This window comes from Pteropus medius, unplaced genomic scaffold (assembly GCF_902729225.1).
Source record: "Pteropus medius unplaced genomic scaffold, Ma_sr-lr_union100, whole genome shotgun sequence".
NCBI classification, from domain to species: Eukaryota; Metazoa; Chordata; class Mammalia; order Chiroptera; family Pteropodidae; genus Pteropus; species Pteropus medius.
The window spans coordinates 13,148,258-13,436,615 of NW_024355205.1; the positions used below are offsets into that span (position 1 = coordinate 13,148,258).

The 288,358-nt window shown below is 37.1% G+C and overlaps 5 protein-coding genes, 1 long non-coding RNA gene and 4 pseudogenes across 13 annotated transcripts in view; 5 read left to right on the plus strand and 5 right to left on the minus strand.

The window, feature by feature from the left end:
• Positions 1-27,450: 27,450 nt before the first annotated feature.
• On the minus strand, positions 27,451-28,125 carry LOC120598831 (phosphatidylethanolamine-binding protein 1-like; annotated as a pseudogene).
• A 2,016-nt stretch (positions 28,126-30,141) lies between these two features.
• Positions 30,142-39,740, plus strand: TRIM59 (tripartite motif containing 59). The gene is made up of 3 exons (XM_039857640.1): positions 30,142-30,268; positions 31,276-31,353; positions 38,039-39,740. Exon 3 carries the CDS (start codon positions 38,042-38,044, stop codon positions 39,248-39,250), a length of 1,209 nt encoding a protein of 402 aa, XP_039713574.1. The 5' UTR covers positions 30,142-30,268; positions 31,276-31,353; positions 38,039-38,041; the 3' UTR covers positions 39,251-39,740.
• Positions 39,741-42,328: 2,588 nt separating this feature from the next.
• Positions 42,329-74,656, minus strand: SMC4 (structural maintenance of chromosomes 4). 2 transcript variants are annotated; one of them, XM_039857632.1, is made up of 24 exons: positions 74,423-74,540; positions 73,167-73,310; positions 72,166-72,344; positions 71,520-71,711; positions 69,829-70,005; positions 63,734-63,898; positions 63,355-63,482; positions 62,755-62,895; positions 61,878-62,028; positions 60,364-60,528; positions 58,200-58,433; positions 56,596-56,781; positions 55,186-55,347; positions 52,125-52,350; positions 51,960-52,036; positions 49,734-49,886; positions 48,490-48,616; positions 46,218-46,407; positions 45,021-45,165; positions 44,569-44,742; positions 44,028-44,210; positions 43,665-43,897; positions 43,074-43,257; positions 42,329-42,607 (listed from the first exon to the last, which is right to left on the minus strand). In XM_039857632.1, the coding sequence occupies exons 2-24, from the start codon at positions 73,303-73,305 to the stop codon at positions 42,455-42,457; spliced, it is 3,864 nt and encodes a 1,287-aa protein (XP_039713566.1). In that variant the 5' UTR covers positions 73,306-73,310; positions 74,423-74,540; the 3' UTR covers positions 42,329-42,454. The 2 variants fall into 2 exon arrangements, with proteins under 2 accessions (XP_039713566.1, XP_039713567.1); XM_039857633.1 differs by lacking the exons at positions 69,829-70,005; positions 71,520-71,711; positions 72,166-72,344; positions 73,167-73,310 and adding an exon at positions 74,636-74,656 and having other exon boundaries at positions 42,332-42,607; positions 74,483-74,521.
• A 228-nt stretch (positions 74,657-74,884) lies between these two features.
• On the plus strand, positions 74,885-171,218 carry IFT80 (intraflagellar transport 80). 5 transcript variants are annotated; one of them, XM_039857636.1, is made up of 21 exons: positions 74,905-75,050; positions 81,348-81,431; positions 86,544-86,627; positions 89,110-89,331; positions 96,166-96,276; positions 97,729-97,797; positions 106,447-106,556; positions 110,431-110,520; positions 111,248-111,385; positions 131,412-131,591; positions 138,332-138,450; positions 142,273-142,347; positions 145,687-145,850; positions 149,720-149,784; positions 152,852-152,987; positions 153,415-153,562; positions 154,670-154,841; positions 155,759-155,848; positions 155,932-156,104; positions 162,553-162,676; positions 169,688-171,218. In XM_039857636.1, exons 3-21 carry the CDS (start codon positions 86,591-86,593, stop codon positions 169,796-169,798), a joined length of 2,334 nt encoding a protein of 777 aa, XP_039713570.1. In that variant the 5' UTR covers positions 74,905-75,050; positions 81,348-81,431; positions 86,544-86,590; the 3' UTR covers positions 169,799-171,218. The 5 variants fall into 5 exon arrangements, with proteins under 5 accessions (XP_039713568.1, XP_039713571.1, XP_039713570.1 ...); XM_039857634.1 differs by lacking the exon at positions 81,348-81,431 and having other exon boundaries at positions 74,885-75,050; XM_039857635.1 differs by lacking the exon at positions 81,348-81,431 and having other exon boundaries at positions 74,909-75,134.
• On the minus strand, positions 100,575-100,693 carry LOC120598970 (uncharacterized; annotated as a pseudogene).
• LOC120599187 (uncharacterized) lies at positions 114,587-114,703 on the plus strand (annotated as a pseudogene).
• Positions 115,587-115,705, minus strand: LOC120599139 (uncharacterized; annotated as a pseudogene).
• Positions 171,219-171,641: 423 nt separating the features above from the next.
• On the plus strand, positions 171,642-174,175 carry LOC120598665 (uncharacterized). The gene is made up of 2 exons (XR_005651684.1): positions 171,642-172,111; positions 172,169-174,175. It is a non-coding gene; the product is annotated as an uncharacterized LOC120598665 (long non-coding RNA).
• Positions 174,176-181,887: 7,712 nt separating this feature from the next.
• Positions 181,888-182,910, minus strand: CUNH3orf80 (chromosome unknown C3orf80 homolog). The gene has a single exon (XM_039857642.1). The coding sequence runs from the start codon at positions 182,766-182,768 to the stop codon at positions 182,013-182,015; it is 756 nt and encodes a 251-aa protein (XP_039713576.1). The 5' UTR covers positions 182,769-182,910; the 3' UTR covers positions 181,888-182,012.
• A 97,378-nt stretch (positions 182,911-280,288) lies between these two features.
• Positions 280,289-288,358, plus strand: part of LOC120598917 (caspase recruitment domain-containing protein 8-like) — a 35,871-nt gene continuing 27,801 nt past the window's right edge. For 2 of the 3 annotated variants that reach the window (XM_039858051.1, XM_039858053.1), the window contains exon 1: positions 280,290-280,477. Coding sequence is in view for 2 of the 3 variants with exons in the window: in XM_039858053.1 (XP_039713987.1) it covers positions 280,446-280,477 (32 nt within the window). In the remaining variant the exon portion in view is untranslated. Of the gene's footprint in view, positions 280,478-288,358 lie in introns of all 3 variants that reach the window. The other variant, XM_039858052.1, reaches the window with a different exon arrangement.

Consider the following 288,358-nt stretch of genomic DNA (forward strand, 5'->3'; position numbering starts at 1 on the left):
GAAGGCTTAAGTTACCACACGGTGAACATGACAATACTTTGCATAATTTGTTTCTTAGTAAACAAAAATTTGGTTCAGAGTAAGCTAATGAAGTAGTAGGCCAAATGATTTTAAAGAATAATTACCCTTACATACATACTAATTCTTGATATTAAGGTCTGAGTACAAGGGCTACCTGATGGTCTAAATAATTTCCTTTCTACCCCTGGTCTCATAAAGGACATTTGATAGTCTAATAGAATTCTAAAAAGGACTTTTCTGTGTATGAAATTTTTAACATAGAGCATTATATGTGATGAGGGAAAAAATGGAATAATAAGCCTTCAGTAAGTTTAATGTTCATGGCTTCTCATATCTTGAACTGCCTTTTTGGAGCACTGAGTCCTCAAGTGCTATAAAAATAAGATTGTTATATTACAGGTGTATGACTAGCTCTAGTCTAAAATATATGTTTAAGATTTTTTTTTCCTTTCTATTGTGTATCATGGTAGATTTAGTACTTTCTTCATTACTCTGAACCAAACCCAGAGTATTCCTATAATTGAAGCTATTGATTAATCATTAAAAATATATCTGGAAGATTTTTTAACATTTAGTTTAGCCTTACCTCAGCGACTACAATTTATAGATTTTTGTGTTTCTTTGTAAAATGACTGAGTTTATTGTAACATTACTGTACGTTTGTGGAGCACCCTATGTGGATTCTCCATTGCCTCAGTTCCCTCAAGAAAAAAGAAATTTAGATAAGCTTTGGCTTTAAAGAGAAGTGATGTATCTTCTGTTGCTCTACAACAAATTACCACAAACTTACAGCTTAAAACAACATATTTATTATTTTACAATTTTGTGTGTCAAGAGTCTGGGTACAACTTAACTAGGTCCCTGTGGCTCAGGATCTCAACAAGGCTGCAGTCAGGGTTTCTGCCAGAGCTCACCTGAGCTGGGGTCCTCTTCCGTGCTCCTGTGGCAGAATCTATTTCCTTGTGGCTGTAGAATTCATGGCAGTTTGCTTCTTCAGTTTGCTGGAGAATCTCTGATCTCAGAGAAGTCTGTAAACCCTCTTCTAAAGGGCTTGCTTGATTAAGTCAGGCTCCCCAAGAGTAATCTCCCTATTGATTAAGTCAAAGCCAAACTGATTAGTACCTTAATTACACCTGCACAATCCCTTCCCCTCTGCCCTATGCTGGAACCTAATCGCAAGGTGATATCTATTGTATTTGTAGATCCTGCCCACACTTGAGGGAAGGGGTTTGTATATGTACATCAGGGAATCTTGGGAGTCTTAGAGTTCCGCCTATCACAAGGGAATATCAGTATTTAGACCTGGAACAATTTACAAAGTGATCACTTAATATATTTCAAGTTTATTTTTGGATCAAGGCCATTACCTATGAGAATCTAATGAAAACTCTGGACCAGCTTCTCCCCTTAGGGGATCTACAGGAGTCTGTGAATTTCAGGCATGAATGAATGATCTGTACAAATCCCTTCATATAAAATTGTCCAGAGGTAACTTGTCTGAGATCACATAGCTACTAAGGGCCAGATAAGACCCAGATCGCAGCTTCCATACCATTGGAACCTGTGCTTCCAGTTGCTGTTCTAAAACAACTCATTTAAATTTGTGAACCAATGCAAAAAGTGTTTACACAACTTATCTGTATTTTGAGGAATGGCTAACAAACGCCTAAGAGTTTTGATATTACAGGCATACCTCATTGCAGGGTTCAGTTCTAGACCACTGCAATAAAACATCACAATATAGTGAGTCACTAATTTCTTGGTTTCTCACTGCATGTGAAAGTTATGTTTTATACTATAAGTAGTATACAGTAGTCTTATGTCTAAAAATGTACCTATCTTAATTTAAAAATATTTTGCTAGGAAATGCTAACCATCCTCTGAGCCTTCAGCAAGTCATAATCTGGCGGAGGGTCTTACCTTCAATATGTAAAAAACAACATCTGCAATGTGCAATAAAGCAGAATGCAATAAGATGAGGTATGCCTGTATTTGATGTCTTTGAGTTTTTGAAATTGAATCATCAATCAGAATGTGAACAATGAACAGGCCAATATAACTTGAATCAAAAGCAGTTACTGTTAACTTCTGAGGTTTGGCGGATTTACCTCATTAAGTATAAAAGCTTAAGTAGAATCCATTGTTTACTATCTGATAAGTTTTTGTACCATTTTTACTTCTTGATTATTTTACTCATTGGCAAATTCATTAGATTTCACCTAATATGAGTAGGAGCGAAAATTTTGCCCAGGCATATGTTCCAATAGTCCCAAACACTGTATTAGCAAATCCATGCCTAACTTGACATTTTGAGCTTTAAATGTCAAGGAGAAAATTTTCTTTTCAATAACTAACCACAATAAAGTCTATATGCTTTTTAAAAATGCAATAAAAGTAATAAAAGTTGTGCATAGATGCCTTTAAATAAAACCAGGCGCACATTGATAGTCTTACTGTAATCTGAATTATCTAAAGGCAGATGAAAATTGTAAAGCCTGTATTCCAGTGTGATCAGAAGCATATTTCCCTGACACTTAACAGTTCTATTAATTTTGATTTTTTTTTTAAATTCAGGCCCTTTAGATGACAAATTTGGTTCAGGATGTCCATTTCAAGCTGTACTGTTTATAAAATTGACAACTGTTAATTTGCATACAGAGCAGCTGAGTGTGAAGAAAAGTAAATACTGCCCTACAGATTCTGGCCTACCTCTCACCAGAGGACTGCACTACTTACTCCCTTATCACTTATGTTTTTGCTCCAATTCCTACCTTTTCTCCACAAATTTGTATCTTTTGTGCTCTACATACACTTCTTGCCCCAGATTACTTAGCTTTTCCAGACTATCAGTTCTTCTGTTTTATTCTTTGTGAAGAAAATTTTTATAACCTTTTCCACTTATTTTTTTTTGTTTTTCTTCAAGCGTGAATCCTACTTTCCCGATCCTATTTTACCTCTGATTTGTATAGCTAGATATTCCTTATTACTAACTTTACCCAAGATTTCATCTATTTTTATTCAAAGAACTGTTTAAAATATCTAATAATCTGCTTAAATCTATATGCTTTTTTTGGTATTGTCAATCTCCAGTTACCTCCCTTGCAGATGATTCAGCGTCCTGTCCCCTCCATTCCTCTGATTTTTTAACCTTATGAGTCACCTTTCCCCCATCCTTTGTACATAGTCACCTTTTTACTCTTTTGAGGTACTATCAATGCTAATATCCAACTCTCGGACTTGGCGTAGGAGAATATTTCTCTTTTAAAAAAATACCTCCATATTTTGGCTCATATTTAGGGGACTGAGCACAAGTCAGCATAACCTTATTCTTTCCTTCATGGTACTGTGCTGCTCTTGTTTCTCAGGGATGTTCCCCTATTCAACTCATTAGTGTAAGACTTAACCTATTATGAGTATTTTCTACCTCTAACCATTTCCCTTTGTACTTACCAATATGCTCCCTCCATAAAGTTACATTCTGCTTCAAGTCTAGTAGTTCCCAGTGCAGTCTTCAAGGTGCCCCGTCTATGTAACTACATAATTGATGCAGAGAAACTGGGTTTTACCTCTTATTTTTTCCTTTGAACTCACTTAGGGTGGTTATATGACAGCTGTTAAGGTGCCTAAAATAGTAACTTTGTTCCAGACTAAGTCAACTGGTGATTAGAGGTGCTAAAGAGTACTGAAAAGTTTTTGTTTCCCTGTTATCTCTATCCCCATATTCCTCATTTTGCAATTTTCTCTGACTGTAGAGAAAGGAAAGGTAGAGGCAGCAGATAGAAAGTTGTCTTTTTTGCATCTTGGTTTTCCCAGTTCTTTTCTAAGTCCCTTGAGTATTCCAGATCTATCTCCTTCAGGAATCTGAATATATCCAGTGGTGTCTACTACCCTGCCATCCCCATTAACATTCATTCTGCAGTATGTGTTTTATGGGAAAATTGCCTGTAGAGTCTGTTCAGTCATTGCTCTATCACATCTGCATTTCTCCAACTTTTTGCTAGATTGTAAGCTCCTTAAGGGCAAGGTCAGCATATAAGCAAAGCTCTGTAAACCCCACGAAGGTGCCATGAGTTCTGTGGGCACTCAATAAAGGTTTGCAATAACAATGATGCAACTTCTCAGATGAACTGGTTGTAGTGACTACTTCTAAAAAGTCTTCAATTTGGAACTTTTTAACTTGGCTCATTGCCTCTGTGGTTTAGAATGTTTTCTATAGGAAGGGAAGACACTTTATCCCTTGCCAGATGAATGTTCATTTATTAACTTTTCTTCTCATTATACCCCATGTCAGATCTGGATATCTGACACCCATAAGATATTGGAATTGGCCTTCATGTTTTTCAAGTACCAATTTTGTATTCAGTGAAGCAGCAGTAATATAATACTGTTGATGCAATTAGTTTTTGAAATGTTATTTATTGAAATAAGTACATCACAATAGCAGATATTTTTATTAAAAAAATATCTAAAACTTAAAGGTAAGCGGTTGCTGTTTTAGTCTATAGTATGAAATTATTAGAGTACTTTATGATGTTGTGGTCAGTGTTCATTGGTTAAAATAATTACATAATTACATAAGCTTTCTTGTGCCTAAATGGTAATTATACAAATTTTTAGTTGCTAGAAATAATTAGGAGCAGCACAAGGAACTCCCAGTTTTATCTAGTACCAATGTAAATACTTATGATAATCACCAGGGTGTTACCCCTTCTTTTGCTGCTGTTGCAGAGGCATTGGGTACAAATTCATACAGTGGTCCCTTTGATAAATTATCGGGCTTCAAATCCTAGCTCTGCTACTTAACTCCTGTGGGACCTTGTAAAGTTATTTTAGCTCTGTGCTTGTTTCTTCATCTGGAAAATGGAAAATAGTCTACCTCAGTGGGTTATTTTATGGCTGAAATGAGTTAATTTATGTAAAGCACTTAGACTAATCCTAAGTAAATAATAAGCACTCACAACAGCCAAGGGAAATTCCCTTTAACTTCTGCAAATAAAGACAGAAGCTTCATTTAGTTTACATTTGACAAATATCTGAGACCCCACATTGGGTAAGACATTAAATCTGGATCTAAGGATACAAAGGCAATTAAAATGTAGCACTTGCTCTGCATTTAGTTTACTGGGAGAGACATGGTCATAAATGGATTAATAAGAAGCAATAAGTACGATAAATGCACGTGATACCTTTGGTAGAACACACTGTTGGGAATGCATCAGAGCTTTCGGAGCACACAAAAATTTACTTACTATCTCTAAATTCATTTTCTCCAACTTCAAACTTTCTTCAACTATTCAGACTTCAATTTATTTTCAAGCCCCCAACTCCCTGCTGCCCCCTAATTCTTAGTAGATTCCAGTTCTAATGGGGGGAAGTGGCCAAAAAAAAAAAAAACAACCTATATGAGAGGAATTTAGCTCAATCCCAACTTAGAAACCCATTTATATGTTACCCACTTCTTCCTCATAGCTAAGGCAGTCCCATTGTCTTGAGTCCTATCTCTTTCAGGAATCTCACACTATGAATTATGGCTTTTTTCTCCTTTATATTCAACTATTCCTCTTCAATGTGATCCTTCTCACTAATATTTAAACATGCTCAAGTATTTCTCATCTTAAAAAGTGCAACACACCTTTTGGCTACTGCCCCATCCTCCTTACAATCACAGCCAAAATTCTTGAAAGAAGTGTAGTCTCCAATGGCTCAAGTCTCATCCACTTCTCAAACTATTATAATATCATTGTCCCCATCTCTCCATAAAGCCCTTGAAAAATCAATGTCTAGATGTCACTAAATGGACAATTTTTGTTATTATCTTGACTCTCAGAAACGTTAAACACTTGACCACTCCCTTCTAGATTTTCAGAGCATCACATTGTTTTTCCTCTTTTCCATCTCCTGCCCGCCCAGCACCCACACCACCACCACCACCACCACCACCACCACCACCACCCCCCAGCATTTTATCTCCCTTCTAGCACATCATTCTTTCTGGTCATTAAATGTTTAAGGGATTTAGTTCTCAGCCCAAGGTTCTCTTCTCACACAACTCTCTATGCAAAGATAACAATGACACACTTCAGTGATCATCTATGCCATGCCACTGATCCCCAATTTAGTATCAGCTTTCTCCAAAATCTCCATACTGTCTTCTTGCAATTTCCACATAAATGTCTGAAAGGCAACCACAATTTGACTTGTCCAAGACTAAGACTATGATCTTCCTCTCATCCCCAAACATGTCCTCTTGATTGTTCTGTATCTCAGTGAATGTCGGCTCCCCTCACTCTAAAGTTCTTCAAAATGGTTCTTACATCTTTTCCCTTATTTCCATTTCTACTCCTTAGTCCAACCATCATCTCTTGAACCATTGCAAAAGTGTACTAAAAGGGTCTCCCTCAAACATCCTGGCAACCTTCCAATCTGATTTCAGCATTAAAAATCAAATCTGAGTGTGCCAACATTGTTACTTAGAACACTGTATATCTTCTTGTTGCTCTTAGAATAAAAATTAACATCTTTTTGTTCTCTTCATTAAGTTATTGGAAATTTCAAGCTTATGCAAAATTAGAATAAAATAATCTTCATGTACTAATCACCCATTTTCAACATCAGTACATGGTCAGTCTGGTTTCTTCTCTGGCCCACCCACCTTTCCCATTTCCCTTGGATTATTTGAAAGCAAATCCTAGAGGTTTCATAATGTATCTCTAGAAAATTGACTTTTTAAAAGCATAACCACAGTACTATTATCACCTCTTTAAAAAATTAATCATTCCTTAATAGCAAGTGTCTAGTTTGTATTCAAATGTCCTTGATTTAAGCCAAAATCATTAATATGGCCATGCCTTTGATTTTCTGGCCCATGCCTATTTCTCTAGCTATTTTTCATTCACACACACTCCACTCTTCTCTGTGATTCAACTGCACTGGCTTTTCAGCAGCTCCTCTCATGAAGCCTTTGACTTTGTTCTCTCTGCTACAATCTCCTTTTTCCCTTTTTTTATTCATTCCTCAGCTTAAGCATAACTCTTTAAGGGAAGCCTGCACTTAACTGCTTAAGTCAAATTCTTTTACTGAAAGCTCTCATAGAATTCCATTCTTTAGAGCACGAAGCTCACAATTAAGATTCATGTATCACTAGACTATAGCAAGAACTATGTAGCACATTGCCTGGAACATAGAACACAAATATTCCTTAGATGAAATAAATGGATTGATGGGAGCAAAGAGGAGAGATACTTAATCTGGTCCTGGGGGAGGGGAGTTGTCAGGGAAGGCTTCTTGGAGGAAGTAGGACCTCCTGACTGACTCAGAACTTAGCCAAATGAATGAGAGACAAGAACCTCCTCTATGAGCAATGTCAAGGACAGGAAGGAAAAAGAACGGATTCATTTTTAATCTAAAAGTTTATATCAGAGAGTGGTGAGATGAGACCAGAACAAGCAATACATAATATGTTTTACTTGGGAGGAGAGACTTAGGGATTTTAAGTGGGAAAGTGTCATTGTCAAATTTGGACTTTTAAATGAGTCACTCTCAACTTTGTTGAATATGGATTTCAGGGAGACAAGAATAGAGGCAGGAAGATTAGTTAGAAAACTTTTAGAGCAATTGGGCATGGGAAAGGGAGTCCTGAATAGGACAGTACATAGTAGATATAAAGAAGAGGGAATGGCCTAAAAAATACTTAGAGGTGTATATCTATTATCAATTGTCTTTCAGCAACAAATGCACCTTTGTCCTACTTTGTGATACTGGAGCTGGGCAGTGTAAATATTTTTCCATTACCAGCTGGCACGATCTTAGGCTTTTTTCAATAGAGAGCATTAGAGTAACTCGAGACTACTGTGGCAAGAAGACACTTCTGGATGCCAGTCTTCCATTTTTATTATTCACCACTAGAGCCCAGTGATCCTTGGGAGCAGCTTCTGTGTCATCAGACCATGCCACACAGCCACTGCTGGACAGCAGCTCCAACAGGCCACTTCCACAGCATCTGTGTATCATATAGTAGACCTAAGGAAAATATATTTGCAGTAGAAATTTATCCAAACAATAAATTTAAAAGAAATGTGTCAAAGTGCAGAAAGCTTTGAATGCTACTACAGGAAATCAGTGTAATCTCCAAATACATAAACTCTCAAAAATAAGAAAACAACCCACTTTAAAATGAGCTAAAATTTGCACAGACACTTCATGAAAGATGATATAGCAAGTAAATATATGCAAAGATGTTCAACATCACTAAACAAGAGAAATGTAAATAAAACTACAAGACTATACTACACACCGATATTAGAATGGCTTAAAAAAAAAAAAAAAAAAACCTGACACCACCAAATGCTGACGATACAAAGCAATTGAAAGTCACATTCCTGGTGAGATGGTCATCATTTTGGAAAACACTTCGGCAGTTTCTCATGAAGTCAAACACACTTTACCCTACAATGAGCAATTTCACTCCTAGGTATTTACTCAAATGAAATGAAAACTTCATTCACAGAAAAACCTGCATGTGAATGTTTACAACTGCATTATTCATAATTGCCCAATAGTGGAAACAACCCCAAAGTTTCTTCACCTGGGGAGTGGATAAGCTAGTACAACCATACAATGGATTATTAGTCATCAATAAAAAGAAACTGATATAACCACGTGAATAAACTTCAAATGCACTATGCCTGTTGAAAGCCAGATTAAAATGCTTTATACTAGCTGATTCCAGGTATGACAATTTGGAATAGGCAAAACCATAAAGATAAAACACTGGCCAGTGGTTACCTATGACTAGGATGGGGAGAGTGACTATAAAGGGGCACAAAAGAAATTCCAAGAGTGATGGAGAAGTGCTATATCTTGATCATAATCCAATACTACTAGCATCCTTACAAAAAGAATATGTACCCAGACATGCACACCATGTGAAAATGAAGACAGCGATAAGCTTCTTCAAGCCAAGGAATGCCAAAGATTGCCAGCAACTCATCAGAAGCTAGCGGAGAAGCATGAAGCAGATACTTTCTCCTAGACCTCAGAAGGAACCAACCCTGTTGACATCTTGATCTCAGACTTCTAGCTTCCAGAACTGTGAGACAACAAAGTTCTGTTGTTTAAGCTACCCACTCAGTGGTACTTTGTTACAGCAAACTAATACGGGCTCTTAAACATATGAAAATGTACTCAGCCTCCCCCATAATAAGTGAAATTAAAATTAATACTGCATGAAACAATTTGTTGTCTAGACTGTTAAAGATCAGGAGGGTCAAAATAACACATCATGTGTCATCTTCAGAGTAGGCAACAGTATGCTCATGTCTTGCTGTTTGGAGTACAAACTAGTACAAACTCAGTGGAAGGAAATTTGACCAAATCTCTCAAAATTATAAATACAGGCACTCTTCCCAAAATATGAGAAATGGCATACAAATAAATTTATTTATTTTAACATCACTTGAAAAATCAAAAGATTATAATTAACCATCAAAAAAGGGCTGATTAAATAATTAACATTGACATAGTGGGATATTTTACACCTACTAATCAAATTAAGGGAGACTATTTGTGTATGGAGTTAGAGAAATATCTAAAATATTAAAAGACTGGAAAAAGCTAAATACATAACTGTATAACATTCTTATTATTTGTGTTAAAATATATATACACATACACATTTGCTTAAATATGCTTAAAATATTTCTGGAAGAATATACACAAGAAACTAAACATTGTATTCTCTATGGAGAGGAGCTGGATTTCTGAAGGACAGAGTTGAAGAGACTTTTAATCACAATGTTTTAAAAAATTTTTTGAGTTTTGAACCACGTGAATTATATAAATAAATATATAATTTCTACACAAAGTTTCTTTTTTCTGCCACAAGGTGGCAGTGTTAAAGAGTTCATGGAAGAATGCAGTATTTTGAAATTGGACTCGGCAGAAATTTTAATTTGACCTGTAATAGTCAAAGATACAGCTGGGGATTGAAAATATGTAAAATGTAATTTCATAAAAGATAGCATATTTTGGGACCCATGTAAATATTTTTCTTTATTTTCCAATTTTATAATTACAGTCTTTGTTTCCTTTTTGTTTTAATCTATGCGCTACAGGCCCATGGTAATGCAAAACAAAACAAAACAAAACAAAACAGATAGTAAAAAAGGACTTTTAATAAAAAGTCACAGTCTTCCTCTCCATATCATTTTTATTACCCAGAGGCAGCTACCTTGTTTTATAATTGGGGTTACAGCCAAAACTTTAAATAGTATGCATCATATGTCTTTAGTCTTTATTTTACCAACTTTAGATAACATATACTATCTGTAATACGAAAGACAAAGACTTAGCTCACTAATATCTTCCACTTCCATTCTTCTCCTCTTCCCAATTTTTGATGAATTATTTTTTAGTTCTTCTATCGGTTACCTTTACACTTTCATTTAAACCTCCATTTCTTATTTTGCCAGTTTTCAACATCGTCTCTTAACCCCATGATATGTAAGATAAGGGTATTATCACTTCTGTTCTTCTCACCTCTCTGTCTCTCTTCTACTTCCCCACTTTTGTTAGTTTTACTTTAAAAAAAAAATGATCGAGACAATTTACATACCATAAAGTTCACCCATTTAAAGTGTACAATTTAAAGATTTTAGTATATTTACAGTTATGCAACTATCATCATAATCTAACTTTAGAACATGTTTATTACCCCCAAAAGAAACCTCATACTCATTATCAGTCATTCCCCATGTTCCCACAACTCCCCTGGCCTTACACAACCAATAATGTACTTTCTGTTTTTATAAATTTATCTATTCAAGACAATTTATACAAATGGAACCATACGATATGTGATCTTTTGGGACCAGCTTCTTTCACTTATCATGTTTTTGAGGTTTATCCATGTTTTGGCATGTATTAGTAATTCCTTTTCATTGTTGAATAATATCTCATTGTATGACATACCACATTTTGTTTCTCCATCTCAGTTGATACACGTTTTGGTTGTTTCCACTTTTTTTGCTATTACAAATAATGTTGCAATAAACTGTTAGATTTTTCCTTTTATTCTGTAACTATAATTGTCTTATATATCTTGATCATGATTTAATTTTAAAAGTTGAAAATAAAGAACAGGATTACCTTGTTGTGTACATATTGCTCACTACAGAGCCAAGTGGTATGCTAGGGATTATATTTGCTTCCACAAAACTAATATCACAACCTCCTTTTTCCCCCTGATGTATTTCTTCCAGAGCTTTTCACTTTCCACTCCAGTGTGGGCTCATTACAATAGGTAATCCAGGGATTGACGATTTCTTCATGGATCTAATGTCTTTCTCTTTCTTGTTTATTCCTTTTGCTTTATGGACATTTATCCTTAAGTCACTTTCTCAGAAATGATTCATGGAGATAAATTTATGAAATCTTTGTCCATAAATAACTTTATTTTACCTTTACATTAATTTGGCAAGGTATAGAATTCTACATCTAAATCTAGAATTCTCAGAGTCTTGAAGAAATTATTTTATTGTCTCCTGATACCCAATATTACTGATGGTAATTCTCACAACAATTGGTTTCTCATTCCCTTTTTGTTGGTCTGTTTATCCCCCTTTCCTTCTGAATCTTGTAATGATATCTTTATACCTAGTGTTCTGAAACTTCATGATGACCTATCTAACGTGGTCTTGCTTTATTTATATTTGGCAGATCTTAAAAATGTTTTGTAATTTTAAAAAATATTTCTTCTCCATTTCGTCTGTTCTCTTTCTAGAACATAGATGATGAAGCTTGAATGCTACCTTTTTTACTTAATATTCTGGGAGTTTTTTTCACTCTATCTACCAGTCTTTCTATTAATTTCTTTTTTCACTTCATCGATCATTTCTTCTTTTCATACTCGGGAGATTCATTTGTATTCCTGAATGTTCCTTCACTGCATTCTATCCTTGTTTTATGAGTCACTGGTATCATAAATCTTGCTAAATATTAATTAGAAGGTTATTTCCCCAAATTATATTTGTTTTTTCTGTGATCGGGTAAGTTTTGCTTATCTTAATGCTTAACTTTCTGGCCAGTGGTCTTTATATATGCAGTGAACCTTGGTTTTCTGTTCATCTTTAAGAACAAAGGACCAGGTTGACTATTCCAGGTAGCTAGTGCAAGTTTCCTCTGCACTGTACTCTTTTTTCCCCTAGAGGGCTCTTAAACCAACAAGATAGAATCAAGCATGCTTTCTGCAGCTTTTGTTCACTGAAAACTTTGCTTTAAAGTGTTTAGACAGTACGCTGATTGGACAGGCCGAGAGCCTCAACATTTCAGAATAAGGAAGGAGGAAGCTTAGTTCTCCCTGAGCAGATTTTCTTTGGATAAGAGCCCTCTTGTTTTTCTGTTCATATTTTTGCTCTCAAGAGAAATGTCATCATTTTACATGCACATGAGGGTAGAGAGGTGAGTTTATAAAGGGCCAAATGTTAACCTTAAATTTATGCTTTTTTTAGACCCCATTCTCATCTACCAGCCAACTCTTGGCATAGAGCTTGTCCAGCTGTCCACAATTAAGACCACTCTCATCTCCATCTCAGTCTCTTCAGACTCATATTATGGGTTTCCTCTGTAATGATCAACTTGCTCCTATTTCTCATCTTCTTGAAATAATTTGACACCTCTCTTCTAAAGACTCACCCCTTCATCTATTCTCCTTACTGTTAAATGTTTATTTCTTTTTGCTCTTTTACACAGCCATCATCATTTCAACATGAGAATACAGAAAACACACATATTCAATCATTGTATTGAACTGAATCCTCTGGCGATAACTCCTACTTCTGCTTCCCCACCCCCAGATCTTGTGTGTGTGTGTGTGTGCATGTGTGTGTGTTTATAACAATAGTTTATATATATTCATCATATAACATTTAGAAACATGAGAAAATAAAAAATGTCTATAATCCATCAAACAATTATTGTTACCATTATGATGTATTTATTTTTTATATTTCCAGTATGCATATTGTATATTTTAAAAACAAACTTATTTTATATCCTGCTCTTTTCACCTATTTCATGAATAATTTCTCAAGTCAAAAATGATCTTTTATGACATGATTGTTTTAATGGCCACATAGTATTTTATTATATGGATAGATCACAATTTACTTCCTAATTCTCCTGTTGGTCATTTTGCTTAGTCCCAGTTTCTTTTTGTTGTTGTTGTTTCTTTATTTGTTGTTATAGAACATATCTACTATCCCTGGCCTTTTTTTGTGTGCTTGCTATACCAGTCTCAACTGCAATTCAGAAATGTACTGTTTGATTTAAGCAGTGAGGGATTCATTGAAAGGAAAGCAGATAGGCCACAAAATCACAATAAATCATGTGAAACTTATGACATATTAACTTGTGTGTATACAAGTTTGGGTAAGGGCGTCTAATTTTTTTTCATTGAAAGGAGGGACACATCTACTGTCATCTTCTTGAGCACTGTGATAGGTCCAGCTTCACTACCTGCGTGGAGCTCACTTGGTAGCATTTCTCCTAGATGTTTAGTTCTCATTTCCTATCAGCCCTCTACCCCTTCTCCATTCTTTCTGGTCAGGCTTGGGAAAAAGTACACATTTGAGTCAATGTTACTTATGTTTAAATATTTAAATGTTACAGTTCAACTAAACAATGTTTAAAGAAGATACTATCTATCTTCCTCCCTTGACCTTCATAATAACCTGAAAGCCTGAGTTCTAATTTAGAATTCTTGTTCTGCACCAGAATGTGGTGGTACAGGAAGAGCCTGAGTACTTGCAGATGCTAAGACTCTTTGGTTCCCTCCTTAGGCCTTAGTATAGTGAACAAAGGCATCTGCGTTCGGCTGCAGGCCTGGGTTTGAATCCTACCTCTGCCTTGTTTGCTAGATGAGAACAACTACCTAATCAGACTAAGTTCATCTGAGAAATATGCATATATTCTGTCTCCTGGTAGGATTAAATGAGGTAAAAAAAAATATGCAAAGTGCCAAACATCCTTTCTGGAACATAAAAGAGGCAGAGGAAGCAGCAGCAGAAAAGGGATGGAGTCTGGCGGGGGAACAAGAAAGAGGAAGGGGAGGAAATAAAAAAAAGAGCATAGCAAAAGTGGCTGCCAAGAATGACCATGGTTAATCATGTCACAAACTCCCTCCTAGCGAGTTCTGTCTTCTTTACGTCTGTTAAACTTATTACTGTTAAACTTATCTTCTATACTTGTCATTTTGATTTCCCTTCCTAAAACCTTCTACCTTTTTGGGGACAGTGCAGGCCTTAAGGTTTTTAGGAAATTAGGCAGCAAAGAATTATTGAGCTTAAAATTTTTTGTGTATAGGGTTGCTGAAAAATAAAGTATTTCTATTTAGTTTAACTTTTTTTTTTTTTAGCATCTTAAAACAACATATATTTATTATCTCACAGTTTCTGTGGGTCAAGAGTCCAGACATGATTTAGCCGGGTCCTTTGCTTCAGGGTCTCACCAGGCTGCAACTGAGGCTTTGGCTGGACTATGTTCTTTTTTTGAGGTTTGACTGGGGAAGTGTCTACTTTGAGGCTCATTCAGGTTGTTGGCAGACTTTAGTTTCTTGAAGCTGTAGGCCCTGCCTTAAGCAGCCTGCAGACCCTTGCCATGTAGGTTCCCTCACAAACAGTTCATAACATGGGTACTTGCTGCTTCTAAGCCAGCAGGATGACTGCTAGCAAGATGGAGTCTTATAAACATAATCACAGGAGTGCCATCCCATCACCTTTGCCATAATCTATAGGTTGGAAGCAAGTCATAGGTCCTATCCACACTCAGATGAGAGGATCACACAAGGGGGTGAACACCAGAGAGTGGGGATCATGGGTCACACGAGGGCTCAGCTTTTGAAATTGTTTTCACAGATAATTTCCTTCATCCCTTATAGATTCTTTAAGAATCTGTTGTGGAATTGTGGGTTAAGAATCATGGTTTGCCTTCAACTTTTTATGAAATGAGATGGGATGTCAATAAATATAAAAAGAACCAAAATAATTTACTTTTCATGAGCTGAGACACCTAAGACTATTATTCAAGAGGTTGTGTACTTGGAGTAATTTCTCAGTCACTTTCATGCTTTTTATCCCTGGCTTCTGTTGCTCAACAGCACACATTTCTGAGGCAACAATTCAGAAGTACTACAGCTATTAAAAAAAAAAAAAAAACTCTATGTAATAAGCAACAAGTAGATATCAAACTCCTGGCCTTGGTTTTTAGCACCAGCTAAGATTTGGTTTATCTAAAATTAAATCAACAACTATTCACTACTAAAATTAAAATCCATTTTTAAACATTTATCTGGTTTCCATCTTATTCAGTACTCCCAAATAGTGTATAGACAATAGCGATAGGATTATTCATTTGATTTTTTTCCTGCAAATTGAACTACACATAGCGACTCTCTAATTAACTGCAGACTTGATTTCATGAGGAATCTAATCACTGCATATAATTAAAGCATGTTTTCTGTGATGGAATATAAAGAATAAAATGTCATCTGTTAAATAAGTCAGTGTGATACCATTAAGTGACTAGAGTGATGACTAGTTGATTGTTTAGTTTTTCTAAATGTAATTCATATATAATTTGTAATAATTGTTATTCTTTCATAGCAGACCTAGAATGGTGAGAAAAGAGTGTGATTTAAGGGTGTTTTGAGGTAGATAGATCTATCTACTCTTTCCACTCTGTATTTGGCCTAAAAGTTTAGTTTTTAATCCTAAATAATAAATGATAGCTTATGAGACACTAAACAACTTTTAGTACTTGCCTTTGAAATAAAGTTAATTTTTGAAAGAAAAAAAGAAAACTAAAGATGATTCCACTTAAAATAAAATTCTTCTGTTCATTGAAAACACATCTAATTTAAATGGCTCTAGGGTGAAAAAAAATCTTTCCAAGGGTATTCTAAGGCCATAGAGATTAGAAGAAGTGCAAGGAGTGCCTGAGCTCTTTGTATAAAAATAGAGATTCCCTCTCTCAAGGTAGAGTCAAATATAGTGGTTGAGATATTGCTCTAGCTTGAGTCAGCAAGGTCCTTTCTATAAAAGTGAGACTTCTGTTGCACCCTAAAGGAGAAGGATGGATTGTGCCAAAGATAAATGAAGGAGGCTGTTCATAGATAAAGAAGATTCTGGGCAGTGCGTGGAACTGGAAAAGAGATTCATTATCGTTTAACCATCCTGGAGATGAGAATGGTGACTTTGGGCTGCATGTGCAGTGATGACCACAGATCACGAATCAGAGTTATAAAAGACCTCTGTATGAAAACAAATGGCTACACACTTTCTCATGGAGGAGGTGCCTGCCCCGGGCCCATGTAAGGCGGTTTCTGGAAAGTAGTCAGGCTGTTCTACACTTAGCAACCTGCTCTGAGAATCGCTCTCCCTCTTCAGTTGTTTTTTTCTTTTCCTCACATTCCATAGCAGGAAGTTGTTAATCCCAACTTGTTCCTATATCTCAAAGCTCACCTTTTCTTGGGTGGCAGTGGGAGGAGAGTTCTCGTCCTTATTTCTCTAGTTCTTGCCACAACTGTGGGAAAACACATTTTGATTTCCAAACAAATGAGAAGCAAACATTTGAAATATATCAAATTATCAGTGGAGAACCAATATATTGGTACCAACATACCAATTTGGAAAATGAGAATTTTCTCCCTAGGCTCAAGAAACTCATATTATTGTTTATCTTAAAATACCTTTAGTTATCTTTTTACACTTGAACTTAGTAGGTATTTAATACATGAAAAAATAAGAAGAATTAATCTATTTCTTAGTAAATACACATATATTATTCTCATTTTGCCCTGGGGCTATAAAGTCCATGAAGACAGTCACCTAATGGCTACAAAATCCAGTAGCCACTTGAGATTTTTTTTTAATTTTGTTTGAAATGACCATGACTATTATTTCCCTCAAGCAAAATTATAACAACTGATCCATTACTCCCTCCAAACAAAACAAAACAAAAAAGATCGGGGAGGAAGGAACAAGCAGAAATTCAGGGCAATGTTTTACTGATTACAATGTTTCTGTCATCGTTACAGCGAGTGGTTTCACCGGACACATGGAGGAGATTCCACCAGAGGGAGAGAAGGTAAAGGAGAGGTAAAAGTCTCTAGATGACTCCAACCTGTGATAAAATGCAAAAAGTAACTCCAGACTGCCTCCTCGCCAATGTCACCTTCATCTCTAGCCCTTGAAGGGAACCAAAGTTTTACCACCCTGAAGCTGCCTTTTTGAGATATTGATTTTTAAGCTTTCTTTCTTTTTTATTTTAAGAAAAAAGAATCAGAAAGAACATTTGTCCCTCTCTCCTTCCTGCCTGAGAGATTCAGTTGGAAAAGCCTACTCCAGGAGGGGAATCTTAGGAAGTTGCCTTGGCCTAATTTGAATTAAGTATGGTCAATAAAAGAGCTTCAGGCAGAGGCCTGTGTCCCATTATTTCTGAGTTGCCCAGCAATAATTTTCCTGCTATCTATGTTCCCCTCTTCCTCAACTACCTGTAAATTGTCCATTCTCACTTCTGAAATCTAAAACTCCATCTTCTCCCTTTTTCTCCTTTGTCCTAAATGTCTGAAATACTCAATGTTGCCTCATCATCTTTGGAATTTTCATGCACATGTGCAAATTTGATTTTCTCCTGCTAATTTGTCTCTGTTACTTTGATTATTAGCCCAGCTAGAAGAATCTAGAAAGTGGGAGGAGAAGTGTTAATTTTTTTAACCCTGGCACCCTACAGTAAAGTTTGTCACAGTTTTGACTGTTCAAATAGATTGTTTTCAGTGCTAAAGGCAAGAAGTAAGTACCCGAGGCTTTAAAAGAACACTCTAAATATCTGAAGACGAGCTTTCACACAAACCAAAGGATGTTTAAAACTTATACATCTTCCCCCTACCAATTTGCCAAAAACCTCATGGCCCGCCCTGGTTAAAGGGTGTGGTCGGCCACTTCAAGCCAGGAAAGCACTTGTGTCCACTCAGTCCATTGCTGCTGATGTATCTCACTGGGATTTGGTGTCGTTTTCTGAGGCTCACCCTCCATTATCATGGACAGTAGCTGTTGTCCACTGAGTGATTGCACCCCAGGTGGGACACAAGACTGAAGTGGTCCTTTCAGTCAGAGCGCTCCTTCCCTTGCACTTGGCTTAGCCAAGGAAGGCCTCACTCTGGATTAGCTCCCAGGGTGCTAGCCGGTGGCTCATCCCTGTGAACCCCATGCCCCACCTTGGAAGCTCTGTGTCATGGCTGGTTCCAGCACGCACCTCCGGTGGACTAGAGGGACCACTGTCTCTGTTCTCCCTGGGGTTGGTCAGTTTCTCCCTTCCAAACTTTGAAACTCAGGGGACTGATTACTTTGCTTCCTGGAAAATAGAGCTCTGGGCCCATCTTCCTGCAGCACACCCTCCAGAGGCAGGTTTTAACTCGAGGACCCTGGCATCTCTCCCTCTAAAGTCGGAAGAAAAGTATTTTTGTCTCCAGGGGCACATACTGCAAAATGATAAAGCGCTGAATCAGTAACTCATTTTAACTTTGGTGTGCCTTCCTCATGTACTTTTTTCTCCCTTATCACTTCCAATAATTGTCATGTTTCTAAAGTTTCTTAGCCCATCAAATCTCAATGTCTGTCTAATTCTCTATTAGGTGTATTAGAAAATTTGTTAAAAATCAAATGTGAGGAAAAGTGAAATAAGAAATATATGCCTAAAAGTAAAAGAATTATAGAAATAAAAATAATCAGTATATAGATTTAGATTATATACCAGAAGGGCTAGTGATACATATGTATGTGTGTATATGTATATGTGGTTATTATAAGGATAATTGCTCTCAAACTAAAGAATAAGTATATAAGTGAACAAGAATACTATAATATAAGCTTGAATTTGCTTACAATGAATACAACTCAGTGGTTTAGCATTTGATGGTCAGCATTATTATGGTCAGCAGTTATTAGCAAGGCCTTTGAACTGTAAGTTTACTACTGGCAGAAACCCTCATAGAAGCCATGACTTTGTTTTGCAACTTGGTTTCAGTCCTAAGCAAACCAACAGAATTTCAGGATGAAAGGCCCTTAACAATGACTGAGTTTCTTAGGTCCTTTTTCATGGGAAGATCGACATTTCTTTTTTCTTCTTGAGTTGGTCATTTATTAGCATCGTTTTCATTTAGAGTCACTGCCCAATATAAAGTGTAACATTAATGTAACACATTTTCCTCATGATGACTAAAGCTTTTTATTTGGTGACTATGGTTTGGAAAGGTCAGGATAATCCCAAATGGGCTTCCTGAGAAGTCTGTCCCAGACCTTGTGTTACCTCCCTCTCTACCTTCTGCACTTGGACTTAGTTCATGGTCAGCCTTGAAACAGTGTGTCTGCTGTTCCCTGAAATGAATTGGGTGGAGGAGGGAGGAGAAGGGAATGAGGGCAGGAAGAGAGGAGGCACGGGAATCCGGAACCTTCCCTCCTCTGCCATCGCATGCCTTATCTCCTCATGCCAATCATTAAATACCAAACAGTAGGGGTAGGGGAGTCGGGGGGAATCCGGGTTTGCTGCCTTCATCAAATTTGGGGTTTTAAAAAAGTTTCATTAAAGAGATACTGTTTATATTTTAGTTACTTTCCTATTTCCACTAGTACAGAAATTAGTATTAATTGTTACAAATTTAATTATTCATTTATTTACAAAGGTAAATAATTGCATAGCTATGAAGAACTACTGGGATCTAAAGAGCCCTGGGGATCATGGGCCTTTGGAGTTGGAAGGGAATTCCGAGATCATTCCCTTCATGTGCTGGATATGAAGACTGAGGCTCAGACAGGGGTTTCTAGAGTGTGTTAGCAGGTTAGTGGCACAGAAGGGCCCAAGTTTTCCCTTGCTGGGTTAGTGTTCCATCACAAAAGCTGACTCATTCATTCACTCATTCTTCAAGATATGTTTGGGTTCTTACTGTGTGCCAGGCCCAGTTCCAGGCATAGTCCCTGCCCTTGGTTAGCTTGCACGGTAGACGGTAGTGAGTGCCAGCCTTAGGAGAGGGCTGAGGAGGTCTAGAGGCAAAGAGCTCACGGGTCTCTCTAGGCCATGATGGCAAGTCGTTTTGGTGTGATTGGAACGTGAGGAAGGGGAAGTGAGCAGGCAAGAGAAGGAGACAGGGTCAGATCTTAAGAGCTGTGGGGAAGCCACAGAAGGATTCTGAGCAGTGCAGTGACCTGGTAAGGTCTGTGCTTTAGAAAGCCCACTCTGGCTGCAGAAGGCTGAAGAAATCGGTTCAGAGCTTCCCAGCGTGACATGAACAGCTTTGAAGTGAGCCAAGATTATGAACCCCTTAGCCTCTGGGGCAGTAGGGAGAACCTGGCGGCTTCTTCCAGCAGCCTCAAAAGGGCATCCTAGTGTGTTGCGTAAAAGTTGTCATTTTCCATTTCTACTCTGATGAGAAACAGATTGGAAAGCCCTGCCTTGGAGGAGAGCAAAACTCTAGGTGGGGAGCCCCATTAGATAGAATATCCAAGAGGAATCATATTGACCTCAACCAAGAAGTCAGCACCTGACTCTAGACTTTGTAATTTACTGCTTTTAGAGAGTGAAGGCGAAGTAGGAATAAGAGACTCCTGGTTTGGGGCAATTAGAAGTGTGATGGTGCCATTGGCTGAGATGGAGAATGTAGGCAAAGGGCTAATTTGTGGGGAAGGACTATGACTTAGGACACATTAATGATAAGGTACCTAAAGATATCCAGGCAGAGATGTCTAGTGAGCAGGAAAATATGTTGCCACTTAGCACTCATGCCAGTGACGGGATGGAGTGTGGACTGTTTCTTAAGACTCTGGCACAAGGGACAAAGTTAGGGGGAATTCTGATTGAACTTACTTGAGACTTGGGCCTATAATTGAACTAATTAGTGTGATCAAAGGGGCAGAGGATGGAACGCTCCATTTAGGCAGGCCTAGGTCACGTGTCCATTCCTCTACCAGCGGGAGGGATAACAAAACCATAACTCATGTATTTACACATTCTGTACTTAAAGATTCAGTTTTCATTCCCCCCATTTTCTTTCATAACATTCATCTTCTTTTTACAGATTTATTGTTTTATAATTAACATACAGTAAACTACACAGATTTCAAGGGGGCAGTTTGGTAAGTTTTAACCTGTGAAACCATCACCACGATTAAGAAAAGGAACATTTAGTTGTCCTGTGTTCTTAGTCTTCTCCATTCTGTGACAGTTCTTCAGTCTTTGTTTTTCATGACCTTGACTTATTTTTAACTTTTTATTTTTGAGTTAGCTTTAGACTTACAGATTGGTTAAACATATCGTTTTAAAAGTATCCATCTGTCTCTCACCCAACTCCTTCCCCTAACTTGTACCCATAGTACAATGATCAGACCCAGGAAATTAACGTCATTAACTAAAGACCTTATTCAAATTTTATCAGTTTTCCCACTATGTTCTCTTTGTGTTGTGGAATCTTATTCAGGATCCCACACTGCTTCCATTCTGCCTTCCCTAACCCTTCCTTAGTCTTTGCTTATGACCTTGACTTTTGAAGAGTACAGTACAGTTGTTATGCAGACCACCCCTCAATTTGAGTTTGTCCAATGTTTTCTCATTTTGACAAGATTAACACAGAGTGATGCTGTGCCCTTCTCAGCTGATCCTCTCAGGAGGCCCATCACGGTGCTATGTCTCATTACTGGCCAGGTTAACTTTGATAACTTGGTTAATGGTATCTGCTAGGTTTCTCCAATGTAAATTTACTTGTGGGAAGAAACTTTGAGACTGGGCAAATATCCTGTTCTCACCATATTTTCACCCATAAATTTTAGCATACATTGATGAAATTTGCCTGCAACAATTATTTCTGTGGTGTTTACTAAATGGTGATTTATATTTCCATCATTCCTACTCCAATTATTAGTTGAAATTCTATTGTATCAAAGCGCTATCGCTTCTTTCTTATTTATTTCATTATTCAGCTATTTATTTATATCAATATGAACTCAAGGATATTAATTTTACTTCATGGGCCATAACCCATTATTATCATTATTTATTTAGTTGCTCAAATTGTCCCTGATTTGGTTATTGGTGGCTTATTCAAGTTGAGTCCTTTTGAAATGCTCCCATAATTTTTGAGCACTTCTTTACTTTCTGGCACCATAAGAAGCTCTAGAAGAATCTAATCTACTTGCACTGCCTAAGCCCTGGAATTATTAATTTTATTTTTCCAAGAAGCTCTTGTTCTTTCTAGGAGAGAATAGTATTTAGAAACAAAGACCTGGTCATTAGGTGTTGTCATTACCTCTGAGGTATCATTGCTTATAGGCCCTCTCAGCAGGCAAAGCTAGGAAACACAAGTGTGTGTATATACATATAGACACCTACAGCTACATCTGTCTGCCAGAACCATGAGTACACACTGATTCCAGTCCATCACCTCAGCGTTCCTCCTTTCTCCTTATCTGTAACTTCTTTCTTTGACTGTGAGAAACATAGCTCTCATCCCCAATATATTTACTGATTCGCTCAAGAGTAGAATATGCATAAAATAGTTTTAGAATTGTTAACCCACATCCCTGTGATTCAAAAATTACTAAATACTGTGCAATATTTGTTCATAGTTCTTTTTGTCTTTAGACTTACAATATATAGTCAAAATACTGTTTCCCAAAGTGACTTAGGTTAGTTTTTACTTCCTCACTTCCTTCAGTGTGGTTATGTTATTTATTTGTAATGTAATTGTTTATTTGTTACTTTTGTATTTCATTTTGGGTTTTACTCACATTTTAGTTTTATTCGTTTATTTATCTTTTGAGTATGGGAAATACTAACATAGTTCTAAAAGTCAAAACTATACAAAAACATATACTCAGAGAAATATACTCTCTATGCATATTTCCCATTCTTTTCTCCTTTTTCCCACCCATGCCTTTTCTGGATTATACTTGCTGCATTTCTTTTCTGCACAAATGAAAAAATACATGTATATTCTTAAATCCTCTTCTCTTTTACATGACAAGTAGCATACTATAGATACTCTTTTGCCCTTTGCTATTTTTTTTTTTAACATTATATCTTGGAAATAATTCTATATCAGTTCATAAAGATCTTCTTCATTCTTTTTTATAGCCGAATAGTGCTCCATTGTATGGATGTACCATAATTTATTAAAAAAACTCTTCTATGAATAGGCATTTAGAATGTTTCTAATATTTTGCAAATACACACAATCTGCAAGAAATAACCTTGTGTATATGTATTTTTATATTGTTGGTGGTGTATCTTTTGGGTAAATTCCTAGAAGGATTACTGAATCAAAAGATAAGTACATATGTAGTTTTGTCAGATAGTGCCATATTCTCCTCCAAAATGATTTGCATTCCCATTAGCATTAGAGGGACTCCTCAGAACCTTATCATGGAATGTGTTGTCATAATTTTTAATTTTCAACTTTTACCAATATTATAGGTAAGAAATGGTACCTAGAGTGTCGTTTAATTTGCAGTTCTCTCAATATGAGTGGCTTTAAATATCTTTTATATGTTTAAGTGCCATTTTTATTTTTTTGTGAATTATTTGTTTGTGTCTTTTCCCCATTTTTCAATCAGATTTTTGGGCATTTGTCCCTCAGTTATTAAGGGTTCTTTATAGACTAAAAATATTAACCCTTTGTGACATATGTTGCAAATATCTTCTCTCAGTGCTTCAGTTGTCTTTTATTTTAATTTATGATTTTTGTCATTTTTCCCATTTTTATGTAGCAAAATTTATCAGTATTTCCTTTCATTGCCTCCAAATTTTGAGTCATAATTAGAAAGCATTTCTCTACACTGAGAATTAAGAGATATTAACCCATGTTTTTGTCTAATATTTGGATAGTTTAATTTTTATTTTATTTAGAATCTTAATTCATTTGGACTAATTCTTGTTATAGTGAGAAGTATGGATCTAATTTTATCTTTTCCCAATGGGAGTTTAGTTGTCCCAGCATCATTTGCCTCAGTAATTTAAGAGGCTAACTTTATCACATACTAATTTTTATATGCACTTGAATCTGTTTTCAGGACCCTCGAGTGCAGGAGTCAGCAAACTTTTTCTTAAAGGGCCATACAGTAAACATTTAGGCTTGCAGGTCATAAAGTTTCTGCTGTTGTAGGGTGAAAACAGCCATAGACAATGGCATAACGTTGTCTATGCAAATACAGCCGAAGCGTGCAGACCTCCTCTCTAGTTCATCCCACTGGTCTATCTGCTTATTTTTGCATCAGTAGCTTACTAATTACAGTGTTTTTTCAATGTTTTAACGTCTGGTATGGCTAGCTTCCCTTCTTGTAATCTGTTCAATTCTTTTTAAAAGCAAATATGAGATAGACCAGTGAAATAATGTGACTATTTTTATTTTATTTTTGTTTTTTGGTCTGATTCATAGACTAACTCTAAAGATAATTTCTGAAGAAGAGTTTCAGAAATGCTTTGAGCAATGTTAGTATAATCATCTAGTGTAGTCTCCCAATGCGTTAAAATTTAGAGGCCCAGCACTAATCTGAATGTATCTGTTATGGTTTGTTATAAAGTTAAATCATACAATTTACCTTATGGTTACAACTTTTATATGCATATTTTTAAAACTAAAGTGAAAAAATTTTTGCTGAGAAAATATTTTGAAATGTTATAACTGATGAGAAAATTTGAAATAGTCTGTGATATTACAATCAGAGCTAGGAATGGTTTCAGTAGGTAATTTTTTCCCATACGTTGCTGATGGTAACCTGGCCACTAATCTAGCCTATAAAGTCCTATAGCTGGGTTGAATAGACTTTATGAAAAGGAATTCAGAAGCTGTAAATAAATAGGAAGCTTATAACTCCCTAATAACCACTAGGACTCAGAAGCATTGATCTGCGGTCAAGCAAAGTCTCACCATACGTGCGAGTTGCATGGCTTTTGACAGCTATGTAATTTTTACTGAAAAGAAACAATTATCTTTATAAATTCACAACTCAGTTTGGGTTGCAATCAAAGGGAATGAAAAACATGCCTGTCAGCTGACGGCAGAATTGCTCTTAGAGAAGAAATGTTTTATCATTTGTTTTAGGAAAAATAGCTTGACCCTGTGGGTACGGTAGTCAGAAGCTTATATCATAAGAAATGGTTAAGCTACTCTCCATGGAAAAGTGAATAGACAGCAAAGGCGTGTTTTGCTCCTGAGAGAAGGCAGTTGAAAGAGAGGTCCAGTGAAATGTGAGAGGCAATGGCAGCATGCGCTGGATAGTCTGCTGAGGCCATCACAAGCTGGGACCCATCTCTGCCAACATTGTCCCACTATAACAAACATCTTTTTGTTTAAGGGTGATAGATCTCCAATTGTTCATTGACAGGTGGTGGAGACTGAATTTCATTTTCAACACAATGTAACTGGTTATGTGACTGAGAACATATCAACTACATGGCAACTTTAATGTTGTTTTGGCAGTCCCTTTAAAATAAACATCCACTGACCTTGGATGTAAATGACAGGAGGCCCGACTTTTCTGGTCACTGTTTGTTAACACAAAGTCCTGAGGCCCCTTAAAATTGCAAAAACAATCTCATTTCAGAAATTAGTCCCCTTGTCTAAGCTTCTAACTTAATTTGAAACTATAGCTACTCTCTCCCCCACAGATAAGGCCTGTTTCAGGATGGTTGCTGGCTCCTGGGGAAGGTACAGGGTTGGCTTCCTTCTAAATTACTTCTTCTCCATCTTCCCTCACCTCCAAATACCCGCTCTTTCTCATCCCTCTTGTGTTGAGTGGAGGGTGGAGAATAGGGGAAGTTCTCACCTGATGGAGAATATGGAAGCCCAGTTCGCAGTCTCTGTGCCTGGGTAATGTGTGAAGCAGACTCCTTTCTCATGAGGGCTCTTGTGCAGCTCCTTGGAGACTTTTGAAGTTCTTTGGAGTCCTTCATGGTGTTTTTCAGAGTCTATGCCTGAGACTTCTCACCTGCAGTGTGCTTCGGCCCCTCAGGCAACTTGTTTCCTCTTTCTGCAGCCTGTTAGGAGTGCTAGGATACTTTCAGGGTTTCCGTGCTGACTCCTGTTTGTCCGTCTATTTAGTATGATCTTAGACAGCAGGACCTTAGACAACCCTACACTGGTTCATCTGACCCTTGGGCACACTCATGCTTCCTCGGTGCCCACCAACTCTGGGAATGAAGGCCAGTCCCAGTGCAGCAGCAATTCGCCTTCATTCTGGCTATCACATCTTAGATTTCCCAAAGATCTGATAAATGCCAGTCCACTCAATGCAAGCTAACATAGCTGAACCCTTCTCAGTAGACTTAAGGTGCGGGGCAGACACTGGGGGAGAGGCAGGCCCAGAAATCTTTCCAAAGGGAGTCCTTACAAATCCTTTTCCCAACCTTTATACATATTCTCTGAAGGTGAGAGGTTAAAACTCCCCTCATTAGTTCTCAAAGCCCCTGTGTTCCATAAATTCCTCACAGTGGTCTGCCTTACAGTTCATTTTTATATTTGATATCTTGTATTTTGAAGCTGCGGCTAAAATTTCTAATACAAAAATCATCTGAAGAAAAGTAATTTCTTTGGTCTGGAGAGGAGAAAATCAGTCAGCTTCTAAGATTTGGAACTAATACCTTAGTAGCCAGCTACAAATAGATATAATTATGTAGCTTTCATAGTTATGTGAATCTTAGTCTAGCTGTAAAAATAATTTATTCTTGGGCCTGAGATCTGCAAGAAATATGTCACAGAAATGTACTAATTGTTTTTATTATGATTCTTTGACAGATGAAAAATGATATGAGATGAAAAACATTTTTTTTTTTGTCTAATGTTTTTATTTTATTCAACTATAAGCAAATAGCAGAATTAACATAACATGTAGCAACTCCAGACAGGCTTTTCTTATACCAATGAAGAATGATCAATTTAACAGGCACAGGCTTAATAAATTTCTGATAACCTTTCACCCAGCCCTGCAGTTCATGTAGATGGCCATGCCTCAACAGGAAAGCAACTCTCCCCACTGCTTTTTCTAATACTGCTTCTTAAAAGAGCCACAATAGAATACTGACATCTAGTAACAAATCTGAGATGTACCATATTGGGGGGTACATGCCAGGCTCTGGTTGTCTGGTGAGAGACAGGGCCGTGAAAACACATCTCAGAGGGTTCCACCATGCATAATTCTGGACTCAGCCTTACAAAGGCAGAGGCAATGAATTTTTTAACTTCCTTTACAGATTTTTTGATGCTCTGCCCTATTACTGTAGACCTGTTCTTCTTACCTAAATTTTTTCTTTTTTAAATTCTGGGTTGCTATTCTTATATTAACAGTCTGAGGACCCCATCACAGTACCAAAATATCGCCCAAAATGGAGTTCAAATTAGATCAAATTATACAGGGTGTGTGACAGCTGTTCGTAGAGTTTGGGCACATATCATCCCATTCTGCCTGGTAACATATGCCAGCCACCGAGGGCCCGAGCTCATACTTTTTGCGGAAAGATGCCACCTTGAATTTGCCACGATGGTCTCCAGATCAGTTGCTGAGAATGGGCTCGTCACACTGCAGTGGGCCATTCTTTCTGCTCGTAAACCATCCAGACGTAGCAGTGAAGACCTGTGCCCTTGGGAGGCCCAGAGCCCACATAATCGGAGAGGACTATGCCGCTGCTGATGCTGTTGTCCTTCATGTTGACCATTAGAAAATGGTGCCATTCCTTATATTTGGAGTCCTTTCTGCTGGGAGCATCTGGGTCTGTCAAGACCAAGGTTCACAGTTTACCTGGATCAAGGCCATCCCACGCAATACTGGTTGGCCGGTTCTTAACCTGAGTGGGCGTTAGCACTTTGCCCAGCTCCGATCTCCACCCCGGAGTATTTGACCTGCAGCTGATGCTGCGGCCACTCGTCCACTTCCGGCAGGCTCAAGGGCGGGCCCACTTGCTTGGGTCTGTCGGCTGCGCGCGGCGAAGCAGCCCGACAGCCGGGATAGCTGAGCGAGACCAGGCGCAGGTCAACAGCACCGACTGGAAGCGCTTGGCAAACTCGAAAAACATTCTTAATCACCCGATACATACCAATCATCCTCTGATCCTGTGAAATGATCACGTCTTCGGATAGGGCATCCGGAAATTTAAGTGTGGCCTTGAATCTGCTGTGAACTTGTTTTCACAGCTGAGGCTGTCATTGTTTTTGTAGGCTCCTATAGCTCTCTGGCACTTCTGGGTCATGCTGGGTTACAGAAATCTTTGGCAATGTTGGTAACCCATGGGCCTCTAAATCTATAGGAACAAATATAGCCCTTCCTTGAAGGTGTCATAGCTCCCTTCACTAGGGCCTGAGTAATCTCTGTTTTGGGGCTATCAGATTTCTTTGTGCTTCTCCTGAACATTCAGTCTCTTCCCTGAAATATTCTTTTCCTCAATGGGTTGAGGCTTTTTGGAAAACAATAGACGGTAAAGTCTGGTTAGAACTACTTCTGCTTTCTTGCTACACACAACTCTTTTTAGATAAAGATGTACAGAGGGGAAAACGCAAGTGGAAAAAATTATGGTTCAAAGCATTATTCAGTCATATTCATTATGCTTAAATTTTAAAAAATTGTATTAACTTTATTATTTTTTTATAGCAGTTTTAGGTTCACAACAAAATGGAGGGAAATGTACAGAGATTTCCCATATATTTCCTGCCCCCTCCTCAAATGAATATCAATATCCCCCTCCTGAGTGATGTTTGTTACAAAAGATAAACTTACTTTGACATCATAATCACCCAAAGTCTGTAGTTAACATCACATTTTTTTTTTTTAAAGAATAATTTTATAGAAGTATACTACATTTATTGCTATGGAGAGATATTCACAACATATTGTTTTGACAGGAAGTCAAAAAGCTATCAGGAAGACTGTAATAAATGTGTATACACCACCATGTAATAGTGGTTATCTCTGGACATTGCTGGAATCCACACATCATAAAGCAACCTTTTCAGTAGGTGAATTGAAGACATCTGAAGTTGACTTGGGACCCACCGATATTACCTTGTTTTATACCGTTTATTATTTTCCTGTAATTTATTGTGTAAGAGCCTAAGACCTGAGTGAACTGGCAATACACACTATAGCAAGGCTCGTGATTTTATGACAGCAGTAAATGACTTTTTAGTTGAGAGGGAAGCTGCGATGTCTTGAGACATAGCTGGGTAGTTTCTCAAGAAAAAAGGGAAAAGGACTACTGAAGTGTATGTTTTCTGATTCTAGGGGGTTAAGAAGGTGATGTAAACTTGGTGCTGAAATTGAAGTCAATTTTGTGCAACAGCCGTCATCTCTAGGCCATAATTTCATAAAGTGGAAAAACTCGAGGGATGGTGGTGGGAAGAGTAGGGAGACAAGTAGGGAGGCAAGCAGGGAGGCCGTCCTAATGAGTCCTAAGGTTCCATTAGCTCTCACAGGGTTAGTTCTCTTTAAGAGAATACTATATAATCAGAAGCCCCCTCTTCCCCTGCTCAGACCAACACTCGGGTAGATCTCGGTCTCAAGATTCCGTAACATAGGGAAACGGCCCGAGCCCGGACCTTGTCCACCCGGGTGGGTGCGCCCTCAGAGCGGGTGGCGACTTCTCCGAGGAGGTAAACCTGTGAGGTAACAATGGAAGACGCCGCGCTTTCACGTCCACGTCTCCACGTAAATAATGGTCCTATGACTCTTGTATGCATCGTTGGCTGCCGCTTGGCCCCGCCCCTCTCGGGGCCATTGGCGCCATCCCGTTTCCAGAGGAGGGGTCCCCCGTCCAGGGCCGGGGCTACCAGAAGCGCCCCCACGCGCCGAAGCGCCGCTTGCATCGCGGTCAGGGGCTCCCGCGAGGCAGCCTGCGCCTAGTGCGCAAGCGCAGCAAACCCGCCGCGGGCCTCGAGCCCAGCCCCAGCCCCCGCAAGCACGCCCGCGCCTCGGCAGGCGCCCGCGGCCGTTTACTTTCGAACGGCAGCCCCGCGCTCTTTCCCATTGGCGAACGCTGCCCAGTCGAACGTTGCCGAGAGACTGCGCCTGCGCAGAGAGGTTCCGCGAAGCCCCGCCCCGCGGAGGCACCTGAAGTCTCTCGCCGCGGAGGAGGGCGGGGAAGCTGAGTCGCTCTCGGAGCCCTCCTGCATGCGGGCTGCTATTGTCCGCGGCCTGTGAGGTTGCGTGGTCCCCTCCTCCCAGCGGTGAGTCTGAAGTCTGAGGAGGCGGCCCGGGTCCCTCTTCTTTCCCTGTAGCAGAGGCTGGTTTATTGGATGCGCTTGGAGGAGAGTCGAGGGGCTCGAGGATGGAGACAGTGGGCTTGGGTCCTGCATCTGCTTCCTCTTATCCCAGATAGGGGGTTTGGGGATCCTTGTTTCTCCTCCCCCACCCCCCCGGTGTAGAACTACACCTCTGTGGGGGAGAGGGTCCTCTGTGGTCGTGGTGGTGGTGGTGGCGGCGGCGAGGGCGAGGGCGAGAGCGAGAGCGAGAGGAGCGGGACGCCACGGAGCTGGTCAGCGTCGTGGGGCTTCGGGGCGTAGGGCGCCGACGCGGTGGAGGCACCTTAGGCGGAGACCCGGGAGGATGTATCGTAAACCTTCCAGAGAGAGAAGGGGAAGGATACTGCTAGTTTGAGCCCTTTCTCTGTGAGAAGCTTTTATGGGACTTAACAGCGGCTAGGTGTAGCTGTGCCCATTTTACAGATGTGCAACATTAGTTGTTGAATGCATTAGGTAAAACTGACCCAGGGTTCCACAACATTTAAGTGGCAGAACTGAACGACGAACAAACGTATTGATGGGAGTAACCTGAATCAATATTTATAGTTTTAAGCTGGCAAAATCTTTTATTGCCAGGGATGCTTATCTTCCAGTTAACTTTAAGCAATCTAAAATGACCATGAATGTTTGCTCCATCATCACCATTGTTGGCTGATATTTTTGAGAGCTGGTAAGATACTTGATTAAAGAGGAGGCCCTGCTTGACAATTACTTTGGTCACAGAATTGTTGGGACTTTCAAGGTACAAATGATACCCTTCCTGTTATTTGTCACTACTTTTCTAAAAACAGTGAGGTATAAGGAAGGTAAACATCAAAGTGAAATAACAATCATTTCTATGGTGTAACAATCATTTCTATGATATCCTATTTTATGTATTTTTTGAGAATGTAAATTCTAAAACATTTAAGATAAAATTCTTTTAATTTTAGAATAAGAATAAAAGAATCTGAAAAAGTTGAAGAAGATAAAATATATTCAGTCTCCAAACCAGAAGATCTACAAAGAAGGTAAGCTCAAGAGAGATCAAGTGAATATGAAAGAAATTTTCAGTAAATTTTTACTCCCTGGTTAAATTGTATTAATAGTTTCTTTCTTTCTTTGGGGAAACAGATTGATGTCAGAATGCAGGAAAACAGTACAAATGGGCAGAGTTAAAATCAGATCTGACCATAGGATTTTTTTTTTTTAATTTGAAAGAGTTATAGTGGTTCTTCATTGTTTTTGCACATTTAAATGTACGAAAGTATTTTTAAAATCTTGCCCTATGTATATAGAATATACAATTCTAGTATTTTTAAAGTAAGTCTTGAATTTCATGAAATGTGCTTTTTATCAGTAAGGGCCACAAAGATGTGAGCCCCAATCTGGGTGGTGGCACCTCTTGAATTTTCCCAGGCTTATAGGTGACTCACAGTGTACTTACTAGAGCAAGTCATCTAGTAATGCAGTAAATATAATTTCTCTTCAGAGGCTGTAAAATGTAATGAATGTTTTATAACCATTCATGTTTAGAGATGAAAGACAGTAACATTAGTGAATTAAAACTAAAAAATAGTTTACACAGAAGAATGAGTAATGATATTTTGGTATTGCTTAATTCTCCATCATCTGTTATCAGTGCTGACCATTCATATTAGGCTGGTTAGACATTGGGAGACTCCATAGGAAGTCAGCCCTCTGGATAAAGTGCAAAAAAGTTTAAAAATTCAGAAGTGTGTTTATTTTTGACACTTAAATACAAGAAATTTGTGAAATTTGTAAGTAGATGATTTAGCCTCAGGTTTCTTTCTGAAAAAGGTTTATTTTTTATATGCATATTTCTTGGTGACTTTTAAAAGGGAAGCAGGAAATCTTGAACCAAATTATCGGTTTTCACTTGGGCTTTTAGTGCTCACTGGAGGAAAATAACATTTTATACGTTTTTAAAAAAATTTTACTCGGTGTTTTAAAATTGTAATACAAATTGATTCACAAATTAATTTGGCAGAGGAAAGGCTGGGTAGTAGGCAAGGAACTTGAAAATTTAACAGTTGTGTAACCATCACCATCACCTGTCTCCAGAACTTTTTCATCTTCCCAAACTGAAACTGTGTACCCACTAAACAATAACTCTCCATCCACTTCTCCCTCTAGCTACTTATAACCACTTTCTGTCTTTGTGAACTCCTTATTGGTTTTTATATTGTGTTGATCGGCCCACAACATGTCCTCTTGCTTTTTCACATCTAATGTGACCATACAGTTTTTCTCCATTTACCTATTTGAATAATTTTCTGTTACTGAATTAAGTTTACATGTCTGGAAAAAAACCTTATTTGGTTATTGTACCATGTTCTTTTAATGTACTCTGGATTTGTTTTTGCTAATATTGTGTTCAGGATTTTACGTTAGTATCTGTTTTTGAAATTAGTCTATTATTACTTTGTTTTGTATTTGTTAGGTTTTGGAATCATGGTATACTATCTTTGAAACAATTTGCAAACTTTACATCTTTGTATTCTAGAACAGCTGAACAAGAAATTGTTTCTTGACCCTTTGAAAGAACTCACCAGAGAAGCTTGCCCCTCTACTTCCCCTTTTTTTCAGAGTAGCTCTTTTCTAGCCTGTAAATTTCTCTCACGGTTTGCCTTATCTTCTCAGATCATCTTTTGGTATTTGAACTTAAATAGTGAGTAATTCACTTCTTATAGATTTTCAAATGTAGTAACAGAGTTATGTAATAAATTCCCTATACTTTTGACTTTTTCTCTGGTTTATCTCCTATTTTTTAATGCTCACTTTGTACATTTGTTGTTCCTTTTCCCTCTTGATTTGGATAGCATATTAATCTATTGCTGCGTAACAAATTATCCCTAAAACTTAAGTAGCAAATATTAAAGCATGGTTTCTGTGGGTCAGGAATGTAGGAGCACTTTAGCCGAGTGCCTCTGACCCAAGGTTTCTCATGAAGTTGCAGTCAAGCTGAGGCTGCTTTCATTGCAGGATTTCACTAAACATGAAGTGTCTGCTTCCAAACTCATTTATGTAGTAGTTTGCAGGCTTCAGTTTTTGGGGGTCTCTTAGTTCCTTTTCACAAGTAAGACATTGATCGGCCCACAACATGTCCTCTTGCTTCCCTTGTCGAGAGTGACCCATGAGAGATGGAGAGCCAGAGCATTCCAGGTGGAAGCCATGGTCTTTTTATTACTTCTGCTGTATTCAGTTTATTAGAAGAGAGTCACTAGATCTAGCCCACACCAGCGGGGAGAGAATTACAAAAGGATGTGGCTTCTAGAAGGTAGAAGTCTTTGGGAGCCATCTTGTAGGCTAATGGCTAATTTATTTAAGGAGCTAGCTCTTGGGGTTATCAGTTCTAACAATTTTGTTTTCCTCATTTATCTTTTCTCTGCTTTTCCTAGGTCGGCTTTCTTTTTTTAATGAATTCTTTTTATATTTCTTTTATTTGGTAATGAAAGTATATGGCTTCAACGCTGATCTTTAGAAACCTATAGGTTTTGCTGAATATTTTTATTGTTTCATATGAAAAAAATTATATCTTGGCTACTTAGAGAATTCTTAGGTCATGTTCTTTGCCTTCCAGACCCTGTGGATATTACTACTTTGTCTTTTAACTTTCCTTGTTGCTTTGGAGATATTCTGGTTATCTGGTTATTTGGAGATGTGCTGCTGTGTAACAAACATCTGAGGCTTGGCTGGCTGCGTGTCCAGGATGGCTTTTTCACTTACATGTCTGGCAGGCACCTCATTGCTTCTCTACTTGGCCTCTCTCAGCAGAGTAGCCTGGACTTTTTAGCGGTTTGTGGCTTTAAGAGGCAGCAGCCTACCAGGATAGTTAAAGACTGTATCCAGAACTGTCATAGCATCACTTGCACCGTGTCCCATTGGTTAGAGCAGTCACATGTCCAGATTTTTTTTTGGTGGGGAGAATAGGTTTCATCTCATACTTGGGGAGTGCTGGCAAAGTAACATTGCGGAAGAGCTCATGTGGATGATTGTTGTGGCCATCTTTGGAAATTAAAATCTCCCAGAGGAGAGTTCTGAGACCATTATGATTTTGTTTTCCTTTTTAAGGTATCTTTTCTGCCTGGATGCTTGTAGGATGGTCTTTATTTCTTTCTTTAAAATTTCATATTTTTAATTGCATGTAAATAGTTGAAAGTAAAACAGCATTATTTAAGTTTATAATGAAAAATAGCTCCTGCCCTCAATCTCCCCACTCCAGATTCTTGCACACTAGAGCAATCACTTTCATTTCTTTTAAAATTTTCTTTTGATATTTGCTTTTGTATTTCTAAATAATATGCAAGTAATGCGATTTCTTAATTTTTCAGTTTTAGGTATGTATTGACTTCTTTCCTATAAGGGAAGATTAAGATTTAGTTCTTAAACACTGTTTCCTTCCCATATTCCCTCCCCCCAATATAATTATGTCATTTTCTTAGTTTGGGCTGTTCTAACAAAAATACCCTAGAGCGGGTGGCTTAAACATCAGACATTTATTTCTTACAGTTCTGGAGGAAATACAAGATCAAAATGTCAGCATAGTTGGGTTCTGGTGAGAGCTCTCTTTTTTGGTTCTGGCCTTCTACTTGCTGTGTCCTTATATGGGAAGAGGAAGGGGGTGGGCAAGCCCTCCTGTCTCATTAGGGCACTAATCCCATTCATGAGGGCTCCACCCTCATGACTTAATTAGTTTCCAAAGGCTCCACATCCTAATACCATCACATAAAGAGTTAGGATTTCGATATATGAATTTTGGGAGGACACAAACATTTAGTCTGTGACAGTCATGCTTTTAGGTAAAATCAGTATTTAATTTTTATAACATCATGACTAATATGACATATATAATATACTGTATTTTCTCTTTTCATGATTCTGTCACTTTTTCCTAAATTTAGTTTTCTCATTACCTCTCAATATGTTCAGATACATGAAATAGTCTGTCAGTTCCATTTACTTACTTAAAGGCACTCCTTCTGGATCTCTGTTTTTTTCCTCCAGGCTACTTGTTCTCTAGGCTGTACAGTTTTCCTTGACTTCATTTCATCATTGTCCTGGTGAGAATTATTTTCTTTTCACAGTGCAGTAGCTTCTTTAGAAAGTAGGGAGGGAAGGTGTTCAATTTTGAGAACTCTAATGTCAAACTATCTTTAACCTGAAAATTTATTTTTCTGAGTATAGAATTTAGGTTGAAGCCATTTTTCCTGAGTGTTGAAGGCATTGTTACGTTGTCTTCCTAGTGTCCAGTGTTGTTACAGACATTCTGGACACAAGCTAAATCTAAGATACTCATCCTAGAGAATATACATTGCTAAAGTTTTTTGCTCCTTTTCTCCCCCTCAAGGGTCTAGATTTGCTTATGGAAAATTTCTGGTACATAAAATTTCATACTCGTTCCTGGAAGAATAAACCTTTAAGCATGAGAACCACCAATATCTTGTTTCTCAGGCAGCAACTAGAATCAGAAAGTTCCTGGCTTTATAATTATTTCATCCAGGCTTGTTTCTGTTAACCAGTATCTGACTTCTCAGGAATTTGTCTAAAATTAGTTTTTAATAAGTCAGCAAGAAGAGAGTAGTCCAAGAGTAGAATTTGATTTTCATATCTTCAAGTTACCCCCACATTTCTGATTAAATTTTGTTAGAAATTTTTCATACTATGGAAGTAACTTTTGAGACTATATTTGCTTCCATTCCTATATGAACTCAGGAGTTGATATTTTCTTTACAGTATTGTGAATATCCTCATTCTGAAGAAAAGTTGAGCTTTTGGGGTTCCTTAATGAAGTTCTCAGGGAAAATGTTTAGCTTTTGACAAATAGAGGACTTTGAAGGGAAAGGTTGGATTCTGTTTTAGGGATAATTTTGTATTTAAACATTAAATAGCTCTAATATTAAATCTAAATTGAACATATGTCCATGGTTCAAATTTTATTCCTTGCTAAGTGCTGTTCTTTTTATTCCTTCATTATGAATTCTGACATCAGCGAAATAGTCTGAGAAACATGTTTGTTTTTCTTGGGTGGTTTCTGTATGATTTCAGAGCTTTTTGTAGGTATAGGATGAAGTCATAAAGTCTTCCCAACATGCATTCACTTGAATTTATGTGCAGTGAATATCATCTTCTGTACTGTTACCCAGTTACATTAGTTTCCTGGGATGTTTCACAGTTGAAGCTTAGTCTCAATGTGACACATCCTGGCTTATTAGGGTTCTAAATGTTGGTCAGTCTAAATGGAGTGTATTTTCTGATGGACTCTTCTTTTAAAGCTTTTCCTAAGAAAGTAGAGATTTTGCTATTTTAATGGAACCAAAAACCTAAGATCTGACATTTAAGGTTGGTATCTTAAGAGGCAGTGTTTACCAGTTGTGACTGAATGTCAACTACATGTCACATTTTGTGCTGAGACACATTCTTGCCCTTATTGCAGGCTTACCTTCTAATGTATAGAAACATGTTACAAAATTCTTTTAAATGAAATCCAGTTAAGTGCTATAAAGTAGAAGTGCAGTGTTCAGTGTGACCAACAGGGCACCTAAATGTGGGGAGGTGGAAGGGCTGAAATTGATATGAAGCATCAATGAGTTAGGCTTCAAAAATGGTAGGTAGGAGCATAGAGCTAAAAAATCCAAAGAAGTTTTTGTTTATTAAAAATACAATTAGTTATTTGTAGATGTTGTTTTCTCACACTTTTTTTTATAGATAAGCATTTGGTAACCTTTATATTTTACACGAATGGCAGTTGGGGTTTTCGTTTTGCTTTAAGGTTCTTTAAATAGTGGTGTAATTTGATTTTTCTCTGTTAGGGCTAAGTCAGTCCTGAGGATTGTGGCTTGCATTAATAAGTACAAAGGAAGATTTTAAAAGGTGGTAGGTAGGGTACAAAACTGTTAGGCTTCTGTAATTGGAAATGTCAGTAATAGCTTGCCAAAAGGTCAAGTTACTTTTGTCAGAGAGGGTCTCTGAACTATTGCTGGACTTCTTTAAGGAAAGATGACTGTAGGTGTTTTTTACCACTCATGCTCCCGTGGTCACTACGATCAACACTTCATCTTTTAAACTGATTTTTATTGCAGGGTCCAGTTCAAAACTTTTTCCTTTCTAAATCTTCAAATTAAAATGATTGCTTTCGAATATTACACTATGCTGATCCTGGGCTTTAAGCATACTGGTAGTCCAATTCAAGAAGCTAAGAAATTTATAGTAACAATTATTAGAGAAATTTAATAACTTGCTTTGGTTAAGCCAACTGAGAGTGTGAATTCTTTTGAATTAAAGAATATAATTTTGCTAAGCCTAATTTATTTTAACATTTTACAATGTAAAAAGTTGCACAGAATAGTTATAATCATTAAGTAGACTTCAATAGAACCCTTTGACTTATAGTAATTACATAGGAACAAACTTTTAATTTGAAGCATTTTATTACAAATTAATTAGAACTGGTTTAGCATGATTTTTATCTCAAAGTAATAAGCTTTTAATGATGATCAGTTATTCCATATTATATATTAGGAGTTAATTACTAAGAAAGCTACATTTAAAAAAATCTTAGTAAATACCTCAGTTATCCTCTTTTAAATGACAAGCAACAGTGTATTAACAGTTTGGAGGCTAACAGTTAAAACTTTATATATGTGCAGGTATCTTTGTTATATGTAGACTTAAAATACTTTTCTCTTTTGACAGGAAATGCACAATTTTGAGGACGAGTTAACCTGTCCCATTTGTTATAGTATTTTTGAAGATCCTCGTGTACTACCATGCTCTCATACATTTTGTAGAAACTGCTTGGAAAATGTTCTCCAGGCATCTGGTAACTTTTATATATGGAGACCTTTACGGATTCCACTCAAGTGCCCTAATTGCAGAAGTATTATAGAAATTGCTCCAACTGGTATTGAGTCTTTACCTGTTAATTTTGCATTAAGGGCTATTATTGAAAAGTACCAGCAAGAAGACCATCCAGATCTCATCACTTGCCCTGAACATTACAGGCAACCATTAAATGTTTACTGTCTACTAGATAAAAAATTAGTTTGCGGTCATTGCCTTACCATAGGTCAACATCATGGTCATCCTATAGATGATCTTCAGAGTGCCTATCTGAAAGAAAAGGACACACCTCAAAAACTGCTTGAACAGTTAACTGACACACATTGGACAGATATTACTCGTCTAATTGAAAAGCTGGAAGAACAAAAATCTCTTTCGGAGAAAATGGTCCAAAGTGATAAGGAAATTGTTCTCCAGTATTTTAAGGAGCTTAGTGATACATTAGAACAGAAAAAAAAAATTTTCCTAACTGCTCTCTGTGATGTTGGCAATCTGATTAATCAAGAATATGTTCCACAAATTGAAAGAATGAAAGAAATGAGAGAGCAGCAATTTGAATTAATGACATTGACAACATCTTTACAAGAGGAATCTCCACTTAAATTTCTTGAAAAACTTGATGATGTCCGCCAGCGTGTGCAGATCTTGAAACAAAGACCACTTCCTGATGTCCGGCCTGTTGAAATTTGTCCTCGAGTAAGCCAAGTATTGAAAGAAGATTGGAGCAGAACAGAAATTGGACAAATTAAGAAACTTCACATTCCTGAAATGAAAATTTCTTCAAAAAGGATGCCATGTTCTTGGCCTGATGATGAAAAGGAAGTTGAATTTTTTAAGATTCTAAACATTGTTATAGTCACACTAATTTCAGTGATACTGATGTTGATCCTCTTTTTTAACCAACACATAATTACCTTTCTAAATGAAATCACTTCAATATGTTTTTCTGAAGTCTCTTTATCTGTTTACCAAAGTTTATCTAACAATCTGCATGACTTAAAGAATATACTGTGTCGCGCTTTATATTTACTTAAGGAATTCATATGGAAAATAGTTTATCGTTGAAAATTCATATTTAAATTGTTTAAATAGGCTTATTCTATAAAGACTAACAACCATTACTAAATGGGGAAATGGGGGTGGCATGGATAAACAAAAGGGCAAGCTAAACTTTATTAAATTTGCAACAGATATAAATATTTTAAACCTTTCATGCTTCCTTTGGATAGAAATGTGTCAGAAATGAAACCATGTCTCTAGTTTTCAGTTTGAAAACTAGAATAAAATCTAGTAAGTTTGACTGGAGTATTTATACATTATCCCATTTTTATTGGCTTCAGAGGTTGACTTAACATTGCTGTGGCATTTAAACATCCTTGTACTAATATTGTCTTTTACTGTTGTTAATATACTTCAGTGGTTGGTTTTGCAGCTCTTCATTACATAGCTTTTAGATTAAAAGATGGCAGAATCCTGCAAGTGTCTCTGCCTTTACTTTTGATGTGGCTTGAAGCTTTTGAATGGACAGATAAAAGGATGATGAGATGGTTTAAAAGTCAAGCTGCAGTCTAAAATAAGAGATTGCTTAAAAATGTTTTTGACCAAACGTACCTGATCCACACATTAATCTGTTTTAGATAGATTTAAGAGCCCTAAAATGTTTATCAGCATTCATTCCTAATAAAGCTACTGCTTTTGGAAGTGGGGTTAGGGAACAAACAGCGACATTTTCTAATACTTATCCTATGGTTTGTGTAAATTTAAGATTTAACTTTAACTTTTTTGTAGTGTTTTATTTAGTTGTTAGTCAAATCAGTTCTTGGATAAAAACTCAAACATGTTAGAACAGAATATACCATCCTCACCAGACTTGGATAGCATCATGTTAACTGTGTTAAATTTTCTGCCAGACATTCTCATACCAATGCCAAAATACCAATCATCTTATTTTCTTGAATTCTGCTTAAAAAAGAGCCTCAAGCACTAAGAGGGTTGGCCGCATTAGGTCCATTTATGACCAGAATCAGAATATACCTAGCACAATTAACTACTGTGTGGGCAAAGAAGATCTGAAGGGTGTAATGGGGGTGAAGATAATACAGCAATTGAGATAGAAATAAATACCTATTAACTCGAAATACCTATTAACTTTAGACTGAAGTTGCACTGAATTGATTATTCAGAACACAAAAACACCATGTACTTTTAAATACATGTAAATATTAGTAAGTACTGAAATGTGCTTATTTCTACTAAATATTAGCTCTTATGTATCAGTTAATCTCGCATTTCTAAAGTAGGTGTGAACCCTTATTTTGTAGACGAATAGACACTGTAATTTGTCCAAGCCATGGTGTCATACTACCTTTAAAAGATTTAAGCCAAGATTTTTATTGCAGCTTAAGAATCATAGCTAAAAACAAGTATAAAACTGATAACATTTTCAGTTTAACATCACTTTTGTAAATTTGCCAGTTTTTAGTAGATAAAACTTTATGTAGTGTGCATAAATATATAGTTAAGTACAGGCCTGCCTTTTATTACACTTTGCCAAATACTTTTTTTTTTAACAGATCATAGGTTCATGGCAACCCTGCTTTGAGAGCAGATCTGTCTGTGCCAAAAAGATTACGATTCCCTAAAGGCTCAGATGATTTAGCATTTTTTTTTAGCAAAACATCTTAAAATTTACATTGTTTTTTTTTTTTTAGGTATAATGCAGCTGCACACTTAATAGACTGCAATATGTGTAGCATAAATGTAACCTTTATATGTACTAGAAAACCAAAAAATTGGTGTGACTAGCTTTACTGCAGTGGTCTGGAACCGAATCCACAATATCTCCAAGGTATGCCTGTATACAAATAACTGATTCTTAAACATGCTGTTCTTTTTGTATTTTTACCAGGAGGATGAGATTGTAAAATTTAAAGTATACAATCTTGAAATATTTTTAAGTGTCATGTATAACAAAATATATTTTAATAAACTCATTTTGATATTTATACCGAGTGGCTTAATAAGGCACTCAAACTCAGAGTGGTATAGCTTTGGAATTTTCATATGGGTTATGGGTATCATCTACCTTAACTCTTGAAAACTTAGTACTAATCTCTACTGCATTAGTTATAAAAATGTAATGAGTATTAAATTCCACTCACTTCTACTCTCACCAATGTTAAAAGCATGTGATGATTATAGTGTTTTCTAGTGATTTTTCCCTTTTATAATCTTGATTTAAAACAAATGACCATACTTGAGTTCTAAATCTTGCTTTAAGTCAAGCTAATTTATTTACATTTTTAATGGCTGTTATAATACAAACCTTTTTTGTTGCATTATTAGTATCTAAACAATGCTTCACTGAATATTACGCTAATTCTTAATTTTAATTAAGTCCTCAGGATCAATATCTAAAAATTGAATGGCTACAGCAAAGACTTTTGATTCAATACCAAAATTCCTTCTGAAAGCCAAGTAGTTGCCAACTTATTTCTAGTAGCATTCTAAACGTTCTCAAGCTAACAGAGTAAACCAAAACAAAACAAAACCCCACAAAAACACAAAACCCTGACAACTTGGTAGGCGAACAGCCCTCCATCTTAATTTCGATTTACACTAAGGAAGTTAACACATAGTTCATCTTTTTATGAAGCAACTATAGTGGGCATTTCTTTTCACCATATGCAATACCTTAGTCATGTTCAGACACTCTGTTTGCTGCCCCTCTTGCTAGTGTTTTAAACAAGTTTTAGGAAAGCATGTTTAAATTCTCATCCTTGTAATTCAGAATGACTGAGTTAAATGTCTTCAGTATTTTGGGAAAACAGTGATTGTCTCAATTAGTAAATTAAGTGGAATACTTTGAGAATTTATACAATAGTAGTTTGCAGGTTTTTCCACTGTAGGGCAAAGGTCCATGAGGATATGCTGTCTTGATAATATGAATTAAGTTAGAACTTTACTGTTAATCAACATACTTTTAACTATGCTCATAGCAATTTGGGAAAAAAGGCAATAACCCAACCCTCTAGGCACCTTATTTTCACCAGTCTGCTGCTTACAAGATTATCAGATTCTTATCTCCTAAAAGCAGGTAGAGAATATTTTATTACACTTTTAACAGCATAAACTAGAAGCCAGTTATATTATCTAGTTTAGGAACATGTTTATTTATACAGTTTATAATCCTTTACAAATAAAAAATCAGTAATACAATACACTGACTCTATGCTGATTCAAGTTGAGGAATTTTCAGTATAAACAAGTTTAACAAAGTCCTTTAGATGCGATTTCTTTTGGGTTTACTGCAACACTTTTTGTTATATTGTATGTCTTGTAAATTCCAATCAGTCTATCTGAAATCTCGAACATATTATTTCGAAGAGAAATTATGATAAACTGGGCATTTTTTGTTTGTTCCTAAAGAGAAAGAATAGAAACATTAAGTATTAATAGGTAAATCACATAAACATCTAAGCTTTACTTCTCTAAAGTATATTTTAGGCAATAAATTCAATTACATTATTATCATCATGAACAGGAATGATGGCACGGATAATTTGTGAAACAGTATTTGGATTTGACAGGAATTTGAATATTTTTGGAAGCATATTTGCTTAGAAGTCTTCTAGTGAAAAAAAGATCTAGGCAAGGAGACTCAAGATTCCAGCTGTGTTTTTACTACTAATACACGTTATCAATTTATATTTTACTTTCCCCGAATGGAAATATTTGGTTCAAGTAAAGGACTTTGTTTCCTTTGATACCCAAGGACATGGAGTTAGAGAACAGAGAAAAAGCTAACGAATAAGTCAAAGAATTCCATGTGTAATGTTTAGGGAACCCATGAAATTTTTAGGATGAAAACCTCTAAATGATTACTTACATATATATAAAATGCAACAATGGACACATTTTTAAAATCAAGGGCTGCATCAATCTCATCCATGAAGTACAGGGGAGTGGGTTTGTAGTGATGAAGGGCAAATACTAAAGCCAATGAACTAAGTGTTTTCTCTCCTCCTGAAAGGTTAAAGATCTTCTTCCAACTTTTCTTAGGTGGTCGAACACTGAAATTAAGAAAATCTCTTGTTAGTCAAATTACTTGTAAAGCTTAAGACTGTTGTTTGTTTCCCATAACTGGCTTCTACCACCTTCCTTGGGAATCCTAAATTGCTCTTCACAATTCTAAACTTTTGGGGGATAATTTTATAAAAATGTTATAAGAGGATGAACACACAGGAACATCTCAAAAACTCTTAAACAGTAGGCTAATAAGTACTTCTTGCTATTTCCCCATTTCTAATGCATTTCTGCTCTGCAATTTTAAAATAAGAATGTTGAAATGACTTGAAAATTAAAAATAGGACAAACTAGATGAATACTATGTAAAATTAAATTTGCTGAATACTAAGTTTGGAGAATATAAAGAGAGATGTAACAGGAGGATGCAAAACTCAGTATTTGATTTACAAACCTGAACATGATTCCTTCAGAGAAAGGATCCAAGCTGTCTACAAGCTCCAGTTCAGCATCACCTCCCAAAGTAAGCATTTGGTAATTTTCCTTTAACTTATTTGTTATTATATAAAACCCTGCCATGAATTCATTAAGTCTTTGTTTCCGAAGATCTTCATATGCCTGTCTAAAATTATCCCTTTCACAAGTAATTTTGTCCAATTCTGCTACCCGTTGTAAATACAGTTCTTCCTATGAAAAGAATATTATCATGAGAAATAACATCTATTCAATCTGAGATGAGAATACATTATATAAAATTAAAGGTCACAATTTAAGGACTAAAAAGAATTTCTATTATTCATTAAAAGTGTATTCATACCTTCTTTTTATACTCTGCAATGGCACCAAGGTTTGGTTTCATTTCATGACACTGGGCTTCCAAAAGTGCAATTTGATTTGTTATAGAATCTGGATTCTTAATTGCTTCAAGATCCTCTGGGCTCAGAACTGAAATCTCTTCAATAGGATTACCTTCTATGGGATGCAGTGATATTTTTGAAATCTAAAAGTTCAATTTAGATGATGAGTTAGGGTACAGTACTACAATTCATTGCTTAAAAAGAATCAAATCAACAATATGACAAATTATCTACTAAAATAACATACTAAAGATTTGTGACTAATTTGCATATCAACTACTTTTTAAAGAAAAATAGTTTATTGTTTCAAAAGTGTTCATGTAGCCTTCTGTTGAATCTCTAGCCCTTGGATGAAAATGTTGACTAATTCTAAAAATTACCCAGATTATCTTTATATAATAATTATATCACGGAATTAAGAATCACAACAAAACAATAGTCTAACCCTTTATCATAGAAGATATTTTAAAGTTACATTTAACCAAATGGTAACAATCTCACCTCTTTTTGCCAATATCTTATTTTAGAATTATGTTCTGCAATGTGACCATCTATTTGTTCAAGTTTCAATTTAATACTAAGTGCATCTTTCTGAAGAGCATGTTCATTTTCTTGAATTACTTTTAGTTCTTGAAGTAGATTACGATGTTCCTTCTGGATCTCTGGTAAGGACTCCTAAAAACCAAGAAGAACAGCTACAGATATGACCTTCCCAAATACAACAAGTATTTTCATACCACAAAGTTAGGAAGTTGACAATCTTTCTTCATGCTCCTTCCATTTTAAATTAAAAAGTTATTTACTCAAAAGTTAAACACAGTACTCATATTTTATCGTACAAATAAAAGTTAATAGTTATGTTTTAACCGAGTACTTAACTATGCAATGTACTGTCATATAACTAACTTTTTAAACTGCTTCAAATACAATTCTCTCCCCTCTCCAAGTCTTACCTCTGCAGCATTTGTACTCTTTATGACTTCTGTAGCTTTTTCCTCAAGACTTTTTAGCTCTGCTGTTAAATCATCTACTTCATTTGCAGTATCTTTTATTTCTTTCTCTGTGCGAAAGACAGAGTCTTGTGCTTTTTTAAGATTTCTAAACAAGCAAAATTAATATATTAAAAAATGTGGTAACGTGACTTGTTATTCTGCTTCTGAAAATCTACCAAAGAACATATTAATGCAACATTTTTTTCTATCACAGATTTAAAAATTTATGATTTACAAAACCATCCCTGAACTGGATTTTATGTTTATATATACACTTGTGGGATGTATATTTTATTAATTCTCAGTAAAAATTAATAAAACTTCCTTATATAAGCTGTTAGTATCATCCCATCTTAGACTATGAAGCAAAGCTGTCAATTGGATTATTTTTTGTCACTTTCTTATCAGATTGAAGATTCTTAAGTCTAAACCTATGAAGCTATACATTCAAATAAAAAATACTTCCCAGTTTGAGTCAGGGCAACAAGTGCTTCCAAAGGGGGGCAAGGGTGGGAGTTGTACTAGGAGGAATGACTGTTTTTACCCCTTAATAAAGTTATTTTTATTCTGAAAAATGTATTTAGGCAAACTTCTGCTCCTAGCAACAACAAAAAAAGCTTATTAGAGCCTTATCTTTGAGCAAAAGGCACTGGAATAACTTATCAGATAATCAATTTGTTATAATTTTGAGACAGCTGTTTATATTTCAACATTTTAATATACATATTTAGCTTTATTTTAGAAATACCAATAAGTACTTGTTTTAAAATTAATTTTAAAACAAGACCTACAAATGAATAAAAAACTTTTTGTGATCCTGGGACAAAGGAATAATCTAGTTAAGAACTTAATTCTTAAAAAAAAAAAAAAAAAAAAAAAAAAAAAAAATTGCATTCTTATCTTTTATTCTCCTAAGACCTAGATCTATTTAAGCAAATCACCATCTAACTTCTCTAAGCTGAGAAACAAAACTAACTTCTATGTCCTCACAACTAGGGAGTTATATAACTATACTCTGCCAAGGTACACCTGTTTACCAATATGATAAATACTTATTATAGGTTTCCCCTTACTAAAGTCCTATTAGACAACAATGTCTTCCAATGTGGAGGCAGGGAAGATGAAGACAGGTTAGGGTAGCATGCATGCATACTCTACCTGTCAGCAGTCTTGATTGCTACTTGGGCTTTAGTAATAGCAGAAGCACATTCATCTAATTGTTTGTTTATTTTATCAAGTTTGTCTTGTTGGGCCTTGAGTTTATGGTTATTGATTTCTACGATGATATTGTGTAACCTTTTAACCTCAGCTTCTATTTTACCAGCTCTCTCAGCCGCATTGTCGTATTCTAAAATAAAAAAAATGAAGAAACTTAATTTGTTTCTAGGTTAACAAACATCAATAGTTAGATGTAGATTTTGTCAGTCAATGTGACTTAACCTGATGCATGCATAAGACATTTTAGACATTTGAGGAAAAGTACTTCAAAGAAAACTAGAACACCTTATGTCAAAACAAATGGTATTATTAACACATGGAAATTCTCTGGTTCAGCTCTGATCATAACCCATTTATTTTTTAATGGCTTCATGCTCTCAAGCTCTTTTCAAAGATCTTTTCAACTTTTCTTAGGGTACTTCCTAAGTATTGGTCTAAGTATTACCCTTATCGAAAGACTACGTACTTGACTACTAACTTGCCCATAGCGAAGAAAATGTTATTTTATTCTTTTTACCTTAGAGTTCTCCACATGTTATAATAAGAAAGTGACAGAGACAGGAGAAATTGGCACTGTTTTCTGTGGCACACAAAGCTAAACAGTACATTTCCTAGGTTTCCTTGTACCCAGGGTTCAGATATCATTCAAGTCTACTCGAAATAAATTTGAGAGGCATAAGTGTTGAACAAAACATGTTTCTGTTGGCAAGCAGTCACAGAGAAGTTTAGATTTTCTTGGAGTCAAAAACTTTATAAACACTGGCAACCAAAGTGTCCTACGATAGATGATTGGCTAAAGAAGCTGTGGTACATATATGCAATGGAATATTACTCAGCCATAAGAAGAGATGAAATACTGCCATTTGCAACAACAGAGATGGACCTTGAAATAATCACACCAAGTGAAATAAGCCAGACAGAAAAGGTTGAAAATCACATGATATCACATATGTGTATATAAACCCAAAAGCAATGAACAAGACAAACAAACAGACTCATGGAGAATGGACTAGTGGTTACCAGGAGGGAGAGGGGAGGGGGAAAATAAAAAAATAAAATGTTAAAAGAAATTACATATAGATAGTATGAAAAAAAAAAAATCAACTGTTTTGTGTCCTCATCTTAAGTGTGAGCTCCCTGAAAAGACTTTAGCAGATACTATTTAAGTGAATGCTTTAACATTAAAAATGCGAATAAACATGACTACAAAAAAATATGAGTACAGATGAATATTCAATGTGCACAGTGGACATCTGTCTGCTTAATATCTTCTTACCTCTTTTCTTTTGGGACACAACTCACTCATTTTTGAAGCATCTGTATAATTGCTCCAACTCCACTCCGTCTACTTCTTTGGAATGGACAATCTATATTTACCTTCCTTGGCTCACAAACCAAACTATAATAGGGGTCCTTCTTGACAAAGGTACACTGCATTTGCTGGGGTCATTAGCTAGAATACTATAAGCCAGCAAGGCTCTGTCGTCATAACCCACCATTCCCTCCTCCTGCAATAAGATGCAAATCTACATCTCTACATTTGTTTGAGGTCAACATGGAAAGAGAAGCAGGGTTGCTTAAGTGCTTGATCAGGATTTCAACACCAAAGCCAATTCTGACTATGAGCCTATGAATTCCTTTTCTTGCTTAAAGATTCTATTTTGGTAGAACACTTACATGTTTATATGTACATAAGAAGAAAAAGTTGTAGAAGAAAAAATATGTACGTTCTAAGTTTTCAAGCTAATACTACATATGTATACCATTTATTTCCTGTGTGTTTTTAAGTTTTGTTTCTCCAAATCCTGTTTCCTTAATCTATAAAATTACTACTATCTTGAAGGGTTCCAGTGAAAACTGGGCCAAAGTATACAAAGTATGAAATTAAGAACATGAGTTGTGGAATTAGACTGCCTTGGTCCTGAATTCCTATACCACCATATGCTATGTGACCTTGGGCAATTTATATAAACCATTCTATGCCTCGGTTTCCTTACCTGTCAAATATAGTACTAAATTTAACCTTAACAGCACTTATTTTATAACTTTTTGAGAATGAAATAATAGAACCCCTAAAACAGAGTGGTGACTCACACATAATACATGTAGATGCTATTTTTAGCCTACAAGCTGTTAAACATTTCGAACACTAAAAACCTGTTTTTGACAATCTTAAAAAAAAAAAAAAAAAAGTCAGAATCCATATACATACCTGTTTTGAAAGTACTGACATTTTCTTCTAGCGATTTCTGTTTTTTTTTGTCAGGGGCTGTAGCAAGTACATTAGCTTCAAGTTCCTTAACTTGGACATTCAAATATTCTTCTTGCTCTGATAAACGCTACAGAAATGTTTTAATATTCAAGGTTAATATTTTAACTCAGTAACATTTGCTTTAAACATTTTAAATTAAAAAAAAAAAAAGTGCTTAGAATCTTTAAGGACAAATACCAACTAAGAAAATACCAGAAAACATGAACAATTAATAGGAAAAATGAAAACGGCCAACACATGAAATGAGGAGTAAACTCATTAAAGACAAATGATAATGTCATTTTTAAGTATACTTCAAAGTAGCAAATTTACAACATACTGAAGACTGCCTAGTGTTTCAAGACTTGGAGATATAATTATTTGTATATGCAGTTAGTAGTAAATGAATTAGAACCATCTTATTGAAGCCACTTTGGCTTTATGCAACAAATACCTTAAACACTGTATGTACTGAGTAATAATTGTAATTTTAGGAATCTAACCTAAGAAAATAATTGGAGGAGTATATAAAGGTATACCTAACAAGGATATTTTAAACATAGCAGTGTACATAGTAACACCGAAAAGCATTTATTATGTTGTATGAAAAGCTCTAATACAACTGCAAACAAAGTAAATTTTCATTGGCTTAGAAAGAAAATGATAATTAAAAGTTAGTGAAGAAAAGTTAGTATGACTCATTAAAAATTTAATATGTATGTCTATATTTGCCATGTACATAAACATGCATGCAAACTAGGTATTATTTAAAAAATAAAAAAATAAACTAGGTATTTATATTAAAAAGTTGAAGGGTATACATAAAATTGAAAGTGATAATATTTTGAGTATTTTCTGAAAACTTTTTTTTTCATTTAAGAAGACAGTGAGCATGCATTGCTTTTTCATAATTAAGAAAATATTCCACTTTGAAAAGAGAAAGAAAAAAAGGGGTCACATGGTAAAGGAAAGACATATTTTTATGGAGTACAAATTGAAACCAAAACTAGCTGTGACTAGAGCAACACTGTGACAGAGCACTTATCCATTAGTACACAGGGAAACAAAATCATCAACAGACAGCCTTCCACCTAGAGGCCTACCATCTCCCTCCAATATTTTAAAATTGCAAGCAAACAGCAAAATACTTCTACCAAATTAGTATTAAATTCCAATAGTTTCAGTTAATATTGATAAAAGAGTACCTGAATGCTTGCAGTAAACTTTTCTAGTGTATTCCTCATTTCTCGTTCACTTTGCTTTAACTTAACTACTGCTTCTTCCAATTGTACTTTTTGTTCTTGGATTTGCACTGCTTTTTGAGAGTCTCTCTGTAACTGCAATTCCATTTTATTTACCTACAAAGAAGAGTACCAGTGAAATAAGTTTTCTCCAAGAGTAGTTTCAGATTAACAGCAAAGTCAACTGAAGGTACTCTACGCAAATGTAAAAGTGGAAGAATATAAACTATTTCAAAATATGGAAAAAAATCAAGGCATAACTGGAAAAGTTTGGTACCCAGAATATCCAAGTTTTTTTTGTTTTTTTTTTTAAAATCAATGGTAGTTTGGCTCTGTTATACAATGAAGTGAAAAACATCTCAACATAGGATATTCTAAACCTTGTTTAGGCTTCCTGCTGTACTGGAAGCCCAGTGACAGGCACACAGGCCAACAATCAGTGCACAACAGAAGCAAACTGCTGCTGGTTCACATTTCTACAATGATTCATTCCACAGGCTTAGGGAACTTTTTCTTTCATAGCATCTTTCTCTTTTCAAACTCTTTGTAGATGGTAGCTCCCAGCTGTGCAGGAGACATGGTGATCACAACCCCTGCATTCTGAAGGGCAGAGATCTCTTTAGCTCCAGCTTTTCCTCCAGCAATAATTGCCCCTGCATGACCTAGTCTCCTGTCAGGAGGAGCTGGCAATGAAGGACACCACAGGCTTGGTTTTGGAACCTGAATTATGTTGCTTAAAAAATTCTTAGCATTTTCTTCTGCATTACCACCAATTTCACCAATTAACATGATGCCTTCTGTGGCTGGATCATTCAGAAAGACTTCAAAACAGTCAATAAAATCTGTTCCATTGAAAGGATTATCTCTAATGCCAATGTACAAAAACTGCCCCAACCCAACTGGTGTTTGTTGAACTACTTTCAGTCAGGGTACCAGACCTGGACACAATGCCAATTCTTTATTTCTTGTGAATACAGCTGGGCATGATGCCAATTTTGCATTCTCCAGGATTGATGACTCCAGGACAGTTTGGCCCCATCAGTTTTTCTCTGGCACACAGTTTGTGCTTGACCCAAACATGTCTTCTTGTGGGATACCTTCAGTAATACACAGGATCAAAGGCACTTCCGCCTCAACAGATTCATAAATGGCAGCAGCAGCAAAAGGAGGAGGGACATAAATGACAGAAGCTGTTGCTCCTATGTATTCTTTGGGCTTCTTTATAGTATTAAAGATAGGTAAACCCAGGTACATCTTGCTTCCTTTCCCTGGAGTGGTTCCTCCAAGTCTGGTACTGTATTCCAATGCCTGTTGGCTATGAAAGGTACCCTGTTTACTAGTGAAACCCTTGCAAATAATCTTTGTATTTTTATCAACATAAAGATGTTTCTGGGAAGCTGTATAGGAACAATGCTGACTTCCATTCTGTTGCAATGAGTTCTGAGTTTATGTTCAGCTGCTCACCAACCATGCAACCTGGGGCAGGTCTTCTGATCTCCCTTGAGATGATGCCTTTCAACTGGGCAGCAAAGTGCCCAGTACGTTCCCCAAATTGGGTTCACATCCTACATGAGCACAAAGGTAAATCATCTTGGAGGCAGGAGCGTGAAAGGTGATGGGCGGCTGTGAGGCCACTGCTACTAGAGGCTATGGTCGCAGAGGCAGCAGCCCCAAGTATATGTTTTCAAAAAGAAAAGTACATACAGTGTTGAGGGTGATAATAGAACTCAGTAGTTTTTCCTAGACATTCTGACATTCTCATATACTTGTGGGCATATATTTTAAAATGAAATCTGAAAACATTCATCAGAAGTTTGTATTATACTTACACTTTAAAGAACTATTTTGAAATAGAAAAAATGATATAATGCAGTAATTATGCGAAAAATTAACACAATTAAATGACAGAGTAAGTGTATGCTTAAATAAATTATGAAATAGCTATGTGATCCAAATGTAACAGAATATATATATTGAGCATATATTTTCTAACATGTTTTATTTTTAGAACTTTAAAGTGTTTTAAATAAAATTTCACATTTTACATACTAGTCATTTATAGAAAATTCAATGTTAATTTAAAATATAAGTACAGTACACTTAAAATGTCTGAATTTTATACTATGTATGTGTGTTATACATCAATAATTTTTTTTTTAAAAGTCTGACGACAATTTTATATGTGCTGACCTCTTCTTCAGAGATTTCAACAACTGATGAACCCATTCTCCCTCTCATTACTTTGCTTCCACCACCAGTCATTGTACCTGGAGAACAGAGGAGAGATGTCAGACTTAGATGTCTTCCCCAACGAAAATTAAAGAAACTCAATAGCAAGAATAAAACCACTATTACCTGATTGTTCTATGATTTGCCCCTGTAACGTTACCACTCTCCACCTTCTATCTTTTTGGTATGCTACTCTTGTGGCTTGATCTAAGTTGTCAGCTACTAAGGTATCCCGTAAAGCAAAGTAAAAAGCTTGGCGAATTTCCTCATCTTTAACTTTTACTAAATCAAATAATCGAGGAGTATTTTCAGGAGTTTGAATTTTGGTCATTTTCTTTGCCCATACTGCCATCTAAAAGTAAAATAAGCACACATATATATATATATTAAAATAATGACTATATCATTTAAAAGGCATTATGTATAAAATATAAGGACATGCACACAAGGTTCTGAGCATCTGCATAACTAAGTAGTTCCTCTTTATCTGCGAGGGATATGGTCTAAGACCCCCAGCGGATGCCTGAAACTTCAGATAGTACTGAACCCTATGTGTACTGTGTACACACATCTGATGAAGTTTAATTTATAAATTAGGCACAGTAAGAGATTGACAATAAGTAATAATAAAATAGAACAATTATACTATGATAAAAGCTTTGTCAGTGTAGCCTCTGTCTCAGATAACTGATGTGGCTACTACGTAACTAACAGACAAGTAGCATATACAGTGTGGATACCCTGAACAAAGGGATGATACATGTCTGGGAAGACAGCGTGTGATTTCATCACCCACCTTAGAATAGCATGAAATATAAAACTTATGAATTGCTTATTTCTGAAATTTTCCATTTAATACTTTTGGATTGTGGTTGACAGTGGATAACTGAAATCACAGAAAGCAAAAGCACAGATAAGGGGGGAACTACTGTATTACTTTACTGTTATTCAAAAAAAGTTAGTTATAAAACTATCTCTATTTAAAGATCACATGATCTTATATACATAAAATCCTAAGAACCCCCCTAAACTATTAAAACTGAGTATGAATTCAGCAAGTTGCAGGATACAAGATCAATATGCAAAAATTAATTGTATTCCTATATGCTAGTAATAAAAATGAAATTAAAAAAACTCCATTCACAGCTTAGAAATAAGTTTAACAAAAGAAACATAAGAACAATATATTGAAGGCTATGAAACATTACTGTATGAAATTAGACTTAAATAAATGGAAAATATCCCAGGTTCATGGACTGTAAGCTTTAATATTAAGATGGCAATACTATCCAAATTGATCTCCAGATTCAATGCAACCGGTATCAAAATTCCAGATGTTTATCAAGGTGATCACTCTGTAAGTTATATAAATGTCAAATCACTATGTTGTACATCTGAAACTAATAATACATCAACTGTAATTGAAAAATAAAAATAACTAAAAAAAAATAACCACCTAACTTCCAGTTGCCTGTGGTTTTTTGGGCAGAAACTGACCAGCTGATCTTAAAACTGACATAAAAATTACAGGGACTCAGAAAAGCCAAAACAATTTTGATATAAAAGAACAAAATCAGAAGACTCCTTATTTCAAAACTACTACAAAGCTAGTTATCAAGACAGTGTGGTATGTGTAAGGACAGACATATAGGTAAATGGAGAGTCCAGAAATAAACGCTTACATTCACTGTCAGCTGATTTTTGACAAGGATGCCAAGAAAATTCATTGTAGAAAAAATAGTCTTTCTAAGAAATGGTGTTGGAATAAGTGGATATCCACATTCAAAGCAGGGGAGTTGGACCCCTACTTCACACTATATTATAAAATTAACTCCACATGTACCACATGTAAAACTCTTAGAAGAAAACAAAGTAAATCACCGTGCCCCTGGATTATGCAGTAGTTTCTTAGATATGATACTCTAACAAAAACAACCAAATTTTAAAAAACGGACTATCAAAATTAAAAATTTTGTGCTTCAGAGGGCACCGTCAAGAAAGTGAAAAGACAACCCACAAAATGGGAGAAAATATTTGAAAATGAATAATCTGACCAGATGCTTGTACTCAGAATATACAAAGAACTCTTACAATTCAATTAATAAAGACAAGTAAACCAATTAATAAATGGGCAAAGGATTAGAACAGATTTCTCCAAAGCAGATAAATAAATGGCCAATAAACACATGAAAAGATGTTCAACATCACTGGTAATCAGGAAACTCAAATCAAAACCACAATGAGATACACTTTGCTCTCACTAACATGGCTATCATCAAAAAGATATACAATTGTTAGTGAGGATGCAAAAAAAAATCGGAACCCTCATACGTTACTGGTAGGAAATGGTATAGCCACTATAGGAACCAGTTTGGCATTTCTTCAAAAAGTTAAACAGTTCACATGTGACCCAGCAATTCCACTCTTAGGTATTAACACAAGAAAACTGAAAACATGTGACTAAACAAAAACATGTACGTGAAATGTTCATAGTAGCATTAACCATAATAGCCAAAACATGGAAACAATAAATTTCCATTAACTGATGAATGGGTAAACAAAAGGTGGTACACATCCATACAGTGTAAGTTATCATTCAGCAATAAGAAATTAAATACAACATGAACTTTGAAAATCTGCCAAGTTAAAGAAGCCATACACAAAAAGCTACATATTATACAATTCCATTTATATAAAATGTCCAGAATAGATAAATCTATAGAGACAAAAAGTAGATTAGTGGTTGCTTGGGGTATGAGGGAATATGGGTCGTGACTGCTAATGTGAATGGTTTCTTTTGGAGGTGATAAAAATATTCTGGAATTACACGGTGGTCATAGTTGAATAACACTGTGAATATACCAAAACCCACTGAACTCTATACTTTAAAATGGTGCATTTTATGGTATGTGAATTGATCTCAAAGATTTTATTTTTTCTTAAAGTAGTTATTGATGATGGAAGTTAGAAATGCAAACTACTGGTCATTCTAACAATGGAATATATATTCCTTTAGGAGAGGCATTATAAGATGTATTTTCCACAACCATGTAACCTCAGAGCCTAAAATAATCCTCAAAATTTATCGAGTGTTCACAAAATAACTATGAAGGAAAAGCTAGGATTCAAAATCAAAAAACACTTGGCACTTAATTAAATTATAGATAGCTTTTTTATGAGTACCCACCTTATCCAAACCTATAAAGGTTGCAACGCCAATATTTTTTCTTTTAAGGAAGTTTACACATTCTTGGGCTGTGTCAATAGAATTGACAACAATGTAGTCTAATGCACCGCAACAGGATGAAATAGCAACATCGTATTTTTCATCAATCGCTCCTAAGTCCCCCTAATAATTAATGGGGGGGAAATCAATGCATAATGAGCAAAGGATTAGGCACAGAATCATATCATATAACTATTCATACAGATTTGCCAAATTACTCTTAATTGAAAAACTATAATTACACATGGTTTTAAAAAGAAAAGGGTACACAATGAAAAATGTTAAATGTTCCTCTCATTCAACCTTCCCAAGCTTCTGCAGAGGCAATCACTACTAGTTTCTAATCTACTTTGTAAAAGGTTATGAATATGCAGTTTAAATTTTAAATGAAAGCGCAAAATGAAAGAAACATTTCACTGTATAAAGACATGTGATAAATTGAAACCTAAAAGTACTATAAGCAAAATAACTTATAAAATAATAAAATTCTGAATTATTGAAAGCCATCTAAGATTATGTAAATCCTAATGAAACACATTTACCTGCTTATCAATCTATTAATTAACTATCATATAGCATTCATTGTCTAATTTTATTTTTACTTGGGAGCAAATGAATAGGATCAAACTATTTATCTTCAAGAAAATAAGGTGGAGGTCACTTAACATGTAGACGTGGAAGCAACTATGCTAGGTAATTTTCATTTTCCCTTCTGAATCACCCTTTCTTCTGATTTCTTCTCTGGAATGCTGACTCAGGGATTGCATTAATTGGCTCCTTTGGCTCCCTAGCTTTAGCCAATGTGAGGCACCAGCTAGAGTAAGGGGCAGAGTAGGAGATGAACAGGGTTGAATTATGTATTTTTTTCTCCACTTTCTCCCAGCCAATGACCTCTAGCCATTGGCCACAGCTCTCCTCCGGGCTCAGGAGTGGGAATGGTCTCCACTATTGCCGGCCTTGGGTTTCTCAGTATACCTTGTTAAGGTCCCTAAACTCTAGCCATATCTTCAGTATAATAGTATAATGCCCAGAATATAATTCATCGAATTCTTAAAAACAACAACAACAACAAACCAGTACTTTTGTTAAGCTGATCACTACTAAAGTTAGAGTTTTTTTCTTTGGAATTAAAATGACTATAATGATACAAATTAAAAAAATAAAAAAATGAAAAAACCTCCCAATTTTAATGAGAGAATCTGTATCACAAAGAATTTTACAATGCCTGAGTATAAAAGCAAAATGTTTAAAAATAAATGTCTTTTAAAACAAACAAAAATGAGTATTACTATATATAGTTCTTTAAGGTAAAAAAATTATATACATTTTTCTTGAAAAAAAAGTAGTCATTTACAAATAAATCTACTTTACCAATCTTCCATATATTCCTGGAATCCTGCCAGATTTTTTTTCTTGAATTATTGCATCAAGGACTTTCCCCCTACTTCGATTCACTGCTAAGGAACTCTTTGCCTCTTCAACTTTTTGGAAAAGATCACGAACCAAACTTTTGAAATTTATTTCTTCTTGTGTAAGTTTTTGAAGTTCCTTTTCTTTCTAAAAGTGAAAAGTAAAAAAAAATGAATCCCAGAAGCATATGCCCATCATAGCATATAATCAGTTATGTCTCAAAATAGAAGGAAAAGATCAGCAACAAACACTTGAACCAGAACTAAGTAACCATACAACTGGTAGTTTGGTTTTGAAAAATGTGGATGGGTTTTCCATTTTAAAAAAGGCATAAATTATTTCGGTCAATAATAAATAACATAAATGCAGTATAGTTCTAAGAGCAATACACTGATTAATAGAACAAGCGGAGGTGGGGCTGAGGAAATCCTAGTTTGGTAACACACAGTTACTATGCATAAGTATGTCCGAATTCTTAAGTTCTGCACTAATAAAAAACAAACCTTGGAATAGGACCCTAGATATGGGTACTGGGCAGGACTAGGGGAATATTGTGCTTTGCTTTCTAAATAATGAAAACTTATTATTTAATTAAATAAAGAAAAAGAAAGCACAGCTGTGAAGTGAAGGGGCACATGATGAGGGAACAGTACTACTGCTATACAAAAATGTCAGGCTGCCGATGAGAGGAACCTCACAAATGCACAAAAATTCAAATTCTCACTGCTCAACCTCCAAGTTAGAGCAGCCATTTTTTCTAAGCGACATCCTCCCTCATCTTCTCCTGGTTTTAAATTATTACCTCTATTACCAGTCATACTGGTATAAAGTAAAAGCTCAAGTTATAGTTAAAATTTACTTTTAAATTCTACATGGTCATGAAATTCTCTGATGACCATATAATGTACCTTTAATAAAATGGAAAACAAAAACAAAAACAAAAAACACTCCAAGAACTATTTTTAGTATAATTTCTCTTTAAACATTATTTTTCTATTGCCATCTTGACTAATAAGGCTTTGGAGATTAAAGTTACAAAATTTCTTAGGTATCTAATTAACTCAATGATAGGAGGACACCAATGGGCTAAACTAGATGTCTTGATTAGTTGCAGTTGGAATATTGAAATATTGACCCCATTCTTTTGAACATTACACTAAATGAAAAAAGAAATCTGTACAGATGCTCCTTGACTCACGATGGGATTACATCCCCATAAACCCATTGTAAGTAGAAAATGACCATTAAGTTGAAAATGCATTTAATTCACCTAAGCTAATGAACATCATAGCTTAGCCTAGCCTCCTTAAATGTGCTCAGAACACTTAAGTAGCCTGCAGTTGGGTAAAATCATCTAACACGAAGCCTGTTTTATTATAAAGTGTTGAATATCTCATGTAATTTATTACGTATTGCTTTCCCACTATTGTAAAGTAAAAAAATCCTAAGTTGGGGACCATCTATCTAATAGTCACTTCAGATGTTGAGATTAAAAAATTTTTTTAAAATTTAAAAACTTAGACTGATGAACAACGTTCATATGAAAAAAAGCAGCAAAGATTTACCTCCTTTAATTCGTGTTTAGTTTGAGGGAGTTTTGCTTCTATATCTCCAATTGCAGCTTTCCTTTCTTTGAGAGTCTCAGACGCCGCAATCAGAGCTTCCTTGGCCTTGCTTAATTGAGACACTGCAGTATTATGACGACTGAGATAGATATCAAGTTCTGATTGGGCTACATCCATCTTTGAACGTGCTTCGTTTACCAATTTGCTGAACCCCATAAGTTCTTTCTCTTGACTCTGTTAAAATATGATAGACTCTATTCAATCTGAAATGTTGTTTTCAAATCTGAACTGAAATGGAAACCACATATTTTGAGATCAACTTAAGAGATTCTACAAGCATAATATATTGATATAAACAATTAACAAATTCTTAACAGTTTTTGCCTAGTTGCCAATGTTCACTGTATAGTGTTTGCCCAACTGATGTCCCACGAGCTTAGTGAGGTAAATATTAGTATGCTCATTTTGAAATTAAAACAACAGAAAAGTGGTAATTAAGAGAACAAAAATTTGGGTCTAAACTCTGGATTCCATGATCTTTCCACACTACCTGAAATGGTAAGGTTTAAGAACTATTCAGTAGAAAGTTCTCTCAAATATAATTATGTTAAACATCTTTGCAAGTTTTAGGAGGCCAAGTAATATACAACACTAGTCATTATTCGATGAGTAGAAATTTGGGGCTGCTATAACCAATTGTATAGAAAGGATCTATTTATTAGAATGGTATAAGAAAGACCCTTACAAAAGCCTAAGCCCTTCGTTTCCTACACAAAGGAACAAGCCCAGAAATATGGGGTTACATCCAAAGTCGTCAGATAACCAGTTTAAATGTTTGATGGTCAAAAATCATCAACACTAACACATACACACTGCTCACTCATTTTATTCTGGACACTATTATGTATGTTTTGCATGTGTTAATTCTTTAATACAACAATCCTATGAGGTAAATAGCAAATGTCCATTTTGAGGAAACTGAGGTCAGAGTTTAAATATCTTGCTTAAATGTACTCATTCATAAGTGGCGAAGCTTGTTTTCAGCTACTACTTTATGCTGAGGAATGAAGACACCTGAATACGAATCATGGTTTTTCTACTAAAGAAGGGTGCAATAGCACATAGGAGCACTCAATATACATTAGATAAGCAAACCGATATCCATAAAGTATTCCATTATGAAAGCTACTGTATTGTCCACTGCCACTTTACCACATGGGCATCCTACTTAAAGTTTTGTAGGGTAACATCATAACATGTTCAAATTCCAAAATAGAATCTATTACATCTGTAACTTTGAAAAAGAAACAACACCTTATTGAGGTACAATTAACATAGGAAGGTTGTACATAAATCTGCTGTAACTTATGTAACTTACTAATGTAACATAAGTCGATTTAACTCAATTACTATTATCTGTTAAAATATTGATTTAACATGCTCAGTGTCTATGGCTATGGTGAATATAAAAAAAGACAGCTGAATTTTGTGCTTATAATATTCCTGTTAGGTAGATAAGTCATGTCAATGTGACAACTGCACACTCTTGTTTCATTAATGAAGTAAGAAAATAATGTTAATGGTTAACATTCAATTTCTAGGTACTTTATATTAAATATATATACACTTTTTTTCACAAAGATTCACAGGAGGGTAATATTTTTCCCCACTTTGAGGAAGATCACCTGGAGACATAACCTGCACAAGATCAGAGATCATAAATTAAGTGACTTACCTAGGACCTGAACCAAGAACCAACATGAGGGCTATAGTTTTAAAATATTGCGTAAGAAGCAAAGACGGGAGATGTCAACCTGTGGTTAGTGTGCTCCCAGGTTTTTGTATGTAGTAAACAATTAAATTACCAAGAAAATAATGTGAGATGAAAATTTGATGAAATCAATAGGCTTTACATAGAATGGCATATATAATAAAGCATCTGACATTTTACGTTTTCGGTGACCACTATACATTCTCACTCAGTTAATTTTTTTAATGGGGAAGCAGAAAAGACAAGACATATGTAAGGCTGTTTTTAGGAATGTTAGAGACATTAAAAGTCCAACCTTTTCCTTTTAACAGGTCAGTTTTTATTATTATTATAAAAACAACTGAGTTAAAAAAAAAGCCATAAAAATAAACACCAACTGCTAAAGAATCTTACTTCTTTTTCTTTCTGAAGCCCTTGTGTTTCCTGTTTAAGGCTATCCATAACTTCCTTTAATTTTTCTTCTTCTTTCTCTTTTTCCTTTTCAAGGGCATTATTTCTAGTTGTTGTCTCAGTTATGATATTCTCACTCTTGGCAGGTACACTTTCAAATTCTTCAATCTAAAATTATAAAACAAGTTGAAGTTATAGGAGCATGTACCTTTAGGCTATCTAACACTATCAATATCTGACTTATTTAAAAAGTATTTCTCAGGGTCTTCCAGGTCTTTGTGGTTTTCTTAGTAATTAGACTTGAATTAGCTGGCTTTAGTGAGCACTTAGCCATTCACTGAAATTTCTATATTCTCTCATTCTAATGGTAAAGCTAATTCTAAGAATTCCTGATTTCTTACAAAGAAAAATTCTCCCTGGCTGGCATGAAGTCTTTCTTCTGTTCCAATTTCAGGCTATTCACCTATTAATATGCACTAACATGGGATTTCTTAAATTATTCTTCATGATACAGTACAACTTATCACACATTACCTTTACATCCCCCAGCTTCCCTCAAATCCGAAGATCTTTCACAACTTTACCCTTCCAGATCACCACACATTAAATATTTTATTTCATTAAAACTTTCTGGTAAGAATCACTTATCCACATTTGATGCCTAAAGGCTAACCCCTCTATGAAAGTTACATTTGCTATCTGTGCAATTAGGGGTTATTCTCAAATCTATGTTATTTTGTTTATTCTGATTATATAGTACTAGAGAGGTTCAACATTTCCCAAAATGGTGCGTACAATAAATACTGATTCACCTAAGATTTCTTATCGTACCAAGCAAAGTACTTTGTGAACAAATGCATTTGGAAAATGCTTATAAGGTAAAGCAAAGCCTATATTATAATTACCATTGTAATTACATACTACTAAGTTTTTTGGCAGGAGGAGGTTTAAGAGTCTATTAGTATCTGACAGAGTTATAAATATAGTTTGAAAGACCCTAAAATAACAATTATTAGAGCCTGGCTCTTAGCAAGTTAGGCATTATGATCCAAAGTCCATCTTTTTTTTAAACTCAGAATAGCTAATCAACCCCTTGTTGTAAATTACAAGCTTTCTCTTTCCTCCTTTTTAAGGAGGAACTCCTAATCTGATACTCAATTTTTATAGGAAATAGGTAACATTTTTTAGTCTATAATAACCAAAAATATCTTTTTAAACTACTACCCTAGGAAAAATAAAATAACTTTATTACCAAAACAGAATTGCTGACTTGGTAAATGTTTTCCCAACAATGTATATCATAGAAACATAAGCTCTAAAACTCAAAGTCAATAAATGCAAGATTTCTCTTTGGGGAAAAAAGTTCAGGTTCAGAGATAAATCTTAAACACTTAAATTTAGAATCCCAAGTCATTTTCTTAGGTAAGTAATAAAGGGCAAGCACATCTCTGAAAAATAATAAAAATTAGCTTGGATACTCAGACATGAAATTTAAAGTATTCTTTTCTAAAACCTACCTTTTCCTTATCTTTTTGAAGTTGTTTCTCCAGTTTTTTGGCCTTACTTGAAGCATGTTTTAATTTTTCCCTAACTTGAACATCTTCCAAATCTAGCTGTGTGAATTTTTCTTTGTTCTCCTCAATAAATTTTGTAATTTTATTCAGTTTCCTAGCAAAGCAAGAAAATTATGTCACTACTTTTGATATTCAGGTATTTAAAGCCATATTATATACCCAGAAGGGACACTTCTTCCATTAGTGTGTCGGAGCTCTTATAAGGTAGGACCCTAAAACAAAATGACCTATTTCGAGTTGATCTTACCCTCCCCCCATATTTGAGAAAGCCATTAAGTGACTATGAGAGTTATTTTGCCCTTCTTTGCTGGATGGGAAATACTATATTTTCCAGGGACTATGATGTCTAGGTATAAACATATTTTATCAAAAAAGTAAAACTTATTTTAAATAAAAAGAAAATCATATAGGTAAGATATTGATTTCATTGAATACTGGCACAGAAAAAAGTCATGATAAAACTTTAAAAAATCTATCTAGAATAAACCCAATTCTACCTCAATTAGATCTATGAACTGTTTATTTTTAAGACAACTAACCTGTTAGGTTAAATGCTTATTTTGCTGTTATGTTTTGTGTTATGGTGTTCTGCCACTAGGGGGTAGCATCCTCCATTATTTTACCAGTGTTGGTTACTCAATCTGCAGTGATGATGAACTAGATGCAGGACAGCTAAGTTTGTTTTTGTTTGCAAAAGACGACCATTTGATATGTCAAAAGTATTATATTAATGTGCTGCCAATAAGTTTATATATACACATACACATGTAACAAAATTAAATGAATCTAAATACTTTTAGTACTTTCCAAAAATTATTACTTCTCTACATCTTTTACAGCTTTAGTCTTAGCTTTCATTTCATTTGACAGTATACTGCTCTTCTCATTAATTTCTCTGGTATCTTCATTAATTTTTTCCTTTTGAGTTTCCATTTCAGCAACTCTTTTCTGCAGATCATGACTAGAGAGGGAAAAAAAAAATCAGAGATCCTAAAATGACATTTCTAAAACTGTGTTAACTATTTCAGTAAAACCAGCTGTTTTTAAAGCATTCTTAATTATAGTCAATTTACAATTACCTAAGACTAGTGCAGTGGACAACCAACTCAGAGTCATGGCTAGAATTAGGAACAAAACAGGTTCCTTATAAACAAAATTAGATGTTACATGAATTAAAAAGTATATGAAATATTATTAAGTATAGTAATAAATACTTGTGAATCCACCTTCCAACTTCAAGATACTTAAAAGTCAACTTCAGTATTTTGGTAAACAACCCAAATTTAATGAACTCAACACAAAAAAACAATTTTTAGAATTTTTTTTTACTTCAGCTTTCATATCTCTCTGATAGGAAAAGAAACGAGCTTTAACTTAATGTCAGAAACTACTATAAAAGTTGATAAATTAAGATACTTACATGTAATACTGACAAACATGATTCTTTTTTCTAAACATTTCATTTTCCAAAGTGAGAAATTCAATCGCTATGTTTTTCTCTCCTTCTAAGGCATCCTTTTCCTTTTCCACCATCTTAACTCTGTTTAACTACAAAAAATTAAGTGTACAGATTGTTAAAATACATTTCAAATGTACAATCTGAATTTCAAATATACTGACATTAGATAAAAACATACAAAGCATATTAAAAGAATGCATCTTAAATGTCAATAATATAAAATTCAATCTAAAAATAGTAAGAATTTCTTCAATAATTATGATCTAATCTGAATATCTGACTCAGTAAAATTTGCTAATAATAAAACATTATTTACAACAAAAATCTACAGAAGATTCACCTTCTCGCCTCTGTGTTCATTTAGTATTTCAACTCTCCGACACAAGATCTTAATAGGTTCATTTAGCCGTCCACAACCAATTATATCTTCTAAATATTCAAGCATACCCTCATCATGTTCAGTCTGGCCTTTTGGTTTCATCATAGCAATTTGTTCAACTTCACCCTTTAAAAAAAGTCATATTTCACACTCACTGTGTATGTTTAGCTACATCAATCTTAAACTGAGAATTAGGAGCAGTCAATTAACAAATCCAATAGTAATGAACAACTAAATGATGTAAATCAGTAGTTTAAAGAGATTTAATAAGATATAAATAAAAACGTTCTCTCTACTGATAATCTTAAGAGTTTTAATTTTATATAAGGGGTAAAAAGTTTATATTTATTTTCCCTTACATAAACTCTTATTAATTATATTATATATCCACATATAAACAGAGCCAAAGGAAGATTCCTCATCTACAATGCTCATTCAATATAAATAAATTAAAAAACAAAACAAAAGATTAACTTTTCTATTACGCAAGATACAACAAGGAATTCATATAATCTACACCTCAATTACTTTGGCAACATTATCAACTTTTAATAACATAATTAGAGTTCCTATTCTAAAAAAAAAAAAAAAAAAAAATTTTCAAAAAGATTCCTTAATGGTAATACTGTGGTAGGAATCCTGTCTCAATGATGTGGTTAGTATTATTACTTTATAAAAAACTTGGTGTTATGAGTTGCTCAACAAGTGCTGGACTTCATAAGGATGTTTCAAACTTAATGTTCTAACTTTCTAAAAGCAAGACCATTAAAATGGAAAAGGAAATTACTTATTTCTCACAGTAATTATAGAAGAATTCAACTGACTTAAAACTGAAGATCCTGATACATGACACCAAAAAACTTTTATTTGCAATCATTAATATAAAACTGAACATAATTAAAATCTTAGATTAACATTATATATTTGTATTTATGCAGTTTAATTACAGAGAAAAGAAATCCACAATCAGTAACCTTCAGGGCTGACTGCTAGGCAGCCATTTAGTTTGATGGTGGAGAAAATTTTGTACAAACATGTTCAGGCAAAATGGTACTACTCTGCTTCACAGAAGTAGCCTGCTTGTACTCTGTACTATTACAACAGAAGCAAAGGGACAGGGAAGTAGGAAAAAAAGAATCCTTATTTCAACATAGAAAAAAAGAAAAAAAAAAATCAAGAAAAAAATTTACACCTTAAAAAGAACATAGTATTTCTCAATTTAAATATTTAAAATATTTATGAACAAACCCTAAAAATTTGGGATAAAACTTGCTAATGACAGTGTCATGTTTACCAAAAGCCTCAACATAATTATAAAAAGTAAAAAATTTAAAGCTAAAACATCTCATTCTTGAATCTACTTACTCAAAGGCATATGTTTTAATATTTTTGCACATCATCGCATTTTCTACTTTGACAACTAACAGCACATGATTATCAAATACAAAGTGAAATCCAAAAAGCCTGTTTTCTGTGACCTTCAGTATGTATTAGTGTTTTAACTAAGTTAGTGTTTAAATATGTACATATTTATATGATTTTATTCTGCTTTCAATGATCAGTTCTTTACAAATATTTGCAGCAACAGTTTAAGTTGTAGCTGGGATTTAAGCCTGGAAGAATGTCCAAAGAATTGGATTACAACATGACAAACTCCAGCCACTGAAGGAGCCAAGAGTCTTATTCAAAGTTTTCTTCTAGGCAGGGTTTATCAAATGGCGACATTATTGACATTTTGGGCCGAATATTTTTTGTTGGGAGCTATGCTGGGCACCTGAAGTGTTTAATAGCATTTCTGACCTCTAGCCCCTAGATGACAGTAGTATCTCCCCTCACCCAACTGTAGTAACTCAAACTGTCTCCAAACAATTCTAAATGTCCTAGGGGTGGGGATACAAAGAATCACTGATCTAGAGGTTGTACTTGTTTAAATCTTTTGGGTTAATGTTTATAATTCCAATAACAAATATAGTAACTGACACCTGATATTCTAATATACTACCTAATTTAATTTGAATATTTAAACACTTAAGGTACCACACTTTTCCTGGCCAAATTATTTATTAAAGAAAGGGAATATTGCTATTAAGAGACTACCTAGCTTTGGGTATAGTGGTTACTTGCTTTTCCTCCTCCTACCTCTCTCCAAAATGAAGGATATACAGCTATAATTTCTTTTCATTCAAACAGGTTGCCCAGTAGAAAACAAATATAAAAGTGAAAGGACATTTATGAATCAAAATAGTTCCACCTTGAGTCCCATTAACAGTTTTAGATTATTATATGGCATTTGTGGGTTTTTCGTTGTTGTTGTTTGTTTTACTAGTTATTATCACATTAGCACTATTGAATCAAAAGCCTATCAGAACATTTAGGCTTCTGCTTGTCACTTAACCATTAGGACGGCTGTGGTATTCCAACGACAACCTGGGCCCTCGCCTGTGGCTCTGTTTCTTCATGTCTTTTGCCTGCCTTTACCACCCGTTTCTACTTTCTTTTTTTTTCCATTTTGTGCCATTTCATATTTAATCTGTGGGTTGTTATCCTAGAGGACCGCATCTTATTTTTCAGACATCTTACCTGTCCTATGGGAAATTATAAAATACAGTTTTAATTTAGGGCAATAAGATCAATACATTTCAGAGATAATTTTAAAGCATCTTATCAGAGACATTAAACAACTATGGAAAGGTATCAACTAGGTTTTTAAGAGAAACAAAGAAAGAGCAAACATACGCCAAGAGAATATTTATAATACCAAGGGCTTAAATTTTAACTTACTGAAGTGGGTGCCAAACCAGGATATTGTAATTCAGCTATATCATTCTTTGATAATAAGTTACAGGAATAAAACTTAAATTCTAAGAGGAATTATGATGCTCTTAATCCTTACACAAGTGGAATCAAATTTTAGCAAGCATGAACTCCAGGAACTCAAGTACATAGCTATAATAAAACTTTTCCCACTAATAAGGCCTAAAGGATTAAGATAAATATGGGTGTTTGCATCAAAATTAAATAGTCCAGAATTACTGAGCTTTTAATTTTTATTTTGTCTTAATCTCTTTATTTTCTCCATTTCACTGTACTGTAAATTATCTTTTACCTTCTAATTTTAAATTTTATTATAATTTGCTCTTTGTAAGCTACTAGTGGCCAAGAAACCAAATCACCAAGGTTAGTAGTTGATTCATCACATACTTATTCTTACAGGCTAAAAGACTAGAACTCAAATAGTTTGTATATCAGCAAGGCTTGGAAGTATATTGGAAAGAAAATGGAAGAGATAGATAGGTAACAACTCAGACCTAAGTTAATCTACGCTCCAAATTATTAAACAGTAAGAAAAAAAATCTTGGTTCTTGTTTTAAATTTAAATTTTATAATATTAAGATAGCGTATAAAGTTAAAAACTTTGAAAAAAAAAAACACCCCTAAGACAGCAATCATTAATGTGACTTTGAACTATAATAAAAGCATTAAGGGTTATCATTCTTCTGACTTGGAATGGAGCAAATGCATCCAAACTGACTAAACCTAATTTATAAGTCATAGTTACCATGAAATGTTTTACAGAGCTAATAAAACCCTACTTGTTTACACCAATGTTATCGTAATGGGACTAACACTCCCAAATCAGGTACATATAAATGAAGAAATACACAAACATTGAAGTACAATGGGTCAATTATATTCTAACACTTTTTGAAATCATGTATAAATACCACTAAGGACAAGAACAGGGTTTAACCACCTTTGAATCACTTAAAGCATCTTAGCATAGTACCTCATTAGGTACTCATCTGAGTGGTCAATGATGAAATTGCTTACTGTAAGAACCTACTAAAACAATATAAACTGTGTAAAAATTTTACCCTTATGGACTTTAATTACCACATAGCTCTGGCCAGTCTACCTATATATTTTAATCAAAGTAATTACTTATGTCTTGGATGGTGATATTATGTCTCCAAGTTCCCAGCCTTCCAAATCACAGCTAGTTTTAAGATAAACATTATTCAGAGGGAGAGAAGGTAAAACTGCTTTCTTACTTACCTTCAAATGCTTTAAGACTCTAGTGCAGGAGTCTAAGATTTAGATAAGAAACTACATAAAAATCACTGCCACTTTCCTTCAAACTTTTAAATGGGGTATTAGTTCTACCTAGTCCAATCTCTCTTTCTTCTTCCTAACACTAAAGTTTCTAAGGTTCTTGTCTGTAAATTTAATCAAGTGGAATTGAATCTGTTAACTTGGAAAGTTTACCTTGGTATTAAAAATGTTTAAAACAATCTGTTTAGATGACACTGACATTGAGATTAACAAAAGATTGAGAAGACAAAAGATTGAGATTATTATGAGGACAAAAGGTTAAGCATCCTAGATACTTCAGAAACACATATTTAATGTAAAGTTGACAATTTAAAAATTATTTACTTTTTTGTGAAGCTGTTACTTTATTTAGCTTCCTTTATTACTTACTGAATTGGAAAGAGAGGCTGCACCAAGGGAAAATTACCCTTACAAGGGTTAAAATGCGGCCTCCACTTTATTTTGATGTCTTTACACATGTGTAAAATTTTGATTATTCTAGGATAATAAATAGCAAATAATAAACAAAAAATAAGACACAAGTATAGGTTCTTGCAAAAACAATATCATTATCAAATTTAGTATTGTAAAGGGACATAATTTTTTATCCATAATTAACCAAACCAAATTCTAGAACATAAAATCCATGAAAGTTAAATTTGCTTTAAAAAAACTCACGAAGCTTTAATTCCACATTTGTATAAATTCAAATTTTATTTAAAATTATAACTACAGCTGATTTCCAAATATTTTTAAATAAGTTTGGGTTAGAGAAGTATTTCAAATGTAACAAAAGACATGTCATTTCAAAATGATATTGATTTACCTTGTACATATACTATGTGTCAAAGTAGTATTTTCTTTTTAAAAAAGTTGAAGAACGAAGACAAAAACGGGGCTAACATTTTATAAGTTTGTTATTTGCAAACAGTCATCTTAACAAAACTTTTAGTATCAAATCAAAATTACCAACTTAGTGTAAAATCAGTAGGACCAGACACTAAAGAATATTAGCTGCTATTTCTACATCCCAATATAGTTATGCTTTTATTATTATACTTAGTGAATCTGGACAGGACACAGGAAAAGACAGCCTCAAATCAAAAAAGAATTTTAATATGTCTGACAAAGCCATGTTTTATACTAAAAGCTTTTTTGAAAGATAGCAGAGAAGAAAAGATAAAGGATTTTTCTTACCAAGCAATGCTGGTAGAATACATCCTTACTCAAATAAAAGAATACAGGGATTCTAATAAACATCAACTTAACACCAGGGACTTAATTTTATACTCCTTTAAAAAGACTTTAAGAGTTGTAATACTTAAAAATGAAATATCCGAGTTACTTTCTGATCTTCCAATAGTAGTTCAAGTAGGCCATTCTAACCAAAACAAAAACCAACTTGAGTAAGCTTTTAGTTAACCATTTTAAGTGTTAAAAAAAGATTAAGTTAACCTAGGTGGCTCAGGTAAATCTGGCAAATTACAAGTGCAAGTCTTCATTTTTTTTTTTTTGCTATATATTAGATGAGAATAATGAAAGTAAAATAAAAGGACTATTAAGAGATTCTGAATCTCATTTCAAAAGCTATCTTAAAGGGAAATACAAACAAATGATAGTTGCTATATCCCTGTCACACTAAAGCAGCACAATAATATTGGTGTTTAATATTTATTTCACTACGCCAATATTTACGTGCTGCTAGAGCGGAACAAGTATGTCAGTCCATCCAAACATTAAATGAGCATCTGATGATGAAAACATAGTTATGAACGAATTTCCTTAAATTTCTAGAGCAGCAAATAATGATTCGCATCGACTGTAGTATGTAAACCATGATGTGCTGCTACAGTACTTTAAGGCCTCAAAAATACAGGATCCATCCAAAAAGGGGACACCCCCTAAACTTTATTGAAAAAAAGTAACAAGTATAAGAGAACCTCTGAAGTCTTTAATAAACCTACCTGTAAGATTAAAAATCGATTATGGTCCAAGTCAATTCCATGGCTTCGAAGAAGATTTCCAACATCCTTAAATGTTGTCTTCTTCCCACTTATGTGATAGACAGAAGTATTATCTCTGTAAGCCGTTCTGGATACATAGAAGTTACTGTTAGGAATGACTTCATAATCGTCCCCTTCCTTTTTTGAGGAAAACAAAACCAGAAAACAACTGTTGGTATTAAGTTACATACAGGTCTGCTCCAAATTTTATTCACTTCATATTGAAACTAATTCTATGGATTAAAAAGTCCAATTGAACATGCACATAAACGGGCAATAGTTCTCAGAAATAACCATCTTAGCAAAGAATATTTTTCAAAGTTGTTTGAGCCCTTCCTCACAGATTACAAAAACCAAAAAGCCAAACCAAACGCAAAATAACGCCCCCCCAATCTCCAAACAAGCCTAAAAACAAATGTTTTTGTTTTTGAATCCCACCACATCCAAAACAAACTCACCCAAATTATTAAATCATGTTGACAGATTAAATTACTAGACCATTTAAAAAAGCTGCAAGAGATGATTCAACAAAAAAGGCAGGCAGGCACTAATAAAGTGATATGGCTTTGTTTTTTTCCTTTTTTTTTTGGGGAAGGAAGGGAGTAAAGAATATGCCATTAATTGAAGGTAAAAAGAATTGTAAAGAATTGACAACTATATCCCCCACATTTAAAAAAAAATTTAAAAATATAAGCAAAGTACAAATCTACTTTATTAAAACTCACTTCCCCTTAAAAGCTGTGTCATTTTGAAATTATGGCTTTTAAAATTTACATGAGTCAAAAGTAATTAATAGGCAATGGAATCAAATCTGACTTACTGGCTATCTATCTTCCAATCCGAATTGCACACTAAGAAAAGCACTTAAGAAACAAAATTGAAATAGATGCCACTGTGTAGATTTAAAGTCCATTATATTTAAAAAAAAAAAAAAAAGTTAAAATTTAGAAGCCAAGTCACATCCCTGTTTCATTATGTAATTACTTTGCTATATGTTTTAGGTTTCAGCCAGTCATTTTTGAGCCATGAATTTCCAAAGTTAATTATTAATCAGAAGAGGAAAAACCTATACCAACAAAACCGGATAAATAATCTAAATAGACATTTTACCTATAATTGTCTCCATTTTTAGAAAATAGATATGTTGGCTTGACCCCTCACATTTTAAAAGGTTAGTTCAAACTAAGGCAAAGCTCTTTCATATCAGATATTCAGGACTACTAACATTAAACTTAATGTGAACTGAAATGATGGAGATAGTAAAATTAGTCAACTGTTACATTTTCAAGTTTAGGTAATTTACCCAAAGGCAATAAAAATATAACTTCAAAAATGAACCAAAAATTTATAGTAAAAGAATGTCTTCTTGGCATGCAGGATACTAAAATGTTTACTGTTTTATTTCAAAAAGGTAAGCACTTCTTTGAGCTATTTATTTCCCTGGCTGAAAATTTTAATATTTTAAGTTCAATAGCCACCACCACTACTCTTCGAAAAAAAAATATGGTCATGGAGATAATGAAACCTATATTTGTTATGCTTTCACCATATACCAATTTTTAAAAGCCCAAAACAACAAAATGTGCAATTTACTTAAATTCTTTGTGTTCCTTACTTGAAGTTGCAAATAACTAAATATCAAAGTCCCTTACCTTATCAATTATCTTTTGAAAATGAACTTCTACCGTACAACTCTGAATATCCTTGTGTTCATCAGAATTGTGTATTAGTACCGAGAGTTTTTTAGATCGTATTTTTTGTGCTCGATAGCCAAACACAAAAAGCATAGAGTCAATAACATTGGATTTGCCACTGCCATTTGGCCCAATGATACAGGAAAAGCGCTGCATAAAAAGAAGAGAAAAAAAAATTAAAGTGAAGTTTAAAAGGTCAAGCTGATTTTAATTTAAACAGCTTGATTTTTCTATTTGCAGCAAATCTACAAGTATTTAAGTTTTCTTTGCTACAAAAGAACACTTTTCTTACTCCACCATCACAAGCTTCAGCACCTTAAATAAAACCATATTCTAATCCTAACTCAGACATTTTATAAAATTCATTGTTAACACTGAGACAATACTCCCTTCAAACAAAAAAAACTCACCAATTCTATTCAGTGAGCAAAACTTTACAAGAGCTAAGAGATACCAAAGATAATCAGATTAAACAAAAGCTAATTTGTTAAAAGCAGGAGGAAACATACCGTATGCATCAATCAGGACAAGTATAATAGTTACAAAACTAAAACATCTAGTAATACTCATTATCTTTCAATAGTTATTTTAAATGGTCAAATACCTTATGAAAAGGTCCCAGAATTTTTTCCCCAGCATAGGATTTGAAGTTCTGGTTTACAATATGAGTTATCATAAGTCGAGGAGCTCCAGCTTCATTGGTCATTGCTGGGGGCGGGGGAGGAGGGATGTTATTCAAAATCTCTTCTAAACTTCTATTATCAATTTCCTCACTTGGAGTCTCTAAGCCAGTCAAAGGAAGGAAAGAAAAGGCAACGGGGAAAAAAAACTGCATTAGTGCAATTAGTTCTGAGAACTAGTGCCTGCTAATCTCTGGAGAGATGTTTTTCATCCTGGTTTTACAAAAAAAGAAATTCTTGAAAGAAATGTCACCAGTCACAAAATTCTATAGAAACGTACCTCTCAGGATTCACTACATCATAAAGCAAATCTGGGAAAACCACAAGTTGATTTCCTGCTCCCCGCCTAAACAGGTGGTTAAATCCTAAAGTGTAGATTCAACTCTCTCCGTATTTTTGAGCACCTGGAACCTTAAGTTTGGACATTCCTGAGCTCCAGCGACACTGTCACAGGGATTTCATAATGTCATCCAATTACTGTGCTCACAACTGTTACGGTGGTTACATTACCATCTTCTCTTTAATCGCAATTTAAGACCAAGGAAGTGAGGTTCGGGTCAAGCAACTTTTTCATCATATTAACATACAGTCATGCTGATTCTGTCTGAAAAAAGTCCACTGGCTACAAGCTGACCGCGCCGATTTCAGCGGACATACAAGGCCACAAACAAATTCACAACTGAAGCAATTTACTTCCCCCCATCCCCTCTAGCACCGTTACAACAAAACTGCACCAAGAGTCTAATTTCTGAAAATCGCCAAACTGCTTTCTTGAGCTGATCTACCGGAACGACACGCGACTTTCAGACAAGCCAACAACGCAGCCCCTCTCGCTCGCGCCAAATACCAGCCAATCCCAGGTTGGACGCGGACCCACCCAGGCCCCCCAGCTCGCTTTCCTGCAGGGTATCGGTGGGCTACTCACCTGCCGTAGCAGGGGCCGGGCTCCTAGAGCGGCCGGGCGGTGGCTCTGACTCCGCGTCGCTGCTGGTGCTGTCCGGGGACTGCGGCGGCCCTTCCTCTCTGCGCCGGGCGGTGGAGGGCTGGGTGCCTTTACGGGGCATGGTCGCTGAGGCCGGGTGAGAGCCGGGAGTTAAGTCAGCCTGCGGGCCGCACGGCCGCGCAGGTACGTTTCCCACTGGCTCCCGCGGCAGGATCGGCTCAGCCTACACCCCCGCTCCACTCGAGGGGAAAACCCCGACCACTTGTTTCTAAAAAGCCTGTTTTTGAAACCCCGCTCAACGCTAGCAGGCCCTCGGGAAAGACACAAAAAACCCAAGTGCACAGGAGGCCCGGGATTCGTTTTCTTAAGTCCTAAGCAAGTAGGAAACCTAGACGTGCCTGGGAACCAAGCAACGATAGAGGTAACTTACTTAGGTTTCTATATTTTAATGCCTGGCCCCCGTTGCCCACAGTATCAGTGCATATGAATATTCATATATAATTTCTAAACGAAGCAATTTCCACACACCGGGATTTATTGACACTCCCACGTTCTGGTGGCTAAGGATGCCAGTGCACAGGCTTAAGAGTTCATATTAGCTTTAGGTTTGAGGAGCCATCAGCTCTTCCTAGAGCATCACCCTAAGGGGGTGACTCGCCGCCCTTTCCTCGCCATTTAGCTCTTGGGGTCGTTGACGGCTTGGGGGCTTCGAGGTCTCTCTATAGCCCGGATGGGACCAGCGGCCGGAGGCTGGGGTCGACCACTGGCGACTTCCAAATCGGGCGCCGGCGGCGCCTGCTCCGGTTCAATTATCTTGGGGTGACCGGGGTTTGCCTCTCCAGAGCCCGAAGCGGAATCCAGTTAGATAGTGAAATATAAGAGGTCACCAGTATGGGCTAAGACCCGGTAATTAGTCCCTTGCGAGAAGGCATGAGGAGACGCCCTTTCCCCGACAGACACAAGGATTTCTGAGATCCGCGAGGCTTAGAGCTCCCCCCACCCCCAACTCCGAGCGACACTTAAGTAGCTCAGAGAAGTGGCGCCCGGGAGAAGCGCGCGGGAGTCCCGACTGCCGGGGAGCGGCCAAGGGGGGAGGGGTGACAGCAAGAGAAATCTCCCGGCGACAGCCTCAGCCCAGACTTCGGCTGCTCCAGCTCAAGGCCTCTACTTTCCGAGCGCCCGCGGACGGGGTAGGAAGTGAGAGTGTGACAACTTGGTCAGGAAAAGATGTACTTTACCTGCGGGACAGTCCACTCAGACCAAGGCTGGAAACAGTTGAACAGCCCCCCCGATCCTACCGGTGTTTCGGCTCCGGGTCCTTCACTCGAAAATGGCGCCTAAAATACAAACTCGAACGGAAATTCGTTACAAATGCGCGCAATGCTTTCTGGGAACCACTAATTTTTAAAAAAAAGTGCGGCGATTATTACCGCCATCTTATGGTCGCTTACACGCATGCGCGAGTTCAGATGGGTGGGGAATCCAGGAGGCAAGGGTCGTTTCTACTAAGTGAAAAAGAAGAGCGAAACGATGTTTCCCCGGGGGCTTACAGCAACAGCACTCTTATAAAAATATTAAAAAAAGACAACCTGTCGAGTTTTGATAAAGGAAAAAAAATAAGAGGGGATCCGCCCACAGCTGGAGGAGGGGCTCAGTTGTCCGATAACGCCCCTTAAAGAGAGGGCGGGCTCTCTCAGGGGCGGGATCTCAGGCCCTCTCGGTTGACGCGCGGCGGGGAAGTATCGCGGGAAGGGAGAGTGAGCGTAGTTCTTAGAAGTCACTATGGTGACGGCGAGGTCGAGAGCCTTCTTGGTAACTGGTCCCAGATCTGTGAGTGCAATCGCTACCTCTTTCCTGGAACGTAAGGTAAATCTCTTCACCTCTGGACGTGGTGAAGAAAGGGTTTGGAAATTGTGGCCATCACCGGATCCTACTTTTCCTGCTTTGAGGGTGTGTGCGGCGTGGAGCATCAGTTATTTTTCGTCTCCCTGGGGGCAGTGGGGCTCTGGACGTAGCTTTTGAGATGCGAAGGAAGAAACCCTGAGTTTGGAGGGGGTTGAGGGACAACAAGAAGAGAAAACCTGGATTGGTGAATGATCGTGTAGTGCACACGTGAATAGCAAAATAATGATTTCGAGTTATTGGTGTTAGGTCGTTAATGTCACTAGTGAAAGGGCGTTTTGGGCTTTTGAAATCATTTGATGAAAGACTCCGTCATGAAAGCAACGATTTGCCGATGCCACTAGTTATCTTTATGAGAAAATTATCGATCAGCAAATATTTCTGAAGTAGTTTTTGTATACATTGCACTGTGCAAGACATAATCAGGATTACTAAGAAAGTATTCCTGTTCCCAGAGAATTTAGTTATGTTAGTTGGTTTTTAACCTAGAGTCTGGATCTGGTGGTTGGTGATTGTGCTTCAGAGGCGTTCATAACCACCTTCCCCTGAAATTGCATACAAAATTCTGTGTTTGTGCATTTTACTGGGGAGTTAGTTTTCTCAGAACTTTGTTCAGATTCTCAAACGTGGTCCTATTCCCCGGCAATGTCAACCATTGGTTGATTAGACTACCTCCAGTAAGTATTTATTCAGCAAACCTTATGTATTTGACATTGAGAACAGGGAGCCTTCCTCCCCACCTTTAAATTTTGCATACTTAGGGCCGGCATACTAAAGCATCAAGAAATATGCTTTATGAATTTGTATCGTCAGTCTAAGATTTATGACTGTTGCCTTGAGGAACATAAAATCAGGTTTAGTATCTCAAAAAGGGGTGTGGACACTCACTACAAATTTAACAATCTGGTGAGCTTGGGACACTTGTGTGGTTTGAATAAGCATTGACTTGATATTCTAATATACTTTTATATTTGAAGTTAAAAAAGAATTATTGTTTTCACAAGACAAACGATAGACAACAAAGCTCAAGGTAAAGAAAACCGGCTAGTAGGCATACTAAGAATTGTAGGGATTTTCTTTGAGAGCTTCTGGAATCTTTTGGATTTTCGAAGTTTCTAAAACACTGCAAAAGCTGAATTGGTAAGATATCAACCATGAAAAAGCAAAGCCTAGACCAAATTGAGTGGTCTATATAGAGGACAGAGCACAATGTGGTAGAAAAATGTAACAGATAACAATACCAAATCCCATCATTTGTTTAGCTATATGTGTGGATAATTTACTCAATTTATCAATCTCTCTGAGAGTATTTATTTCTAAAACCAGCATATAATACCTATCATAGGATTGTTTATGCTTGTTCGTCTAGCACACATGCTGTAAGCATTTGATATTGTGCTAAGGATGTATTATGGGATGTCAAGTTAGAAGGTTAGCTTATGAAGTGTCTTGAAAACCAGGTCATGGATTTTAGATATGATATGGAGGAAACATGTATTAGAAAAATTTTTCACTAAGGAATGACTTGGTAAAAAAACAAAACAAAACAACAGTAGTTTTGTGGGATGTGTTAAAGGCAGAAGAGACTGAGATCAGGCATAGCTTTCTTAGATTATTACTGTACAGTCTTCCATGTGGGAGGTGAGAAGTGCCTACACAGTAGAGTGGAAAAAATCCCAACGGGAAGGAAATAAGATCTATAGATTTTATGGATTCTCATGTACAAAGTTAAGAGTATAAATTCTTAAAGTCATATACTATTATTTGTGAATCTTTGAATTTGTCTTCTAAGGTGGTCACATTTCATAAAGTCTGAAATTAGGTTTGTGGGTAAATGTCTAACAATATTAATCAAGTTTGTAATTGTAAATATTTGAATTAATTAGATCTTAACTAATACATAAAAATGAATAAATAACCATGAATTTATGTGATGTATAAGTACTTAGAGAATATTGTTCAAGATTAATAACTTGGATACAGACACAGGACAGATAGTAATGAATATCTCTCTTGATAATATAATCTCCCTACTATGTTAACTTTGTTGAAACTCTCATCTAATTAAATGCAGAAAAAATAGGAAGTGAGGAAGCAGAACAGTTTTGAGGGGAAGGACCATTTTGAAAGATGGGTTTGTTTTTATTCATGTTTGTTGGGATTATGGAATGATATCCAATGAGCAGTAGTTGTAGAAAATATGGCTCAGGAGAGAAAATAGGATGAGATCATGTTATAAGAATAGTTGGAACACTAAAAATAGATTAGGTTTTTGAGGTTTGAGTAAAGAAAGGATAGCACCAGGAAATGTTCATTCTTTGAATCTAGGAAGAAGAAATAATTATAGTAATGTCTCAGGTAGGCCTCTCTAGATTACAAGTGACAGAAAACCCAATCCAAATTATCTTGATTAAAAAAAAAGGCTCCCATAACCAAAAAATTAGGTGAGTGTAACTGGATTCCATGTGCAAGCGCAGAAACCAGGATTTGGTTTCTTTCTTTGCTCCATTTTACATATCATTGTTTTGGCATTATTCTCAGGCTCACATAGTATCTTCAGGCACCTTAAGGCTCTCTCCCTGCTGTGGTAAGACAGCTATAGTAACTTAAGCCTTAAATCTTCTAAAATTAAAGACTGGGGGTAAGGAGAGTTTTTCTTCCCCATCGTTTATTTAAATAAAAGTTCTGGGCCATTCGTGAAACAGTCTTTGCGCAAATGAAATGGAATGCTCTAATTAGCTTAAGTCTGGGTCTCATGCCCCCTGTTCAAGCCACATGGGCTAAGAGTAAGGAAGTTGGTATTCCAAGGAGAAATTCTTTGTAGCCAGGAAAAGAGTGAATGTATGCAGGGTGACAAAAACACCAATTTGCACTACAAATAGGTAACAATGATCAAGTTCTTACTATTTTTCAGCACTCTACTGGACATTTACATACTTTATCTCATTTAATTACCAAAATCCAACTGCGAAGTAGATATTAGCCACGTTTTAAATAAGGAAGAAAAAGTACAATATGTAGACGATCACTAGAAGGGGGTCAAGTGCAGTAGATACTGCAAAGAGAATGAGAATAGTGATCTTATGGGAAGTAACATTAAGCGATTTCAAAAAATGAGGAAACGCATAAAAAAGAAAAAATTGGGACATAATCCTATTGCTCATATAATCATATATTAAATACATAAATGTACAGATAAAATACTATGAACACGATAAAAGCTTCCAACAGTGCAGAAATGTATAATATGAGAATTAAAAGTTTCCTTTTTTATCCTAGTGCTCCTACCCTCACACAGGTCTCCATTAAGTGCCTTGCACATCTTCCCACAAAAACGTTTTAGTAATCAATAGCTTAAATATATATCCCTTTTTATTTATACAAAAGGGATTGAGTTATATATTTCTGTGTACCTTTTGTCATTTAACAGACATTGTTCTATGTCAATACATATATATTCATCTCACTTTTTAATAATTGTACAGCACTAGTAATCAGTTGAGTGTGATTTTTTTTATGCTAGTTGATGAATTAAAAGGATGAATTAAAGATGACTACTTATTTTTAAATTTGTGGATCACATGATTTTATTGGCTAGAATAATAATAAACACCCTACATTTATTGATTAGGACACCCTACAAAAGGATTACAAATATAGCCAATAAAATAATATTAACATATGGTTGGCAAGGTCTAGCTATAATGATAGCAATGATAGCTAGAATTGCAAGGAAATGTAAAAATCACAGCATATACCTACACTTTAGCAAATACATATGGGAATTGAAGTGGGGTGGCAGTTGGAGGTCTTTTGTAATTGAACTATATAACCATTTGCAAACCTGTTTCCTTTGCTTGTTATGTTTTTGAATTTGTACCTGGAAATGGTGAGCCTGCCTCTCTCTTCCCTGCTGTACAAGAGACCTCGGCTCTTTCTGCAAATGGTTCTTTGATGGGACCAATCTGAATAAAAGGTCTGCTTCTCTCTCCCTCTTTTCTCTTCTGGAGAAGAGACACAGGAGTCTGATCGGAGTTATCAATTTAGAAGACTTGATAAAAATTGCATTTTTGAAAATAGGACCTTGGGTAGTCATAAGCAAACCATTAATTTCAACTATTGATATCAACACCCAAGGGTTAGCCAATATGGAAATGACCTAAAAAGTACTTGGTATTAATGTGCTTATGCTCTAGCTCTTGCATTTTTTATCTATCCTTCACAGTCTTGTTCACTACTGAGGCTTTTCTGCTACCTCTTATCTATAGGTGCATTCTTGTTGACAAATCACATCTTCCTTCTTTCCTGGCTAAAATTTTTCTCCTTAGTGCTTCTACCTCTCAGCTTTATTTCTTAAATCTAATTCTTCTTCTTTTTCTTTTTTTTTGAACCATCTTAACCATTTATAAGTGGACTGTTTAGTGGCATTAACCACATTCACATTGTGCTACTATCACCTCCATCCATCCATAGAATCCAGTAGCTTCTGACTCAAAATATGGCACAAATGTTTCACGTTGGTAGAGCCTAGATTATTTGCCTGTGTCCTCACTGGAAGGAAGGCTAGAGAGGAAAATAATTTGTTTTTTTATAATGAGAAGAAGGACTCATAAGGTAGGGAATTCCTCAAATGTAGAAAAGGTAGTCAGAGGTATTAGTGGGTGGGGAGCAAAAAAATAAATGACCGTGACCACCAATTTACCTGCCCTTCAGAAATGTATGGGAGTATATGTTTCTCTGTATGCCAGCACTGGGTTCTAGGTATTTTGCATTTGGCCATTCTAATGACAGAAAAATGGTATTTGTTTTAATTTTAATTTTTTAAATTATAATTGAGGCTGCTCATTGTTTCGTGTTTTTGATTGCCTGCTGACCATTTGTATTGATGTTTCTGTGAACTGTCCATCTATGTGTTTACAAATATAAGTACCCTATTATCAGTGCCCTTGACCAAATGACTTAATAGGGAGACCATGCTGTCTTAGTATCTGTTTCTATAGTATTGCCATTCTATCCCTGTCCCTCAGTTTCTTATCCTTTGCCCCTCAAACATACAGAGATCTACCCAAGTTCAAAAGACCTTCACAGCTACTATTCTATTTGTTCCTTTAATCTTTACATTTATATATCTTTATATATGTATGCTTATATACTTTTAACTTTTGCACTTGTGAGCTATGCCTAATTACTCCATTTTTTTCCCATTTTCCCATTTGTTCATTGGACAAATATTTATTGAGCACTTACTGTATGTAAGGATGATTCTAGTTGCTGGGGATATGGATATGAACAAAATAGACAAAAATTCCTGCATTCACGGAGCTTACATTTTAGAAAGGGGCAACATTAAGTAAAATGTATAATATGACAGAAGGCTTAAATAGGGTATACAGGGAAGAGTTTACTGAGCAGGTGATTTTGTACAAAGATATAAAAGAGAGAAAAGTAGTAATCCATGCAGCTATCTGGGGGCAGGGATTCCTGGCAGAGAATACAGGTACAAAGGCCCTGAGGCAGGAACATGCTTAGTATGTTAGAAGAAAAACATAGAGGCTAGTGTGGCTGAAGCAGTATGAATGAAAAAAGAGAGAAAACAGGAGATGAGGTCAGAGAAATAATGGATGTATTAGGGCTGTCCAGAGAAAGAAGAGTTCAGGTGTAGTCTTGAGTTCAAAGGCTGGAAACTCAGGCAAAATTTCTGTGTTTCAGTCTGGAAGCAGAATTTTTTCTTCATTGGGAAACCTTGGTCTTTGCTCTTAAGGCCTTCAACTGACTAGATGAGGTCCACCCACATACAGCGTAATCTGCTTTAAAGTCAACTGATTTTTCAATGTGAATCACCTCTAAAAATACATTTACAGCAACATTTAGACTAGCGTTTGCCTCAATAACTGGGCACCATCATGTAGCCAAGTTGACACATAAAATTAACCATCACAATAGGAGTCCAGATAATATAAGCTTTGAACACCATTGTAAGAACTTTGTTATAACTTTGGGATAGGAAGCCAGTGGAGAAGAGCCATGATCTATTTTAAAATAGTCACTTTGGTTGCCGTGGTGAGCATAGATTGTAGAGAGATTAGAATGCCAATTAGGAGGCTATTGTACTTCAGGTCAACAGATGAGGGCATCACGGAGTCATAGCAAGTTAATGGATGATAGCACCTTGGACTGGGATCACAGCAGTCAGAGTGGTGAAAATCAGATATTTTGAAAGTAGAGTGTTACAGGTTTTGTTTTTTTATGAATTGGTTTGAGATGTGAGAGAGGAGCCAGCAATGATGATTCCAAAGCTTCTGGCCCATGCAACTGGAAGAATGGAACTGCCATTTACTGAGATAGGTAAGGCTATGAGAGCAACATAGTTGGTGGAAAGATCGTGGGTTTGATTTGAATCTTAAGTTTGGGATGTCTGTGAGACATTCAAATAGAATCATCAAATAGATGTAAAAGTCTGGGGTGTTCAGTAGAGAGGTTTGAACCGGAGATATGAAATTGGGAGTTGTTACTATGTAGTCAATACATTTAAATCTATATTAAGTCATGAAACTGGGTGAGATCACCATGACAGTGAGTATAGATACAGAAGACTTACAAGGACATCTCATAGTTTAAGTTGGGGGAAATTAGGAGAAAAAGTTGCGGGTAATTATTCCCTCTACAATTCTATGACTCCTTTCCCTTTCTGAATTGCCTATTGAAGTAAATCTTAACACTCATCTGGATTGAAAAGGAATCCCACAGAGCTCCACATGCTCCTAGCAAGATTGCCCCTTCCTCCCTTATAAAACTCTTACACCAACACTACAAACTACCTAAGAGGCCAATTCCAGGAAGAAGGCCACAATATTAATTGATCATCCACCTTCCCTTATGATGGAATTGGTTATTTCATCATACCGTATACCCTCATTTACCTCAGTCTTCACATTCAGCACTCTTAATTCCCTACGTTAGTTAGTTCATTAGTAGGTTTAGCTCTTGATGACAGTAACTTAAACATGATAAAACTTTATTCTCTCTCACTTAAAAGTCTGAATAGGTAATACAGGACTGATGTGACTCTCCACAAGGCCAAGGGTCTTGGTTCCTTCTGTCTTGTTACCATGTTATACAAGGTCTGGATGGCATGGCATGGAGAATGTTGCTCTTATTTTCTAAGCTTTTCTTCTCCAATTATGCTGTGATTTATATAACTTGTAAAAGAGGTAGTAAAATGGCTTCCTTAAAAAATAAATGAAGTAACTCCTTTACTTTTCATATTGCCACTGTGGGTGCATTTCTTTTGGGCAGTGTTATCTGCCCCCAAAAGAATGTAAATCCCAGATTGAGTCACTAGGTTGATGGTGTCGTAATATCCCCATGTAGGTTTCAGAATTGTTAATGCCCACACCTAGTTTCAAGGGCAGCTAGGAAACATAGTCTTTATTCTAGGTGGCCTGGTGTGCAGCAAAAATTTAGATTCTTCTACCATATAAGTAGGGATGAATGAGTATTGGAGGAGAGTCAACTGTTTCGACCATTTTCCACCATCTGTCCCAAACTCCTTTCTAAATCCTATCGCTCTACCTTTTGGAATTCAGTGTGTCATTGGCCAAATCTGTGTCCTCAGCCTTTACTCCGAATGATTTCTTTACTTTCGTAGTCTAACTTAAATCTGGTGTTTTTCTAAGGAAACCGCTTTCCCCACGGCCCTCTCAAGTGGAAACTGTTTTGCCTCCCAGATGCTCATGTGTCAAAGAGCCTTGTTTCTCATCAGGTATTTAGACAGTTGATTTTTTCCTCTTCCTCTCCAAAATCCCTATTCTCTTTGAAACAAGTCCTACAAGATTAAACCATTCTCTATCCTGGCTTTTTGCAGTCATCTGCAGATCTCTTTGCCACGTCTCCTTACTCAATGAATATTTTACCACCTGGCTAAACTATCTCTATCTCCACCACTATTCCTCTCATTATTCTCAGTGATTTAATATCCACAATCAATCCATTCCATTTCTGGCCTCTCAGTTCCTTGACCTCAGCCACCCACTTTTCAGTCTTAACCTACTTCATCATTACCAATACCTACCTATACTCTTCTGAAATCTGTGTTAAGTATCTGGTCGTCCGTGTAGCTCCAATTGTTTCTCATTTCTTCCTGTAGAACCTTAATGCAGACAATTCTTCTGACTTCAGTAGGACTTCTAGGCCACTGAAGCTATCACCTTTTCATGTAGCTGGGTAAACTCATCTTATCCATGGCTTTGATCTTTGTGCTGACAACTTTCAGACTGATATTGAAATCTCCAGCTCCTACCTCTCCCTTGACTCCAGACTTATATATCCAGTTTCTCCTTGAATTCTCCATTTGAATGTCTAATAGGCACCTTACCTTTAACATACCCAAATCGGAATTTTTGATATTATCCCTTCCAACCTGTTCCTTCCTCAGTCTTCCTTATCTCAGTAAATGGCAACTATTCTACCTGTTGAAACTTCAGGGTTATTATTTTTTGTTCCTCTTTCTCTTAAACCCAATTCATCAACAAACCCTATGGAATCTTATTTCAAAATATATTCAGAATATGACCACTTCATATTATTTGTACCACTACTGCCTTCTTCATCCACAGCACTTTCATCTCTTTTCTGGATTATTGAAACCCTGACTGGCCTGCTTGCTTCCAGTCTTGTTCATCCCTGCTCTGTTTTTTTTATTTTTTCATGCCATCCCTACCGACACTTTAAAAATGTAAGTCAGATCATATCACCCTGTTTTTCATAACCCTCCCTCATTCAGAAGAGAAACTGAAGCTTTTATTGTGGTTTTTCAAACCCTTACACGATCTGTATCCCTCTTCTTCTCCCTCAGTTTCCTGCCACTCCCTTCACTCACTCTGTATTATCCATACTGGCCTTCTTGATCTGACTTAGCCTTAAATGTATTACTGGCTGTTGTATTTAGAAGAGTTTGAAGGGGTAAGTGTAGGAGCAGGAAGATCAGTTCTGGGGGTACTGTAATAATCAAGGCACGGGATGATCATGGCATTGAACTATGATGTAGGTGCTGAGAAGTGGCCAGATTTGGAGTATATTTTGTAGTTGGAGTCAGGGTTTACTGAGCACATTTTTTTCCTCTTAAGACCCATGAATATTGGTGCACACTAGACCAAAGACAACCTGTAAATGATTTTTGGTAGCAAAGGCATAGTTGCTCCCATGTTCTCCCTCTCAAGTTTGAAATAGTTATCTATACTCTAAAACTTTCTTTCTTTTTATTATCTCTTCTCCCTCCCCCCAATACCACTAGTCAGTTCCTTGGTGACCAGTGCCTTTGGGCAGATAAAAAGACCTCAGTGCAGCCCCTAGGCCGCTTTGTACTTCCCTGAATTGGCTATGTTTTTTTGTTTGTTTTTGTTTTTCTTTTTTTTTTAAATTAAAAAAAACGCCTACAGTGCCTGGTATTCCAAGGTGGACTCCCATCCAAGTACTAACCAGGCTTGACCCTGCTTAGCTTCAGAGATCAGACAAGGTTGGGCATGTTCAGGGTGGCATGGCCATAGACCAAATTGGCTATGTTCTAATACTACTTTTCTATTATTCCTTTATTAAGTCTCACTTTGGAGTGCCCATATCCTTCACGCATATGATCTCAGCTAAATAGAGGATGTAATGGGAAGATCTTTCTGAGCAAAGGAGAATCTTCCCGGTGTTAGAATGCCACCCTCCTCTTTCTCTGATTCCTTGGCACCATGTTTCTAAATGGTTGCAGATTCCTTTCTCATAAAGGACATACTGCTTTTACTGTTTACATAGGATTATGATTTCTTTTGGCGAGAAATTATTCCTGATTATTATGAATTTCAACAGTTTGAGGTATTTTGATCTAAGATATATCATGCCTTTGTCAAAGATCTTTTATGTTTCTGATTGTAATTACATATTTTATATATATTTTCTTGTCATTTGTATTGTTGGTCATTTCCTGAAACAATTTATCTGTCTTTATTCTTTTAAAATCCTTATAAGCTGATGAATTTGAATTACTGTGAAAAAGTAGAATTTTGTAAATGTGTTTACTTCCCTCCCCACCCTGCCACCCCTGCTCCTCCCCCGCCCCCCGCCCATTGTAAGAAGTCTGATGGAAGGGAGGAGGGAATTTTGAAAAAAATGTTGAAATTCGTGAGGACTAAAGAGTGAGTCTGTGAAGTGTGCCAGGGAGAGATTGTATTCTTGCTCTGGCAGCTATACATAGTTTCATACTTTTGTTTGTTTGTTTCTTCCTAAATGTTTTAATTTTCATTTATTTATTTTTATTAAATTTATTGGGGTGACCTTGGTTAATAATACAGTTTCATACTCTTGACATTGAACAGGTATCTTCCTATGTGAACTGGAAAAGACAGAAGGCGTCTCACCCTAGTTGTATATTGGCTGATCATAAAACTTCAGATTATTTTTGTGGTTTTTAACAACTTTTTTCTCCCAGTTTAACACATTTATGAGTAGAGTAAGTGAAAAAGGTGCTTTGAAATACAGACCTGTATTTAACACTTTGCTGATCTAAAAGTCTTCCTGGATTCAGAGGATGAGAATTATCTACGAGAGGCCTACTGAATTCTTATCTATGCTCAGCACCTCTTTGATGTAGTTTGTAATTTTCTACTTGGTGAAGAGGATTTTGTTCTTTTAATTACACTTTCATTTCATTTACTTTTTTCCTTTGAGGTTAGTGACATTACTCAGAAAGAATCCCGTAACTATAAATTGGACTCAGACCATTTAGCATTTTCTTGATTTGTATCTTTTGATGACATGGTTATTTGGAGGAGTATTGCTCTTCTTTTTCCAAATTTTTATTTGGCAACTATATTATTATTTTTATATAAATTTTATAAGGGATTTATTACCTCTGCTGTACATAATTGACTTGTTTTTTCACATCATGTCCATGGCAACCATAACTGTTGGGACAGTTTATCTACCTCCAATAGAATGTAAACCTCAGATTCGAACCACTAGATTCATGATGTTATAGTATTTCCATGTGGGTTCCAAAATTAAAGGCCTTGAAATACCTTAGCCTTTGATCAGACCCTAGGAATTTATTCTAATGTATATCCATTCAATAGGACCAACATTGATCTGCCATTGAGGGGTTCCTAGTTTATAGAATCTTTTGGTTTGGCCTCAGGATAACCTTTGGAAATTATTTACCTGACCACATTTAGTGGTGTTCTGCACTTGTAGGACTGTTTCAGACAGGGAGTAGAGGACCTCTGGAGTCCAACCCAAGGCCGCCAATCACCTATTGGCAGGATTAGCACACTGTCTAGTTTTCTTCCTCTTTCCATGTATTTGATACCAGCAGGATTGAAGGTGTTTCAGTGTCCTTGGGGTGCTAAGATGTTTTGTTTGCTTTTATTTTTTTGTGTACATGTGTTTGTTTTTAATGCAGATTTTATATTTTTACAGTGAATACAATCAAGTAGCATTTTAAAATTTTGCTGCAAAGTGGAAATATGAGACTGAAGATATCTCTTTTAAAAGAACCAAAGCATATCCTTTTAATTCTTACAGACCTTATTGCGATCATCTTACTAGAGTATTGTTAAAAGTGTTCTATTTTGTATTCTACTTGGAAATAGATTTTTTTTTCATTACTTTAATGGTAGTTTAGCCTAGTTGTTTTTGAAATATTTGAGATCATGTGTTGTAGGTAATTCTCCAAAGCAAACTATTTGCTCTCAATCTTACTTTCAAATCCTTATTGACATTTTTTTACTTAAGTACTGTGCTTAAGTACATAAAAAACAGTTTTTGTTTAGTCTAGTAGGATCTTAAAGAGAAACTTTTTCAGCCAAATAATTTCTTTGCTAGTGTGATCTAGTATGTTTTTTTATGAGTTCTGCTCTAGTTCTTCTAGTTCTACTCTCAATAAAGTAGAGGACAAGTTGGGGAAATCTGAGCAGTCGGATCTTTATTATTTCATGAAGGAAGATAGCAATTATAAATATTTTCTCAAATGCATGACCCTATATTTTGTCAGCAAGAATTCCCAATTATGTGTCAGGAAGATATGGTAGGCCTCTCTACCTTCATTCTTAGTTATTTAGACTAGTGCTTCTAAAATTATCATGTGCAGACTTTATTACAGGTCTCTGAAGGGATAAGTAAAAATTGAAGGTAAGAGGTAAAAATTTTTTGTAGCAATTTGACATTGTCACAACATCTAAATATAAGGTCATTTTTCTAGTAATTCATTTTTATTTTGTCTCATAAAATTTTGATCTGTGACAGATTTGAAATCAAGAGAATTGTGGTCTTTCATCAGAGATAGAAAAGCACCAATTTAGACATTTGTTCAAACTTTTTGAATTTATACTATCTTATTTTACCTTTTTGAGTGAAGATATAATTCCTCTTATTTCTACTTAAATCATTTTTACTCTCTTTTCAAAGTGTGCCTTCAAGAGTTCATGCCGTATGTAATATTCATGCCATTTACCAGATTTTGGCTATGTCCATTGTCTGCTTTTACCTTTCTTTTCAAGCTGAAGAATAACAGTCTAATAACAGTTTTTTAAGATGATTAATCTGGTAGTCCTCTCATTTCTCTCAAAATTTTGGTTGACCTATTAGTTCGAAGATCTGTTATACATGTCTGATGTATACTTAAAATTAATATAAGGAAAAGCTTAATGTTTTATGTTTTTTTTGGTGTGTCTGTGTGTGTGTATTTTCTCCCTTTCTAGGTTTTACTTAACATTCTCCCTTTCTAAACGTTTTACCTAACATTGTTTAGGCTATAGAAATTATATTGGAACGATTTTTTCACTAATGGTGTAGTGATACTCAGATCCTTTTGTTTAGAATATATTTTGAGTTCTGAGTATAATGTAGTACCACTTTGTTATCTATTTATTGTAAGGCTCTTACAATCTTCCTATAATTTCTTTTTTACTTTTTTGGTTATTTGCTTAATCTATCATATTTTGAACTATTACAAAAATCTTAAAACATTCCAGAATAATTATGGCACACTGTCTCTTTTTCCTTGGTGTTTATTCAGTGCTCTGATAAGCCAATAAAAAGCACTGATGAGAAGAGGAGGAAATAAAAGGATTATATAATAACTACAAGAGAACAAACAACTCAAATAGGAATGATCTAGTAATATAGAGATCCAGATATAACCAAGAGAAAGGGTCACTTGTAAACGACAAACTGAAATGCCTTCTCTAGAAATGTAATTCTGCTAGGTTAAGCTGCTTCTGGTGAAGTGAGTGCTACATGAGCCTTGAACGCCTCAGTTTATAGAAATCCTTCTGATAAATCAGAGACCAAAAAATAGGTTAAATAAAGTGAGAATTTTAGGGTTCATATCTCATCCAGCACTATGCATTTTATAGGTGCAGTAAATTGTAATTGAACTATTTCCTGAATTTAATGTCAATAAGTTTTGTAAGATTTTCATTTCAACTGTTAAGCTGTAGGTTTTTTCCTAGGCAAATTGTTATTATAATGTGTAATTTAAGCAGATATTTTACTGTTTGATTTCAGTCTTCCTTTAACACTTGATTTTTAAAGACTTATCAAAATAATACATACTATTCTAATAACTTTGATACAGATATATGTAAATTTAAAAAGTATAGTTCCCTTTTCTCCTAACCTATCCCTTAATAGTTTAGTGTAGATCCTTTCATGCCTTTTGATCTGTTAGATGTCTTTGTGTTTCTTTTGACCTTGTAGAATATTTTGTAACACAATTTTAAAATTTTCATTCATTAAATCTTTTTTTCCCTCTTTTGGTATTTGGATTTCTTATCTTGCTTTCCATTCTTACAACTCTTTTGATGTTTATTTCCTTTTAAATAGAAAAAATATGAAAGTCATAAAATGAAAAATACATTTAGAAGACTGAAATGTTTGCCCTTATTATACACTCGTTTTATAATCTGCATCTGAAAATTATTTTATTTTTTAAGATTTAAGACTTTTATATGTTATATGTTATGTCTCTTTAACATGGTGACACATCAAGAATTAGTAAGCTGTGTGGGCTGGACTACTGCTGAAGAACTGTATTCATGTAGTGATGATCACCAAATAGTGAAGTGGAACTTGTTAACCAGTGAAACAAGTCAAATTGTAAAGCTTCCTGATGATATTTACCCAATAGATCTTCACTGGTTTCCGAAAAGTTTAGGCATAAAGAAACAAACTCAAGCAGAAAGCTTTGTCCTCACAAGCTCTGATGGTAAGTTTTTAATGTTATATGCTCATCTGTGTATTTAAAAGACATAATATATTAATATGACTTATGCTTTGAGTTGTTTTTCAAAACTGATATTTGTGCATCTGCATACTTTCATACATTTTGTTCATTTTCTGTGTAGTCAGCTGGTTTGTGAGTAGGCGATAAAACTTGTCATGGCAGAAAGTGAATAAAACTGGTGTATACTGAGATTGAATCTGAACCTTTGGCTTTACTTTCTCTGTGCTCTCTTACTAGTTGTTAAACTGTTACCAGTTTTGGTTCTAATTTCTTCAAATTTAACTTTATGACATAGCTACACTAAAAATGAACACAACACATACTCATTTAGTAAGCTATCTATTTAAATATAGTCTATTTTCTAGTGTATGTCAATTTCTACTTACAGAGTTGGAGATTTATTATTGGGGAGTAAAAAGCATGATTTTTCTATTTTTAAGGGAATGTTTTAATTTTCTTAGAAATAATTTGAACTATTTTTGTCTCAATTACATTTTATTTACTATGTCAAGAGTACTTCATCCAAAGTAAAAGAAATTTACTTGGCTAACACTTAGGCACAGATGGAGCTTTTTGGTTCACCTGTTTTCAGGTAACAGATCTTCAAGCACAGCTGCATTAGGCCCTTGTTCTCACCATCCCTTGGATCGGCTCTCCCTATACGTTGAGCATGACAGCTAGCATCTCATTCTACTAGAAAAAAAAGGTCAGCATAGAGAGTGCATCTTCTTCAATATCTCTTGCAGGCAAGCTGCAGAGGGTCCTGGAAGAGCTTGGGTCACTTGTCCATCACTGAGTGAATCATTTTAGTTAAGAGAATGAGACATAAGGGAATGGGACATTGATTGAGCAAAGCAGGCCTCAGGCCACTGTGGAAAGGGAAAGAGAAGAGGGCTCTTTGTAAGTAGAACAGGGAGCGGATGTTATGGCAATCACATCAGATTCCGTATCTTTTACTGACAGAACTCATGGTAGTTTTTTTTTTTAACTTTATTTTTCTGAACTTTGATTAAATGAGATATTTGTGAAAATACTTGCTGTAATGCCTGCGCTTGGAAGATTGACAGCTAGAAATTTAGTTTACCTCAGATGATAAAATGAAAGGTTGACTTAAAAAGAAAAAAAAAAACACTTTTAATTTTGATATACTTTCACATTTACAGAAAAGTTGCAAGAATTGTAAAAATAACTCCTGCATATCCTTTATCCAAGTTCACTAATTGTTAACATTTTGTCCCATGTTCTTTATCATTGGCTCTCTTCTCTCTCTCTTTCTCTCTCTATCTCTTTCTCTCTCTTTCTCCCTCTTCCTCCCTCCCCGCCCCCCAGGACTCACTCTTTTTTCTGAAACACTTGAGAATAACTTACAGACATGCCCCTTTAACCATAAATACTTCAGTGTATTTCCTAAGAATAAGGATTTTTCTGTTACATAACCTCAATATATTTATCAAAATCAGGAAATTTAACATTGATATAATACTATTACCTAATTTACAATTCATATTAAAATTTTAACAATTGTCTTAATAATGTTTTATAGAAATTTGTTTTTTCCTGGAACAGAATAATACATTGCTTTCATCATATCTCTCTAGCATCCTTTAATCTGGAGCAACTCCTCAGTCTTTTTATAATCTTGACAGTTTTGAAGACTACAGCCCTGTTATTTGTATAGAAAGTTCCTCAATTTGTTTTTGTTGGATGATTAGATTCAGTGTACACATTTTTAGCATCAATACTTAGGGCATCAGATTGGGAGATTCATGCATTATGCTGGTTTGAACCATTATTAGTGATGTTAAGTTTGAATACTTTAGAAAATTGTGTTCACTAAATTAATTTACTATAAAGTTACTGTTTTTCCCTTTTCATAAATAATTTGTGAAAGAATACTTTCACACTATGTAAAATATTCTCCCCAAACTTCTTCCCACTATCTTAGCATCTATTGATAATTCTTGGCTAAATCATTTATTACTAAGATAGTGATTTTTTTTTTTTAAACTCTATAATTCCTTCCATACTGGTTAGTTGATATTCTACTGCAAGTAAGAGCCTCCTGTTTCCAGCCCATTTATTTATTTCTTTACTTATGTCATTTAGACGCATAGATTCCTTTTTTATTTCTTGAGTATCCTGTTACTATCATTTAAAAATTTCGATACTAAAATTTTCTCAGATTTGGTCAGTGGGAGCCCCTCAAATGAAAATTTTTGTTTTGGAGGGGGTATGTGTCCTGATCATTTTTTGAGCACTTGTTTGCTGGCATAAGATATTCCAGGCCCATATTGTACTTTCCCAGTCCCAGCCCCCAAATCAGCCAATCTCCTGTTCTTTTTTGGTGCTTAATGGTATTTAAAAACCAAGACAAGAGTGCTAGGTATGCTCATTTCGATGGGGGCATATTTACTTCAAGGCCCTTTCAGGAGACTGAGCTAAAAATTATGAATATAAATGTGTATTTAAAAACATATCTACAACCATTTCTTTTTCTTTTTCTCTCTTCCTCCTTCTCTCCCTTTTCCTTCTTTCTTCCTTTTCTTTCTTTTCATGCTAAAAACCATGAGTTAATTCTGATACCACCAGTTCTAATTCAACACCACAAAGTTAATTCTAGTGGGTTTTTTTGGTTCCTTACTTGGAAACAATGAGAAAGCCTGGCTCACATTATTTTCACTGTATTTACTCATTTGCTCAATTCTGTAATATACATTAGGTTGTTTCCGAGTTGCTAACCCATACTACTGTAAAAAAATTGAGTTCAACGTTTGTTTACTGTTATCTTTACATTGAGGCTATAGAGTTTCTGTGTTCAGAAGTTACTTGCATTTACTCCCTGCTTAAGAATTGTTTCAGTATTCATTTAAAATACAGTTAAGTATATTTATTTCTATTTGTTTTCTATTTAAAGTCTCTCTCATCCTTGTTAATTTGATTTTTTAAAATATATTAAACATTAACATGGATGGTTCCACAAAGTCTAACTGTATTAAAAAAAATATACTAAGTGCAATGTCACTATCCCACCTACCCAGTCTCATACACCTTGTTTCTATTTACTCTCTCTAGGTAACCACTGTCTTTGGTTCTGGTTTATCCTTCTTGTGTTTCTTTTGGCAAAAATAAACAGATATATGTATATTTTCTCATTTCACCTTTTTTATTACACAGAAAGTGGCATACCATATATTTTCTTTGCAGTTTCCTTTTTAAACTCAACCGTAAATAAGAATTGACTTTTTAAAAAAAATCTAGTGAATATGAACAGTAAACATAATTAGTCTTGATAATTTCTGTTGTATGAGTGTTTCCCTGAATTATTAAGATAACTTGCTTACACTTAACTAAAGATTATTTGCTTGGATCTCTGTTTTTCATTAGCTTTAGATAAAACACTTTATGATAGGGGGGAAAAGTTTAAAGTAAAAAGTTTAAAGTAAAACAAAAGATAAATTTGCAAGATGAAGTAGGGGAAAATACATTATGACTAAAATTAAACTAGAATGTTTAATTTTATTTTTAGGTTTATTACATTTAAAACAAAAAACAAATAAGAACATGCCACAACTAGATGTGAGGACAAGCAAGAGAGAACCAAAGCAGAGTAGTTGAGTATTTTCTCCTAGGCTAGGATGAGGAATATCTGGGATCTTGTTAAAGAGAGGCGAAAGGATGATGTATCAAAGAAAACAAGTGAAAGGATATGACAGAAAACAGCATCCTGAAGTGAGAAAGAAATGTTCAAAAAGAGAAAATAGTGGATGCCATCAGGAGGTGGTCAAGGGGATTCCTACCAGATGAAGATCTGAGGTCATTTTACATATTAGAGCTATATTCTTTGTTAACCCATACTTAAACAAACAAACAAACAAACAAACAAACAAAACTATTGGTTTAAAAAAATCATATAACACAAGATCTACCCTCTTAACAAAATTTTAATTTTATAGTATGTGTTGGTAACCATAAACACAATGGCGTATAGCAGATCTCTAGGGCTTTTGTATTTTGTGTGATGTTAACCTGATACTTAAAAAAAAAATTCCTTCAAGATTTAATTCATCGTTCAAAAGGTTTTCTTCTCTAGCTGCCACAAACTTTCTTCTCTTCATTTTTCTCCCTCAACACTGGCAGAAAGTATTACGGTTTTCGAGTTCGTTCATCGCACTTTCAGTGTTCCTTCTTCTGTACCATTGTTACTGGTACCATTCAGAAAACATCCCTGGGTTTTAGGGGCAGGTCCTGAAATATATAAAGCAGACTTTTGCCAAGTGTTTTGTCTCATCAGTAGTTCTCTCTTCAACATTATTACTTCTTTTTGAATATTTCTTGCAGTTATGTTCCACTTTCAGAGGCGATATTTCTTTGACAATGTGTTAAAAGATTTACATTTTAAATATAATTGAATTATTTAAAATGCACTAGGGAAGCTGCTATATAAAGGAATTCTGGCATAAAATCTTTTGTAAAGCCATTAAACACTCCTTATATTTAGTGAAAGTTGATATTTTCCTACACTGTATTAGATCATCTTAAAATAATCCTTATATTCTCTTACTAGTTAATATGTTGATTTTAAAAATCCCTCTTAAAAAGAATTTGGGTGTTTATTTCTTTTTAGCAGAAATTAGCAGTTAACTGATTTCTTCGTGGCGTTTTACAACCATCTGCCAAAACGTTTCTGCTATTAAGCAGTCTGCAAAAGTGCTCAGGTGCCCTTTTTCCTAACACCCTATTCCAAACCTTCTCATGTTTCTGTGGACATTTCTTAAGGCATTTCTAACTTTAAAAAATGTGTTTCATGTAACTTTAACCTACTGCCTCTATTCTTTTTCTTGTTTATAATCTTTTTCTCTTAGTTTATTTTTTAACAAGAGGTTAATTTCATACCCTAGAATTTAAATATCTATGTTTTTTATCCAAATTATTCATTGTTTGTTTAACAAATCAATAACAATCATATTGATTATATTCTCAACCTGACTCCTAGCAAATAATTGGTAGTAAATCAGTTGATCTCTAGTTTTGGTCTTACACTTTTAAAAGTTATAGAGAAGCTGGAGAGAAGAACCAAAATAGATAAATGGATAATTATGGGTTTTTAAATGTTTGATGTATATAATTTTATATGTATGCTTTACTGTGGGCATGCTATTCATGCAATTTGTAACAATCAGCCAGTATACAAAGTCCAGAGATTTATTAAGGGTCAGATCCATGTAAAGAGCTGACCTTAGCTGTCCCAGTATATGTCTTCTATGAGATCACAGAAAGCAAGAATATATAATTTCAGCACTTGTCAGAAAGTCAGCATTACTGGGTATGGTTACTGAGTTGGTTAAATTTAACAAGTGCTGATTATGTAAAAGCACTATTGCAAATAAAAATATGTCTAAGACATGGCCCCTGCCCTGAAATGAATCACAGCTCAATAAAAAATATGTTACAACAGAGCTACAAATAATGTACACAGTGGAAATGGATAAGCAGTCAGTGAAAAAACCACAGGGTGCTAAGTGTTAAATGTTTTAAAGCCACCTGAATTAGAGTTCTCCAGAAAAATGTTTTAAAGCCATCTTAAGCATCTGACTTAAATATATTTTTAATGAATTGTTAATATTAGGCCAGATCTTGAAAAGCCTTAACTTAAAAATGAATTCAAACAAAATAAATCCTGTAAGGCAAAATTTTGTTAGGCAGCCACATTTTTCTTTTATTAGAAAAAAAAAAAAAGTGTATGTGTATTGATTTAGGGAAAATTTCTAATTTCACTGTACTTAATTTATTACAAGCTATGTATTATTAGACTTCATGATCGTTCAAAACCACACTAATCTTTTCTCGGCTTCCTGTAGCACTTATTCTTTGTACAGTTGATTTGTCTTCTTGACATCTCTTAAATACTTTATATACTTTAAAGTTGTAAGTTTTTAACTTTTTGCCTTTATATGTATGAACTTTTGGAGGACAGCTACCAAGTAGCTTGCTTCTTTTTGTCTACCTGGTGCCTGGCAAGTGTAAAATCATAAGGCACCTATTTTAAAATTTGGGATTATCAATTTTTAAATTAACTAAACAAGGAGGCCATTAGACTGAGGTGACTGTGATGCCATCGGCCTACATAAGCAAACCAAAATCTGAGCCTGTAAATGCCTCAAGGTTTTTTGGATAAGGAAAACCAATCACAAACAGCCAACTAGGCTTTAAGCTATAGTCCATTGATAATTTCCTTATTTTGCTTCTGCCTTTTCTCTATAAAAATCTCTCTGAGCTCCTGTCAGTGGAGCGCTCCTAACCACTTCTGGTTTGGTGCTGCCTGATTAGAATCGATTTTTGCTCTAATAAACTCTTAAAAATTTTAACTCTGCCTCAGTTTATCTTTTAACATCATTTAACTATCTTGGTTCCTCTCCTTTATAATTTTTCCAGCTTTTCTATAACCTGTAAAAAAAAAAAACCAATGCAAAACTACAAAACCAATGCAAGACTACAAAACTCTGCTTAATTAGAAGGCTTTCTTGACATTTCTTTGGCCCCTTTTGACCATATCCCAGCAGATTTTTGTCCCCCTGAACTAGCATAGCATCATTATGGGTATTTTCTATCACACCACTTGTTTCAAGATTTTGTAATTTTGTTTCTGTGTCTGTTTTCCAATAGATATATGTGTTCTTTGAGAGTAAGAATAATTACATTATTTGCCTTTTTGTCTCCAGTGCCTAACACTATACTAACTAGCCTAGTAGCATAGATGTTTGTTGATTGAGTACCTTATTTTCATAAAATAGATTTCTCAAGTATAATTTCTTTTAGGTAAATTTCATCTGATTTCTAAGTTAGGAAGAGTGGAGAAAAGTGTAGAAGCTCACTGTGGCGCAGTACTTGCAGGAAGATGGAATTATGAAGGAACAGCATTAGTTACAGGTAAGTTGTCTACAAAAATGACATTTGAAATGAACTTTTTAAAGAAAAATTTCCAAAGGAACAGAGTATTTTCATTTAGCAATAGTCTTTTTCTGTCTAATAGCAAGTAATTGGCAGAATATTGATCTAGACTGCTATATAATGTTATAGTTCAGAATGTCATTAATTATTGGCATTCTTATGTGACTTATGGAGAATGTTCTGTCAAAGAAGGCTTTTGGAATGGTCAAGTAGAGAGTAAATATAAGTTTTAATTTTTTTAAACTCTAAAATTCTAAATATTCTCATTTAACTGACACTTATCCCCTTCTGTCTCTCTCCCATCTTCTGCCCTACTGCAAGGATTCTCCTTTTTACCTATTGTATTAGTTATCTATTGTTGTATTGCAAATTACCCCAAAAGTTAGTGACTTAAGATAATAAACATGTACTATCTCACAGTTTCTGTGGGATAGAGAACAGTTTGACTGAGTGGTTCTGTCCCAGACTCAAGAAATTAGATGGGCTGCAGTGATATGAAAGCTTGATTGGGGCTGCAGTGCCTGCTTCCAAGATAGCTTACTAATATGGCTGTTGGCAAGAAGTCTTGGTTCCTCTCTGACTGTTGGTAGAATGCCTTATTTCCTCACCACATGGCCTCTCCATAGGGCTGCTTGAGCATTCTAACAACACGAGAGCTTGCTTCTTCCCAAGCGTGTGATCTAAGAGCAAGATAGAAGCCATAATATATTTTATAAGTCATACTCCATTGTTTCTACCACATTCTATTATAAGCAAGTCACTAAATATATCCACACTGAAAGAGAGAGAAATTAAGCTCCACCTCTTAAAAGGAGGAATAACAAAGAATTTGTGGATATATTTTAAAATCACCACACCTACCTCCTGGGCCTTCTGCAGGACTTTTCAGTGAGTTGTCCCTACACTTGCCTATTTTTTCAGTTTCTCTTTTTCTAGTGGTTTCTTTTTCAGCATATAAATGTGTTCAGAAAATTGAGAATAAATAAGTTAAAATCACTCTGTTAACAAATAACTCTCTCTATGTTCAACTCCCTTTCTTCCCCTTTCTTCTTCTTTCAGGTAAGCTGTTCAGAAGAATAGGCTGCTACTCCATCCACTCAGTCCTCAGCTCACTGGAATTTGGCTGCAACTTTGACCACACTGAAAACATTTTTTTTTTTAAAGAATTCTAGTGAAAATGAAAGCATTATTTGAATAATCTAAGTCTTCTAATATTAAAGGGAAACAATTTTGTCATGAAAGTTAGACTACTTTGATGAAATCGTTTCAAAGTCGTTTTAATTAAAGTTTACAGTTATGAAGCGCTGTCATTTAATTAGAGTAAATTTTGCCTGAATTTTAAATATGCATTAACATAGATACTGTATATATAAATTTAATGTTTAAATTTATTTCTTATAGATAAAAATATCTATTATTTTCTCTTTGTAGTTGGAGAAGATGGACAAATAAAAATTTGGTCAAAGACTGGAATGCTAAGATCAACTTTAGCTCAGCAAGGTATGTATTGTAATCAATAAAAATGTCAACATTTTCCTTTAAAAACAGTCTAATATAATTTCTAAGACTGATTTTGTTTAGGTTCAGATCCTGAAATCCCTTATTTTAATTTACACTTTTCCCTCTTTCCATGTTGCCTGTGGGCAATGGCACCTGTGTTAGTCAAGCTAAGAAACAAAAGAAATACTCAAGGGCTTTTTTATTTTGTTAGTGAATCTGTACAAATGCAATTAGAAGCTTATGATTCTAAAAATAATTCTGAAGCATTATGAGCATATCCTATCTATAATAGGATTTGGTATCTAGATGTAATTAATAGTAATAGAAAATACTGAGTATCTCCTTACTTACAAAGTCCTGATTACTTCATATATTAGCACCCTTTCTAAATTATGTTGTATGTTTGATTTCTATACTAATGGAGAGGATCCAAAGCTTGGTAACTTGGTAAGCTGCAGCTACTTAGAGCAGCATTTCGGTTTTCCATGTTAACTGGGACAGAGTACCCATAAAGTTAATCCCATGGTCATTCCTGTTGAGATTTAGATTACATATGATTTTCTTCTGTGTAGCAGATTTATTTTCCTAATTAGGTTTTACCTAGAAACAACGATAAAGCAGTTTTAATATTGACCCAAGCACATCTTCAGAGGCAGATTGCCAAAGCTTGTAGACTATTCTTTATTCTTCAGAATTACATGATAAAGCCATATTGTGAAGTATTTCCAATAATTGACTTCCAAAATTTTCCAGATTTCATTTTCTAAATAACGTTTGCTGTTAGGGTAGCGTTTGCTGTTAGGGTAGCATTAAAATAGTTATATTTCTTTAGTTACACATTAACCAAATGTTAGCAAAGGTAATATTTGGTTAATGTGTAGCTAAGGAAGTACTAGGTAGTACTTATTTCCTGAGTTTAAATCTTTGCAACAGACAATCTCCAAGTAGAATACTTATCCATGAGTAGAGTTTTAGAGTTGGTAGAAGCATTCATGGGTGAATTTCAGTTAGAAAAAAATGTCTGTTTATTGTTACTTTAGTAATAAAATGCACCTTTAGAAAATAGATTTTATTTTAACCTTCTAGTGGGCGTGAGAATTTACTTTTGGCTTTATAAGTTTTGTTAGGGCTAATGATTTGACATTCTCACTTTATGATGTCTGACTTATGAGCAGCTAATAGTATTCTTCTAGAGATCACCACCCCTTGGAGCTAGGGCTGCATTTCTTTTCAGCTGCTGCTGCTACTGAGACATATCTTTTATGCCTTTCTTTTCCCTTTTACTAAGTTTGTTGTTTACAAAAGACAGATCTTCAGAAAAATTCTGAAAGTTTATATCACTACCTACTATAGTAATCTGAATTCTTGGCTGAGATCCTTCATCAATGCCTCCAGTCACTCCTCCCACCCTGCCCCAGGCTCCTTTGGTTTCCTTAAATTCTTCCCAGTCATCTCCTTCGCTTTTACTACCCGTGGGGCCACCATTTTGGACTTGCCAGAGTCTAAAGTTGGAACTTAGAATAAATTGTTTAATATAAACATTGTTAACTATAGAGGATAGGTGACAGTGCTATTAGCTCAGTACTATAGTTTACCTGTATAATGAGTCTGGAAACCTAATTGCTACCTATTTTACTCTTACTGAGAAAATGCATTTAGAGTTCCCAAATTAGCAAGGACAGTTAGAAACATAATATGTTCATAAATTAAAGACTTTAACTCAGGTGGCCTGCGAGTTAAATCAGGCCCACTAGCACAGTACAAGCCTAATATTAAAAATCAGGATATTTCACATACAAATTTGGATTTCTGGTGTCTTGAAAAATGGGAAAATTTGGCAACATTAGGCCTGCTTTTCAGAATAAATACAATCAGCTGGAGTTCTGTAGTGGCTGTTCCATTTTTAGTTGTATTTTAAGCTTCTCCTTATTTTTCTTATACTCTACTCATTTATGTTACATGGTAGAAGACAACATAAATCTGAAGGGATATGAGTTTGCAACCTTGTTTTCAATAAAATTTTGATTGTTAGTATGTACTTTGCAAGGAGCACTTAAATCTTATTTTAAGAATTGATTTTTAATAGATCATATATTCATATGGTTCAGAATTTAAAGACTATAAAAGGGTATAAAGTTACCTCTTAAATATTATTTCTCTCTCATTACCTCTGTTGTCCAGCTACTCAGCAAACATTCCCAGAAGCAGCTAGTGTAACTTTTTTATTGTGTAGCAAATATATTTTTACATATTCCTTTTTTTCTTTCATAAACAAGTGGTTACATGCTGTATCTATTACAATATGCTCCTTGTTTATTTTCACTTCAGGAATGAACTAGGAGATAGTTCTATATCAGTAAATAAAAATCTTCAAATTGTTTTTCAAAGTGAATGTACCATTTTACATACACTCTAAAAATATATGAAGGTTCCAATTTCTCTACATTTTCAACACCTGTCTGTCTTTTTGATTATAATCATCCTAATGAGTGTAAAGTGATATCTCATTGTAGTTTTGATTCGCATTACCTTGATATCGAATGATATTGAGCATCATTTCATGTGCTTATTGACCATTTGTGTATTTCCTTTGGAGAAATATCTATTCAAATCTTTTGCATAGTTTTAATTGGTTTGTCTTTTTTATTGTTGAGTCATAAGAGTTCTTTATATTTTCTGTTTAATAGACTCTTATTGGATATATGCTTTGCAACTATTTTTTTTATCTGTTCTGTCAGTTTCCTTTTTACTTTCTTGATGATATCTTTTTTTTTAAATGCCTACAGTACCTAGTATTCCTAGGTGGTCTCCCATCCAAGTACTAAACAGGCCTGACCTTGCTTAGCTACCGAGATCAGACGAGATCGGGCACGTTCAGGGTGGCATGGCCGTAGACTTGATGATATCTTTTGAACACAAAAGTTATGATGTAGACACATTTATCTAATTTTTTCTTTAATTGCTCCTGATTTTGGTGTTATATCTAAGAAACCATTGCCTAATCCAAAGTCATGAAAATTTACACCTATATTTTCTTCTAAGAGTTTTATAGTTTTAGTGCTTGCTTTTAGGTCTTATGATCCATTTTGAGTTAGTTTTTGTGTATGTTTATTTTGGAGAGGGATGGGTGGTGCTCTTTTTTTATTTCTTCCTCCCAACTAGATAGGTGAATAGGATTCTCTTAAAAGCTAAAATGCAGATTATGTCATATAATGTAGCTAATCTTATTTATATTTGAATCACATAATGATATTTTCCATCAACATCCCAAGTAACTATAATTTCCTTAACATCAAATGGCTGTGGAAGGGCCAATCATTTTTATTCTATTTGAATCCTATTTATTCTTCTCAGCCTCAAGATTTATGTTAGTTGTAAGATTAATGAGCAAAATTCAAGTACATTTTTCTATTTTGGTTAACCTATGATATTTCAGCTGAGTAATCTGATATCTTTTTAGATTAAAGATTACAAATTTTCTATAGAACAATGCATCTAATTTTTGAGTTTTTGATCATTAGTGCCACCCACACTTTCCTAATAAGAAGTAGACTTTTCCTGTTTTATTTCTGGGAATATTATTAGAGAAGTTATGACATTGACCTCAAAGGAAAAATTCCTGGTCATTTATAAGGTTTGTTTGATTTATTAGAGAGTACAGATTTTGAGGATGATTATAAATCTGAATTACTGAGAGTTGGATGCTAAAGGGTCAAGTAAAAAGGTCAAGTTAGGTAGGGGTGGAGGATTCTTGCCTCCTTTGAGGAGAAAAACTAAATTTTGGCACAAAAATGAGATAACATAAGCCTGAATTGCTGTAAAACTGGCAATTCAGTAAACAATATTGAAAGCATCCTTGTGATTTTTACTGCATGTTTTTATGTTAATTATACTTATTCTTTAATTAATAGAAATTAATTCCTAAATTAATTTCTTGATAATTAGAACCAGATATACAGATAGAAAAAGTCTGGGTTATTACCTTCTCCTCTAATTCAGAAGAAACATTTTTGGGAAAATTTGAGTTAGTTTAAAATTAATTCTTACAGATGCCTTTGAGGAGTTATTTTTCCTTATTAGAGAAAAACAATGCACAGGCCATGGATAATTATAATTAAGCCCTATTTTAAGTTATATTATATATTTTAATTATAGGTTAAAATTGGAATAGAGAAATAGTGCAAACTTTTTTCACACTGCATTTATTTGGAAGAATGGAATAACAAAACAGGGAACCTGTCCATAATGAATTTAATAATGGAAGTAAACTGGAAATATAAATAACTAATACAGGGCAGAATGTGCTCCTTGTTAAAGGTACTGTGGAAGGACAAGGAAGGCAGAGATTAATGCTCTTGTGGGGAGAAAATATCAGAAAGACTTTCCGGAAAATATTGTAGCATCTTTTGACTGGGCTTTGAAAGATGAAGAAATTAGGTAGGGAAATAGGCTTGTTGGAAATCATTTGTTGCTGTGGAGGAAGTTAGATAATCAAAGGCATAGAGACACAATAGCATGAAACATGGAAGTCAAGTGAGTGGGAGCAGACCCCTTGGGTCAGGTTGTAGGCTACCAGAGGAACAATAATACCAGAAGTACCAAGACACTGATGGTCTCAGATGCTAAATGGAAGGGTTTGGAGTTTATTCTATAAGCCTTTTATTCTAAACCTAGGGGAAAAAATTGAGCAGGAGAATAAATGATAAGGCATATATTTTAGGAAGTTTACCTTATCAGTAATATGTAGGATAAATTAGAAGAGATAGAGGTTAAATGGGGGTGGCCAGTAAGGAGGTTACTGAAATATACTGTGCTGGTGTGGCTTAAGGCTTGAACAGAGGCAGTGGTTAGAGTAATTGAAAAAAGTGAATAGTTCTCAGTGGCTGAGGGGAATGGATACCCTGTAAGAGGTAAAGAATTCAGAGGGAAGAATAAATGAGGGGCTATGTGTGGAAGGATGATAACTTTGAGTATGTAGAGTTTGAAGTTCTGACGGGTGTTTGGGTCAAGTGAAAGTGTTGTGTTAGAGCTCAGGAGTAAAGGCTGAAATAATGTGAGTGTCAGTTATAGAAAGGGGAAAGATGAATATATTGGGGAAGTTGAGATCCCCAAGGGAAAAGTGGCTGATAGAAACTAAAGAAACAAATGCCTTAATATAAACTTTTTCTCTGTACCCAGTGACATACATAACCAAAAAGTTGCTTAAAAAGAAAGTGTAATAAATCTCATTTGATTACCTATTGTTAACAATCCATGTCCCTATAATTAGAATGAAGGGAAATAATTCTTGGCTTTTGAATTCTCAATGATTTGGTAACAAAAAAAAATAAGTACCTACCACTATGAACAACACAATAAACAAAGAGTTAGTTGCCTATTGCATCACAAAGTAACTTCTAGTAGTAATCACTAACAGATAGTGCTTATATAGAGCCAGAGTCTGCTCTAAACACTTATATTCACTCAGTGTGGACCTATATTGCATTCAAGGCAAAGATAGCTAATGCTTCACTATAATAGTGAAGTTTGTTTCAAAAGCATTCTTAAAAACATGCAAAAACAACATTTTTGGGGGATACCGTTTAGTATGAATGTGAAAAACATTGTATATTTGACCATGTACTTCCTTAAAACAATTGAAATACATTTTTGTCTCCTCTTCTGTGGTTTAAAATGCCTTCAACAGGTTGAAAGAATTTAGATAATTTGTTTTACAGAGAGATAAGGGTCTGACATTTAACACAACCCCAGGTGCATGTGGTTTCTTAAAAAATGTCAAAAGGGTCACATGATCTTAGTGTACAAAGTCAGAAAAACAAGGTCTTTTTGAGTGTCTTAACTGAAATGGAACATAAATAAAATTCCCAATATAAAAAGCAAGAAACTACTTAATTATTATAAAACTATTTTTGTTTTTTGCCTATTTTTTTGTTAATGGTGAAATTAAAAACATTACATAATTTGCTAAACTTTTTGTTTTAAAGCCATTCAATCTGAAAGGCTAAATTTTTTATTTTCACCTGACTTTACAAAGTGAAATGTAGCACTAGGAATAATTCAGTGCTTTAATAAGTATGTTTCTTTAAAACATTTGTTTCAAATGTTAATAGGATGGACTTCATCATAATAGAAATCATTATTTTCTTTATGAAGCTAATTCATCCACTTTTAATAATGATCTTTAATGGAACTACCTAAAATTAGAAGTTGTACAGTGATGTATAGTATATCTCCTTTTGGAAATAAAAACATTCATACATACATTTTTTCACACTTAATATTTATTATAAATATAAAGGGTGTATTTGATGACGATTCTCTTAGTTCTTGTTTTATCCATTTTGAATATTGATAGTTAAGAGGATTGAACTAATAAGATTTAGCTATCGGTCTTATTAGGATTGCTTATTTATCATAAATAGCTTCATCTTTGTTTTTTGATGGAAAGAATGTAGTTAAAAACCACATGTTATAACAAAAGAATTACTTAACTTTTTCTCCATAAGCTTATTTTTTTTTAAACCATAAGTTATCATACCTGTTTCTTTAACATTACTGTTTAAAAAATTGTTTATAGATAGGAAATGAATAGTCTCCATGTCCCAAAAGGGAAAATAAGTATTCTGAAGATCTATAGACTTATAAACAATGAAATTGTGACACAGCTGACTTAATGGGGTCACAAATTCAATGTTAAAGAGGACAAAAGTGTCCCTAGCTCCTTATCCTATACCCCAGCCGTGCCTTTTACCACAACTAAAGGGCTAGAGTCACATCCTGTATAACTCAATGGGAGTTATATTTACTGAATTATTTCCTTGGGGGTAGATGTTTGTCATAGTTTAGTATACACCCAGGAAAGTGTAATTTTACTCACTGTATTCATGAAGATTTGATAATCTATAATTAAAATATGTTAAATTATATTAATTTACTTTTTTGCACAATAATGATACTCATTTTAGAAATAAATAAGGCACCTTTAATTCCACCACCTTATTCCCTTCCGGTCTTCACCTAAGAACCATATTTGAGATATGTGAAATTTTTATTTACATTTTCATGGGAATTTATTAGAGTTGAACTGTGTTCATTTGGAGATTTACTTTTGAAGCCCAGGTCAGCTCCTGGCTAATCCCAGAGAATAGTCTTACCAAGAGAATGTACAGACAGAGGAGTGCCCTCTGAGGTTGGCCATCTCTTTGGCCATCTGTAGGTTTCTCTAATACAGAACAATCCTAGATGTCATTAACTGAACAGGCTTTTTAGGCCCAATATAATGTCTAACCTAAACCATGGAAGCATGCTTCAGGATTTTTCTGGACTAGATCTGAATTAGACTTTCTAAATCTTGTTAACCACTGAGACTTGCTCACAGTGGTGTTCTGGTTGGGAAGAAGAGGGCACAAAAAAAGTAGGGTGGCACTTAACACAGGCTTTTATCTTACTGAAATTTACTTTCTGTTGATTTCTGATTACTACCTGTTGATTAGCATCAGTTGGATTTACTATTTAAATAAATAATTAAATCATTGATTCATATTTAATTTTTTACTGAGAATGTAAATTCCTGATTCATTCATTCATTCTCAGAAAGTCAACTGCTACAATAGTCTGACTTAAGAGTTCTAGACAACTTTTAAAATCTTGGTTTTATATATATAGGTGGGTTAATACTTTATAGATTAATTTTATAACCTGATTCACTTTCCTAATGAGTAAGTAACAGGGTCAAACAGTGGAGTACAGGTATTTGAAGTTTCTAATTGACATGATACTCATTTTTTAAAAAACTACGGTCACAAAGTATACCATTCCAGAAGATATTAGGTAATCTAGAAAGTAATTGAGTTAAAAAATACCATCTCTAAATTCTTATTCTAGGACATTGAAACAGTATGAAATTTAATGTAGTTTATAGAATGATAGGTAAATCAAACTTGTACCTTCCTCCTAGAAATGAAGTTAACTTTATCCTGGTTATGGGATTTTTAGCCCTTCTTAGCTTAGCTTTCAGGCCGAAGCCACACTTAACTGACAGCAAAACTTTCCCTAATCTGATATTTAATTTGCAATTTATGAATTCATAGATGGGAGAGGTAGATTATTTTGGGGTTGGGTGATTTCCATTCATTAGACTACCCACTGTTTAAACAGCATATGAGGGAAAGTTCTGTTGCCTGTAGCAACATCAGGAAATGGGAAATAATCTATAAGGTGAGTATACCACCTTAAGTCAATTTAAGTCAATTTATTATGCAGTCAGTTTAAATACTGATGGCTGTTGATGATGGGAAATGATACCTCTTTTTATACCTCTTTATATCTTAAAATAATGTAGTGTACTTATGTTATGTACTTCAATTCAATAGCACAGTATCCCAAATTCCTAAAAACTTCATCTTTTCTCAGCAATATCAAAATTAAAAATGTAGTTTGTCAGTTGTCACAGTAGAATTTCAAAGGTCAGTATTAACCCAGTCTGTATTTTAATATGAGGCTATGCTACAGTTTGAATGGACTTTTGAATTAGGAGGAAACAAAATGACACCCCAAATTACTTTTTTAATCCTCTTAACAACCTCCCTTTCTATAAAGCATAATAATTAAAGTTTATCAGGTCTTTTTTTTTCCTCTTCTTTTTTACAGGAATGCCAGTATATTCAGTAGCATGGGGCCCTGATTCAGAAAAGGTTCTTTACACAGCAGGCAAGCAGCTGATCATTAAACCTCTTCAACCAAATGCTAAAGTTTTACAGGTACTTCTCAGGCATTTGTGAATTGTCATCAGGATCTGCTAGACTGCTAAGTGAGAAACCTTTCCTTTCTTAGGAGTTCCTTTCTTCTGGGTGGTCCTTTTAGAGTCTGGGGCTTTCAAATGTGTGGTTTTTATCAGCCTTTATTACAGAACAGGGACTATCTGGTTATGTTTCCAACAAGGTTCACTTCATCCTTATTCCAATTCATATTAAACCAGTAAATCATAAGTGTGTTTTGAGTTACTAAATTATCAAATGATTTGACATAATAGGCATCTTTAAATTTAGCAGAATCAACCTCAAATGTATAGATTTGAGATAAAATAGGATGAAATCATGAAACTTGAAGAACTTGTTTAAACTGTGTTTTTTATTATCATCACTGTCATCCTTCTTCTCTTCATCTGTTCAATACATCTGAGGCTTCCCTAATACTCTAGTATTCTTTCAGTATTTTTAGATTGGAAGGTGAGTCAATATAATCTTTAGAATAAATTAGGTGTATATGACTTTACCAATTACATAGAAGCAAATCAAAAGTAGCAGTTAAAATGGATTAGATTAGGACAAATTAATGGAAAACCTTTAAGCCTATGTCCAGGATTTTGATGTTTGATTCCTGTGTTAAAAGGCACAATCATTTTCTTCATATTTTGATAACGACACAGTATCATGTGGGTATTAAGAATATAGGCTTTGGAGTTAGTCACCTGGGTTCAAGTGCAAGTTGTAAAATATCTTTGAGGACGTGGTTCCATAGTATAGCGGTTAGCACGTCTGCTTTACATGCAGACACCCCAGTGGAGCCACGGTCTGTGGTCTATGGCCATGCCACCATGAACAAGTTCAATGTCTGATCTCGTAAATTAAGCAGGGTCGGACCTTGTTAGTACTTGGATGGGAGACCACCTAGGAAGACCAGGTGCTGTAGGCATAAATAATAATAAAAAATTTTAAAAAATAAAATATTTTTGAGCTTCAGCTCTTTTATCTCTTAGTCGTAATGCTAATACCTACTTGATAGGATTGTTGGGAGGATTAAATGAGTTAAATTACAAAGTGCATAGGACAGTACATAAAATAAGCATATTGAGTGCATACGATAAGCAATATAGAGAAGTTGTTATTGATGTTATTATGAATTATTATGTTATTTTGATTTTTTAGTCAGTCCCTAATAGATTAAAGCCGGGGAGACCAAAAAAAGGAGGTAGAATGACTAGGTCCTGGTTACAAGATTTGATGCTGGAGGTGGACCAGCTACAGCAGATATAAAGGTGTTTTAGAAGCATCAGATTTAACAGTTGAGTAGATGTAGATTTTGGGGAGCAAAGAGATAGAAATGACTTTGAGGTTTCATATTAGTAACTTCTATGTAGATTATGCTATATATAGTTCATATAGTCAACATGCACTTACATTTTTACTGCGTGCAGAACAGTTTGCTAAGAACTGTGGGACCAACAAGAAATAGAAGATATAAATCCTTGCTGTTAGGCAACTAAGGTGAAGCATTTGGGCAAAGGGAAGAAGCTGGAAAAGAGGACTAGTTCTGACTGCCTTCAGTCCTAGTTCTTCCATACCACCTATACTCCGAAAGTCTGCTATGAAATTGTACAGCAAAAATAGTCTGTGCAATGAATCTTTTAGTTTATAATTATATGATTTATTTAGATACCTGTAATTAGGCTTATGTAAGTGAAACTCAGAAAGATGCTGATATCACCATTGATAAATTATAATTTAGTGGTTTGCTAGAACCTTTGGGCCAGGAGGTAGTAGTGGAGAAAAGGAAAGGTATTTAGTGCCAAAATTTTGGCAGAGTGGAGGAAGAGTTAAAATAGGAACTTAGTGCAAATTTTCTCTTCATTTTGGAAAACTAAAGCTGCAGCAATTCTTTTTGGGCATAAATACATACTCAAATTTTGATTGTTCACAAAAAAAGAATGCTTAATTAATTCCTGCTTGTAGAATACAGTTCAAAAATATATATCCCATTTCCCTTGAGAGCTCTAGAGACTCATCTGTAGACCCAGAACTTGATTTTATAGCGAGGAGAATATTCATTTAGTGAAAATGTAGTACATACCTACTATATGCCAGGCACTATGCTAGGTGTGAGATATTCAAAGTGAAACAGAACATAGTTCCTGGCATCAAGGAGCTTGTTGTTCAAAGAAATTTTACCAAATGCCTAAGACATTGAGAAATAATTGAAAACTGTATATTATATGTAATATGTAAATATATATAACATATAAGTTGATATCCTAAAACATAGTATAGTTGATCCTTGAACAACACAAGGGTTAGGGCACCAACTTTTTAACACAGTCAAAAATCCAAGTATAACTTTTGACTCCCCAAAAACTTAACTACTAACAGCCTACTGTTGACCAGAAGCCTTGCTAATAACATAAACAGTCGATTAACACATATTTTTATTACATGTATTTTATATTGTATTCTTATAATAAAATAAGCTAAAGGAAAGAATGTTATTAATAAAATCATAAGGAAGAGAAAATGTATTTATAGTATTTATTGAAAAAAATTCACATATATACAGGCCATGTAGTTCAAACCCATGTTGTTCAAGGGGCGACTGTATAAAGAAAATTTAAATCAAATATTATTTCTGACATTTAAATATGCAAAATTAATTTTTGTAGCTTTAAAATGAAACTCTTAAGAACCTCTGTGGGTATGTCTATCTGTATATTTATGTCTATATATTGTTATTTTTGTCCTTGCAATTTATTTTGGAACACTGGGTTAATTTGACAGAAAATTGTGAGAATTATTGCTTTTTTAACATATAGTATCAAGACATTTGTTTTTGAGAGTGTATATTTTTGTATATCTTGAGTAAAGTAAGCTATGAATTATTCTTAGAGCTTATTTGACCCTAACTTGATATTTTATTCTGTATGCATTAAGAATAATAAACTGGGAAGGGTCTATAGAAAGAGCCCTTAAAATCGGTCACTCTTTGATATGAAGTTATCGGTTCAGTTGTCAAAATGTACTTATAGTCTTCAAGAAAAATTCTTTTAGTTATATTATTCTGCCTAAACAGAATGGTGAAGGATAGCTTTTAATTACATGTGTGATAATAGCTAAATGGGCATATGAATTATATTTAAGAGCAAGAAGATATCCATACTTACTTTCTAGATTGCCAATTTCTGGGTCACTTATATATACATACATAGATACACGCATACATGCATACATATATACATACATGCATACATACATATACACATAAGCATTCTACATACACATCTGTGGAATACATTCTTTTTGTAATATGGTAAATGTAGCAGAAGCTTCTCAAAGTAGTTCAGTGACTATTCCAGGGACCTGAGGGTAAAGAGAATGAAGCTTAGGAGAATATGCAGAAGGGAATGAAGAAGGTACTAAAGAAGATGTTCATATAGTAGAAGTCTTTTAAAAAAGAGGAGCATTAGAATACAAGAGTGAAGGCAGTATCAGTAATGGGATCAACCATACAAAGGAGAGCAAGATTTGTAACTAAGTTTTGGAGTACATAACATATTCATTCTAGTGTAAATCACACACATGTCAAGCTCAAAAGCAAGTGGTTTTCCATCTGGAGTTCAGGCAACTGAGGAAACTTATAAGGACATAAACTATATAGTGGATGTCAAAGTGCTAGGTGCTTTTATTAGTGTAAATTATAAATAAAACAAGCAAATGAGGTTATTATGCATAATGACTATAAAGGGAAGATGGGAATCTCCAAGGAGAGGACATGAGTATCATCAGAAAGAGGTCAAATGTCTTCCTATAAAAAATGTTTTTCATTGCTCCTGAAGTTATAATTAATATCTTATTTTTTTTCTCATAGTGGAAAGCTCATGATGGCATTATTTTAAAAGTAGATTGGAACTCAGTCAATGATTTAATTTTATCTGCTGGAGAAGACTGTAAATATAAGGTATGTGATGTTTGTGAGTTTATCACCTGGTTGAAAGAATCAAGTTTAGATGAGAATATTCTAAGAATATTATTTTAGTCCTTCACTTTAGCCATGTTGTTTAATTCTACTAATTTAGAAATTGTTATTTTATAATTTTAAGTGGTATTTTAAAGAGTTGACTTTCACATTGGCCTGTCTCAATGACCTATAGAATTTGATTTAATAAGCAGCATCATAAATCTAACTCCTACTTTTAGTGACTCGATTTAAATCAAGTTTTTAAAAATCAAGCTTATTGATTTATTAAATGTTATTCAGTTTAAGAATAAGATTTAATATAACTATAGTAGGAAGAAATTTAATTGAAATAAATACTTTTAGGGAAAGTTGATAGAATACTTACTGGACAGAACAAATTTGAGCAAAAAACTGATCATCTTAAAACTTTATTATTAAATTTGACAGGGCTTAAAATAGTAGGTTTTATGATTAATCAAAGATTTAGCAAATTCTGAAAATTATCACAAGGTTATATAACATCACGAAATATATATATATATATTTTTGAGATATTTAGGTTTCAATAAATAAAGCTTTTCCCCCCTTGTGTGATAGTAAAGGCATTTAATTGCTAATACTATAAAGTGATGATTTCTAAGTCTACTTGATACCTTACTGGAGGACAAACTTGTTTATAATAATGTGATGATAGTTATAAAAGATTTTTTAAAATTTGCTTATGTAGGTATGGGATAGTTATGGCCGTCCTCTGTACAATTCACAACCTCATGAGCATCCTATTACCTCAGTTGCTTGGGCTCCAGATGGAGAATTATTTGCTGTTGGATCGTTTCATACTTTACGCTTGTGTGATAAAACTGGGGTAAGTTATAGTGGTGAGCAATCACGGATGTGCTATCAAATATGGAGATGCACAACACACCTTCTTCTCAATCTTTAAAAAAGCATTTTCAGTGACTGCAATGGGCTGAATCTTTCTGATTTGTCTTCTTAGTATAGCAGTTCAATGAATTTCAGATTTATGAGACCAAACTCTTTAAGGTTAAAGGATAAGTATGTTCTCTATTTGTCTTTCTGAAAATACTTAATTTAAGCATGGTTGTAAAAGATGGTGAAGTAGTTAAAATATTAAAATGATTTCAAATCAATATGGAGAGTTCAGTTTTAGACTAATTTTAATTGTCAGTGTTTCGTACGAAAATGTTGCTTGCATATTTTTGTGTTTTTTAAAAAATATATATTTTTTTTGGTTGCATATTTTGATAAGGAGTTGATAGTAAATTTTAAGATGGTCACTTTAAAACCAAAGGAGTTTGGTTTTTGGTCAAGAATTCATGTTTGAGTGAGACTTTATCTTTAACAAGAGGATATGCCTTCTTTCACACAAATTCTCTTTAGAACTTAGGCAAACAGCCAAGCTCAACAGCATTTGCCCATTGTACTTGAAGAATAAGTTGTTTCATCAAACCGCTCCAGAAGCAGCAGCAGCATGTGAGTGGGGCTACTCCACGCTACTACTAAGAGAAAATCACATAATTGTTCTGTGGCTTTTTCCTCAATTGCAAAATAAGACAGTTAACTTAAAATTTTTAGAGCTTTATAAACGATCTATTAAGTTTTCGGGCTACTTGTTTTCTGTCACATAAAATATAAATCCCTCTGCCTGGCTTTAGAAGTTCTCTGAAACCTGGTACCATAAAATTCATTCAGTGTTTCCGCTCCACAGCTTCCTAGTTTGTATCTGTACTCAAATCAGGTTGAACACTGGCTCATGAATCTTCTCTGCCCTCACTAGCATCCTCAGTCACCTCAGAGGTGGAATGCTCTCACCTCTCTGTCTTATACTCGGTGTTCTACCCATTAAGGCCCATCTCATGTTTGACGTCTTTTCATGATATCTTCCGTAGATAATGTAAAAGTTTATCTTTTTTTCAAGCTTCCTCTCACCTGCATCTCTCTTTTCTTAGTTATAACTTCAGGATATTAGATCAGATGATCTCATTTCCATCTGATTTTCTAACAATGATTCTAAGTCTATAGAGTATGTACTCCTATTTTCACAATGCATTGTGCTCTTATATTGTCCATTTTAGTTTTATATATATTATTTTTGACTCCCTAGATAGTTTATAAGATCTCGTAGCTTAATGAGTATCTGTACAACACAGTAGGTACTCAATAATTCACTAAGTATGAATTTAAGCATAATTTCAATTTGCCATTTTGATGAAAATATTTGAAGAAAGCTTGGGCACTGAATTTATCTGAATAACTGAATTAAAGAATTACTTTGTTAAACACCAAACCTATTTTTAGAATGTTAACTAATCTGGAAAAGTAAACTTTCTAAAAGGATTTTCCTTTAACCTTGTTCAACTGAGTAGACTAAATATATTGTAATAATTTTTTAAGGACTTGAGATTAACATTTTATATATATTTTCTTTTATTCGGTAGACATTACATATTACTTATTAGAGTATTTTTGAAACTGAGGATGGAAAGCTGTTAAGATTTTTATTCAAGTTGTTTACAGCGTGATGGAGTATCAGACTATAAGACTTAAAGTCCAGTGTGATAAGTGCTATATGGGAGGTTTGTTTTGTACAAGTAACAGGAAAGTGTGGCAGAGCATAACTCTGCCTGTGGGATGTTGATTGGAGAGCCGAGACTTGATGAATTAGTAGTTCTCAAGGGAGACAAGTTGGGGAAAGAGAGTTGCAGACACAGCCTCTTGTGCATCAAAGTGTAAAAGAGCATGGTGTTTTTTGTGCAATGTCAGTAAGATTTTGCATGGGATAGTACCAGGAGATAATACAGAAAAGACTTTCTCAGACCTTATCTTGTTTGCCATGTAAAAGAGTTTAGATTTTAATCTTTTTAAATCTATTTTCTGTGGCACCCCTTTAAATGTTGCTGTGGGGTGGAAAACAGGAGAGGAAGTTGAGCTCCTGGTCCTCCTCTCCACCTGTGACTAGAAGCCGCACATTGATCAGTTTTACTATTGGCATCCAATATAAGATTTCTTTGAACACCTAAAATGATGAAGTTGGAAAACCAATATGTAAGTCAGTAGAGAACCATGGATAGTGGTTAGTAACATGATAATATTCACATATTGGAAATACTGCTTTGATATCAAAGGTAACAGTAGTGCAGGCACCAAGCAGGGCCTGCTCTCAGGAACAAGGTTGTAAAAAAAAATGGAAATTCACTCAATACTGTTCCCTCCTTTCAACCTTTGATTCCCCTCAGTTTTCTGCCTGCTTTTTTTTTTAAACAGCTTTATTGAGATATAATTTACATATTATATATTTCTCCATTTAAATTGTATAGCTTACCATTTTTTAGTAGATACATAAGATTGTACAACCACCACCACTCTCTATTTTAGAATATTTTCTTCCTTTCTAAAAGGAATCACATGCTCATTAACTGTCAATCTCTCTTTCTCCCTATATCACTCCCAGCCTCTGCCAACCACTAATTCACTTTCTTTTTTCTATGGATTTATCTATTCTGGCCATTTGATATAAATTGAATAATACATTATGTGGCATTTTGTGACTGGTTTCTTTCACTTAGCATAATATTTTTAAGGTTCATCCATGTAGTAGCATATATCAGTACATCATATCTTTTTATGAACAAATGCTGTTTTATTATATAATTATGACATTTTGTTGTTCCATTTGTCAGTTGATAGACATTTGGGTTGTTTCAATTTTTTATTATGAATAACACTGCTATGAATGAGTGTAAGTTTTTAAATAGACCTGTATTTTCATTTCTCTTGGGTATATACTTAGGAGTAGAATTACTAGGTTAAATAGTAACTCTGTGTTTAACTTTTTTGAGGAATGGCCAAACTGTTTTCCATAGTGGCTATCTGCCTGCTTTTGATTGCCCTCCAGTCTTTAAGTAGTTGTTTTTGTATTTTGTCTGGAGTGTATAGGTGTTATCTGTGAGAAGGCTGGTCTGATAGCTGTTGTGCTGTTGTCGTTCTTTACACATCAAAATTTTATTTAAAGTAACTGATCATGAGTTTTTAAAAATCATCGCTGGTCTACAGCCATGCCACCCTGAACAAACCCGATCCCATCTGATCTTGGAAGCTAAGCAGAGTCGGGTCTGGTTAGTACTTGGATTGGAGACCACCTAGGAAGACCAGGTGCCTCACCTAAAAAAAAAAAAAATCAACTGCACATTTGAGAACTATGCTAATTACTGCAATGATTTTCAAGGTGAAATGGAGAGGAAGAGCTACCTGTTTGAGATTCATTTTTCAAGGAATTGTCCAGGAAAAGAGCCATATAGTCAGTTCACAAAACAAATGCAAATGGCCAATATAAACATAGAAGGATGTTCAGTTTTACTAATGGATAAATATAAAATAAAGAACTAATGATGTATTTTACCTAATAGATTGAAAAGATTAACAATAACTTAAAAACCTTGGGTTCACTCAAGTAGGAGGAAATAAGCTCCTTCATTTACGAATTGTTGATAGGAATATGGATTGATTTAGTCTTTTTGAAAGGTAATTTGATAATGCATATCCAAGTGTCACATGTACATATTCTTTGACCTAGGGATCTCACTTCTAGGAATTTCCTCTAAAGAGATCTTTATACAAAGACACCAGGATGTATGTATAACCACTTTATCATAGTATTGATATAATAGTGAAAATTAGAAATAAATGTCCTCAAGTAGGTGACTAATTAGGTTATTATTCTTTATACCTAAAATGGACTACCCTCAACTCATTAAAAATGGGGAAGAAGAATTATGTTTAATAACCTGGAAAGAAAGTCATGATGTTATTTAGGAAAAAAGACGAGGTTTTAGGAGAACATTTTATTTTGTGATCTCACTTAGGTAAAATAATATATCAATGTCTCTAACTACATACTACATGACTAAAGGTATGTCCATCGTTGCTGGAGATTATATTTGGGTCATCTTTTCCTCCTTTTACGATTTTGTATAGTATGAGCCTTTTTTTAGTGTTTTTTTTGTTTTCTTTTTTTTGTTCATTTGTTTTTTTGGGGTGTTTTTGTATGCCTGCAGCACCTGGTCTTCCTAGGTGGTCTCCCATCCAAGTACTAACCAGGCCTGACCCTGCTTAGCTTCCAAGATTAGGTGGGACTGGGCTTGCTCAGGGTGGCATGGCCGTATAATATGAGCCTTTTTTGATGAAAGGTATCAATTATGGAGATGTGAAAAAGAGCTTTAAAAAGTTCAATAAAAATGAGTGAAAGAGGAATAATGTCACAGAAAATGGTGGAGTTGGGAGCTTCAAGAATTGGTCTCTCCACTCATGCAACCATTAAAATGTCAAAAAAAAAAAAGGTCAGATTCAACTTTTTCAGAGCTCTGGAATCTAATTTAAAACTTATAGCAAACAGGAGGAATGCTTAATGAAGAAAGAGGCTGCTAAATTTTGGTAAAAAAGCATTGTGGCATTCTTTGCTTACCTGCCTTACCATCCCTCATTCCCAGCTTGGTAGCGGCCCTGGGGATAGTAGCCTGCATTCTGGTACTGCTTGCTGATGCCACAAGGGACAATATGGACCATGTTCTCAAAAAATTGTGTTTGTATTTTTTGACCTGTCTGGTGTTTCCCTGAGGACCAGAACAGAGGTATTTCTTTGCTTTTCCTCCTTTGGAAATCTCAGCTCTAGAGTGGCTTCCCAGGTGGCATTTGTTGAAACCTTGTGAAGATATACCACCCAAGCCACCTGGGACAAGGGATATTGGGTGGGACAAGCAACAGACAGACCAAAAAGGCTAGGGAAGAATAGGCTGAGGAAGAAGATATATGGGAAAATAAGAGCTTTGGAGGGCTGTCCCATATACTGAGGAATCCAGAGTGCAACACACATGCCCAGGGCCAGACATAGGCTCGGAAAAGCCTTGAGAGGACAGTAGGCTTGTATCATTGGCAGATCACTGGGCAGAGCTTTGTATCACAAGCAGGAGTGCCCCAGATCAGAGCCAATTTCAGAAAGCAAGAGAGTATTTTTTTCTTTCTTTTTGTCTCGGTCAGGTCACAAGCTGACCTCTGGGATAACAGAATGGAGACTTCAATGAATGGAGACTTCACATGAATGGAATATTCTGGGCAAAAATAGTTTGGAAAAGTCACTAAATAAACAAATGACTGCAGCCCTCAAAAAGCAACAACAAACCCTGGGGAGTGGGGAGGATCTGATTTCCAGATTATAAGATTCAAACATCCATTTTTTCAACAAAAAATTACAAGGCATACAAAGAGGCAGGAAAGTGTGGCACATTCACAGGAAAAACAAAACACACAAAAAAACACAGAAAACAGAAACCATCCCTGAGGAGGCCCAGCATTGGACTTATTAGACAAAGACTTTAAATCAGTGGTCTTAAATATGCTTATAGTTAAAGAGAACCAAGAGAACAAGGTCTGAACAAATAGAAAATATCAATAAAGAGATAGAAATTATAAAAAAAAATCAGAAAATCTGGAACTGAAAAAAATGAGCAAAGGATAAAAGCAGTGTGTTGTAAAATACCCCCCAGAACCCCAAGATATGTTTAGTCTCTTCAATAAAGAGTTTCATGAAAATAAAAATCGTATCATAATACCATATCCTAGAAAATGGGAAAATTGGCCTCCTTCTGTTACACTGAAGAGAGCATTAATTTGTACAGCTTTTCTCAAGCATAATTTTATAAAATCTGTCAAGATCCTTGAAACTTTTGACACAGCTATTACATCTTCAAGGAAGTTTAGATATGCATTGCATGTTCATTTGCTCATTTATTTTCATAAACTCTAATTCCTTCAGAAATATTTATTGAATCTATTATATGCCAGGCACTTACCCTAGGTGTTAAAGAAACAGCGGTAAACAAAATAAATTCCCTATTCTGAGTTTTTATTTCAGCAGATGAAAGGTTATAAGCAAGCAAAGAAAATGAATATGTAATATGTTAAAAGATAATGTTATGAAAAATAAAACTGGATATGAGAGAAGGCATTATTTTAGGTGAGGTGGTCACTGAATGTCAGACACTAAATATATATTGTTGAGTGGTTAGTAAAGTAAATTGTGATATAAGCAAATTACTTATAGAATAAAAATTAAAAGCCATTATACCGTAATTTTTCTCTAGATTCCATTATTTTATTTTTACCTTTGATTTTTAAAAAGGCATGATTCAAATATGTAAGGTAAAAGTTTTCAAATCAACATAGTTATTATGAATAAATGTGCAGAATATATTAATGAATTACATTATATTATATTAAATATAACAATTCAAGGGAAAAGATTTGGATATATAAGGCACCTTTTAGCATATTTAAAATTAAATGATGTTGTGGCTTTTATTTATCAGCAGGTGGTGCTATTGCTTGTGTAAGAGAGAACTTTTTGCCATTCTTATTTCCTCTATTCTTCAATATCCCGTTAGTCATTATAATAAAAACACTTCCTTCTGTTCAGTCATTCTTCCATTCAATTAAAATAATTGCGATGATTCATCACCTGCAGTAACTAGTCTTAACTGCTATATGTAACTTTTCCTTATCAGCTATATATGTCAACACATAATTTAGGCCAGCCTGCAATTTAAAAATCAGTTGATGTACCTTAAAGAAATATAAGAAACTTTGCATCTATTTTCTCTTCCACCTACACTTAATTTGTAAACACCCAATTTTATGAATTGAATTCATTCAACTTGGCTAAAGATATGTGCTTTTGAAGATCCTTTTAACCTGGTATATTTATATAGGAGCAGTAAAGAGAAGGGGGTGAGGTTGGCATTTGAGAGGTACTTTTAAAAGTTATTATAGTAAAGTCATGTTTTTAGTTTATATATCTCTTATTTCCCTGTTGGGAAATAATCCATGTGCCTAAGCAGTTTGACAAACTACAGGAAAAAAATGGCCTCTCAAAGGGATGTGCGATCTTCTAGTAGGTCAGCACTTATAGATATATTCTTAGTTGTCTCTGTATTTTGCTGTCTAGTATGATTGCTTGTTTTATTTTATTTTAATGTAGGAGTAGTATTGGCATGTTCATAGAGCTCTGGAGTCAAGACTCCAGTGGTGAATTTGCAAAGTTAAAGGCCTCTCCTGGGACTTCGGTTTCCTCATCTCTAAAATAAATGGGCTAGGCTAAGTGATTGCTTCCTTTCAATTTCACAGTTCTATGATACCTTTTCCATGGGTATTGGACTTAGTGCTGGCTTCCCCTCCTGAGTAGCATTAGTGTGCTGTTGTTTTTTTAACATAAGGCTGTTGTATAGAAAGGAGCAGCACAGCAAATGCCATGCCAGAAGTGGGAAAAACTCAAGCAGTGCTGGAGAAGTGTGGCTGGTCCTATAAATTCACATTTTCTCTACATTTTATTATAGTTGGATACAAGTAGCAGAAATCATTAAGCAAAAAGAAGGATTAGTTATAAGGTTGCAGGGATATCTTTCAGAAGCCAGGTAAGGATGTAGGTAGGCCTTGGGCATCAGAAATTGGAGGGCTAAGAAAACACAGAAAGTGTTCCCTTTGTCTTCTGCCTTGCTTTTGTCTGTCCCTGGCCCAGCCTAGGTAATATACTCATGCCTCATGCCTGGCCTAATCATGTATGCCTAGGCAGGTGGGGTGTACTGTACAAATGTGGTGGCTGCCAGGACTCTCACACAGCAACCATAGCAATTGCGGGGAGGGCCAGGTCTTGAAAATGGAGGAGGGAGCAGCCAACCCAGTAGGTTACCATTTGTGTTTAAAAGCCACGTTAGCCTAATTTGTCAGAAGTTTTCAGTTCAATCCTCTGAGATTTTCTTTTTACATGAATAAATGTCTGCCTTCATAATGAGAATTAGAATTATATTTTCAGATTTAACATAAAATCAGTTTTGCTAGAAGCCATATAGCCATGGAGTATAAACCATAAAGTAAGGGAACTGTGCTGCTTTCACGATGAGACCTAGCTGTCGTGACTTGCTGGAAGAAACTCGACAAGCAATAAAAAATTGGAGTTCTATTACTTTAATCTTTTAAAAATTAACACCTAACACATAAGTGTTCCATAAATGTTGCTTTTTAATGGATCATTGTGCAGATAAGAGATTTGTTTTGTTTTTTAATGACTTACATTAATTTAAGTTAATGTAACTCAGTGTCTTTGGCTAGTTCATTAGTTTATTGCTAGAATTGATCCATTTAGTCAGTTTGGTGGATGTTTTTTGAGAAGGCTAGTTTTTAAGTGTTTGGTTTTAATTTATAACTTGGATTTTTAATTTTAAAAGCCGAGTTTGGTTAAAATCATGGTTAAGCTCTGAGAAAGAAGGCTTGCCTAAAGAGGCACATTCATTCATTCATTCATTCAACAAATATTCATGTGTACTAAGTTCTGCTTTATAATTTGGCTATTCAAAGAATAACATCCATACCTGTCCTCTAGCAGTGGCTCACCTTCTGTTGAGAGTACTGATATGTAAACAGATAAATAAGTTATTTAATGGCAAAGGTTATAATTGTGAGAGGATAAAAAAGGAACAGAATAATGGTAAATCTTCAGAAATGTCTGTACTTGTTTTAGGTGAGACTAAACCAAGTAAACTTCCTCTCTGATTGAGTAACTTAAAACAATTTTTAAAAACCCAACAAACCTTTTATCAAATGACTGGAGATCATGGTCTTTCCCCCCCCTCCCCTGATTTTGGTACCTAAAAATCTATATTTAATTCTCTATGTGTAAAAGCACAAAACTTTACTTCTTTTTGACAGATGTTCTCTAGATGTGTACATGATAAAATCATGCAAAAACTTTTGTTCTCATGGACAATCTAGCTTTGATTTTTTATATAGTGTTCCATTGTTCCGCTACCCTCCATTTGGGGTATAGTTCCCTCTTCTAAAAATCTCTCTCATATTTTTTTCTACTTATACATATCTCATAAATCAAACTTCAGTATTCATATATTCTCATTAGTCATTGCCAGAGATAACCATGTAATGTAATGGCTAGGTGGAGAGCCAGAGGAGAGAAAGAGCTTTTAGGGAGCTCATTTTATAAAATATTTAAATGTCTAACCAATGTACTGTATACTTGAAACTAATTAAAAAAAAATTTAAATCCTTTATTTCGACTTAAGAAAAGATGTTCTTTCCTTTCATTTCATTGTCTTTAGTTAAATTACCTTTCCCTTCCTTACTATCTACCTTTTTTAGACTCTATAGGTTTTTTTTCAGACTATTAGGCCATATCTAATTATTTGCAGTAACATCTGTTAACGGGTTATAGAGTTGATAATTTAAAATTGCTCCTTTAGGACTTTTCCCTTGGTATTCTAAGATGTTCATATTTTCTCCGAGGAAGGTTCTTTCTCAGTCTAATTTTTCATATGATCAGGAAATAGTCATGAAAAATGATAGCTTTCTTTTTCTTAATATAATCTCAAGGTTTTTTATACAATTCACATGATAGAATACTAAATGCATATTTTGCTTGATGTCGTAAACCTATTTTGGTTCTTTTCTCTTTCTAAAAGTAGCTTGTTCAATAATTTTTAAATGTTTTCTTTTAGATATCCTTGATATTCAGTACCACATGAAAAAACCAAGATCCTACTACCTCTTGGTGACAACATGTCAAATTATAGTTTAGTTTCTTTCTAATTGTGAAAATAAGCCTTTTGAAAGCCAAAACCACAACCCCCAAACTACTTTTAAAAAGTGGTAAAAGTATTGTTTCATGTGTTCATGCTTATATCTGAATCTAAATCTTTAGGGAAAAAAATGAATATGCTTTTTAAAACTGCCAAATTGACTGCTCTGATTTTGTGGTAGGCCAAATAAAGGGCCCCCAAGGATGCCCATACTCTAATCCCTAGAACTTGCATATGTATTCTTAAATGACAAAGGGATTTTGCGGATGAAATTATGGGTATCGACCTTTAGATGGTAAGACTGTCCTGGACTAAGTCAGCCCAGTCTAATCATACAAGTCTTTGAAAGCAGAGAATCTTTCCCAGTTGGATTAGAAGATGAAGGAGGAGAGTGTCAAAGTAAGCGCCACTCGACCTTCTATTACTAGCTTTAAAGATAGAGGATAGGGACCCTGGCCAAGGAACAAAGGTGGCCTCTAGGAGCCATGAATGACTTCTAGAGTCATTGGGGGTCTCAGTCCTAGTGCTGTAAAAAACTGAATTCTGCTAACACCCAGGATGAGCGAAGAAATGGATCCAACCCCAGACTCTCCGGAAGGGAATGCAGCCCTACCAGCACGTTGATTTTAGCTTGGTGAAACCCTTCTTGGGTTTATGGTCTATACAACTGTAAGATAATAAATAGACATGTTTTTACATGGTTATGATTACTGTAAGCATATTTTTATATATCCTTTTAGTATTGATGTTGAATACTTATTTTAGCTCAATATTATATTATGGTCTCAATATACTCAAACTGTGAAAGCCTTTGAGTTTGTGGTAATTTGTTATAGCAGTAATAGAAAAGTGTATCTTTGTAACTGCAGTTCAGGGCCAATCTTAGCAATGAGTTATGTAGATGGAATATCCGGGAGAAGGCTTTTCACCACCTTCTTATTGATAACAGAATTTCTCCTATTAGCTTTATTGTTTTGATTAAAGAAAGTGTTATTTCTTAAAATATAATAGTATCATGGGAATAACATTAAACTTGTTCTTATCAGGTCCTTTCTCAGTGACTTGGCTAGCTAAGAGGAAGTTTTGCATAAGAGAATGAAAAGAGAGGCATAGAATACTATTACCCAGGGAGATGGCCCTTTTTGGAGACCATCGAGGTCCTAGATATTTGAGGAGATACCAGTGATATTTGCCCAGAGCCAAAACCAAAGCGGCAAGCCTTACAATTTTTCAAGACTGCCTTTAGACAAAAATATATTGCTGTCTCTTAAAAGCTTAAGAGCAATTTGTTGTGTGCTTTTTCAGTGGCATAGTGCTTTGCTTCTTCCTAGACAGCTGAAAATAACATTTGGTGTTTTACTTGGATATCATATTGTGAATACAGATTATATTTGTGTTCTAGAAACTTCTTTTGTAATTACTGATTTTTTTCCTGTTTTTTTTTTGGGGGGGGGAGGTTTTGCTTATTCATCTTGTTTTTTTAGAAATTAGTTGCTCTTAACTAAGCCAAAAGTAATTTTTCTTTACTTTTTCATATTCTGTATCCTAAGAAAACTGTTAGGTGCAGTTTATTGCTTGAAATTAATACTGCAATTTGCATCAACATGGATTGACTTTGAGATAATCATGCTAGTGAAATAAGCCACACAGAAAAAGTTGAAAACCACATGATATCACTTATGTGTGGGATATAAACCTAAAAGCAACAAACAAACATGACAAACAGACTCAAGGACATGGACAATAGACTAGTAGTTACCAGAGTGGTGGTGGTGGTGGGGGGTTAGATGGGAGGTAGATAGGGGTAAAAGGGGCCAAATATGTAGTGACAGAAAGAAATCTAACTATGGGCAGTGAACATACAATGCAAAATATATATGACTTACTGTTGAATTGTACACTTGAAACTTACTGGATTTTGTTAACCGTTGTCACCATAATAAACATAAATAAATAAATAGATAGATAAATGAAAACCTTACCAGTATTGTGTAGGCACAAATAGCGATGAATATGAAATAGTTTAATTAGATACAGGCTTATATTTTGAAGAAATTTGTGGCAAAACAGTAAAAGAAAAATAATGAAAACAGCAAAATAGAAAAATAATACCCATAATCAACATACCAAAAAAAATACTTTTATTTACTATTTACCTTACAAGTCTTTGAGCAGACATATTTTTACATGGTTATGGTTATTGTAAATATACTTTTTTAAAAAATATACTTTTGTATATCCTTTTACTTTTAGTATTGATGTCAAATACTTATTTTAGCTCAATATAATGGCCTTAAAATACTCAAACCATGAAAGCAAAGCATGAGTATAATTTTAATTATATTAATTAAATATTATTAAATTATAATAATTAAATATGTATTAAATATTATTTAAATATTATGGGGGAAAGATAATGGCAGAATCAGAACTTCTTTTTAAATTGAGATATAGCATATACAGTATCTTATGTATATAGCTCAGTAATTTTTTATCTATGTAAATACTCAAGAAATCACCACCCATATTAATATAGAACGTTATTAACAACCCAGAAACTTTCTTTGTGCCTCCCCTCAGTCAGTTACCCCTCCGTAGTAACTACTCTGTCACCATAGATTAGTTTTGCTTGTTTTTAACTTTTTTTATAAATGGAGTCATACAGTATTTATACTTTTGTGTCTTTTTGGTTCAATCATATATCTTTGAGATTTATCCATGTCATTGGGTATATTGGCATAGTTTTTGAGTCTTCTCAAATCTCCCCATAAAACAGAGAAAATAAGAGACCATAACCGAAAAGCAACTACAATAAAACTGGGTGGCACTATATCCCTACCAACTTCCAAATACAAAGTGGCTTTTCCAAGTACTATTGATTAGATGTAGGTATCAGAATCTGTGTGTGAAGAAGCAAAGGAAAGGCGGCTAGGCTTCTAAGACCATGAGAAAAGAAGAAAGCCCAAATCACCGTAAATACCTGAAAGTGAAACAGACCAGTCTGAGAATAGCAGCTGAAAGTGGAAAGAAATTTCCGTAGGATCCAATTCAGAGTGAGTGCAAGAGGACCATGACAGTATTTGATAGCGCTGTAGCTCCCTGGGCCTAATGTACCCTTGAAACTAACAAATCAAGCTTCCTTTCTGGACAAAACACTGCCCTGAACAGAATTGCTGGGAGTCAGATCCAGATTGATCAAAACGGAGGGATAATTGAGAAAATAGAGGGTCCAGATAAAAATGGAAGAAAGAACTAGAACTAGAAGATGCTGGTCTCAAAAAATATAGCAAAACCCATTTCACTTAAAAATGAACAGCAGAACAGGATCACAGTCAAATTATATAATGCTACCGAAGACAATGAAAGCATGCCATAAACAAATAAGCACTGTAACCAAATAATTCAAAACAAGTTGAAGGATATTAAGAATATGACAAAAGCTATGAAATAACCGTATAAATCAGAACTAGGAAAATTAAGAAGGTTACTAGAGAAAAGGAGAGTTTTAAAGAGGAATGATAGAACTCAGGAGGGAATTATAAAAAAGGAAAAATTATTACAGAAGTGAAGACCAAACTAAAAGGAATATAAAAGCAAATAAACATAATGGATAATGCCTTAAGATAAATAGAATGTAAAAATGGGAACAAGGAAATAGCAAAAGAAATATAAGGTTTTGATAGAAAGTGGTAGAATTTCCAAAGGGCTTCAAATGAGAAGCCCAAAGCAGTGAATAGAACAGATAACTAAAAGCTACCATTCAGGAAAGATTTCCTCAAACATGAGAGATTTGAAATTATTACTGAAAAGGCATACCAGATACCTAGGAAATTGACCCAGATGCCCAACACCCAGATATATACTAATAAAACTAACGGGATTTAAAGAAAAAGAAAAAGCCCTGTGGTCATCCAAGAAAAAGACCAAGTCACTCATAAAGGGAAGAAAACCAGAATGTCATCAGATTTTGATAGCAACACTTTATGTGAGAAGACAATAGATTAGCATAAGATACTCAAAGAAAGAGTAGGTGAGCCAAAGATTTTATATTCAGCCACTCTGACTTTTAAGTGTAAAGATTATAACAAACTGGAATAAACTGGTATGGAGGAGCTAAAGGAATGTTTTTCCTAGGAGAGTTTTGAGGGGTCTACTGGAGAATTAGCTTCAGATTAACATTATGACTAAGGACATAGTAAATAAGGACTGATTATGAGCACTAGTTATATTCTTATCTATAGAGTAATATATACTATCTGTAGTTTGTATTGACTATAGGTACCAACAGTGCAAAAATGGGTGAATGAGAAAGTATAGGAAACCTAGAATAAACTTGCTGATTATCTTATAGATATTAATTTGAGAATAAAAGGATATTACTTAAAATCATGAAGAAAAGAGGAGGAGGAAGATATCTCCTAATTTTCGTATTGCTTATAGTGTACAACCAATAGAAAAACACCCCAAAAGGTGGCATGGGATAAGGGTATTTTTATAAAAGTAATTAGTATAAAAGTAATCATTAGATTAAAATTGAAACCTTTCTGTATAATAAAATATATTCCAAAAAAGAGAGAGAGCAAATAAAATAGACCACATATGAAAGGCACATGTAAGCCACACATGTATGCATAGACATATTACATAAAAACGTATTGATCATACACTCAATGGCTATAAAAGAATGTATATATCCTTATACTACAACATATAATACCTGATATGTTATTAGACATATTTGTTTCATTACTCTAATACCTTTCTTAGGTAAATGCTGGTACCTACACGCATACACATGCACGCACACACACATATTGAAGAAAGATGCAAGGATAAAACAAAAGATAGTTATCTATAGGAGAGGGAGAGAAAAGGGGTGGAAATTAGACTTCTTTAATGATACCTTCTTATATATATATATTTTTGTAAATTTAACTTTGGAAGCATAAATATTTTATATAATTATAAGACAAATTTTTAGAAAGCATTTCCTAAAACTCTAAATGAAATAAATGAGCCTAATTTATTCAGAGGGGAGCTATTCCAAATGACTGAATGATTTGATTGTCAGTTCCTTGGTCTCACAGTAGAGAGTCAACAGAACATCTCCCTGCCACTTTGGAAAACAGTGTGGCCGTTCCTCAAAGTATTTGACATGGAGTTACGGTAGACTCAGCAATTCCACTCCTGGGTATGTACCCGAGAGACGTGAAAACATGTTCACACAAAAGCCTGTCCACAAATGTTCATAGTAACATTTATTCATAATAGCCAAAAAGCTGAAAAACCCAAATGCCCATCAAGTGATGAATGGAAAAACAAAATATGTTATATTTATATAATACAGTATTATTTAGCAATGAAAAGAAATGAAGTACAGATACATGCTACAACATGGATGAACCTTAAAAACATTATGCTAAGTGAAAGAAGCCAGTCAGTCACAAAAGCCACATAATGTATTATTCCATTTGTATGAAATAGCCAGAATAGAAAATGAAGAGATTAGTGGCCAAGAGCTGAGGGAGAAGGGAATGGGAGTGACTGCTAATGGGTATGGGTTTCTTTTTGTGGTGATAAAAATGTTCTGGAATTTGATAGTGGTGATTGCTGCACAACTCTGCCTATATAAAAAACCACTGAATTCTCTACTTTAAAAGGGTGAGTTTTATAGTATGTGAAATGTATCTCAAAGTTGCTATTATTTAAAAAAGGAAATAGGCTTAAGGGCAAAAGAATGAAAAAAATTGAAACTTGTGATAGTTTGCGGTGTTGATATTGTTAGTTTGAGTATATTGGTGCTTTTAAGTGGGATTGTTGACTAGGTGAGGGGAGATACTGAGGTAAGACTGGTGAGGGTAAACAAAAATCCTATAGTTCCTGGATTTGAATGGAAAGTGTCAGTTTGAGGTCATGAAAAAATTTCCTAATTCTGTTTATGAAAAGGGCCTAGAAAAGCAATGATCCACTGAGTAATGGCGAGCGCCCCTAGCACTTGTGGGTTTTCTCTCAATACCATCTTCCATATTTCCACAAAATGAACCAGGGCCCACTGAAGAAAGATTCCAGATGGTGGGTCAGGAAATATAAAATGTGCACCTGGAACATTTTGTCATACTAGAAAACAAGGGAAGTGATCAAAGACTACAAGATTCTGTCAAAAAAAACTAAAGAACCAGCTTGAGGGATCACACTGGCTAAAAATGGGCTAATTTGAGCATTATATTTATTAAAATATATCAAATATGTTAGCATTAATGAGTTCATGATACTAAATAGTAACATTTATTGGATACATTTAGAGGTTACAAGGGGAACAACGGTATAATGAATCTCCATTTACCCATTACCCAGCTTCCAGCAATTATCAACTAATGGCTAATTCTGATCTTGTCTGTACCACCACCTACTTCTCCATGGTCCAGATTATTTTGAGCAAATTTCTGACATCACATCATTTCATCACTAAATATTTCAGTATATATCACTACAAACACAAAGACTTTTAAAAATCTAACGTCAATACCATTATTAAACCTAAAAACATAATTTCTTGATATTCTCGAGTATGCAGTCACTGTTCAGATTTTTCCGAATTTTCTTTTTCTTTTTTTCAGTTTGTTAGAATTGAGATGCAATAAGGTACAGTCATTGTAATTGGTTGATAAGTCTCTTAGATCTCTTTTGATCTGTAAGTTCTCCTTCCACATCTTTTTTCCCTTTTCATTTTTCTGTAGTTGAAGAAACTGGATCGTGTCCTATAGTTCCCCACAGTCTGGCTTTTGGATATTTGGAATTCTAATGATAAAAAGTGAAAAAGAAAAAAATTAAGTTCATGAATGTAAGAAACCAAAGTTACACATACATTGACAAGCTGGTTTAGAGGCTAAAATGAAGGTCATGTAGTTTTCTTAAGAGTTAGCTGATGAATTGGCAAGGTGTTAACAGTGAGCCAGCTGCTCATTATAGTCAACCAAATCACAGTGGCTCACATTAAAATTACCTAGATTACTTTAAAAACATACCCAGACCCCACCCCCAAGAGATTCTGGATTTAATTGGTTGGATTCCTGGGCTTGGTTTTTATGTATCAGCCAGCCAGCCAGCCAGCTAGCTAGCTGGCTATCTATCTATCTATCTATCTATCTATCTATCTATCTATCTATCTATCTATCTATCAATCAATCTATCTATCTATTTTTAAGCCTCCCAGAAGATTCTAATGTCAGAATTGGGAACCAGTATCCTAACCTTAGATACTTAGGAATCCTCTGAAGAGCTCATTAAAAGTTTCCTGGCCCTTACCAGCTAGAGATAGAATCAGATTCCATGGGAGAGGTTGGGGCCCATTAATTTACATTTTTAACAAAATCACAAGAGATTAAGATACTGCTAGCCAGAGCACATTTTGAGTAACATTATCTCAAAGTAAGGGATAGTTTGGTTAAGGAAAGAGACAAATGTAAGTGAAGGGTATTTAAAAATTCATCTTAAGGGTTCTTACTGCTGGAACCACTAAATGACATCTGGGGAAGCTGCCTCATTCTTCTCTGAAAGGTAGAAATGCAAGCTTGAATCCAATATTCCTTGGCATATTTGGGGAAGAGAAGAGAGTTAAAGTGCTAACAGTCTCTTTAAAAGTAAAAATGATAAGTAGATCTTTAAAAGTACAAATGATAAGTAGATCTTTTTGACTTACCAATACAAATTATTAAATTTACTGATTGGACAAAATATAACTCTGTCCTCCTAAATTTAGTAACTACTAAAGACTTGTTCTCTGATAATTTGCTTGTGCTGTATGCTGCTTTTTTTTTATCACTACAGTAATCAAAAAGAGAAAACACTTCTTAAATTTAAAAAAAGTAACAATGCAATATAACTTGGGTATCAGGATTTATATTCTTTGTAATTTGTTTTTAGATAAGTTGCATGTTGCAGATTTTACTTTTTTTGGTTTGTGTAGACTGTGAAAGAAATCGGAAGACTATAGTGTATTGATAATATTATCTAAAATTTCTTTCCATTTTCTCCTCTTAAGATCAGGCATCCATGAATTCTTAGATACTCATATGTTTAATTTGAGTAAGAAGTTTCTTTCAGGTTTATTTGATTCTTTGGATGTTTTAAAATCATATTTTAATGTAAATAGTTTTAAAATAGGAATCTGCGGTTTTAAAATACAATTTAAAATAAGTTCTCTGTTCCATGAGAATAGACTAGATTTAGAATGAAAGAGAGATGTGCGTAAGCCTGGTCCGAGCCATTAAGTATTATGTATTATCAAATCAAGTCTCATTTGTCTATATCAACCACTTTTTATCTTTATGTAAAATAGTAGTCATGTAGTATTTTATAATTCTTGTTTGTTAAACACAAATGAGTTAATTTCATTTTATTGCCAGAAGCAGATTATTTATACCCTTGAATTTCCTAGTTTTCTACACTTATTTTTAAAAAGATGACCCAAGTATTATATATATAATGAACTTTCATGAATTATTCTTCTTAGTTTCAGAAAAGGAAGTTTCTAATATTTTCATGCTGCTGATGAAGCAAAGCTTATGGTTTGTTCATTACAACCTCCTTGATAACTTTTTCATTGGGCCTTTTACTTAATAAGTGACAGAGGTTTGAAGGGGAGTGGGAGGGAGTTGCAAAAAAAGTGAGCATTAAGAATCATTCAGCATTTTAATTGTATAGATAAACTTTTACTGCGAATTTAAAATCTTGTATTATAGTAGTATGAATTAGTGAATCTTTTTCTGAAGTTTTTCTATTTCCTCTAAATTTTTTGTCAGTGAACCCATAGCTAATAATGAATATTTTTGAAAAAATGAAAATATAGAACAAAAATAAATACCCCATTGAAGAGCAACAAAAATCAAGATTTAATTTGACTATAAGCTATTGGGTTGGAAGAATGGAGAGAGGATGTACACAAATTTAGACAAATAAATCATCCTTCTAGTTGTCAGGAGGGGGAACCCCTGCCCCCCACCCTCAACTTTACTCTCTCTTGAGTTCTTACATCTGGACTAGTAATAAAATTGACACGACTGGATTAATAAGAGAAAGAAACTAATACATCTACACAGGAGATCATAAATGATACTGAGAGAAATGATCAAACCAGCCAGCTTTTAATACTTTTTAGTCAAAGAAACAATACATTTTTGAAGAATTGGCAGGATAAGAAACAGGTTTGGGTGCTCATTAAAGGAATTTAAACAGAAAGAAAGCTTGGGTAGTAAATTAGTAAAAAATAACAAGGTTTGTTAGAGCAGGCTTTTAGACTCTGGATTCCTTAGCTCTGGCAATAAGGGTGGCTCTCTCAGTGCCCTTGGAGCAAGGAGGGCATCTTTTATAGGGGGAGATTTATTTCCTGCATTCAAGGAGACAAAGGAGGGTCAGTGTGCCCTTCTTGCACTAGCTGCTTTTCAAGTAACTTTAATTCAAAATAATCAATATACCATTGTGAGGTATTTTGGAGTGGTCTGCCCTGGGCACTGACATAGCAAATACATATTTGCATCTGAAAAATGAAAGAAAATGCATGTATAATGCATTTTTTTCCTCGCTCTCTTATTCTCTCTCTCTCTCTCTCTCTCTCTCTCTCACACACACACACACACACACACACACACACACACCTCTTTGTTCCAGTTAATGCTTACTGATATCTCTAGAATAACATTTTCACAAAGATAGATAGGTTCTAGGAGAGGTTATATTTACTGCATTTTGTAAAAAAAAAAAAAAAGAAAAGATCAATTTACCTATACATGGTGATTTGAAGTATATATCAGTGATTTAGTTACATTGTGTTTAGTTTCAATTTTTAGTGACATTCTTGAAATATTGTGATCAGAGATTTTTAGATATAGGGACTATAGAAATACTTAAAAATCAATAGTAAGATATCTTTGTTTTTTCCTACGGAATCTTCGTATTCACCCATTTAGAATTATTACTTAAAAGTAATAAGGTGAATCGAAATGGTTTGGGTATTTTGCAGTTCTTGAGAGATCTCAGGTTATTCTATTGTGTACTTTAAAAATGACCTCTGTATCTTTTGTTCAGTACATCATAATTTTATTAAGAAAAATATTTATTAATAATTCTAAAATAAAGACACATTCTTTTAAAAAATTATCTTAATGTTAACAATATGCTCAATTTAAAACTTCTTTAAAAATTTTTTTTAATCAATTTTTCTCTTTTTTTCCTTTCCAGTGGTCATATGCTTTAGAAAAGCCCAACACTGGCAGCATATTTAATATCGCATGGTCAATTGATGGCACTCAGATCGCTGGAGCCTGTGGAAATGGACACGTTGTTTTTGCGCACGTGGTGGAGCAACGTTGGGAGTGGAAAAATTTTCAAGTAACATTAACTAAAAGAAGGACCATGCAGGTATGATTATGGTCAATGGTTGATTAAACCTGCTTCTTTTTACATTATTTCACTGTATGAATTCTGGGATTATCTTCATTAATTATATTTAAATCAAGTTTATAAAAATTCAGTCACATAGATATATTTTAACTCTACCATTAGTGATTTTTTTCATGACATAAAGTAAGAACCTTTTACTAATATAGAGCCTGAGCACCCATAGCTACTGCAGTTATGGGCTGAGGCAGAGATAGTGAAGCTTGAAGCATTTAGGAAATGTGTGCGTTCAGCTGAGGGAGGAGGGAGGAAGCTATGACAGGTTAGACTCCTGGAGCTGACCCGAAGGCAGGCCCAACCTGCAAGTCACAGTCAGGGTACTTTATTTTATTTATTAATAATTGTATGAGTTTATTTAGCCTCATTAATTTTTTTTCTTTTTTAGGAGTGATCTAAGGCAAGCTAAAGTGGGAAAATGAGAGTTAAGAACAAAAACAGGCAATTCTGGAGTGCAGTACTTTGCAGACTAAGACAGGAAGGTTAGGATGTGACAATGGAAGGTGGGGAGAAGTGTTTTACAGGTAGAGAACATCAGAGGGAGAGTTCTCTATTCACTCGTAAGCCTTTTACACAGTACTATATTTCACTCGTCTTTATCTCTCCTATAGGGCCTCGCCCAGCGTCTTGCATATAATAAGAACTCAATGAATATTTTTATAGTCAGTTGACAAAAGGTAGGAGAAAGGGCCAAAGACAAATGCGCTAATGGCAAATCCTGTGCCAAAGAAAGTGAAACTCTGTCTTCCTCCTCTTTCTTCTGTCTGTATCAGTTGCCTCTATCTTCAGTATTTAGAATTCAAGTTATTACAAATACTATAAAAATTTGCAAGCATATATCTTGTGATTTCTAGGAAAAGTCTATTTAAATATGATAATAATATGGTTACCAGATACATAATATTTAGGTACATTATAATTTTTCTTTGTTCTGTTTACTGATTTTTAAATGTTTAAAACTTTTTATTCTGGAGAATTTAAACATATACAAAAGTAGACAGAACAGTATAATGAATCTCCATGTACTCATTACCCAGCCCCAACACCATTAATGAATCTCCATGTACTCATTACCCAGCCCCAACACCATTAACCCATGAGCAAATCTGCCCCATTCATGTCCATATCTATTGTCCCCCCTCAGAAGTGACATTGCTTTTGTCATATTCTATTCACTAGAAGTAAGCTACTAGGTCCAATCCACACACAAATGGAGAGACTTATAAAAGGACGTGACTACCAGGAGGTGAGGATCATTACGAGCCACCTTACAAGCTATCTAACCACACATTCATCCCCTTATTCATATATGTGTAATTCAGAAATGCACTACTAACTAATGCAGCTATTCCATATGTAACTGAAAATAAACCCATCTCCCTAAAAGAAGATAACCTAGATTCATCCAGTTATTCCATCCAGCCCCAAATCTCTGGTCTGGAAAACTATAAATAAATCTGAATTTTAATTATTCTCCTTACCCTCTCCATTTTCCCATTTGCAATGATGAAGGGAAAACAGAACAGCTTCAATGAAAGCAGTTGGGAAAATGGAAGAAGGGAGAACAGCACACAACGATTACCAGGTCCAAAGCTAAAATCCTGAGAACCTGAGAACTCTTTTTCTTAGCAATAGAGTTAGTTGCTTGGCTAATTTGGCAACTCTAGTTTGCTTTTCTTTGACAGTCTCCCACTTGGGAGGATTCCCTTTTTGGGGACTCTACATTTTAGGACCCACTTAATTTTTTTTCAGCCCCTAATGGAAGCACCTGTGCTACCAGCTGAAGCAATTGGGGACTAATTAATCAATTAATTAATTAATTAATTTTAAATTCAGACAACCTTTACAACAATATTCAGAGAATCCTAATAATCCATCCCCTCATTGAGCAAATTCTTTTATTTTACGTATCCTTCCCCTGCCCTTCCCTTTTGGTAACCATCAGCTTGTTTTCTATATCTGTGGGTCTGTTTCTGTTTTGTTTTGTTTGTTCATTTGTTTTGTTTCGTTTAGATTCCACGTGTAACTGAAATCCAGTGGTATTTGTCTTTCTCTGACTGATTTCACTTAGCATAATATCCCCCAGGTCTATCCATGTTGTCAGAAATGGCAAGATTTCATTCTTTTTTATTGCTGAGTAATATTTCATTGCATATATATACTACATCTTCTTTACCCATTCACATATCAGTGGACACCTAGGTTGCTTCCATATCTTGGGTATTTGAATTAGTGTTTTTGTTTTCTTTGGATAAATACCTAGAAGTGGAAGTAGCCCACTTAATTTTGTTATGAGGTGGGATCATGGACTGCCATAGGGACTGAACTATTACAACTTTTTGTTTGCATGGTTTAGAGTTTTACAGTTTTCTTAGAAGCTTAGTAGGCTATTGGTTGATTTATGTTTTCTTAACTCAGAAGCCAGAGATCATGCTGAGTCATAATTCTTGAATCCAGACTTTGACCTGGCAGTAGCTACCTGGCAATACACTTCATTGCCCTACTGTGTCCCTGTTTCTCAGCTTTTGTGTGACTCAAAAACCTGGAGAAGGGTTTCTTAATCTGCTCCTTGTCTCCAGGCTGGATCCCAGGAGATAATTCTGGGATAATTGATGTCTTTGTTAGGAGGGAGGTGCCTGGAAGGGAGAGGGTACAGGTGGAGGAAATGAAGCATTTCTCAGGTTTCAAGCTTACCTCTTTCCTACCACTCTTAATTAAGTATAGGGCACAGTTTGGGCTTTTAATAGTTGCCGAAGGTCACTTGGTCATTTTATTTTGAGGATTAAATAAGATAATGTATGTAAAACAAAAATAAATGGTAGCTATTGCTATAGTTACAGCTATCTATAAGATTACATGAGATTTTGAAATGTTGAAACAGAATTTTTAAACTTATGTTAGTCTGAGGAGTCTAAATATTGTGGTTAGGTGAAAGTATTAGGTGATTCAAGTATCAGGAGGTTAATCCTGGAGCTGCTCTGAGTTGAACAGAGTAATGGGTGCAATTTAAAATTCAGCACAGGACATTTCTGATATGGGGTTCACTATGGTTTTGAAATTATAACAGCAATTATCAGAGTATTTTTAGTTTTGTTATTATAGCTGGAATGTTTTATTCCTGTTTGGTTCTAGTGTTCCAGGTTCACAAAAAAGAGAATTCCCCCACGTGACGTTTTAGGCAAATATGAATTTTAAGAAATGTGTTTATAATTTGAAAAATAGCAAAGGCCTATATAAATGAATTTCTAAATATTATATATATTTTCCCAAACCTGTAATAAGAGCCAGTTTGTTTCACTGGATATCATGTTGCTACAAAGAAACTACCATATAACTTCCTTTAAAAACTTTTATTTCATTCCATTAGCTTTAAAATGTTTCTAGGAGAGGATGGCATTTTGGACCTTTTAAAAAGTCTCTGGGAGTTCAGACTTCTGGTGAAGATGGTGTCATAAGTTCACACTTGGAAGGAATAGATATACCTTTGGCTCCAAAGACATCAATAATATATGAAAAATATTTTTTAAAAAGACTTATATGGACTCAAAAACAAGATAAACATCTCTGTGGACCAGAAATGGAACATAAATGCAGAGTGTGGAGTGAAGTCTTTGACCCACTTGACTCCAGGCCCAGAAGCAGGCAGGCAAAGGCGATGAAGAGAGTGGCTCCTGGTGGCTAATGGAACTGACAAGTTCTTGGAGTGAGACAAGTGGGCTGATCCAGGTCTCTGTTTGAAATCAGAGCATGGGGGTCTGAGGGGTAGCTCTTTTCTCGCCTTCATGAAAGAAAATTTTAAAAGTTCTAGGATTTGAAGAGAGACTTACAGGGTCATCACTTACGGTCATGGCTTGCTCAGTGCTAAGGGGCCATTCGCTTAGCCCTAGAGTTGTGCAGTACACACCTGCAGCACACATCTGCGACCTTGTCAGCAAAGCTCAGCCTATTCACTGAAAGCACTCTTCACATTTTTTTCCTAAGTAAACACTGGCTGATTCCTGAGGCCAATATTTCTCCTCCAGCCTTCTCAAGTAAAAGCGTTTTTCTTCTTTATGCTAGTATTACTGGGTCTGGAGGTCGGGTAGGTGTCTTCCTTACCCCTCATTGCTGATTCCAGACCACAATAACTTGTTCCCTAAAGAACTCCAGCTCTTTCGAAGCATGTTCCATCAGACCACTCTCATTTTTTGCATTCATTTCCTCCACTCATTGAAGAGTGAAGTGAACATTGTCTTTTTCTTTACCACTAGTCCTGGCATCATTCTTTTTTTTAAAAGACTTTTTAAAAATGTTTAAAAGATAAGAACTATTTTTATTTTAACATAACCATAGTAACATTTCACATTTCTCCAGTTGTCTCCTAAATGTCTTCCTACAGTAACAGGTCCCATTTCTCCAATTATTTAATTTATTTATTAAGATATATATTGTTATAGTTTGTATTAGGAAACAAAGTCCCATGTTGCATTTAGTTAATTTGTCTCTTTATTCTTTTTTAAATCTGAAGCAATTCCCCTTCCTTATTTGTTTACTTGTTTAAGAAACCAGGTCATTTGTTCTGTTGAATTTCCCACATTTTCCTTTCTGCATCCCTGTGGCATGATTATACTTAACATGTTTATCTAACCCCTGTATTTCCTGTAGACTGGTTCTTAGCTTAGAGCCTTGATAAGTATAAAGAATACTTTGTAGGTGATGCTGTGCACTTTATATTGTGTCACATCAGGAGACACTTATGTCTGCTCCTCTCTCTTTTAGTGATGCCAGTGTTGATCAGTGTATTCAGGTGTTGTCAGTCTGATTGATCTATCATATAGTTTCCTATTAGGCTTTTAACTTAATATTTTTATCAGCCATTGATGATACTTGTTGAGAACCATGTTTCACTGGGAGTTGTAAAATGTTAATCTTATAATTCTATCATTTATTCTGCATTTATTAGCTTAAATTCTTTTATCAAAGACTTTGCCTCATCAACCATTTGGTTGCCCTGAGGTGAGACAAATTTTGAATTATTTTTCTTTATTTACTGGTTTTCAAATAATGAGTTGATTTACTAGCATGCTCATTGAGATTTTTTTTTTTTTTTTGTCTTTGTTGTGAGTCTTATTCTTGGTTTTTTATTTGAAGCTCTGGTTTTTTAAAAGAAAATTTTGGTTCCTGAAGACATTAATGATGCTGTGTGTGTGTTATAGTTTCAAATAACAAATCAATAGTATTCTAATAATATGTTACTGAATACTGTTTTAGGTTTCTTGTTTTTTTTTTTAATATAAACAAATCCATATATCTTCATATCCTTCCTTTTATTGGATAAAAGGTATCATACTATACACACAGTTTTGCATCTTGCATTTTTGCTTTACAAGATATCCTGGAGATTACTCCATACATCTTCCCTATTCCTTGAACAGCTGTGTAGTTTTCACTGTGTTAACGTACCATAGTTTATTCAGCCTATCCAGTATTGACAGACATTTGAGCTATTTGCTCTTACCATTAGTGCTGTGTATAGTAATAGTCGGTGAATATGTTATTTCATAGTTTTGTTTGTTTATCTTTGGGATAGAAGTAAGGTTGTTGGGTCAAGGAATATACATATACGTAATTTTGCTATCTCTTGTCATGGTGATAATCCTTTGGTAGGGATGGGAGTTGAGGAGCAGATAATAAAAATATAATATGCCTTATAGGTAGAAGTACTTTAAACAGTATTCATGAGAATTTTGACTTTATCTTCTTATCTTTCCTTCCATACCCTTTCATTCTTCATTAATAGTATACTGTTACATTACATTAACATTAATGTAGTAGTATACATTAATACATTATACTGTATTCAGAAAGATGGTCATATTTTGAGGAGAATTTAAAGAAATACTAATGTCCAGATACAGTTGATCTCGTTTTCTCTATTTTTCAGCTTGTACTATAATATCTTACCCATTTTGGTATTGGCCAGAGATTAGAGAAGTTTAATTTGCTCAACATTTTTTCTGATTTTTTTGAAGATTGTTCATAAACTTTGAGATTTTTGGCTGATATTACCAAGTGTTAAAATCTTTGCAGACTTCATTCTGTTATAAACATTTATAACAATTTTGGCCATCAAAGGCAAATCTTCTTTTGTTAGTTGGTACTTAGCTTTCTTGTATACTATCTCTGTGTTTTTACATATAGAAATACTTTCTCCCCTTCTGTGTAGCTTGGTTTCTTCACTCTGCAATTGCTTTCTTTACTAATACCTCCTACTCTATTTTGATTTTTTAAATTATTATATCTCTTTTTGTAGAACTTAAATTTTAGAGTAAAACCTAACCCTAAAAAGATATATTCTCACTGTTTGGGGCAGAAATTATGTAGTAGTCTCTTTCCAACTCCTACAAGCCACACCCCTTTGACTATATCTCAGTGGTAAAGCATTTTTCACCTTATCGTTCCATTCAGATTGGCTTGCAAGTTAGAAACCTCTATAGGTCTTTTTCTACTTATTTGTAAGAAGTTTTCTCTCTGTACTTTTTGTTGGTTGATTTTTATACACAAATATATTTGTAATCTAATGCCTAGTTCCTACTGAATTCCTTTTTATATAATTGAGCAATCAAGAGAACATTGAATTGTTTTATCAAAATGTTGCTAACTTCTGATTAAAAGTTTGATATGCTTTAATGTTGTTTGTTGGTATTTCATTTTTCCTTGTTTAGGTTCGTAATGTTCTTAATGATGCAGTGGATTTACTGGAATTCCGTGATAGAGTCATTAAAGCATCTTTGAACTATGCACACTTAGTTGTTTCAACGTCTCTTCAGTGTTATGTGTTCTCGTAAGCATCTTACATTTCTTATAAATCCAGAGTTTTGTCTGTGATGAGGGATTTATTTTCAAGTTTTCATATCAACATGGTTTAGTTTACACTTTCTCAAAATCTCAGTTATCCTGAACTTAATCCCAAACAAGAAGTGGTTTAAAAAAATGAGCTATAAGCAGTGAAAATAGACCTAATATAAAGTTTGTGTTATCAAAGGTTAGTAATCACTTTTACAGTAGAAAATACCTTCTCTGAGATAGTGTTTACTCTTACTATACTCACAGTTCTGAGGAATTTAGTGTAAATTGATTACAAAGCCCAAAGAAGATAAGGAAGAGCTGATAAATGATGGGAAAAGGAATTTTTTAACCACTGAGAGAGGGGACAGCTAGCAGCCTGACAGTAGTCTGAAAGATAATCAGTAAGGACACAAGGAGATGTTTAGGCTTAACATTATAGCCCAAGGTAATCATAGATGTTCATTTTGATAATCCAGAGTTGTCCAGAAATTATGAAAGAAAATATATTCAGTATACTCTGTATTAGGAAGTAGGGAATGATTCAATACATCCAAGAAACTTGCACCTAAAACTTTGACAACATACTTGGTATTTTTAAAACGATAACTCAGTATGCACTAATAAATGTTGAACGGCTGACTTTCTGAAAACAAAAAAATTTGATTTGCATTGTTTGCTGATTTCTATGATGTAAATACTACTTTGGCTGATTTCAAACTACCAATGTGGTGTCACTGAAAGCAGAATTGAGGAGAGATGCCCAATAGCAAACCATTGTATAATATTTCCACTATATAGATACAGTAGATGTAAATAATCTCTAGTGCATAGATAATAGTAAAATGTAATAAAATAATCTGGAACTTATAAGTTTTGAGTATTATATTTTTAAATATAATGTGCTTAATTATAAGTTTATATAATTTTGAATAATAGCTTTATTTAACAGTTGGCTTTCAAAATGCCTAAAAATATAATAATCGGTACCAGCTGGCTCTAGCATACCACCAGTTGGCTTCTCAACTATCCAGAAAACTCAGGTAATCACTGTGACACTCTCGAGGGTTGTCAATAGTTAAGGATGTTATTTCTTTTTGCATTTTGTGCTTGTATTTATACCATTATTATACCACAATCTAATCATTGAATATAAAATTGAGGCTAGAGGCTATATGTATCTTATTCACCACTGGATGCCCAGTACCTAGCACAATGCCCAACATGTAGTAGCTACTTAATAAATAAAAAAAGTATTTTTGGATGAATAAATGAATTGAAAAACATGAAGAATAGTGTCGTCTTGGTATCCTAAAGCCTAGTAATACACAACACAAAGGTATCCAATTTAATTAACAATTGCTACAACTACATATTAAAATTTCTCAGCCACTATGTGTAAATTTGCTGCTAATCAGAATCTTCAGTTTGGGATAACAGCCAGGTCTGGAGTAATGAAATAGGAGAAGCATAGGAGGGAGGATAAAGAAATAAGCAGTTCAGTTTTATGTGATTTTTTTTTTCTGACAAGAAAGAGAAGGAGCAACAGGAAGAATTTGAGAAAAGTCAAGCAAGATAAACACTTGAGATATGTACAAGGGATTATAAAATGTGAAAAAATATCCCAGTCACTTAGTGCATATAGATATTTGAATAATTAGTTTTCATGGGGTTGAGGAAAATAGAGAATCTCTCTTCAGTTTAGGGTTTGTTTGAAAAAGGTAGAGCGGCTCTAAATGAGGGATTTTTTCTACTTTGTTATAGCGGCAAGGATGTAATGTTGGATCTATAGGATTAGTATTGTTAGATGTTAACTTGTATTAAAGAGGTTCCTTTTTAAAATAATTACCAAAAGTTTAGAAGTTTTTGGTTTTTTTTTTTGGTCAGTCCACTTTTTCTATTAACTTACCAGTTAATATGTGGCAAAATAGAAGATCATTTCTTTTCTGATTTAATCTTGCCTCCCTTCTCTTGTCAAGACATTTATTAGGGTGAAAAATATTTGTTAAAATGACATACCAGGGAGCAGTAGTGAGAATGAATAGTACCTATCATCACCAAAACATATTTCGTTAAATTAAAAACCCTGTTAGTATTTTATATAATAACAGCTATCTTTTATTGAGCACCATTATACTATTTTTTATGTTCATGATCTAATTTACTCTGTGTGTTGGGTACTATTATTATTTTTCCCATTTTACAAGATAAAGAAATGAAAGGACACAGAGAGTAAGTAAGTAACTTGGCATAGGTCTAATTACTTAACTTCTTTATCAAAGAAAGAGCTGGTATTTGAATCCAAGTTTTTAATAACTGTTGCCCCTTTTTAGTAATAAAAATATAATTTTTAAAACCAAATTGCAAGCAATATACTAGTTTACATGAGAAGTTCTGGAAAAGAAAAGTTTCAGAAAAAAAAGATAATATATAAGCAAGTCTATATTAAATTTTCACTTGACTTCTCCAGTAATTATATAGAAAATACTCTTTATGATTCAACATTATGGTTTAAGGAGTTTATATTTCCTTGGCATATGTATATATATGTATATATACACATATATAAAATCTCAGTTGTCAGAAATCTCAGACATTTTGTGAGGGGATATTAGAAAAAACCTCATATAATCTACTGTTCTTAACAGCTCTCTTGACAAAGAATGAAGGTTAATTCTAATGACTTCATAAATGAGGCATGTCGTGATTTTTTTTCTAAAATACAAATGCACATATCTTTATCATACTTGTGAACTCCAGATTTACCAATTATTAGTAGCAGTTTACTCATTGTTTTGCTTTATGGTGCATTCGCTTATTGAAATGGGTATCAGACTCTGCATTAGCCAAGATTAATTTGCCACCATTGTGTCTACTCACTGCAGCCTTCCCTTTTCCCCATCTTCTGGATCTGAATATGAATTTTAAAGCATTGCCTCTATGAAAGTAATTAAGAGAGATTCAGAATATATAGGAGTAATAAAACATTTTAAACTGTGAAACAACTGATTATTTGTTCATTTATTCATCCATTCAGTAAGTTTGTAAATTTTCTCTCTTCTCATCCCTATCTTTGAATCATACTACACTTTAAAAACCAAAGGAGTTTTTTGTTCATTTATTCATTCATTCAGTAAGTATGGTCATAGCTTACATTTATATAGAATTTTACAGTTTACAGAATGCTGCACAGACATCTTTTCATTTAGCCAACAGTAGCATTGGGATACCTATAGGAAACATAATTATGTTTCTCATGTTATTGTTTTTATAGTTTCTGTTTGTTCAATAACTGCTGTGTAACATAACACTTTTGTAAATTGTCATAATCTCTATTTTACAAATAAGGAAACTGATGCTTAGTGGATTAAGCTTATTAAGATCATATTGCCGACAGGTGGTGAAACTAGATTTCTAACCCTGATCTGTCTAGCCAAAAACCCATCCTCTTTTCTCTATGCCATTCTATGATTATTTTTCAGATGAGAAACTTAGGTGACTTGCCCAAATCAGAGCTAATAAATAACAGAACTTGGACTTCTACTTAGGATTCCTCAATCCATTTTTTGCGATACCTATAATAAACTTTTATTTAATGCTTTCTCTGTGCTAGGTACTAGGGACACAGAGTCTCTGCATTCTAGTGAGGGATACAGAAATTAAGTGAATAATTTCAGAACAATAAGTCAACTGCTGTAATAGAAATATATACAAAGTTACTGTGAAACTGAAGACACTTTATTTAAAATGAGTACCTGTCATTATTAAATGTATTTAGTATTTTAAATGTTAATAAATATTCATTTTATTTGTCTTTTAGTACGAAGAACTGGAATACACCACTTATATTTGATCTCAAAGAAGGAACTGTTAGTTTAATTTTGCAGGCAGAAAGGTAATTTGTTTATCATATTTCAAATCTTGGTAAAGCACTCTTTAAAGCATGCCATTTACAGAATGCTACATTAGTCATTTGGAATCAATCTGTTTCTACTATTTATTTTAAAAGAAAAAAAGCAAGAGAATAAACTCTTAGATCAGTGGTTCTGAAACTTTGTTCTCAGAATTGTCTTACATTCTTAAAAAGATACTGAGAGTTATATATAGATTATATATATTACCATTTACTATATTAGAAATTAAAACAGGTTTAAAAGTTATTAATTTACTAAAAATGATGAGAATAAACTCATTACAAGTACATATCAGAGTAATGACATGAGAAAATGATAGTGAAATAGGCAAATTACTATGAAATAGTTTGACCTCATGGTCTCTCTATTTTCTATTCTGTTCTATTTTTGTTTTTAAATACTGTTTGAGACTCATTGATTTTATGAGCCACTATTGGACTGTGACCTGAAGTTTGAAAAATAATATTCTCTACCAAGACCTTCAGTGGATACAGGACTATGCAATTCCAGGCCCATTAACTGGAGTAAGGATGGAATAGCTATTACTCAGGAATCCACATTTTTCCATGAAAACTATCAATCAGCCTATCAAGAACAGTGATACTCTACTGAATCACTAGTCAAACTTAGAAAGCTACAACCCCATAAAACTTGGAATAAAGTATGAAAAGACAATAGACAATTACCTAAAATAGCTACCAATGAAAATCTTTGCACTAAAATCATATATTTTATTCCTCATCTCTTTACTCACCACCTAGGCAGCTCTTAATATTGTGTTTGTTATCAGGTTTTCTAGCCCACAGCCTTTTATAAATAGCAAACCAGAGGGGAATGGTGCTGGTAGGCTGTTACAGCCTGGCACAATGACAGGAAGAAAAGTGACTGCCTGGCAAGGGAGCAGAGAGAAAACTTAAAGCACAGAACCGTGTAGCTGAGTGGCATAATTATTCTGAGACACCAACAGATTCTCGTGTATCAAAGCTATCAGTTAACTAGTTACTGAAAAGTATGATCATTGATGACTCTGAGTGATCAAGAAAATAATTGTGTCAAATTTTATATCATCTGTTTAATGAAATTAAAATATAATTAATTGCTTTATGGTGCATTTGCTTATTGAAATGGGTATCAGACTCTGCATTAGCCAAGATTAATTTTTAAAACATAAATTTTTAAAACAAAAAGGCATCTTTGTCAGCTATCTAAAAAACCATATTACTCATTTTGGTATTGGCCAGAGATTATGGTGATGGAAGAGGACTTGACTTTGGGTGGCAATCACACAATATAATATACAGATGATGTATTATAGAATTGTACACTTGAACTGAACACATTGTCACTTTTTAAAATCTTATGTTTAAGATTTTGATATCCTTGATTCACAACTTTTTCTTGACTCAAGAATTGGTAATTGCTCTTTTTTGCTGTGAAAACAAATAGGAAATAAACAAAAAAATGGAAAGTTAGTATATAATGAATACCAAATTAAGTCAGTACTTGAGTATTAGTCTATAGTTAGTTGAAGAATTTGTCCCTTTTTAAATTTTTTATAGCAATAAAATAAATTTAATAACTATTTCATAGTAATTTGCCTGTTTCACTCTCATTTTCTCATGTCATTACTCTGATATAATTTTATTAACCAATGTCACTCCAATAAACAATAAAATTTAAAAACTAGAAAAACCATATTTCTGAAACTTTTACTCAAACAATTCCAAATAAATTTATTTATTTCTACATTATTTACAAATACATATTTATTGAATGCTTTATCTTAGGAAAGGCATATGTTAATGGAATAAATTATTAAGTAATTAGAGAGTATTTTACTTATTGCTATTGCTAGTCTTATTTGTACATTTAGATACGTTCGCCCCTTGAAACACAGTGTTTACTCACAAAGAGGTTAAAAACTATCATGTCTCATTTAGAAGACAGAATGCTTTTAGTACTGAGACTGAGAAAGAATCTATCATTCTTTCAACATTAGCAAATATTTTTTTCACGCACATGTGTAAGAGCCAAATTCTTCAGTTTAATAAACTACAAACTAATACTCAAGTATTGACTTAATTTAAGTGTATATATTAGGTATTCGTTATATACTAACTTTTCATTGTTTTTTTTGTTGTTATTTATTTCCTATTTGTTTCCATAACAAAAAAGAGCAATTAGCAATTCTTGAATCAAGAAATAGTTATGAATCAAGGATATTAAAACCTCGAACATAAGATTTTAAAGAGTGATAATGTATTCAGCATTGAGGAAACAGGCACTCCAATATAGCAATAGTATGAGTATAAATTAATATAACCTTTCGAAGGCAGTTTAACAATATATATTAAATTTTAAAAGCATAAGGCCTTTGATCTAGTCATTTCATTTCTAGAAGTGGTACTAAAGAAATAAGGTTGATGTACAGCGAAGTGTATAGACTCTAGACATTCTTTAAAACAGTAAATAATTTGAACTAAAAGTCCATTAGGAATGAGTTAACTTAGTAAAGTTATGGTATATTTATACTTTGTCATATATTATCTTTATGGAGATAGGATTGCAAGAGATCTTTTGCTTTCTCTGTATTTAAATTGTTTTTGCTATGTTTATAAATTTTCAAAGAAAAAAATAACAGCCATTAAATATTACATTTTGACTTAACAAAAAATTAGCTACACAGAACCCTATGCCTTGAATATAGCTGTCAACACAGCAAGTGAATCCTAGTTCCTGCTATAAATAAAAGTGTTTTAGATATGAATACATTTACTGATAGTAACCATATTATTTTAAAGTCAAAACATTTTATTTTAATAAATCCTGGCCATGATGTTAATTTTTGAGTCATTTTCACTGTTTTGGACTTTAACCAGTATTTAATCTTTGTCTTTAGCATAATCTTTAATTGTGAAATATATATTAATACTGTTTCATGAAACAAATAGCATCAGACATTAAAATCACTGAATTGTAAATTATAAGATTTTCTTATTGCTTTTGTATAGAGATGCTTCTTTAAGAAAGGAAATAAATTGCAAATATAGTGTAAAAGAAGTCAAAATTTTACTATATAGTGTGGTGATTATGGGCATTTTCATTTTTTTCCTACCTCCATCAAAAAACAAAGACCTAGAAACAAACCAAAACAACCAGTGTTGACATTTCAGGTTGTTTATATATTTTATTCTGTACATATTTATGTACTTATTATTTTACTTGTAAGATTTAGCTTTTTGCAAAGGATAATATATTCCCTAATGTGGGAATATAGTAAACTCTTATTTGAGCATATATTTTTATTCTTTATTTTTTAGACATTTTCTTCTTGTAGATGGCGGTGGTATCTATTTATATTCTTATGAAGGGCGCTTCATTTCTTCTCCAAAATTTCCTGGAATGAGAACAGATATTCTGAATGCACAGACTGTGTCTCTGAGTAATGATACCATAGCAATAAAAGACAAAGCTGATGAAAAAAGTGAGTACATTTTTATAATCTTCTATGTCAAATTTCCATAAAATTTAACACTGTAAAAGTTTCATAAATTAACTTTTCATTTTCTCACTTATTAATATGTTAACTTTATATGAAAGAATTATGAGCTTCCTAATTTGTCCTAATTATGAAATAATGAAAGAATGAAAGTTGTCATGTATATAAAGTTGTCATACTCAATTGATGGAACAAATAGTTATTGTCACAATAATAACAAAGCTTAGTGCTAAGGAATAAATATTTACATGTTCAGTAGCTGATGGTAGACAGTTTGAATTCAAGATTGTGAGTCTCAAAAAGGTATGTTAATTTTAAGTTTACTGACCCTTTTTAATATTCTTTTTCTTCATTTGGTAACAGTAAATATTGTGCTTCATTGTACTATTTATTTTGCTCATATATGTTTTAAATCTTAAATTAAGAAAGGAGAACATCATGAATAATTTTAAATTTTTATATAAAAATCTAGGCCACATTAGTATTCATAAATAAATATGTCAGACATTTTGCAATTGCATAGTACAGTGAAACTATTTTATTAAGGCATTGTATCACAGTTTCATTTATCCAACAAATATTTTTGAGTGCTTACTGTGTGCCAAGTACTTTTCTAGAAGCTGATGATACAATTGTGAACAAGACAGAAAAATACAAATATATTTTAAAAATAGTCAGCCAATGATATATGCTGTCGGAAAACTAATGCAGGGTAAGGGAATAGAGAATTCTGGAAGTAGAGTAGAGGAATGACTATAGGACAAGCAAGTGCAAGGGTTCTGAGGTGGGACTGACTGGCATGTAAAGGGAACTGCCACAAGGCCATTGAACTAAGTCAACATGAGGTAGGCAGAATCACAGGAGAGGAGGACAGAGAGATAGATAAGCAGGAGCCAAATCATGTAAAGACTTGGCCATAACGATGTGGGCTTGAGGGAATGAGGGGAGGAAGCATATTATTCTAGGTTTTTATCCTGGGTGAATGAGATAGAAGACATGGAAGGAAGAAGTTTAGAGGAGGTCCACAAATCAAGAGTACTGTTTTTTAAGTTTAAATGCTTCTTAGACACCTGAGCATGGATAGAGAGTAAATAATAGAATAAACAAGGCGAGGGCTCAGGAGAGAGGTAGGGAATAGAGATATAAATTTCGGAGTCACTGGTGTACAGATGGTGCCATGGCACTGAATGAAATCACTAAGAAAGTAAGGATATAGAGAGAAGAGGACCAAAGATTGAGCACATTAGTATTTAGAGACAGGTAAGAGGAGGAGGAGCCAGTGAGATGAGTGAGAGTGGGTTATCCCTAAAGCCAGTAGGAAATGTTAAATTGTTTTTCTCTATTAATACATCTTGCTGAACATTGTTCATTACTGTGACATGTTACCAAAATTATATATATATATATCTTGACTTAATTTTATTAGTTCACACCATGGAAGACCTAATTCAGGAGCAAGAAAACTGTCCCACTTTTTAATTTTCAGATAACATCACCTCTCTACTGGTATGAAATACAATTCTTAAGTAAAGCTATTCTGTCTCTTCATGCCTTAGGCCTTCTCGTAAACTGAGCATTTGGTAATTGTTTTGTTTTTAAGGACTCCCTTTCTATCTAAAAAAGAGGGAAAGAGAATGAAATAAAATAGTATCTAAATAGCAGACAGGTTTAAGATGGCTGTATAATTGTTAATAATAATAATTAGAAAGTCAAATTTTTGTCGTCAATAAACTTACATTTGAAAATCCCAGTGATCACTATGAGTTGTTTATACTTTTTTAATATCACATATTTTACATAGAAGCTTTAATAAATATGTGTGGTTCTAACTGAATATACCTTATTCTGAATTTTTCTATAGTTAATTTACATCTGAAACATTTAATTATTCTTTAATCCTTTGAAAATTCATAGAGTTTACAGTTAGAAAGAATTATGATCATTTTCAGAAATATGGATTTATGTACCAATAATTTTACTTATATAAACTTTGATTGTTGAACAAGATAATCATGTAATTTTGTTTGCTGTAAACAGAAAGTCAAGAAGCCTAAAATAAAATTATTGTAAAACTGATATAAAATGAGAAGGGAAAATGTTTTCCTTATGTTTTCTTTTAAAGAAACTACTACTCACTGGTGGCTATATAGAGGTATATGCTAATGATCGAAAACACAGTTGAATTACCTAAATCTTTAACCTGGAATCTTTAAAATTTCCTTTCAAAGGGGCCATCCACAAGTGAAATCAGTGATTCCTTATCAAGTTGGGAGTTCTTTTATAGGCAGGATTCTTGAACCAAGCATAGTACTCTATTGTTGGTGCTCAATAAGTACATGTCAAATGGATTTGAATACCCCTTTGGGTGATTGGTTAAGGTTAAGTAGTAGAGGTACTGCTTTTGACCTCATACTTCTCCCCATCCACATCGCACAGATACACTGTGGTATTAGTGTGGATGATTATTTGAAACCAGTATCTGGTTATGGGGGGAATGTAACTTACAGAGCAGTTACTTACATTTAGAAGCAACTCTTTTAGCTCCAGCTCCTTAGTTCTTTCTGCCAGTTTCTGTTACATATTAACATTAAAATACAGGGCCACTCACAGTTGTGGAAAGAAGCAGACAAGTTCATCCTTATACCTCCAGCCAGTTATAATATGTGCAGTCAGGAAAAGGATGGAAGGCTTTTAATTTTTTTAAAAAAATTATTAGTTTGTACAACTATAAAAATAATTGGACTAGCCAAGTCCAAAGCATTTTTTTAAATGGAAGCCAAAATTTTTCAATTGTGTTTCTATTCTTAATTAAAAATTCTGTTACATATATTTCTTTTTTGCTTCTTAGGACAGTTGGCAATGTTAGAAGATAACTTATTGTTATGACATGATTTTCTCTCTGAATATAATCAGTGACCTCAAACTTAATATCCTGAGATTTACTAAAAGCTAATAATCAATATACTAAAAGTATGATCCCCTGGAATTTAAATATCATGTTATACATATTTTAGCATTTTTTTCAATCTTTATAAATGTCCAATTTTTTTCAGACTATTCTGGTTTTTCATTCCATTTCTGACTTTTTTTTTTTTTTAAATTTTTGTAGTTCTGTATGTATGTTCAGTCATATAAAATCAGTCCATTTGGGATGAATTCTGGGCTGGAGTAGTTCTAGAATTAAAGACCAACAGTCTTTTTTCCCCCTAACAATCTTTTTAAAAAGAGAAAAGAATGGCTGCCAGTACTAGTGTCATGTCTGAAATTATAAGGCTTTGGTAAAACAGAAAGGGAGTGGGGGAGAGCAGAGACAGCATTTGTTCCACCAAGAGCATCCCTATATAACAAAGACACTCCTATCACCCAGCAAGTTCCAAGAGTTGTTCAAGCTCTCTGCCAGGAGCCCAGGACAAAGGCCAGACAAATTGTATATACCACAATGGTATACTGAGCACAGGAAACCAATGCATAACACGTTGCCTGGTATTACTTGACACATTTTCCTTTGTGAAATATGACTGTGATGTTATATTGGTCTATATCAGAGTTATCAAAGTTATAGATTACGACCAGATTTGGACTTGCCATTGTTGCTCCTATGGAGTATTGATGCCATACCATTAATAACAATTCTAATTAGGGAATGTATGTTTTAGGAAGAAGTGTTCAGTCCCACATTTTTCATAAGAAATATGACCCCATTAATAAATAGAATTCGATGCTGCCGTTCTGTGCTGATGGATACTCTGTGGGCCACAGAGTTAAATAATTTCTCATGAGGATTATGATAATTCCATTGAAATTGACCAATAAAAATTCTAATATAATAACTAATGTTCCACTTTTTTTTCAAGTAATCTTCCTCTTTGAGGCATCAACTGGAAAACCATTAGGCGATGGGAAGCTTCTTTCTCATAAGGTAAGGGACATTAGATATTTCTGATGTAAATAGTCACTATTTATTTACTTTCTTTTTAAAATTAATATTTTTATTTTAAGGAGGAAAACAGAAGTTAGTTTTATATTTAAAATCAGCATGCATTCTACAGAATATTTTGCTTAAAAATATCACAGTTAGAGACTAAGCATTAGTAAACTCTGTAATAGGAAGCTATATGTGCAAATTAACTGAATAGAAAGATCTGACTGATATATCTATTGTCCAGGCTCTTTACTGCTTTTCAATAAAATTCTCTATCTCGATTAACTTTTAGCATCTGTCAGTAAATAAAAACGTGTTTATATTTCTAAACAGCTTGCAGTTTTCTCATTGAACTGTCCTTCACCAGTATTTTCTTTAGGTTTTAAGACTATAGTTAAATTGGAAAACTTCTAAAGAAGTACAAAAAGACCCTGAATTGTGAATTGTTTATTCGTTCCTGATATTTTATCTTAAAATAAACGAAGGAGCATATTTTATTGAGTAACCTTTCTAATAAGTGGTATGTTAGGATCTAAAGGTGCTTATAATTTTATTATTCAGTGCTGCTAGTGAATGTTACTTCATATATTATTTTTGTCTCTTTGTAATTATTAGTTTTAAATTTGAATAACAAATACATTCATATAGTTCAGAGATCAAAAAGCATAAAAAATTATACAGTGAAAAATCCTCTGTACTACACCCATTCCTCATTGTCACAGTTGCTTTCCACCAAATGAGTAACTACAATGATTAATCTCCTGTATATCCTTCCAGAGATTTTTAGTGCATATACAAACAAAACTGATGTATGTTCTTTTCTCTCTCTTTTGTAAAACTGTAAAATATAACTGTACCTTGCTTTTCTCACACAACACTATTTCTGGAAATCTTTCCATATCAACACATAAAGTGCTTTTCTAATTCCTCCCATCACAAAGTATAACATGTTATGGATGTATTTATTGAAACTATGCCCAAAAGATGGACATTTGTTTCCGGTCTTTTGCTTTGCAGTATTACTAAGATGACTTATCTTGTATATATATGTTCTTGCCCAAGTGTTAGTGTGTCTGTGGGATAAATTCTTGAAATGTTTTGCTGAGTGAAAGGACATGAGCATTGGTAATTTTAGTAAGTATTGTCAAGTTATCTTACAAAGAGATCGAATTGATTTATGTTCTCACTAGTAATACATAAGGTGTCTGTTTCCCCACAACCTCTCCATTATAATTATTTTAAATCAACACTATCTAAGCAGAATTTTTCCTTTTCAGTAGAATTAAGCCCATATAAATAGAGTAAATTTCTCAGCTTTTCAAGAGAGTCATTTTTTATTAGCATTGAAATGAGAGTCATTTAGTAAGGTTTAATAAACATTTCTTTTTAATGTACTCATTCTTCTTCTAGAATAGTTCCTAAGTATAAGAAAGTTATAATTTCATTATTATAAGAATGGAGATGACTTCTTCACCTCACACTTCATTCATTGCACAGGAAATTTTTATCTCTTTGCCTTGTGTATAATGCAAAGGATTTTAAAATTTGACCTTCTCCAGAAAGTCACTCAAAATATTTTATTTTCTAGTATATGAAGAAACTAAAAACCTAAGATCTTCCCAAATAAATAACAGAGCCAAAACTAGAAGTCAAGTTTTTTATTAAATGAATATTAGTGTAAGGCAAAGGAGAAAGTTCAGGTGAACCTTGTTTCAAAGACAAAATTCATGTCTCGTTTGCAAAGAGTGACCCAGGAGGAACAGAACAAACGTGGACATAGTAGAACTGGACAAGAGGAAAATGGGGAAGCCCTGCTGAATGAAGAGAGAATGAGAGGGGCAAAATACTCCCCCCACTATGTGCAGAGGCATTATTATTATTGTCAATCTTTGAATTTCTTAGAAAGGAGAATCATATCTGTTTAAACAGTTTTTAAAAAATATACTAGGTACTTTCGATGGGATGATAAATAATTCTTTATTGTAAAGATCAGTTTCTATGAAAGGTTTCCATTTCAAAAATGCATAGAATTATATTTCATGCATACCTTGATATACATGAAACAAAATTCTTTTCTTCCTTAAAATACAGTTGATGGTACTTCCAAAGAAGAGAAGATTTTTTTTTTAAAAGTATTATGAACTAGTATATGGTTTATCCTGATCTATCAACTTGGATAAGAGTATAATGTGTTTTGTTTCGTTTTTTAAGGATATTATGGTAGTATGCTTAGATACAATAATTGTTTGTGGTCATGATTCTTGTTGAATTCACAGATCCTAGCAAGTCTTCAGACATAGTAAGTAGTAAGCAAATGCCCCTTGGATTGAATTTAAATAAATCCATACCAAACTACTTCCAAATTATAAGAAAATTCATTTCACTAGCTGGTAACGGATTAATACAATATACCGGAAATACTTTACTTTTGTAGACAGATCACTAACTGAGCAGTCAGAAGTCTAGGTTATAAATTCTAGATATACTTGTTACCAACTTTTTCTGAGCAAAATCATTTAATGGCTATGGATCTCAGTCTTCTCATCTGCAAAGTAAGTATAATTCCTACATCAGAAGATTGTTTCCTGTTTCGCGAGAAATGAATATGAAAGAATTTAAACAATGTAAGGCTCTTAAAAACATGTTTCTACAAATAAGTTCTTAGAAATGTTTAAAATATAGGCAATCTACTTAGAATAAATTTTGGTAGGAGGAGTTTAATCAAAGTAGACCTCTCATGTGATACCCAGACTTGCCTTGCTCTTTCACCCTGACTACAAAGATGGAAGTGTTTCCTAGTTTATAGAGTTTCAAAATATACATTATTTTGTAGTATTTTAAGGGGCATCTTCCTGATAAACAAACAAAAGAGTACATGTTAGTATAGCTTTTGAGTTATTAGTGTATTAGCAGTTTAAGACTATTTAATAGGGACATTTATCACTGTAACTAGGAAAGTGATATTTACTTGATCTTTAAACAAATATTCTTTAATTAAATAATTTAAATGATCTGATGTTAAGCACTAATACTAATCCAGTATTTTCACTTTTTTAAATTTTAGAATGAAATTTTGGAAATTGCTCTGGACCAAAAAGGACTTACCAATGATAGAAAAATTGCTTTCATTGATAAAAATAGAGATCTCTATATCACTTCAGTGAAACGATTTGGGAAGGAAGAACAAATTATCAAACTTGGTAAAATAATTGTAATACATTTAAATTTTTAATTACTTCCAATTTTCTTAGATCTACTCTCTGTCATATATTAATACTAAATAGCTTACTTGCTTGAATAAATCTATGAATAATGCTTTGATCTCATAACATTTATTAGCTACTTAACTCTATTTTAATAGCAAGTCTTTAGCTGCCACAACTAAATTGGCACTGAAGAAAGACTTGCAAATTAAAAATATAACGATTCTATGTAGGATATTCAAATATTTCCATAAATTCTTATGTGAATTTTTGTACAGGTTTTCACCATTATATGATCAGAAAATAGAGTCATTCCTACCAGAAATTAGATGGAGTCTTGTGCGTCAGCTGATTTTAAAGATATATTTTTTATACTTATTATATAGTGGAACTAATGGTATATTAACATTCTTTTAAAAATTAGGAACAATGGCACATACTTTGGCCTGGAGTGATACATGCAATATCCTGTGTGGACTTCAAGATACTCGATTTACAGTGTGGTATTACCCCAATACAGTTTATGTGGACAGAGACATTTTGCCCAAAACATTATATGAAAAGGATGCAAGGTAATATTTTACTGCAAAGAATTGTTTATTGTGGTAAATAAAACTCTAATATGTCTTTGCCTTTAATTTCAATCTTGCAAGATATCTTTTACTTTACTCAGTCAACTAAATAATTTGTTCATCTAAAGCTAGCTTATTAGTAAGACAAGTTATGGAACCAAGTTGAAAGTGTTGTATAATATAATTATATTTATTTACTTATTTATTCCTTATATGAATATAATTTTCCTTATATGAATATATTTTCAAGCTTTATGTTTTTTAATGGTAACTCAGTTTTTTTTTAAGGTGGTTTTGTGATTTTAATATAGGCACCCCTAAGATTTTTCAGTGGTATACAACTGTTGTATATCAACATCTCTGTCCCAAAATATCACTGACTTTCAGGAATGTATGTGTTCTAAAACCGAATTCAATCTAGAATTGAATTTTTAAATTAATATTAAAGATATAAAAATATATGAAATTACTGAAAATTTTTTTTTAATATTTATATTCTTCAGAAAATCAGATGCATTTATATTTCTAAATTCTCTAAGAAAGCAGGGAGATCTCTCACTTTTGACAAAAAAAAAGGAATACAAAGGTTTCTCAACTCTAAACCTTAGCATAACTTGCAAATCTATTTTGAGTTTATTTTTAATATTCAAGTTTCACAACCTTACCAAAACCAGAGAGGCATCATTTAAAAAGTATTTAATAAAGAGAGAAGTGTATCTCTTAAAGTTTACCTCTTTTTATGAGAAAATCTTGCAATCAGCTTAATCTTTAATGATTTATACTGTAATACTTTTGAAAGCTAATGCTAGGTGATTTAATCATTTGTGTGTTAAGACCGAGGAAAAAAAGGTAGTTTCAAATGCTTTTAGGAATAGCTTTCACATATGTAACAATTTTGCCATGTTGAACTATATGTTTTGCTCCAAGTGTATATAGCAAGTTAGAGTCAAATATTTATTTGAATACATACAGTTTCCCTGGAATTAACTTTTTTGGAGGTACATTTTGGAGGCTGGAGACTTCTATGTATGTCGGGTCAACTCCAATTTTATATATATGAAAAATTTTGCTCAGGATATAAATTGCACTTTGCTTTTTCTCCAACAGTGAATTTAGTAAAAATCCCCATATTGTGAGTTTTGTTGGAAATCAGGTAACTATAAGAAGAGCTGATGGCTCACTGGTTCACATCAGCATATCTCCATATCCTGCTATTCTCCATGAATATGTAAGCAGTTCAAAATGGGAAGATGCTGTAAGACTTTGTCGCTTTGTTAAGGTACTTTACATTTCAGATCCATATTGTGTATATATTGTGCATTTACACAATATCTTGTGCAAGATGAGAAATGATAAGGGCTGGAAAAATATGCATTTGAGACTATGTCTTTTTTTATAAGTGAAGACATGAACTATACAGGAGGATAGGTGCTTTGTGATTTATTCTGTGAAGAAACTATAATTTAAATGAGTAGTTTCTTAATATTGATACATATAAAAGACTTCTGTGGAATTTTTTAAGAAAGTCAGTTTCCCAACTTCTACCCCCACAGAGATTCCAACTTCTTAAATCCGAGTAGAGGCCTGGGCAGAGTTTTTAAGTTCCTCACATGATTTGTGCAGCTAAGGTTAAGACTCCCTGCTTTAGATCAGCTGGTTAAATCCAGCATTTTCCAAATATATTTGACCACAGAACTCTTTTATTGCACATTGGTTAACATTCTTTAGAATACACTTTTGCGGAATGACTTTTCTATGCTTTTTCTTACAACTGGTTGTTGGTGGCAATCTGCTATAGTAGCATTATCTAAGAACCTCACTATTCCTCAGGTTCTCTATAAGTTATATTCTTTGACAGCTCATCAAACAGACTGGAGGGTTGAAACCTTAAGTTATCTTAAAAGTATACTGTAAGTTCAAAAGTAAATTTTTGATAATTAGAAAATTTTCAAAGAATTTTATTCAAAAGAAGTTCTCTATGTGTTTTTAATATATTTTAACAAAGTAGCCACAATGAAATTTCCACATCATTAATTTATTGAATTATTAGTTCTTTCAGTGCTATGCTTAGTAACTTTTTATTTTTAATTAAAATATGATATAATTATCTTTTTTATTTTATTATCTTTTAAATCAGTTTATTTTAAGGCAGTTCAGCCAAGTAGTTGAAGTAATTATTCTCATATTTCATTTTAGGAGCAAACCTTGTGGGCTTGCCTAGCTGCTATGGCAGTTGCTAATCGAGATATGACTACTGCAGAAATAGCCTACGCAGCAATTGGTGAAGTAAATAATATGTGTGTGTGTTTCTTGCCATAATTTGTTATATCTCTGTTACCATCCACTTCAAATATTTTTTCTTTTATTAGATTGATAAGGTTCAGTACATCAATTCTATGAAAGATCTTCCATCTAAAGAATCAAAAATGGCCCACATACTAATGTTCAGTGGGAACATACAGGAGGCTGAAATAGTACTTCTTCAAGCTGGCCTTGTTTATCAAGCGATCCAGATTAATATTAATCTCTACAACTGGGAAAGGTAATAAAAATGGTTTTCCTCAATTCCAAAATCTGATTGATCTTATTCTTTTATTTACCACTTTAGTAAATTACATTTTCCAGTGTACTTAATAGTTTCCTGACACCACAAAAGAATTTATTCATGTTTATATTTGCAAGTAGTTTTTCATTGAAGATTTATGCCTTCTCTGAACTTGTGATTGATTAGAAGTTGAGATGTGAAGAAGAAAAGAGAATCTAAGATGTCTCCCCAATTTCTGATTTCAGTAACTGGATACATGAAAATATTAATATTACCGGATTTGGAAGGGAATATAGTGAATTCAGTTGTAGGCATGTTGAATTTGAAATATTTGTGAAGTAATATGTGATAATGGCTGATTAAATGAACCAGGAGCTCATGAGAAAGATTAAAAGAAGAGATGTAGATTTCGGAGACATCAGGAAATGGTTGCTAGTTGATGCCAAGAGAATGGGTGCAATTGCCTAGGGAAATGCATGGAGTGAGAAGACGTCGACTACATTTATGGGATGGGTGAACAAAGAGAAATCGACTGAAAGATTGGAATAAAGCAGGCAGGCAGAGAGAAGAGCCAAGAGAGATTTGTGATGCTAAGGAAGAAAGATGAAAGGATTTGTAGTAAGGATTGGTTGGTAGTAACCTTTCCCCCACCATTATGCTTCGGGACAGATTGCTTTCTAAGAGTGGCATGCTGCTCTTCTCTGTGACATATTATGTTTTTCCACTTATCCTCTCAGGCATGCGTCTCTCAGCGAACGAGGTTGTAGTGCTTATAAACACCTGAAGTTACTGTGTTATAAAACTGGCATGCCTACTTTTCCAGGTTAGAAGTGGCTTTGTTTCTCTCTAGCCTCAAAAATAACTCATAAATCTTTCAATTACAGGCTCTGGACTTATAATTCCTTTTGATTAGAATGTTTATAGATATCCTATCTCTACCTTTCCTTTGAATAGAAGTTACAAAAATGGCAGATGGTTAATTTTGTCATTGACATACTAGTCTCTTTAATTTATGCACTAATGATCTACAGATTCTTCATAGAATTCAGCTACTCTGTTTATGTTCTTTATTTACACTAATTTGTTGCCATCGTTTAACTGTACAAAGGATCATAAAAGATGTTTCTGGTTCTACCAACATGAGTAAGATGAATACATTGTCCCTGTCATCTGTTTGTTCTTCAATTCATAAATTTTAAACAACTAATTCATAAATATTAAACAACTAATAAAAAAATCGTGTATGCCATGACCAAGCTGTGAGTTCCATGAGAAATAGGAAAGAATAATCTTTATAGTATTCTCTCAACCAGTATTTTTAAGAAAATATTTATGTTGGCAAATGTTAGGAACTACTATTTGTATAGTACTCTGAACACTGTATCATATTTAAAAATTTTGTTTAATGAACTTTAGCTTAAAAAGCTTACACCTATTTAGGAATTCCATTTTATTGTTATTAATAACAGTAAATCGAGTGAAACTAGACTATCTTATACCATACCCCAAAATTTAACTTGAAATGTATTAAAGGCTTGAATGTAAGACCTAAAATCAGTAAAATATGTAGAAGAAAACATAGGCACTAAGCTTATGGACATTGGTCTTAGAGGTATTTTTGTGAGCTTGACCCCAAAGGTAAGGGAAACCAAAGCAAAAATAAATGAACACGATTAGATCAGATAAAAAGCTTCTACACAGCAAAAGAAACCATCATCAAGATAAAAAGGCAACCAAGTGAATGGGAGAAGATATTTGTAAATGATATTTCCAATAAGGGTCTAATATTCACAATATATAAACTCACATAACAACAACAACAAAAAAAGCAATCTGATTTAAAAATGAGCAGAGGACCTCAATAGATACTTTTCCAAGGAAAACATAAAGATGGCCAAAAGAAGAAAAGATGCTCAACATCACTAGTTATTAGGGAAGTACAAATCAAAACCACAATGAGATACCATCTTATTTAATTAAATCAAATGATTTAATTAAATAAAATTACAAGACAATAAAAAAATAGGAAAGCCTCTATTTATTGAGTGCTTATGGTACGCCAAGAATTGAGCTAAACGTTTTCCACATATTAACTCTTTTGGTCATTACAGCATTTTACAAATGAAAAAATTGAAGCTTACTCATAAGTTCATGGCAGATCTAGGATTTGAACTTAGTCTTCCAATATCAAAGAGGACCGAATTATCCTAGTATCACCAAGCAATTAGATATGTACTGCTAGTACCACTACTTATATTTGATATTGGATTGCTGTTTATCTCTCTTATTAATCTTTGGAGATGTTTACATCATCTTTCCCCTTTCAGATTATATACTTATTAAAGAACAGAAACATATTGTATATACCTAGTAGGTACTTAATATTCATGTTCTTAATCTTTATGCAATACTCTTTAATCATTTTGAATTGCTCCTCTACAAACATTAGGTGTAGATACATACAGTTTGTCATAGCAGTAAGATGAGGATATTTGCCTTTTATGGCTTCTACTGCTAGCCTACAATATACATAAATAACACATATTACATGTATTATATATAATATACGATGCCTTTTGAACATTTCTTGTATCTCCTAGACCTAAGTGAAACTTCCCTCTTTTCTGAGGACACCACTTCTCTGGCTTTCCTCTCAAATGGAGTCAATTCTTTCTGACTCCACACCCTTTAGCATCTGGATGTGGATGGATTTGGTGTCCTTTTTGCCTCCCTCTTCTTCATTTCCCTATCTTATAAAATATCTGATTGTTCAGAATTATGTCATGTGCCATACTTATTTTATGCTATAACTTCAAATCTCTGCTCCCTGTGCCTCCCTTCTCCCCTCCCCCCACCTCCAATTTTCAGCAAACGACTGTACCTTATGATATTAGATTTTAGGGTGAAGGAAAACAAAAAGAGCAAAGAAGATTTAATGGAGGAAAGAGTGAACACTGGTGCTCCTCCATTCCTCTTGTCTACCTGGCATCTACCTTTTCTATGCTTTTTGCCTTTTATCTTAACTATAAACCAGTGAGTTGGTCAAGTGCTGGTAAACCTTTATTTCCTCCTGATAAGATCTAGAAGCATTGTTCCAGGATTCTGATTACTAGTTACACACTTTAGACTCCCAAATATGCATCTCTCTTATAGCCCTCTGACCTGCCAATAGTTGCTTCCAGAATTCACTCAGCTCATCAACTACCTCCTCGGCATTTCCATTGGATGTCTTACATGTTTGAGTTCAAATTATATTCATTTCCTCATAAACTTGGTCCTCTTCCAAAGTAATCTTATCTCCTCAGTCTATGCAAAGCTGGAGATCTAGGAGTTACATTTAAATTTTTCCTTATGCTTCTTTCCCCCCACCCTAATTACCAACTATTTGCTCCCACATACCTCTGATACTCACCCACTTCGCTGCCAGCACTCTTGCCTAAGGTGATGTAAGTTCTTCTCATAACTGAAGCTAAGAGAGGTAGAAACTAAAAACTCCAGGTATACAGATCGATCCTTTATATAAGTATTAATAAAAATAATTTCTGCCAGTTATATAAAGTGATTTTGCTTCATTCAAGTTATGTAAAAATTTCTTAGCATACTGCTTGACACATAGTAAGCCTTCAGTAAATGGTAGCTATTATTCATTCTTCAAATATATATTGAGTGTCTCTCATGTGCCAGGTTTTAGGCTCTGGGGATACCAGGTTGAACAAAACCAACCAAGTTCTATGATGGCAATTTTGATTCTCTGTTGTATGGCTAAGAGAAAAAGGTAGGAGTAAGAGGGATATATATATTTAGATTCAATATAAGAATCCATTTATAACAGCATAATCCAGAGAATGGATTGGATGATAAATATATTAGATTGCTTTCAAGATCCCTGAATTTCTATATTTTTAAAAAGCCTTTAGAAGGGAACAGATTTTATAATAATATGTGTTATTCCATTTGAGAAGCACAGTCTTGCTGGTTATGCTTCTGACACTCCTACTTGAATTTGAAAATTGCCTGCAACCTTATAAAATTCAGTCATTGAAGAGTTATAGGTAAGCAGGTTATCTGCTTGACGTTTACTTGGACACTTGGTGGTAGTCTATTCTGAAAAACTGAAGTTAAGAGAGGTAGAAACTAAAAACTCCAGATATATATGTCAATCTTTTATGTAAGTATTAATAAAAATAATTTCTCTACTTCTGCCAGTTACGTAAAGTGATTTTTGCTTCCTTCAAGTTATGCAAAAAATCATATTTTGGATTTATCTTTTTATATCACTTCCTTCTATTTAAAATCAGAGAGAGATACATGGATTTATTCCAGCCCCATAATCTAATGTCACATTTGTTTGGTTGCCAAATAACCATTTGCTAGAGACATACTGTTCTCATAACCCTTATATAATTTGGAGTGAATCTCCTCCTAACTGTGGTAAGGAAATATTTTTTACCCAAAGTGTACTTTCAGAGACTATTTAAAATAGCACATATGATTTGAATGTTTACCTTTAGCCATTGCTCTTCAATCAGATAATTAATATATATTTTATAATAATAATAACTATTATAATGACAAGTAATATTTAGTGTCTAGTATCTAAATGCAGGATTAGACATCATATTCTATCCTTTCTACATAATTAAATATATCGATGTTCTATAACAAAGTATCTCTTTGGAATATTTGAAAAGCCCCAACCCAGAGTGGATGCTTATGTACTCCCCACTTACAATCAAGAGCTCCTTCCCTCATTGTGTACAATCATAAAGGGAGGATGAGAAATGGAATTTCTAAGGCACAAAGGGGTGGTTCCCCAGAGTCTCCACTCACACATGCACCACTGGAAGCAGAGCCTTAGGAACATGCAGGGGGACGATACGGGAGAGAGTTAGAAGGATGAAGGCATCTTTACTTCGATTTCTCATCTTTTGATCCTTTATAAATTGTTTTTGCCTTCTCTTATCTTCCACTTTAGTTCTTCTATATTCTAGTACCTCTACGTTCTTTTCTGTGTATCCTCTTTTCTCTGAAAAATTTAAAGTCACAGAAGAATGCAGAAACTTTGTGAGGTGTTTGTGATAGGTAGCAAATACCCTTGCATTTAGCAATATGGTTTATGCTAATTTTTCTTACATTTTTCATAAGAAATCATGCAGAATTCTGGCATTGTCATTTGTATCATACATAACTTACATTCATAATTTTTTCATATTGTCTTTAATCTCTCAACTATCTTAATTATCAGTTAATACACATAGCATATCTGAAATAATTCTTAAAGTGATTAGTTCAAGTCAAACCAATTCACACTAAAAATGAAACAGATTTTCCTACTAAAGAGTCACACATTGCCAAAAAATATATAGTCAGCAGTTGATCTTGTCTAAAACACCAGATTTATAATAGTTGGCTCTGATAAATCATGACTGGCCTATTCAGAAGTCATATGTTGTATTAGAAAGCAAGAAAACTTGAGGAATAAAATCTTTGACTATTATGACTGTTTCTCATACTTTAAAACAAGATGACAGGGAACAGTGTAGGAGAGCTATGCTTCACTGGATTGTTGCTGACTCAACTAATTTGAGTTATACACAGGATCATGGGCTAAGGTGCTGTTCAAAACCTCCATACAAAAAATTAGCCTGGAACTGAGGATTAATCTTTTCATTTCCCACCAAATTATCAGTATATAGATTTAATGTTTTTGATGTTGTACCACTGATCTCAGTAATTCATTCCATTCTTATTGGCTATTTAAATATTACTTTAAAAATAACTTATATAGATAGATATTAATTAGATTATAAAATTTAAATGGCTGTTAATTTTTTCTGAGTATCAAGTGGCAAAGGCATTTTATCAGACTTTTAATATCCTCATATTTTATTTTCATAATATTTTAAATTTGATGTATTGATAATATAAGGATATCAGTATTTAGTTGAATATTGAACTGTATAAATTCCTTATAGACTTACAGAAATGGTCAGGATAGTTGAACCACTCCCATTGGGGGGAATTTCATTTACTTGCATTTTATAACGATTTCAATGAATTTTTCAATGAACATTTACTATACATACACTCTGTAGTACTCACCAAAAAGAAATGAAAGCCAAATTTCCCTTCAATAAATGTCTACGTTAGTGAAGGAAACTGACTTATAAATAATAATATACTGTAAGTACTGCTGTAATACCATGTAAATGGTCATTTATTTCTACAAGGGGAGCTGATCAGGGAGAAGAGATCATGTTTGATCTGGACCTTAAAGTAGAAATAGGAATTTGCAAGATGGATGAGGTAGAGAATGACGTTCCCTATTGAGGGACAAGTAGAGGGAATAACATAGATCATTTGTCCCACCCTGTCACCCTAAAACACTACTGCCCATGGAGGCCAATACAAGCAATACTGATAATCTGTTTTATTTTTATTATAGGGCACTTGAATTGGCTGTAAAATACAAAACACATGTTGATACAGTTCTTGCTTACCGTCAAAAGTTTTTGGAGACATTTGGTAAACAGGAAACTAATAAACGATACTTACAGTATGCAGAAGGTGTAAGTATTATTCAGTATTTTATAATAATGTATATGTTTTGTAATTATATAATCATCTTAATGAGACAAATTTGAATGACTCATACCTTAATTGAAAAAAAATTAACTTTTTGCCTTAAGATGTTGTAGTCTTATTTTAACAATATAATTATATTGTTAAACATTTTAAAATCTTATAGCCATGTTTTGATTAACTCAAATATATTTTTATAATATCCAATTTGTGTTAAGGTTAGGTACTAATTAATATTTTAGATAAACAATATAAATGGATGGGATAAAGGCTTCTAACTCCTGAATTTTGTCTTCCACAAACTGCCCCTTCTGCAGGGGAGATATTTAAGTACAGAGGGTACCTGTCAGAAAATGGATTCTTCGTCACTTTATAGAATTCTAGGGAGCTAGGTTGTACTCCAGAGCTGCCTAGCCTAAGTAGACTTCACTACCTAGGACCAAAGAAGGCTAACCCTTTGCTTTTCAAATTCCTACCAGAATCTCAAATTTTATCACTCCAATTAGAAGAGCATCATTCCAGTACATATTAGCCCACAAGGAGAGCCAGAACAAGAGAGTTTGCCCCAGTACCTGGCCACATCCTTCTAGGCTCAGACTGTAGAAACAGAGTTTACCTGTAGCCATACAGACAAGAGATTTAGGTCCTAAAATAGGGCTAGTCTTTGTTCCCTAACTTGAACTAGTTGATTTATTTATTTTTTTTCTTTCTTTCTTTCTTTCTGTTTACGAGCGTTTATTGTTTTTCTTCTTTTTCTTCTTCCTTCCTTCCTTTCCTTTTTCTTCTTTTCCTTTTTTTTCTTTTCCTTTTCTTCCTTTTCCTTCTTTTCCTTCCCTTTTCTTCTCCTTCCTTTCCTTCCTTCCTTTTCCTTCTTCTGTTGCCCAGTTCGCCTGAGTTCCCTGTTCTTTCTCCTTCTTCTGTTCCTGTTCTTTTCGTTCTTCTTCTTTTCTTCTTCTTTTCTTTTCTTTCTTTTCTTTTTCTTTTTCTTCTTCTTCTTCTTTTTCTTCTTTTCTTTTTCTTCTTCTTTTCTTTTCCTTTTTTTTGAATATAGGATGACGACGATCCCGAAGATAGACTTCATGCTGATATTGGTCAGGATGATTTCCCCCTCATCCCTATATAGCTGAGCTGACTATAGATGAAAGTTCCCTTCCTCCGACTGAATAACACTGAACACCGATTGTTCCAGATCCAGAGATAGATGATCCAGAAAAGAAAAGAAGGTAGGGAGAGGGCCCCTGCAAATCCTACGAAAGCTAACACTATCCATTTACCATATTTAGAATACTGAGTATCAAGATCTACATTTTTGTATTTTAGAATGGTTTTCAGGGTAGTGAAGCCTTTGGGGACATTCTTAGAATTCTGTAATGCAACTTCAGTGTCTGGATTCAGGATAGACACAAATTGTGCATTTCTTGGTGAAAAGGGGTATATTTTATAGAAGCTCCACAAACTTAATTTTTCATTCCAAACTTGTTTATTACTGAAATGAATCCCTGGGAGTTTGGGCTGTGAGTCCTTCCTCTACTGCTAGGACAAACTCAGGCTCCCTGGGAGGGCTAACCTCTAACTCACAGAATGTGACAGCAGCCATCACCACTACAGTGCTAAGCAGACCACACAATCACCAGATCACCTGATATTTTTGTCAGCTTTGAAAATATGGCAGTATATTAAAATTGAGCCCCCACGTTAAGTTTACTGTATTGTATAAATTTTAAGCAGATTAGTATTACTCCATTTCCTCTTTGTCATCATTGTCATTAATATTTTTTTTTCAGTATTTTTACATTGGTGCTTTTGAAGACATGGAAAATATAAATCTTACCTTTAAGGAAATTGTATTTTAGACAGGAAAAACTTAATATTTTAATCTTCTTTTTCATTATATATGTATTCAACTGTTACCAAAGTGTAATACTTTAATCATAAAAGTAGTAGAAATGTTCAAAGTGGGATAATCAAAACAACATGGCTTTTTTAGGTATTTTGTTTTCTTTCATCCTGAAACAATATCGGTTACTTTGACTCTTTATGGCACTATGCTCTCGTTTCCTCTTTTTCTACTCCATAAATATAATTTGGAAGTTAACTAGAAATCATAAAACAGTATTTTAAGATGAAAATTATCTTTGACTTAAAAATTTCCCGTTATTTATCTATGTCAGCCAAAATTGTGATTATGTAAACTCCTTATTTCAGAACTAAGAGTTGAATAGAAAAAGATCATTTTTTTAAATTTGAGAAATTTAGTCTAGATATATTGAATTCTAGTGGGTTTACAATACATAAAGTGAAAGTTTATAAGTGAAAAGTTTGATATACATTCATATTTAGGAACCCAGAAATGTATTTGGGCATTTCTAGCTTAAAATGTGGAAATCTGGGGTTCATACAAGGTGTACAATCTTCTAAGAACCCTATTAGAGTCATTGTACCCAATTTACAATGGTGTTCAGTAGTATTTGTAAGATAATTTATAAGTCTGGCAAATAAATTTCATTTGAGGAATGTATTCAGTCTACTGAATGCATACTTTATACAAGAAGAAAAGTAGAAGAACCTGGAAATGTTTACAACATTATGCTAGGAGAAGGAGGAAAAAAAAAGTGGAAAAAAACAGTCAACAAACACCTTCTGAGCAGTATTTCAGAAAATATAGGATTTTGAAGAAGCTCCAAAAGTGTCAATATTCCAAATTTCGGACCAACCACTTTAGGTCTTGCAACTTTTAAGGCCTTACAATCTTACAGGGTCTTGATGTACAAAACCCGGGAGAGAAAATAGTGATTGTTCAGTGATATCTCATTTGCTGGGTAATTAGTTACCATTTATTTATTGAATATTTATTGAGTGCCTCCTGCAGACAATATATTCTCCTTGGTGCTTGGGATATAATATTAAACATGGCAGACCCTGAGCCTTGCCTCATGAAGCTTATATTCAAATGGAGGTGATAGGTAATTATACAGTTAATTGTTAATTTCAGTTGTGATAATTGCCTTGATGGTGATGTACGTGGTGCTATAAGACTTTATGAATGTGGAACCTGACCTAGAGTGGAGGATCAGCCAAGACTTTTCTAAGCAAAGTGAATGATATTTGAGCTGAGTTCTAAAGGATGAATAGTAGAAGCTGATTAGGGGCGAGGGTGGTGCGTGGTGGTGGACATGTTCTGGGCAGAGGAAAGGCTTTGAAGTAGGAAAGAGTAAAGAGTGAAAGGGATATTGACATGAGCGTTCCACAGGGCAAATTAAGGATATATTAGACTTTTCCTTAAGATTAATGTGAAGCTATCGAAAGGAAATACCATGATCACTTTCGCTTTTAAAATACTATTTCTAAATTTAAATGGAAACTTAGAATTTTCCACAAAATTATCTTGACTAGGATTTTGTCAGTCAGTTAAAGGATATGATAATAAGAGCAAATGTGTGGGTATTTGAAAGAATAGGGAAGGAATACAGAGTGACTACTCTGGGTCCTGGGTTCTGGGTAGTTAGAATATTGGTTGAGATAAGACATGGGAGGGTCTTAATACTGTGTTAATAGACTTCATAGTGAAGGCAATGAGAAGACGTGGAGGTTTGTAATCAAGAGAATTGAAAGATAACTTCTGATGTAGAAAATGGATTGGAGGTAAGGGTGGTGGCTAGGAGACCAGTTAAGAGGTTACTATAATAGTCCCACCAGGAGATGGAAAGGGTAAGATTAATGAAAGAAAAAATTCAGCAGTTAAATCAAGAGAGTATGTGGTTGGAGATGGGAGAAAGGGAGGTGAAATTAAGGCCAGGCATGTGAGAGTGACTTCAGCATTTCTAGTGTGGGTGACTGGCAGATGGGCATGCTTCTAACCTAGATAAGGAACATGAGCATATACAGATTTTGGACCTTTTAAATTTGAATACATTAAAATATACATTTGTTGGGGGGGGGAGGTTGTGGGATATCCAGGTGGAAATATTTAGTGGAAACATAAATGTGAACATTGACAGATAGTGACAAAGAATGAATCAGCACTAGATAAAGTTATGGTCATGACCATCTAGTTATAGTTGAAGCTATGTGAGTTGATGAAATCTCCCAGGGAATGTATGAAAGAGCCGTGGTTGGAACCCTGGTGAATACTAGTAGTTAAGAGGTTGTATGGGAGAAGGATGCAGGAAAAAAAGAAAAAAGGAGACGAAGAAGGGCATTTAGAAAGGAGAGCAGAAACCAGAAGGGAGGGATATTGTACAGTCTAACGTGAGAGATTTTTCAAAGAGCAGTGGTAGGTTCAAAGAACGTACAGGGAATGCTCCCCCATCAGGGCCTTGTTCTTCCCGCTGTCAGAGTGCTCTTTCCCAGATGTCCACAGGGATTTGCTCACTCGTCTCCTTTAGATCTTCATGTCAACCTCTCAGGGAGGCCTTTCCTCATCACTCCAATCACTCTGCCACCCCCTTTATGCCTGGCACTTACTATCTCCCTTTCCTGTTTCCAAAACTCCTACAACTTCTGACATACCATATATATTTGTCGCTTCCACTATTATTTGTCTTCCCTTGTTTATCTCTCTATGAAGATAGCGATTTTTATTTTTTTGTTCACTCCTGAGTCCTTGAGTCTAGAACGATCCTTGGCATATAATCAGCAGTAAATATTTGTCAAATGAGAGAAGATATATAGGATGATAGATGAAAACACTTGATGGTAGTATTAGTGAAAAGTTTTTGAAGTGTAGTGAGAACACAGTCATATTACAGAGGTCTAGAGCGAGAACGAGAGTCAAGCGTGAGAATAAAGAGGGTGGTGGCTTGCAGGGAGACAGAATAGAGAGGGGAGGGTGATGAACAGTGGCCAGTGAAGAGAAGGAAATTGAATATGTAAGTAATAATTGAAGGCAGATGTCCTAGAGGAATCAAAGAAGATGGGATCAAGGGACTTATGTGAAGAGTTTGGCCTGAGAGAAGAAAAAGAGATAAGGATGGATACAGATACAGATATAGGTAAGTTTGTGAGTGCAAGGAAAGAAATTAAGTGAATTCATGCCTAATGGCCACTGTATTCTCTGTAAAGTAGGAAGCTGATTTTCAGCTGAAAGTAAGAGAGATAGGGTGGAGGATGGAGAGCCATTTGCCATGATTTTGAAATTCTGTATGAATAAGAATTGACCAGGAACTACAATAAGAAGTGCCAAATAGTATTGGCACTCCCTATAATAGAAAAGGATGTATTTTAGTATAGGATGTATTTTAGTATAGAAATCACTTGAAGGCTGTCATGAGTACATCCTTATATAAAACTCACTGTTAAAAATACTCTATTCCAAGGACTAAATTATCAGAACACTGTTCTAAAACTAGATAAATACCAAAGTGAAAGTGAAACATTTATTTTCCGTAGGATAACTATTAACTGACACCCTCATTTGTACTGTAACAACTAATATAGATGTCATCAACTGACTTGATGGACTTCTAATGCAACAAAGCAACAGTTGTTCAGTGCACCATCAATATATGGTTTTATTGTGATTGATTTAAGAATCATGTCCCATCAATTTAAGGCTGGAAGATGTCCAAAGCATTCATCAAGTTTTGTCTTTCTCTTTGCAAATGTTTTGTTAGACATAGAAACGAGTGTTTTGTCATTTCAAAAAGATCAAGTTCTAGCGTGATTGAAAAATGAGTCTTTCAAATAATCTGATGTTTGCTCTGCCTTTTAAAGAGCTGTCATTTGCATGTGAACACAGACATTCATCTTCTATTAGTAAGAGGATTTTTTTAATTCATCTATTTGATATATTATAGAAAAAGTATATGGAATTATTAACTGTTTAAAAAGGTAACTGAAAACATCCACAAATTAATTCACAAAAGTTTGAATAAAGAATATTGGAATAAAAAAGAGCCAAATACTAATTCCATACTAAACTTCTGGCACAAAACAAAAAGGGTATGAATTCCTGTTAAGGTTAAATTAATCTCTCAAGTTCCTTAAGATAAATCTGTTCAAGCAGCAAGTAGTACTTCAGTCTGATTTAATACTACTTATTCCACCCAACTTCCCTACATGGAGTTGAAAACCTATTCACTTTCAGCTCAATCTCGGGAGTTTGGGTTTATTTCTTAGTAAGTCAGTTAGTTTAACCTATGACCCAGTTTCTCCCATGTCTTGCCTGAGAGGATGCACATTCCTAAATTCGTTATCTCCAAACTTTTTAAAACAGAAGAATGCTTTTTCCTAAAGAAATTGTTCGTAGAACTCAGGGCAGACAGTCCATTCTGACACCCAGTGGAACGGGCTTAGAGGAGGGGCTGCACAGGGGGCGTTGCATCATGGACCAAAGCGAAGGAAACAGATAAACGTGTTATCACTTTTCATTGATTCTTTTAATGTGTCTCCCAGCCTTGCTTTTCCACTACTTCCTCTCATATCTTTTCATCATTGTCTTCGCCACCACTGTATCTTAATATTACTTTAAGAGTTGTTGCAAAGGCACCATTTTTTCAGAGTCTGCTCTGGGGAAGCAAATGCTGCCCCATCTTTCCTCACAGTTTCTTATAGAAATCTCATAAGCAATGAAGAGCTGACCCACTTGCAACGTGGCTTGGTGGCCTGAACCCTGTCCATTTTTCCTCTTGTTTGGAGGAGAGCAGTCCCTTTGCGCCCCTGTATCCCTGAGGCACCTGTACAGAACCCTAAGACTCCAGTTCACTGTTTAGATGTACCTTTCATAGCTACAATAAGATTTAGGTCTTTGGTATTGCAATGAGAGTCTTTGCTTTTTATTGTGGTGTTTGTTCTGTTTGGTTTTATTCTTTAAGTTATTTCCATTTTGTTTTGTTTTGTTCTGTTTTTGACTATTATTTTTTTTAACTTTTCTTTCATGCCCTCTTTTTCTCTAATGTTTTGGAGTCACACATTCCGTTTTTGTTTACTCTTAGTTTCTTTGGATTAAACAAAAATGTCTTTACTATATAAGCATGTTTTTTCCTTTTCTTCTACTGCAGCTCCAAATAGATTGGGAGAAAATCAAAGCCAAAATTGAGATGGAAATTACTAAAGAACGAGAGCGATCATCAAGCAGCCAGTCCACCAAGAATGTCGGTCCAAAGCACTAAGTGCCACACTTACCTTTCAGAAGTTTTACCTTTTGAAACTAATTCTGATTAACCAAGGGTAAGCATCTATGTGTTCCTTGCTAAAGAAAAAGGCAGAATCTTTAAGTATAAGCACTTGCTTTGTATTTAACACTAAAAGTATATTTAGAAAGACCAAGCACAAAATAATTGACGTAATTTTATCTTTGATACTTTTACTCCAATAATTCACAAAATATTCCTATATATTTATGATACACCTATGTAGTGTTGCTTACATTCCAGTTTTTTGTCCATTACTTTATCCCTGAATCTTCAGCATGAGCAAATATTAATGCTCATAATAAAACATTGGACTCTTTAAAATGTATGTTATCATTAATTTCTATTTGACCTCTAAATCATAAAGTGCTCTCAAAGTTTATTTATATATCAGAAATAATGAGGATAGATTTATGAAAATGTACAATACATACACCAAAGTTCATAGCAGCACTGTTTACAATAGCAAAAAGGAGGACAAAAAGAGATGAATGGATAACAAACAATGTGGTATATACATACAGTGGAATATTATTCAGACTTAAAAAGGAATGGAATTCTGCTACATGCTACAGCATGGATGAACCTTGAAAATGTTATGCTAATGAAATAAGCCAGACACAAAGGTCAAATATTGTATGATCCCACTTATATGAGGTACCTAAAATAGACAAGTTCATTGAGACAGAAATGAGAATACTGGTTGCCAGGGGCCATTAGAGGGAGAATGGGGAAGCTATGGTTTAATGGGTACAGAATTCCTTTTTGGGATGAACAAGTTCTGGAAATAGGTAGCGGTGATACTTGCACAACATTGTAAATGTTCAGTGTCACTGAATTGTACACTTAAAAATAGCTAAAATTGTAAATATATGTTTTACCATAATTTTAGGAACATATCTAGAATGGGCAAGAAATATTTTCCTTATTCCTCTCTTGACTTGAAAATGTTCAGGCCCTTGGCCTTGGAGTCTGCATTTGTGGGAAAATTCTTAAATGATGAATCTGTTTGACTAGCTTAATTCAGTATGTCCCAAAATTGTTACCACAAAAACTTTTTAATATTAACACAAGTACTTCTTAGAAAATCTTACATGAAACCATTTTTAGAAATGGTATATTATAGAGTAAGAATATACAAATGCATGGGAAAGTGATTATCTCTCACCCCCATTTTAATTAACATCTAGATTTCTTTTTTGAAAATGTTCTTGTCTTTTCAACATATTCCTTTTCTTTTTTGGAATGTTGGAACATTCTGTTCTTCGTCCAGATGCTAGGTACAAAGGTGTGTTCAGTTTGTGAAACGTGATTGAGCAGTTTACTTACAAGTTGTACTTATACGTTTATATATGTTTTCTGCATTGTTATATTTCAATAAAGTTTAAAAAGAAAAATGGTTTAAAGGGTAATTTTTTTAAATTTATGTTTAATTATAGTCGACATACAATATTATATTAGTGTCAGGTATACAACATAGTGATTCAACATTTATATAACTTACAAAGTGATCATCATATAAGTCTAGTAATCATCTGTCACCATACGTAGTCATTACAGTTATTGACTCTTTTTTTTTGTACATTACATCCTAAAAAGGTAAATTTTATACTGTGTTTGCTTTACTAAATTTAAAAAATCAAAAAAGTTAAATGAAATATGTCTGTATTCTAACAACAGTTCTCTGATACCATTTGGTGTCCCACAGTTCAGTTCAATTCTGATACCAACTACCTAAAGCCAGTGTCAGGTCCCACAGGTAGAGGACAAGGTTGCTTTTATTTTAGTTCCCAGCCATAAGGGGAGACCTTACAGACTTATGTCCAACATGGCTGCAAATTTGGGGGTCCCCACCCTCCTTTGGTGTGACAATTCGCCTAACTCACTGAAACACTTTACTTTTGATTACAGTTTTATTGTAAAGGCTATAACTCAGAAACAACCAAATGCAGGAGCTGCATAGAGCAAGGTCTAGGAGAAAGGAGAGATCTGTGGAGACACAGAGCTTCCATGCCCTCCCCTTGGGGAGGCCAGGCACGCCATCCTCCCAGCACACCGCTGTGTCCACTAACCAGGAAGCTCCCCCAGGCCTTGCTGTCCTAAGTTTTTATCAGGGTTTCATTACATAGGTGTAATAGATTACATCATTGTCCATCTGCTTGAACTTAGTCTCCAGACCTTCTCCTCATCCCAGAGGACAGGTAGCTGAAAATTTTAGCACTCTAACCAGGCTGTTTTTCTGGTGACGACCCTTCATCCTGAAGCTCTCTAGATGCCTCCCAACACACACATGTCATCACACACACACACACACACACACACACACACACACCTATTGGCACAACTAAGATACTCTCAACACTCGGGAAATTCCCAGGGCTTCAGAAGCTTGGTACCAGCCCTGCCTCCCCGCCAACCAGACATACTCTTTATTATACCACAGGCTATTTCCTGGGCTTTGGCCACAGGATCTTTGACAGCGAAAGGCACATACCTGACAGCATAACAGACACAGCAACATTTGGAGGAGCCAGGGTGGGATAAGGACAGGTAGTTAGCTATTCAACTCAGTGGTATAATCTTTCCAACAATGCCAGCGTTATCACTTATCACATAATGGTAAGTCTAACCTGAAATACGAGTCAGAAGATACTGGCGCATTACTAGTGTCCCATCCAGTCTTTAATAACTAGTCCAGTCCACAATCATATCATATAACCAGAATGTTTCTCAAGCGAGGGCACTTAGGTTTGCAGGCTTCCATTTGATTTTATCAGGTTCCAAAAGCAGGAGTGGTCTCCGCTTTTGGCTTCACACTTTCAGCCATCTAGTGTAATTAAACTAACAATGTCATCTCTTGCTATGAGCTTCTTTCCAAGCATTAATACTGGAATTCTCTCACTGCATATCCTTAACTACTATTCTTCCTCTCCATTTATATCCTATTCTTTTCACCTTTGGAAGGGACTTTTGATTTGGCCACTGTGCTGGTCTAGATTGCAGGCAGCAATACAAGTCTAGCCAGTGCCTCACTCTCAGTCCACTCCCATTCACATCGGGTAGGGTTACAAAACTAATGGGCTATTTCTACCAACAGGCAATGGAACTAGATCATTAGCCCCAATACTGCCAAATGGAGTAAAAGCACAACCTACTTCATCAGGCCATTAGGAATTCTGACAAAGATTTTAAATCATCGTTAAGAATTCTGACAAAGATTTTAAATCATCCCTCATTCATCAATGTAATTGCAGCCTTGGTCCAGGGACCTCAGGTAGGAAAAAGGAAGTTAAGGTGATGTGGGAAAGAAAGGCAAGAGTATAGTCGTCATAGTAGTATCCTCCCTCTGTGGGAAGAATTACACAGTCACACTAGCATCTTGGACATCACTGCTTGGCCATTTGCAACACAATAGATCATATGCTCACCATACACTGTGCATGATCTTTAAAGTGTAGTGATTTCTAAAACAGACCATTTCAAAACAATTTAAAGCAATTCAACTTTTCAGATATTTCTAGCTGTTCTAGATTATCAAAAACGATCTTCTAATACTCTTCTACTGTAAAATAACATTTATATTAAATTTTTTAATTGGAAAAACACTTTATAATTCTACAGAAGTAAGGCAAGTATAAAGTGGCTGTAAGCTTATCTCCATTTTGGGAATATTGTTACCAAAATAGAAAGTTTAAAATGACTCACTCCAGAAGCAATAAAATATCTACCTAAAGGATATTTTCTTATTCTCAAGTCAGCTAGGACTGTACCAGAAAGCTCATTCATTTATCTAGTGACAAAGTTGACTTCTACAAGAAAATAATAAACTAGAGTTTGCAAGCCAAGATACTCCACATGTCTAGCATTAAATGCTAGAATGTAATCTCATAGAGATCAATATTTATAATGTGCTAAAGGATTAAATTCTCGAAATAACAAAATATAGAGATGGAGAACAGATTAGCAGTTGCCAGGGGTTAAGAATTAGTGAGAAGGAGAGGGTAGGTGTGGTTATAAGGTGCTATAGGGTGGCACGAGGAAGCTCTGGCGATGAGACAGCTCTGTATCTTGACTGTGGTGGCAGTTACATGAAGCTACACGTGCTAAAATTGCATAGAAACAAAAGCAAAACTGTACTATATATATTTCTTGTGAATACAGATATATTGCAGTAGAATATACAAAGAATACTCCAGAAGGATACTGCACAGTGGTTAACTCTCAAGTTGGAGGAGTGGGCAGGGATTGAGGGTCTAGTGTTCGAGGATACTTTTGTTGTAATGTTTTCTTCTTTTAAAAGGAAGACATATTTGCTATTGCCTGAGTAATTGAAAATTTAAGCAAAAAAAAAAAAAAGACTGGAAGGTTTTGTACATTTGTTGGAGTATCTCAGTGTAGTGGCATAAAAGATGGATTTTAAAACTGAATTTTCAATGTGTGTGTGTATATCATAATATGGTTTTATACTGGTTCTTTTCATTTAATGACATATCATAAACATATTTCCATATTAATAGATGTTTTATTGTATTTTAAAGACTAGGATGTCTCTTCGTACAGATGGAGCAGAATTTGTTTACTCAATATCCTACTATTGGATAATTTAGTTTTCAACACCTCACCGTTATAGCAGTGCTTCAATATATTTTCTGTAATCAGATCTTTTCATTGGACCTTGATTATTTCCATGGGATAGATTTTTAGTGGGGAATCTAATTGCTGAATCTAATTGCTATGTACATTTTAAGGCTGCTTCTGACACATTCTGGAATGCAGAGGGTCCTGAAAGTTCAATGCAGAAATTTTTTTCATGGCCTTCAAGTCAGCTTTGACCCTTCCTCTCTCTCAAATCCATTTGTAGTGAACCACCTCAGATAGTCTTTACCGTGTACCAGGTTCTATGAGCTTTACCCTCTGAGAAACTACTTTTAGCTTCCTTTTCAGAAGAATAAATTGAGGCACAGAGAGGTTAAGGAATTCAAATGGAATCACGCCCCAATAATAGGAGCCCTAGCAATAGGAGCTTCAACAACCTGGTTCCCGAATCCATACTGCCCACTGTATCTTGAGAAGTGCTTTTTTTTTTTTTTAAGTTATAATTGACATATAACATTGTATTAGTTTTAGGTGTACAATGTAATGATTTGATATATGTATAGTGAAATCACCTCACTAAATCTACTTAACATCTATCACTACACATAGTTACAATTTTTTTTTTTCTTGTGGTGAGAATTTGTATGATCTACTCTTTTAGTAACTTTCAAATGTACAGGTCTTCCACTTCTTTGGTTAAATTTATTCCTAAATGTATTTGATGCAATTGTAAATGGAATTGTTTTCCTAGTCTCTCCTTCTGATAGTTTGTTGTTATTTTGTATTTTGATTTTGTGTCCTGTGACTTGAGTGAATTCACTTATTCTAACAGTTTTTTGTAGGAATCTGTAGGGCCAGTGTGTGTATTTAAATATCACTTTTGCAATTTATAAAAGCAACAAATGGTTTTTAAAAGGCTTGAGAGAAATTACATTTTAGGAGAATAATTTGAAAGTTATATAATCATTTATTCCTCTAGAATATAAACTTTTTTGGATTGGATCAAAGAATCAGGAGTGAAGAGTTCCTGTACTATATTACTTAGACCCCTTGAAAAATTGTAGTCAGCTACAATGTTAATGCTATTGGTCTGTACTGAGGATCTCATCTTTAGAAGCCCTCTGGAACATATTTAGTATAAAAAATGGTCAAATATGTTCTTCTTGACATTATAGTGTCTTCTTTATGAGAACTCACAGAAGCTTCTCCCAGATTTCAGTCCAGGAAGATTTGTGCTTCTCTCAAGCAGCTGGTCTCATTTTTATTTTAAACACTGACTCTTTTAACTGATCTGCTTCTTTCTTTGTATTTCCTGCTATAAAGCTTAGAACCATGGAATGGCCTTATTTTCCCAGCCTTGCTTTTTCTCTTTTCCTTGGTTTCTTCATTTCCTTCTTAGGGGTCTTGTTTTGTGTATCCTTTTTGTAAATGACCTCAAATCTGTTTTGGTGTAAGTGAAAGAATGGCTGAGTGCCTGGATGAACAGGTGCATGGGTGAATGGATGGATGGGATAATTAATTCGTGTATTTGTAGAGTTGTGGGGGTTTTTTTGTTTTGTTTTGTTTTGTTTTTACCTTTAAGTTTTATCTTCTAGAGTCCTATAAAATAAGATCAATTCCATTTCTACGTTTGCCTCTTAAGTACTTAATGATAGTTCTTTTTCTTTGGTTGTCTCTTCTTCAGGTTAAAAATCAGAAATATTTATATAAAAGCCTTCATATCATACTCAGTTCCGCCATACCTGAGGCGGGTTTCATTGTCCATTGGGCCAAAGCATTCACCTTCACTGCTTGATTTGCCCTCCTCTACCTCCTTAACTTTTATTTCCCCAGCAACTTGTATCCGCCTCCGTTCCTACAGCTTTGATGTGTATATTCCCCAGAACCTACTCTAAAGGCCACTGCTTCACCCTTGTCCTCACCCACAGCTTCTCTTTCTATGATGTCTCAAGATCTAGTCTCCCAATCTCCTACTCCAGTAGCTTGCCTTTCTAGCTCTTCTTCCTTTCTCCCACTAAACTTGCTCATCAACATCAAGATATCCACACTCTCAACCATTACCATTTTATTTAGTCTTCTACTCCTAGTCCTTCCTTGCTTGCCCAAACCCAATTTCTGCCCAGAATTTCAGCCACAATGTATCACCTCAACTAAAACCAGTCATTAAGACCAGCTGAAAGTGTTTTTAAGTTAATTTTTTCTTTTTCCTAAACGCATTTCTGTTCTTAATTCAAATTATTATGCCCATGATTAACTGGAAAAGTTTCTGAATTCCCACAAGTTTATCTGAATTTCACACCAAGAACTCAGTGTCAACCAATATGTGTATACTGGCACTCAAAATACATTTTTATGTCTCAGGCACAGTATTAAGTGCTTTTTATATGTGACCTTAATATTCATTACAGCCATCTGAGGTAGGTATCCTACCCCCTTTACAGATGAGAAAAATAGGGTTAGAGAAGTTAAGCAACTTGCTCGTCATTATAAAACTAGTAAAATCTAACGTTCAGAGATTCACCCTAGCAGCCCAACTCTAAACCAGTATGTTATTCTATATGAAATCTTAACGAGCACATTCTACCACAAGAATATAAACAGAACCTTGATTTAGGAAGCTGTTTTTGTCCTTGCTTCAATATTGGCTGGCACTGGGCATTTAGTTGTAACGTTAGACTCTGTGGTTCTCATTTTTATGCTGAGTACGCAAAAACTATTTTTTAAAAAAATATTGGACAAGATTTACCAGATATTTTAAATAACTTTTTCAGTTTTTAAAGTTAATGACATCAGACCAGGAAAGAAGCACATTTGGCGTTTTAAGGAATTGGTTGAATTCAATGGAAAAAAAATCACTGCCTGGGTTGTTTTTGTTGACCATTTCAGATTTTATCCATGAAACAGTTCTGCATTCCCACAAATAATATTTCTTTTGAATAATTAAAGATTCCTGGCCCAGATTCTACAGTATTTTTTAAAATAATAATTCCTTTAAACAGCAAATAACAAATAATAGCTACCTTATTTTGCATGTGAAAAAAACTGATGCTAATATGATGCCATCTAGCTACATTCAGAGCCCTAATATTAAGATATTTTGTGACCGTTAAGTTGCATAGGGAGAAGCTGGGTGGTTAAGAGTACCAGCTCTGGAGTCAGACAGGCTGTATATGCCTCTGGGATCCTCTACTTATCAACCATGTAATTTTGAGCCCACTTCTCAGCCTCTCTGGGCTGCACTTTTCTCGCCTATGACTGGGATTAATAATAATCCTTAGCTCTTCCTGGTGTGAATTTTAAATAAAAATATAAAATTCCCAGCACAGTGCCTGGCATATATAACCATTCGATGAAGTATAGTTGTTGTTATAATCATCATGATAACGAATGAAAAGTGTCACCCCCTACAGCAACTGCCAAGCTTATACCTAACATTGTGCACATATTTATATTTTGTTCGTTGGAAGAAAGGCTAAAATGTAAATTGCTACCAAATTTAAATCAGGGCAAGCTAGAAGTAATTATATTTAATGTGTCAAAGTGAATTGCCAGAACTCAGATACAGTATTCTAAATTTCAGGAAGTTATGTATGACATTAATAATAAACAGATTACAGATGTTTATTAAAATAAAATTAAGTGTCCACAAAAAGCTTAAGAGTACTCCAGAGCAGAATCTGGAACCTGTAGAAACTCTAACACTTCTTAAGAGACTGCTGAAAACACCTAAAGAAAAGGCAGAACCTTTGGAAGACTTGGCAGATAGCAGAGAGTTTGCACAAACACCAAAAGAAACAGGAACAAATCGATGGTGATAATTTCTACAGAAGCTTAGAAGCATGCCAAGCACAAAGCAGACCCAGCAAAAACTCTAAGAATCCTCACAGGAATGCCAAGGACACCTAAAACCAGAACCCATGGATGATCCGGCAGCTATCAGAGAGCTTTTGGTGTAAATGCCAAAAGAACCGTTAGCTTTCCAGTTGTTAGCCTTTTCACCAATGGATGGAAGGAGAATGAAAAAGTAAATGGTAAACTAGTGAGGTCAGATGTAAACTTGCCAAACATTCTGTTACTGATTGGTTGTTGGCAACTTACATTTTTGGAGAGATGGTTAATGCTGGGTTGCTCAAAATAAAACAACTTATGGCCGTTTCTCTCAATCTGGAAATCCAAATTAATTATGATTCATGAAAATTTTACAAAAGTCAATGCAGAACACTGTATAAATCTGCACAGCATATTCATGTTTATAACATATCAGTTTCAGCTCTGAATTATTTCCTTTATTAATTCCACTTTAGAGAAACTGTATACATAAAGGACACTAAAGTACTTAGCATATAGCCTTTTAAACTGTTGAAGCCATTTCCTTAATATTCCCTTTGGCCTTTACAATTGAGTCTTGTTTTCCTTATATAGCACACCTCATGCCCTTTGGTATAATTGCCAACGCTATTTTTCATGGTTGAAGCACACTCACATTTGCAGAATGCAGCAATTAATGGGCTCTTAAAAGTATCATTCTATCTCAAGAAGACATTTTTCCCTTGGTTATGATGTTGAACGCCAGTAACAAATTGCTTTTAAGCAACTGGTGATTATACAAATATATATATATATGATTTAGAAAATCAATCATGTTTTCTCACATTCCAGATGGATTCTTACCATATCCAGGACCATTATTTTCCTATTCATGAGAAGTCAGTGAAGATAAAATGTGCTTGAAATATTTTAGTGTATGAATTACTTTGATAACTGAAAACCAGGAGCAAAAGCTTAGATGGTATTGGAGAACCTGGCACACTCAGGTGGTTTGGGTAAGATGTGTACATACATAGCAGCCTAGCTAGCAAAAATTATCAGTCACAGCCCATTTATATATATGAGAGAATGACTTTTACATAAAAACTATTTTCTACATTCCTATTTTCTACTAGTTTTATATAATAAATAACTTCCAGCTGGAACCTGTAAAACTGAACACCCAGATAGATACTGCCCTTAGAGCTTTAAAAATGTTTCTATCCAGGTATTCCAGCATTGTGAACACATAGTTCTGTGTGTATTAACATGGTATGTTGTATATGTGTGTGTGTATTCCCATGAGATGTATTCATTTATGACTAATAAAAATAGTTCTTGAGGATTTTTTCCCCTATAAAATTATGCCTGAACAAATTGTGCCTGATAAATCAATGAACTGCATGAAAAAAAACAAAGTAGAGTCAGACTCATTTTTATTGAACTGAGGGATAGGAATAAAAGCTTGTGTGTATAAAGAATAAAACAAATGTAAAACTTGTAATTTTAAAATCAGGAGAACCTCATGGCATGATTGGTGTCACATTATAGACATTCTGAATTTTAGGGAAAGAAGCATTCCATAGTTGATACAAGGAAAAAACATACTTGATCCATATTATAAGTGTATTTTATAAGATTTTGTTGTAAAGGTCAAGATGTTAGCAGCAACAATATACAGGATATACTTTTTATACTGTTGTATATTTATGTTGACGTTTCAGATATGGATAAATTTTAAGAAGTATCTAAAACAGTATACTCAAAGGATAAATCATTTCAAAGAATATGGCAATTTTACAGTTTGAATGGTGGGTGGTATTGAGAGTCATATAAATAAAATTTACAGTGTTTGAATAATCTTAATATATTCACTATAATGTGATTTCATTAAATCTTGTACCATTCTTAATTGATATAGTTTCAACTCCTGATGCTTTTGCCTATTTGCAGCTTAAAATTGCTTTTAAATGACAAAGATACACATTTTATATTTTAATACCGTACCATATAGTCACACATGACATAATTTACACAGAGAAAGATTTTAATGTTTTTCTGCTTCAATACACTTCAAATGATTTTAATGACAGGGTCATTAGCTTTTAAAGGTTTAGAGTAAACTATTCTCTTCTATTACAATTGAGACATTTTAAAATTTCTTAGAACTATCAGTTTTTCAACCAGCTTTTACAAGTTTAAAGTAATCAAATCATCTTCTATTATAATTCAGGTATTTTAAGATTTCTCAGGATTGTCAGACTTTCAATCATAACAAATGTTTCTAGATACACATATGAGGTCCATATGTGTAATCTTCCTTAACGTAATACTCATCCTCGAAGAGAGAAACTTTTTTCCTTCTTTTCCTTTCATGATAATCAAAAACTGTAATAATTATATGGTATACAATGTATATATTGTACATAGACAATATGCATATGTACATTATACATAATGCATTTTCATATTTTATATTAGCACTGGCTTAAAAGACATTCATAGAATGGTAGAACTGATACAATGATACTTATTTTTTTTACTTAAGATAGGTTGACCGAATCCTTCTGTAGTATATAACTGCACAATTATGGCTTTAAACAAGTTATGAATCACAAGTCCTTATGTTCTGTAATGTATTCCAAATGAAAAATCGAGGGGAAAGTGTATAGCATCATGCTTCATGATATGGCATATATTTATCAAGTCATTTTTACATATAACTGTGGTAAATGACACAAAACCTAGACTACATAATATATAGTTATAAAAAGTTATATATTATGCCACAGTACTAAAAATAAAATATATTCTTCTCAAATAGTGAAAATAAGATATCCTTCATGTTTTTTATGTCACATATGTTTTCTCTTTTGACTATGCCTCTTTTTTTCCCCCATTGTAAATGAAATAATGTCCAACATTTTATTAAACAATAATGACAGAGTGTGGGCAATTTCTGGCCATCAAGGCCTAAAAAGGGTGATAAGACAATTATCTTGTCATTCATTGCACATATACCTGATGCATTCAATATATGGTAAAATATAAAAATAAAAGACAAATATAAATATCTTTTCAGTTGTTGAAAAATCAAAAGTCCAACTGTACCTTATTATGAATATGGTCTTGTATATACGTAATTCCTGTATCTTGAATAGGTACAGCAACTAACTGGATATCACGAGTATACCACCAAACTGTGAACCATCCAACAGCCGTGACTGTGCTTGGCCTGGAAGACACGGAAGCGCTTTTCTGGGTTCCCCTCAAGGGAGGGATCTGATCATACCTACGAGCTACTTTCCCAGACGCGCCCGCAGCAGTCTGCAGGCGCGGCTCGCTTCTCGACCTCCGCCCATACAGGGAGACCTTGACCTGTCCTGGAGAGAGGGAAAGGAGTGGAACTGCGCCCCTAACCCCTCAGCCCTAAAGGAGACTGCCCTTCTCCCGACGCACCAAAGGGCTCACGTGTTCTCTTTGATTCGGGAAGCTGGCACGAGTGAACACAATCTGAGGGCGGGGACCGTCCTTCGAAGTTGCGCTCCGAGCTTGCTCGCTGCTGTCACCCCTGCCACGCGTGCCTAATGTTTCCTTGAACCGAATGAAACTTAAGAGAGCAGGGAGTGGGGGTGACCCCAACCCAGTCGCCCGGCGATGGGCGATTAAGCCGGGGTGGCAGACGAGGTCCAAGGAAGTCGGTGGCGGCCGCGGCCACCCCAGCCGTTGCGCCCCAGCCGCAGTCCCCATCCCAGGTCTGTCTGCGTGGTCCTCGAGCGGCCCCGGGCGCTCAGATGAGCGGGAAGCGGCCCTCGCCGCCGTCCGACTCCCTGGCGCCGCCGCCTCGAGGGCGGCCGAGCACGGACACGGGCAGCACGACCTCGCCGGGGCTGAGCTGCTGCAGCCGCATGGACTCCTCGTAGGTTGGCAGATACTTGACCTCCTCGTAGCTGGGCAGCTGCAGGAAGACCGGCGAGACTACGCGCAGCTCGTGCTCGGAGGCGCAGGAGGGGGCCGAGAGCCCGCCGCCTCCGCGGCCCCGACCGCCGCTGCCACTGTCCAGCAGCGAGTCCTGGGAGCCGGCGGCCGCCTCGTCCCGCAGTAGCGCCGGCGAGTCCTCGTCGTCGTCGTCGTCGTCGGGCGGTCCCGCGGCTCCCGGCGGCCCGGCGCCCCCCGGCGCCCCCGGCCGCGCCTGCCCGGGCCGCCCCTGTCCGCGCGGGTACCTGCGGGGGCTGGGGCAAATGATGCGCTGCAGGAAGTAGCCGATGGCGAAGAGCACGAGCAGGATGAGCAGCCCGGAGAGCTTGCGGACAAACCAGCCCACGTTGTCGAGGAAGGCATGCAGCGGCAGCTTGCAGCAGCGCACCGCCGTGGCGTTGGCCGCGTCGCAGCAGCGCTCCCGCTCGCCGCACGCCAGCTCCGCGCAGCCCCCGCCGCCCCGCGAGGGCGCCACCAGCGCCAGCGCCAGCAGCAGCAACAGCGGCAGCAGCGGTGGCGGCGCCGGCGCCACCGACAGGCCCTCGGCCGCGACCCCGGGTCCCCACATGGCCGGCGCAGACTGTCGCTAATGTCCGGGGCTGAAAGTGGGGGGATCCGTCTGTCCGCTTGTCGGTCGGCCGCTCCCCAGGCGCGCCGCTCCGGTCCCGCGCGCCGCCTCCTGCGCCCCCGCTACCTGCGGCGGGAGCAGCCCTCACTTGGCGGTGCCTGGGAGGAAGGAGGAGCCCGAGGCGAGCCGAGGCTGCAGGAGGCGGCGGCTCCTCGCAGCCTGAGCAGCTTCCTGAGCTTCTGACCTTAACCCCACGCGCCCGGCCGCCCCGGCCAGGCGCAGGGCGAACGGAGCCGCCCAAGATGGCAGAGGCAGCCTGCGCGGGGCTCCCGCGGGCATCTCGGCCCCGCCGCTGCGCTCTTCCACGACCCCCGTCACCCTCCGGGGCTGGAAGGGTTAACGCTCCGCGCTCGGCGCGGGAGCACCCTGATCTTGATTAACTCAGTCGTCGCGCTCTTCCCCTCCAGACGCGCGGGGGCTCTTGCTCGCGTAGGTGTCTCAGTTTTAAGTGATTGGATTTCCCCAGACATGTTATTTAAATTGATTTGCGACATGGATTCGCTTACCATCTTTTTTGTGATCTTTCTGATTAAAAATGGATGATGGCCATTAATGGCTAGCGCAGCCCCGCAGCCGTCCCAGAGCTTGGGGGGGTGGGGACCGCTAGATGGTTCTGCTTTCAGCCAGATCCAGGGGCCTGGGAAGCTGGCACCCATTGGTGGCCTCCTGAACTAATAAGAGAATTCCCCGGAGAGGCTCAGGTCACTGCAACACAGAAAGTATCCCCAGAGGGGTAGGGAAGCCCTCTGCCAAGGTGACCTGAGTTGACCAAGGAGGAGCGAGGGGGCGCCTATTTCCCCCAGCGGCTCATCTGACAAGCTCCCACTCCAACCAAGGCACAGAGCGGGGTTTTAGGTTTCGGGATAGAAGGAGGCCTGTCCTCTTGCGTAAGTATCTGTGAAATGTCATAAGGGGGTTAAATAGTTGCCAACGTTCCAGAGCATTGATCTGCATCCGAAGGGTCTTTTTCAAGGTTATTCTTATTTGCAAAGTTTGCCTTTAAAGGGAGTTTGTGCTCCCACTTAGCACATGGGGCAGAATACCTTTCATTGAAGTCCGCACTCTCTGGAGTAAGCCCCTTAGTGCCCAACGGAGGGATGACAGTAACCGCAATCCCTGTGTGCTGGGTGCCAGGTGGTGGCCTCTTAGAGAAACCACATGTGCTGGGTGGTGGCCTCTTAGAGCGACACCCTGGAGAAGCCAGGAGCTTGCGCTTTTATTAAAGCGGACTGAAACAATGGTCTTTTTGGAATTAGATTTATTCATTCCCTCACCCCTTTAAATAGTAGGACTCCTGAAGGGAAAACAAACGGGAAATATCACAGTGATTGAGAGAAAAAAGTAAAAGCAAAGGAGAAATATAGACACAAGATTCAACTGTAGGTCGGATAAAAGCAAAGATTTCTCTCAGAGTAAGTCATACTGCATCTCCGTAATAGACCAAGGCTGGGGTGCTGGTTTGATTTAGACAGGTCATTGCCTACATGAAAACATTTTCAATATTTCTGCTTCTGGGATCACCTTGCTTCGTTTCACGCTTTAAAACAATCCGTTCTTCTCATGGAAAAGTTCCTAAGTGTCAGATAAGATAACTTCATGTGAAGCTGGGTTGAGCACAGGTCCTGTCTAAGCTCTCTAAAACCCACATTTCTCTGTGGCAAGGCCTGTTTTGCTGTAGAAAGGCCTTAAACCTATCGTGTAAAGCCTTATTAACAAGCAGTTTCAAATTGCAGTAAGATAACGGGGATGAAAATGATAAAACAGTGAAAATTGTATTATTCTCTCATTCATCCATTCTTTTACCAAGTTGACATTGAATATTTCCTAAATTCAAAGAAATCTGCTAGATGCATACCATTATAGAGAAAAATGACTATTTTTACCCAAGATGGAGTAAACCCAGGTTTGCACTCCCAGCTGCTAACAAATGGCACTTTCTTCTCTGATCTCGACTTGTTCTTACTTTCTCAAAGGAAAAATAAAATTAATGCATTTCAAATAATCTCAAGGATGAAGGCAGTTCATAGCCTGAGATGGACTTTAAATAGAATGTTGAAAAAATATAAGGACCTCTTTGGGTTTTTATTATCTGCTCCGTTAGGATTTCTGCTAGTAGTAGTAGGAGCAATGGCAAAAGTAAGGGACGGGGGAGTTGAATACTTATTATTACTTTGAAATTAGTAAACAGAATTTAAATCGTTTCGTTTCTGTCTGCCTTTAAAGATTATAATTTGTTTGCAGAATATTAAGACACAGAACAACATCGATCTTATGTAAAATAAAGTATTGGCAGAGTAACTTATATACAAACAAAGACAGGGAGGAGGTCTTCAAAATAAGTATGGAATGGATTTTTATTTGATTTTTTTCACCCCAAATTGGTAGCCTCAAAGCATCATCCATTAAAGATCTTCTACAGAAACTGGCGCCTCTTTACTTCTTCTCTAATCTCTCAGTCTCACTTAATTCATTTTTATTTGCAATGTAATTTATTGTGTACAACCTTTTGAAGGGAAGAAAAGAAACCTTATAGCTTTAAAAGCCCCAGAAAAGACATGATTTTCATTACTCAGCATCCTTATTCTTTATATTTGCTTAACTCACAAATGAATGGGGTACACTTAGCTCCCAGAAAGTTGTAAATTTAAGCCTCTTAGTGGGAAGATGGAATTTAATTATATGTTCCATAAATAATTGAAAGATAAGGAAGATCACAATGTAAAAATAAAAAGAAACTGTATTTTGTTGAGAATTGGCACCAAATTGTGCATAAATAACTGTGTGCAAGAGAAGAAAAACAGATCAAAGGGGGGTGGGGACTGACTTTTATCCAAAAAAAAACCAAGGTCACTTGAAGTATAGCTTGATAAAAATTAAGAAGATTAACTACTTTATCTTGCTATGATGCTTGAATAACATTTTTTGAAAATTTTATCTTACTTTTTTACATTTATATAAATTAATGCCAAAATTAGCCATCCTTTTCAACTTTTTAAAACAGAAGAAAGTAAACAGAATGCACCAATATTTTCACCTGTGCTTCTGGAAGCTGTCTTAATAGCTTGGGAAAGTCTGGGTGGCCCCATCATGAAACTTTCTGTTCCATCACACAATACCTGGTCCCCTGACTGTGAACTCATACCTTCAAGCTTGGGAAGCAATAGCTCTGTCCTTTTCATATCCCTTCTTCAAAATGTCTAAACATGAGCAGTTGAGACCTTGTAAACAAACCATCCAGTCCAAAAGAAACCCTTATTTGGGGTGTGCAGCATATTCCCTTATACCAACTTGTTATTAAAATTGACTTACTAACCTCCTCATTTTATGGTTTTTCATTAATATGTCCTCCCCGAACAATAGTAAATTAAAGGTTTTACTGTAAATAGCATATGTTTACATAAATGTACCTACCTAGAGATGATTTTTGACCTGAAATAATCTGCTTTCAAGTTCTTTTCAGATCATATTTCTTTCCTCACTCATTTAATATCTAACAAGGGTCCGCTCAGAGTGTTCTGCTCTCTTCTGGAGATACTATGAACTCAAACCATTCCCTGTCCTAAGGGAGCTTATTGGGGGAGGGGAGAGAGAAAAACAGACATTAATCAGTCAAATTAATGAATCACTAATTCCAAACAACACTCAATGATTACAAAGGAGAAGTGCAGGGTCCTCTGTGTTCTTACACTGGACATGATCTGGACCGGGGTGGAGTGGGGTGTCAGCTGGAAAGACCTCCCTAAGAAAGAGCTCCTTGAGAAAGGACAAGGTGGGTTCCAGGCGGAGGGAACTTTCTTGAGGACAAGCTCCTGAGGTGAGAAGACCCTTCACTTGTCATCTCTTATGTTTGGGGCAAAACCTGTGTAATTTCTACTTCAACAGTTGAGACTCTCTCCTAGGTTAGCTTTAAGTAGAGTCAGCCACCTCAGCTATTGTTCAATTTTAAATCTAACCTGGTTCCCTGCAGGGGTCTGTCATGGGTTGTATGGTTATAGTCACCGCTGCAGTCTTTCTCAGTTTCCCCTTGGAGACCAGGGAAGTTCCAGAAATGTTTCCTGTTCTTTCCACCCCCATACACTTGACTTGGAGTGGAGTTTGGATTTCCTTTATAAGTTGGCAGCTTGCTGCAAAAGGTTTCTCCAGGCCAAATGCTTGAACTAGAAAAAAGTCGAAGTGAGATGATTTGTGTCTTTTGTTCGAATTAGGCGCAAAAGGAAATAGAAATCATTCTCCCATGCTTGAAGTTAGAAACAAAAGGTTGAACACTTTCCGGCTCTTATGAAAATAATATCTACATACATATTTTTCCTTTCGTCTTTTCAAAGCACTTCCGGGTGCACTGTTTTGTTTTCTCTTTACTACATTCTTGTGGGATGAATTGAAGTTATTATTATTCCTTTCTCCAGGTGAAGAAAGGTTAAAACATCTGAATCAGGGAGTAAATTGATGGCCGCACTAAAATTGGAATCTAAAGCTTGTGGATTTGAGTCTAGTTAAGAAGAGTGGGCTATAAGCAGAGTCAGGCCTGGTTAGCATTTGGATGGGAGACCACCAAGGAATACTAGGTGCTGTAGGCATTAAAAAAAAAAAAAAAAGTGACCGCAGCATTTCACTTGCTCATTGACTGGGGCTGGGCCCAAGGGACCCCTGTAGGGTAGGCGCTTGTCTTCCTTCTGACAACTTCCGATGCATTAAGAGTCCAAGTATGGGCAAAATGACTGAGTCGATCTGGATTCTAGTCTAGATCATTTATATGAGATTTTTCTGAGGAAATAAAGCTTATATTTCTGTCACTTCTGTGGCCACTTTCAGTAACCCATTAATAATGGTTTAGGTAATAACGTGACTACTTTTGTATGCATTTCTGCAAAAAAAAAAAAATTCTCTTCCTTCATTACATTATATTCTTTATACATGAACTAAGCCATTTAATGCTTGGTACCAATATACTAATGGTATATGCTTGGTAAAATAAACAAGAAGATATTGAGTTCTGAAACACAAAATCAATATACAATATTATTTATCAATGACAACCTTCTATATTTAAATTTTGCTTTGTAACAATTTATCAGTTAATATCTCATGGCAAACTTTCTTTTATTTGCTGGAGATATAAAAACCAAACCACACATATTATGAGACATATTTAGTGAGTTCAAGAAGATCTAAAATTAGAATTTCAGTTATATCAGTTGAATGAATTTCTTTCTCACTCATGCTTTTTAAATGTAAGATTGTTGAAGTTAGAATATGTTTGTCAGTAGGCTGACATACCAGCCATATGCTCGTATTGGCAGAAAAAAATCATATAGCATGAAATTACTTCATAAAATGAAATAATTTTATAAGGTGAAACATTTTTCCATTCCATGATTTAAACTTGAAACTAGTAATGTACTCTTTGCCTCATATTCTCTGTGAAGTTGAATGAAGTGTCCGCTGCCTGTTCTTGCTCAGCATCTTGCCCACGACTTTATAGCTACAGGGCAGCAGAACTAGAGCCTCTGAGTGTGCCATCCATTAGTGCCACCTAGGCAGAGCTGTGGTCCATCTACTTCGATGTTAAATGACATGAAATAACTGTCTTCTAAGACACTTGTCTAAAATTTCCCTTAACAATTCTCATTGTAGATTTATCCAACTATGAATTGTTAAAAGCGACTTTTGAGTATAATCTTAATCTTCCTCTCGATCTTTATTTTCCACTCCTTTACTTCCTGCACCCTTTACCGCCATAAAGGACGACCTGATACAGCTGCCAACCCCCTTGCTTTAGAGATGCTGTTCCTTCCCTTTTGCTGTGCCTTCTACCAGGAATTCTCTTCTCTCATCTCTTATAGGTCAAAACTGTATAAGACACACACTGATATCACCGCCTTTTCAAAATCTTACATTACAGATCCCAAATCCGTCTTCCCCAGCTAGAACTCATCTCTTCCTCTCTCCTTGGAATGCCCTTCACACCATCACCCTTTTGTGGTAATTCTCATTTTCCACCTCCTATTTCAAGTAGCTATGTATATATCTTAATCTTGGGGTTTCTAGAAATCAGCTCATGACAGTAGGTTTTGTGTCTGTGCTTCGGTAGACAGTGCTTCTCAAGTGTCCTGTAAGCGTGTCATCCTTCTATAGTCACTCTTCTTACCTTCCACAGCAAGATTTATCCTGATGAACATGAGTCAAGTCACAGGTTCCATTCTGTCATCATTCCATGATACAGGCCTCACTACAACATGTGTGGGGCTCAATTGGGACAAAATGAGTCAATTAGAGTTGGGAGTGCAGCGTGAAGAGCTTACAGGACTCCAGAATGCCATGGCCATACCTTGTAGGAACCTCTGCCTTGGCAACTTGTACATAATAGGTGCTGCATGCATTTTTATGGAATTAATTTACCTAAATATATTAATCTATTTATATTTTCCACAGTTGCTCCTTTCTTGAGTAACAACTCCATGGTTTTGCTACCTGCAGAATGAGGCACTTTATATGCTCTTTCAAGCAAAAAAAAAAAGGACTTCCACCTTGTTATAGTGACCAGGAGTTTAGGGAACAAGCCTTTATTTACCCAGTGATTTGCCTCCTGAGGCCCATCTGCTCCAGCTACTGGAAGACAGAATTTTCACATGTATACTGTTAGTATCTGGGCCATTCTTGGGCATTTTTGCTTTTACAGCTCTGCCTTGTATCACAAGAGGGCTGATTTCTACAGAGTGCACTTCCCTGTTCTCAGAATTCTGGGAGGGTTCAGGCAGTGGGAGATTGGAGGTGGGTAAAGCCTTGGGGTTCTGACAGCTCTTCCATGGCTCCCAGTGAAGGTCTGCTGTGGATAACCCCAGTCCCCAGGCTCCTGTAAGGATACTTCCTCCTAACCACTGTTGCCAATCTCCCGGCTGCTTCCTCATTTCCTGGGGGTTCTTAGCTCTTCCTGTTTACTCAATTTCTTGCATTTAATTTAATTCTCTCTGTTATAAACACTCAGAACGGGTTTGTTTTTCTAGTTGGACCTTGACTGATACAGTGCCCCTGAACCATCTTCTTCAGCTCTAAGGATGCAAAGATAACAAATGATCCATTTCCTATGATTCTATAGATTGAAGTGTTCGTCCCTCTGTTGCGTAAGACTAGTCCCATTTCTCTCACCCGTCCACATGGAAAAGTCGGCTTCAATTGCTAGTGACAGTAAACAGTGTTAATAGTGCCATGTGACCATGGGCACTTAATCTCTGGGTCTGCGTTTCCTCATCTGTAGAATAAAAGGTATGATAATACGTACCTCATAGAGTTGTGAGGACTAAATGAATGAATACATATAAAGTGCTGAGAGCATTGCTTGGCACATAGTGAGTTCTATGTAAGTGTTAGCTATTTTTATTTGACCAAAAAGAGTGCATTATCTTTTCTTGCCTGTTAGTTTGATGCTGAAAATGGTGAGGTACAAAGCTAATTTGTCTTAGAGTTATCATGACTTTATTAAATTTGTAACTTGTCTTCCTGACTCAGCCAAAGACAAATGGAACCCATTAACTTTGTAGAATTTAATATTTGGCCCTGAGCTTTATCATTGGTAATGCTATAAAAATTAGCTACCTAAATTTGTTACTGCATTTTGAAAATGGTTGTAAGCCTTATGTCTCCTATGAAATTCTCTCTTTTGAATGATTTCTTTTAGAATTCAGTAAAAAAAAAAAAAAAAAAAACAAAAACCTTGTTTTTTTTATGGACCCTATTAAAGGTTTTTTTTTCATCATGGCAATTTTGTAAATTACTATGAATCTCTTTTTGCTTTGGTTGCTGGGGAGCTCAGAACTAAATTTAAAGTTTAGTTATAACATTTATGCTGGTCACTACCCCTGCCCTCCTATACTTATGTTTCTACTTTTGCGTGGCTTTGGTTTTCTAATTTATTTTTTGTTTGATATCATATTCATATTTTGCCATTGATTTTAATGTGATAAGATATAGCACTTTCTTTGTGGAATAAAATGCGACATACTTAAAAACGTTAAATTTGTAAGGTTTTTAGAGTTTGATGTAAGTGTTCCATCAATATGCTATTCTGCATCACCAAATTTTTTTAGAAATTAATCTCAAGGTAAAAAAAATTACAGTCTTAGGTAGCTATATTTCTGTGCACAGACTGTCCTGGGAATTTGAAGTGGTTTGGTCACAAATGCCTCAGTCATTTTTATTTCAGAATCTATTATAATAACCTTTACCAAAGTCTTATACCACATGAATTCTATGGGATATTATTATTATTTGGAAAATGTTTTGTGATCCAATAAGTTTGGGAAATGCCCAGTTACAGAAAATTTCCACTGCCATTTTTTTTTCTTAACTGAAACTTCAGTTAATATTTTGAAAAAATAGGGTTCTCCAATCAATATAGGAGAATTTTCCATAGACCAGGTTTTGTCTACATAATGTAGGCATGTGCCACTTTTTCAATAAGTCCACAAAATCTGAAAGGGCTGGTCGCCATCACTTAAGAGCATCCCTTAGAATCTGGAATCTTGAAGGTTTCTTAATTTAAAAAAAAAAAACAAACCATCTTATTGTAATAATAAAGTGGAAATAAACTCATAGATACAGAAAATATTTCGAGAGATACTAGATGGGAGGAGTGTTGGGGGGACAAAAAAAGGCAAAAGGATTAAGAGGTACAAATAGATAGTTGCAGAATAGACGTGGAGATGTAGAGTGTAGCGTGGGGAAGATGGTTAATAATGTTGTGAGAAATATGTAAGGGGAAGAGGGGCACTAGATTTTGTGGGGTGAGCACTTTGCAAGTTATGTGGATCTCTGATCACTATGCTATACAACTGAAACTGGTATAATATTGGATGTCAACTATAATTGAAAAAAACCTCATTGAATATACAATGTAAATACAAGCAACTAATTGTCTATTATATTTCAATAAAGACGAAAAAAAACCCATGCAACTAAAAGCAGATTCTTCAGAAGCAAATGCACGTTTTTAGTGTGGGGCCCTCACTGGTTTTGCTTAAAGTGTTCTAGTCTGGACAGAAATATAAAATCAATGATCATGTTACGAATGTGACATTTAAACTGTTCAATATTATGGAGCTACAATTCAGTTTTAGACAAAGTCAGATTAAAAATGAATCTAAGAATAGAGTTAAGGGATCGAGCTGTGAATATAAGAATTTTTAAATGACATGCTTGGAAAACAAAAGTAATTACTTTTAAGCGCTTTTCCATATATAAACCTCAAACATGAGAAGTAATTTCATTAAGATTGACAAATCTAATCTATAATTAAAGCAGTTTGAAAAGACATTTAACAGTGATTTATTTTTCTTAAAGCTGAACAAAATGGATACTGCTAAGTGGAACCACCTAATAATACAGCATTCTGGCTGCCTAGTTTTCTTTGGTTCCAGAGAGTGCAGTGGTGCCAGCCACAGAATCCTAAATTCCTCTGTTTATGTGGACATTTATTCCCAGAGAGGTGACGTCCCTCTTCCAACACAGTTTTCCTATACTAATCAGAATCATAACAGCTACACTTATTTTATGCTTAACGTTTTCAAAATGCTTGCACACATATCATCTTGTCTGTTATAACAACAAGATGGGTCAGGAAAGTATTAGTAGGGATAATTATGCTGGGCAGGTAGGAATTCAAGCTATGGAGTCAGACAGATTTGGGTTTATATCTGGCTCTATCACTCATTCTGTCACCTCGGGCAGGTCACCCAACTGCTCCAAGCCTCTTTCCTCCTCTGTAAAATAGGAGTAATAATAGAATATAATTTATAAGGTTATGAAAGGATTAAAAAATAATCCAAAATTCTTGATGCATAGTAAATATTCAATAAATATATTATTTTAGAGACTGTAGGAGAAAATGAGATTCAAGAAGAGTGACTTGTTCAAGGTTGCAGAAAAGGTAAAAGCCAGAATTTGAACTTTGATCTTGTTATTCCCAGCATTCCCAGTGTTGGGGGATCACTGCCTGCTTGGTGAGCTCCCTGCCGACCCCACTGAACAAGGCTCGAGCACGTGACCTACCATAGCATCAGTAGGGAGGGTGTGGGGGGTGATTGAAAGTGTGTGAATTTTCGAATTAGGCAGAAACAAGATCAAATCCAAGTGTTACCACTCCGTTAGCTCTGTAAAATTGGGCTAATGATATCTCTCTTCAACATCATTGTGAGAATTCAATGGGATGTTGTATGTAAAGTGGCCCATACGCGATAAGCTCTCAGTGGATGTTGGTCGTTGTTGAGAAGCCAAGTGGCGTTATAGGGCCTCTGTATCAACCTTCAGAGCAGGGTTTGGAGTGGCCCCACTCTCGCCCAATGAAATGGAGACTTAGACTCACTGTATTTTATTTTCTCTACCCAGATATAAAGAAAGAGATAGAAAGCCTTTCTCATCCCCATTATTTTTTAACAACCTTGTTTATAAACTTTATCTGCATAATCCAAAATAAAATATTAAAGCTCCTTAATAGGCTCTCAGAAGTAACATTTTGGCAAGCTCTTCCGAGCATGTTTACTGCATCTTGGGTTTATAGTTACAGTAAGTCAATACATAATTTTAGATATTATTTGGAGTTTACACTTAAATAGAAGATACTTTATTATTTTTTTAAAAATCTTTATTTTTATTTTATTTTATTTTCCCCTCTTTAATTTCACCACCTCCCACCCCCTCTGCCACTTCCACCCCTTACCTATGGATGTTGTCATTTCCCCTTAAGAATTGGATCTCTGAAGGCAGGGTGTCTCTTCCCACACACTCATGGTGTGCACCCGGGGCCTGGTGCACCTGGCACACTCGGGGGGTCTGGCACACCCGGTGCACTCGGGGTATGGTCCTAGCTCCACCTGAGGTGCGAACCCAGGACCTTCTGTGTGTAAAGCAGACGTGCTAACCACTCACTACACTATGGAGCTACCCCAAATAGTAGATACTTTAAAAGACATCAGAAAATGAAATACAGTAGTCCCCCTTATCTGCAGGGTATACATTCTAAGATTCCCCAGTGGATGCCTGAAACTGTGGTTAGCACTGAACCCTACATGTACTATGTTTTTGCCTATAAAGACATACCTCTGATAAAGTTTAACCTATAATTAGGTAAAATAAAAAGTTAACAATAATAACTAATAATAAAATAGAACAATTACAACAATATACTGTAATAAGAGTTATATGCATGTGTTCTCTCTCTAGCAAATTAGCATGGATTTCTTTTTTCTTTCACAATTTCCCAAATAGAAGATTTGGTCTTAGCAACTTCAGTGTAGGATGTTTTTCTTTCCTTCTGAAGTTGAGAACTTTAACCTTTTTACTTAAAGGAAGCACTTTATGGCTTCTCTGGTATATCCGAATTGCCAGTATCATTACTCTTGCACTTTGGTGGCATTATTAAGTAAAATAAGGGTTACCTGAATACAAGCACTGTGATACGCCAACAGTGGATCAGATAACTCGGATGGCTACTAAGTGACTAACAGGCAGGTGGCATATTCAGTGTGCATACACTGGACGAAAGGATGATTCACATCCTGGGCAGTGCCATGAGGGAATACTGAGCCTTTAGGAGAGGGTGTTAGCAGTGATGCTGGATTAGGGGACATGCAGCTTTCCTGAGAGGCAATGAGGTGCCGGGAAGTCTGAGAACCTCGCTTCTCAGTCCCACCTCTGACTCGGAGAACCTCTGAGTTTCTATTTTTGTGAGATGAGAGAGCTGAGTTTAGACTTTGGTTCTTCACTTCTTTGGAGCCATAGTCCCCTTGGGAATCTCTGGATGCTAAGACTCCTCTCCCCAGAAACATGTACATGTACATATGCACCCCCAGGTTCACAGGCAAGCCCTGCGATAGATGGTCTCTCACAGTCATTTCAGCCCTGTGTCTTTGAAAGTTCTGATGCTTCTGTGAAATATGTGGAAAGGAAAAGTCTAGTACTTACTTTCTGGAAAGAGAATTAAGAAATTTTGCCATCCTTCACAACTCTGTGGCTGCTTAAGTCACACACTGTAAAGAACACTTTTAACCTAGTTAATCTAGTTAATTAAATAATCCTGAATTAGTAAGTGGCTGGTCTCAGGGTGAAGAAATGACCAACTCATTCTCAGCATCTAAGATGGGAAAAAGGAATGAGAGTTCCTACTTTATTTATGAACAAAAATAAAAGTTTTACATTTTCTTAAGTTTAAGTTTTTATTTTTTATTTTTGACAGTGTTAGACAGGAAGCAGCCAATCAGAACTCTCTGAAGCTACTCGGTAGTAATTATCTTTCATCTGCTAATTTCTTAGCAGGAAAAATATGGTTAAAATGAGTTTCCGCACAGCTGTTGATTAGGCATAATAGCAAAGTAATCATCATAAAATTGATAATCAGAGCAGAGATAACATTTGGAAAGTTTTTGTTTAGTAACCAGAAGGCTCTAAATGCCAAAACAACATCCAACTAACTAGAAAATCACACCCCCAACATACACTTTTTTTTTTTGGTCGGAAATTTAACAACAATTAAACAGAGATCACTGAGAGCAGTTAATTACATCTATTTTGAGGTCAACTTTCAACAGCTCAAACCTCCATGATAGACAAACCACAATATTGAAAGCTTTTTTGAAAAATCAATAAATAAACAGCCATCATACTATGAAAAGCTGCAACACATTTAACAAGACAGCAATAAATCCTAAACAAGCCCTGTACTTTGACTAGCTCAAACCTCTTGCTGCCCGCCCTCCCTGCCCCCGAATATAAATTTCCATTCCACTCAGGCAAGTGTGCCTGTGGCCTGGTGACACTGCAGCTATTGTAGACCTCCAATGTAGTTCTGCGTAATCATACGGCTCCCAATGGAAAATAAAGATTCATGAGTTCGCAAATGGGACAGCATGAAATTTCAGATGTCGGTGATGATAATGAGGAGCTATTTAGGATGCTTGATAACAGAATCACTTTTCTAATATTTGTTGTCCAGAAGTCTAAATCAAGTGGCATTAATGGGAAGTTCGGCTAATGTGGAGGTACTCCGAATATAGAGAGAGCAAATGGGGTTCTTGGCTTGTCTTGCACGGTGATCCTGATTGAAGACCATCAGACAAGGTCTGTTAGGATGCCGACCACAACCTGCTGGAAATCGCTGGACAGCCAAAGGTGGAGGAAGATGAATGTATGCGAGGGAGGGGTGGTTAGGTGCCCAGTGGTAGAGAACATCAGGACCCAAGACCATATATGTTTGGGGTCTAAACACCCTTTCTACTTTCACCTTCTCTTATTTTCTTTTTCTTTTTATACATTTAAATTCCTTAGAATTCTCTCCCCGCACCCTGTGTAGAAGCACTGGATTTCTTCTCCCAAAAGAGCTAGCATATTTCCCATGATGTCAGGTCACTCTAGGCAAAATTTCTCAATATAACATCCTTCTTTTTATTTTTCCTTTAAAAATAAATGTGCGCTTTTAAAAGCCACTGAGCTCCATACGGTGGCCAACCACTGCTTTGAGACCATCCAGATGCTCTGACGTGTAATTTTATATTTTGATAGAAGAAGATTGAATATGGATTGCAAAATTATCTATCCCCTTTTCCATTGTAAAAGCATAAAAACTCGTTAATCTTAATTCCTCAGTAAATAGCAGTCTTCTCGTGTGGGTAAAATTCTGTAGCGTTAAAGTCAGTGCTTTGTGAACGCACTTACCTTAAGACTCCCAGCTGCCAGCACCACAAGTGCTGGTCACTTCGACAGAGGGAGAGGCATGATGAAATATATGAAACTTGTGCTGAGAATTAAGAGTCATCTAGATTTTCCCTCTGGGATCATTTTGAGACAAAAGAATAAGATGTAGAAGCTCTGACTGTAAGGAGTATAAACAAAGGTGGAAAGTTGATGGGAATTATGATGGACACTGAATTATCAGGGGATAGGTGTGGGGCTCTCTTAAAGAATATTGGTCAGTATTTTTCCTCAGTTTTGCACTATAAGTTGTGGGACTTATAGACTTCTCTCTGGGTTATAGTTGAAGCCAAGAACCATAGTTCCCCAGGACCAGATGGATGTGCAGGCCCCTCTCCATTCTTCATTCTAGAAAGATGGTGCCCAGTTCTGACCTGGGCTCCCTCTTTGAAGATGGCTCTGCTTCCTGCCTGGTGCGAGATTACCAGCAGTGTGCCAGGAGGGAATTCTGGAGAATTTTATGGGGTCTAAGTGAGGGGAAATGTTCACTCCCATTCCTCCATAGTTTCTTTCTAACCTCTTACATTCTTATCCCCAAATTTTAGGAAATCCCTACTAATGTCATTGTGATGAGTAGACTGAGGTTGACTAAGGTAAAGTTATAATCTTGGTATGTTAAGATTATTGTTTGTGCCGTAAGTCTTCTTACAGAAGCACTAGAAGCTTTGTCAAAGGACATCCAGAGACCTCAGAACTACTTACTAAATCTTTGCTTTTCTTAGTCACCGTATTTCAGGATCTGGATGGCCTCATTTTGACTTCACTGAATTTCCCAAATTTCATCTGCTATAGCCCAAATTAGACTCTCTGCCTCTCCTCTCTCTGCCATCACCAAGAACGGGTGCTGCTGAACTACAGGGGGGAAAACTGCAGGAACTTACTTTGATTTGGTATGAGAAAATAACTCCCTGCCCATTCTCCATCTTGGTATTACACAATTGAGACGGTTTGATAGATTGATCAGACCTCATAACCTAGATGAAGGAGGCCGAGGTCAATCATTATACCAGTCCTCAAAAGCCTACCTGCAGGCCATGGACAAGGCTGGCCCATGGAGGAGAAAAGGAAAAGAGGAAGAGAGGCATGGTGGGTTCAGATCTGCTCTTCTTGCTCAACCTTCTCTACCTTTACCTCTACTGTTATTCTCAGCCGAGGATCTCACTTTCTACTTTATTAGGAAAATAGAAGCCAAACTTACGAGTCTACTGACATAAGGCCCATCTTCTCCCCTGTTTCAGTGAGGGAAGGGCCCCTTCTCCTCTCAAAGATCAACCCTCCACTCACGTCCCCTTTCACCTTCTCAAGGACCTTGTCCCTTTGCTTCTCCTCTTTCTCTTTTAAATCTTCAACCTCTTCTCCTTTACTAGATTACTGCCATCAGCAGACAGAGATGACCTTAAAAACAAAAAGTGACCTCCCTCATCCTATATAAGTCTTTCCTACTGCTTTCAAATTTCTCTCAATACCAGCATCAAGGGTGGGAATGGCAGTGGGACAACCTGGAAAAGACAGTAAGAGAAGAAAACATGATTTAATAGCTAAAATAGATTAGATTTCTTACTTCAATGGAAGGAGAAGTGGTGGTGGGTACAAGTAGATAAGTGTGAGTAGAGTGTGAAGATGAGTGTCCGTTCATTTAACAAACATTCAGTGAGCACCTACTATCTGCCAGATACTCTGCTAGGTACAGGGGACATAGGATGGCTAACACTTTGTCTCTTCCCTGTGAATGAAAAGTGTGCGCATAGAAAGGAGACTTAGGGGAGAAGTGAGGAAGTCAAGGCAGCAAGAGAAGTTAAGTGCCCCTACCCCCACCACCTGCGCCTCAACCCCCAACCCAGACATGTAGCTTCTTGGGTTAGTTACAAACAACTCTTAGGATGATGGCCTCTGAGATCACATCTCTTTAGAAAGCCCCTGAGGCTTATTGAGCCTTAGTTCTGCATGACTCTGCTCTCAGTTTCCTGCCCTTGTACCCTTGTGCGTACTAAGCCTTTTACGTAGCCAGCACTAGTGAGGCTGGTAGGGGGTCAAGATGGTAGTCAAGTATTAGTACAGTTTTCCAAGAGCCATCACCTTAATCAAGTACTAGGCTCCAGATGATTCTGTCAAAGCATAGGTCCCTCAGGCAGCCTCCTATAGCAATAATAAACATGACCTCTCCAGTTTTAGCAGTGGTTTAGGTGAATAGTCATTTTTAAACTAAAGAAATTGTCTTTCACTGTGGGTCTCTGCTATAAGACTGGGGAAACCTTGAGAAGGTGAAGCATTTCATGTCTTGTATCATGTAAAGATGGTATTGGGCTGCATGCAAGAGGAAATGTCATTGGCAGTGGCTAAAATAAGTAAGGAGATTACTTTTTTCATCAAAGAGTTCTGAGGTGGGCTGCAGGAAGGAAAAAAGAAAGTGAAGAGCAAGAGGCTGGAGGGCATGCCAGCCAGGTCAGTCTCCTTTGAAAAGCTTTCCTGGGACCTCCACACGGTGAATTCCACTTACATCTCCTTGGTCAGAACTGGGTCACATGATAATCATGCTAAGCAAAATAAGCTAGACAGAACAAGTTGAAAAACACATGATATCACTTATATGTGGGATATAAACCTAAAAGCAACAAACGAACAGGACTAACAGAGACTCTTGGACATGGACTATAGACTAGTGGTTATTAGAGAGTAGGGAGGAAGGAGGGAGGAGGGAGGTAGATGGAGTAAAAGGGGTCAAATATATGGTGACATTAAAGAATTAAAATAAATAAATAAATACTAAAAATAAATAAATAAATAAATAAATAAATAAATAAATAAGGAAAAAAAGAATAAAAAAATGAACTGGGTCATCAGAGCCTCTTAGCTGCAAGGGAGAGTCTGGAAGAAAAGTATTTTGTTTTCTAGTCTTTTCATGAGAAAATGACAAGAAGAAATTGGGCTGTGAATGACTTTTGGGAAGCTAACAGTGTCTGCCACATGCCCTGTGTAACTTTCTCCCTGAAGCAGTTCTCTGCCTAGATGTGAATTATTACCCTGGAGAGCTTTTAAAATTAAAGCCCAGGTTATCCTCAGACCAATTAAATTAAAATCTCTAGGTGGGACCCAACATCGGTAACTGTTAAAGTTATTCAGGTGATTTCAATTTACAGCCAAGGTCTAGAACCACTGCTACATTTTTATTTTTACTACTCTAAAGGCTGCCCAAGCATTAATTTTGACCTGATTTGCATTAGAAACAAGTAATAGGTTGTAAAATATTAGAGATGGGCAAGACGTTAGCAATCATAGGACAAGATTTGCTCAAGGTTCATGCTGAAGTTTGAGGAGAACAGGTAACTTTGGGCTACAGCTGTGTCTCCTCGACTCCAGTAATGACGCTCAGCCCGAAATCTGACTTGGGATGAGTGTGTAATTTCAATGTTTATTTAATCCAGAGACACTTCTCCATTAATAGGATGCTTAGGGGCTTGAATTACTAAGGCTTTCTCTCTCCAAGTCTCCCTGACTAATCTGCTCCCAGCACTATTCACTGGGTGTACAGCTGCCAACAGCCCAACAGTAAATGTCCCTCATTCATCTGGAGGTTCTGGTTTCTGAAGCCAAAGAGCCGATCTGCCTGAATCCACGGTGGTGTTGATTAACGTGGGGTTTTTCAGACTGTTAGCCCTGGAGACAGCCTTACACATCATTCATCCCAGCTGGAATGATTTGCCCAATGTCATCCAATCTATTTAGTTGCAACATAGAGACAGTAACATCAGTCTTTAGGTTAAATCGATAGTTTTTATACAGCAGAAACCTAACGAATGTGACCAAAGATACACTGGTCCCTAATTATTGCCCTCCGACTTTTCAACGTAAATCTTTAAATAATTCAAGACCTATCTTGAACAAACTCATCTTGCAAGCATAACTCAGCTAGTGGAGGGAAAAGCAAATGCATATTTCTAAATGCATTTTCTGAATTGGCTATTGGCGCTACTCAATGATGCTAGAAGCCTCTGCCAGCACCTAGCACAGGCCTGGCCTGTGTGTGTTCATTCTAGATGTTTGTTGGTCTGAATTGATTCCTGCAAGCCCTTTCCTTTGCTACCCATTATTTAGAACACCTCTGAAGGACCACATTATTACTAGCTATTATATTTAGAGCAAAGCAACAAGAAATCAACTATCTTTGGGATTTATGTGAAAAGGCTTGTAGTAGCTGGAAGTCATACATAGACTGATGAGTGTTTTACGGTAATGTGCTCTCAAGTTCAATTTCTTAAGTTCTTTAGGTGACACAAAATGATTGATTCTGAGACTGAACGCTGAAGAAATAAATTGATTCCTCTGAAGTAAGCGGACCATTAATTCTTGACCTTAAAATCTCTAAAATGTTTTAAAAGGAGTTGACTTAGCAGTTACTGTATTTTATGGCATTAACTCCTTTTTCTTCCTTCGTTAATATATTACCTTACTGGGGCTTACCCGCAAGCTTCATAGTTTCTAGAAAAATAGGATGGAGCTTGCTACAGGCCCTAATGTTCCTTAATGCCTTACTTTAAACACATATGGTTTTAAACAATGGTGCTGAAAGCCTAGCAAGTGGGAGGAATTAAATCCATGGTGAAGCTCAAAGCCGCCTTCTAGGCCACCTTAGATAATGGCTGGTTATTTTAGCTACAGTTCTAATTTGATCTCATGAGTGAGGCTGATTTCGTTCTCCAGCAATCCCCAGGGCAGCCTGCTTCCACCCACTGTGACACAAGCTCCCTGCTGGGGTTGTGCATATGCAGGCTGACTGAGAGGGACAGCTTTACTCTCTGTGGAAATTCCCCCAGCCACCACTGCAGAGGCTCTGGTGTGTGGGCCTAAATTTCATTCATTTATTTGTTCATTTACTTCCACATTTACTTAGCTAGTGGTTGTCTGCTATGCACTAGCAGGCCTGCCCCTAGCATTTGTTAGGCTCTGGGCTTGAGAAGAATTAGAGGCCCACACACCATATTTCTAAATTTTAAGTTATAAATCAAACTAACAAACTGATCAATAATATACCTTTGTAAGGACCTGGAAGATCAGGCTCATATGTACAGTTCTAGGGCTCCTCAGAGCTCTGCATTAAAACTTGATGGCATGGAGAGCTCCCCCATCCCCAACCCCAGACCTCTAGCCCTCACCTGGAAACCTTCCCAACCCCCCACCCGCGCCCTCCATCTGTCAAGGTTCTGAGGAGCCTCTGCTGCATACGCTGCCCCTTGGCCACCCCCTCAGGCCTCAGGGGCTCACAGAAGTGATGTGATCTGCCCTCAGGAAGATGAGGCCCACGCAGGCCCTGGAAGTGGGTTTAGACCATGTGGCCAGAGAACTCCCAGGTCCTGAGTACCCACCCACAGTGTAGTGTAGAAGGGAAGGTTGTGGGCTCTGGGTGAGCATATCCCATTGGCTCTGTGGACTCTTCACCTCACGGGGAGCACACAGCTGCTGAGCCCAACGCAGGCCCTCTGGGATTAGTTTGGGGTCCGGTACAGGCATCCTAGCTGCCTGGATGTGAGGATGGTACTGTGTGCTCGGAGTGTGAGGTCGGCAGGGGCTGTGCCATGAAGGGCCTAGCAGAGAGACAGCAGGGGACATGATTCCTGAGGCTCTTGCCTTAATGAGGGAGACAAAGATGAAAAGGATGACTGGGATAAGGGGTGTGAAGGCATTGAGCCAGGTGATGAGATACAGGATGACTGGTGAATGCTACTTTAGAGTAACTAGGGAAGGCCTCTTAGAGGCAGTGACATTTACACCGATCCAAAGATACAGAAGTGCTTTCCAAGCTGAGAGAACACAGGAAGTGCAAAGGCCCGGTTGCAAAAAAAAGAGAGCTCATTTTTCTGAGCAACAAGAAGGTGGCTGGGGGTGGCAGCCGTGGCAAGTGGGTTGTGTTTGTTGAGGTTGGCAGGGGCTGTGCCATGAAGGGCCTAGCAGAAAGAGAAACGGCCTAAGACTTGGAAAAACAACTTGAAGCTCAGGTTGTCTGCTTACTGACATGGAGCAAAACATGTCACCTGGTCTCCACGGCCTCACCTGTAAACTCTAGATGCTTTATAACTATTCGACCTCCCTCGGAGCACTTCAAGAGGGCCAGATGGGATGCTGCTGCTCAAGATACTGGGCACAGTCACTAAGCAGTGATGAACAGCAACAAGCTCCCTTGAGCTTTTCCAGGAAATGGCTGCTGAGAAATGTTTAATAGTCACAGTGAGTGTCTTGTTCCAGCTTTACATGAGGGATTATTATCCAGGCAGATTCAAGGCCACCCTTCTTCCTCCACTCCCAGATGGGCTTTGAAGTCCATCTCATGTCCTGTGTGCCCTGGGAGAGAGCGGAGGATGCCCAGAAGTTCATGGAGAAGACATGGTCTGGACAAAGTGGCTCTTCTTCAGGCCCTCTCTTGTTTTCCATGGTCAACAACTAAAACTCAACCTTCCCCAGCATGTTCTTTGGTGAGGAGCTTGAGCAGTGATTATGACTCAGCTCAAGAGGTCAATAGCCTGCTTGGCACAAGGGCAGCCTGGCCCACCAAATGCTGACTAGCCAGGACCCCCCTGGGACTGTTTGCTAAGGATGCTGCTGAGTAAGAGGAGGCAGAGGCATTAAATCCACATGTTCCTTCTATAGATGGTTGTCTGTATTTTGCCTTATGATTCCTCCATTATCAGTACAGACTAAAGAAACCTTTGAGGTATCGTGTAACAATAATAATAATTTCAACAATAACAATAGTTCCTATTTTTTGACCACTGACCATATGCCAGACCCACACTGAGCTCTTTAATCTCACAACTACCCTGTGAGGGGGGCACCTGTTATCATCTCATTTTACCGATGAGGAAATGGAACCTTAAAGAGATTGACTAACTTCCTAAAGGCTACACATCAGGCATTTGCACTTAGGTTTATTTGACTCTAAAGTGGCCTCTTAAGTACAGTGCTATAAAATCATCATCATCATCATCATCATCATCATCATCATCATCATCTATTTTTAGCAGAGTTTTGCATACACATTAGATCATTTAATCTTCACAACAACCCTATGAGATAGGTATTAGTAGTAGTAGTAGTAGTAGTAGTAGTAATAGCAGTCTCATTTTGCAGATGAGGAAACTAGGGTACAGAAATTTTAAACAATGTGAGTCTTATTGCTGGTAGACAGTTTTTTTAAATAAACATGTCACCCACAGGGATCGGCTGAGGCTGGGTGAGATGAAGCATCTTATCCAAGACCACTGACCAGTATTGGCAAAGCGGGGACTGGACCTGAGGTGCATCTGTCACTAGACTTAAGCTGCCTAGATGAGGGTACTCCATCCATATTCCAGTGCCCAGAGTGGGAAAACCTGACTGTGGGTCCGAGAGTCATTTTCATGGGCCCCTTCCTGCCGGGTGAGCTGCGTGTGGCTCGACCACTTTGGGAATTGAGGGTTCCATGATCATTGCCCAGGGCCCTCCTTGGGCAATTAATTCCAAATGGTTTTAAGAGAGAAATATAAAAAATTGCTAGAAGAAAAAATAGAATCTGTTAATGTAATCTTGAGATAGGGAAACCTTTTCTTGTGGTGGGAGTTTAAACAAGTATCACCAAAGGACCGGTGATGGGAAAGGAAAGGAAATCCCAGGAGCTGAATGATCCACAAACTGGATAATTACATTTGACTATGTCAGAATTGCTGCTACTTGAGAACTACCTGGCAAGGGTCTCCTGCTGATGACAATATCAGAACTGAGAGTTAGACCTGAAGGTTAAGCGGTTAATTTCAACTCAATTCCAGTGCTTAGGCAAAACCATCTTTAAAAAAAAAATTTTTTTTTTCCAAAGGAAAAAGACAAATTTAGCATTCCCGTCCCCCCCACCCCAGCAAATCTGAATAATTTATTATATCTGAATATTATATCTGAATATTAAAAATAGGAACAATAATGATGTTCTACTTCACCTTAGAGTGACGGTCACAATGAAAGGCACAGGGGTGAATAAAGACCGTTCGCTCACTTCCTTAATGCCATAGGTTTAGATTAAGTGTATACAATGTCTTAAACCCTGAGTTAGGTGGCGAAAACGCACATCCACATGTGGTTGTTATTCCAGCGGGGAGTAGACGTCAACCAAGTACCACACAGGTCATTTCCAAAATTTCAAGTCATAATTGCTGAGAAGGTCACGTGAATCTCTGAGGGGAGACCTTACGTAGAATGGAGGACCAGGAATGACACTCTGTTGAGATGAAGGAATAAAGGGAATTAGCAAGAGGTAAGAGGTCAGGGGAGAGTGCAAGCAGTCTGGGGCCATGTGTGCAGATGCTCTGAGACAAGAACTTGGTATGTGAAGGGCAGAGAGAAGGCCAGTGTGGCCAGAATAAAGGTAGCAGAGGGTTAAGTCTGGACCATATAGGACAGGTTAAGTATTTTTAATTTAAGCCTAATAAAGTAAAGCCAGAAGTGCAGAGATGTATTATCAGCAGCACCAACTACATGCTAAGGCATAGCGAGTGAGATACGGGATGTTTCCTTTGCTCTTTCCTGAACTCGTCATCCCACCAATATCTGAAATTCTGCCATTAATCTCAACGGCTTTACATCTCCTACAATTCCCTGTTGACATGCAGAAAATATTCCAGTACTCCTGGGAGTAGGGAGGGCTTCCAATACTTAAGTGATTGCAGCTACAACTGAGGGTTTTGAGAGCAGGCCCTGTGATGCCTGAAGAAAGCGGAGCGAAGGCACTGGGTGTCTAAATGGGGCCTGGAGGGGAAGCTGGAACAGCAAGGGAGGGGGCAGGGCTCTGAGCCTGTTGTATTCCCAAAGGCGGCTCCTGACTGACAGCTGCACTAATTGTGGATTACATTGCTGATACATTATCCATATGGCTGCATTGATAATGTTTTGGCAGCTAGATGTTTTATGACTAAAGACTCCCAAGGTGAAAGTAACCAATTAGGAATCATGACAGAGAATCCCGTGGAAGCGTACTTTATTGCTCTCTTTGTGGGCACAGCTGTTTGTGGGCCACGCATCTGTGCTTGGCCCCTGCTTTCAGAGCTGCGGTGAACTCAGCCCCTATCTCATTCCAGCTCTAATCTGCTTCTCTCTGGGGGTCTGTCGGTAGAGTTTCTCTCCCTTCCTGCCCCTAAAACCATTACCAGCCCTGTCTAAAAGGTTTTATTTGCAATAAACTATTTTAACCCCAAATCCAAACATTTCTGTTTTAGTGTCTGAAAGCTAACTGTGGCACTAAAGTGTCACTCACTCATTCATTCATTTATTCACTTATTTATTCGAACAAATAGCATTTATTAAATGCCCACTATATGTACTAAACCTAAACATAGGCCTACCCCATGGCCCATTGATTTCACTGCTGGGTATTTACTCAAGAAAATTGAGTGCAAGTTTACAAAAACACATTATGTGAATGTGTGTAGCAGCTTTATTCATAATTGCCAAAAATTGAAAACAAACGCAAGTGACCATCAAGGTGAATGGATACACACACTGTTGTATACCCATACAATGGAATATTGCTAAGCAATTAAAAGGAAAAAAACATGCAACGACACACAATGACACAGCTGAATCTCAGAGATATTATGTTGTGCAAAATAAGTCAGATACTAAACACTGTATACAATACGATTCTATGTACAAGAAGTTTGAAAACAGGTGAAGCAAATCTGTGGTGGTAGAAGTCAGATGCTGGTAATCTCTGGAGGAGGAGGTTATTGACTGGGAAGGAGCATGGGGAAGCCTTTTGTGGTGATGTAATTTAAAAAATCTTGACCTAGGTAGTGGTTACACGGGTGTATACAAATGAAAAATTCATCAAGCTGTACCCTTAAGATATGTACACTTTAATTACTATAGATAAATTATACCTCAATTTTTAAAAAGTATCTGCCAGCAGAGCATTGTGCAGCTGAGCTGGACACAGATATTCCAGGCCTACATTGCTAAGAAGAGTCAGTGGCCTGCATGGGGGTCTTGAGCGGCCTCTGTCAGAGGACCCGTAAGAGCAGTGGGCAGTCCTCAGGTGACGGAGCTAACTCAAGGGCTCAGAGTACTCGAGGGAAAGAGAAAAGGTGGTTGAGGCAAAAAGATATGTCTGAAGCTCACTGCTGAGCACCTGCAAGGAAAACCGATTCAGTGTGGAATAGAGGGCGACCTGGGAGCACCTCAAGGCAGCAAAGACCCTCACTTCATCAGTGGTCAGTGACACAGGAGCCAGGAGGGTCTGCACAGTCAGGGACAGTCCAGGAGGCAGTGCTCCAGGAAGCTGAGATGAAGATTTCTTACCAGGAAGATGACACGTAGAGGAGCAAACAGAGCAAAAAGCAACTCCTTTTCTTTTTGAATGTGTACATTAGTTCATTTAAGTCTCAGAACTGTGTGGCATAGCATATAGTCACCCCACTTCACAAACAGGAAACTGAGAACTAACAGACTTCACGTGATTTGCTGAAGGTCACCCAGCTGGCAAGTGCAGCATTTACCCCTGGGCTTGAGTCCCGGGACCTGTACCCCGACGTCAATTAAGTGTGTAACCAGGTTGTTTAATCCGTGGGGGTGTGTACACAAAATGGCTTTATTTTTCCAATGTCTGTCCCCACTTATGCTCTGCTGCTGGGTCGCGATCCCGTAGTGTCATCTCATTTCAATGTTTTGGCAGCTAAATATTTGTGTGACACAGTTATTAAAACTCTGTGCTGTTTCTTTTAGAACTCGAACCTCACATTTGATTCATATTCTTCCTCCTTCCCTAAGCTCAGGCTACACTTGTGGCTGCAGCGGGTGTGGGAGGTGGAGTGGGCTGCTCTCTTCACCGCCCACCTCTTCTTCCCAGGCTCTTGCAGAGGAGGAAAGCTGTCTTCTTAAAGCAAGAGTCTGAGTCCAGGTTTGGCCCCCTTTCAGATGATTGTCACCACTGATCCAGTGAAGCTGTTGGCAGCCTCTTACTCCGATGGCATTTGATACACGGCTTTGGTGGCACCTGTGACACATCCCTCCCCATGATCCTCTGCAGGCCTCTTTCCTTCAAGCTCAGCAGATTGGTAACACTGCAACCCCAACCTCCTCTTCCTCCCCTAGCCTCCAAAACTGGGGCCCGAGGGCTTGGATTAGATCCCTCTTGTGCCCCCTCCCCCAACTACCATGTTGCCCCTCCCTGGTGTACTTTGCCCAGTGGCCAAGTCAGACAAACGAGGAACAAGACATCAGGCTTTCTTTCTGGAATAAAACCCAAACTTTATGAACAAGTCTTTTGGGGATCTCCTTTCTTAACTTCAATTTTTAACCAGGAGTTCCTAAGAAACTATAACGAAACAGCACCCACTCCTTTTCTCCTCTTGGGTGGGGAAGAAAAATAGTTAATCCTCATGAATCAGTCAAGAATTAGTCAAAGTGGAGGTGAGAAGTGCTTTCTGTTTTGGAACTGCATTTTGTCACTCATTTCTTGGGACTTACAGGACAGTTGTGAATACTATTGCCGTAAACTTAGGGGCATAAAACAACAACCATTTCATTACGCTCATAGATTCTGTAGGCCCGCACTGTGAGACAGGGACAACAGGACGATTTCCTCTGTGACTCATGTCTGGTGGTCGCTGCTGGGAAGACCACAAGGCTGGAGCTGATCTGAAGCTCTCGCTCACGTGTCTGATGCCTGGGCTGGGAGGCCTTGTAGACTGTAACTGCCAGCTGGGGCATCTACATGCCTCCTCTCCACTGGCTTGCACGTCCCCACAGCATGGCAGCCTCAGAGAAGCTAGACTTCTTACATGACAGTTCTGAGCTCCAAGTGTGTGTCATTTGCCTTCCTGAGTCGCAACTCTTTCCAGATTCAAGGGGAGAGGAATATGAGATGGAAGCTTGTATTGTTGTGGGCATCTTTGAGAAACAACTTGCCATTGAAGCTCACACCCTGTCTCCAGCCTCTGGCATCTTGGATTCCAACAATGGCAGGTAAAAAAAATCTCTGCACCTCCAGGCAAATGCACATCCATTAAAAGCATCGAGGAGGATGCGATCACTATACCACGGAAAGATTGCTTCATTCTAGTGATTGACCTATTATTCGAGGTGCTTTATAGAGTGTCAAGAATAAGAATTGTTGTTCAGTCGTGTTTTCCAAGTGCAGGATGCTCACGGGGGGTGGTGGGAACTTCCCATGGACTGCTCCTTGCAGGGCCACTAAGCTCTTCCTCAAGGACAAGGCTACCCCGGGATCATAGACGAGTTTCCAATTTTGTGACTCCCCAGTCAAAAGGGAAAAGGGCCTTCAGGACATCGTTTCAAATGCCTCCAGTGGGAAGGCAAATGTCTGAATCTCCAGGTCCCCTCGTGTGGTGATCAGGAGCGGGCCACACATGAGGGTCAATGGATCTGGGGCTAGAGCATAGAGCATCTTCCTCTGAATCACGGAGCTGCCAAAATGCAAGATTAGGTGAGATGAGGTCAGTGCAACATGGGGGTTCTAGAGAAGATGGCAGAGCTCCGCATCAAAATTGTGGTCGAGCTGGGCATCTGGAAGATACAGAGAAATGAGTTTGGGAGAAAACGGAGGAAGAATCTAGAACTGTGTTGTCCATATGATAGCCACTAGCAGCATGTGCCTACTTTAAATTAGTTAAAATTAAAAAGTCAGTTTCTCAGTTATACTAGGCACATTACAAGTGCTAAAGAGCCACATGTGGCCAATGAGTACTATCTTGGGTGGTACAGATTTTTAGAACATTTACATCACCACAAAAAAGTTCTATCGGATAGTACTGAGTCTAAAACAACTGCTTACAACAGGCACCTTGTTCCATGAACCAGCCTGAGCATGATGGGGAGAGGGAGACAGTGGGGGGAGATGGCTGGCTGAATGTAAAGGGCTTAGAGTGGATTTGATTTTCTAAAATAACCAAGAGTCATTTGGAATCAAGTCATACAATGGATCTGGTGTACTCATGCTCAACAAACTTCTGTTGAATTAATGAGTAAGTGATCTGGGCAGTACTGTTTGGTGAGGGCAGGGAGTGGGGAAGAAGACAGAAGGCATCTATAAAACAGAAGAGCTAAATTTTCTTGTGTTAGCAGCTCGTTAACTAAATGGGAGAAATTCTAAAAGGAGAGTTTCAAAGAGGGTTTGAGTAGCGTCAGCAACATTGTAAAGAATGAGTACAAAGCCTTTCAAGGTAACTGCTTCCAAAGGGACATTTAACTAGCTCACTGTGTGACCATGATTAAGCCCCTAGCCACTCTGGGCTTCAAGTTTTCTCAATTGTGAAATGAAGACTCAGAACTACAGATCGTCCTAGCTCTTTCTGTGTGTCCATGATTCGTGTATTTAAACTTTATTTAAATTATCTTTATTAGGAGAGCTTTCTTATTATACCTCAGAGTTGCCTTGAAAGCTGAAAATAATCAGAGAGCAAATAGGTTTCATCTTATGAACCAGGTTTGATTAATTAGTAGTGCTCACTTGAAAGACTGTCGCTTGGAAGCATTTCACGGCCACATCCAGCTTGGCGGGTTAGCACCGCCTGCCACAGGGACGGGGGTGGGACACATGCCAACAGCTGCTATCCCAGGATTATGTGCTGCCTAGCCCAACACCCAATCTAAGCACGTTCTCCCTCGCCCAGGTCTCTACCGCAAGTACTGGAAAACCCAAACATTTGCTTTCTTCATCTTCCTTACAGCTAGGGTGGCCTATAATACAGCTCCTGTCTGGATATGTGTTTGCAGCCACTTTGTGACCAGGAGAGAGCTTACGAGAATCACAGAAATGCTGCCTCTGACTGTGGAGCTGCTAAGCCACTGCTGGCAGCTGCCTATCTGCTGACTTCTTGCTAGGTGAGAAAAATATTCCCACATTCAGTTCAGCCCTCAGAGCTTGGGATTTCTGTTACTTCCAGGTGAACACTTTCCTACAATATCCTAGGTCACATGTCTACCTTTCCAGGGGCAAATGTAAATGGCCTTTGCTAAACATTCAGTACTCTTCTTTCTCATTCAACTTCCTATCGTTGAGGGGCGGTCCCTTTCCCTCCTCCGGGGTTTTGTATTTATGATACTCTGGTTGCTGAAGCCCTAGGGACCTATTCCTTCATCCACAATACTCTGTGAATATGAAAGTCCTGGGCGATGGGAAGAGTCCGGCCTGCCTGTTGGAAGGTGTGAGTTCCAGACTCAGCACTGCCTCTCGCTGTGTGTATTCAGACAAGTCACTTGGCCACTCTGGCCCTCAACTGCATGTCTAAAAAAGTGAAGGACTGGCTTAGGAAATCCCCGAAGTCTGTTTTAGCTCTGGCTCCTATGAATGCTGATGAAAACGAATGCAAACATGTTTTTCTTTCTTTGTTTCCAGCTGATCCCTGGGTATCTGGCATATTTTGACAGCAATAAATGCCAATAAATACATGCTGTCACAATCCACTCTCGTTGGTGAAGTCTATAGCCCTTTCTTCATGCTGAGGCAACTGTTTTCTAACAAGGGACAACCAAAGAGTCTTGGGGTGAGACATCCTTGGCTCAGACACAGGGCTCCATCTCAAAATCTCCATCCTGACACATCTGTTTGCTTCTGTTTTGCTCTTTGCCCACCTGACATTTGACATTGGAGCTATCCTACAATCCGGATCTGGGAACCTCCCCATGTTTTGGATTTCTGCATGCTGGATCGTCCTGCTCTCCTTCGCCCCCCAAATCCTTCTTCGTTTCTTTTTATCTCTGATACCCGTCTCCTTTCCTTAGCGCTCGACGTTTCTCAACCTGAAAACTAAGGGCAAACCTCAGTGACTGCTGGAGACCATGGAATTGCTCATGTATAGAGGCCGAGATGCATGTCTGTGAGCGCTCCCTCAGCTTCCCCGGATATTCAGTATCAGGCACTCGGGGCCCTTCCTTGTTAATGAGCATGTACCAAGGTGCTAGTAATGTCATCTTCTTCCCTACCCACGTTCTCAGAGGTGGCCAGCCACATGCAATCTGATCTATTAAGTAGCTGTAAACATGTAGCTGGCAAAGAGAGTCCTTTGTAATCATTCTTCCTGTGGACCTTGAAATTCAAGTTCTATTAAGTACACAAATGATCCCAACAATATGGTAACATTTCTATAGCAACCTCCTCAGGCTCATGTAAGTCAAGCTCTCAGGTACCTTGGTTTCACCTCTGAAGTGTGGGGTAGAGTGCTTATCTCCTGACTTTTAAACGTCTATCAGCTGTCTTTACCATGTTTCAATTTGCTCCTTTGCTACTAGCCAAGGAGGAGAACTGAGTGTCGGAAATCATAGGAGAACAGCCATAGTGCCTGAGTTTATCCTGCTAACAAAATTCATTTAGGTGACCATAAGTCTACATGGCAGTCAAGGGATCACAGACTTTGAGAGAGAGAGAGATTTCCCCAGTTTCTGGGGGGCATATAGGAGACCTTGCGTCAGAATTGGATTTGTAGTCCCTGCTCTAGTCCTGTGGGCCTTGGCTCATGCTTACCTGCTCTGCCTTTCAGACTTTCAGTGCCTGACTTCCCTTTAAATGACAGATGAACTACCTAGATTTGTGATCTCTCGTGTTACCTGGCCTTTATTAACAGCATGCTCTTTTATGCTTGTGTACTTTGATCTCTGTTCTCTTGCATGGTGTGGCTCTGGTAATTTATATTTTCATACTACTGCATTTTTCTTTTCCGCTAACATTTCCCTGAAATAGCCCCATATGATTATAACCATATATATGTACATAAATATTCAATAATAGGCTAGTAAATGTTCACCTCAGAGGTTGATTAACATTGCAGAATACTATGTAAACTCGTTAACTCAAACACAAGGTAATTAGCTTTCCTTTAGCTTAGATTAACTAAATCAATCTTGAAGAATAGAAAACAAAACCAGAAGTTGACTCACAACTGAATGAGTTCCCCTCAGCTGTCCTTTTTTTACTCCCTTCCTGTGGCATTGTCAGAACATCTGTGTGAAAGTGGCAGAAGTTATTGATTAACGCTGTGCATGATGATTAGGACAACTCCTGTTGGATTCTTCAGATAGATGCTAAATCATGCTAAATATGTCCGATGGAAACTTAAAAAATTTAGATTGCAGTTACACAGTTGGCCCTTGAGGTTCAATTCTAAAAAGGCACATATTCAAAGAGAAGGAGAGTTCCATTCTGGCTTGGGAACCTCCCATCTCTGGCTCCGAAATCATTTTTGAAGCAAGATGATTCTGCAAGTTGGAATCCAATAAAAGAAATGTGAAACATTCTGCTGTATTTCCTTTTAAGCTATGAAGAAAGGCAGTTTCAGCACTTACACAGAATTTTGATGTTTTTCCTTCCCATATTAGGTGATTTCTTCTGCTAACGAGTTAGATAATGTCCAAAAGCAAACTAAATTACTTCACTGAATCTTGAAAAATACTGCAACAAAATCACGTAGTACCATGGATTTTGTCAGACTTTCTAGGTTCTGGTCTTGGGGTTGCTGTTTAATGTCTCTATTAATGTGTGTGTGCGAGAATAATAATGACAAAATTTAAACCTAATTTTTTCTGTCATACAATGACTGGTTAATGTTTAAAATAATAAACTTGTCTTCACACCTTGCTGTAAAAAGTAGTGAAAATCCATCTCAATCCAGGGCAACACATTAAATGATAGCCTGAGATACTCTTCCTATTTAATACAGGGCACATATTCAGTGCTATACATCTTGAGTCACTGAAACGTCTAAAACCAATTATTACATTTGTAAGCCTGGAAAAATTCAGGACAATGACCTGATGCAATAATAACAATAAAAAAGAAGCACTTATTTTTTTTACAATGAACAGGATTTCCAAACCAGAGTTTTAAGCAGTTACATTTCTCAGGCAGCAGTAATGCCATTGCCATGGATTTTCCAGAGAACATTTCACTTCACGGTTATTTATAACTTAGCTCAGCCTCTTTCTATTATTTATATTTAAATATAGAAAGAAATCTTTTTCCATCCTCTTTCTTAGGATTTTTGTCTTCAACACCCACACAAATCCATGAGTCATAAATGAGACTATAAAAATGAATGGTCCCCATTACACAAGAACACTCTTTGGCTATCCATGTGAATTTAGATATTATAATTGTCAAGGTAAATTCAAACTGCAAATGAAACAATGTCGACGTGAATTCCATTCAGAAAAAAAAAAACCAACAAATTATGAAGTTGAAACGTTGTCTTTCTGTTTTAACATAGCAAAACAGATTTTATATATAAACATACCCTTTTCTGAACTCTCACAAAGAAACAGTAAAATATGCATAACTCAGTGGACTGGGAGAGTGGGAACTCAGCTTCTAACCTCAGCTCTCTGCTTTCTGAGTAGGTGACTTAACTGTGACCATCTGTGAAACAAACATAATGTCTGTCTTGCCTCCTCCACAGGGTCACCAAGAGGGTCAAATGCGATACAATATGTAGAAGTGTTTTGTAAACTGTAATGTGCCATCATAATTTTAAGATATGTTTATTCATGTTTCTTCAACTAAATTAATTGTATAGGCGGAAGAATGACTAAGCAGTGCAATGAATGGACAGGCAGATTATGAATTTGTCTGCTGCTGCAAACATATTTAATACTAAATTCAGTCCCCAAAGATCTGATAATGAATTTGGTCCTGCAATACAAAAAGATATAATTGATCCAATTCAACCTGAATGATTTAATGATGAGTAAGTCACAAATATCCAGTACAGAGAAATCTATTGCTTTTGCAGCTGAACTCAGTTTACTTATAGCCAAGGATGAGCTTCCCCTACAAAACCTCATCTCAATGATTCTACACCTTACAAAATATTACCGATATTATTCCATCAATCTTAATAATATCTGTTTTAGAGATGGAGGGAGACATCGACATCTTCAGATAACTATCTTATTAAACTATATATTAAAATTTTGTCATCATTATTATATTTGGATAAAAGCTGTTAGAGTATTTGAATTGCATTTTTTAAAACTTCCTAACCTAGATAAGATTTACAAAATGTAGGAGTAAATATGTAAATCATGAAAAAATTTTTCGGTGGATGATAACAAACATGGTAAACATTTCAACAATATTAAAGAATACATACTGAAAAGTTAGCCAGCCTCCCAGGCAAACCTCCAAGTACCCAATAATTCCCTTCCCCACAAGAACATATTCTTACCAATTTGGTGTATCTATGCTTAGTTACTTAAGCATATATACAGCATTTATTTATATAAGATGTGCTGCCTCACATCTTTTTATAAAGATGTGCTGTCCCACATCTTTTTTTTTACTTAACAATATATCTTGGAGGTAGTTCCACACCAATTCCTATAAATTTTGTTCCACGTTTTTAATAGCTGCATAGTAATTTATTTCATGTTTGGATGTATAATGATTTATTTAATGAGTTCCCTATTTACGAACGATATTTTGCTGCTACCGACTAGACTGAAATCCTTGTACATACATCCATCTGCATGATATTTTAAAAGGAATGAATGAATTGATACTCTCAGATTTCGTGAAATATAAATACATTATAAGTAAAATAGAAAAAAAGGATTATCCATAAATAACCCATTTTGGGACTGGAAAACAAACATCCGAATTGCCTTTCAGCCAAATGAGAAAAACAGGATCGAATGCTATAGTTTAAGTAAACTTGATCCCACACTGATTAACATTTGGAAGTCTCACCTGACCACCCAAAAGTAAATTATTCTGCAGCCAACTTTAAGTGAAACTCTGGTGTTTGGACAATAGCAAACTTCCCATGAAAAGTAAACAAACCAAAGTCACTTTCAGCAAGCAGAGGGGAAGTATGTAAAAAGATGATAGTTAGCTTTGTTTAATGAAAAAAAAATTGAGAATTATGCAATATTTGGACTTGCTTTTGGGGGCTCTTCTGTGGCAAGTATTAGGACATAATTTTATAAAAATGATGCCATGGATGTCATTTTCTCTGAAGTGGCTCCAACACCAGCAGGAATGTGAAGTTAAATCTGGCCACTTGAGACTTGCAGGAGACTTTTGCACTTTTAAAGCAACTTTATTAAGATATAATTTACATGTAAAATTCACCAATCTTAAGTGTACATTTTAATGACTTTTAGTAAATTTAGCAGGTTGTGTGACCACCAGCACAATCCAGACTTAGACCATTTTGGTCACCTCAGTGAGGTCTCGCCTGCCTGCCTACAGTTCATTCCTATCTTACACCAGCCACAGGCAGCTATTAATCTGCATGCTGTCTCTAGAGATTCGTCTATTCTAGACATTTAATATAAATGAAATGATACAAGATGCGGTCTTTTGTGACTGGCTTCTTCCACTTAACATGTTTTTGAGGTTTGTTCATGTCGTAGGATTATCAGTATTTCAGTTCCTTTCGTTGACCTTAAAAAACAAAAGAGTCAGTTATTTTACCAGCAAAATGGAGTAATTCAGGAATAGCAGAGGAATCACAATTAGGGACAAGCACACCATGGAGAATCATAATAAATAAGTCCGAAAAACAAGTGAGGGGTTTGTTTTTATAGGGGAAAAAGAGGAAGTTGGGAGGGGCTGTTTCCAAGAGTTCAGAGTGATAATGGCTTTTCATTGGCTGAGTGTGGCAGTTTCTCATTGGCTGGGCTAAAATCAAGAGTCCAAACCTGAAGGCAACCAGCTAAAGAGAGTCAGGTGTTTTGCTAGGCAAGGAGAAATTCTTCCTTCGTATTGCGTGGTAAGTCTTCCTGTTTGGGGTCTGGTTAGCAGTGCATAAGAGCTCCCCCTTTAGAGTCTCCTGGTTTCATTTTAAATGAGGTTTCTCTTATTTATCACTACTTTTTATTGGCGAATAGTATTCCACTGTATAGATGTACATATGCATTTTGTTGACCCATGGTTCTCGCTCTGTTAAGGGAAGAATAATAGATTTTGCCTATGGAGGAATCTGGTCCTCATTCATAAAGACGGCGTATCTCAGCATCTGTTTCCAGGCTGTCCCATTTCCCGGTGGAAAGAAAGCATTAAGAAAACCTGGGTTCACTTTGGAGAAGTAGATTCAGAATCATGTTTATTTTTGTTTTCAAACTGCCTATCCATTGATTGGGAACGTTGCCAAGGGAGAGGCCTTCCTCTATAAAGAGCCCACCAAGGACTGAGAAAAAAAAATTTTTTTTCTAATTTTTAAAAACTAAAGTTTTGTTCTATAATTAGGCATCAAAATTATTGGAAAATATGTCATCTTAAAATATGATACACAGCTATTTTAGAAACTATTTAAATCATCTTTTTCTCTATCTACCTTCCTTTATCAATCTGTTTACCCCCTCTCCTTTCTTTGGCTTAGTAGAGTAATGAGCTCAGGTCAGTGTGAGAGCCCAAAGGAAGCAAGGGTGGTCAACTAACAGAGGAAAAGTGGTAAAGTTGGTGCTCGCACATAAAATGAGAACGAAAATGAAGGACGGGCTCCTCTCAAGTGCTTGTTCGTCTCCATTTTGAGGTCTGGCACTGAAGCTGGAATTGAGAAAAGGTAGATTTTATTCTTGGTTTTGTCGCCCATTCACTTTGAGGAATTTACATGATGAGTTTGAGTCTTAATTGTTGCCTTTGTGAAACAAACGCTGGCCATCCCAGGGGCCACGGTGGTGGAAAGGGGAAGAGGATGAGATTGGCGGGGAGGAGCTGCTTTCCTGTGTCCTCATCTCTTCAGTGCCTGTCGGGCCCGCTTTGGTGGTGACATGGCTGACAAGGAGACAGAATGAAAAGGGGAGCCATACCACGTGCCCATAAAACCGAGATCCTCCAGAATATTGTCGCGACACCTGGATTTACTCTGATCCACTCTCTAAGATCAGGGAAGCCTGGTCAACTAATGTTCCCCCTCATCTGTGGCTTCATTTGTTGCCTCAGTTTCCCTTGCATGTTCTGCGTTCCACCAGTCTTTTTTTGATGAATACATCGTTTAGCTCTTCAGGAAGAGATATATTTGCCTAAAAATGAATTATATTCATTATTATTCTGGTTAATTCCAGGATGACCCTCTTTGCTGGTGGATGTGAGAGACCCTGGGTTTGAGTTGTGTTGTATCACTTACTAGTGGCCTCCTCTTCTCAAAAACCTGCTTCCCAGAGTTTTTGGAAGGGGCAGACATGCAATGAGTTGTAAAATAGATGTGAAAGACTCTGAAATTTGTGGATCACTGTAAAAACGTCAGCTATCCCAGTGATTATTTATCTTCTCGCTGTTGCTTTTACGGCTCTGTAGGTTCTGAGGCCTGATGGAAAGGAATGAGGTTTTCTAAAGATGAGTTGCACTTAATGTCTCTCGTTTTTTCCACAGCTAAACCGGCATGAATTCATAATGATTCTAATTCCTTTCATTGGTTTAATGGCCAAATTTCCTACCGTGGCTAGAGACTTGTGGGATGGATGTTTTTTATGGATTTTTCCCTTTGGCCATATTTCCAAGTTTTAATGCCTCTTATGCTTTGGTTAGAGTTCTCTCAAGGAAGATTTCTAAAGTCCCCGCTTGCCAACGTCCTGTTGGCAAGTGGATGCGTTGAGAGCCAGCCAGTCATAAAACTCTGCTGCCAGGAAATGAGGCAGCAGTTAATAGACTGAGGGACTGGAGCTCTGCTTGGGGCTGTACCCTTCCCTGCTCCATTTCTGACAGGCTTTGCCTCTTTTGCCTTCTTAAACAATATATTGTTTTCATCTGATATCGACAGTGAATAGGTGCCTGTAAATAATTCAAACAATCCAGAAATTTAAGAAGTCAAAAGTCATTTGTTATTCTATTTCTTCCTTATAACTACTGTTAAGATTTTATTGATTATTTTTTAGATATTTTTCTATGCATATACTAACACTCTCATTAGTTTTCAAAAATAGAATCAAATTAGACACACAGTTCTGCATCTTGCATTTTCACTAAATATTATATTTGAGAATTTTTATCTTTAAATATATCTCATTCTTGTTAAAAACTGTAGAATGTCGAATGGATGTACCATACTTTAATCAGCCTCCTATTAAAGGACATTTGGGTTGTTTCTAATATTTCGATATGATAAAAAGTGCTACGAAAATATTTTTATTCATATTTCTTTGCAGGCCTGTGCAAGTGCTCTGGTGGGATAAGTTCTTAGACGTTTCTGCCTACTCTTGAGTAATAGTAAATTTTAAGCTACAAAATAAGACAAAGTAAATTGCCTTTTATTATTAGAGTAATAACTAGTGAGTGAAGGAAATGTGGTCAAACTAAAGCAAGCCAGTAAAATATGTGGATCATTTTCCACACCTCTCGGTGACTCCCATGGTTGTGGAGAACATAACAACTCTAACTCCTGGATTCCTTGTTAGTAAGAGAAATGGACCTGAGATAGCAGATGCGTCTGGCCCTGGATCTGATGTGATTCCATTTACTATTAGAGAGTCAGCGGCAAAGTGGATGAGAGGCAGGACTCTGTGGCCAGCCTGCCTCATGCCACATCCTAGCTCTGCTGCTTGTTTACTTTAGAGCTCTCATTTGTGAAAGCAAAGGCAATTATAATGCCAATTTCCTAAGATGAGTTGGGGATTTAGTGAATTAATACCTCTTCAGCACTTAAAACTGTACTGGGCACATCATAAGTATTTGTTACACAGTAACTACGATATTATTAGTACCAAAAATAGCTAACCATTTGTTGAGCGTATATTCTGTTCCACACACGGAGCAGAATATATGTGAAGAGCAGGCACTTCATGTATATTGCCTACTTTAATCCTCACTAAGCTGTACAGGCTGTGCATTGCCATTCCTACTTTGCAGATAAAGAAATTGAGACTTTGAAAAGTTCAAATGATCTGCTAGGTTCTCTCCACCAGTCGATGAGAGTATTCCCTGCATGGAATGTGTTCAAGAAATCCAGGGCTTGCATATGAGAGCAACAAGAAGAGGATTCTACATTAAATTCCCCAGGGCCAACCAATGACATATTCAGAGATAGGAACAGAAACCATGCTCTTCCTCCAGTAACTGTTGATTGAGTACTAGCAATAAACTTTAGTCTCAAATGCTTCTAAGAAAACCCTTTTAGTGTATGATGTTATAGTGAAAATAAAAGTTTTATGAAGCGATAGTGCAAATTCATCTCTCCCTGTTTTTGTTCATGTTGTCTCCTCAGGCTGGCGTGACACGTTTTCTCTCTCTCAGAATCCTTCGCTTCACTTTCTCATCTTTGAAGATCCAGCAGATGCCATCTGCTCTGGGAAGCCTCACCAATGAGATGTGCTGTGGCTTCCTCAAAATTCTTGCACTTTTATGAAGCAACAGTGCGCATGGCATTGTTTGCACTCTGGCGAGTGCTTCTCTCGTCTGTCTCCCATCTTTGGACTTGATCGCCTTGAGGAAAGAGTCCATTATTCACCATTGTTTTTTTATTCAACACATTTTTATTAAGCCTCTACTAAATGCGAGACCATTCGTGCACTTGATCCTATCTTCTCCGAATATTCAAAGACTTTGCTCTTGCAATTGTCTTTTTTCCCTCTCCCACACTATGTGCTGCAGCACTACCATTAGCATCCAAGCATGCTGTAATATCTCTAAAAAAAAGAGCTCCCTTTGTATCTAGTTTGCATATAGTCATAGCCCGTTTCTCAGCTGCCTGGCCTTCTTTTATTCTTTAATGTCCCTGTGCACTCACTTGCCTTGGGGCCTTTGCACATGCCGTTTCTACTTTCTGGGATGTCCTCCCTCCTTATATCTCATGGCTCACCCACTCAGCTCTTTGAACTCTTCTGTGTTTTCTCCAGACTCACTCAGTTCTGTGGGGACAGCCAGAGTAGGCAGTTGAACTGAGGTTGACCATGGAATTTAAACCGGATAAAAGAGAGAAGTGAGGAGAAGAAGGGGCTGAGAGACAATTAAAAAATAATAAGAGAGATGGATTTTCAGTTCAATTGAGGTACCAGAAGAGAGATGGAGAAATAGGGGGTGGCACCAGAGAGTAAGTTAGGGAGGGTTCGTGGTTGTTGGTAATGACATGACTGGAATATAATTCTAGATGTGAGTAGCCAAAGCAGGGTGGGGGACAGGGGCACTGGGTGAGGTAAAAGAAACTGCGAGGCCAGGGCTTTGGGCAGATCATCTGAGTGGATGTTGAAATCGCAAGAATTAAGGTGGAAGCAGGGTTGGAGAGAGTGGCAGTGAGCCAAGAGCTATAATCTTCAATGCCCCACAGCTGGTAGATGGCTGCAGCGAGGAGAGAGATGGGTGGTCCACCCGATGACCTGAGACTCAAAGATGCAGCGGGTGCAGATAGTGAGGAGGGAGGGAGGCAAGAGGAACCCCTCTCCCCAGGTTCAGTGGCATGAGGCCTGGGAGAGGGGGTGGCTGCCACTAGAGAGGACTGACTATAGGGGAGCAGTGTCCTCAGAGGACAACAGGGTTCTTGGGAGAGCAAGACCATGAAGGCTGCCTCTAGAGAAGAGGCTAGGAATAGAGGGAGTTTTTGCTGATGACTGAATTTCCTGAAGGCCCAGGAGATGGCTTTAGGAATTGGATAATGACGGGTCAGGGCCGTGCAGAGCTGTGTGAGATTCAGATTATAGGAAAGGGAGGTGACCTCGGGTCCGGGGTTCTTGTGGAGGCGACATAAACAGGGATAAAGGCATAATGGGGTGAATAATGGTGGTGAAACCTAAGTTCCTTCCACTAGTTGACACTTGAGGAAAAGACTTTTTAAAATTCTGCAGCAGGAATGACTTGGCAAATCAACCAGTAGCCTGCTATAGTGAACAAAAATAATTTTTTAAAAGTTGTTTTTTTTTTTAAAGTATAACAGTAATACATGCTCACAGTAAAAAAATAAATAAATAAATAAATTCAAATAATTTAGAAGAGCATAAATTGAAAAGTAAGAATCCCTCCCCTCCCAGTCCTATTCCCAGCAGTATCCACTATCAACTACAGTTTCTTGGGCATCCTTTCAGCCATGTTCCATGCTAGTACAAGCATATATAGTATGTAGCTTTTAAACAAATAGATAGAAACAGTATTGCTTTACAGCTTGGTTTTATCCCTTAGCAATACACTTGATACACTTTTTCATATACACATAAATTACCCCATTCTGCTGCATATTATTTTATTATACACAATCTATTGAACTAGTCCTCTATTGTTGGTCACAGGATCCTATTTCCAGGTTTTTTTTTTTTTTACCTTAAAAACATTGCTTCTATGAACATCCTTGAACATTAATTGTTTTACTTCCAGTTTTCTTTGACAGTATGGAACAGACATAATATATAACTATGTTTACACTACTGGGATTAAATACATGTTAATGTTTTACTATAATCGCTTTAAATCTTCAACTTTACCAGGAACCACCGCCTTGCTTTTCAAAGCAGTTGTTCTAATTTATACTGCCACCAACAACTATAAGCCTCCCCATTTCCCCACATCTTTGACAACAGGTGGCATTGTCACACTTTCATTTGGCCAGATTTTGGGGTGGGAAATGGTATTGCATTGCTTTATTTTTATTTTCCCGAGTTTAAAAAACTTCAAATGTTTCTTGGCTTTTTGGGTTTTCTTCTTTCTAAATAACCCGTCCTTTAAATTTGTCCTGGTTCTTCCTCGCTATCTGCTCTTCCAAAATGATGTAGAATTAATTTGTCAAGGTCTGTGAAAAACCCTTGTTGGGCTTATTAGCTATAGCTCTTTGCATTTTTTTTTATTAGTGATTGCTCTAGAATTTATAGAGCCTTAACTTTGCACAGCCTTTCTAGAGTTATTGTATGACTTTGTACAAAATGTAAAAATTCTGCAGTTATAGAGGTCTATTTACTCCCCTCCATGCTTTTGTTCTAGTTGATATATGTATTCGATCTATAAGCCCTTATTATTATAATAAACCTTGTAAATTTTGCTTTAAATATTACTGTGCATTTTAAAAGAACTAAGGAGCTAAGAGAAAAAAATACTTTTATATTTACTCACATATTTGCTATTTTCAATGCTCTTTGTTCCTTCCTGGAAATCCTAGTTTCCGTCTGGTACCATTTTCCTCTGGTCCCAAGAAATTCCTTTATTGTTCCTTGGAGTGGCGAAGCTGGTGACAAATTATCTTGTTTAGTTTTGTTTTAAACTTTAAACTATATTTTTCCTTTATTCTTGAATATTTTTCTTGGATATAGAATTCCAAGCTTTGTGTTGTTTCCTTTGAGTACTCTAATGTTGTTCCACTGCCTTCTGGCCCTTGTAATTTATGATTCAAATCATCAGAAACTTGAATCATCTTTCTCTTGTAATGAGCTACTTTTCTTTTGCTACCTTTATCCTTGGTTTCTAGCAGTATCACTATAATGTGCCTAGGTAGAGTTTTCTTCACATTTATCTTGAGTGCGGTTCACTGAATTTATTTAGTCTGTTAACTTATGTTTTCAATCAAACTTTTAAAAATTTTATTTATTATGTATTCAAATATTTTTCCTGCCCCATTCTCTTCCTTTTTTCTGGGACTCCCAAGATATGCTTGTTTAATATTTTAATATTGTCCCATAGATCCCTAGGATTCTGTTAATTTTTTGCATTTTTTTCTATTCTTCACTTTGGATAATATTTATCTCTTTATATTTATATTTATCAATTGATTTTTCATTGTCATCATCATTCTGCTATGAATTTTTAATTTTAATTTAAGGTTTTATTTCTGCAAGTAAATTTTAATACTAGGTATTGTTGTTTGGGGTTCTAGACTTTCCACTGGTTCTTTTTAAAGTTTCTATTACTCTGTTGAGATTTCTTAATTTTTCCTTTACTGGGAACACACATTCCTTTATTTTGTTGAGCATAATTACCATAGATGCTTTAAAATCCTTGTCTGCTATTTGATCTTTGGATAATACTGGAGTTTTTCTCTATTGATTGTCTTTTCTCCTGAAACTGAGTCACATTTTTCTCACTCTTCATATGTCAAGTATTCTTAGGTTTCATCTTGTACGTTGTGAAATGTTGTATAGGTTCTGAATTTTGTTATATTCTTCCAAGAGTTTTAATGTTTTTTGTTTGTTTGTTTTTGGAGGCATTTTACCTGATTGGACTTAAGGTGCAAAGCATGTCTTTTGATAGGCACATTATTTTGATACTGCTAGAAACCAAAGCTAAAGGTAGCAAAAGAAAAGTAGCTTATTACAAGAGAATGATGATTCAAGTTTCTGATGATTTGAATCATAAATTATGAAGGCCAGAAAGCAGTGAAACAACATTAGAGTACTCAAAGGAAACAACACAAAACTTGGTGCAAACTGTGTCTTTTGATTGGCAGCTCAAATCTGCCAATATGGGCTGTTCAAGTCTGCCCCATGTGTGCAGAGAATTGGGCATAATTTATATCCAGAATTTGGGGGCTCCACCACTCAGATTGTCTCCTTTCTAGATTCCCCACTCATTTTCCAGTGTCTGTAGTTTTTCTAAACTCTATCATTTGGTTCTTCGACTCACAAAAGCTGTTTTTTTTTTTCTATTAGAGTTTTAGTCTTGTAGCACTGATCTCAGGCTAAAAGATATAAAAATAAACATTTTTTGATGTTTCCTTCTTCAAAGTTTTAACTCTCCATCAGAGTATATCAGCTTTTGTTCACTATCCAGTGCCTTGTGAGATCAGTATGTGTGTGTGTGTGTTGTTAGTTTTTTTGAGTTTATCATTGTTTAGACAAAACTTCCTTGCTTCCTTGGTCAACCTGGAAGCAGAAGCCTTCACTCTTTAATTTTGCATTTTTGAATTAGAATGTGGTAGAGTATCTTCTTACATATTTATTTATAATTGTATTATTTTTAAAAATGAACTCTCTGTTCACATCCTTTGGCTATTTTTCCATCACTTTTTCTCTCTTTTTCTTTTGATTCGTAGGAGCTCTTGTTAAGAATATTACCTCTGTCTGTTACACTTGTCACAGTTATTTTTCTGGATTATTTTCTTTGTTTTTTTGCCCATGAGGAAGTTTAAATTTCGTGTGCAAATTGATCTATCGTGGCTTTGGGATTTGGGGGCCATGCTTACAAATTTCTTCTTCATTAAAGAAATATAATACACTAATATATTTATAGGTACTTTTACATATTTTAACACTCAACTATTTGATCTATTAGTAATTTATTTTAGTATAAGGACTTAGGAGGTAAACCAGCTTGTTTTTCTAAATATGTTACTAACTGTACCAATGTGACTTAGATAATTCATCTTTCCTCACTGGTTTTGCAATGTTAACTATATCACTTATTAATTTCTTGAATTTTTTTGATCTTTTTAATACACTCTGTTCTGTTTATTCCTAGAGTAGTATAAAAAGTAAATTAGCATTACAATATGTTTACATGCTCTCAATACCACCAGACTCCATAATTTTGCTTTTTCATTTCTAAATATTTAACTTAAATCATCCCTTGATTTGCTGGATTTCATCATGAAATAGTTCTTTCTGTAAGACCTCATGGATGAATTTGTCTTGGGTTCTTACATATTTGAGAATGTCTGTTTTCTGCCTCTTCTATATGAATGACATATGCGTTCTGTTCAAAGTTGTTAGATCATAGGCATAAACATCCCTCCATTGTGTTCTGACATTGCATATTGCAGGTCAATATGGAGAAGTCTGGGGAGGTACAAACTGGAGCCACATAGACTGGGATGAGATCTCAACTTCATCACACACCAGCTCTGTGACCTTGGACAACTAACCTGGTATATTACCGACTGATAGGGCTGTTGTAAGGGCTAAAGTGTTTAATTCAGTACATGGTACGTAGTACCTAATAAACCTTAGAGAAAGATAACACTGATTATTACTTTAGTACAGAGCAATAATACTTATCTTGCATACTTTTGGTGTTATCTAAGGAATATACAGGCCTAACAATACTATATTTATTTCTCTTTTTGGGTTATCCTAGAAAGTTACAAAATAGGTGATTTGTGGTAGTTGTTATTACCCACGGATAAAGAACTATCCCCATCTGCTGGTCATACTCAGGAATTAAAAATGAAAAGCTGTCCAAATGTGGCTGTTGAGGAAATAGTTCATTTTGTAGCTACTGTGACTCGTAGCAATCTTTTCGGCAGGGATCACCCCACTTTTCTCTCTTACACACACACATACTCTCAAATGAACTGCTACTTCGCCTCACGGTGCTTGCTAATTGTTGACACTCTTATTTAGGCAAACATTTCCTTTCAGTTTGGAATTTAGATTTGTCTTAGATGCAGACTAAACATGTTTTCCTTCTTGCTAGCTGGGTTATTTAATAGACTCGGGCTTCCAAGCCTTGAATCTTTGTCCCACGAAGGGATTGCAGCTAATGTTTTTCTTTTTTCCTTCTTCATTGAAGTCACCAACAGAATCAATAGGCTGGGTATGTAACTAACACACATGATATTCCTAACTACCATCAATGTTAAACAGGAAAGAAAATATCTCTTACTCAGCTATTGTATTTTTAATTGGTTGAAGATATAAGAATAGCTGATAAGTGAGCCCTTGGGAAGAACTCTAGTTAACTTCTGCCTAGAACTAAGCCATTTCAGACAGAGGCCACGTTAGGCCTTGTCCTTTGAGTCTTGAACCTTCTGAAATCAGTACAGTTCATCAGATCTTTCCTTGGGGTATAGGAAAGTAGAAATCCAGACTTCCCTCTTTGGGGAGCTCATACTGCAGGGGACTGGCTTAGTGCAGTGACTCAGGTCAGCACAACAGGAGGAAGAGTAAACAACAGCACCGGCAGCTGATGCTGAAAACCATCTGAGATCCTGTCTCTGGCCTTTGTACGTAACTGCACACTTGAGCGTTCTTGTTACCAAGGCAACGTTGGACTGGTTCTGAGTTGGCTGAGAGGGCACTACCCTCCTCTGCCTTCCAAGAAACTACCATTTCCCATCCTCATGTTCACTGAGGCCTCGCTGTGTGCCTACTCCCAAAGAAGCCCTTTCTGAGGAACTCTCTGACATACTCAGTTCCAAGGGCTAGAGCTCTTACAACTTCATGTTCACTCTCCACCCCATGTTCACTCTCAACCACAGCGGTCTCATGCTACCTACAGACCCTCTCACCATCTTCCTCCCTCTTCTTCCAAAACCCTTGCCAACTTGCTGCATCTCTTGCCACTCTATTCCACCCTCCCTGATAGTTCTAAATAGTCATTCATCCTTTCTCTCCCTAAGATCTCTTTTTCCATTGCTTTCGTGATGTCTCCAGGCTGCTTTTTGCCCATTTATGACACGCCCTAATTTTTTATTACTTCCTTTCCCTCTATGTTCTCATAACACTTTGTTCATGGTTCTAATACAGCCCTCATCACAATATCCCATCATTTATGTGTCTGGATCCTTTTAGTCCAGACTGAGGCACCATAGATAGCAAGTACTGTCCTCTTCATTATATTCCCAGCTCTAAGCTCAGCCCCTGGCATAGAGTAGGCACTCAGTTTGTTGAATGAATAAATATTTCTGTTTTTTTCGAATGTTCATTTATTGATCAAATTTGCTCTGATGTTGATTTTCCCCTGATTTTGTCTGTGTAAAGAATTTTAAAAATGTTTTATTTGGAAGTACTTTCAGACTTTCGAAAAGTTGTAAAAATCGTACAAAAAATTCCCATGCACTCTTTAATCATATTCCCCAAATGTTAACATCTTATATAACCAATGCTCAATACCAGGAAATAAACAATGTACAATTAATCTACAGACCCTATTCAAATTTTGTCAATTGTCCCAGGAATGTCCTTTTTCTGAACCAGGATCCAAAGTCAAGATCCCAATGTTATTAGGTTGCCATAACTTCTTCAATCTGCAACAATTCCTCGATTTTTTATTTTATTTTTTTGTCTTTCATGACCTTGAAATTTTCAAAGGGCACTGGCTAGTTATTTTGTATAATGTTCTCCAAATTAGGCTTGTATAACATTTTCTCATGCTTATGTTCAGGTTTTACATTTTTGCCAAGAATACTCTTCTCAGTGCGTCATATCAGAGGATACGTGATGTCCATGTGTGCCATTAATGATGATGTTAATGCTGATCACATGGCAAAGGTAGTTCTGGCAGGTTTCTGCACTCTGAGGTTATTGCCTTTCCCTTGTTATTAATAAGTATCTCTTAGGAATAAGTAACTATTCTTACACTTATTCTTACACTTTTGTCCACTGATTTTAGTATCCTTTGGTGATTCTAGACTGCTATGATTATTATTGTGGTGTTTCCCAAATGGTGTTTTTCTATTTCCAAGGTTTTACATGGGGCTGGGGAAGTGGTTTGCCTACGGTGGATCATCTAGGGCTGAACCCCAGGAACGGCTCTAAAACATTCTCTGAACCAGGCCTGAGCATCAATTGTGGCACTCTGGGTCCTAGCTCGCTACACAGTTCAGTCTGTGGACTGCTCCTTCCTCTTTCTTCCCACCACCTCCCAAATTTCCTATTTGTGGATACAAATAGGCTCTCCTGATGGATGGTGGTGTTTCTGATGAGATGCCAAGAAGGGCTTTCACAAGTAAATTGATCACAACTTAATTATTAATTCATGCCCCTAAAGTACATACTGTGGAGATTAATGCTCCAAGCCAAAAGATCCTCAGCTCGCATTTTTAGAACCACTGTTTCAAAGGTCAGCTGCATAGGCTAAGATCAAGGCAGCGTATAATAAACCAACATCTACTGTCATGGGGAGAAATACTTCCCAACCCATTCTGAGCTGTGTCATGAAATTGATGACCTTGGGCATCTTTTCTAAAGCCTTCAGGTAGAGTTACTGAGTTGGGGGAGGGGTCAGAGGTTGTGACTTAAGAAGTGGATCCCTCACAGAATGCCTGTTAGTTTCCATTGGTCCCTGAAGTCTAACATGTTTATTATTCAGAAAAAATTTCTAATCCATAGACAGTGCGTCTGAGAAAAAGATATCTTTCTTTTGCCACATGTACAATAGTTAGTTTTCAGTATGACCAAATTTAGATTAGTTATTTTCTGTTTAGAGAGGTCAAGATAGTACAAATTTGCATGTTTTGGGGGCCTGCTTCCACCAGGATTCTTAGCCGATAGTACAAATCTGCATGTTTTGGGGGCCTGCTTCCACCAGGATTCTTAGCCGCATGAGGATTTCTTGAGATAAACAGGTAAATGGGCCTTGAGATTTACAGTCGGGATTGAGATGAAGAAAAGGAAATAGTGGCTGCCCAGGGCCCTGGGGCCGTTAGGTGACTGAAAAAATGGAGAACTCTGTTGAAGCAAGAGATAATCAAAGAGATGGCCATGTTTCTAGACGTCCTTTCAAAGTTGGAGAAGGAGCCTCTCAACTAAACACCTTACCCCACCAACCTACTCCACTCCCCAAACCGGGGAAATATAAAGGAGAATGCACAAGACCGAAAGGCCAGAGTTTGGCTGAAAGGCATGCACCTCTGGGGGCACCCATCTTTCCCCTGGCTTTCTCCTGTATGGGAGTGTTACTGGCAGCAGCCGAGGATGCTGTGTGTCATCTGGAACCCATGGGCGTTGCAGCAGAAGCTGGCTGTAGCCCTAGGGTGACAGTTATAGAAGCAGGAAAAGTTAGAGTTCCAGTAACAGATGGGGTAGGGAGTGGAAATCAATCTCTGCTGTGATTAGAACCCACACATGTGGTTTTCCTCCACAGCTGGTACAGCCCAGAGAAAGAAAGCCTACATTCACAGATAAATTAAAAGCAGGAGCTCTCTCTCTCTTTTTTTGAATTTGTTAATACTGGTAAATCTGTAAGAAAAAACTCTTCCCTCGGGTAGGAACAGGGAAATCTTTATGTTAAAGTGGCATTTCCAAGTGAATTTTTCGGAACCCTCTAAGAATGAACTGGCTAAAAACCTTGCGTGATAGCACAAAAGCTGTTTGTCATGAGAACCACATTCTAAACAGAGGCCTTCTTTAGAGCCATAGCACTGAGTTCGGTCTTTGGTAACTCGTACATTCTTCTGGACAACAGTTGAAGATGCCTTTCTCAGGGTAGCTCTGTCCAAAAGGATGGCACTGGATAGGAATGAAGATTCTTTTTTTCTCAGTAAGGTCCCTGGGACAAAGGTCTCATTTCACAGCTCTGAACTTCAAGTTGACAGGGTCCTTTGAAGGCTTGGCTTCACACAGCTGGGTTCTCTGAAAGGGTAGCCAAAGGGGACGCTTGAACATACATATCACCACTGGGCACAGCGAACTTGAAATAACCAGGGCACAGATGGGATACTTGGCAGGGCACGTGTCACGGAGGAGGAGGACGAAGATGTCCTGTTCTTGTCCACCACTGAGCACCGTAGCCCTGGGGGGCACAGTGCTACACAAAGACCAAATCTTGGAGCATTTATTGATGGACATTCTTACAGTACTGCAGGTAAATGTTTTACTCAGGACCTGTGTGAATTGCATCAGTCAGATCTGTGTACAGACCTGGCCTCACTTTGGGACTGCTTGATTCAGAAAAGCACTTGAAGAGGCCTGATTAGAGGGAGGGCTAGTGACTGTGCCCCTGTCAATGCTTTTTTAATTAGTCATTATCATTTTATTAATATTATCATTTCCTGTGTAGGAACTATTAGTTACACAACCTCAAAGGACCCATCCTCTTCTGGGATGCCCTGGGAGCACATCAAGAAGCGAAGATAAGGCAAAATGCCTCTCGCTGAATCTTATTCATTCCTATATTCAATTAATCACCCTGTTATTTAATAAATATTTATCAAATGCTTAGTAAGTGGCAAGCACTGTGCTGGGTGCCAGAATGACATTAGTGAATAAGACAAACAAGATCTCTGCCCTTGGGGAACTTTTTAATAAGATACATTCTATGTAGTAAGTATTTTAAGGGAAATAAGATAGGTTAATTCAGTGGTCCTCAACCTTTTTTGGCACCAGGGACTGGTCCTCCTATGAGGATCTAATGTCTGGTGATGTGAGGTGGAGCCGAGGTGGTGATGCTAGCGCTGGGGAGCTGCTGCAAACACAGATGAAGCTTCACTCGCTCACCGGCTGCTCACCTCCTGCTGTGTGGCCTGGTTCCTAACAGGCCATGGACTTGTACCAGTCCATGGCCCCAAGGTTGGGGACTCTGTTAATGCAATAGAAAGTATGTGGGGTTAAAGGAGGACTGCCTGAGCTAGGGAAGGTCTCTCTGATTGGAACAGTAGGATGGGGCCATCATGTGAAGACCTGAGGAAAAAGAATTCCAGGCAACAGGACCATCTCGTGCAAAGCCCCTGTGGTAGAACTGTGTTTGAAGAACAGAGAGAAGGCCCGTAGGACAGAGCACAGAGAACAGATGTGGGGTAGGTTGGGACAATGAATGAATCTAGGCAAGATCAGAGAGGTGGGTAGAGGCCTTGCAGGCCATGCCAAGGAGTTTGGGTTTTATTCTTCTGATGTCTTCCCTAGAGACCTCGGTTTCATGCAAAGTCCAAGAGAGCAGCAGGGCGGGCAAGGCTCTGCGCCCTGTCACCCTGTTCTCACTTCAAACCAACGTGCCTCTCCTCCCTTTATCAGTTATGTACATTCAAATTCTGTGTAAGATTTAGCCTCTCAGAGGTGTCAGCGTTGTGGTAGACGAAAGATGGCCAGAAATTCTTTCACTTCCCCTCCAAGAGTTAGAGTTTGTTTACTCTGCTCTTGAATCTGAGCTGGTCCTGTGACTGCTTTAACCAAAGAATGTGGCAGAAGAGGTGCTACACCAGCTTTAAGAGGACTGGCAGCTCCCACTTCCCCCTTTACAAGCAGGCTCTTGAAGCCTCCGCCGCAGTCTAAGAAATCCTAGTTCTCTACTGAAGAGACCACGTGGCAGAGAGCCAGGGAACCAGCCAACAAGGAGACCTGAGGCACTGTCAGCTGCCCCACACTGGGCTGCTCCGGCCATCTGAGCCGGCCTAGTGGACATGAAGATGCCGTCTTGGACAATCTGTCTCCAGCCGATATCACATCGAGCAGAGATAAGCCAATCTTGCTTGCCTCATCCTGGACCTCAGAACTGTGTTTGAAATAAATTTTTCCCCCCCAGTAGTTTTGTTACCCAACAATAGAAAACTGAAGCAAAGTTTCGAACAAAGAATTGAAAACCACTTTTCTGAGCAAAATTAATGGTTTTACAAAATTAATGGTTTTACAAAGAACTCAGAAAGCTTATATCTGACAACTGGGAGGCAGGAGAGTATATAGTAGACAGTCCTGAGTAAGTTCATAATAAGACAGTCCTGGAGTTGAATCGTGACATAACTTGATTCTTCGCTTCTTCATTTCTAAGGCAATATATGCCTAGCGTACATTTCTAACAATACTTGCCTCGAAAGGTTCATATGAGACATAAAATCAGACACTCTGTGTTAAGATCTTGGCACATGATAAGAGCTCAATAAATTGTAACTTTTGCATGGTCATCAGAGCCCTTCCAATGGGGCGGGGGTGGGGGAGACTCAGAACAGGCCGCCTGGGCTGGGAAGCCGGCTTGGTGGGGCCAATGCCCTGTCATTGCCAGAGCCCATATGAAATCAGTGTTGGTGGCAGCAGGAACAGATGAGGTACCCAGATTTACTGTCAGTATTCCTCACATGTTAACGTGTTATGCGGACACAGTGTTTCATAGCATTAAATTAGTATTGAGAACATGGTCCCATTTTTAATTCTTTCAGTGCTTCCGATAAAAGCAAAGCACAGGTGCTACGACCGCTTTAACGCCTAACACTAGCTAACATACCTTTCTTCCTTTTTTTTTTTTTTTTTTTAATTTTAGCAGAGAGAGTTTAATGAAACGCACAGCCTTAGGTTCAGAACATTTGGCAGCATCACTATCTAGACTAACACAGCTTGATATCATTGTTTAGTTTTCATTGTATTTTTGTCTTGCCCATTACTAGTTTCCTTTTTTTTGACCTTGACATAAAGATTTCCTTGAAAATAAAGATAAGTGAGTCAGTTTAAAGTAGGATATTACATAAAAAAATTGTACCAGTGGTGTCAGATACGGCAAAAATTGCGATGAAGATATGCAGACTACAGACGCAAATGCTGCTGCATTGAATGCCCCCCAAGCTCTGTCTGTGGACCCTACTTCGGGCTGTCACAGTCAAGAAATGCTGATTAACCCACTGAGTGGAGATTCTTCCTCTGCCGCCTCTGAGGCCCATGCATAACACAGCCCTTCTGAACCCAGGGCCAGCCTGAGGTGACAGGAGAGGACAATAGCTTCGTGGTTAACACGCTAATATAGCTTAGGGCATTCGGCGGTGGCTTCTTGGTTTCTGACCCTTCTCTGAGCCAGGCTGGCCCATGAGCCACCGCAGCTGCCTCAGGACACCCGCCTGGACGGTTCTGTCGGCTCAGCTCTCTCTGACCTTTCCTCTTTCTGCAGCTCTGGCCTCCCTAATGTGCTCAGCACTTTTAGCTGTTCTGTGATAGTCTCAAAGGGCATGGAGATGAGAGCTTTGCTGAAAATGTGCATGTTCTGCAGAAAAGGGCCACAGAACACTTAGAGAGGAAAAGGACAAAAAGATCAAAGTGGTTTTGGAGCAGAAGAGGGAAGGAGGGACTATAAAATTTGAATGAAGCAGGAGAAGGGAGATGGCTTTGTTCCGTAGTTAGAGCTAAGAGGAGAGAGATGACAAGAACAGGGATGGGTGCTCTTTAAATTAAGGGGCTGCTTAGAAACTAAAAATGTTAGTGTCATTCTCATCAAAGCATCAAAACCTACAATGGTGTTGATCTCAAGCAGCGAATGTGACTAGTTTTGTCAGTGACATTATGTCGATGGCTGCTTTGTCCTCCCAGGGGTCTGCTCCTGTGTCACCTCCTCCGTGAGGCCTTCTGGGATCACATCATCTAAAACAGTGCTTGTCCTTTCCTCTAGCTCTGATTCACTGCGTTTTCCCTCAGCACATTTACCACTACATGTAATTTTATTGGGTCATTTGTTTACTGTCATTGTCTTTCCATTAGAGAGCCACTCCATAAGGCGGGAACTTTGCCTCTCACTTTGCATCCCCAGCTCCCCTGGCACAGAGAAGACACCTCACAAATAAATGTTGGGAGAATGAATTCAGCCAATTAAGGTTTCTGAAGTCCCTGATATATGTGAGACAATACTAGGACTAAAAGAAGTGTCGGATATAAATTTTGCCCTTGAGAAACTGTCTAATAACAATCACTACCAGTTTTAGAGAGTTTATTATGTGCTAGGTACCTTGTGCACATTGTGTCATTTCATTTTTGACAACTAAGAGTGATGTTAATGTAAACATATTTAACAGTAGGGATCATAACACTGAACTGGCACCGTGAACTGGCACTCAGAGACATTACCATTGCCAAGGTCTGAGAACCAGAAAATGGCAGAGGCAAAATCTGAATGAAGGTGTGGATAACTATGCACATTCTCCTAATCCCTCTGTGGAGTGCCTACTGCCCTCCTGTAAATACGTACTGACACCTCCTTTGTGCATGGAAACAAAGTGATCTCCACTGTCAGAGACCTGTAGGTCTCGTGGCGAGATCCCTGGGGTAGCTAGCCAGCCTCTTCTCCCTCTGCCATTTTGGCTCTAACAGGTGGCAGGTCCAAAGTTCTCACAAACAGAAACAAGGAAGAAGGAGATGGGGAAGGGCAGGTGGTGGGGAAGTGGGGAGAACTGGGCAAACAGGCAGCTATGAGGACATTTACGGAAGCTGAGGGGACAAGCAGAGAGAGCCTGTGGTCTTGGCTGGCTCACTGCTTTCCAGGGCCACCTCCCTCCTCACTCCAAGTGACCTCCATCCTCAGAAAATCTGGCCCCCCAGGGGTGGCAGCATGCTGAGTTCTCTAGCAGAGGATTTCACTGGCCCTGCAGCACAATGGGAATGTTTATTTCAGGTGACAGGCTGATACAAACAACAATGCCACAGTCACAGGGAAACTGGGAGCTGACCCTCTCACTGCCCGCCGCGCTGTGCCATGGGAAGCCGCGGCTAGTTCACTCCACATGTGCATGTGCGCCCGCTGTCCCCGGCCTTCCTTGCAGTGCCCGGTTAGCAGAAGAGAAGTGCTGCTTCCAGTCTTATCTCTTCTCTTCTGCTGCCGAGGTCCTAACCTCCCATTTCCAAGTTCCTGGTTACAAGATGGAGGGCAGCCTCCTGACTCATGTCCGACTTCACGTAAGCAGCAGCCGTGGCAACAACAATAAACTTTTATTAGACTAAATCGCTGAGAGTTCAGGTTGCTCTGTTGCAGTAGGTCCCCCTAAAGCACTCTGCACTTCTTGCTGCATCTGTAATAATTAATGCTAATAATAATGTCTGTCACACCTTCTCAGTATTAATAGCGTTTGACTTATACATACACGAGCTTGGCTTATGGCACGATTTTATCTTGGCGTTGCTTTGGAGAAAGTAATGATAAAGAATTACACCTATACTTCTGTCCCCTCAGTGATGTGGCACAAAAGTATTCAGTAGCTTCCTAACACCTATAGATTCCAAATATCGTCTGAGTGAGGAGACATTTTTGTATTTGCCCTGCTAGGTAGAGATTATTTCCACCATATTACAGAGGACAGTGAGGCCCAGGAAGGTCGATCAACTTGCCGACCGCCTCCCGGTTGCCCTAGGAGCTCTGATCCCAAAGCTTGTTCCACAGTTCCCTGAGCCTTGACTGATGAGCTGCCCCGATTTAATCCACTGTGGGCGAAGCTCCGCAAAAGCAGAAGACTCGGTTATTCACCTCAAGGAGGGCAGAGGCCAGATGAGATCGCTAGGTGAATCAAAGTAAGATAGTTAAAAGACAATTTAAAAAGCACTGGTGTGTTTTTAATGAAACGGGACCCAGATAAGCCGAGAGAGAGGTATGTGCAGCTGGGAGCCCAAGGCTTCCCAAAGCTGAGAGTTGAGGGAGGCCAAGAAGGACGGACAAGGTGTGGGGCGAGAGGAGAAAGGAAGACTCTCTACGCAAGGGAGAGACCCTGGCAGGGCCTTGAGGGGGCACCCGCCTGGGGCGTTCAAAGGGCGGAGAGAAACCAGTCTGGCAAATGTGAGCCGTGTGGAGGTGAGTGGGGTGGAGGCGATGGAAGGTCTGGCTGAGGAGTCTGAACTTGACCCTGAGACAGGGCAGGGCCACCGAAATGAAATGAAGGGAATCAGTTGTTTGGGGAAGGTGTTGGATGTGCTGAGTTTTCTTTAAAAATGGAATTTTTTTTTTTCTGCAGGCAGTTAAAAGTACAAGGATTTGCCTTGGGAAAGATGATCAATTTAGAAGAGCCTTTGTGGTTGCTGTTAGTTCTGCTTCCTGATTAGCAGCCCCTCCTTCAATAGCTTTCCTGACCTTGGCTGAGAGACGTATTCATGAACTAGTTAGGTTCTGTAGACACCTGTTCTCTGGCCCTTTATTCCAAGTCACTTTATCTCTCTGGCCTCAGGTACTTTATCTGCAAAATGACAGTGTGTTAGACCAGACAGTCTCTGGGAGTCAGCCACGGTGACCATGAGCTCTTAATTTATGTCTACCCTGTCCTGCTTTTCATAAAACCATTCTGTCCCCTTCCCCCTTTATTTTTCTTATAGGGTATCTTGGCATATGTGTTCAGGTTTCCTTTTTAGGATCTATGGTTAGGAGTGCACATAAGCCATCTGACCTACTTTTATGGGGCCCAACTGCTTGTTTTTGTGTTTTGGCCACAGCCTCATGTCTCAGAGAATACAGTTCTCTTCATGAACGTTCAAAAATCACCTCTTTGATAATTAAATATTTATCACTTAGGGGGAAAAAAATGACCTCTTTGAATACATGCTGAAGTTGTTTATGGATGAAATGGAAGTGGGTGTAGATGAAACCACTTGGCTACAACCTGATTATTTTTGAAGCTGGGTGACAGTATGGGGGTTTCATTAAACTATCTGACTTCTTGTACATATGTTAAACATTTCTTTTCCGTAATAAAAAGCTAAAAATAAATACACACACTTCTTCATTGCATGTTGCAGCATCCAGAAAGCCAAAATGTTGAGTATCCACAAAACAGTTTCCCAAAGCAATCTTAAGACGTGGGAAAACAGTACAGTTGATACAACAAAATAACTTACTGTACGGGGTAGAGGACACTGGCCTTGGATGACTCCGGACACTGGCCTTGAATGACTCCGGACACTGGCCTTGGATGACTCCGGACAGGAACATCCCTCTTTATTGTGAGCTGCTATTTTCCTGCCTGCTCGAAGACTCTGCCTTCTGCTTCTCCTTTCTCTTCTCTTTCTTTCTTTGTAAGTTAACTTTCTCTCAAGGGTAGAGAGAGCTGCTCTTTTAAGAACCATAAAGAAAGGATGACAGAGCGCTCCAAAGCAGTGGTTTTTATTTCTTTTCTTTTTTTTTTTTAACCACAACTCAGAGGAAAAAATATGCTTTTCACTACCACAGACAAAACACAAACTGACATGTAAGTTTTATGAAATAACACCCTTTACTCAGTGGGACACATTCTGATATTTTCTGTTCTGTTCTATTCGAGATTATTCTATTCCAATATTTTAAAGGGCTGTTGTGATCTACTAAATTGATTTCAGAACCACTAATGGGTTGCAGACTGTAGCTAAAAGAAAAAAAAAGGGTTAATGAAAAGATACACTAGGCAGGAAACTTAACATTTAAAACATCTGGCCTAGGGCTGAAGTCACAGACAGCTGGATCTCATTTGTATCTGACAGTGGAAAAGGCCTCCACACTTTCTTTAAGGGGGTGGAAGGTCAGATCTACAACGCTAGCCAAGGATTGACTAAATTATTAAATTTCAGCGGATGTGTTAATCCCATCGACAGAAAGTGATCATTGGTGGTAGGCTTAAGATGGGACTCTGGTTGAAGGGGGCTTAGCCTCACGCCAGCTTGTAGTTTTGTCGTGGTGAAAAAGAGAGAAGCCCCACTATTCACACGCCACTGTGGCTGCTGCTCAGCAGAGGCACTGGGCCGTGGCGTAAGGCTATGCATGTCCTTTGGAACCAGACAGACCTTGGTTACCCCAAGTAACCATGTTACTTCAGACGGATCACTTAACCTCTGTGAATCACAGTTTATCTCATCAGAACGGGGATAATAATATCGTTTTAAATGAGATTAAATATAGCATCTAGCCAGAACCTGACATGAGGACCTCAACAAATATTGTTAACCTCTTCTACTAGCACAGAAGCTACAGGGAGTTTCCTTCAAAGGCTGTTCAATCTGGTACTCTGTATGACACATCTGCCACCTCTGCTTTGCCCAGAGGTTTGCTAGAGAGGAAAGAAAGGCAGAACACTCAAACAGGAATACGTGTGAAGCACCAACTAACCAAAAGAGAAGCCACATTTTCAGGCTGACTGACCCAGGGAACATCAGTCACCAGCTTTAGGTCGCAGTTCCTTAATCGATGCCGCGTCCAGCGAGTAGTTAATCCTGCTACGTCCAACGTGGCCCTAGAAAATAAACCTGAGTGGGAACGGTGGGAGATTGAGGAAAGAAAGAAGACAGAAAGTTGGGATCAGGAGGTCCACAATCCGCTGATGATGGAGTAGCGGCTCAGTTTTATTTTTACAAGCTGCCTTTATACAAGAGCATACAATTGCTGGCTAAAATAAGATTATCCCCACCCAGCCTACACATCCTGCTATAAACATTTGCATTTCCATAGATTATCCCCACCCTACACACCCTGCTATAATCGTTTGCATTTCCGTCAACACCGCATTGTTCTCTGATCAGTTCATAGTTCCCCATTCTTAGGAGGGTTTGTAGAGGTGAGGCAACTCTTGGTCGACTTCACAGATTGCAAGGACCACGTCAGCTTGCAACCTGCTCTCCACAATCCTGAAGCTAAGATAGGGGAAATGCCACGTTCTTCCACGACTCTTCCTTCATGATTCTTAAATACATTGAGCTTCCTGGGCACCAACTCAGACTCACTGGATCACAATAATCCCAACCCAATGTCCAGTAATTCACCATGTCCTTTCAAGTCTGCTTCCTAAATATATCTCCAAGCCTTCTCTGTCTCCTCCTCACTACCCTACCTCTGTACCTGTCACCTGGATTCCTGGCTTCTAGTTTTGCTTGTTCTCCATCCAGCGTCCAGTCTGCAGCTCATCTTGATCTGGTCAGTGCCAACCTTTGTGACTTCTTTTTACTTTATTTTTTAACTTATTTTCTTTATTTTTATTTTTTCAGTATTTAAATAATTTTAAACTGTAGTTGTCATATAATATTATATTAGTTTCAGGTGTACAACGATAGTGATTAGACGTTTAACATAATTGATGAAGTGATCACCTCAGTACATCCACTACCCATCTGACACCATACATAGCTATTACAATATCACTGACTTTATCCCTTTTGCTATACTTTACATCCCCACAATTATTTGTAACTACTAATTTGTACTTCTTAATTGTTTCTCTTTTCTACCCACCCACTTAACCCCGTCTCCCATCTGGCAACCAACAAAAATTTTCTCTGTATTATTATGAGTTTGTTTCTGTTTTGTTTGGTTATTTTGTTCTTTAGATACTACATGTAAGTAAAATCATAGGGCATTTGTTCCTCTCTGTCCAACTTACTCCACTCAGCACAATACCCGCTAGGTCCATGCGTGTTGTTGCAGATAGCAAGATTTCATTTTTTTTTTTTTTATGGCTAAATAATATTCCATTGTATATACGTACTACTTCTTTATCCATTCATTTATCGATAGACATGTAGGTTGCCTCCATATCTTGGCTATTGCAAATAAGGCTGCGATGAACATGTGGATGCACATGTACTTTTGAAGTAATGTTTTGGGTTTCTTCGGCTAAATACCCAGAAGTGAGATTATTGGGTCCTTCTTTATCTTTTGTTATAGCTTTGTTTTGAAGTTTATTTTCTGGTATAAATATTGCCACCCCAGCTATTTGTTTGTTTTCTTTTTCATGAAATATCTTTCTCTAGTTCTTTACTTTCAGTCTATATGTTTCTTTTTGATCTTAGGTGAGTCTCTTATAGGGAGCATATGTAAGGGTCTTGTTTTCTTATCTATTCAGCCACAGCTATGTCTTTTGATTGGAGCATTTAATCCATTTACATTGAAAGTAATTGTTGATAGATATGTAGTTACTGCCATTTTAGTATTCATATTTTTAATCTCCTCCTCCTCTTCCTCCTCCTCCTCATCTTCCTCCTCCTCCCTCTTGTAATACTGGTTTAGTGGTGATAAACTCTCTTGCTTTTTCTTGTCTGGAAGCTCTTTATCTGTCCTTCGATTCTAAATGATAACTTTACTTGGAGAGTAATCTTGGTCGTAGGTCCTGGCTTTTCATCACTTTGAATATTTGGTACTAATCCCTTCTGGCCTGCAAAGTTTTTGTTAAGAAATCAGCTGACAGTTTTATGGGTGCTCCCTTATAAGTAACTAGATGCTTTTCTCTTGCTGCTTTTAAGAGTCTCTCTTTGTGTTTAACCTTTGGCATTTTAATTATGGTGTGTCTTGGTGTGGGCTCTTTGGGTTCATCTTGCATGGGACTCTGTGCTTCCTGGGCTTGTATGTCTATTTCCTTCTCCAGGTTGGGGAAGTTTTTCATCACTATGTCTTCAAACAGGTTATTAATTCCTCGCTCACACTCTTCCCCTTCTGGTACCCCTATCATGCAAATGTTGGTACACCTGATGTTGTCGCAGAGGCCTCTTAAACTATCCTTTTTTTTTTTTGGTTCTTTTTTCTTTTTGCTATTCTGATTGGGTGTGTTCTGCTACCTCATCTCCCAAATCACTGATTCGATCCTCTGCTTCATCCCCTAATGTATTCTTCATTTCAGTTATTTGTCTTTTTCATTTCTGACTGATTCTTTTTTATGTTTTCTATCTCTTTGTCAAAGTTCTCATTGAGTTCATCTACTCTTCTCCTAAGTTCACTGAGCATCCTTATAACTGGTGTTTTGAATTCTGCATCTGGTAAATTTCTCATCTTCATTTTGTTTAGTTCTTTTTCTGGAGCTTTATTCTGCGCTTTCATTTGGCACATGTTTTTTTTTTTTTTTTTTCCTCACTTTGGCCACTTCACTGTATTTATTTCTATGTATTAGGTAGGGCTGTTATGACTCCCAGTCTTACTAGAGTGACCCTATGTGGTAGGTGTCCTGTGGGGCCCAGTGGTGCTTGGCATCTTCTTTTAGAACACCTACCTGCCCAAGCCCCTGGCCTGTGAATTCAGGGATGGCAGGGGCAGTGTCTCTCCTGACCAACACCTAGCACATGGCCTGGTGCAAACCAGACACTGAATGAAAGAGCAGTTACTGAGTGCCAACGAAACCTTTTCTGTAATATTACGGCAAGTGATCTATTTTCTGGATAAACTAACTTCCATGTCCTATGGCAAATTGTCTCTTGAAGTCCCTATTGTATTTCCTACTGGTTTATTAGGGACTAAATCAATCATATCATAACTTCCATCATTTTATATTTTGGTAAAGGATGATTTCAAGAAGTTTTTTCAGATTTTGAAAAACAATTACAGTTTAGGTGCCTTTCTCATACTCCCCAAAATACTTTGAGTGAGTGTTAGCAGTTGCACATTATTTTTAAAGCCTGACACAGACATAATGACTGAAGATTCCCCTGAGCAGGAAGGAAGGCTGAATTATGGTTTTCGCTTCCATTTAACCAGACTAAGCCTTTGTTTAAGTGTTTTGTGCTCTGATGAGAGGTGTCTGTATATGAAGTGCTTGCTCCTTGAACAAAAGTTGTGGGTAGTCAAATGTAATTTAATTGGCTCATGTTTCATCATTAAGGCAAAACCACTTCACTTAAATAATTAGCTTGAACTGGTTACCGTAGCTGAGTTAGCAGGTCTGCTTTTACTTCATCCGTGCTACTGGAGTTACCTAACATCGGAATTCGGTGACATGCTGTTCTGCAGAACCTCGGGTTCGGTAGTTCAGAGTTCCAGGCCATGCTTGCAGGGCTCAGCTGCCTTCCTAAGAAAGTGTCAAAGAGCAGTAATCACAGGATCACGTTTTCCCCTGTGGTTTGTTCAAAAGATTGAATGAGCATTCAGAACAAAGCATTCTGGAGAGAATACAGGCAGTTTCCCCAAGCATAGAGGTACATACTAGAAGAGATCTCAGTCACAGATTTTTCTAGAATAGCAATTCCCAAATCACTACTGATTTAGGATGCCGCAGAGTCACTGGGGTGGCAGATACATGTAAGACCAGCCAACTCAGGGTTCAGTGTAGGCAGAAGAACAGTTAATTATCAGTTAGTTAAGCAGGTAACAGAAAACCCAATTTACAGTGGCTTAAACAAAATTTTCTCCCATGAAATTAAATATCCAGAAGTAAGGAGTTATTTACTTTGGTTCAGTAGATCAAAGATGTCATCTGGGCACTTAGGCGCTTCTTCTTTCCAGTCTGTTACCTTAGTGTGTTGGTTTCCTCCTTGGACTCATCATTCCATGGACACAAGCTGCAGTCCAGGTGACATAAACAGAAAAGAGGCAGGCAAGTTACTATGTCCTCCTTTATCAAGAGAACACAAGGCTTTCCCACACCCCTCCATTCAGCAGATATCTGCTTGGAGCTCATTGAATAAAACCGAGTCACTGATGGGACATCTTTTGGATTCTTTGCTCAAAAAAATATGGAGAACAGGACTTTTATATTTGCCTTAGACTCAATCTTATCTGAATGAATCCCCATTTTATTCTCCCCTTTTAGACAACAAATGTTTTGTAACATTACTTTAACATGAAAGACAGCGAATAGATCATATAACTCATCTATATCCATAATTTCAGAATAATGTTCTAACTGTAGCATAAAAATATGAAAGAAGAAGAAATTTATAATAAATGTTAGGCATTTCAATGCATAGTTGCCTCATAGTCAGAGGTTGTACCTATTTGTAAGGAATAGTTGAGAAGAAAAAAGAAAGACTATCAGAAGATATTCCATACAAGAAGTACAGGAATATGAAAGAGCAGAGGTTCAAGTGCATCCTAGATTAAAAACCAGTGTAAGTATAAGTAGTAACAAACCAGACTTGTTTGCATATGATAAAAGAAAGAAGGAGAAAAACCTTAATTGTCCTGACAAATTATAGACCATTGAAGTGGAGGCAATGACAACTATGATATTTTTTCAAGTGAGCTGAGCCTTATTGCTAAGTTCGGCGTCAAAAATAATTCTTTCTGCCATGACAGGGATCCAGGGAGTACCCACACACACACACACACACACACACACACACACTCACACACTGCGCTTGCACAAAAACCAACCCATCTTCTATCCTGAAGACTTAACACATGTCAAGATAGACGCTTAGCTTGAGGACTTAAAAAAATGCCTGGAGGCCTCGTGCTTCAATAAGCTATGTTCTAGAAAAAAATCATAATAGAAGAGGCTATCGACAAGGTGTTTGGTTCAATTCAGGCAAGAGAATCAAAATAAGGTTGAAAGACAATAGGCAACCCCAAATAAATAAATATCATTGTTCTCACAACATAAATCTATCATTATGATAAACAATTTTTTTAAAAAAATGGGATGACAAACATGAAATATTTTTGAAAATCACTTTTAATAATGAATTTAACTCAGATTCCTGTGTTTCATTCATCTCCCCTTATTTCATAATATTTGATTCTAAGCTGTTAATAGAGACTCAAATCCTCTCAGTCACATAATTACATGTGAGAGCTACAATGTTGGGGTGTGGCACAGTCGACTCAAATACAAAGAAATGATGGCCAGGAGTGATGTAATTTTCCGTAAGCGAACAGCTCTTGGTAAATTTCAAAACACACACAACCCTAACAAAGAATAACACAATCTTTCCTCAATTTATGTAATAGCTGTGCTTCTGGAAAATTCCAGTGTTTATTAAAGCTCTGAAACAAATACTTTGTGTCTATATGTAAAATGGAGTTAGATTATTAGGCACAGATGATACAAACATTTTTTTCATCTACACAAATTTCCAGTGGGCATTAGAAGTATGTGTAGGGCTGGTCTTTGTGCCTTTGAATTCTCTTATACATTGCAGGATGTTGAGCATCTCAACCCACTCTCTGGTGCCCCTCAATCATTGTGACATTTGCCACCACCACCCACCTAACCCCACACACAGATTCCAAAGCACCCTCTGGTGTGGTTGACAATCTTCCTGGAGAACCACTGGCTTAGGTAAATCATGATCCACCTTGGGTTGCACACAAAATCGGTGTTCTATAGACAAGGACAAAGGAGCACAGATACTGGCAGGCAAATAATGATGTCACGGCTGCCACAGGGAGTGAGTGGAGGAAGCCCAAGCAGGTCCCCGCTACAACCCCTTATCCTGGAGGCAGAGGAACTGGAGGCACGAGCTCGGGGAGGTCAGCATTGGTGATGGAAGACCGGAGTAAGGTGTGAAATCTCTGTCCCAGCAGTGCCAGAGCCCATCTGAGACGCTCACTCGCCACTCCCAGCAGAAGCAGATAGCATCTCCAAGCATGAGACAGGTTCCTAATGAAGGGCGTAGTGGCTGAGGAAGGGTAAAATGCCCCTAAGAACCTTGGGCCGCACAACAAACTCAGAAAAAGAACTTCCGCACAGGACAGGACTGCCAAAAATCCACCTCCAGCTGTCAGACCCCACCTACTTCCTACCTGAAACCAGACCTCTAATCTGGAAAAGTAGAACTACAGAAAATCTAAACTCATTTTCCTTACTTGGCCTGTGGGTTTTGACTTGGGATCCACATAGTTGCTGCTAGAATCCATCTCACCTCTCAATACTGGACATATAAGGACAGCCCCTTTAGATGGAGAAAAACCACCACACATATTAAAAGATTTTTTTTTTTAAGATCAAAGAAGAGCCTAACTTGAGAAATCAGAGCAAAAATGTTTCCTTCTGAAAGGATTACTTCAAGCCCATCGGGAAGCCTTAAACCGTCTCTTTTTTATCTTTCAAGAGTCAAGGGCACATTGCCCCCCAAGACACAGGAGCGGGCAGATAGGAAAAGGGGAGCACTGGGAACAGGACTGTTGACAGATAAAGACACCATCGCCACATTTGGAAATGCTGTAGAGGCTGGTGGACATGGCCGACACTAAATTAAGGCAAGAAGACAAATGAGACGTTGTTCCACAATTGAATAGAGGCAAAGATGACACAGAGAAGAGAGAAGCCATGACACTCAAATCCACTAAACACAAATGTGTAAAACGGAGACTTCCAGAATGAGAAAACAGCAGATGCAGTGATTAAATCTGAGCAGAAACTTTCAGTTCTTTTCCTCTTCATACTTTTTGCTTTGCTGTCTTTTCCTTCAAATTTCATGAAATGTGCTATTTATAAACTCAGAAAACCATAAACCACTAAAAGCACGCACTTCAGACAAGAAAATCTGTTTAGAGACCTTATTTTCTTCATCTTTCAGAAGAGAAAATCTTACAAAACTAGAGGGTATCCCAGGCTGAAACCCAGAAGTGATTAAGTATGACTAGTCTTCAACCAAATGGGAGTGTTAGCCCTAAGATAAAGGTCTTCATATGGTTACCTGCTTGCTTCCTGCTTCCCTTCACATCTGGGGGAAGGCAGAGCCATTTCCCCTGCCTTCTCCTGAGCAGTCCATGCATGACCTCTCTCATCTCATTGGTCGGGGCTCCCAGCTAGTGGGGTCTCAACCTTGTAGGCAACCCTCTTGCATAACCACAGCTAGAGCCTGCAGTATGGGGCTGTGAGCTCATGTGGCTAGTGAGGAATAGTTTGGAGGCCTCATACTTGGATGAGTCTGACTTTTCTGCAGTGAAAGCTCCACTTCTGGAGCTTTCTGTCCTAGGGAAAGCTTCTGTCTAGGGAAGCCCTAGATTCATGGCTGGTCATCAGGTGTTTTGATCACAAGATGGGGGCTCAAGGCAATTCTCAACGTAAGTGAAAGGAGGAGTCTCTTACTACATGGCCTTTCTAGCAGTTCACAGTTTTGTCTTAAGCAGAGTTAACGGGACATTTCATTTTCTCACAGCTCAGTGAAAACGGCATCACACACATAAGAACTCCTTTGCACATCCCAAATAAGCATTTGCCATGGAAGGTGGCCTCTTAGAGAAAGCAGAGGCATTGCTATTTTAAAATGAATAACATAACCTGTTTTATTTATACTTGGATATGAAATGAATGAAACATGTGGCTAGCGATCATTTACAATTTCAGTTTTTTTCCTTCGGCATAAGTCTTAAGCATATCTTAACAGGGTTAAAAATACCAGCATGTTTCAGATTCTGAAATAAGTCTTTATTATGCCCTCATTCTTAACGATAATTCACCTGGGTGTAGAATTCTCTCAACCAATGAGTGGATAACCAAAGTGTGGTATACGCATAAAATGGAATATTTTCTGTCAATAAAAAGAAATGAAGTACTGATACATGCTACAGTATTGGCTGAACCTTGAAAACATGCTAAGTTTTCAAGGCATTCACAAAGGACCACGTATTGTATGATTCCATTCATTTGAAATGTCCAGAATGGGCAAATTTATAAAGATAGAAAGTAGGTTAACAGTTGACTAGGAATGAGGGTGGGGTGGGGAGATTGGGGCGTGATGGCTAAGGGCTGTGGACTATTCTCTCAGGCTAATGAAATGTTCTAAAATTAATTGTGGTGATGGGTGAATATGTTAAAGCCATTGAATTGTACCCTTTAAAGGGTTGGATTATATGGTATATGAATTAAAGCTCAATAAAACTGTTTTTAGAAAAAGTAGCCCAGGCAGTCGCCCTTTTCTGGACATGTGCTTACATTTAGGACATTGCCTTTATTGCCTTTCCACGGCTCTCACATTTCTGAGTCTGTGCTTCTGCTTTTGATGCCTCGCTTTTGTCGTCCTATTTTTATTTCCTTTTTTTTTGGACCCAGCTCTCATTTAGTTCTTGGCTCAGCTTGCTCAGTTAATTTTGGCAAGTCTGCTAATCTTTGGTGAGGAACCCCTCTTCCTTCTTCGGTCCTCCAGAGCCTCATCAGCAGGCTTGCCCATGATCTTGTGTAGCAGCTGGGGAATTCAATAGAGGTGGACTCACAACTCTTCCTTAGTGGCTTTTCCTTGGACTGCCAAAGGAAGTGGGTTGTTGATCATCAGTGGCTCCACATTCTATGAGCACCGTGCTTTCCAATGCAGCTCTCCATTCATTACTGTACTTGCTTTTCACAGCAATCATATGTAATGGATACAGTGAGCACTGTCATCCATGTTTTACGGATGAGGAAACCAAGCTCAAAGAGGCTAACTGACATGCTTCAAGTCACACATGGGATCATATTCAGATCCGATTCCAGCTCCATTATTGTTTCCATTAATTCAGGACTCCCAACATGAATATCTTTCAGGATGAATCCTTTACTCTATATAAATTGATTTTTTTGATCTCTGCCCTTTCACTATATTTATTGAGCTACTTATGTATCAGACACTGCTTGGTGCTAGTGATACATTTGAGAAAAAGACAGGGCCCCAGCCCCACAGACCATCGGGCAGGGTAGACATGCTTACCTCCTTACCTTTGCTCAAATAGTGTCTTCGCTGCCACTCCAGGCCCCTGCCCACCATCCCCCACTACTATCCACACGTCCTGCATGGCTAGCACAATTCCTCTCTCCTTTCTACTAGGTCAATGACTATCTAACCTTGAAGGCTCTCTCCCTAGGATAACACACCTTCCTGATCATGCACAATTTCCAGGGAGTTCACTCTGCTTTCCTTTGGTGTTGCAAATAGGTTTTAGGTGGAGGCAACCATGGGCTGAGCGCCCCTCCCCAACCACACTCAGAAAAAGAGAAAACAAATTATCCTCTGGGCCCAAAAAGGCTCAGAGCAGAGATATACGAAGTCCACTTAAAGATACAGAGTAGCTTCCAGGTAACCCCACTGTAGATAACTTGATCACATGCACTAAATTATCTAAAGAAAAAAAGCATCATTAGGGAGTTAGCCGTGGAAATTAGAAAAAGGACAGTCCCCAAAGCAAATGGTACTGGTGCCTACTCGAACATCATGCAGGGGAGGGAGTTCCCAGCTGTGTGCAGGATGGGAATAACTAGTGCAGAGATGGTCTTGTGAGCCACCCAAATCTGCTGGGACCCCGCCTTCTACTCATGTCACTCCTGCCCTTTGCTCTGATGCCATGCTGCCAGATAACTCCCAGCAGAACTGGTGTCCCTTGCCTCTGGGGAAGAATGGGCTGTTTGAGCTGGCATGTGCTTCTGGCCCACGTTACAGTTCTATTTATCACTGGAAATTAATAAATGAGCATGTGGTTTTGTACATTAGCACTTGTGATTATGACTCAGTCTTCAGTCAAATCCTAGACTCTCCGAAGACTGAGTATCAGACCCATGAAGGCCAAGGGCAGAACCCTAGACCACTGTAAATTGCCAAGGAAAATGGCACCCTATGGGGCTGAGTGAGAGACAAAGCCACTTTCTGCAAACCCCTAAACCTAACAACAAATGCTGATAGGTTAATGCATTCCCCTAGAAAGAACACTTACAGAAAAATCAAGTATTGCTCTTGCTTGTCAGAAGACTAAAAACCTCTGTGATTTTAATTGTTATTGATGTTGCCATTGTTTTAGTAAATCATCAAGGCTATGGCATGTGACAAGGGAGACCTGGAAAGATTTTAAATATATTTAAAATAGACACAATCATATTGGGTGGGCAATGTTATTTGATGTTATTTCTAAAAGCTGACCTCCCTGAATTCATTTTAAAGCTCCAACTTCTGGAACATCAACAAGAGGCCCTCTGTAGATGTGGACTGTCCACAGAAGTCCCTGTTTTGCTGGTGTATGGCTTACCTGTGCAGGGGTAGGATAAAATTGTATTATTTTTAAATGTTTTTTTAAAATAGTGATTTATCTCAGTTTTATTACTTATTTGACCTGTATGCTTTATAGAAATTCATTTAAACTGTGAAACCTCATTTATTGGGAGAAGAAATACCCATTTTAGTCCACAGGGAATGGCTTTTTGAAGACAGCTCTGTGCAGATGCAGGAAGGTACACTCTTGTGGCTAGGGGCTAATGATAAATAATGAGTTACTTACATCAAGGTCTATTCTAATTTAAGAAAAAAGAATCACTTTTGGTAACACAATTATACAGGGGTATCTCTGTTTTCAGGCACAGACAAATTTGGAAAGAACTATGAAGATTAAAGGAAACTTTAGAATTTTCTATATGACATACTGTGTTCTAAGTGGGAAAGAATAGTATCAGGTTGAGGTAAATTAGCTTAATTCTGTTATGTAGACTCGGTTCACTGGTAGACTCTTCCTTTCATTTGTTGACTAATCGAATATAAATCCCATTAAAAGGCATAGGATTCATTTTTCACTTGCATGAAAGGAGCTCAATTTCCTGCCAGAACTGTCCTGCTGAGAATACCTAACACACCACTCAACCCAAGGCATGCCAAGTCTCATGTGACGGATCCCTCCTAGCAAGTGGCTTAGGCTCATGAAAGACGTGCTAAGTAAATAAACAGTCTAAGTGATGATTATTAGATTTCAAACATCTGGAGATTTTTGGCAAAAAAAAAATAAAAGAGAGGAAATTTAAAAAATATTGTAACATAAAAGTTGAAAAGTTAGGATTTTCATTGGGAGTATATTTGAATAGGTAAGATCCTATCATAAATGTTGGTAAATTTGAATTTTAATCTGAAAACAAACCCTTATGGATTACACTATCACTTACCATCCTATGTTGTTTAATCTTCTATTTTGATGTAAGGTTTATGCTATAGCAAAAGAAAAAATAGATATGGTTCCTCCATTGTCCCATGAAAGTTAAATGTGCCTTTTTAAAAAATATGTGTCACAAAAATGTCTGCATTTGAACCCATGATTATCTAAGCCCCTTTCTCATGTAAAGTCTTCTTGGATCCCCACATCTCCAATCAAACAAATTAAAGAGTTTCTATTCTATATATTACTGAGACCTCATGTAGTCCCACAGTCCTGTTCTCTGTTTTGCTTCTGGATGAGTCATCTGGTGAAGAATCTCTGGGTATGATATACAGCAACTCCATAGAGTCACAGAATTTGGTCAGGCAGGGTAATAATCAGTCTGAACTGTTTCACCCATTGTCCTAGCTCTGATCTATGGGAAGGCTAGTCCTTCGAACCTGAAGGCTGAGCAGCAAGCAACCTTCTGGTCCAAACCCAAAGTACTTCGCTGCAACCTTCTGACACCTATGCCATTTGCCCCATAGCTTGAACTTCTGGGTTTCAGGGTTTCCCTAACCTGAACCTTCACTTCCATTAGTTTCTGGCCTTCTTAGTCTAGTCTCTCATAAGTCCATTCCCCTTTGTCTCATCCTGGGAACTATGTCATATGTTAAGATGGGGAGGAAAATAGCCTCCTTTGGGCTCAGAGGTACTGACAGCTGTATTCTTCCATCCTCCCTCCTCCCCAGAAGAAGAAAAGGTTTGATAGATGGGTATGAATTTTCCTTGGAAAAGTGAAAATATGAATGTTAGTGAGGTTTTTTGGGGGGTGAACTCTTTGGAGAGGATTGTTCCCACCTCAGACTCAATGGAAGGGGCCTCAGGAGAGCAGGATGGAGTCCTACGGTTGGGTCACAGTGTCCTGGGGTCAACTCTGGCCTCATAAGTGAACCTCAACATTGAGAGGTGGGCTGGCCAACAGGTTTGGTGAGCAGAAGACGGGAAATTTGGGACCAGATGTTATTCATAGACTTTGTCAGGCTGAGAATCCGTGTATACCAAATGTAGGTCACGACATGAAGAGAGCTGTCATGGGGTCAGTTTTAGTCTTGCCTCAGAGATCTGCCGAGGGGAAAACAAGGCTGACTAGGCTCCTGGGGGCCAATGTCGCAGGCCAGGTACCCGTGGGACTGAGTTGAATTCACTCAGGGCAAGAGAGTTGCAAGTTGGATAATCTGAGTTTTCTTTTGGTGGGTGGGTGGAGGGAAGCAGAGCTCTCTAAGAACCCACAAAATATCCATGAGAAGAAGCACTGCCTTTTAATACCTGCCACAGGTCAGAAAGCCTGGAGCCAGCAGATGACAGAACCAGTCATTCAGAACTTTCTTGTGACCCTCAGACCCTCAGAAACCACGACAGGCAAAACGGAGGAGGCAGAAATCAGCAAGGCAGGAACAGGAGAGAAGATATAGCACAACCTCTTCCCCAAACCGAGGCTTCCCGTCTGCAGCTGGCCCTGTTCACCTTTAAGTCACAGTTGGAGTTTTGCATTTTAACCTGGCTTAGACACATTAAATACTGAATCTGAGACTGAATTTGTAAGTTAAGATGGGCAGAGAGGTCATGGGACCTGCCTGACTTTTTATACAGTGGCACAGGATAACTCGTGCTACCAGGTAAATTTATATGGACAGACTGGCTAAAGAAGCTGTGGTATATATATACAATGAAATATTACTCAGCCATAAGAAGAGATAAAATACTGCCATGTGGAACAACATGGATGGACCTTGAAATAATCAGGCAGATAGAAAAGGTTGAAAATTACATGATATCACTTATATGTGGGATATAAACCTAAAAGCAACAAATGTACAGGACAAACAAACCAATACTCATGGACATGGACAATGGACTAGTGGTTACCAGAGAGGAGGGGGAAAATAAGATTAAAAAAATAAATAAATAAATAAAAATAAAAATAAATAAACTTAAAAAATAAATGTTAAATTTTTTTTTAAATTTATATGGACAGTGGTAGGCAAAATTAAGCTGCTATATGACAACCTTGTAGAAGTCCCATTTCTCCAATGTGCCAATCATTATATTATGGCTTGCTTCATGTAGTCAGCATACATTTAGTAAGTTAGACCTGGTACTGGGAGTACAAAGGTGAAATAACCAGGGTCCCTGGCCCTGATGAATTCATTCTTGTCAGAGAAGTGAACATCATCTTTACAGTGAGAATTAGAGACTTGAGTCACTTACAGCTATGTTTACTAAAGTTACATATAATGCCGCATAATGCTGAGTCCAACAGAAAACCCACTGAGTCCTACTCTTCCCAAAGTTCTAGTCTATAGCACCCTAACTTAGAAAGGGCTCATTGCAGGACAAACTCTAGTCATCACCTCCTAATGCTGTGACTCCTTGTGGGTGGCCCTCATTGTTTGCTGTGTTCCACTCTCCCCCTGGGAAGACACCGCCAGCATGACCCCTTCAAGACGGAGTGGAGGGATGCCAGTCGCCACCCACAGGGAGTTACTCATGGGAGGGCCAGGTCTGAAAGCCGAGCAGTAGCAGTATCTGGACATTGAGAGACGGAAGAATGAAAAAGAAAAAGGTTAATGCAGAGCTTTATTACATAACGAAGAAGAAAGGAAAGGAGAACTGGGGCTGGGTAAGAAGAAAGACCAGCAGAAAGGTAGGACAGGCCATTGTGTCTTCACAGGCTAGCTGAGCGGGAGAGAGCTGAGCTGCCAGGTGTCAGGGTAGCCGAATAAGCAACAATCCAAAAATGAAAGCAACAGTCAAGCCTTTGGTCACTTACTGCAATAGTATAAGCAAGAGTATCAACCAGAGAAAGCCCTGACTCCCCAGTGTTCCAGTCCCCCCTATGGAACCCCATGGAGCCCCATGCCCATCAGTCAGGGGTAAGGTAGATCAGCAAAGATGTGCAGGGTTGAAGGGGTCGTATCACCCCCAAACAAAGGGCTGTGGCAGTTTTATAGAGCTGGGGGCGAGGGAGAACAGATGAGGAAGAGCAAGGAGTGCAAAAGTACTAAGTACTGAGAGTGGAGAAAAGTATCTTTAAGCTTCTTCAATAAGGAGCTCTCCAGATGGAGGCACCTGGGCTAGGAAGGCAGATGAGCATACGAGCACAGCTAGCCAGGGAGGGCAGCTGCCCTCAGGAAGCCTGCCAGGTATAGCCTTTAGAATTGCCTACAACTGGGCCTGAAAAAAATCACACATAGGTTACAGCCTGGAGCCAGATTCCACAAGAGTATCTAGACAATGTCTCTTAAACGGATATTCATGACAAAAGGCTGTGGCTTCTACCAAGAGTGAGAGAGATTTTAAACCTGAAATGCTTTCTTCCTGGAGTGTCGCTGAGATCATCAATTGTCTCTTGGACCTGGATTTATCCAGGAAGGTGTGGGCTGTTCCTGTGCAGGGACTCGGGTGGCCAGGAAAGCCTCTGTAGAAGCATGTGTTTCCCTTTTGTCAGCTCCCCTCCCTCTGAGGAGCCAAAGGGCCAGCGATGCCAGTGCTACACACCCTGATGCTGGGGTTACAGTGGCAACGCCGAGCCAAAGTGAGGCCTTAATTATGGGAAGCAAAGGTGAGGGTTTTTTTCATTGAACAATTGTCAGCTCCATGGATTTCCACATTAGGGAGCGTGGTGTTTAAGGACATCAGCTCTGGGGGTAGAATGTATGGTTTACAATCTAGTAGTGACGGCCACTTACCAGCAACGTATCTTGGGTTTATTACAGAAACTCTCTGAGCCTCAGTTTTCACATCTGTATAACAAGTGTCTCAGCAGTATCTGCCTTGTGATAAACTGTTATACAGTTTTCACATCTGTATAACAAGTGTCTCAGCAGTATCTGCCTTGTAGTTGTGATAGTGGATTAAACAAGATAATGCATGCGCTGAGCCATAATATGTACTCAACTGCAGTTACAGATAGGGGTTTATTAGGCTGTCTGCGGGAGAGGGGCAGCAGAGAGGTAAGAAAGGTTGAGGGCGTGGGGGATGGGCATCTCTGCTCTTTCTCAGCTTGGTAAACATTACTCTTGAATCCAGAAGCTCAGTTCTCAGAGAGAGAAGGACCTTTCCACAGTCGAGGTGTAGGAAAAACATCAGCTCCTTGCTCAAATTCCTTTCAAGGTAATATGTACCTGGATAGAAGTACTATTTTAAATCTGGAAGGGAAAGGATCGCCCACTTGCCTGTGAATGAAACCAGGTCTGAGAGTGATTAATTTCAGGTGGCTTCTCGAAAGGAAATCAACCCAGTTTGGACACACATTATTTGTTCCTATTCATAGTAGCAAATGCCTAAATATTTAGGATTTGCTCAGGAGACATCTTCCAAGAAGAAAAAGATTTTCTGCTTTTTTAAATAGTAATTGCTATTCTTCAAATTGTCCATAATATTTTAAAATCAACTTTATTGAAGTGTAATTTACATACAACGAGGTACATCTGTTTAAAGTTCAATGATTTTCAACAAATTACACGTCTGTGAAACTATCGCTATGATCAAGATAAGAACATATAGTTCCTCACCTTCAAAAGGTTTCTTGTGCTCCTTGGCAATCTATCCTCTCTCCACTTCTGTGTTCAGGTAACCCCTGCTTTCCTGTCACTATAGATTAATTTGCACTGCTTAGAATTTTATATAAGTGGAATTATACAACATATACTCTTTTGTGTCTGGCTTCTTTCATTCAGCACAATGATTTTCAGATTCATCCTTGTTGCATATATCAGTAGCTCATCCTTTTTTTGCTGACCCCTTGTATGGATATATTATATTTTGTTTACTCATTCGTGTGCTGATAGACATTTGGGTTGGTAGTAATTTGTGGCTATTATGAATAAAGCTGCTAAGAACATTTGTGTAAGTCTTTGTGTGGACCTTTGTGTTAATTTATCTTGATAAATACCTAGAAGTCGAACAACTGGATCATATGGTAAGAGTATGTTTTTTAAAAAACTGCCAGACTCTTTTCCAAAGTAATTATAGCATTGTTCTTCTCTACCAGCAATGTATGAGAGTTCCAGTTGCTCTACATTTTTGTTGACACTTGGAATTGTAGATCTTTTCAGTTATAGCCATTCTAGTAGGAATATAGTTGTATTCATTGTAGTTTTTATTTGCATGTCCTGATGACTTTCGATGTTGAGTATATTTTTTTTCCTGTGCTTTTTGGCCTTTGATATATCTTTTGTGAAGTTATTTACTTGCCCACAGTATTTTAAATTGAAAATTATGTTTTGAACAGTAGTGTTCAAATACCAACTACAAAAAATACTGAGAAATCCCTTCGTCAAATTGCCAATGTGCTTTTTATATTCACGTTGCTTTTAGAGACTCAGCTTCACAGTGCTGCTAACACTGCTTCACCATTTCAAGTTCCATATATTTCATTAGTTATCCTTGATGGTCCTTTCTATAGTCTACAATGAATTGTCCTGTCTTTTAATAAAATAATATTCTATTCTAATTTCACAGGTAGATTGCATGCCTATTCTCATCAAATTGGAAATTTGCATGAAATAAAAGCTTTACAACCTCTGTTTCAATGAATCTGCTAAAAGTTATAAGATTGCATAACCAGATTTTATTTTACTTTTATCTTTAGGGAGGATGATTATAGATAATCAGGACAGAAGGAATTGAGAAAGGCAGGAAATGGTTAGAGAAACATTTCTTCAGTTTGAAATTGTAATTTTATGTTCAGGAGGCCTCCTGTTAGTTCTAGGCACTGCTTTTGGTAAAAGCTTGGGTACAATTACTCATCACCATACTCTAGAGAAACTAGGCAGCCAAGGGATCAAGGGCAGCCAAGAAATGGGACACGAGCATTTGGCCAAGCCGCCCGACAGTGAACAAAAGCCAGGCTGGGTCCCTGAGGAATCAGGGGTAGGGGGCAGGAAAACTGAGGGACTATTAGGAAAACATAACCAGCAAGATGGAAGACATTGAGAGGCTTACCAAGAAGAATTATTAAGAAGAAAAGTAAGCTAAGAGTAGGAATTGGACGAATGTGGCTAAAGCAGGGTAAAATTGTTCTGCTAGTGACGATGTATAGCCAGCCAAGTGTTGGCAAGATTGTGTGTTCCAAATAGTTACAGGTTAACATTACAAGGGGAGAGGAGTGTTTATCACAATTTTGTGTGAATGCATATAGGGCTGAGAAAATGAAACATAAAAAATGAAGAGGAATACCAGAGGAGGAAGAAAAGAACTTTTTAAACTGTTTGGCTCTAGACTAGGCTTCCAAAGGGTATAGTGGAGATGACTGCGGAATGCAATAGGCCAGGAGTTATATGCCTTCTCCTTGGGCCACTGGTGAGTGGATGACCATGGCAATCACCTTGGACTGTTCCTGGTGACTTAGCAGGGCTAGTGGACCTCTAGTGTTTTGGCCAGCCCAGCCTCCAGAGTTTCCTTCAGTGAAACATCCCTCCTCTAAAATATGCCATCAGTGAGACTGTTAATTATCTCTCCTCACCTCCACCCTAAGTGGTAGGCACACGTGCGACCCTACTTCTAGATCAATTAGACTCCTGGTCATACTTGCTGTTTACCGGATACTATTCTTAGGGCTTCACGTACATTATTAACTCATTTAATTTTCAGAACGACTCCATGAGGCAGGTACATTTTACAGATGAGCAAACTGAGGGGAAGAGAGTTAAATGATTGGCTCAGGATCACATATCACATACCTAGGAAGAGGCAAAGCCAGATTTGAACTCGAGAAGTCTAGTTCTTGCTGGCTATAGGGAAGACAGGGAGAGACGTTATTTCAGCTGTTCCAGCCTCTGAAGCAGAGGCAGGCAAGAAAAGAAGGGGGTGGGAGATGTTGAATGAGTCATCTGTGAGGTCTGCCAAATCTGGTCAGTTTTCTGTTTCTCTGCCATTAACCATTTCCTCCTGCCTGTTGTGGCTTTGTGTGTGGTTCAAACAGTTCTCCCATGTTGGACTCATTGCTTTGTGAACCTACATCTTTTAGAAGACTTGCAATTTCATTTTGCAATTAATTTCATTGTAGTCTTCATAATCACAGACGTCATATGAAAAAGGAGTTACAGTTTCTGACAATTGATGAGAGACTGACCTTAGGTCGGATTGATAGCTGATACGGATACTAATGTGCTTGGGGAGGGATGTTTGAGTGAGGGATGATTTAAATGGGCAGCTTGACATAGTATTTTTTTTATAAGATATTTACTTTCCTACAAAACCTGGTATCCCAGGTTCTTCTATAAAGACATATTTATAGATCAGAAATATTGAAATGAATATGTAAATGAAAGCCGATTTCCACAGGAGCTAGGAAAATCAAATGGACCTCCACTAGACAGGACAAAATTTGCATGTCTATGAGAACATTTTGCATTACTATCACTTGCTTACAACTGGAAAGGTTGTAAAAGAGCTCAAAGGCAATGAAAGATTAGAATTGATAACCTGAGGGCCGACCTCTAGACAATGCCTAGTAGTCCAATAAATCACAGTCTTTTTTTACAACCCCCACAGCATCTCTTTCCTTGATAGCTGAGCAAGTACTGGGCACCATTTGCTCTGGGACAGCCTTAATGCCAGGGTTCCTGGGATTGACATCAGTCCCAATATTCTTTTTCCCAAGGCCATTTGGTTTTTATGTAAACAGGGCTTCTGGAGGTCTGCCGTGACCTGCAAGAGTTCCAATGTGAAGCACAGATGTCAGGCCTCCTTTAGGACCCTTGCTGTGATGACAGATGCTTCATTTGTATTGCTTTATTGGGTGGCGGGTAGATGCCGGTTGAAGCTTGAGGACTGGTGTAGGGAAGATGCAGGAAAGACCGGATAGGGTCAAGTTGTGAAGTATTTTCTGTGCCATGCTAAGGATTTTAGCCTTGACCCCAAAGGCAATGGAGAACAAGTGCAATTTTTGAATAGGTCAGTGAAGTGATCAGGGCAAGATTTTAATTAGGTAACTGGAGGTAGCATGAAGCACACACATCAGGAAGGAAACAAGATGTTTCAGGAGGTGGGAGGGGTAAGATAAAATGAAGAGATGGTACATCTTGGCTTGTAGAATTGTCTTGAGTGAATGAAAGGAACTGTTTTTTAATTGAAGAAATTATATAATATTTTTCCCCTTAAAATAAAAAAATGAACAGGACAAACAAACAGAGGCTTATGGACATGGACAATGAACGTGGTTACCACAGAGAAGCGGGGAGGAGGCAGAGGGGAGATGGGGGAAGAGAGAAAAGAAAATGACTTATAGAGAATTTTCTTCCCATCGCAAAGACACAACTTTCATTCTTCTCTTCAAAATATCTTCAGACTTGTTCGCCTCTTCCTTCCTGCCTCCTTGGGGGCTTCCCTTTCTCTAACAGCCCCTCACTAGGAGAACATTCAGCCACCAGCCTAGGTGTAGTGCTGTGACTCAGGCATGACTGAAGTGCTTAAAAGTTTCATGCTCTGTGCAAAGACCCTATACGGTTTTCAGGAACCAGGGTTTCAAAGACAAGACAAGACAAAACAAAACACAACCTGAACACGTAAGGAAATTGATTTTATTCTGGCTGTTGCAATTGGAAGAGCCTCCCAGATGTCAAAATCAGAGTGTTTCCACAGGTGGTTTCACCTTAGACTTTTAGAGCGGAGTAGACAAATTATGGGCATGGTGATCTTATAAATGGGATTGCTTCTGTCATCAAGTCAATCGAACAAGAAATATTTATCTCTGTGTCTAGTTAGTGGGGTGGTTTTTTTTTTTTTTTTTTTTTTGAGGGTGGAGTGGGAGAGGAGTCAATTCAGCTAATCATTTTTGAGACATAGACTAAGGATTTGGAGGGTCAGTGTCTGGCCCTTTCATAGGTAAGCAAGAAGGTGTCTGCAAGTCTTAACTATGTCTTATAGGAAAGATAGTTCTTTATAGAAGCTCTTTCTAGTGACACTATACAGTGGAGGACTTCAGAGAACAAAAAGTTGGGAAGATTAATCCTCACCCATTTTCCAGAAGCACAGGGCTCAGGTAAAGTTTGATATTGTCAGCAATTACGGGTTTATAGATAAATCAGAGCCCCAACCCCAGTGTAAAGAAAAGATACAGCATGTCCAAGAAGAAGTTGAAGGCCAGATATCCTGACTCCCAGTGTCACAACTCACTCCTTTGCACAGGTTAAGAAGTCAAAAGCCTGTCTGTGCCAGGCAGGTCTTATTAACGCACGGGTAATGGTAAGCACCAGGGTAGCCTGGAAGGCCTGTGCCCCATCAGAAGCGGGGGTGCTCCATGGCTCCCTATGTGGGAATATGGCCCCAACATCGAAGGGTCTGCATTTCTTCGTTTCAACAAGGGATTCTGATTATCTGCTTATTTAATATTTCTACAAATAAATTTATTTGTACAAAGTCTCTAAAAATCCGATGGAAAATTTTTAAGTAAAACCTCCTAAGTTAAGAATAGAAGCTAAAATAAATATTAGAAAAATACGTCAGGGAAATGACAGGCCACCAGTTTGCAACCTCCCGTGTAGATGTCACTCAGTTACAAATTCACTTGATCTTACTTAACTCCTTGAAACCACAAGGAGGACAAAGCAGCAATGATTGCATTTTATAAGGGAGAAGCAGCATTATAGAGAGTAGACTGAATGGCCAAGGGTTACCCACAAGTAAATTGCTGAGCCCGAGTTGCATAGGCCTAGCACAAAGCCAGCTGTCCATGACTGTGCCTGCTCTTGCTGGATACCACACAGCCTCCCTCACAGTCTGGTCCCAAGTCTTCTCTTCTTTTAATATAAAAATGGGAGGGAGTGGATTTTATATGGAGTAGCCATTATTTTCTCTTTCAACTCAGATTCTGGGCAGCATCTCTAATTCTATTTGCTATTCCACAGAGGAATTTAGCAGGTTTGTAAATTATATTCTAGCTCATTCATTTTAGAAAGTAAATTTTTGTACTCGCTCTCAAGCTGATCATCTTGTTTTTTTCCAGCAGTGTCTGTCTCCCAAGGTACAGAATCTGAAATGACAGTCAGGATCTTAAGAGAGATGAAGGTGAAGAATAGGCCAAAAAGAAATAATTGTTCTATTGGTCAGTTGGCCAAGTAGCAAGGCAAAAATCAGTTAGAAATAACAATGACTTTTAACTCATTGAGTTAACTTTTCTCTTTAATCAAGATAGAAGTCAAATCGGAGATAGCTAGAGATAGGATAAATTTTAAATTCCAGAAAGGCCCCTTCAGTTATCACACAGGTAACAACTTCCCTGCTAGTTCTCTTCATCTGGCTTTTTAAAATATCAACTGCCAGTAGTGATCCTCGGAAAGCCTCAAGAAAGATGGCCTTTTAGAAAGTATGTTTTATCAAGTAGGAGCTTCTTGTCTTCTCCTATGTTCTTGTCTTCTCTAGGTTCCTGTTGAAACTTTTATAGTTAATGGATGTGAAGAGATAATGATACCAGCTCAAATGGTTTCCATTTTTCCTTTTGTCTTTTTTCCCTAGGAGAATTTTATTTTTCCATAGAGTGTGAGTAAAAGACTAGAAGTTTGAGCATCTGGGAAGACAGCCAAGAAATGACATCCTCTGAAAAATGAAAACCATGGAAATAAAAAGGCTGACATTAATTGACTTCTAAGGAAATAATATGTTTAAGTAATGATGGGTAACTGGGGAGCATTGGACCAGAAAAACATTTCTCAAAGTAAATCGTAAACAGAAACTTACTAGAAAGAAAGAGTTCCATGGCCAGGTAACTTTTGCAAATATTGGATCAAATAATGTTGAAACACATTCTGTAATATAGGACTTCTCAGAACCTTTGATATGTTAACGTATAAACTTCTAAGAGAAGATACAGTATGCAGTGTGCTCCAAATTTTTTTTTTAACCACAGAATTTTTTTTTGGTAGAGAAATTTACTTTGGTAAACTCCATAGTGTTTTCTTAATTTCAACAAGGGATTCTGATTATCTGCTTGTATATATTTCTACAAATAAATGTATTTATAGGAGTAAATTTTTACTCAGACAAATGAGTTTATGCAAAAACTAATTTTGGAATAAAATTATGAATTATAACACATTTCAGTATGTGCTGTAATTACAGCTTGAGAAGGAGAGTTGAAAAAGAACATTGGATAATAGGAAGAATTTGTCCCAGGGTCTTTAGGCATTTCTTTTTAATGAGGGTGTTATTTTGCTAGGGCCACCACACCAGAGTATCACAGACTGGGTGGCTGAAACAACAGAAACTTATTTTCTTATAGTTCTAAAAGCTAGAAGTCCAAGATCAAGGTATCGGCAGGGCTGGTTTCTTCTGAGGCCTCTCTCCTTGGCTTGCAGATGGCCTTCTTCTCTCAGTGTCTTCATATGATCTTCCCTCTGTGCTCGTTTGTGTCCAAGTTGCCTCTTCTTATAAGGACACCAGTCATATTGGAATAGAGCCCACCCTAATGACTTTATTGTACCTTAATTACCTCTTTAAGGGCCTCACCTCCAAATACAGTCACATTCTGAGGTACCGAGGGTTAGAATTTAACACATGAATTTTCAGAGGATACAATTCTACTCATAACAGTAAACTAGAAATATAAATTACCAAGAGCTGGCTTCGCATTCTATTAAGACCATAATATTCTTCACACTCCATCCCAGTCCTTCCTGACCAGGCTTCTGAGCCTGAGATAGTTTCTGAAGAGGATGTTCCAACTGGGAGGAACCAGACTGACAGTCAGACACAGGCTCTTGACCATTATATTTCACAAGAAACTTACTGTATCAGCCTGCTGGTTTGTGAGCTAATCTCTTGAAATTTGGCTAAAATGGCTCAGTTTTCCTGGCCTTGGTCACACCTAAATGGATGGATGAAATGTGAGTTTTATACTTCACAAAGCTGGAGATCAGATATTGCTCCTATGGTGCCTCTACTAGGGGAGCCAAGGGAAAGAAACGATCTCTGATAGAGGGTCAACTATGCAACAGGGATGATGTATAATAACAGCTCATGTGCCCTATGTTGCATCGGGCATTTTACAGCAGCATCATCTCCTCTATTGTTTACAACATCTCTTTGAGATAAAAGATACTACTATTACCTGTAGATTATAGATGAGGAAACTGAATTCTAAAGACTGAATTCTACTTACAGCAGTCATACAACTAAGAAATAATATGAAGCTTCCTATGCTCTTAGCTACAATCCTACATACAGTTTATATGGTCTCACTAGATTTTGTAAAGGAGCCAAAATTGTTCCTCTACCCTCTTAAGTTCTTTAGGTAGGGCCTATGATTTAAACTAATAAAAGTCAGATTATCAGGAGAAAAGGCAGACAGATTTTATTAATATTTTTATGGGCATGGGAGCGTCACAGAAAAGAAGTGCAAACTCAAATAAGTGGTTAGATTTGGAGACTTTTATACATTTTAACAAAGGGTGATAAATTGTGGAGAAGTGATTAGGTAAAGGAAAAGGGGGTTGGGGCTCCTAGGGGTAACAAATTATGGGAAGTTGCCTAGGAAATATATGGTAGGTAGTGTTGCTTAGTAGGATTTGTTATGGCGACTCTGATCCCAGTTGTCCTCTCCAGTGATGACAATAGTTCTCTTCCAGATTGGGAGAAGTAAACACCTTCCATTTCCATAAATGGAAATTGATGTCACCCTTATGTAGAGAGGAGGCTCTTCCTGTGTTTGCTGTTTCTCAACTACCTTTAGCTTAAAACAATCAAAATAATCCTTATGCCAGAGTGGCATATTTGGAATGACATACTTGGACCCTCTTCAGTTTCTACGATATTTAGAGATGATGAAAACAAAGGCGAGAGTTGTCCAGGGTTACAAGGTTAAGCAGAAACTAGATTATAAATTGATCTCTCTGACTTCAAAACCACTGGTAGATGGACCATAAAAATAGAATCTTTTAAAATGAATTTTTTATTTTAGAACAGTTTTAGATTTACAGAAAAACCACAAAAAAAGTATAGAGAGTTATATACTCTGTACCGAGATTTCCCTATTATGAATATCTAACATTAGTATGGTACATTTGTTACAAATAATGAATTAATATTGATATGTATTATTAACTAAAGTCCATACCTTATTCAGATTTCCTTAGTTTTTGTCCAATGCCTTTGATGTTGTTGTTATTGTTCCAGGGTCCCATCCAGGATGTCACATTACAGTTAGTTGTCATGTCCCCTTAGGCTCTTCTTGGCTGTGAGTTTCTCAGACTTTGTTTTCGATGGCCTTGGTAGGTTTGAGGAGAACTGGTCAGTGATTTTGTAGAATTCTCTCAACTGGGATTTGTCTGATATTTTTCTCATAATTAGACTGAGTTGTGTGTTCTGGGAAAAACCCACGGAGGTAAAGTACCAATTTCATCACATCATATCAAGAGCATATACTATCGACATGACTTATCACTGTTGCTGTTTGTCAGGTTTGTCCACTGCAAATAAGCAGAATTTTTTTTTAATCTTTCTTCTTCTCCTGGATGTTACTTCATTCTTACACTTCTATAGAGCAGCAATCTCCAAGCTTGTGCTTTTACAATAACTCTATTGAGTCAAAGTGCTGTTTAGTAACTGCTTGTCCTTCTGCCATTTAGGTGAGAGATTTGTTCTTGCTTTTATCTTTTGTGGGTGAGTTTTTGAGCTTGCGGGAGCATGCATCCCTGTGTGTAAAAGAGTCTAGGTGGCTTTGGGTAGTTTGTTAATTGCACCTAAGGATTCTGCTGACCAAAAACATTGTGTCTAAGTGAGCTCCAGACCAGAGTTCAAGTAGTAGCAACAGAGGATACTTAGCAGGTGACCAGACTGGGGCCCAGAGGGAAAACAGAAAGTTTAGAAAAAACTTCCTGAGCCTTAGTTTTCTTGGTGATAAAATAATAAGATGAAAGGTTGGATTCTGCGAATTACCAGGTACCTTCTCACTCTGAAACCAAGGGTCTGGAGTCCTTGGGTAGGAAAATAAAGCAGGCTCTCTTCCTGTGTCAACTTTATTTCTTTAGTAGCTCATTACAAGTTATGACATTTAAAAGATTCCTGATTTCTAGTCCCCGGAGGCATTTCTTTGGCTGAAGTCTCTGTTTAATGAAGATATAAGCATTTCTTGTGGAAACAGATCCCAGCTTGTTGCTTCGCCCACACTTGCTTCCAGGAAGACACTCTGCCCGCTTCTCCTGTGTTTTCCACATCTTTCTTGCTCCTTCGCATCCAGCTATGGTGAGACAAACTTAAATGGTTTATTGTTCATCCTTTGGGAGCATTTTTTAAACCCAGGTTGGGAACGCACCCAGTACATAATCCCTTTTTTGATCAAAGCTATCCCCAGTGTCTGCATTTACGTTAGAGGAAAAGTCAGAGTCTGAAATTTTTCATTCTTGCTGTGAAAAATCTGAGAAAAATCACAGTTCGTTTTTTTTGAGTCCTTGGTCATTTGCCACAAAATAAAACTTCATGACAATTTTGCCTGCTGATACCTTTTGCTTTTCAGTTTCTTTAATTAAATCCTACCTGTTATTCAATCATGCTAAATATTTACTTTAGCCTGCTGCACTATTTCCTTTTCTGACAAAGCACCCTAATACTCTTCCTTGTAAGAATTAACTTTTGCAACTTAGCAGCTTGCCCATTTGTAATAGGCACTGAATATGCTAATTATTTCCTGTGAGTGGAAAATGAATAATTACAAAAATATCATGCCTCAATTTGTCTTGCACTCATTTCCCCTCCTTAGAAATAGAGAATTAGAGTTATTCTTCCATTTATTTTTCCTTGTTTTTCTGTAGGCCCATTTAAGACAAAAACTTTCATTTCGTGTGTTGTCAATTCTTCTGGGTTCACGTACATCAGTTTTGGCCGAGTTAATGTTTAAAACATTTTCAGAGGGGTAAATAATTTATTTGAAAGCTAGTGGAGAAAGGCACTTTAAAAATTAAACCAAGTGAATATATTTGAAAGGAAAGATGTTACTGGGAACCAAGATACATGGCTTAAAGAAGAGGGCGAAATCTCCATTTCAAAAGCAAAAATAAACGTCATTTAAGTGTTACCTTCATACATATTTTTCATGAATTTTGTTTGAGTGTATCAATATGGATATAAATATGTCTGAATAAGTAAATATCTTTAAAATATTGTCTTAAAGAAATTCTTCTGCTTTAATGCTATCTTGTGACTTATGTTGATAGCATATTACAGTTGTGAACAGATTCACTAGCTCTTTAAATAATTAAAAACCATTCATGCCCAATTTGTACATGTTCTCTGGGATTTTGAAAAACCATCATGGACTTTTCCTAATTTATTTTTATTCTAGACTCATTATATCTTACTCTACCCTGATAATGTCTAGAACTGATTCTATTATTTTTAACAAAGTTTTCCAGTTTCTAGAAACTTTCATTGAGGGGCCTATCCTCAAAGTTTTTCAAAAAACATTTTTGTTGATTTGCCAGAAAAATACTTGAGGCCCTCAATGAATGATTTATCTCAGAGCACTCAGAAGAGGAGCTAGAAATAAAAACCAAGAGATTTGTTGGCCTTTTAGTGAGCAACAGATCTCCACGAGGCATCCACTAGGCCTTCAATGGGCACCTCCAGAACTGAGAAACTGGAGTGTGAGCTCTGCTTCTCATTTTAATGTCTTAGCTTTTGCGTATGTTATTTATTTGGAAATGGTCCCAAAGACTGAAACAGCTCAAAGACAACTTTTACTGTATTTTATAACTTGGGAGTCTGTGAAAGGAGAAAAGATGTATGCGGGTGGTAGAGTTGGTCTCCTCTCCTCTCAGTGCTTCCCAGACGACATGTAGCATCCTCCAGCATGCCCTCTCCTTCCCCCTGACCGACTATGGCCAAACGTGTCCTACATCCAGTGACCGGTAGAGAACTGCTTAATTTGTCCTGATAGAACCTGCAGATTCCTGATGCCACTCTGGATGCTCTAAATTAGATCTCCCTGTGGCGGGGCTGGGAAATCTGTATTTTGAAAAGCTCCTCAGTGATTCTGATACACATACTGTTTTAAGGACTGGTGTCCCAAGGGATAGTGCATTTAGATATCAATGGGACAGAGCTGAGAAGGCATGTACTCGCTGTTCTGGGAGAAGCAGAGAAGGAAGCTATTTTTGAGACATATAGCAAGGATAAATTTCAATGTGTATATGATTGCCAGTCGTGTGTTTATGTGATTACAAATTAAACTGTTTTTATAGTAATACATCCACATGCTAAAAAAAAGTCAAAACATATGTTTGGATATAAAATGAAAAGTTAACTGTCCCCTGCTTTAGGAACGTGTGTACAGAACAGAGGTCCTCATTCCTGACTACAAACAATAGAGATGTGAAAAAATACAGCTGTCTGGTTCCTTCCCCAGAGCTACTGAACCACAATGCCTAGGAATCTGAGCGGCTGTATTTTAAAAACTCTGTAGGTGATTCTGATGTGCAGCTGGATTTGAGATCCAGTAGTTTGTATTCAATGGTTCATATGTTTCATTTGTTTCTTATTTATAACTTTATCAGGCACTTGGAATTTGCTAGGAGTCTTTATTTTTATCCTAACATCCTTCAAAATTTGGGGCTCTCTTGTCTTGATCTCTAGGAGGAATCCACACAAATCTTGGCAAAAACCTACTTGCTCTACAACTGTTTTTGTGAAATGTGGTTGTGAAATCATGGTAATAGTAGCAACATTAACATAAATCAGAAGAAAAAAATTACCCATCAACCCTCCACCCACCCCAATAAATCAAACTACTTTCATTTTCACCCGTGACTTTTTCTATCTGCGTAAGCATAAATACATAAACAATGGAAAAGTTGAGGCAACTCTCCAAAGTATGCTTGTACCTCTCTGAGATCAGACCCAAATAATGAAAGAGTTGGTATTTCCAGATGCTTAAGCAATTACGCCAAATTATTTGGCTTTGAATTTCTGAAAGAAATCAAAATACTTTTCGGATCTCCTCTACCAGAAACTAAATGTGACAGCGTTTTATTCTCAACCCAGCAACTTAAAATCACCAAATAATGTATTTTAAAGTTCTTTCAAAAATGTTTCCCCAAAGTTTCCAATCTATTTTTTTTTCTCTCTTTTATCAGAAGCTGATGAGCATCTAAACAATGATAACATATTGGAGGCTCTGTCTTAGAGTGTGCAGCTCTGAGTTTGGATTTTTTTAGGCACTTATTGTCAGATCTAAATATTTCTTCCTATAGGTCCTAAAAGGTGAAAGAGAATAAATATTTTAAAACTTGGAATTTAATTTTATCTTTATTGTTTGAAAGACTTAGTGTCCCTCGTTATCGGAGTTCATGCAGTGTATTTGTGTTTTATTATATTTTTAGACGTATGGCTAAGCAACTTTATAAAACTCACAAAGCTTCTGAGTAATGTGAGCCTCTGTGATTCCCTCAGGTTCTTTTTGGAGCCATTAATATTTCATTATTTACCATTTGCTTCAGGGTTTGGAACACTTTCCTTTCTCCTCCCAACCCAATAAAACTCTAGTTTAAGCAGCAGCTTCCGGGATGAGGGAGACAAGGTTGGTTGGGGTCTTTTACAACCAGGACACCAGAAATATGTATCTAAACCTCATTTAAGATGAAGCTTTTGGACTACTAGGCCCATGAAAGAGCATTTTGAGAGTTAGAGTTGAAATTTTATGAAAGGAATCTTCTCTGATTTGCACAGAACTTAATGTTTCTGACCTAACACTGCGACCCTTAGAAAATCAAACTGTACCCAAATATGTTTAAAAATCTATGAGAATGTTCTTGACCCAGACTCTGAAAACAGTGAGTTTCATTAGATACTGGTTTTATAAATTTACAAGATATATTTCTTTGGCAACTTGCCCAATAAAAAGTGGTATTTTTATTCTGAAGTTGCCTTGGTCATTCACTTAAAATGTCTTTATCAGTTACTTGGATGGCTTTTGTCACTGTGTGCTATACAATAGGCCTTTTTAGGCACTTTTCATGTTAGTAATAAAAAAACTCTATCATCATCTTCTGCATACCTCTACTCATTAAAAGCAAATTCAACTTGTCCCATGATGCCTGAACTGGTGCCTCTCTCCCCTAAGGCCCTTTTCTGTTTTGCAGGTCAGTGTTGTTGAATCTGCCATGCTTGTCGTTGTCCTTGCGTACTAATGACCTGGGTGCAGTTAGGATACTTTTTTCCTCCAGAATGTTGGGTCTTCCATATCAGGGTGAGATGAGTGGTAGTCACACCTCGACGTAGTTTAGTTTGAGTATGCCATCGGGCCTCCCATAGCGTTCTTCATCCTGTGGTGGAGCCATTCTCCAGGGGAACTTAAACCCACTTCGTGATGCCCACTGCTTTATTCTCATCAGAAACTCATTGTCGTTCCCTATTTTGTTTAAAAGCTCTCCATCCGCAAAAATAAGAGTGATAGGTATTTGTGCACAGAACATTATGACTCACTGGGCATACCGCTACTGTATTTTGACCATTACAACTAGAGACCTTTATTACCATTCGATCATCAAGTTTTATTGTTACTCAGTAATCTGCTGGTCAGAAGCTGTACACTACATGGTATGATGGCCTAATAAAAGGTATTTTCTAGAAATTCTTAACTTAATATAATAGTCGTAAACCTGAAAAGTGAGAGACAAAAGATACTGGAACATTCTACTCAGTCACTAACAATTGGTTTGGTTCATCGTTATATCGTATAACTAAAATATCTCCCATAGCAATGGCACTCAGGTTTGCAGATTTCCACTTGACTTTGTCAGATTCCAAAAGCAGAAGTGGTCTTGGCAGACCTATGACTTTACCCCTTCAGGTATCTGATATAATCGTGCTAAGAGACAATATATTTCTGTTGTTCTGAGCCTCTCTAGATATGCCAGTGCATAATCGAATTTCTCCTTTTGCATAAGTCATTTATTCATTGCTTTACCCCCAGGTACTATTTTTCCTTCTCTCCATTTATCATTGATTTTTACCCAAAATTTTCCATCTTTTTTTACAATAAATTTATTTATTTTAATTAGTTTCAAGTATATAGTACATTGATTAGACATCTATATAGTTCATAAGACGATCCCCCCAATTGTTCCCTCCCTTCCCTGGCCCTCCACCTAGCCAACATATTACTTTTCCATCTTTTGAAGGAATATTAGGTTCAGCCACTGTGCTGGTTCAGATTGCTGCCATCAAGACGTCTATAAGTACCTCCCCCTCGGTCCACTGCCGTTCACGTAGAGTAGGCTTACACAGGTACAGAACTAGTAGGCTATCTCAACCACTGGACAGCACAGCCTCATTCACTGTCTATCAGAGGAAGTGAAGGCACTTGAAACCCATGAGGCCTTCAGGAACTCTGACGTAAAGATTTAAAGATATAGTTACAATTTCTTGCTTAGGGATCATCCTTGCTTTATCCTACTTCCAGGACCCACAGTTGTAGCCCTGGTCCCAGAACCACTGCATCAGTCAGAAAAAAAAAAGTTGAGTGATGTGGGGAATAAATGTATAGTAATACTAGCATCCTCCCACTCCCTCTCCCCACCCCCTAACCCCCACCAGAAAAGGAGAGAAATCTATTGAGTGAGGAGCCCATCTTGGTCTCCCCTCATGTTGAGTGTGAGTACACACTCATGACTGTGTGTAAACCAGCCCTTCATGCCTTTATCTCCCCCAATTTTAGACAGTAAATGTTTCAATTGCCCTTGCCAATTCTCTATCAGAGGCTGAGGAGACAGGAAGAATTCTCCTCCAGACCCTTCGGAGGAAGCATGGCCCTGCTGATACCTTGATTTCAAACTTCTAGACTCCAGAACTGTAAGAGAATACACTTCTGTGGTTTTAAGTTACCGTATTTGTGATAATTTGTTGTACAGTCATAGGAAAACTAACACAGTTGGGGCATGGCCCAGGTGTTTACATTTTTAAGGCTCCTTGGGTGACTCTAATGTACAGCCAGGGCTGGGAACCACTGAATAGGTCATCTCGAAAGCATCTCCCCGGTAGTTTCCCTCAGCTCAGGGCCTGAATATTTTTTGCAATATCGTAATGTCTTAATTTTATTTTTATTATCTCTTAGCAGACTAAATATTTGATGCACAGTGGGAGCAGGCAGAATATATAGTTTATGGTGAGAAAATAAAACGCTTTATGTACAGATACATAGGTGTCTATCTTAAGTACAAACCCCAACATCTAGGATTTTTCCTCTAAGGCTGTTTGGGCTGTATCTGCAGTGTTGTTTGCTACTTCTTTTCTCTGATTATGAGTTATCCTGCCCCTTTCCTCGCCTGCCTTTCTGTCTCCCTCTTGCTGCCTGATTTGGGGAAGTTTGGGCCAGGGCTCATCAGTACCTCTGGCAAGATGGGCCTGAGGAAGGAAAAGGGACACCTGTGGCTGCTCTGTCTGCCAGTCTGAGGAAATATTGCATGGGCGAGCAGGAGACGGCCACAGTGCTGTTTCTGGTGTTTTGCCCTGTCTCCATATTGCTGGCCAGGGAAATACTGTTGCTAATGTACAGTCAGTCACCTTGAGGAAGAAGGTGCTGGGGAATGTTAGGGGATGTCTGCACGTGGGTAAAGAGATCCTGATATACTTTTAAGGGAGTGGGGAGTAATTGAACTGACATTTTAAGAGTTTCCAGGGATCTGGGATTCAACACAAGTCTGATAGTTTCTTCTTTTTCCTTTTTTTTTTTTTTTTTACAAGTCTGATAGTTTCCGAAGCCTATAATTTCTTCACTCTATCTGCCTCTTCAGAAATATACACACACACTCACACACTGATACCAGTATATGCAAATATATGTAAAACATATATGCTGAGACTAGTATATAACACACTTGCAGCAGAGCCCCCTTTCCTCTGAAGGGCATGGGCATCATGCACCTGTCTAACCTAGTGAAATCAGGAGGGAAGCCAGAATAACCTGAGGCCCAGGAAGTTTTACTCTCTAGGTCTTCAGATTAGTCTAGGGCCTTCCTCCTGGCAGGTGGTTTGGAAAAGTGACTCAGGTTTCCTCTCCTGTCAGCACTGTACTGGGATATGTACAAAGGGTTTATTTTACTACCCATAGGAAAATCATAGCCGTATTACTACCTCAGACTCTAAGCAGGGTCTCAGTTTTACTTCCGGTATCAGTCAGGATGGACTGGGTTATGCAACGGTAACAACCGACATCCAGATCTCAGTGGTTTAAGAGAGCAGAAGGTTATTACATGCACACCCTACGTGACTCAGGCTGACAAAGCCTCTGCCATCTACAACATTGTTAGTATCAGGGCAGGAGGGAAGGGAAGGTGGAGAATCACATACTGGTTCTTCAGTGCTTCTACGCAGAAGTCACAAATGTCTTTTCCACTCATATCTTATTGGACAATGCAAGTCACGTGATATCACCTAACTTCAAAGGAGCAGAGAAGTGTAATCCTCCCTCCGGCTGGGCAATAGAGGGGCAGAGGAAGTGGGTGGACAGTAGTAATGCCACTCACCTTCCCCAGAAGAGGGGCGAAGATTCACAGGCTGCTCTCTGCTGGGTGAAAAATCTTCCCGTTCTGGAACTGAGAGGTTTTTCCTCACGTTGTGGCACATGCAGTGTTAAAATTGGGAGAGTTTCCTGCCGATTGAGATGGTTTGTCATTCTGTCTGGTTTCTGCCTTGGGCTCTACATCATGCAGATAGAGGACTGAGGGGCCTCTCTCCTCATGATTATTCCTTTCGGAAAATCTGTCCCAAACATTTTTGGGCCTTTTAACTAAATCTAGGGGTTACTATAGAGACTGCCCTAAGAGTTTTCAGTGGGCCCCAGCTCTGAGAGGGAACTAGAGTACTTGTCATCTCTGGCAGGGCCTGGAAGCTTCCCTTGCTCATTCATAAGCCATCATAGCTTTAGCCTTCACCATTTGCATGAGGCTTTGGTTGGTGAGAGCCCATCTCTGGGTCCAGAGCAGCCACTTCATGATAGGAGAAGTCACACTGTGAATGGGGGGCGAGGGGGTGGGCTAAGATTCTTGAACCAACCCCCAAAGGGACAACTACCACCCTGGAGTAAACCCGCATCTCACAGAAGAACAAAGAAGTCTTTCTAAATTCTTTAATAACAATGCTACCAGTTATCACACCTTGTTCCAGGTGCTTACATGCATTATTTTATTTAAAGGTTTTTTTTGTTTGTTTGTTTTGTTTTTTTAATGCCAGTATAGCAAATGAGGAAAACCATACCAGAGAGGTTACTGGCCCCAGTTCACAGAGTAGAAAGTAGTAGAGAAAGGGCACAGTCTAGGACAGCCGCTTAATCCTAAACTCAAATGCTTTGCTGTGCCCATTCCAAACCATGAAATGACACTACTGCATTTTGAGGGGCGTACCTACAGCTGATGAAGCTTGAGCCTCAGGTCCCCTCACTTGTGTTATGCATTTTATAAAAATTGCACGATCATGTGTTTTATAAAATGTGCAAAAATATGTTTGTATATGTTTTCTGAAACAGGGCTTCCAAATGACATATTCTTCAGGGCCTGCAAAACCCGGATTGACTCCAGATTGCATCAGAACATGTCCTCTGTGCTCTTCATCCATTCCTCCTCATGCTTCAGATGACAAAAGGGCATGACTTTCCTCAGGAGAACCTTCTCTAGCTCCCCGCGTAGCCATTTCCCTTCTTTATATTTTCAGAGCACCAGGTACTTCTTATTCATAACACTGGAGTTGCAATTTTAACATGGACTTGTGTAATTATGTGATTAGAGTCTATCTCGCCCATGAGACTTTCCGCTCCATGAAGGCAGGATCCATGTCTACCTTCGCTTGTCACTATATCCCCATTGCCTACCTGGGTGCCTGGTACATGGTCAGAGCTCAATAAATGTTGCATAAAATAATAATGGAATTTGTATATACTGTGTGCATCAACATTTATTTTAATTAAATTTATTCTGAAGAATTTGTTGAAGCCTTAGAAATACTTGGAGATAACCTGAAATTTTGCAAATCTAAGGCTGAGCGTGACTGCTCTCTCTAGGTTAATATCTAGATATTGTATCTAGATATATCTAAATAATACAGGTTAATATACATACACCCTAGTGAGATCACTATTTCTGCCTGGGAAATGAACCCTCACTTGTCCAAGAATCTGAAAATATCTCACTTTAATCCTCTACTTAGCTTCCAGAATACTTTGAGATACAGATAAGACAAAGCTCAGTAATCACATAAGGAAGGGGCATGTGCTTTTATTTTCTTCTTTCCCCACTGGAATGTAGACTTGATGGTAGAAGTGGGAGAAACTGTCTTGATTGTTATTGCCAAACTAATTCTCTGGGCTTTGAAGCCAGAATTGTCTGATTCTAGAGCCTATGCTAAGCTAGGCTTTCAAAGGCCTTTCAAAGGCAACCACATTTAGAAGAAGTTAGCGGAACTCAGAGGTAACCTGCTCTTGCAAAGGAAAAGGGGCTTTGACAATGAACTTATATGGGGATGGATGTTGACTCCAAAATTTATTGAGTTACCACAGGCAAGTTTCTTAATCTTTCTGTCCTTCGTGTCATAGTAAGAAACATCTAAACACGCTGAGAATTTTTAGGAGTTTGTTTGAGCCAAGCTGCTGATAACGTGCTGGGAGTGAGATCTCCAACGGCCCTCTGTAACCATTTCCAGTTTCTTTAAGGCGTTTGAAATTAAAGAGGGAACATAAGGAAGATTACAGGAGGTGGGGGAAAGCAACGCGGGGATTGGATTACATACACAACAGTTACAATTATGTGCCCTCTTGAGGGTGGTCCACTTCAGGAAGGAGCGGTCTGAAAGAGTGGGGAGGTGTTAGAAGGAGTCTAAAAGGGGACATTCAAAGGTGTGTTAACATAGAAACAATGGACAAAGCTTGCTTAAGGCAAAGATGAGCTATTTACTAAAGAAGTTATATGCCTGAGGCGTGATTACCCACTTTGACCTGCCCAGTTAGGGATTTATGATCAGATTGCCTTATGAGGTTATTATCCATAGAATCCTTTTCTTCATCCACGTTATAAGTAGTAAACTGTATGATCAACTGTATAATGTTGATAATATTGTTGATAGTTGATAGTACCAAAGGGGATTTGAGATAACACATTTAAAATGCTAAGCATAGTTCTTTGCATATAGTAAAAACGATGGCAGTTATTACCAATATATAATATTCGAAATAGAAAAGGACCCCTCTCCCACAAAAAAGGCAAATAAATGAATATGAATAAAGATATTTCAGTTTAGATGGGATGGTGATAATATTTATCATCATATATTTGTCGAGCAGGGACTTTATAACAGTAAAAAATGTAATAATCTTTTCTCTACTGCTTTAACTGAGAATTTATTTCCTTGGGCAGGCTTTGCCAAAGACATTTGACCTTGTGACCTCACTCAATTAAAAACTCTGTTGAAAAGTCTGTCACCTGATGAAACACAATAACAGAAAAATATTCATAACAGATGATAAAAGAACCATAGGGTGTGACCTGTTAAAAGACAAAAAGAAACTATTGTCTTTCTAGATAAAAAAAAAAAAAGAAAAAAAAGAAAAGACTCATTATTTGAAAAACTCAAAATAAATGACTTTTGGGAACAGAAGGCCTGAATTCTGGTCTTATGGTTGTCTTGGTCCTTTAGCTGCCTTTTAACTTCTTAGAACTTGAGTGGGACTTTGTAGAAGAACTCACAAAGTATGAGAATAAATAACAAATAATTGAAATGGTTGTCATTTTAGTTCTTCAAAGTAGTTCAAAAGAAACATTTAAGGTTTTCAGTTAACTTTCTACAGAAGACTCTAAACAATGAAATAATTGTAGCTCAATCAGTTCCTTCTTTCTGGGTTTCTGTGGCATTCCTTTATTGCTCATTAATATGCACCTCACCACTGATGTTAATTATTAACTTTTCCTGGTAATAGTTTTATCATACCACAAAGCAAGAAAGGGGTTGTGGATTCTGGGACCAACAGAATCATGGTAGGTGATTCAATTCAGTCAGAAGTGTATACAAGGAATGTTACTAGAGTAATAAGGAATACCTTTTATTGGAATAGCGGATTACGTTTTTCAATTTACTTTCATATACATTAGCTATTTTGACTGTGGTTACAGGGTTACAGTATGAGGAGCTCGAAAATTTGTGGTCTCAGCATTCTCAGGCAAGTCACATTGTGACTCATTTTTCCAATCCGTTAAATAGAGATAACACTACTTTATCGCACAAAGTTGTTCTGTGGCTCAAATGAAAAACATATGTATGCATGGGAATGCTTTGCAAACTGGGAAGCTCTGTGTAAATAGAAACCATCATTTAAAAATAACAGTAAAGATGAGGAAATGGGGGCTGTAATATATTCTGGGACTTGTTAAAGGTGACTGGGCAGGTCCTGGCAGAGCTGGACTCCAGCACTCTTCCAAAAAGAAGTATGTAGGGAGTGGAGGCCTGTCACTCTTTTTGGCCACCCAGCAGTTAAAACTCCTTGCTTATGTTTTGAAGACTCTTCCTCACCCCTTTGGAGATATACCCCTCCTTTTATTACTTAAACTGAAAATGCCACTCCTTTTCCTGGCCTCCCCTAAGCTGGGTGGGGCAGGCTGTGACTTGGGCCCCAGCAACCTTCTGTGTCTCTGTGTTAGTGATGCAAGCTGTGAGCCCCTCTGTGGAGTGATTTGGATGTTGTTCCAGATACTAACATCCCAAATCTGGTTCTCTGGCTCTCCTGGAGAGTCTGTTAACTATCTGGTATCTTTTAAACCAGTGCCTCTCAAACTGTAAGGTGTATACAAATCACCAGGAAGTAGATTATTTAAAATGTAGAGTGGGACCAATTAAGTCTGGGCGAGCCCGAGATTCTGTATTTCTAACAAGCTCCCAGAGGCTTGCTGATGCTGTTGGTCCATGGACTCCACTTCGTGCAGCAGGTTTTTACTAAATTTGTTTTCAGCTCAAACTCGCACACTTACTGATACTTACAAATTCTGTCATCAAAAATGGGAAAGCAGGGTATATAAATAAAACAATACCAAAACACACAAGGAGGAAATTTTCCAATTTTTCTGGAATTACAATGACCTATTGTTTTCTAGGAAAAAAAACCAGCTGATATTTAATTTTTAAAACTTAAGATGAGTTAAAATTGCGTCGAGCGATATTTTATTATCCTGTAAGAGGCCTAGAGTTAATTGGAGTAACAGAGATGTGTCATAAAACTAGATTTGGAAATCACTCCACAAGGTAGTCATATCTTCAGGTGCACGATTAGCATGGAGGTGTAAGGGATGTAGGCGGCAGGAATGATAACTTCCTGGCTAAATTTACTTTCCTGGAATCCCTTCCTCATACAATTCCTATCTCTTTAAGTAAACGAAGCAAAGAGATAAAGTAGATCTAGATAAAGGCAGAAGCAGAGCAGTCCTCCAAAAATATAGTAACATTTGCCAACAATAGAAGCCCTAAAGACTAGTGTCTAAGGCATCTCGGGTTGCCAAAACAAAATACCATAGCCTGCGTGGGTCACTTAACAAACATTTATTTCACACAGTTCTGGAGGATGGGAGGTCCAAGGTGCTGGTAGATTCTGTTCTTGATGAGGGCCTTCTTCCTGGCTTGCAGATGGCTGCCTTTTCTGTTTCCTCGCACGATGGAGAAGGAGCTCTGGTGTCTAATCTTCTACTTATAAGGACACTAATCTCATTTGGGGGGCCATGATGACCTCAAGTAAACCTAATTACGTCCTCAAGACCTCACCTCCTAACACCATCATGCCAGTGGTTAGGGTTTCAGTACAAGAATTTGAGGGGGACATAAACATTCAGTCCATTACAACTAGATAAAGATTCTTCTAGATAAATGATTTAGCTTCCATGATGGGAGTCTGTCCATTCTGGGCAAAAGTCCTGTTGTAAGTGGTGGTATTTGCTGTAATGAATGTGTACCATTGTAAGCTCTGACTGACAGCAGAGCAGGAGTAACATTCTCCTTTCTCCGTAGAACCTGGAGGATCACACGTTTTGTTGGTTAGAGAAGCAGATGCATAGCAAGCCCTAGGATGCCATGAAAAGTACCTTAAAAAACTGGATGCCCTCATTCTAGAAAACAAACATTTCAAGTTCCAAGGTAGGTCAGAAACCAGAGAATATATCATCAAATGGCCTTTAGGAATAAAACCCAGGGTTGCTTAAACACATAATTAAGGATTTCCACTGTCTAATGTCAGCATCCAAAGAACTTCTTAGTGTTGATTTCTTGGCTGCCCCTGCCTTATACAGAAGAGTCCACAACACAGAGAAAACAGACGTGGAGAGAAAACTGAGCAGTCTTTGCCATATTTAAATGAGGAAATGGCTGCTCTCTTATTCAAAGCTTAGATAAGCAATTCTCACTTTGATATTGCAGTATTTAAGGAAGGCATCCAAGGTATCTTCAGGAACTCCTCTCTTCAAATTTCTCTCCACTAACACCCAATTCCCCAAATTAAGATAAATTTACATTTTTAATCTAAAAATATGCATGACTCACAAATTTCATATAGTATGTTTAGTATCAAAATGAGATCATTTAAGTGTTTCATAAATGGAATAGTGCTAAATATATAAATAGCAAAACTTGTTCCAAAGATAGACATTTGAGATATATTGTAGAGTAAAAACAAGCAAATTATAAATTAATGTATATATGATATAATTTTTGAGGCAAACACACGAATGCATACACAATGTTTTCTATAATATTTACAAAGATTCAGCGACAGTAGTCTGGAAGGGACACGCCCGACTGAGATTCGTAATTACCCAGAGAAAGGATTAAACCACCCCACAGCACAACACAAAGCCAAGCATGGGCTCTACCAGCAGGTATCCTCAAAACAAGACGCATTTAAGCCTCAGAGAGAGACACACTATCTTCGTGGATTTAACCAAATGGGTTGGGCAAAATAGTAAATATATTTAAATAAAAGGAGCAGAAGATGGAAAAACAATCGCTTTATCTGATTGCTTTCTTTTCCCATTCTGATGATGACTTGGCCTCCACTTCTTCAGGCACAGAGATGCCAAAACTAAAAGTAAAACAAAGTAAAGATAAAAAAGTTAGTTCTTGGCCAGGTCTTCCTGATCATTTGTGGGACCCTGGGCTAGAGTACAAACGATACCCATATGTAATATGTCTAAATATTTTTTATATAACATGTCTAAATATTTAAAAGTTATAAATCAAGCTAACACACTGTTAAATGAAATATATTCTGTCCTCCTACCTTGACAAATATACCTGTAAAATGATGTGAAAAGTCGGGTCAAGCTAGAGTTCTGAGTTCCACACAAGGGTGAGGCAGTGTTAGGAGAGCTGGTTCGGGGTGGACAGGCCCCCTCCTTGTGTTCTTTAATGTAACTATTTATTGCTGCTGGCTCTGTCTCCATGGTGAGGGGCTTTGTGTACATGTGTGGACCACTCAACCTCATGTACCAGCTTCATCCATATATCCCTTTAAACAACTGCCCCTTGGTCTCACCTTGGCCTGGTGTGTGCACTCCAGTGGTATGTTCCACCCTTGGAAAGTTGGGTCTTGGAAAAGGCCTATATGGGCCCTGGAAATGGGCTTAGCTATTTGGATAGAGAATTTGGGGTCTCTCATTCCTCGAGTTTGGTCTAAAAGTGGAGTAAGTGGTGGACACAGGCTCTGGAAGGGCATAGACCTTGGGCCTCACTGACTCCTGACACTGAGAGGTGTGGTCGGAGGAAGGCCATGGTGAGGCTCTATAAAGCAAGAGTCCCAGGGCTGGGGTCCCTCTTGCACAGGTCTAAGTGTTATTCTTGGTTTGGGGGAGTCCTGGGCTTAGGTCCTCATGAGTTAAGGGATTTTGAGGGTCCTTTTACGACATTATGTATATAGAATCCAAATCAATGAATTAGCCTCATTCTTCTCACTTTGTATAAATCATGGATATTTAAAACTACGTGCAGCACAGGCCAGTGTCAATACTTTCTCCTCTATGAGAGATGCCCGTGACTAGGACAGGGACTGAGTGATGAAACCAGACCCACCTCTTTCATCTCATCATCTTATTTCACTGGAATAGCAGGCAGAATTGGCCACACAGTGTAAACTGTTCTCTCTCCCTCTTTTGCAGAACAAGTATAAGTTACGAGTGCAAATGTGATTTTACTGCACCAACTATAGGATCTTGTTTCCTGTTTGTATTATTTATTGCCGTATAACAAGTTACCCCCAAGTTTAACAGTTTGAAAAAACAAACATTAATGATTTCATATGTATGTGTCAGGGATCTGAAAGTGCCTTGGCTAGGTATTTGTTGCTCAAGGTCCTGCACGAGATTGCATGAGATTGCAGCCAAGCTGTCCACCAAGGCTGCAGTCATCAAAAGATTCAACTGGAGCTGAAGGATTCACTTCTAAGCCCACTTGAATGGTTTCTTTCTGGTTTTAGTTCATCATAGTTGATTGGATCAAGAGCCTCAATTCTTTTTGGGGCTCAGTTGCTTGTCATACCTTACGGGCCTCCTGGAAGCCAAAGGAGAATTTCAGGAAGGAGAGAATGGTCAAGTGAGTCAACGGCATATGGAAAAGGGTACCACAGTCTAGCAGCTGCAATGTAAGTGGTGGCCTTCGCAAGAGTGGGCAACCATGTTACAATTGGTTGAAAAGTGGATGGGAGAAAGGGAAAGGGAGTTAAGGCCAATAGATCCCAAATCAGGTTCTGCCAACAGGTGCTGGGTTGGGCCACCTGGGGAGCTTATAAAAAAAAATACCAATTTCTTATAGTTAATGATATTGTATTATGTATTTGAAAATTGCTATAAGAGTAGCTCTTAAAAGTTCTCATCACAAGAAAAAAATTATAACTGTGTGGTGATGGATGTCAACAAGACTCACTGTGATCATTTCACAATATATAGATATAGCGAGTCCTATTGTACACCACAAACTAATGTTACATGTCAATTATATCTCAATTAAAAAGATACCAGTTCCTAGCCCCCCCCTCCCATTTTTTTTTTTTGCAAGGAAGCTGAAGTTGAAATTTTAACGACTTGTTCAAATTCCTACACCTAGGAATCAGCAGAGCTGGAGTTGGAACTCTCCCTCATCTAGAAGCCAAAGTTCGGTGTAAGGAACATGCTAGCCTGGCTCCCCATAAACCCAGTGAACACGATTCCTGGCTCTCCACTGATGGTTCAGTGGACCTTGACGGACAAGCAAACAATCATGATGAAAAATCGGGTAAAAAAGTGTACAATGAGGGCCACCAACTTAAGCAGAGGTTCTGGGAATTTTCTGCATATTGGAATTATCTGGGATCTTTAAAAATACTGATGATGTGTCCCACTTCACTGATAAAAGTTGGTCTGGGATAACATTCGAGGCATCACACACACAAAAAATCCCTGCACAATTAATGTTCAGCCAAACTTGGGAACTACCAGTTTAATCCATCTATCTTTATAGTTTGGGGTGAAGTGGGTTTACAGAGCTATTTAAGCCAGCGAAGGCTGTGGTCCCTCACTCTAGACACGTATTTAGGCACAAAATCTGGCATAGACTATCAGGTGGTTCGCAGATCCTAAGATCTTAAAATGCGAACCTGGAAACCCCTTTGGAGAAGGGGTGTCTCGTAGTCCCCAGTGAAAATCCTCAGATACGGGAGTATACAACTCCAATCAGGGTGACTTGAACTCTCTGTCCCCTCCAGAATGGTGCTGGCCCTTCTCCTTCACAGAAGCTTTGGCGTTAGTATCACCAAGCCGAGTTCCCACAGGGCGAGGGCTCTGACAAGCAGCCATGACCCGGCCGTTGTGCGCACGTGTGCAAGCGTGCACGCTGGTGTGTACGCTGATGTGCACGCCAACACTGGGCCGCCGGCGAGCTTGCGTTTCCGTTATGGGAGCCAGGGCCGCCTCTGGCGCGGCTGCAGAGGCGCGCCCGGCGCCCCCTCCCGCCCAGTCCCCTCCTCCAAGCTCTCGCTCGCCCTCCTCCCTCTCCCGGCAGCGTGGGCCGCCTCCGGGTGCGCAGGGCAGCGCTCCGCACGCGAGCCCCTCCTGCAGCCGCCGCGGAGCGAGCTCAGCGCCGACCCCGGGGCGTGCGTGGTGCTGTGACTCAGCCACCGAGCGACCATGAGCCGCGGCGCGGGGTTCGCGGAGAGCAGGTGAGCGCAGCGCGGGGCTGGCGGTGGAGGGGGGAAGGGTGCAGGGTGGGGGAGGCGGTCGGAGGGAGAAAGCGTAGAGCCGAGTGGAGGACGGCTGGGCCCAATATCGCCGCGTACCTAAGGGACTCTGCCTTGGCACCGGACCTGGGCTCTGCCCCTGCCCTTCCGCGGGCGAGGCGAGGGCTCCACGGCCGCACAAACAAAGCGCCCTTCGACAGCGGCACCTGTCCCGCGTGGGGCATGGAGCCTGGGGAGCTGATGCGCCCCCCACTCGCGACCACGACCCTGACCCGCGGCTGCGGACTGGGCGGTCGCACCTGGGAAAGGCCGGCGGCGCCGGGGTCGCGTGCAGGTGCCCGCGCGGGAGGCGGCGGCGCGCAGGTCCGGAGGCCCGGGGGTCGGCCTACAGGCGGCGCTGGTGCCCGCTGCAGCCGCGGCTTCCCCCACGCGCGCTCCCCGGCTGCGCCGCGGCGGCGGCGGCGGCAGGTGAGCGCGATTTGTTTATATCCTGGAGGTGGTGGCGGCAGGCGACTCGCGGGTACAAAGGAGGGCGGGTCGCGCCACGGTGCCTCCCTTGCTCTCCGTGGTGGACTCGCGCTCTTTCGGCCTCTGCAGTTGACTCCCTGCCCCAGTGCTCAGCTTCTGCTGTCCTCATCTGCCCCCAGCTCTTGGGCTTCAGCTCTTCCGAGTCCCTGCGCCGTCTGTACCTGGAGGAAGGACATGGGAGGTCCCCTAGGCGGATGCTCGGTGTTTTTCTGAACCGTGTTGGCGCTTTGGCCACGGGCTTTTAAATAGTTTGAGTGGAAGGCAGGATTAGTTTCCTTCACATTCCCCTTTGTCCATGTATGGAGCCCCCACCCTTCTCGTCAGCCCCAACCCGCCATGTGGCACTAACACAGTGTCTTGTGCACAGAACTTTGCCTGAAGGATTTCTGTTATTACTGTAAAGGTAGCCAGCGCCTGTTCTTCATCAGTATCCCAGAGACCTTTAAATGAAGCTGCTTTTTTACACGGGAATGTTTACTAATAGCTGGCTTGGTGATGTTCTAAGTTCGTAGGCTTTCGGGTTCTCCACAGGTACCTACTGTCATTTGCAAAAGCAGGCTTTTACCATCCGATGTAGTGTTTTAGCAATAGATATCTTTGTGAAACGTATCCTTTTGACAATCCTCTCATTGCAGTAAGTGCTTGCAGGAAGTCCATCCAAAGCAGTGCAGAAACGCTCAGCAAAGATTCAGAGTCTGCAGACAATTTACTTGTGGGACAGTCACAAACTGCAAAACATAGTTTCTATAGGAACAACTAGAGGAAGGAAGAGAATACCACTTCATTTTTCGTGGATCATTAAACATTTGGCCCAACTTCCCTCAGGGTGGAGGGAGGGTATTTTTTTGTTTGTTTGTTAGTTTGTTTGTTTGTTACCTCCTTGTCCTTTAAAGCACTGTTGCAATCAAGGAGACAGCCTAGAAAAGTATTTTTTTTTATTTTTTTTTATTTCTTGATGTTAGGATCATGAATAAAACCACACTGGAACATGAACTGAGTCCATTTTAAACATCAAAAACACTTAGAGGTTCCACTCAACTTGTGAATGATTGTTAAGGAGAACTTGGAATCAAATTGTGGCTAACAGTAAAGGTTTTTTTCCCCTAAAAACAGTAGAGGAAGTGACTTGAAATATAGTTTGTGAAATTAGCACAGTTATTTACACAAACAGAGCTAAGCAAACTCTGTAAGCCGCTCAGAATTACCAGCCCTTCCTAGTATTACTCTAAAATGTGGACCCTCTCCAGCCCTTTCCATCAAAGTTTGTTAGTCCACCGAGCTCATCTTCTGGCCTCTTCAGGGAGATTGCTGCTGTGTCACTTTCACATTTCAGTGTGGCAACAGAGTCCATATAATTTTGTGTCAGACTGTGTATGGCGAAGTGCAATTTCTTAGTTAACTGTAAGGCACCAGACAGATATTTGCTACTTGTGCTTGTTATTTTTAGTAGCTGCACAGTGTGCCACTCTGATACGTAGCCATTCCCACATTTTTGGCCATTTAAGCTGCTAACAGATTTCTCAAGTATTGAGTAGAGTCTCTCTACCTTGTATCTATTGTATTCTTTCTGTTGTTTATTTGTCCAGTGAACCTTTTAGTGCAAACTGCCTTTGTGTTGGATGCTGGGGATGTACAAACCTTGGCTGCGCGTGCACACACACACACACACACACTCCTGTTCTTTTAGTTCCCAGAGGTGACCGACTTGTAAACAAAGCACAGCAGAGCAGTACAATAAAACCTTTCATCCAGTTGTATATCAGACGATGTTGTGTCAGGGAGGGGACTAGAGATGGATCCCTTCTAGTCCCCCCTAGAGATGGGCCGAATGGTGGAAATCCCCCCTCCTCCCTGTACAGCTTCAGCCCAGGCGAGCTCTCTTTCTTGCCCACCCTGGACACTTTGCATTTCTTTCTCTTCCCTCTTCCTCCACTCCTTCCTCCCCTCCTTGTTCCCTCACTGTTGGAAATGGTCCAGCAGCCTCCTTCCTCCCTGCCAGCCTAGTCCCAGCCCTTTTCCTTCCTGGCCCCACTTCCCTTTGGACTACATTATGCAGAGATCTCATAGACAGTCACAAGAAGCAAAAACGGAGTAACCCTAAAACTGCCCCCCCAATTCCTGTCACCCAACTACATTCCATTAGGCCATATCCCCAAGGCAATCAGCCTCTTCACCTTGCCCCCCTCCATCCCCACCACCCAGGGTCATTCTCCATTCACAGTGAAGGCCCACAAAGCTAAAGCCCTAAGTACTTTACTTTTCCTTTCTCAAGGTTCTGAAAACCCTTCATCTGTATATAATTGTATATATACAATCATACAGAAAACGTAGGCATCTTAGGCATACAGCTTGATCAATTATCACAAAGTGAACATGTTTATGTCACTGTAACCCAGGTGGAGAGAGAGAATATGGCATCCTCGAACCCCACCCTCCCTCATTCCTCTTACTGTCATATCCCTCCTCCCCAAAGGAACCAGAGATTAGTTCTGCTTGTTTGTAAAGTTTCTAAAAATGGAATTATACAGTATATATCCTTTTGCGCCTGGCTTCTTTTGTGCAACATTATGTGTGTCAAATAAATCCACATGGTTGTGTGTAGCAGTTGTCTGGTTCTCATGGCTTACAGTATTCCATTATATGACTAATGCATTTTATTTGTCCACTCTCCTCTTGATGAGAGTAGTTTCTGGTTTTTGTCTATTACCGGTGATGATACAATGAATCCTTTAGCTTTTTGATATCAAAGAGCTACCAGTTTCAACTTTTTTTTCCTGCTGGTGTAACTGAAAAAAGGAGAGGGAGAGTTGAGGGTGAAGGAACCAGCTTGGAGAGCCAGCCCTGTGCGTTCTCCATCTTGGCCAGGGCTAAGTACCTTCGGAAGCACTGACACCTGTGCTCCTGGACATATTAGAAAAAAAGCCACAGGATGGCTTCTCTCGTGGGCAAGTTGATTGGAAGTGGTGATCTTTGGGGCTTAGAAGATAAGAAACTGGGTGATGATGAGAAACTAGCCTGGCTCTGGAAGTATCCCCTGAGGGGATCGATCGCTGGCAGCTCAGGGCGCCCGTATCTCTGCTACCACCCAGCCTGCTTCCCACCTTTGAGTCCCTGACCACCCCAGGGCATGGTCCCAGAAGGCTTGGCACTGAGGAAATCCTTCTGTCCTGGCCGGTATGGAGCCGGCTGTGTTGTTGGCTTCCAGAGCTTGATTCTGAATGAAGTTCATTTCCTGAGTTACTTGGCCTCCTAGGAGAGAGTTCTCATCCAGTCTACAACTTCTTGAGCTGACTATTGTGGCCTAGGGGAGTGAGGTTTTCTTCAGGGAAGTGCCTGGGCTTTTTGGACTCAACAAAGGCAGTGTCTGAACTGTAGATTGTCGGGGGGTTACACAAGGTCAGGCACTCCCCATCTGTGATGTCGACAGATTCTGCGACCCTGCACTCTTGATTTCCTCCTCTGCTTTCAAGTTTCAGTTCTTCCTAGAGACTACTCAGGAGACTAAGTGATCGCCACTCAGCATCCTGGCGGTTGTGTCAGTCCAGAATTAGAGTTTCTCCTCCTTCCCATCTCTTGCTTCTCTCCTGCTGACCACACTTGCTTTCCCCCTGTTCCGGATCTTGATCAACTACTTACTGCCTCAGACAGAATCTCACCCTCCTCTCACCCCCAGTTCTTCCTCTCTTGTTTATTCCTGCTTGTCCTTTCTCTGGCTCAGCTTAAATGTCACTTCCTCCAGAGCCTTTCCCAACTTCTCAATCTTAGACAGGCTCTCTTTTCTTATTTCAAAGCACTTTCTCTTTCAGATACAGGAAGAGGCCCTTCCACTCCCCTTAGCACTGACAGTTTCTCGAAGGCATAGACCTGAAGGCACAGACCTGTTTGCTTTGTTCACTTGTGCCTAGCACATAATCCATACATGTTAAATGAACGAATTGATATGTAAACCAAGAGGCTGAGACAAGTTGTAAGATTGTCTCTGTTTATAACTTGCTGTGTGAATTTGGGGGTATTTTTTTTTATTTTATTTTTTAATAATTTTTTTATTTTTAATTGGAGGTGTCACAAAATATTATATAAACAATTATTAGATGTAGTGATTAGACATTTATATGTCTTACGTAGTGATCACCCTTATAAATCTAGTACTCACTGATACCCTACATAGTTATTACAATATTATCGACTATATTCCCTATGCTATATTTTATATCCCCATGATTATTTTGTAACTTCTAATTTGTAGTTCTTAATCCCTTCCCCTTTATTACCCACCTCCTAACCCCCCTCCCATGTGGCAACCATCAAAATGTTCTCCGTATCTATGAGTTTGTTTCTGTTTTTATTTTGTTCTTTAGATTTCACATATAAGTGAAATCATATGACATTTGTCCTTCTCTTTCTGACTTTCTCCACTCAGCACAATGCTCTCTTGGTCCATCCAGGTTGTCGCATATGGCATGATTTCATTCTTTTTTATAGCTGAGTTAAGGGTCTTGATTTCTTACCCATTCAGACACCCTATCTCTCCTTTTATTGGAACATTTAATCCATTTACATTTGTAGTAATTATTGATAGATATGTAGTGATTGCCATTTTATTATTCATATTTTTGATCTCTTTTTTCTTTTTAAAGATGCCCCTCTAACATTTCTTATAATACTGGTTTGGTGGTGATGAACTCCTTTAGCTTTTTCTTGTCTGGGAAAATCTTTATCTGTCATTTGATTCTAAATGATGGCTTTGCTTGGTAGAGTAATCTTGGTTTAAGTTCTTACTTTTTATCACTTTGAATATTTCATGCCAGTCTCTTCTGGCCTGCAAAGTTTCTGTTGAAAAATCAGCTGACAATCATATAGGAGCTCCCTTGTAGGAAACTGACTGCTTTTCTGTTGCCACTTTTAAGATTCCCTCTTTGTCTTTAACGTTTGGCATTTTAATTATGACGTCTTGGTGTGGGCCCCTTTGGGTTCATCTTGTTTGGGACTCTGTGCTTTTCCTTCACCAGGTTAGGGGAGTTTTCCATCATTATTTCTTCAAACAGATTTTTAATTCCTTACTCTCTCTTTTCCTTCTGGTACGCCAGTGATGGGAATGTTGGTACGCTTAATATTGTCCCAGAGGCCCCTTAAACTATCCTCATTTTTTTTTTTTTGGATTCTTTTTCATTTTTGCTGTTCTAATTGGGTGTTTCCTGCTACTTTATCTTCCAAATTGCTGATTTGATCCTCCGCCTCATCTACTGTCGATTCTCTTTAAAGTAGTCTTCATTTCAGTTATTGTCTTCTTCATTCTTTTTTATGTTTCTTTAGTTGAAGTTCTCGCTGAGATCACTGAGCATACTTATAGCCAGTGTTTTGAACTCTGTATCTGGTAGATTGCTTGTCTCTTTTTTACTTAGATTTTTTTTTCTGGAGCTTTGGTCTGATCTTTCATTTGGGACATGTGTCTTTGTCTCCTCTTTTCGGCTGCCTCCCTGTGTTGGTTTTTATGTATTGGGTAGAGCATCTATGGACACCACTCATTCTCATCTACTTTATAGAGAAAATAAAGGTTTTATACAGAGGTTTCTAGGTTTTAGCAGAAGTTCTATTATCTAAGGAGATATATACACATGCCTGGAAATAGAGATAAGCAGGTGTAGAAAGGGGATTATGAAAGTTCCAGTTAAGAGAAAAATGCAGTTTTGTCACTGAGGACCTAAAAGTGGGTTTTAAGCAGATAATATTTTGTAAAATAGGAATGGCTAACGCTCAGTCCATATTCTCATAATATTTTAAAATTGAAAGGTGTGGTGATTGCATTATAAACAGTATGAGTCTAGAGAAAAATGATGTAACGGTTGGCTTGTTTTATGTATTTCATCAGGAACCATATGTTAGCCTGTTTTAGTTTCATGAAGGATTTCCCAATTTTAGGTTCACTACTGCTCTCTGATCTTTTGAGTAGGAGTTTAGAATTAAAAAACAAGAGGATTTAGGTCTGAAAATGAGAAAACATGCATTTCCTAGAATCTTGGAACTTGGGAAATACCAAATACTTGGGAAAGTTTACCAGTATAAAATCTTGAGTCAAGGAGATTTACAAAACCTGGGGGTTCCCAACTAACATGGGCAAAGAAGAGAAGGGAAAGGGTGAGCACTTGGTCTTTTGCTGTGTTCTTCCTCAGTTTACTTTTTACTATCAGGATTGGGATTCGGGGGTGAAGTGGTGGGGAGGGAGGGAAGACATGGTACCAGGCAAGTACATGGACTTTGAAGTCATAATGGCGTGGGGTCAAGTGCATCCTTTTCTAAATTGTTAGTTGTGTGACCTTGAGGAATTTAATTAACTTCTCTGAGCCTCAGTCTCTGCATTTGTAAAATAGCCTTCATAGGTTTATTGGGATGATTAAATGAGAAAATAAAGAAATTTTCAGCACCCATAAGTGCAGACAAACACCATTTTAGTTTTCTTCCTGCCTTTTCATTTATTCATCAGAGGTTCTGATTTAGTGGGCTCAGAAAAACTATTTTTAGAGGGCACCTTTTAGTGTTCTAATGGTCCTCAGACCACTCCTTGAGAAATGCTGTTCGTAAAGGATGAGTAGGAGTTTGGGCATCAAGGGGGAAGGCAGAGCTGTCACTTACATGCACACATAACTCCAGCATCACAGTATATGTCCATGGAGCACCCAGAGTTGGGGAGAGGGTGCATGACTTGCAAGGCCCCGGGCAGTGACCCAGGTGTGTGTGTGTGTGTGCGCACGTGCGTGCACGCGCGCACGAGCGAGCGAGAGAGAGAGATGCAGGGTGTGCTTGGGGCACTGACAATCTTTCACTCTGGAGAAGCTGGCAGGATGGGGGACAAGGGAGCAGAGTGGCATGCTGTGCCAAGGAAGTTAGGCTTTAGCCAGGAATTAGTGAGAAGCCACAGAAAGGTATAACAAAGACATGATTTCGACCATGCTGATGGTCACATGAGAGATGAGCCAAGAGTGAGACTTCAGGCAGGTACGATAATTAGGAGGAAATTGTAATCAACCAGCTAGGTGAGAGCCAGTGAAGCAAGAGAGAGCTTGAACTGAAGTAGAAACAGTGTATGCTGAGGAGGGGATGGATATGAGAGATGTACCGGAGGCAGCTCAGGAGGACTTGGATTGGCTTCTGGATGAGGAAGAGGGAACAGGAGCTCATGATGACCTGGAGATTCCAATTAGGTGACCCAGTGATGTGATTCTCTGCAAAGAGAGGAGTGAGTTTTCACGGGGAGGTAAAGCAATAATTAGTTAAGTGCTGAAGTGACCCCCAGGTACAAGGCACCTGGAACTCAGGGAAGAGGCCAGAGAAGGAGGT

Bases quoted from the DNA above. Each gene is read 5' to 3' on its own strand.
- IFT80 (XM_039857634.1), top strand. From the start codon at position 86,591: ATGAGACTGAAGATATCTCTTTTAAAAGAACCAAAGC. The intron at 145,851-149,719 runs GTGAGTACATTT...TTTTTTTTCAAG, and splicing joins AGACAAAGCTGATGAAAAAA to TAATCTTCCTCTTTGAGGCA. The intron at 156,105-162,552 runs GTAATAAAAATG...TTTTTATTATAG, and splicing joins AATCTCTACAACTGGGAAAG to GGCACTTGAATTGGCTGTAA.
- SMC4 (XM_039857632.1), bottom strand. From the start codon at position 73,305: ATGCCCCGTAAAGGCACCCAGCCCTCCACCGCCCGGCGCAGAGAGGAA. The intron at 55,348-56,595 runs GTAAAGTAGATT...ATTAATTATTAG, and splicing joins CAGGAATATATGGAAGATTG to GGGGACTTAGGAGCGATTGA. The intron at 49,887-51,959 runs GTCAGCACATAT...TCTTCTTTGTAG, and splicing joins TTGAAATCTCTGAAGAAGAG to GTAAATAAAATGGAATTGCA.
- CUNH3orf80 (XM_039857642.1), bottom strand. From the start codon at position 182,768: ATGTGGGGACCCGGGGTCGCGGCCGAGGGCCTGTCGGTGGCGCCGGCG.
- TRIM59 (XM_039857640.1), top strand. From the start codon at position 38,042: ATGCACAATTTTGAGGACGAGTTAACCTGTCCCATTTGTTATAGTATT.